We start from the raw sequence: 244,401 nt of genomic DNA on the forward strand, positions 1-244,401 counted from the left end.
TACATAAGCAGGATTTTCCCCCGTACGCTCTCTATTGATGTGAACTGCGAACTGTGCAAACCATCATGGTTAACCAGGCATAGAAGATCTGCTTCAGTGGTCGTCTGGACTCCCACCTTTCCTCCTCTCCGATGGGGCACAGCGGAGCACAGAACATGCAAATTTAATGATAAAAATACACTCATCTCTCATCGGGTTGCTGCTTTTAAACATGCAAATGTTTCATAATTTCTCCTGTCTGCTAGATGGTTTTATTTGATCATCCAGCGATGGTAAATGTTTAATGAAAATAATTTTTTTCTGACTGCATCATGTTCATCAACGTGGCCACCACATTTTTAAAATTCTAAATTAATCAAACTCTTTCCCTGCTTGAGTGACAGAACTGTATTAGCAGGTAATTCCACCTTGGTCATGTGATGGTCATGTTCTGGCATTTCAAAGAGGGAAGTATGTAGTGTGACTGTACTTTCTACCAAGGCATGTGGTCGGCAGACAGCTTGGCCCACGGACTCCCTCAGCTGTACTGGAACCAATTTAGAGCAACTTTAAATAATTCATTCCAGGAGCACCTGCTGCCTGGCCAGTGTGTGGCTTCTTACTCAGGAACGTGACGTATGCCGTCGGTCTAACGATATAGTTGGAAACAACCACAAAGGCCTTGTTCCTCAATCAATCATGTCAAATGTAGACCATACAAAATGCAAACAATTTTTATCACTCATTATTAAAGCAGTGCAAAAACAATAGCGTAGGCGCAAATGCTGTCTGTTGTCGCCTTTTTATGCGTGTAACAACCAACAGATTCCTAAAATATCAGCGATATTGTTATGAAACATAAGGATTTTGTTGTTTTGTGTCATCATTTTTTCATTTCCGTATATGTGGGCAATGTTTAAAAGTGCACTGATATGCTTAAATTCAAAAACATCTGTACTGTGGAAAATCTCTTTCTCAGGTATTTTTCTGTTACCTTGTAACTATCACCTTGCTGGCTACCCACATCCCGTCACCTAAGCACTTTGCATGCAGAGAAAACACACACACACACACACACACACACACACACACACACACACACACACACACACACACACACACACACACACACACACACACACACACACAGAGAGACAGAGAGAGCACTGAGCTGTGAGCTGCACCCCCTGGCTCTGGTTCCTCAGGGACTGTCACCCCACCCTGGTCTTCCCCTTCACCTCAACATCCAGCAGCCTTCTTTTTCTACTGATAAGTTTTGTTTTTCTTGAATATGAAACAGAAGGACACCATGCGTGAACGTATGCTTCAAACAGCTTATCAATATTTCTGCCTGCACACACTGCTCTGTAACTGAGTCTGAGTTGAATCGTCTTTGAGAGTTTATGTTCAAACTTGTACTCAAACAACCAGAATGTAGTTATGTTGCGTGTTTTATCTGATCTTAAACTTTCACGTCGGCGGCAAAAACTTAATGTCATTCTCATCGCAAGTTGTTGGATTCCCTCCAGCTTATTTTTCACAGTTATAAACCAAAGTTTAGAATGGCTTGACTACAGCTGGCCTTTATGTCGGCTGTTCCTCTTTTCAGTGGAGAAGTTGGTGTGCTGGATCTTCTTTCTGGGCTCCTTCCTGTGTTTCCTGTCCAGAGACAGATCAGGCGGTCAGGGATCATTCTTGTCAAAGAGTGCAGCAACCAGGACATGGACTGATGCAATTTCTCAGCTGTCCCTTCACCCACTGATTAAAATGTAATGCACCCAGAGTCATGCCTTTAAAAGCTGCTTTTGTCCAAACTAGCAAGTGATTAGATTTTGTTTTCTTACGAGTTTACATGTTGTCTTCCAGTTTAATCTGTTTACTGATTTGATCTATGTTTATTTTGAACATCAGAAATATTTGTTGTTGATTGAAAACCTCTGTAAGATCAGTCACACATGAGTCATTGAGATGAAAACTGTCCTAATGAAGCATAAAAATAGAACTTCTGTTGAAGCTAGTCAATGTTTAAAAGCACATTTAGAGTGAGGCAGAGCAGCTCGATAGTGTTGCTGCAATATTTAGAAATTGATGGCACATTACAATAAATCGCTTTCCTGTAATTGAGTGAACTTCCGCATCTTCACTTTAACATGCCGAATCTTTTTTCCCGCATCAGTACTTTCTATTTTAGTGCATTTCTTGTCTTCAACAGAGACTTGATTTAACATTTAAAGGAATTAAACAATGACTTCTTCTTCCGACAACAGATCTCCATAGGTGGGAGGCTAAAGGGGCCTTTGGTGTGTGGGACATGAACTGATACTGATTAGAGGATATGATCCCTGATCAGCGGCTCCATGTTGTGTGTGTGTGTGTGTGTGTGTGTGTATACACCACATGTGTGGTTAGGTGGCTTTCTCCTTGCGTCCCAGGATGTGGGCTCCACGTCCACCTGTCTCTCCACTAACAGCGTCCTCGTTGCTCTCCCAGTTCCTCTCTGGCAGCCTATTCTCATCTCACCCACACTGATTCTAAACCAGTGCGCTCCCAAGAGACGCCACCTATTTCTTCAGCACCACAGCTTGCATAACACAACCTGTTCACGGTAAATCACAACTTCCCACTGAGACATTCTTTGCGTGCATCGCGGCTCTCTCACCTGAGCATGAATACGGCCTATAATTTTTCACACCATTGTTCAAAAATCTACCAAACCACAAATTACAAACGAAGCACGATATGATTCCCGAGAACTCGACATGACTGTTTATGTGAAATTACAGCTGATTTAAGCAGTAGAAAATGACTGCAGATTTTCTGAAAGGTCAGTGCTGAGCATGCAATCAAACCAAGGGACACTAAGTGAGGAGTCAGCAGTACAGGCCAATACGGAAACAACAAAAAACAAGAAAATCAAGAAAATGTAATTCCTTTAAACTATCTGTCGTTATTCCTCTTTTGCTTTTTCTTGAAACACAGCTTTTAACAAAACAAGAACGGCTTCCTTTAAGTGCGTATTGATTATTATAGAAGACTGAAATGTTGGAGCAGATGGCCATGGTTACGCTTGATGGCAACATCAGTTCTGTTTGTCGTTCGTCTCTAATGGTTTATTGTGGGAAGCCTCAGACGCCACAAAGAGATGTTGCAATACAAAGAGAACCACATTGCAGACACTAAAAGATGCGTCTTTTAGCAGAAATGTATACAAGCATTTGTGACTTCTCCTCTTGCTGCGCTTCCTGCATTGGTGGGAAAAAAAAATTCCAATCCTGTACTGTGTCAGTACGGCCATGCACTATTAAAAAAAACCTGCGACTTTCAATATTCAACATGTGTGAACGTATACAAGCATTTCCAAGAAAATAGAATTTTCAGAAGTAAAAGTACTCTTTGTGGACAAAATGTACCTCCAGAAATAGCTCTTTACATCATGTCTCGTGTCTGACAAACAGAGTAAGAAGCAGACCTGCAGTATTTTCATAAACTAGTCTAGCTATACTGTTGTTTGGTATGTCACTGAAACAATGTTTTTTTCTTATGTCGTGCATGTGAAACTAGAGCCTAATAGAAAACAAACGTATGGTGTCAGTAATTCTGTTGTAATGGCATAGAAACGGCATCTTCGGTCTCCAAAAATGAAAATAGAGAAGTAAAGGAAGAGTTTGATGGAACATATGAAGTGTGCAGCTCTGACTCCCATATTAAAACATCCTTCTGTTAAGTCATACTTTTTCATTTTCTGACTGAGAGTGAGAAGCGAAGTTCGATGTCACTGGTTGAATAATTTGAAACTGCTGCTGGTCTAAGCTTAGTTCAGTTTAGCACAAAAACAGGGGAACAGTAAGCCTGGATCTGCACAATGGTGACACAATCTGCTTACCAGTATATATTAAAGCTTTTTAATAAAAAATAAAAAATAAAACAAGCAAAAAAAATGGATCTACTCTGTAAAGGCCCTGGTGGGTTTGATCGTCTCTGAACAAAGCCAAGTTGCTGTTTTACCATATCTAGTGTTTGTATTAAACTAGCTTCTGGTTGTAACTTTTATTTTAGTATTTTTAGTAAAATTTGGTCTGAAAAATACAACAGAAGCCTTAAACCTACATTCTCTCTTATAACCAGCAGAGAGGTGACTCTTCTTGTTTGCCAAAAAAGCAGCCAGATTGTATAGATGCTGATAACAAAGCAATCCTACCTTGATTTGTTACTTCATTAAACATTTTTCTAATGGATTTGTGCTCTCATAAGCAAGCTTTTGGGACTTGTGAATAGATAAGAGAGTTCATTTTGTAAATTACAGTCCCATTCACTGTATGATAGATAATAAAACAGGCAACAAATTGCTACTGTATTGTTGCGCCTCGTGTCATCAGGACCTCCAGCTAGATCTATCACTCGCTCATTACGTCTGGTTTCAGATAAAGTGAGCCAAATTTAAGGCTTTACAGCTGCAGCTCACAACACAGTGTGTCATCACTGTCATTATGTCCATCTTTTCCATAATTCTAGGAGTATTTAAAAAAATATTCTTTATTAATACTGAAAGAAACAGTGTCTTTATAGGGCATTTTTAAAATAGCATTTTCTTGAGTAAACCAACAAAAATGCTTCAATAATAAGACCACCAGAGAATCCTAAAAAGAGAACACAGAATAACTATTAAAAGAATATGAACATGCACAAACTTTATCTGACTAATTTCATTTTCAGGTTCCGTTAGTTAGCCGTCTGTCAAAATTTTGGGAGAAACCAGTTAGATCCTTTTAACTGTATTTTATGTGTCTGCTTCTGAGTAAGGGTTTATTCTCAGTGTTTATTCAAAGTTTTCTTTCTTTTTTCAGATTTACACATATATTTTACCAGCCTGTATTTCAACAGTCGTAAGTACAGTCTACTTAAATTCATAATTAAATGGTAACTATATTACAATCAGAAATAAATGACATTAGTCCAGAGTCAAAGATGGCCTTTGTTAAGGGGGTGTTGGGGAGCGGAGGCAGTTTCCTGTGACAGTTTTTGAAGTAAGTTCCTGTTCTGTGGAACTTAAACATTACTCCCCTGTGTAAATAACCGCACACACACACACATACATGGAGATGCAATTCCAGCTGTGTTTTATTTCAATGAACCACTGATTCGATGTTCTAATTTAAGTGAAAGGTTTTATACAGAACTGTCATGTGAGGGGCGCATGACTAGGTGATTTTTCTGTGAGTCATTACTGCAAACTTCTTTTACTATTAAAGAAAACACATTTATTTATCTACCCAACCTTGTCCCTAGAAATGTACATGTATTACCAGTTTATCACATGACATTGCTGTGGGTAGTAATTTTCATGAAGCAAGCTTTATTGTTATTTCATATTTGTTTTGTTCGTTTTTACATTTAAAGCTTATTTGACACAACCTTTTGTTTTGAGGTAGAGTTATTTTACCTTTAGCTTTAAAGTATTTATGTAGATTTCACTGAGGACCAGATTTTCTTTTATTTGATATTTCAGCTTACAATAGAAATAAATGTACAATATACTTGGCAGCATTTTTTTACAACGACCATTAGAAACTCATGGCCTTTTTATTGGGGAACTGAAATCACAAACATGAACAAACTGCATGTGTGCGTATTTGTATTTTTCATGTAGTGGGGACATAAATCTATTTACACTGTGACCGTGGGGGGGACCAGACAACATTTTTGGGATACAAAGTAAGGTCCCTTAATGTAAATTGCTAAATTTCATAACAAAGAGTTTATGTTAGGGTACAGTTAGGCTTAGTGATCAGCTTTAGGATTCAAGTAAGTCACCAGAAAATTAATGTAATTCACTGTAATGTCCTGTGAAGTGATGGAAACACCATTTTGAGTGTCTAAATGTGTGAACGTTTACATAATGCAAAACCAAAAACATGGTGTGCGACTTCCCTTCCAATATTGCTCGCTTGTTACCAGTGTGACGCGTGAGATGATGCTTTCATCTGCTCCACGCAGTGACCAGCTATATGAGACGCAGAAGAAGAAGAAAGGATGTCATTGTTTCAGTGTGAATCATTTAATCACTGGGCACCAGTTGGTCACCTCTCTTCCTGTCCTTTCTCTCTTAGTCATCATGGAGCTGTGAGGCAGGAGGGGGTGTCTGAGAGTTTCCCTAACTTACGTTTTCTAGATCCTTCTTTTAGTTTCAAACAGTGTTTTAGTTTCATCATTTCTAAGCCGGACTAATAAACAGTGAGTGTTCATCGTAAACGCGTGGACGAGTTCCTTCTAAATGTTCTTTTGTCAATGACGCTGAAGTGCCAAATCAGCTGTGTAGCTGCTTTTAGAATGACGGTTTTCTTGATTAGTGCAATGACACTTTTTTGTCAACTCAGTCACTCCATTCTTAAGTACCTCTTCATTGTCCGAGAAGACTATTTGAAATGATGGCTTCTTGTAATTTTTCCCGTGTGTTGGAATTTAGGATTAAATGTGAAATTGAAAGTAGTCAACCCAGCCGACATTTATGTTTTGTGCAGCCAGGCATCGTCCAAGCCACATTTATTCCAGTTTATTTCAAATTATAGTAGCTTGATCATTTCAGATTTTTGCATTAAAATATGGAGAAATGTGGATATAATGGAGCACAGGGCATCTATCTAATATTTTATGCAAGCAAGCAATGAAACACTCACTGACTTTTCAGTAATTCAGCACAATGTGTTATTTTCCACCTTACATGCATTGGTGGTTTGTAGTCAGTTTTAAATATACAAATATTTGTGTACAGTAAGTAATTCACCACAAACATAAAATTTGCCTCCAGAATGGTTTAAAATAATGTCTGCATCGATAGTAAAACAAAATCTAAAATGCTATGATGTGCTTTGGAAAATTATTGCCAATTATTGCCAGTTATTCTACTTCCATAAGTTATTTGTAATTTAGTTAATGATCTGAATCATGATCCTATGCTCAGTATGTGAACATGAACAGAAGCCTAATCTGTGTCCATCAGCCCAAATTAAAAATAATTCAATGTTCCAAAATTGTTCTACAAAGACAAGATAGTGTCAAGTTCAGTACAAACTTTTATTTGAAATGCAGTTTACAAAAATAATGACAAAAAGGTCTTTACGTTAAAACAGTCTGATAGTAAAACCTATCTGCCATTTAATACCACATTGCATCTAAAATCATATGCAATTTCTCTCAACACATACAAAAATCGTATTTTTTTTAACTGTAGAAAATAGAAAAGCATCTGATAAAATGCCCTGGTCTATTTATTCAAAAGGTTGTCACATATAAAAGCAAATACTAAAATTACAACAACAAAAAACATGATGATAATGACATGTAGACTGCCAACAAATGTCAAACTTTTGTCATACTGCTGTGAGGGTTTGAGTAAGAGTCCATAGAAATATAGAAAATTTGTTCTGACTTGGGTTGTGTTTAATATATAAACATGACGTACCGCTTGTTCTCTGAGCTGTATGATAACAACTATGGTAAAGCAGAGGTTTAGACACAGCTCCATGTTCTGTCTGTACACAAAAGCAAACATTTACATACAAAACAGCAGGGACATTCTATTATCAAGTTTCAGTTGTAAAAAAAAAAAAAAAAAAGAAGAAAAGATTTGCTTTTGCTTGTCTTTATGTCTGTGAAATCACCTCTTCAGTGTCAGAAAATGAAGGAATGTCCCTAAAATTTTATACATTCAGTTTATTACAAGCTAAATGGTTCCTGTCAGGTGTGGTTACTGCTCACAGTTCAGGCAGTGATGGGCATGTTGTCCCTGTAGCAGGCTGGTCTCTGGGGAGCACTGTAGCTGCACAAGTCCTGGTAGATGCGAGCCATCTGGTCGGATGCCACATCGTCAGGCATCTCCAGGTTTGGGTTGTTGCAGTAAGGCTGGGAGCGACGCATGTTCATCGTTTCCAGCAGGTGCTGGCAGTTCACCATCGTGATCTGTCAAAGGGAGAGCAGACAGAGAGATGCTGTCAAACTGCCGTATAACTTGGCGTCAAACTCCAATTTCAAGGTTAAAAAAGTGGTATTTATGTTGTTTGAGAGACATCACTTCAGTTGTCTTACCTGTACAATGATCAGTTTGCTCTTGGCACTGCTGTGCTCATTGAGCTCCTCTCCAAAACACAGAGTCACTGTAGGATCAGGAGCAGGAATCTGACCCTCCTGATACAGCTGCAGAGCTGAAACATACAAAACAAATGAACAGCTGCTTAGACAATCTTTGCAAATTATAAATCCTTCGCTATTGCTTGCTTGCTTTAAAGCATAGATAAAATGAAAGTGTTTTGTGCTGATCTCTCCTGAGCACAGTGCCTCACCTTGAAAAAACCTTCCTGTGTCAAAAATCTTGACCACAGCATCCCTGTCAAGTTTGCCAGGCACGGGGCTGTATTGTGAGCCCACATTTCCCAGGCCGCTCCAGAAAACACGGCTCTGGCACAGCCTCTTGATGAAGATGCCCTCTTGATTTGCACGGACCAATACACCTCTCTCCAGGTGGCCCAGCAGCTTGCGCGTGACATAGCGCTGCCGCTCGTACTCTATGAGCTCAGCGGGGGGGAAATGGACACTCTGCATGCTGTCTGAGCTGTAGGGGGCGCCGCGGCCCAGGTTCTGCGCTGGGGAAATCCTGCAGCCTTCAGGATGATTAACCAGTGTGGTGTTGATGAGCTTTCCTCCATAGTAGAAATTGATCATCATTTGGGAGAAAGCTGGGGAGGAGAACACTTGGTAAGCAACTGCAATAAAACTAACGATATAATGCAAATACTCTGCATATTGCAATTCATGTTTTCATTATTACTGCCAGTGTTTCTCTAAAGAGCAGATGTTATTAAAACACTTTCATGAATAACATAAGCAAGTACCTGAGCTGAGAGTGCCTGATGGTAAAGGATCCTGATGCAATGGGAAAGCTGTGAATTACAAGATGAAGACATGAGTTATGGCTGTTTTTAACTCAGTGGACACAACCACACTGTCATGTCATTGCTTTGCTGCATCATCAGAAATACCATTTCTCCAGCACGATCTCACATAAAATAATCACCTTAGTCAGCAAAGTTCGACAGGATATTAGTCAATTCTTCCATTGCAGAATTCAACAGACAAGCAAATAGCCTCTGTTTAGCACCCACAACGGCTGGGACAAGTACTGGAGCTTTCTGCTGTGGCTGTTTTCATGGGAATTAAAGCTCATGCCTCAGAAAAACAGAACTAATAATTTTATGTGAGGGTCAAGACAAAAGACAGAGACATGTCTGGACAGACTTGTATCCCTAACACTGACTAATCACTGCACAGCTCACTTTTTTCAGAGGACTGTATGAAGAAAAGGTGGTCTTACGATTGATGCTGCCATGGGACCAATACTCTGGACTGGTCTGGATGTTCTCCTGCAAAAAGGAAACAGTGCAACAAGATGTCAATGAGGCACCTTTGTACACTGTACAGTCAGGCAGATTAGTGGGAGGGTGTACCGAGTCAGTGCAACAAGTGTTGGAGCAGACAGCACAGTGTGGTATTGAGAAAAAAAAAAGTGGCACACAAGCTGAGTATCAACAAAGGCAAAGTGCGTCTAGGAACAGATGAGGGGGTGGTGTGGAATAAAGAATAATAAATAATTTGAAGTGAGAAGCAGTCTCACCTCTTTAATAAACTCCTCGAATTCTGAAGTGCTGCACTCCATGTCTGCATGTGTGATATCGCCAGTGCAGTTGGTAGCTGCCACGGCCGTCACTGAGCTTTTACCATCTATGGGAGAAAGAATCATACATCATTTATGACTCTATTCAAAGCATAAACATAGTCAGTTTACCTGTTGCATTGTCTTTTAATTTTTCAGAATCAGCTAAAGTTACCCATGAATGCCATCCTGCACACTCAATTTGACAGTGTAAGCGAACTATTTGCTAAGAGCTAGAGATTTGTTTGGAAACTCACAAATAAGCCACAATAGCACAAACTCACGTTTCTGCTCTTCTTCAGGTACAATGCGGTACACCTTATAGGGCTCAGAGATGTCCAGCTGTGACCTCTCAGTCACCTCCTCAAAGTCTGGACTTTTATTCAGGGCACAGCGGAGTCTGGTCTTCCATGTTGCAGGCTCGGCCTTGTCTCCTTCCTTTAAACTTGCCTTTAAAAACAGCCCAGGCCTGTGGAGGGCAAAAAAAAAAAACATGTTAAGGAGTGGTGTGGTGTTTGAATTAAAGCTGGATCCTTTTAAAGAAAGAAAGAAAGAAAGCAAGAAAGAAAGAAAGAAAGAAAGGAAAGACAAATTCAACAATTTCAGTTACAAAATACTTTCTTGTGTGAATATAACACTGAAGCTAAACTTTGTTCAAATGAAAAGCTTTGTTTGCTGGAAACAAGTGAAAATAATGACATAAAATGGTATAAATAAGCCACAAATGAACCACTCTTAGAGAAAATTATTCACGAAGATCGAGTTTTACGCGTAGCGCTGCGTAAAACCAAACGTGCTGCACAGCAGTCTGTATATAGGGCTACACAGGAGTGCTTCAAACCTTGAAAATGGATGCGTCTACTTCTTGGTTGTAATCCTGTTTCCCTGCATGTTTCCACGGAATTCGGAACATAGTGCGGCTTTCATCCTCCCACTGGAGTCCTGAGTATTGCGCACTTTGGATCTGTTCCATCAGCCACTGCTTCAGTCTCCGACCTCCCGAGTTTGACATCTCGATAGAGAAACCTTGTTGGATTGTTTACTTGCACCTAAACGACAGTGATACGATTAATAAAAGTTTCCCCAAAAATACAATTTACTTTTCTCTAATATATATATATATATATATATATATATATATATATATATATATATATATATATATATATATATATATATATATATAATACGTGTCTAATCAAGTAAAAATTTCACCCTTTTGAATAAAATCAAAAGTAAAAGCACTTACGATTCGCTAAGCAGCTGAGCTCTGCGTGTGATGTTGATGGATGGCTCACTGTCAGATTTAATCCAGTCGCTTCTCCCTGACATGCACTTAAAAAGTTTATTGTTGCTCCCTGTTATGAATGAAGCAGCGGGGACGGGCTTTGACGCTGCCTCACTCTGGCCAATGAGCTTCGCTTCCGGAAGCCCTGTTCTCCTAACTGCGGGCATTTACAAGAAATGGCCTGACAGAAGCGATGGTTGTAAAGTCGCTGCCCACGCCAAAAAGCTACGCGGACGTGGATCACTGAATAAAACCGTAAAGTCACAAGTTGCTGTGAGCTGTGGGGGATTTCTGCGTTCCAAAGGTGCGCTTCTCCGCCAACACTCAGCACTGATGAGAAACCTCAGAAAGTTGTCGTGCAGGTACAGCAGCCTACTGTCTCCGTGTGTTTGCACAGCAGGTTGACTCAACACGACTTTTCACAACGTCCCCCGGATGATATAAACGTGTCTAATATCAGAATGATGGTAAATATGATGGTGGGACCTGATTAGAAGCAAAAGAGGAGACGCAGTGGACTGAGGATTAAATAGCCATATTATATTTCTAACCGTCATCTTTATTTCTGTACTATTAAGAGCCATCACCTAAATTCCTGTAGCTCAAGTTTTACTTCAAGACAAAAACAATGTCAAGTATTTTAATAAATCAGTTATTGGTTATAAAGCAAAATCACCAAACATTCCCCTGCTTCAGCTATGACAATAATTTACCTATTATTTTTGAGCCATCAAGTTGGATTTTGTGTAATTGTAACATATATTGGCTGTCATTTTAGGAGCCAAGCAATCGATCAAATGAGAAAATAATCAACAGTTTACCTGGCTTTAGAACTAGCTGTTGGTTGCAGCACTAGACTGATGGTTTTGCCAATATAAATGCAACAGAATTTCCATTATTTCATCATTTGTTCAAAATGAAAACAGATCTGAAACAAGATTTAGTAAATGCCTTTACCGGACTGTCAATCAAAGCAAACAGAAAAAAAACCCCCCAGTATCCATGATTTTTATTTATTCCAGTTCAATAAGCTTACTGTAAACATTAGTTTTCCCATTTCAGTATTCCAGTGTAGTCATTTTCTAAAGTCATAGCAAGTCTGAGTGATCAGACTTAACATGCCTTAACATGCCTGTCGGTGACCCAAAATTAAAAAGAAAACTAACTTAGTAGCTCTGTATTTAACCATAATGTTCATACAAACACAGATACTAGAGATATTGTGAAAATAGAGAACATTTTAGTTAGAAGTAGATGACATTTAATTGAGAAACACTGGAGATACAGTAAGTCATTAATTCCTCCTCGTAGGAATGAATTCCAAGGAAACACTGACGTTGGTCTGGTACTTGTTTTTCCACATAATAAAGTGAAGGAAGAGTTTGTGATAGCATTCATTAGACTCACAGTGTCTCCTTCCAAGGTAAACTGATCCATAGACTAAAATGTCACAATTATGGGGGAACGGTTGGTAGATATATTAAGTCTGAAACAGTATTAAACACAATATTTAGATGAATTCTACAGCAGAATCACCTTTAATTAATAATATACAACTGGTAAGTGATATTATCTACCAATTCATATTGTCTAAAAGATGTCCTTTATCATCTTCACTTGGTGTATGTTTGCTGCTTCATTTTCTTTTCCATACTCAGACACACACCAGAGTGTTGATAGTAGATTTATTAGCAATTCCTTCTTTTTGTCAATCATTGCATTTTATTATAAAACACAAACAAAATGAAAAACACCATAAATATACAATCAAAACAATTAACATGTACTCATGAATTCATAACAGAAATTCCCTAAAAATCTGCTTTGTCATAATAAAAAGATAAATCAGAGCATCAGTAAAATCAGGAAGACATGAGCATTTGGACTGCAGAGATCCTTCATGTGTAGTTATAGTTTAAGCTCAGCCATAGTTTAAGTAGCTTCTCATATCAACCTGTGAAGTATTACTTAAAGGAACATTTTGCCACGTGAAACCTACTCTTGTGTCACTCATAGTGGTTTGTTTTTTAAGTCCACAGTGCAAATGCCACAGTTGCCCGTATAGATAAAGTAAATACTTTATCTCTACGGGCAACTGTGGCAGCCTGCTTCAAAGGTCACGCTTTGGCTTATCTGACACATTTTGATGGTTGACAAATTACATTTTACATTGCCGTTTCTATCCGAGAGGCTTAACTTTGCAACAGTTTTTAACTCACCTGTTCTCTCGCCAACATTAATCTATATCAAGTGACCATGTTCCACTATGCTTGTTGGTGCTAGATTTTGTTGCAGACGCTGGGGACACGGCTTGATGTAATCTCAGAGATAAACCAAATGAAACAAAAAGTATCAACTGTCATAAAAGACCACTAACTAGGTATAAACAAGTGCTTTTTACTACATGGGCAGTGATGTGCATCAGTAATACAGTATAGTTGTTTTTTTCTAACATTTCTAAGTGGCTAGTATACCTGCAAATGCCCCTTTGTCCGTTGATACATGAAATGTCAGGTTGTTTTGATATGTTTGACAAGCCAGCATTGGTGCTTGTAATTTAACAATGTCAGACTAACAAGTGTGCTAACTTTACAGGTTGCAGTGCTGGTCAAAATGTTTACCATTAAGAACTTGAACTGGACTGCAAACTGGTGGATGTTAAGAAAAAACTGCCATCAGTTCAGTTGTACGTTTGTGGATTTTACTGATTTCAGGCAAAATGTTCATTTAAGACAGCACTGATCAGTCGTGTCATTAAGGCTACTGAGCTGAACATTGCAGGTGTAAAGAGTCCACGTGGAAATACAGGTTACTCGTTATGGCTAAGGTGCTGAGGTGTTAAGAGTAAGGCGTCTGTGAGCACCAATACCCCTGTTGTGGCTGTACTCTTTTAGGGGAGTGTGGCAGGTACTGGTAGTGGATAAGGGTCTGTAGCACAATTCTAAATCAACCTCCGCTGCTTAAAAATGACAAATGCAAAGAAAGTTTTTAAAAATGCTTCACGTGTAAGTGGGCATAAAGATCATCCTATGCTTTTAGAGTTGTACAAGTCCCTAAAGTTTAATATAGCTTGGGGTTGATTTGGAAATGAGTACAGAATAGTTGTTACTGCCATTTGCAGACAGCACTGGGCACAACTTTAGCATGGCCAGAGATGCATGTTTCAGCTGCTGCCTTCAGGATTATCAGTGTTGGATGGCACACCGCAGACACCTATTCCCTGATTTATCCAGCGCTGGTCAGCTCCTCTCCTCTGGCTCTCCTGTTGCTCTGTGTACTGGCTCAGCAGGGCGCCCACCTGCTCCTGATCGTTGAAGGGACTGGGACGGAAACTGGCACGTAACCACGTTCGGTACTGGGGACGAGAGTTGAAACCAAAATCCTCTTTAACCACTTTAGACACCATGATATGACGTTCAAGCTACAACGCTGACATTTTATGCACTTACTGCACATGTAGTACCTTTTACTTGAAAATTCAATGTTGTGTTTTGTTCCAATAAAATATCACAAATGCACACACGCAACAATTTTTTCAAAAAGATTTCCATGGGGCTCTTTCAAACGCGGTACCTTGCACCACATTTTCTGTGGTGTAATCCTGTCCTGTCCAATTTACTATGTGTGTGTCACAAGTGAATTGTAATCCAGTCTAAAAGAATCGAAGGAAAGGAATGAAAATAGTGTGAAAGTTTTTTCACTTTGCTAATATTAGCTATGAAAGCTACATTTCCAAAACAAATAGGATCATCAGAGTGGTGAAATAGTTGTTCTCTTTGCTTCTATAACATGCAAATGCGGCTGTTTGTCTTCATTTCATTGTTAAATAAAGTAATCTGTGCAGAATATAATTTTACTGTACAGTAAAGTTAGTAACCTGTCAAATATTTACACTCTTGGTCCACCAAAACCTTCAATACAGTACCAGGCTTTGCAAAAGTTCTGTTACACGGTTTCATGATCTTTAGAGACGTTTACATGTCGGAGTGAAAAATTCCATTAAATAAACTGAAAGTTCTACCTTACAGGCAGGTGTCCTTAATACAATTTTTTTCTCCGGTGAAGTTGTATCAAGATGGAAGTCAAAAGAGTTGAGATATCTGCTCTCCTTCATGCTGGCCACAACAAGTCTGACAGAGCCAAGCAGCTGAACATCAGCCGGATGACCGTCCACAGAGTCGCGGAGAGGCTCAAGAATGGTGAAGATCTTCCAGTGATCTTTCAAGAATGGTGAAGACCTGAAAGATCTTCACCATTCTTTAGCCTCTCCGCGACTCTGTGGATGGTCATCCGGCTGATGTTCAGCACAAAGGAGAGCAGATATCTCAACTCTTTTGACTTCCATCTTGATACAGCTTCACCGGAGAAAAAAATTTGTATTAAGGACACCTGCCTATAAGGTAGAACTTTCAGTTTATTTAATGGAATTTTTCACTCCAACATGTAAACGTCTCTAAAGATCACGAAACCGAGTGTAACAGAACTTTTGCAAAGCCCGGTATATTCAACATTAAAGATCTATTAACAGGCATGTGGAGCTACTTGAAGTGCAATCTGAAGCAAAATCTGCAAAACGTATATGTGAGCAGTTTTTTTTTTATTTAAAGTGAGAATTAGTTTTGTTGGAGTGTTGTTACTTTCTTGCAGCATACTGCAATTAGAAAAAAAAAAAGTGAAATTGGTAGGATAACAACTCCCCCCGTGAAATTGACTAAAGCGTCATTTTGCCTCTTCATTTATTACATCTTTTAGGCATCTTGTGAATGAGAGAATTAAGAAGATAATCTTTATATTTATTGCTTCTGAAATGTACAGTAGAGTGAGAGCGAGTTAAGTGCTTCAGCCTTTCTTTCCAGTAAAAACCTTCAGTGTTGGTTTAACGACACCAGAAGGTCAAAAAAGCAATGTATTGCAATCTCTGAGAAGATGTCCAGGAATTATCCAGATATTTTATGCAATACCTTGCTCTATATGGAAGAAAATGAAGTGAAAGTCACTCTGAAAGTAATCCATTTATCTTCCTAATTTTTTCTTCTTTTTTTTTTCTTTTGCATTTGTCCTAAAGACCAAACACAACTGGTCTGACTCATGACATCAACTCAGCTGTGAAAATGCTTTTAAAAAATTTAAAGCACCATATAAAGATAAAACACCAATAAGCAGCCACTAGCAGAAGGCTGCACACCATCTCGTGTCAACTGACAATGTGGCATCTTGAAAAAAACATCAGCGGTCACAGAGTGCTTTCAGGTGTCGCATGATAGACAGGGCTGACAAAATGAAAGCATGAACTCAGTCAGATAAAGCTCCTCCAAAGAGCAATTGGTTTCAAGTCATAATGTTAAAGTTGAGATTAAAGGTTAATCTGAGCCATTTAGCAAATCATGACAAGCTTAAAAAAGGCTTTTAGATTTAACAAATGAGCCACAGCCAAATCTTATTATGTGCTATGCAAGACCCTGGAGACAACTCAAATACATTAAACATTGAGGCTGCAACATAAAGCCATTAAGTATTGGACCAAAGAAATAGTAAAATAAAATTGCATTTTAAAATTGCATTTTTAACATTCATATAAAATCCTCTCTGCAGTTGTCTTACATGTTGTTCAAAGCTTTTTGTTGTGTTTTTTTTAACAGTCCAGTGTTCCAGTTACAAGTGAGAATTTGGCTGATCTACAGTGGAGTTCATTGCTGGTTAGTCAAGCAGCAGGTATAATTTTATTAGTACTCTACTAGGTTTTCTCCTCAATTCACTGCCAGTAGGAGTTGGGCAGTCTGTTTTCGTACCCCTTACTGGACTTATAATGAATGTCTGTGGACAACAAAGGTGAATGTGCTTTTTCTTTTATCACTAGTTTGCTGAAGACAGTTGCACCTGCGTATTATGTACACTACGGTGGATTTCACATGCGCTGTTGTTGTGGTCCCGAGGGAGTAAACAATGTCGCTACAGCTCCGTGAAAAACAAGACTACGTTGTTGTCTTTGGATTCTTCACTTCCTAACTGAGAAAGATGTGGGAAAATCACAAATAAAGAAAACTCATTTCCCCTTAAATCCTCGAAATCAGTGCAAGGTCTACAAACAATGACCACTTTTTTCAGTCCTGTTGTGTTGCAAGATGCTGACAGTAATGCTAAACACGTGATGAGCAGCACAAAGCTAATGCAATCCCAGCAAACCCCCTGCAGTTCCCCTTCTCTACTCAACTAGTACTCCACTGGGTTAGTGCCAGTGTAATGGAATCACACTGTAGGTGCCTTCTATAACTAAACTGATAAAAAATGATGCAAAACATTTAGCGCCATCAACAACCACCTGTTGCGAATCACATTCTGCCAATATGCCTTCAAAATACTGTAGAGATTTTGTCCCAGTCTTCTGATGACTCAAAGAAAATGTCATTAACGTCCTCAGGCACATTATTTAGTGTTTTCTTCGTAAGGATTGAAATATTTTATACGAAACTGGACATAAATCGGAAAGTTTTAACCAGTATTTCCTATAATTTGTGATATTCAATAAAGTGAAAGTGCACAAATCAAAAACTCTGTGTTATTGCGACACTTCTTTCCTCATTGACGCACAACAGAGCAGGAAAAGAATCACTTGCTCTGAGTTCTGAAATCAATACAAAAACTGATAGTGTGAGACATTATGAGATTTTTAAAAACATATAACATTAAATGCATTAATATGAATCTCACACAAATAAAATTAGTGCTATATTTTATATTCCCAGAGATGATGTGAGGCTTACAAACACTTGAGGGATTTCAAACAGCAAGAGGAGCACAGTTATCTGTTTTACTGTGCTGTGGTTCAGTTTCCGGCTGTGTCAACCTAAAGCCTTTAATTTCACACTGTTCTGTTGGATTATCAGGTTGGCCTCTACAAGAAGGACAAGTACACAAAGAACAACTGCAAAAATATTGCCATAACTTTGTCTGAGATGGCCACGATTAACAGTTGGCAGGTTAACCACAGACTGCTAGTGCAGTGTGATGGTTGTATGTGTCACATCCTGTGAGTGCCTCTGCTGTGCATGGGGCTTTGAATCACAAACAGCACAGAACACAGTACGCAAAGTATATACAGAATGCTAAAATATCTACAATTAGAGCTAGAATGATGCAGTTTTTTAACATGAAATTTAACAGTAAAAGTGCATCGGTTTACAGTGGGTGGCATGTGTGTCTTCATTCATCATTTCTGTGTGTTCCTCCATGTGTTTACCTCTGAGACTTGTGTTGTCTGATACTCCTGCAGCTGCTGCTGGAAACCATAGTTCGGGCCGACAAAGGAGCGAACAGCCTTGACTGCAGACAGACACTCCTCCCAGGTGTAGTGGGTGACAGTCATCAGGTAGGCCACCACCATAGTAGTGCTGCGGGACACACCTGCAAGACTACAGTGACGAAAGGGCATTTGGTTTGGTTATCATCATAAAGCAGCAGGGGTTTGATAGTATTTCCTTCTAGTAATATGTAAATAAATGCATCTTCCACTACTGTACATGTTAAAACCCATGTTATTTTATGTCAGCTAATACCACCGAGTGCCCACTTTTTAACAAAGGGCTTCATCCACACTAAACATGGACTGGAGCTGGTTAGAGGTATAGATATTAAAACCTACCAGTGAACTAGACAAGATCCACCATTCAGGCGACAGTCATGGATGAAGCTTATGCACTCTTTAAAATGCTGTAATCTGGAAAGAAGAATAAACAACATAAGGTTAGAACAGTACTTTCCACATTTAACATAACTTAAACAGAGGACACATTTTTCTACGGTGTGCAGAACAAAATAAGCAAACAAATGTTTTGAATCAAGAATAAAATGAACACTACTGCTCAGCAAATCAGAAAATTAGCATAGTTTTTTGGAAGTAAAGTGGTGTGAGGATTGTAAAACTAAAAATAGATTTCACATTATAGGATATGAAAAAGGACACCTTGAACTGAAACTCTTGTTTTAAAGGCCGACAAGTTTGTTTCAGGTAAGTTGCTGAAACTCAAATAATGTATTGACTCTGACTACAGAAAATGCAGGTTACTCTCAAACTTAGTGAGAAGTCCCTGAATAGGTGCGATAGTTTAATTAAATGTTTGTAACTTCTAAGAAACAAGACAACATACTGAGTAGTGATTTTTGCTTTCAACTACTCCAAGCAGTCATGTGAGAAAATGGTTAGGTCTACTCAAACAGAGAGTCTGTGGTAGACCGGAGCACAGACAGTCAGGGCAGACTAGGGAAGTAACTGTCCTCATTTTTGTCTAAGTGAAAAATTGCATCAGTTTCCAGCTTTGATTTATTCCATGTGTAAAACAGATCAAGAAAATCAATTAACTATACAATGAAAATACGGCTTGTAAGGTTGTGCCTTGTGGCAAGAGGTTACAAACAGGTGACTAGACAAAAACACAAACAGTTTATTGTATAAGATCACAAAAATCCTCCAAGTGCAACTCTTCTTTTAAATAAGAATGAGTACAAATGAGTGTAACTGCTCCTCAAATATCCTACTTGTTCACTGTCAGGAAACACTGATGGGGTTTTGCATAATCAAGAAGTGCAGGGCTGATAGCGCTGTCTCCTGAGGAGCAGATGCTGGTTACTCAATAGCAGACAGAATAACAGACTGGGGCTAAAATAGATTGACTGTCACTTTTCTTTTTTCCTCCTTCCTGAGATCCACACTCTTCTTTAAAACATGTCTCCTCAGCACTTTGTTCTGTCTTCCTAGCACAGAGGTTTCCGGCAGTCTTGTTTAATATGCAGAAAATTAACTTGTGACAAAGATTTGAGGTTTTTACCAGCTGAATGCCGAGAATACTGCTGAAACAAGAATAGGCTGTTAAACTAGTGTGTATCTGAAATGCAAAGAGAGTCTTGGCAATTCTATAGCACTGTTTGCTCATTTAAAAAAAAAAAGTAGTCACATTGGGATGCCTACAAAGTCGTTTTTAACACAAAAAAATATATATCAACTTAGTTGTAGCTGCAGTACAGCATATTGGAGACAAAGCCTCTGTGCATAAATGTACATCTCATTTTGGAAATGTTGATGTAAATAAGTTTACACCTTTATGGTCAATGCACACCATGCACTGAAACTAAAACAGACTTTTCATGAGAGGGTTTACAAAAAAGAGGAACCCTTGGCTTTCCACCAACCTATGCCCATGTTAGCAACTATACAAAATTACAACATTAAAGGCAACTCTGATCAAATATTCACTGCACTCAGTGTGAATTCTCCAATGACACTGACTGCATCAATTGTGGTAGTGATCCAGAAGGCCCTAATGTCCCAGCCAGTTGTTAGAGACATTTATTTTGCTTGGCATCATGCCACCTGCTGCCTGACAATCAGAAATATTAATGTTCCTGAGATCTGACCAAGATTTATAAGATTTGTTATATTGAATATGATTTTTAGGGACTTGTTCTCATCATGGTATAAGTTTGGCTGTCACTTTTTTCTTTTATTTGACATGCCATGCAGTCTGTTGAAACAGGAATTGTGTTTTTAGGCAAATGAGCCTAACCACCTTTCCACTGAAATGAAACGCGAAATATATAAACAAGAGTTTTACGGACGTTTAAGGTTTTTCAGGCAGCTTCAAACCACAACAGTTTTTTCCAAAAAAAAAAATACTGAGCCTCTGTGAGTCAGTCAGTCCCTGCTGTGTACTGTACCCCTGGGAGGGGCCATCAGATCTGACCATAGGGGCCCCTAGATGATGGTAAGCATGGTGGGACGGCAGTTGGCCTCACCCTCCCGTCAGTCAGACCAATGATTGTGACAGAGGGGGTTTATTAAGCCCAGGGTGGTCGAAGCTAACAGCCAGATGTCACACTTAGGTTTCCTTCCTCTGCTGCCTGAGGGAAGGACGCTTGATTGCGACAGTGGAGGTCAGACACCTTCAGCCCAACCCAATCAGCAACATTCAGCCTATCACTAAAACTAAATTCTCATTTAGTTACTTTTCACACAGCTCAGTTTTCTGTTCTTTTCTTTCCTCACAATCTAAAGCAAGTATAGTTGCTCTTTAAACCCTGAATAACTTCAGCGAATGCAGAGGTCAAAGTCACACTGATATTTCTGAGAACCAAAAAAGTTACTTCTTTTGAAATGTCGGCAAGAAACTCCACAGGAATGGTAAAATGAACTGAAGATTTATGCATTAGCTCCTGAGATTTACCTGTGCAGGAACTCTGACCATCAGCAGAGGGCACCAGTGCAGCTGTAACAACATAATCCCTCACTAGCTTCACATCTGACCTCAAAGTGGGTCATCAACGGAGGCCACAAGACACGAGACTGCTCTTTTCCATTAGTGCTGTAGCTTCTGGCTAATGCTTCTTTGTTGGGCCTCCGGGTCATGTTGAATGTTAATTCAGACTTATAGCCACTGGTGTTGCATAAGGTCAAAGACCGTGCATAGAAGAGACAGCTATGACTAATGTGATGTGTTGGCAGCTGCTGCTGGGGTGGACCGATAGCTCATGCCTCTTTCAACACTGAGTCTGTCTCCTGATGAACTCTTTCTCACACACAAACAGAGGGGGAAAAAACTAATGTGAGTGCTCTATCTCTATAGAACAGTACAGAATGAATCTCTTAATATAGAATGTACTTTACATATCTATATCAGGAGATGAATCTATCTAATAAATTATTTAGGAAGTCAAGAAAGTACTGGTCACTTTGGCCTCTATAGTACTGCTTGAATTTAGTCACTTACAGTGTAAATTAACCACAGCGTTGTTGGAAGTAAATATGCAAAAATCACCAAAACGACTCATGAAATTTAAAAAAAAAATGCTTGTGTTTGTGTGTTTACTCACAGGTTCTGGCTGGAAGCATCAGCTGCGTGAATACAAAGGTACGTCATGTCCTGTAAAACATTCATGAAAAACTGTAGACAACTGAAAAGAAATTCAAGAGTGCAGGGCATACATGTTTTATCTGTAAATCTTGAAATATAATAATTACTAAAAATGAAGCCCAGGTCAGTTATACACCAGGTCTTATAAATCTCTCAACAGAGCAATTTCTTGTCCAGATGTGCAGTTCTCTATGTGTACCAAACCCACAGACTACAGCAAGAAGTTTTTGTCATCCCAAAATTACAATATCTAACACTTATTATCTGTTAATTACACGAGAGTAGAACAGCTAAAGAAATCATACATAGTTTCAGATATTATTAGCTCCTGTCTCTAAACATATCCATCTGAGTGACAGACCTCTTTTTTTCCAACCCATAGACTGTACCTTCCAACCACAACTCATCACCACCCCCAAATGGCTAACAGGTCGAATTACAATATTAAAGATGTATGCACAGTCATACCAGGTAAAATTTTCCACAGGAATTGTTAGATTGATTCATGATAACTTCTCATGAAAACACCGGGATTTTCCACTGACCTCATACACGGGCTTTGCATTGTTGTACACAGACAAGATGTGGGTGATGCCATTCTTGGATAGGCTTTCTCTGTTTTCGGCATCTGTGACAAGGACAGAGAGGAGAGTATCCCACCACACCCTTGTAGTGAATATTAACACAAACCAAACACACCAAAAACTCAGACCCGTTACACTTAAACTTCTGCAGAGGTGCTGTTTACTATCCTGAAACACATTTCGTACAGTTGGGCCTGTGGTCACTTGTTCCTGTCACTTGAACTAATTTTAGCCATTATACTTCTGCCATCATGTGGAGCCATCATTACGGTGGCTAAAGTTAGAACGCTGCAAATGCCACATTAACTGGGCTGAGGTTGTGTCGGGGGGTGGAGGAGGGTCACATTAATGGCTACTGACTCATATTTTAATTTTTAAGCAACACCCTCTAGCTTCCTAATTGTCAGTGAGGTATTCATATCTTTTCAGTCCAAAATCTGATTTATAAAAGAAAAAAAAAAACTTTAACCTACAAAATCTGATGCTTGAAAAGTTAACTCTTATGTCACAAATACACTATATATAAAGGGTAGCACTTCAATATCATTCACAGTGAATATGTGCAAATTAAAGTTTTTTTGTCCCTAGCATTTGGGTGAATACTGTGTGTTGCCTTAGATTTCCAAGAAAAATATACATTCAATTTAAAATATTTTATTTTTCACAAATGGTAACGTGAAAAATACAATTCTATGTTACCAATCCTCATCCTGCTCATGCCTTCATGCCTTTCCTACCGTATAATGATGGCCTTATATGTCAGGTACTGACTGCCTGGGCTGACCCGTCTATGCTGCATGTATTTAATTTAAAGCATAAAATCATGTTTTTCTTACCTCTTATGTTCCCAAGGTAGAGCCCGTCTACAACCTGTGAAGCAGTAGTCACAGACATATTGCATTTAGATTTGCATTACAGTTCAGTTTCAAGAACTTCACTTGGAAAGAGGGTCGAGCCAGATTGGATTTAAGGCTTAAGGCTTAAGAACCAAGTACGAGCAAAGGGAAAATTCCTGACAGCCATACAAGGCCTGAAGCAACGATGCATGATTATCAGGACGAAGTGATGAGTGGCAAGCAGCCAGTCACTCAGTGCTACTGTACAAAGTTGGTACTAGATAGAGCAATAGTTAAGGAGAATTCACTTTGGGATTGAAGAATGGTTGACTAACACAACCTGAACCCTGTTGTAGCAGTTAAGAATGAATGTAGACAATCAATTCATCTGCTTATGCATTTAGAATTTACTGGTCGAAATGTACTGATCTGGTTCCAAAGAAACGTGTTCTTAAAATGTAGGCCCTCCTTGTATTTTCCATTGACTGAGCATTGATTTAATTTAGCATATTAGCAGTGAATTTGTCGCTATCACTTGACATATAAATGAGTGTCACCATACCAAAACCGTTCATGCAGACAAAAAAAGTTTAGAAAACTTAAATGTCCCATACTGTGCCCCTTTTCAACAAATCAATGAACGTCTCACATGTTCTCACAATATGTTCCTTAATTCTTCATTTCAAAATACTGCAAAGATGGTTTCTTTCATCATGACTGTATAGCCCATAGTTTTATCCTTGTTCTGAATAGGCTGTTTCAGTGTCTGTGGCTTCAAATGCAGCCCCCTTCAGGAAGAAGACTCTCTCTGCATCTGTGATTTAGCCTAGCCGCGCTAGACAACCCACGGCAACGAATTTAATTCTCTGCCAGGGTCGACAACAGTCGTTGAGCTCCATTAGCAGCGACTCTGAATAATCTTTCTGTTAACATGTCCGTAATGTACTTGAGCTTCACCCATTGACTGTATAAATAAGGCTTCACCGAACTCCCTCATTCTCTGATTTCCGGCGCTCTAGGAACCACGTCAGCCTATTTGTTGCACTGATTGGTTGTATACCTACCCAATTGCTGTAGAGTGATTTGAAAGACAACCTTTTAGCCCGCCTCCCTCCCTGTCGAGAGTTCCTAGACCCTTGTGTCTTCAGACCTGGGTCTAGCGTGGCAAGGCTATCTGTGATTGGCAGTACAGAGCAAAACAACTGACTACACAGGAAATGACAGACAATAATGAGTGTGTGAGACCAAGACTTTCCATCACTTTTTACTTTCTCTCTGAGTGATCATTATATTTAGAAGTATTGCAAAAATGCTCAGCATGTCTGTGAATTTGTCAGGCAATGTTGTGGTTCTAAAATCAGTAGAGGACTGCAGCGGGGGAATGGTTGAAGTGGCTGCCTGTTAACATGTCATCTTCATGATTTCAGTCTCTCCTTCTTACTTATTAAATTGACTGACAACAGAAACAAACAAAAAATAACTAAAAACAGCTTCATGGGGAATTATTATATGAGCACTGAGAGCAGGAGGGAAGTAAACGGATGTAAACACTGAGTTTGTTGCACTAAAGCTCAACAGGCAACATCTCTCTGAATGCATAAAGGCTCTTGTGTTCACTCTTGCAGCAATTAGCAGAATATTTAATGCACTCTGTTCATAGCTGAGATATTTTAGAGTTAGCAGAAGCAGCGGTTGAAAGAAAATAAACCTGGTGGCTTGTGAGACAGCTGCTCTTTCTAAAGAGCTCACATGGAAGCAGCAAGATCGTTTGACCATGCAAAGTTTTAGCAAAATGACTAAAGTTTACTCAGTTCCTACTTAACCACTGAACAAAATGCTGACTGGCATGTAGAGCTGGGAGACTATCTAGTTGTAGGGGCGCAGGAGGAATGGCTGTAGCAACTGTTTTTGTATTTTCACAGCTTTTGTTGTACACCTCCAAGTTTTTGAAACAAGTAAAACATGATTAAAAATGTATTTTCACTATATGGGGCCTTTAAAATAAAGCATAGCAGGATTGTAATAATCTATTAACCTGATGCTTACAGCCCCATCCATAGAAAGTTAGAGGTCAGGGTCAGACACAGCTGCCCTGGGATGGATTCAATGCCTTGTTGTGGGGGCCTTTTGCAAGATATGAGGAAATATGGTGTTTCTGCAGAGTATAACCAAAGCCTTTATGGCTAGTCTCCTAACCTACTGTACAAACCTGCTGTGTGGAGAATAATATTGCCATTTATGGCAACAAAATAGATAATTGACCACCAATCAGCATTAACTGTGGCAACATTGTGAATCCAGAGGCAGCTTAGGACTTGGTTGTAAACATAATTCAAGGTTAGCTGTCTGGTGCACTGCAAACGATTGCACTCAACACCAAACATGCATCTTTTGCTTTATTTCCAGCGTCTATAACATCAGACGAAACAAAACGTGACGTGACTGATAACGGCTCAGTAGTTGACGCAGGCGTTGTAACGCAAGTTTATAGCCCCAAACAGCATAATGACAAGACGAAAAAACAACAGCACAGCCTACCTTATTCATTCCATTGCCCATGTCGCCTGTGAAGCAGTCTGCGTTGAGCTACAGCACTTTAATACGTTGAACAGCTATGATTTGGACTTTGTAAGCGAACAACGCAGGGGTTGGACTGAATGACTGCTAATAAAGCGGTGGGTAATATTCGCTTCACTTAGCTAAGTTTTCCTTCTATTCAGCAGCATCCTTAGATGTGCCTGCGTTACCTGAAACTGTTGTATTTATTTCTTTTGACCTCGTCTCAGCTCCAACAACAGTTCCGTCATGCTGTATCGTCTTCCGGATTGTTTTGACGTGAAGCAAACTGCAGCTGCGGGTTCGTCCTCTAAGTGACATCACAGCATGTTGCAGTGAGCTCAGCTGTACTTTCACTGCTTCACCTTCAGAGGGAACACCGAAACGCTGCCACAGACCCACCACTGACGTGTTTACACATTATTTTTAACCAGAAACCCCACAAATCACTTAAATGACGTCATTTTTGCAACACCCCCTCTTGGATCCTGAAAAAAACATGCAAAAACTGGATCTAACAGACCTGTCTACTGCTGTACACTTATAGTCACATCTTACTCTTTTCATTGGCAATAATATTTAAGCAGTTGTAAGTCTGAAAAAGTGTACATCTGCAGTCAGTATTACTATTATAAGTGGCACTAGATTGTATTTTTAACCTAATTGTTAATTTTCAAAAGCTTCAGCTGCTACCTTACAAGACTCATACTGAAGCCAGTAACATTCCTTGCCTCTTATGTAAAGGACTATAGTGAAGCTGGTAGCAATTTCACACCCTACTTAAAACACACCCAAGGTTTTTCTTCATTTGAAGAGTACAAAACTACTAAAAAACTATTCCAGTTATACCCACTACTAAAATACACAATTCACAAGCATCAAGGCACAATGCTAAAATCTGATCCCATTTCTTCATAAGAAAACCTTGAGGAAACAACCAGCTTAGTCCATTTCCCCTACATTCCTAATATGAATGCTCATTTGACACAAAAGCAGCATTCATGCAGCAACAAATAACACTAGTGGAGAAGTTTCATCGGTTTAACAGTTTTTATTCTTATTTCCGAAATAAACAATGACCGTAAGAGGAAGTGGTCTTCCAAAAAGCACAGACTGAGGTAATGTGGACAGTTGATAAATACAGAAATAAAGGTGTTCTTGTAACTTTGAGTTGGTCGTCTTTATTTTCAAGTATGTAATCTGGTCCTCGGGGCTATTACTTTTTCCACTGCTTGTTTTCGTAGTCCCACTTGGCTGAGAAGCCCTCCACTGGGTTGATTCTCATGTCCAGCATCCTCTGCAGTTCCTTTTCCTTGTACTCTTGGTCAAATGTGTGTGGGACAGGTCCATACACTGCAAAGAGACCATATCAAATGTTTCAAACCATACACACAATGAAACTGCAAGAAAAATATCAATATACCGCTTTATTTTGAGCCTGTATGTGGAAAATGAAGCAGCTGTGCATCAAATACTACACAGGCTTACTTGCATGTGATAGCCATTTTTAGATCATATTTACCATATTTCCTCTGCCAGAGCACAACCAGGCCAGTGAAGCCAAGAAAGAAAAAGACTCCTCCGACCACAGACTTCCACTCTGATGATCCCTGGTTCATCTCAGCAAAGCTCTGTTTGAAGCTTATGCGGTACACTGAACATAGGAAACACACAACTCTAGATGAAGTTTTGTGAAGGGAGTAAGATATTACAATGTATACTGCTACAACATTTAGTGGCATTAAAATCAGTTAGACAAACAGCTATACATATTAGTGCTACTTATCAAAAAAAATGATGTTTTTGGTGTCATGAAGTCCTACATGCAATCTTCTCGTCATTGGAGAGAGCAACCCAAGAGCCCTTCTCCTTCTCCTTCAGGGACTTCTGGTCTGCACTCAGGTTCTGCACGTAACGGATATCGGGGAGAGGGTTCTCCCGCCTGTCAAAGTAGGCAGGGAGAGTGTAGTCCTCCACCTTAGCGACACCTGCAGAGGACACAACAACTCAGAGAACTATTTCACTTAATGTCTTCATTCATGTCAACCCTAACCTTCTCTTGAACCTTATCTAAAACACTCTCTATATGCCAAGTCTAAGATTTGCTGTACTTTTTTGAAAGACTGCTGTTAAAAACTGACAGAGAAAGCACTGTGTTGGCAGCTGTGAACAACTGAATGTCATTAAATCTTGTGACATTTCACGGTTTCTCAAATAAGTTGCTTTTTTGCAGCATAATTCTGAATTTTGTCAAAATTGAAAATTATTTGGTGTAATAAATACAAATTACTAAAATGTGTTTTTAGGGTGAGTTGTTTTTTTTTATCCAATCTATTCAAAGTGTCAGAAGTAAACACTTGAGGGGTCAGATAGAGGAGACACAGAGCCATTGCTTTACACCAGTTAGATGTATGTTTTGTTGTTGGGGAAAACTAACACTTATAAACACAAATGACCATGAACACAGACAGTTCATTCAAATTCAAAATGCCTGCTTAACAAAGATTTTGCTTTACCCTGTGACACAGAATGCAGCTTTTAAATTCTGAGAAAAAGAAACAAATGTATTGAAAGATCATTGATAATATGTATGTGGCACAAACTGAATGAGGTATAGAAAATGCTTTAATTTCCAATGTACTCACCATGTCCTCCACGCACACAGACAGATGTGGAGATGGCACGCTTGCCAATAAGACTAAGGGCTCTGGTGGCCAGCATTCTGTAGGAAAGGTCATATGAGAGTTATTAATAAACTCATTAAGAACTTTAACACATACATTTGCAAGTATATACCATATACAGTATATACCTATAATTGTTTTAATCTAACTATTTCGAGCGTAAGCATAAAAATAATCCAAAAGGGGACCGTGTACATCAGAGAGTAAGACTATACTTTGCAGAAGAATGTTTAAATTATATTTGTCAATATGTCTATTAAATACTACGCTTCTCAGTATTTGGATCTATTTCGTTCAATAAAATCTCGATTGCCGTTGAAAGTAGGATAGTAAGTCTCACCCTGCTGTCTATTTACGTGTACGTGACTAACTGTTGATAAGAGCGCGACCAAACTACAGGTTCAGCGTTCATCGTAAAGCTAAGCTAACGTTAGCGTTAGCTGCAAACACAAGGTCAAAGCCACCGAGAAAAAAAAACAACAAAAATGTCAGCTTCAATGAGACACCGCCGCAATAATCATCAATTTCTCACTGACTACGAGTGCATTTAGAGAAGCTAATGACAGAGCGCCCAAACATTTGTTGTCTGCCTTCACGAATCTGATGCGGTCGACAGCTACCCGGAGAATTAGCCCGACCTAGCATCAATCCGCTCTGACAAAGTCACTATACCCAACTGCTTACTTCAATCAAAACAGACAGTTCGTCCTTTGGCTTTACGTATGTTTACAATGGGTACAATGTTTAAATATGTGTAGGTGCTAAACTGAAAGACGCCGCAGATTAAATAATAAAAAGTCCGACCTACTTTCTCTTCCTTGCTCCTGTCCGCCGATAGTCTGAAGGGAAGTGTGATCGCTCACGGAAAGACGTAAATTATGCGCCAGACGGTCTTGTTTTACGACACGTCTTGTCTGGTTTGCGGCACCACCGGTGCCACAGAAACGAGTGGAAGGTGGAAGTAAGATTAGCCTCTCTGGTTGGGCACCGAGTAATTTATGTAGCTGAAAAAGACTGTTGTGATTCCTGATATTTATAAAGCGTACATGTACTCGTCAGAAGACATATCTCCGACCTTATATTCTGGCTGTAAGGTGGCTGCTGAAGTAGATATCTACTTTTCTCCGGGCATGATAAGTAACGATAGCTAACGGTAGCAGTCCCTCCTCATCGTGTAACTAGCCACTCAGCTACTCTAACAGCAGCTGTCTTTCCCCTGATTCTGACGACTTTCTTACAAACATGCCTATTCAGCTGACAAGTCAGGCGTACTGTAAAATGCTTTTACATGCTGCCAAGTATCCTCACAGCGCCGTGAATGGATTGCTGGTAGCAGAAAAAACGAAGGAGAAGAAGAAAGACAGCCACAGTGATCCCGTCTTGTGCGTGGACTGCGTGCCTCTGTTTCACGGTACTCTTGCTCTGGCACCAATGCTAGAAGTGGCTTTAACGCTGGTAAGTGGTCCTCAAGTAAGCTATACATTCATCTCTCAGTTTATTTGACAAACCTGATCTCCACTAATACAGTCTAATACAACATTTCTGCAATGACAAATTGATGGTTTTATGGTTTTGATGAATTGTTATGATCATTTGATAGGTTGCAGTGCTGTTAAAGTGCACTGCATTAGGCTAACAGGTGTTTATAATATAGTGGTCTGCTTAATTATATTAGTGACAGATCGGTGTAAATATTAGAATCACCTCTAAGTAGGAAGAAATACACTTAAGCAACACCACAGACTACAACTCTCAAACTTGTGACAGCTGTCTAAAACAGTTTTAACAACAAAACTAAATACTTGAGTGTAATTGCATGTCTGTTGTTTTCTCCTGTCAAAAATGAAGCTGATGTGACCTCATCTGTCTTTCTCCACTTTCATGTTGGTCATCATTCCTGCTCCCATCTCAGATTGACACTTGGTGTAAAGAAAATAATTACATCATTGCCGGATATTACCAAGCGAATGAACGCACGAAGGATTCAAGGTACAGACCACCAAACTCACACAAACACTCTAATTTTCAGGGGGAAAAAAAACAACACAAACTAAACCATGACTGGCCCTCATTCTAATATATGCAATATGTGTGCTCCTCTCTCCTGCAGACCAAACCAAGTTGCAGAAAAAGTGGCTGCCAGGATTTCTGAGAACTTCAGCGACACAGCAATTGTTATGGTAATAATAGCTATTTAGACTGGTCTCAGTGGGTTATACTTTGCTCATTATATATCTGAAACAAAATAGAATCTTAACTGCTTACTGTTATTTGTTTTTTCCAAAATCTGTGGTACATTTGTATTACCAAATATGTTCATTCCACTTTCCAGGCAGCTGCTATTTGTAGTTCATTGTAGTATAAAAATTGATGGAAGAGGTGTTTTGTCACCATTAGCTTTTACACCTAATATCTAAGATTTGATATTTAGCCGCAGACTATTGCTAAATAAAAAAATAAACACTATACATTCTGGAAAGCAAGATGTGAATTTTGGATGCTCTTGCCTTCACTGAGTAGGCAGCTGTGAATCAGTTGCCTATGAAGTTTGGGATTGTCAGTTCTTTCTCTATGATAATATTATTCCCTGTAAAGTTGCAGCATCGTGAATTAAGTTTTACATTTCTGCTAAATCTGATTTACAGAATACAGACCATATTTAAACATGTGGCTCCTGGAAAGTGGTAGGAATATAATCAGTTGAAAATGCTACAATGAGCTTCTAAAAATGATTAGCAGCATTGCTAAGTCTGTATTTCATCAAAATAGTTTTCCCCCACCACTAATTTGTTTGTGATTTTCTGTTTTGTTCCTACAGGTGGACAGCAGTAGATTAACAATGAGCTGTTTTGAGCCAATTGTACTTATCTATGATCATCATGAAAACAAATGGAAAAGCAGAGAAGTAACTTCGTAAGTGTTTAAAGCTATTTCACTCCTAACCCTGGCAACAGTCAGAACTTCAAGATAAAAACGGTGTACAGTATGTAGTTCAGGTATCGATTGCCAAATTGATGTTTTTCTGTGTCTTTCAGTGACTCTTTTGAGGACTGGAATGAAGCACAGAAGATCACGTCTGCTCTGCTCGAGGGCAGGTCCTATGAGAACTTGATCGACTTTGATAATCACTTGGATGATCTAAGAAACGACTGGACAAACCCTGTAATCAACAAGTCCGTCCTGGATCTGTGCTAAGGCCTTCTGTCAGGAGTATTCTGGATACACACACACAAATATTGCTGCCATTTCAGCATGCATGATGCTACTAATCATGTAGCACAGATATACAAAAAAATGCTGAACTCATAATCTATGTTCCATCAAAAGGCTCGTGTACTGATGGGAACTGGCGGAGCACCGACCAGTTAGGCCAAAATCTCTCAAGGGCAAGCACCATATGTGCACTGTTGGCCTGCGTCCACCTTTACAAGGTGATGCCGAGGTGATAAAGGAAATTATGTTTTTGAATGCAACTTAATGTTTTTTGTTTTCCTGCAATGGTTTGTGTTTATTCAAAGGTATGTGCAAAAAAAAAAAAAGTTTTAAGCATTTGATTTATACATCTACTCTTAATTTTTGAAGCCAGTAGCAATACAGAGATCAAGTTCTAAATTATTAAAAACTTTAGGTGATGATTGTACTGCTAAGATGTGAATATGTTCTTTATTAATTTCCTAGTTTGTTTTGAACCCTGAAACAAAATTCACACATACAATTGTACTCTGAAGAAGTTTGTTGAAAGTTTAATTAAAAAAAAATCAAAGAAGAACATGTTGATGACACAGAACCAGACAAATGGGAACCATCAGCGTTTTGTCCAATTCGATTGTGCTAACTTCAGTTTTCTGTAGATGCACCAGCAGCAACAAAAAGGGAAGCTCAGCTCAAGAGGTGTGACTTTTTAGTGACTAATACTTAGACAGTTGTTTCTATGATGTATGTCTTTTGTTACTGTCACTGGTGTGCTTAAGAATGTCTTTCTCGATGATGATATACATCTGTGCATATTTGCTTTTGAAGTTAACGTCTGGGAGATTGGCTCAAAACACTAAATCAGATCACAGGAATGTGTGAATTTTGTTTTGCGTTGGATATCTGTTTTAAGAAATAGACAATAGTTTGTATTTATACTTAATTGACCACTCTGAATCCAACTATCTTTAAAACAATGGTTAAAAAATTTATAAAACAATGCTTAAAAAATATTTATTGTGCGGCTATAGAACCAGCTTTGTATTTGAGATTAGAGTTGATTAGAGATAACTACTTCAACAATTATGTGGACTTTTTCTTTTTTTTTAACAGAAATTTACTGAACTGAATGTACAATGAAACAGATTTTTGAAAGGATTTAACTCTTTGCCAGATTTGTTTTATGTCTTTTGTGGAGTTATTTTGCCATGTGTCTTATACCACTGCCTTGACTGTTAAAAAAAAAAAAAAAAGGTTGAAAACAGTCAGTGACCAGCTCTGGGGTTGCAGCTTAATGATTTAGCTTTGTTCGGTTTGCTTGTCAAGGGTTGTGTTTATGGATTTACCGCTCTGTCAGGAACATGTGTCAAGGTCATGTGATACTGCTAACAGGTAGAATGGAGAACAATATGGAAGACATTTTCTATGTCAATTTGCAAGACAAAATTTCTAATAAATATTTTATGTAACAAACGGACACACCTCAAACTTCATCACCTCTAAATAATGAAGTTTGTTAATTGGAGTTAGTAAAGTTCATGTTTCTTTCCAACTTTAAATGAATATATATCTTCAGATTAAATAATTTATTCTAGAAAACAAAAGCAATAGTAAAACATCCTCATCACAATTTCTCAGAAAAAGAAACATAGGTTTATAACTGAGATGATTTTGTTTTCTCAAAGTTAAAAATCTTTGTGATTGTATCACACATAACTGTAAGATTGACAATTAATTGAATACTTTTTCCCATACTGTGTACATAGCTTATTATTTGAAATGAAACTATGCTAATTAATTGTCAAGATTTTTTAATGCAGGTAACTCGTGTCCATTTAATACTGTTTTATGCTTCTACTTCACTACATTTCTGAAGGAAATCTTGCACTTTTTGACAGAAGTTTGACACCTGTAGTCAGGTATGTAATAGTTACTTTGGCTTTTGATTAGATGTATGAAACATGATAAAATTACATCAAAGTGTAGCATGTTGTCCAACAAACGTCGAAGTTTAGCATGTCGTCCAAAAAACATCATAGTACAGCATGTTGCCCACAAAATGTCATAGTAAAGCATATCATCCAAAAAAACTTCATAGTTTTTTTGTATAGCATGTCGTCCAAAAAACTTTATAGTAAAGCATGTCATCCAAAAAACTTCATAGTACAGCATGTCATCCAAAAAAACTTCATAGTATAGCATGTCGTCCAAAAAAACTTTATAGTATAGCATGTCGTCCAAAAAACTTCATAGTACAGCATGTCATCCAAAAAACTTCATAGTACAGCATGTCATCCAAAAAACTTTATAGTAAAGCATGTCGTCCAAAAAAACTTCATAGTAAAGCATGTCGTCCAAAAAACTTCATAGTACAGCATGCCATCCAAAAAAACTTCATATTTTTTTTGTATAGCATGTCATCCAAAAAAACTTCATAGTATAGCATGTCGTCCAAAAAAACTTCATAGTATAGCATGTCGTCCAAAAAATGTCATAGTATAGCATGTTGCCCACAAAACGTAATAGGATAGCATGTCGGTCTAAAAACGACATAGTTTAGCATGTCACTCTAAACGCGTTGCAGTATTGGCTTTGGCCCAAAAAACGTCATAGTATAGCATGTCATGTCGCCCAACAAACATCATAGTATAGCATGTCGCCCAACAAACGTCATAGTATAGCATGTCGCCCAACAAATGTCATAGTATCGCCCACAAACGTGTGAGGGAGTTTAAAGCAAATGGGTGTTAGTAAACAAGAACAAATAAACACAACTAAAAGTGAACTTCACGTTGACATTGATGGGCATTCCAACCAGGAACACAGTAAAAGATTATCAAAACGAAAAAAAAAACTCTTCCTGTTCACCTCTTAAAACCGAAAAACACACCGTAGTACCACCCTAAACTAAAACTACCAATGGGTTCCCTGTTTTCTTTCTGAACAATTCAAAGGTCCCTCTCTACCTGCACACACATCCACCAACCACTGGAACACAGTTCCAGAGTTGTGCTGAAGCTCAGCTTCCCCTCAGAAGAAGTGCTGCCAGATGAAGGAGCCTTTTGAGAGGCAGCTGGCATCGTGATTGGACGGTACTTTGGTCTGTTCCAGTCCAGCTTCAGCTCCAGAGACGGCAGGCGGGACGAGTCAACGGAGGCCGGGTGGGCGAAGGAATGCAGCTGAGTACAATCCAGAAAACAAAAGAGGAGGAGTGCAGCGGCCCAGGGCCAGAACAAACAGTAGCATCGTATGTCTCTTAGAAAACATCATAGTATAGCCTTTGGTATGAAAAAATGGCATCATATACATTGTATGTCAAAGTAAAGACACATACATTGTAGAATTGTAGTAATTGTGGGCTGACTGATTTACTGATTATAAGGATTTTAGTTTTTTCTAATTTATGGTGAAAAAAAATTATAAATGGTGCTAATTTGGCTCTGAACTTTTATCTACCTGTGGTCGCTCTGTCTTCTGGAGTGATTTGATTGGTTATACGTCACGAATAAAACTCCTTTAACTTAACGTCTGTAAACAAAACAAAAACCTATCAACAAAGTTTTCTGTTAGAGTTTGTGTTCTTCTAAGTTTAACTCCAATATTTTAAATACTTTCATTTACTGCAAATGTATCTCCTCCAAATGTCTCACTAATAATCATTATCAGCCTTAAAAGCCCACAAAACACCCCTCTATACTCGACCACACTTAGTACAGTCCGGTTCCCCCCTTCTATAAATCTGCTTGGAATCTTCCACTTCCTGTTTGTCAAAGTGGCCTTCTACCTGGACAGGTTTTGTTGAAACTCATGCAACAAACATTTTGGGTAACTGCACTTTAATATGGATGGATGACACTAAATTAGAGTCTGTTTTAATGAGACTGAGTTCAGATCTGTACCTCTGTCATTAAATAGGAAATTATTTCTCAGAATTCACAGACTCTGAAATGTTTGCTAGGTTAGCGTCCCACATGTTCTTTGATTCAGCTAAAGCTAACTCTCTCCAATTTCTAGATCTCTTCAGTTGCTTGTTGTTAAAATATCTTGCTATAGGTGGTGAAGCTCAAAGTGTGAGATGTTTGTTCAAAATAAGCTCATTCTCAAGTCTGATCTGAACTGTGTCCTCTTTTGTTTGAACTTTCCCTAAACTTATGAGTTAATGACAGAGCAGCGCATCCAGACTCTGTCTCATTTATGTAGAGATTAAACTTCAGTGTCATTCATTGATGTTCAAGTGCAGTTTTTCAAATGTTTGTTGCACATTCACCCGACCAAACCAGTCCAGGTGGAAGACGATGTGAAGAGAAAGTTCCAGAGGATGAATATCACACATTTACACTGGAATTAAGTGTCCTTTAATTAGACATTGTCATGCAAAAGTTGGATTTCCCTTTAATGATCAAATCTTTATTGAGTGTTTTGTTGATGTTGGTTTCTAAATGTTTTTTGACACTCGGCCCCAAAGATTAAAACCTTTTACGGTTCACAAGCTGCAACAATTCACACATTATCAACTATCTTTCTGACTAAACTAAGATAAAAAGTGAAAAACTACCTGATTCCTGCATCAAGAATATAAATCTTTTTGGGTTTTATGACAGTAAACTGAATATATTTGGGTTTGACATTTTATAAACCAAAACAAGAAATGAATTACTGGAGAAAACAATCAACAGATTAATGGACAATGTGTTTTCCAACATATATGGCTGAATTACTTCAACATTATAAGATACATACAATTTAAATTCAAATTTATTTATATAATTACAGGTCAAATTGTCTCAAGATGCTTTATTTTTATATTTTCTTGTCATATTTAAAATATGACAAAGTAAGAAATTTAAACCTCTTGACTAATCCAATTTCTTACTTGGTTTTTAAGAGACTAATGGACAATTAAAATAAATTTCTCCACTAAAACTAATAAACATGAGGTCAAATAGAAGGGACAGTTTTAAATCCTGCAGTCCCATGACGACAAGAATAAAGTTTCTGAAGCAATAACTAAATCTGCTGGTGGATTCCATTAAAGTCCTAAGAAATGATAATAAAGTGTGATACTAAAGATTTATGGTGCTAAAAATTTCAAAGTAACGATGTCAAGTTGAACATCTGGATGGAGGTTGATAAAAGTTGACCTCCCTTCATTTCTCTGGAGCCGACTCCATTTTAGACCTGCTCTTCTCGCCGTCTTCCTTCTCGCTGCTGTAAAAAGTCACTACATCCTCGCCAACTTCAACACCTCTTTATGACAACTTGTTCTCCCTCTGACCTGGTGGAAATTCCAGAAACTCAGGAAAACCCGCTGAGACTCGAGGAACTCGTGGAGACTTGAAAAACTCGTGTGGTGGGGGGAGGTGGGGGTGTAGAGGGGGCAGTGGGGGGGGTAGAGGGGGGGAGGCTGCCACCCACCTCCCCTCCTACTCTCCGCCCTGACTCCACCCAGAATCCGCCTTGGCTCCACCCAGACTTTGCCCATGTGGTCACTTTATCAGGAACAGAAACTACGATGATAAAGGGATGACGAAATTATATTTTTTTATCTGATCTGTAGCTTAGTGAGATAAGGGTTTACCTATGGAGCTGCAGGATGCTGGTTCAAGACCAGATCCTTCTTAAATTTTTTGAGAAACTTAGACAAAGACAAAAAGAACAATGCTAGTAGTGGGTCTTGAACCTGCTACCTTCCATTTGGTAGTCTCTTTTCTTACCCCCTGAGCTACTTGCTCAGATACTAATTCTTCTTTTTTTTGGGACATTTATCATCTATTTTTTGTTGTTTTCGAGTTTTTTTTAAACTTGAGTCTCATCTCGACCATTTTTCTCAGGAGGTTGGACTTCAGCCTTTGTGCTAGAGGGTTGAACCCTCAGTTCCAAGACTTTCCAAAGCCTCGAGACCTCCCAAGTCCTCAGGACCTTCGCTTTCACACAGTCTGAGGGCTGAAATTTTCTAAGTGAGTAGATCTCTGTTAGTTGGAACTTTGAGACAGTCCGAGGACTGAAATTTTCTAAGTTCCTGAGTAGATCCCTGTTAGTTTGAACCTTTAGACAGTCTGAGGGCTGAAGTTTTAAAAGTTTCTCCGCACTTCTGTTAGTTTGAACTTTCTGGTTAACAGAAGACTTAAAGCTTTTGTGACCATGAGTCTTGATTTCACATTTAGACCATCCATCTGAGTTCTTCTCAGACCTTCACCTGTGGGTTCTTTAGAAATCCTGAACAAACTTTGATTCTCTTCACTGAACAGTAAAGTTTGTGGAGATCAGAAGGTAACATTAGTTTGATCGATGCCTTCAACTACGAGTAGACTTTATCTGGAAAGCAGTTTTCTGAAATGAGCTCTTAGTAAATCTGTAAAATCAAACCAAGAACAGTCTTGGTTGTTGGGAGGTGGAGGGAGGAGGTAAGATTATTGGTGGCAGAGGAGTTCTTTTAAGGTAGTCTGGGGCATTGCTGTGAATGTTTGAAGAAACGACATGATGTTTTCATTTCAGACTAGAAAACGCTTTAAGACCTTTATCTGTTTTGCTCTTTTTGATCGTTTTATTGTCTCTTCTGTTTAATTTGATCTTCTAAAGTCTAACTGGTGTCTTTTCAAATGTTTGTCTTTGGTTTGATTCTTCTTAAATGTTTAGTTTTGCTCTTTTCTCATGTTTATTTTCTAATGTCTGATTTGATGATGAAATGTTTTGTCTTTTTAATATTTGTATTTTTTCAAATGTTTTATCAGCTTGTTTGATAAATTTCCTTTGCTTTCCCAATGTTTAATTTTTTAGATTAAATCTTTGTAAAGGTTTTTCTTTTTAAATATTTTCCCCACCTTCATTTCTGTTTAATTCCTAAAGTTTTGTCTAAGATTTAATTTTCTAATTAAACATTTAATTTTTAAAATAAATGTTTTAGCTTTTTAAAGGTTTAATTATCTAATTAAATGTTTTTAATTTTTAACTGTTTAATATTCTTAATTCTGTTGAAAAAATTGTTTAATTTCATAATTACATGTTTTGTATCTTCTGTTTAATTATCTAATTAAATATAATTTATTGTATTTAATGTTAAATTTTCTTTTTTTAAATGTTTTTTCCCTTTGATTTAGTTGCTTTTTAAAGTAATTTTTCTTTTGTTTTTTCTGTCAAGATTTTAACTCAACCTTAAAAATGAAACAAACCCTTAAATCACAATAAAAATACTTCTGTTGTCACAATCATGAGTTAGTCAGTTATTCAGTTTATCAATTCAGCTTTATTCGTTTAGCACCTTTCACACAGATGACAAAACTAAACAAGCAAAGAGAAAAAAAATATGCTAAACTATGATTAAAACCCAAAAACATTTAAAAGAAAAAGATTTAACATGGTAATAAAATATGTTGTGTCCAGGGGATGGAGGGAGTTTGAGTCTTCTTGGGCTCACACGGTAAATAATTTAAAATAGAAACTTGATCTTCACTCTAAGGAAACTGCAAACTGCAGAGCGACAGAAGAACCAACAATATCTCCTGTTTTCTCCTTTAATGAGTCGACTCTTGCTGTGTTTTCAGACTAAAGAACTACAGACTCTTCACAACCTGCTCAAACTCTTTGGTACAAGACCTCACCACATGGGTCAAGAAGGTTTCCTTCTCCTCATTTCTACTCTGAAGCGCACCTTCTCCTGCTCAAACTGCTGACAAATATTTGTGCTGCCTCTAAAGTCTGGTCTTCCAGAACTTCCTAAAAACTCTCTCTGCTACACGTTGCTTGTAGAACAGTTACAGAAAACCTCACTAAACCACATGGAGGGGCCTCAAGATAGTCGTCCAAATGAAACCGTACAAAAACCAAACTAGCACAACCCAAACGCTAAAGTCTCCTGCAGCCTACCAGAGAACCTCTTTAAAGAGAGAATCAGGACAGGAACTCTTACCTTCTGGACAACCAACGCTGGTTCACAAACAAGAATAAAGAATGTGTCTGACCAAAAACCTCTAAAGACTCACTACAGCCAAGATAAAGACACAACTCAGCTGCACCAAATCCACTAATCACTGCACACATTAGCACCATGTGCTAACTGTGGCTAAAGAACCACATTTACCAAGACAACTATCCAGTACAAAGCCCTAAAACACACCAAGAAACACATTAAAGGGGAGTTCACTGCTGAAAGCTGCAAGCCAACACCTAAAGAACAAACTAAAGCAACAAAACCAAACCCGGTTCAGTGAAGAGAAGCAGAGGAAATGTTTTGACTGCAGACAAAAAAAGACACTGAACTGCTCAGGTGTTCCTGATAACACCAAGCAGCCACCTGGACAGCCAATAGGAACACAGCTTACTGAAGTCAGAGGGCTGGGTTAGTGAAGTAAATTTAGTTTAAGTTGAAGCAAAAGTTAAAAAGAACGTTTAAAACCACCTTCTGATACCTGAAATCTGAGTTTTTACACATAGAACACCTGAACATGTCAAACTGGTTCCATAGTAGAACCATCACTGTAAAACATCATGGTATGGTCTCATGTAGCAGTCCAACATATTTTGGATCCTTGTGGAGAGTTTAATCTTATAGGTTGTAAAGCTGTTGAGTTTTAGAGTAACATGGATTGTTTTGACATTTAATAACCGAGTCCTGAAATAAAATTGCAGTTGTGGATTTCTGTCAGTTAGTCTGGACTAAACAAATAACAGCAGCATAAATCTCAAACGTCTTTATGAGAAGTCTGGATTGAGGTTTCTCACTTGATCATAATCAAAACATGAAATTTAGTTTGGTTTAAAGGAATATTCTACCCTAATCTTTGAATGTTGACCTAAAAGGATGGTTTCAGGAAGTATCCCAACTACAAGTATAGATAGAATGTCACTAAAACGTCAGAGTTTAGTCTGTCGTCCAAAATATCAGTAAAACGTCATAGTTTAGTATGTCATCCAAAATGTGACAAAACGGCATATCCCTGTCATTGGATATGATGTCTATGCCGTCGAAAATATCAGTAAGAACGTCATAGTTTAGTATGTTGTCCAAAATATGACAAAAATGTCATAGTTTTAGTCTGTCGTCCAAAATATGAAAAAAACATCATAGTTTCATATGCCAATCGAAAATATCAGTAGACCGTCATAGTTAAGTATGTCGTCCAAAATATGACATAGTATACTATGGCGGTTTTTTTTGGACAAAATTCATGATGATTTTTTTTTTTCAAAGAAAATTGCTCTATTGCATTTTTCAAAGCCTACTTTACATTATTTCTTCATATGGCATGTTTTTACGACATGTTGAAAAAATCACATTTTTTTTAGACATAAGTATACTATGGCGTTTTTTGGACATATTTCATGATGATTTTTTCAAAAGAAAACGGTTCTATAGCATTTTTCACAGCCTACTTTACATTATTTCTTTCATATGGCATGTTTTTATGAACATGTTGAAAAAAATCACATTTTTTTTTAGACATAGTATACTATGGCTTTTTTTTTGGACAAATTTCATGATGATTTTTTTTCAAAGAAAACTGTTCTATAGCATTTTTCACGGCCTACTTTACATTATTTCGTCATAATGGAATGTTTCACGACATGTTGAAAAATCATATATTTTTTTTCGACATAGTATACTATGGCGTGTTTTTTTTTTTGACAAAATCCATGATGATTTTTTTTTCTCAAAGAAACTGCTCTATGTGTTTTTCACGCCTACTTTATTTCATCATATGGCATGGTTTTACGACATGTTGAAAAATCACATTCTCACCTTTTTTCAGTGACGTACCCCATGTGTACTATTTTTTCATTCAAGTATCCGCCCACCAAGGCAAAGCATTTTTTGGCTGACAAAAGAGACAGACATAAAATCAGCACTACGTCATCAGTTTCTGATATATTAAATTTTGTATCATGCAAAAAAATGCTATTTGTAGTGGTCTTTCTTCGACTACTTGGAGAAAAAGACTAAAAACTTGTTGAAAATAAATGATTGATTCCACTGTAATAAAGATTTCTAACAGAAATAATCATAAACGTAAAGTGTCCTCTTACACACATAGACAAAATTATTGGTACCCCCTCGGTACTTCCCAAGGCTTTGTTCTTTCCCCACTGCTGTTCTCCCTGTACACCAACAGCTGCACCTCCAAGGCACCAGTCCGTCAAACTCCTGAAGTTTGCAGATAGACACACCACCCGCATCGGACTCATCTCTGATGGGGATGAAGTCTGCTTACAGACTGGAGGTAGACGACCTGGTGACCTGGTGCAGCAGTAACAACCTGGAGCTCAACACCCAGAAGACAGTGGAGATGGTGGTGGACTTCAGGAGGAACAAAGCCCCTCCCTGCTCCCATCAAGCTCTCTGACTCCACAGTGCTCAGCGTGGAGTCTTTCCGCTTTTAGGCTCCATCATCTCCCAGGACCTGAAGTGGGAGATGAACATCACCTCCATAACAAAAAAGGCACAGCAGAGGATGTACTTCCTGAGGCAGCTGAAGAAGTTCAACCTGCAAAGACTATGATGGTGCACTTCTACACGGCCATCATAGAGTCCATCCTCTCCTCCTCCATCACCGTCTGGTACCCCTGCAGCCACCGCTCGGGACAAGAGCAGGCTGCAGCGCATCATCCGCTCTGCTGAGAAGGTGATCGGATGTAACCTGCCATCTCTCCAGGATCTGTACACCTCTAGGACTTTAAGGCATGCAACCAAGATCTTGGCCGACCCCTCTCACCCTGGACACAAACTTTTTGAACCCCTCCCCTCAGGCAGGAGGCTATGGTCACTCAGGACTAAAACCTCTCGCCACAACAACAACTTCTTCCCTCTGCTGCATCGCTGATAAAACACTGCCCGTGCCACTGCAAATCAGCTCTGGTTTGACTATATTAATTACTACTGTGTAGTAACTGTAAATACCTTGTCTATTTATCCATATTTCTTACATCTCTTTACTTACTATTTTATTTTATTTGTACTTGCACCAAGAGCACCCAGAGAAAATTCCTTGTAAGTGTAAAAACCTACTTGGCAATAAAAACCGATTCTTGATTCTGATTCTCATGAAAGAAAACCCACAAATGGTCACAGAAAAGGTTAGTTTGACAAAAGTTAAAAAAAAAAATTATGAAAATACACAGTAAAAATCAGACATGCTTTTGAACGTGGTTCAACAGAATTTTTAAAAAATAAACTCTTCGTCTAAACTCTTCCATAAACTGGGTTTATGGTAATAAAATAGAATGGCCTACTTGAGATGAAATTCAGTTTAAGAAACTCTCATTCCTATTTTGTTGAAGAAATTACTGAATAAATATATTTTATAAAGGATTTTTAAATTGTTGCTAGTTTTTAATGTTTTGTTTTTTTTTTAAAATCTCACGTACCCCCGGCATACCTTCAAGTACTCCAGGGGTACTCGTACCCCCATTTGAGAACCGCTGCTCTAGTGGATCGCTCAGTAAATACCTCCCACCTAGTGGATCTTACCTGCAACTACAGCCGCTGCTGAACGGTCACATGACCCCCGTTGTCCTTCCGGGTTAGACAAAGCTAAAAATGCACGTTATTATAAGCGCCGTTATGACCGACTAGCTTCTTACGCGTCGGTAAACAGTTTCAAAACGACAATTTCTCTTAAGATTTACATACACCAGGTCAGAGAAATTACGTACAAAGACTTCTAATGTATTTGAGCACAAAAAGGACAAACAGGGCTCACTCTGCGACGGCCCCTGTTGATGACGTAGCTGTCCCCTCCTCGTAGGTTCATGCAGTTTGTAGCGCGGGAACAGTTTGTAGCAGCGAGACTGCGGGAAGTTTTAAAAAAACTAAGCAACAAGCAGCTATGGATCCTTCAGAGGTAGAGTTCCTTGCAGAGAAAGAGATGCTGAAGATAATACCGAATTTCAGCCTGGACAAGATCTACTTGATCGGGGTAAGTAAGTAGATAAAGTCTGTTCGGGAAGACTGTATTTTACTCGGTTGATCTGTTTAGACTAGATACTGAGAAATTTACAGTGACGACAGCCACATTAGCCCATAGTTAACGTCTGACCATTCATTCTTGTGTTTGGGTACACAGACTGTGAAGGAGGGTAGTGCTGGCGTTAAATCATTACATTTTCTGTATGAACTTCATCGTGTTGCACAATTAAAACATGTATTGCTATCCTCAGGGTGACCTGGGTCCCTTCAACCCTGGACTGCCTGTGGATGTTCCTGTGTGGCTGGCTCTCAACTTAAAACAGAGACAGAAATGCAGAATTGTTCCTCCTGAGTGGATGGATGTCGGTAAGGTTCAAAACCACCACAGACATAGCCCAGTCAGGTTCTAGAAATGTTTTCATGTGTCTGTGACAGTATGGACAGTTGGTTCCTGTAATAAAGAAATAATAAAGCACAAACAAAAACCACTTACCTTAGAGTTCTGCAATTTCCCTTGAACTTGTTCAATTTCATAATCTAGAAAGCTTTTTTTTGGCTGTGTGTGACAGGATCACATATGTTTTGCATCATGTTGTTCCAGTATTGTGAGTGATTCTTTATCACCAAGATGTTAAACCTTATCCTGCCTTGACAGTAACTTCATAAAATGCATATGATGTGGGATTATTTTTCCATGTTTGCTTCAGATAATGTAAGATTTTTATACAAGATGGACTAGACAGACTAGACAGTCAAATGAGGCTATATCCCTTTTAATTTTAACAGACAAAGGCATAATATTTGTATTTATTAACTATTTAAAAAATACTACTACCTTTTGGTATGTAAAGTATATTCTTTAAGTTATTTTTGTTCTCTAATGAAAGTCTTACATTTTTACTTGTGGGTTTGAATTGTCATGAGATTTGTGAACTGTAAATATAAAAATAACCGCGTAGAAAGCTGTCAGACGTATTCTTTAAAGACTGATGTTTCAATTGTACTTCTCCTTGACAAGTCATAGCACGAGGTCACATCATATGTTCTGATTTATTCCTTCTGCTTCTGGTTGCCTGCTGTTGAATCTCTGCTTTAATGTGCAGAGAAACTGGAAGAGATGCGAGAGCTTGAGAGAAAGGAGGACACCTTTACGCCTGTTCCCAGTCCTTACTACATGGAGCTGACCAAACTGCTGCTGAACCAGTGAGTCATACAAGCTCAGAAGGCCCCATGCAGAATATAGCCTTCCATCTTTTCGCTCTCTTAGTGTATGATATGTATCATGTAAATGGTTTGTGTGTTTCCACAGTGCGTCTGACAACATTCCTAAAGCAGATGAGATCCGCACGCTGGTCAAAGACATCTGGGACACTCGCATTGCCAAACTCCGTCTGTCTGCTGACAGTTTCATCAGTCAGCAGGAGGCTCATGCCAAGGTAAACCTGATCACGTAGATTTAAATGGATATTGTGTGCTTGTAGAATCATCTACTGAGCTTGTTCTATAGGCAGTAGCTGTATACTCTTCTAGTGTAATTTAAAATGCCTGCTGCTTTGCGCCCCGGCCTTCCCGGGATCTTTCTGCATGGAGTTTGCATGTTCTCCCTGTGCATGCGTGGGTTTTCTCCGGGTACTCCAGCTTCTTCCCACAGTCCAAAAATCTGCTGAGGTTAATTGATTACTCTAAATTGCCCACAGGTGTGAATGTGAGTGTGATTGTTCGTCTGTATATGTAGCAACAGACTGGCGACCCGTCCAAGGTGTCCTCTGCCCCGCGACCCTAATGAGGATAAAACAGTGTACAGATAACGAATGGATGGATGTTGATGTCACCCTAGGAATACAGAGGAGAGTAATAAAAACTAAAGGAACTATAGAAAGAGACAGGGAGGATAATAAAATGAAATATAACACAATATATAGAGAAATTTAGAGCTAGAAATTAATCTATAAACACGGTAGTGCAAATGATTGCCAGGATTACCAGTCATAGTAACTCTGTCTTGCAAAATCTTTGTGACTGTCCTTTTATCCCTTAAGATATAATCTACAAGACACAGTAGTTTAGTTGTGCTCAGTGCAAGTGTCTGTTAGCATATTTGTCTAGAACTGTAACTCCTCCTGTGGGCATTCGTAAGTGGCAGCTGGTGTATAAACTGATGAAAACATAACAACATGGTAGAACACATAGCACCTGTCATAACGCAACACCTGATAGATTGTCATTGAGTTACAACTACATTATTGTATTGTAAATGATTAAATGGACATGTATCTTTTATAAATCCTAACTTGAAGCAAACAGTGTGCTTGTTTGAAATGAACATGTCTCTGTGTCGCTCTACAGCTGGACAACCTCACGCTGATGGAGATCAACACCATAAGATCATTCCTTCTCGATTCTCTGAACTGCATGTTCAAGCTGCGTTCCAATCTGCAGCCCGGTTCCAGTAAAGGACAGTTTGTGGACTATTGAGCCACAAGATTGGACGTGGGTTAACCTTTTGGACTACGGTGTGTAGCTGCTGACCAGTCCCCGTATTCCTAAAAGGACTGTTTTCTCAGAAACTGAAGAAAGTAAAAGTTTTACTTGAGCATGGACAGTGTTGGATTTTTGCAGATATCCATTATGCTGATAGTTTTCAAATGATTTAGGTAATTTCTGGCGCTGTTATATGTACATATTTCTCGACTTAATTTCAGAGAACGTGGTGGAATCAACATGACAACTCTTATCGTGATGGCCCACTGGCAGGTGCAGACATTTTTTTTTTCTTTAAGACTTTTCAAATGTACATATTCAGTAGGAAAAACAAGAAAACTACTTCATGTAATACAATTTGTTTATGTAACCTTGACAACTTATCTGCAGCCTATCAGTGTGCCATTTTGGGTCAGTGTCCCAAATCAACTTCAGCCTTTGTCAGCTCACATGCCAATATCCTCATGCATCCCTGGAATCAATAAAGGATCAGACTTTTTCTGATAAGGACTTATGCTAGTCCATACATATTTAGACAGCACGTAAAGCTTATTGTGTATTAGTACTGTTTGTAAAAGCACATATTTAAGTGAATTTAGGGTCCTCAGCAGAGCTTAAAACAGCCAGTCTCTGTATTTTGTTAGTATGTGACAAAATAAATGTATTTGTGTATGTCTAGGTAATAAATGCTTATTTCTTCTTGTTTTCCACACATTTTTTTATTTTATTCCATGTACACTATGTTGCCAAAAGTATTCACTCACCTGCCTTGACTTGCATATGACGTAAGTGACGTCCCACTCCTAATCAAAGTTGGTAATATTGACTCTTTGAGATTTTTCCCCACACAGTCTCCAGGAATCCATATATATATTGTTTAGTTTTTATTTTGTGAATTCACCTACCTTCACACCCAAAAACAGACAGGTTGATATTTAACATTTTTGAAATATTTTATTTTCTTTTTGTCTGAAATCCACAGCCATATATTCATAAATACCTAATTACTACATTCAACAAAGAATATATTACATTACAATGAATTCAAACAAGTACATTTTAAAAACAGGATTTCACAGCATCTAGACATCCTCCACTGAGTAATGGGGCTATTGCAATGGGCGTGCGTGGTTGGAGACACAGGGAGGCTGAGTAAGAGGCTCGCCGTTACTGGCACCTCCTCCCCAGCTCATTGGCAGCTTACCTCAGCAATGCATGCTCCCTCATTACCGATAGGCTGCTCTGTTGGCTCTCCTCTGCTCTGTAAAAAATGACAAACTAACCACTCTGTTCCTCTGATCCGGCTTAGGCCTTGTTTATAAAAGAAGGTCTCGTGATTAGCTGATTCTCAGAGATGCATTTTAGATAAAACGAATTTCGTGTCAGTTATTGACTTGCACATGTTTGAAAGGCGTGAGACATACAGTAGACACTTGAATGTAAATATGTAAAGTCCCTGATCACTGATGTTAGGTGTACAAGGTCCATCGTATGGACCGCAACTCATTCACATGCTCCCAAATTCTTGAGGCACTTGTAAGTCATATAATGTATGTATGGGGTAGTTGTTGCTTCAGTCGTTTTTTAAATTCAGTTTTTGTAAATTTTTTCTTTTATCTTCTAATCTACCCTTCGCCCTTTCACTTCGAACATCAAACCTAATTTAACACCCCTTGTTTTGAAGCGCCATAATCGCTCATATAGCTGTAAAGCAGAGACAACATGAGCTAAAAGGGTACAAGGTTGGTGTACTAAGAGCGAATCTCAGAATAGAGCTGACGAGGACAGATGGAGTTTGTAACAGGTATGGCAATGTAAGCAAACCTTTAAGATTGTTTTTATATGCCCAGAAATGCCCAGTTTGAACCTGTTTGTGTGATTTCTACTTTGAACATGTGGCAACTTTGGATAGTGATGGTCTTTAAAAATGGACGAAGTGATGAATGGGGGCCAAAAGGTGTTCAGCAGTGGAAGATGGCTGCTCTGGTTTGAATGTCTGGCGCATCCAACTGTAACTCTAATCAAAATGAAGACTCCAAATGCTAGCTTTTCTTTTAATTTTGGCACTACGTTAACTAGTGGCTGCTGATAAGGCTTGATCTTGTAAGGCGTAACATTATGCAAACCGTCATGTTGTTTGAGTCCAATGCTATTATAATGTCATACAAAGTAAAATGAAGGTCGCAATGGTAGGATAAAGCATCAAGAACCAGTTTCTTCATGTCTTAAACAAAATAATCAAGTAAGTCAAGTGACCAAAGTAAGAAAAAATATATGTATATATGTCACTGTAGGTCAGGTTTCTGCATGAGGCTATCACAAGCTAACTAGTCATGCCAGAAGAAGTGAAGCTGACCGGAGAAGTTGCTGAAATGGGAGTTAAAAAGGAGACATGTTGCTGTGAATGAGGGGAGGGGGAATGAGAGATGAGAGGGCAGGAGCCACGTCTCAGGACCTCTAAGTAAGCTTTGCTGAGCTCAGAGGCCAGGTGAGGCGGCTGTGGCTGGGTCTCAGCTACGCAGTGCCAGGCGGGACAGAATAAGAAGAGGAGGAGTGCATCCTGCTTTCTCTCTGTTCAATGTCTCAAAACAAGCTGTTCTGGCCAGCAGCAGTACAAACACTAAAAGCAAGGCTTTCTTTTCCAACCCAAAAAAGCATAAACATATAAAAATGGCAGGCTTTTTCTTTTAAAAGAACAATGATTAAAGTAATAAAAACATACAAAATTCTTTTAAGTCTTCATATTATATACAATACAAGGCTGAAGCACCTTTTAAAATTCTTATTTTCAAATTTTCTATTTCGAAATAAAACATTTCCTTAATTCTTTCCAAAAATGTGCATTTTCTAAGTTCTTCCCTAATTTGAACAGTTCTTTGTTGTAACACAGTACCACCAGGTAGTTCTTCAGCTTTTATTCATAAGTGCATTTCCAGTTCAAAAGCTCACATGGCCACTGTTATAAAATCAGTCCGAACTGACCAGAAGCCTTTGTTTGGAGATTTGGAGCTTTCAAGTCTTGTGACGACACCCCTCCAGGGGTAGCTGCCCCCTCATTGGCAGGATTGTCTGTGTAGCTGTGGCGACGAGGGCTGCAGGGACTGAACAATAGAGCAGCAGGGACTGAAGAATGTGAAAAGCAGGTGCCTTTGTGTGTTGATCTTCAGGTTCTACTGCCCTGTACTCTCGCTGATCTCAGGGTTGGCTACATTGGCACACGGTAGTGGCTTGTGGTGCAGTCCCTGGCTAGCCACAATCCAAAAGACTGCCTGTCCTTCACTGAATGGTCCTGTCTCCTGTGCATTCACTTATCTATCCATTCACTCACTCCATTCATTCATTCACTTATCTCATCTAGCCAGCCATATTCTCCGCCATGGAGCTATGAGGACCAGGCCATGAAAAATAAACTCTGGGTGTTAGTCTGAAAGGGGAGGTGGCTGGGGCCTGGGGGCCATCAGATCGGTGTGTTGGGGTCACCTTGGAGGGTAGCCTTTGTAGTGGCCGCCTCTCGGCCAGTGTGTCTGTGGCAGCGTCAAACACTTCCTGAAGTGCTCCAGCTCGGCTTGTAGCTTCTCCCTTTCCACAGCCAGCTTCTGTCTCTGGGACATCAGCTCCTGTGTGACCAAGGAGGGAAGAGAAAATGTAAGCATAACAAAAACTCGCAATGTCAGCAATGAAACGGTGTAAAACATTATTTACGTGGATTGAATAAACAACGATACAAGCAGGATAAAGCATAGTGCAGCACTATAAATTGAACTAAATGTATAGAGTTGCAACATTTTTCTAGAGGAAAATCATTCAGTTCAATTATTACAGACCTCTCTGATTCCTAGCACCTGAAAATTCAAGAATGAAACTGGTCACAATTTAAAATTGTTTAGCAATTTATACGGAAGCATTATCATCTAGGATTATAATATTTTATATTATACACATCTCAAGTAAAGTGTCTGACCAACGGGCTGCACTTGCTCCTATGCATGGCCACAGAACACTCTGCAGTGACGGCACCTATTCCAACCTACCCCCAATGCCAACGTATTCAGTGTATCACCAACTCGCTTGTATTGAATATTTGACTTTTTGACCTTTGCTACTTTCTTCGTGTAGTGCTGTGATTGTGGATGTGTCTTACCCCCATGCTATGAGACAGCTGCTCAGCAGTCAGACTGAGGTTGTAGTTCTGAGCTTCTAGTCTTCGACACTGGCTCTGCAACACTTGTCGTTCCAAGCTTTGCTCTAAATGACACCACAGAAAGAGAAAATGAGGAAAAAGTAGAAAAAGATGACAGGGTTAGAGAAAAATGCAAGCATGTGGATTATTTAAGCGGAACCCTGATAGGGTGAATAAAAGACTACAGACACATATCTTCATATTTAAAAGTCTTCAAACAGACCAGTGACACAGCGCGTCATAAAACAGAGGTTCAAGTTTTGACAAAATTTCTGGCACCAATACTGAAATAAACATTTTTGCATTTAACTGGATTGTGTAGAAGAGCGATGAATATCACCCTCTAGTGGTGACAGATTGTTTTGACAACATAAAAATCTTCAGTCCTTTTTCGTATTTCCATTTTTAAATCATCTTAAATGTAATTTGTAGGATGTAGTATTCAATTTCGGCACCTATCTTCTATCTTTTATGAGCATCACTCTTTATTTGTAATGCTATTTCAGTTTGTCAGTAATAAGTATAGTGCTTAATATAATGCAAAAGTAACATGTTATGCAAAAGGCACTATACAAAAACGTGTTACACAAAAATTATAACAGAAATATAATTTCATTTTTGAATTATAAAATGATTATCTAGGAAATATGAAGTGTGTATACATGATATAAAACTAGGGCTGGGCGATATGGCCAAAAAATTAAATCTCAATTTTTTTAGTCATCTTGGTCGATTATGTTTTTAATCGATTTTTGTTGTTTCTTTGCGGTCTGTTTGCTATGGCTAATGGTAGCCATGCAGCACTCCCATAGCTGCGAGCACTCTTCCCATTCTTTAGGATGCCTCTGCCGGAGGTGCTGAAAGAGGTTAGTTGTGCTGCTACTCTTCGTTTTCACAGTACTTTCGCAAACCTTGCACATGACTGTAGTTTGCTCTGTGTCAGTCTTGTCAAAGCCGAACCACTTCCATATAATCGATGTAACATGAGGCACTTTTCTCACGACCAACTCTTCGCCTGCTGTTCTGTCCGCCATGACGGGGGTGTGGTGTTTTGGCGAAAGGAGATGAGAGCAAACGCCAGTGCACAAGTCGTGAAAGGCAGAAGAAGAATCTGTATTGTTATATATTTAACCTCACTCGATTTTACGATTTGGCAAATTTTCAAATCGTCAGGTTTTAAAAAGGCGAATTAATCAAATTAATTCGATTTATCGCCCAGCCCTATATAAAACTATACAAAGTTCATATATGGAGATAATTTAAAACCGCTATTAAAAAAAGCAGAACTGTGATTTTCTAGCTGCAGTAAAATCGCCACGTATTCAATGAAGCTGCTTACCTTCAACATATTCCTGATAAGCTTCAAATATAGATTCAATCCCCTGCCACTTGGAAACTGGAACCTCCTCCTCCTCATCCTCCTCAGAGTCCTCAGAGTCCTCTGGACCAGACAGGTCCTCCCTCATCCCTGAGGCCTCCCTGTGTAAGGGCACGGAGAAGTGCTGCCCATTGGGCTGAGGGTGAGAGTGAGAAATTGGATGGGGAAATGACGGAGCATTTGAGTGAGACTGTGAATGAGGCTGCGGCGGTCGGCCGGGAGCGCTCTGAAGCTCTGGAATGTTGTAGTGAACAGAGGACTCCTGGAGGTGGGACGACTCCGAAGCCCCTATGGCTCCACCTGCAGGAAAAAGATAGGATAGAGGGTAGAAATGTTATATTTGATTTATTTAAAAGAGTGACTACATAATTAGTGAACCAACAGACAACAACAATTTTGGTCAAATAATTTCTATTTAAATCATTTACCATGCAAAATTCCAAACAATTGCTAGTTCCTATTTCTCAAATGTTGGGATTTGCTGACCTTCATTTTCTATATTTATTGCTGTATTTAACAGAGACTGTGTCCATTAATAAGCACTTCTCTAAAAGCACCAGAATTAGCTAAGATACTATTCTTTCATCTGCAGTCCCAGTATGAGAAACAGTAAAAAACAAGTAATCTGAGGGCTTTTTTTTTTTTTTACTGTTGTACGACTTTCTTCCTAAAAGTTGCAAACTGGTTGCAACAATAATTTATAAGATTAACCCATAATGAAAAGAATATTTAATTGCTGCCTTAAGGACCTCATTCTTATGATGCCATATGCTACATACATTTTGAAATGTCATTCAGTCTAGTAAAATAGTATTTCTCAGAGTGTTTTGGTTGTTGGGATTGTTGAGGAAACAAATACACCAAGTTTGATTACAAAATTTTTTCCTACTATCTGCTCATATCTGATGGCTCCATAGTCACGATGCTGAGCACCTTTTGCAAAAATGTCTGTGCAACTTTGTCTTGCGACATTTACCTTTGTGTTTCTGTAGAGCTTTCTGAGTGGACTGAAGCACAGATTCGTGGAACTGCTGGGCAAATTCCTCTGGGGTGAAGCCTGTCCCAGGGTTTTGTGCGTCCGTTGACGCTGTGAAGACCCTCTTTAGCCTGCAGGGGGAGCGGGGGCCGCAAGCTGTTCAGTAGGCTGGAGCTCCTCTTTGAGATCGGTCCCTCACTGGGCCCCCGGGCCTTGTCTGGGTAGACAGCTGGAGAAGGGGGTGCCTTTGGTCTTAATGTGTCTCCAAGGGGTTTTGGGTGTCCATTGGGGGATGCTGGGCAATGTGAGGAGGGGCTATGTGGTCTGACATTGTGGTGGTCTTCTGATTCAGAGGGAGGCTGGCCAAATGCTGGATCTGCAATCATTTGAGCATTTGTTAGCCATAATGACCAAGATTCACGTTGCACCAGATGTAATGCTGCAGTAAGTAATGTTCATATTCACAGCTAGTATTCAGACACATTATACAGAATAATAAACAGTGATCTGACTGATATGCCAGGAATGAGGAAATGTGTATGTTGAATAGGTTGGGCCTTACCAGAGTTCTGTGCTTGAGGGCTCTTACACAGCGGATGAGGTGCATGTCTGATGGTATCCCAAGGTTACACTCTTTTCTTTAATGGCCTGAAGCAGCTCCACTACCCTTTCATTATCTAAGTAAGTAAAAAAAAAAACACATTGTTGCATTACTCCTGTCTGTGATTGTCTTACTGATAGTTGCATTTTTCTGAGTGTGTGTGTTTGGTGTGTAAAAGGAGTTTGAGTGTGGCTTCACAGTGTGACAAGTCGCATACTGCCATCTGTCGGCAGCAAACCGTGAATCAAGAGGATTAGATTAAGATCACTGCAAACCTACTGCTGCCACTCCCAATTCAGTCAGGGTGTGTACTTGTACTGCAGTTTGTTTTTTTTTTTTTGCAAAACAGTTTGACATTCTGACCTTAGTCATTTTGGCAGGTCCTTACGTTCTGACACACCTTAAAGGACTTTGTTTTTTCTAGATTAAGGTTAGAACTATGGTAAGGTAAAGATTAGGGATAAACATTGAGTAAACTAGTAAGGAGCTAGGCAATGCATTATGTCAACAAGAACCTTCACAAAGACAGACATACAAATGCATGTGTGTCCATTTGTGCAAACAGAACCTTGACTCGTGTCTGCTTTTCTAACTAGGGCAACACAAAGCATTGCATTGCGCATACATTGTTCAATACATGCTGCATAAAGTACAGGGATATGAGGTTGACATGGTCATTTTTTGATCCGCCTATAATTTCCTCTGAGGCCTGAGTCAGCATATTATTGAGAATGTAGTGCAAATAAAGCAGGCAGAGCTCTGCTGAAGTGAAGCATTAGTGAGCTGTAGTACCAGCCAGGAACAACTTCTACTTTGTAAGAGCTAAATGAGCATGCAGTCAGTCTTTACTCGGCTGAAGTGAGTTTTCAAAGAGAAAATAAATGAGTAAGTGATGGAGATGTTTGTATATCATATTAAGGGCACTGGGGAAGCTCTGTGATGTACTAGTTTCTAACTAGCTTACCGAAGCAAACTGATATGTTCCCCGTAATGCCTCAGGATATCATTAAACCATTTGTCAGTGAACTATCACTTAATTGTTATATTTTACCACTTACAGCACTAGAGTTGGCATCCTTGACGTGACAATTTTGTACTTAAACAATAAGGGAGCCATGGTTTATTATTAAAAATAGCTAAGAGGCATTGTTATGCACAGTTAAGTCTTCCACTAATTATGCAGTTTTTGAAACACAATTAAACAAAACAATTGGTAAGTGGCACTAAAGAGCCAGATTAAGAGTAACTTAAGCAGAATCATCTGTATATATTTACCAGAGGGCTTTAGAGCAGTTTCAAACATGACTAAGGAAATTCAAAGTGCAGGAAGGAGAAACTGCTCCATAGACTGGTCTTAATCTTTTTATTACTAAAATAAAAAAAGTCCCCTCACCTCTTCTCTGCTGTATTGTGACATGGGACAGTCTAAACATGGTGAGGAACCGCTTCTTATCCTCCAGTTCTGGTGCTCGGTCCATCTCCTCGGGGGTGAAACGCGTGCTGAGCTGAGGAGGAGGGGGAGTGCGTTTCGATTGCAAGGCGGGTGGCGAGGGGCTGCGCTCCCTGAGCATCCTCCTTCTCTTCCTTCTCTTCTGTTGCACCAGCTCATCCCGCCGGCCCATTGTGGTCAGTCCAAATGCTCCCAGAAAGTCCAATTTCTGTGCAGAGAGAGAGAGAAAAAAAACAATCACCTTCTAGCAATGTTTTATCACGAAGGTGCGCGTGTTCTTCCATCATATGGAAGCACAGAAAGTGTACGTGCTGGCAGGTGTTTTACCTCTGTGGAGTCATCCAGCTTGAGTGGGGGCTGCTCTGCTACTCTTCTGAGATGGGCTCTCACCTCCTCCTCATCACTCTCATCATATGAGTCATCCAGCTCATAGTAGTAACCTGCAGCACACACAGAGGTCAGTCCTGACACCCCACTTTTCAAATCCTTCAATAAAGATGACTGTTATATAAAATAAATATATGGTCTAGGACTTGTCAAGCACATAAAAGTGCAGGATATCAGGGATAATCATATGCCTGTGGTGAGTACCTTTCTCCCTGGCCTCCCTTCTCCTCTTCTCTTCCAGGTCCAGCTTGCTGACAGGCCTCCGGTGCTGCTGAAGGAACTCATCATATATCAGCATTGTGTCCGGACCCATCCCCAGCGTGGTTACTTGTCCCATCCCTGGCACAGGAACCATTCCTAACCCTTGTCCATGTCTACTGTGCCCCGGGTGTCCCTGCAGGCTCTTTAGTCCAGCATTGCTTTTTATGGTTCCCTCCAGTTCATACTGGCTGGACAGAGACAGCGATGCCCTCTGCTGGCTTAAGAATGTCTGCGTGGATTTCTCAAGATCAGCAAGGAATGTGCTGGGCTCTGGCAGACCTGGAGGACCTCTCAGAGGGGGATATTTTTCCATAGCTCCCCCATCTCTCCTTCGGGGTATATCCTCATATTTGGAAGGCCCTGGAGGCAGCCGACTGAGCTCATAGTGTCCCATCCCTGAGGGCTCGTGGTTGCGTCTAGACTCTGAGGCTGTTTCTATAAGAGATGCAGGGTTCCACAGGGTGGTGGGAGGCGGAGGGTGGTGGTCACGTGGCGGCTGTGGAGGTTTGGGGGAGATGAGGGGCGGAGGGGCGCCTAAGTGAGGGTGGAGTTCCCGGCTTCCTGGTTCAAGGTGATTTGGTATGGATCTGTAGAGATACAATGGAACAGAAAATGCGTATCTGTTAGACATACAGTACCCGCATCTCTTCTAAAATTGAGAAATAGTGTTTCCCAATCACTCATGCACTGCAGAGACACACAACAGTGTTCATATGCCTTGCCTTCTTCCTTTCATCCATGTCAGTATGGCTGTGGATTTGCATGTCTGTGCAAAGCAGTGTTATCAAGCCCAGGCAGAGTAGCCCAGAGCAGAGTGAGGATGTGGCCAAGGCACACACTGTCCTCCAGATATACAGGCCTGTTTTTGATCTGTTAGGCTCTTGTAGCAAAGCATGCATGCACGCGCGCGCACACAGAAAGAAAGAGCAGTATACCGAGGAAGAGGCCAAAAGAAATATTCTCCTGACAGATAGGCTGACAGTAGAAAATGACTGACAAAGGGAGGGTGAGAAAAATGACGGATTGTTCAAAAGGGAATCACAACTAATGACTAATGTAGAGGACTATATGTAAAGGGAGAACAAGAGTGAAAAAGGCAGACTTGAAAAGAAAAAAATGGTGTAGTGGTGAAAAAGAAATGTAACAGTAAGGAAGGCAGATGGCTGATGGACACTGTCTCAAGCTTCTTTCCAAATCGAACCTGGCAGGAGCACACGCTGCAAGACCAGTCAAATTATCTATGCCTCCTGTTTGTGTTTTCACTTCTGTGTGTGTGAGAGAGAGGGAGCAAATGTGTGTCTTATCTGCAATCTGCAGCCTGTGAGCTGTGATTCTGAGATTATACTGTAGGGTTACTGATAGCAGACGTGTGCGTATCTCTCCTGTCCTACCAGCATTAACCACTGCCTCACTCATGAATCACACACAACACAAACACGGGCACAGTAACAAAGGAGGTTAGGTAGGGGGCTTGAGCTGCAAAGTTGAGAGGATTAGCTGAGAATTAGCCTTTGTGTATCTTAGCAGCCCCACTCGCTGAATGTTTGAAACCCCTACCCATTCCTACTCATGAAACAACAGTCATCAGGATCCCACTTTACAAGCTACATCAACACCTAAACATAGCTGCCTGTTTTCCTACATGTCAGGCCTGGAAGGTAGCATGGACAGAAATAGAGTAGATGTGATGCTTCTGACAGGGTTTATCTTTTTTCCAGTCCTGCCTGAAAACAAACTTCTAAAGCCTGCCAGCCTCTGAGGCTTCAAAACACAGGCACAACTGTCCCTATCAGGCTAGCAGAGACAGCCAAAAACCCCAGAAATAGTGTGTGCTCTGAAAGCATGCACACATTTTAGTGTCACAGAGACTCCAGAACTGCTTGTCTCTATCAGATAACGTGGGCCAAACACCTCTGCAATTGCCAAGTCAAATCAAAATAAATACTGCCATGGCATGTGGTTAGAAAAACTAAGTCTGTTTGGAATTTCTGCACCAATTGGCAGGATTGCACCAAGTTTAGCTTTAGAAGCATCATCTCACCTGTGTGAATCTGTCCTGTGATCAGGCGTGTCGGCTGGTCGGCCCAAGTCCAGGTGCTGCTCCAGAACCTGCTGGCGGAATTCAGACACCTGGTACTGACGATCCTCTTTCTCCTGCCGCAACTTACGTTGCCGCGCCAACCACCTCTCCTCCTCATTGGTCCTCTGAGTGATCATTGAGGCTGTGAGCCCTGTTCCTACAGTACTGGGCCCCATGTAGAGGTGTGACCTGGTATTAGACCAGGGACAGGATGATGTGATTGGACCACTGAAGAGTGCATTCCTGGTGGGACAGGTTTGGGAGCTGGAAGAGCGGGCTCTTTGGTTTTGTCTGCAGGGAGAGAAAGATCGGTGCAAAAAAAATGGGTAATTGAGCTGCAACGAATGATTATTATCACAGCTGAAGGTCCAGTCTGTAACTCTGAAGAGAGATGATTGATATTTAGCTACTTAGCATATTTAGACTCCTAGCACCTTGTTCCTATTGCCCCTATTCCCCCATCTTTACTCTCCGACTTGTCCTCTGTCCTGTGCAAGAGCTCAGTCATGCACGAGCTTGAACATGCATGGGATGTGTTGAAATAATGTTGTGTGGGTTGGTCAAAGTCTTTTATTTCACCATGTTCACAGGCAGGGTTGCATATGAACATTGTATTTTTTTTTTTGTTTGGTGTATAAAGTGATAGAAAATAGTGAAAATTGTTGCAACTGGACAAGAGCACAAGCCCTCATTATCATTAACTGTTGCAGCTTTATTTCATTGTGATCAAGTCATCATCTCATAATCTCAGCTTGAAAATGTTTCTAAACAGTATGATTGTAGCTTTAATGTGGCTACAGGGGAAGCATGGGACACATACCAGCCCGATTAGGGGTTAGTCCTCTCAGGCTTGGTTTCGTTCCCTCCTGTCCTCTCATGGCATGGAGCTCAGCCAGGTAGTGGTTCTCCATGGCCTTGGACGCCTGCAGCTCCTTCTCCCTCAGTGCCCTCTCCTTCTGTCTCTCCAGCTCCTTCTCTCGCTCTCTCTCCTTCTCCCGTTCTCTCTCCCTCTCCCGTTCTCTCTCTCGCTCTCTTTCCCTCTCCAGCTCCTTCTCCCGTTCCCTTTCCCTCTCTCGTTCCCTCTCCCGCTCTTTCTCTCTCTCCGCCTCGCGCTCCCTCTCTTTTTCACGCTCGCGTTCTCGTTCACGCTCCCGCTCCCGCTGCCGCAGCTCATCCTCCAGCTGAAGCCTAAAAGACAAAGTGGACAAAGAAACAAAAGGAAAAAAAAGGATGTCACTGAATTGGGGAAAGGACAAGCCATAATGGCGGGACATTGCTGAGATCCACTGTAGATACTCAGGACTGTATGTGCACATGAATTAAGGGGATTTTACCTCTCAGACTGCAGTGCTGACAGTGAGGGATGTGTAAAGTCTCCAGGGTAACGGACCCCTGGAAGGTGCATGTGAACAGCAGAGGGATGGATGGGGGTAAAGCTCCCCCTGCTGGCAGCGAATAGAAAGGCGACCTCAAAGCAGAGAGGCAGAACGGGTCATCCATCCTGAGAGAGGATTACAACGAAAAAAGAGAAAAAGACGGAGTCAGTCTCCCCGTGTGACAGCGCAGCGTTCACTTTCATTAACCTGTGTGCCTCTGTCTCCCAAAGAAGCGACATCACGACATCCTCCATCTTTCAAGGAAACAGCAGTGTCTGTCAGCTAACCTCAATCACCACAGCAGCCATCAAGAGACTGCGCTGTATGTTGATGCACAAATGTGTGCTTTTGTGTGTCTGTGTGTGTGTGACATCCACTGCTCAACCCCTCATTAAATCCATTACAGCGCAGTGTGTGATGGGTGCTGCAGTCCTGTGATCTTGCTTGGTTGACAGACCAGGGGCACGCAGCCTGTGTGATAGCCTAAAGCAAGCAAGGCCTTTCTCAACACACACACACACATACACAGACACAGACAGACACACAGACAGACAGACAGACACACACACACACGTGATCGCATGTGTTTAAAATATATTTACCTTCAAGAAATATTGCTCTCAATTTTTTTTATCTTGTTAATCTTTGTGCTTTTTCTTTTCTGCTCTTTTAAAGAACATGAAAGCATCTAAAACAAAATCTTGTTTTCCTTATAAGACAATCCACAAAACACTGTTTCAGAGCAGGATCTGTTCCCAGATGTATAAATAGTTCAGAGATTCTTTTATGGTTATTTCTCACAAGCAGACATGAACAAGCTTCAGACATATAGGAAAACCAGCTGTAGTTCTCTTCTCTCATTTTATCCATGGTAAAACGGCTGTGCTCCAAACTGGATAGTTTTAGACAGCTTCCACAATATACAGAACTTGAGCAAATTCAATGTTTTGATTTGTTTTGCGAAAGAGTCATGCTGAAATTTAGTAAACAAACAAAGAAACACATTACAATGCCTATGAAGGACATACAATGACATTACTACAACATTTAGCAAAAAACATTGATGTTTTTCAATGAATCTCTTGAAAGCCTTTTGGCACCGCTGATCTGAATATTTTCAAAGGAGGGATTTAGCGGATACAGTTTTGAAACTTTCAGTTAAGAAACTGATCTTCATGTGCTGCAAAGAGGCACCCAAGTGCTCAGTGGCAAAATGACACATTTAATTAATACTCTGTCACTTTTGTTTTGCAGACTTCCTTCCTTGTATTTGGTCACATTGCTTTTGTTTGCTTGAACCTGGTTTTTCTCTTTCTTTGTATTTGTGTTCCCATCTGTCGTAGTCACATCTCGCTTCAACTTTCATGCACATAACAAAATCTCTCCTAGTTAAATAAATATATAAACAATACCGTCAATAAATATTTTACCTCTGGGAACTTGAATTCAAGGTCAGTCGCGCACTAATGCATTTACTGCTGAGTCTAAGCAGCACACATACTCAGTTCAGTTTTATGCACAGGTTTTTGCACAGTTTGCTCTCAGAGGAAATGGATGCCAAGTCCAACAAAACAAATTAATGGCGAGGCTTACCTGTATGGCGTGAAGGAGGGGTGAGGCAGGTAGCTGGATGGTAGTACGCAGCTGCAGCAGCTTGGGTCCAGGCCCAAGGGCAAAGAGGGCATCCGTAGGACATCCTCAGTCGTGGCATAGGGCCGGAAACCCCGCAGGTACTCCTCTGGTACAGGGCCAGGAGGCACCGCATTAGGCAACTGTCTGGGCAGGCTGAAGGCAACAGAAAGAGTAGAGGAACAACAGTGAAAAGACACGGTTAGCTTTATTTGTGTGTGCTCACTGTTGTGGAAAGTCATCAGTTCTCACCAAAAAGCAGCATAATTTCAAACAGTGTCAACAAGACAAATGTGTGTTGCTGCTGCTTATTCCAGTGAGCTTAATAAACCCATGAAATATTGATCATACACTTATATCAAAGTAAGTAGACATTTCCGTCAAAATTGGAAAACACGTACACCTTGCAAATGCAAAAGAAAAGACAAAAGCAGTGTTTCACTCACTTAAGAGGCTGAAAACGTGAATCCTGCATGACAGCACCGGGGGTGAGACCAAAGGCATAGGGGTTTCCCAGGAGGTGAGCGGGGACGGAGGGGCCACCCTTTTCCTGGGAGAGGGTTCCCTCTGCACCCAGACGTTCCCTGCTGGCCCCACGAGGCCCCGAGTCAGCCTGGAGAGAGATACAGGGGGAGAGAGTCTTAGTCATTGTTCGCGAGGACCTGTGACCGTCCGGTTGTCACTGCTCATGGAGCCCATCCTGTGAGGGGGGAGGTAGGCGAAAGAATAGCCCCGTTTGTGGAGCGGCTGCCTCCCTCACCCTCTCTTCCTACCTCAGGCGCTTTTAGACACTTTCTTCACACACACACCACCGCTCTGTAAGAACAGACAGCTCAGCATTGCTCTGAGAGAATACATGGTCAAATGGAAGTCAGCCGGGCAGGGAGTGGTTAAAAAAACAGCCTCACTGATTTTTTTCCCTCTATTGTGAACAAGAGATGTCATCTTTATGATCGATGGGGATATTTTAATGGGAGACAACAGCAGTGCTTCTACGGCGATGATGACTTTGATCTCAGCTAAGTGTGTGTGCGTCTGCGAGTGGTCTGCACATATCTTACACATTGTGCCATCTACAGGGAAGACAACAAAGTCCAGAAAGCAACATCCCTCTGCCTCTGTTTCGCTTCTCTTTCTTCCTTCTTCTCTTTCACCTCCCTCCCTCTTTCCCTCCCTCTGGCAGCAAGCCTGGTCTCACTTATCCAATCCCACAACAAACACACACAGACACTCAGCAGGCACATACACCGTTTCAGAGCTACAAAGACATCCTGCTGTGGGAGTGGGAGTGCATTTTCTGAAGCTTTGGTTTCCCTCTGCCTACAAATGCAATTGCAGTACTGAAAAACCTACAACCCTTGTAAGCTGTACAAGGAAACTGTTTATAGAGGGATATACAGTCAAGGAGGATTTTCATAGGAATGGTGGAACATTCATCTCTTGTCTTGCAAAACGAGACTTGAAGCCAAAGTTGGCAAGGGAGCAACTAGAGAGAATAGAAAGGAAGGATAGAGATGGAGCCATAAAGACGGTGAGCAAGAGGAGAGGGCATTTCTTGCCCCACTAAATTAACCTCTGGGCGCCCTGGGATTAGAAACAGACCTTACAGCACTACTGTCCTCTCTCTCACTGCTGCCTCTGATAAAACAAATCCCATTTAGTGAGCCATTACCTCCACGTCCTGTTCCACAGCCACTGACCCGGGCTGACACTGATGCGCTAACATCCAATCTTAAATGCCTTTAATGTTTAGACTCCCCACATGACCCTTTGTTTCTTCGGCACTCACCCTACGATTTTCCAGTAGTTTAATGTTACGGTGTGCTCCTTGTTGTTTGTTGCGCTTCACTGAACAGCATTGCACTTTATTTCCTCCAAGCTCCCATCCCTACAGCCATTCCCCACTCCATCCTCGTCCTTTCTAAAGCTTTATTAGCACAGGGAGAGGGTCGACATTCCCTGCTGGCCCCAGCGGCCAACTGGAAAAGAGGTTCATATACATCAAAAGAAGTCAGTAACAGATAACAGCTTGGGAACCACAAAGTGTTTCTGCTTGCTTTCTGCTCCTTCTCATTCTTTTTCCTCAATGTCCTTTTTCTTTATCTTTCCCACTGTCGAACACTACACTGATGATGGGTGGCTATCTGGAAGCTCTTGTGATATTTATGGCAGGCAATGAGATATATTCATTCAATATCTTTTCTGAACCCGCTTTTACTTCCTCACTGAGTCATGCACGCATTTACTGTGTGTATTGTTTCAATCCCTCTACTGCTTAGCATCATAAAGATGTACTGCTGCAGTGTACAAAGACTGGTGAGCAACGCCTTTGCAGTAACAGGTACTGTGAAAACAGAGAGAGCTGCTGTGGTCACACTGTCATTTAATCAATTGCTATCATCAGACCTATTGCAGAATTGGTAACTGAGTGATCAGTGTTTAGCGAAGCTGTCGTCATTGCTTTGACATCACTGGTGCAACAGGTCTGTGTAATTATTTATGCATGTTTGTTATGCTATGTGAAGAGCAACAACACATGAGTTAGATTATTGCTAACATTAGACCAAACAATGCTCCACTGACCACGTTTACTGACTCTTATAATGCAAGAATCTGCTTAGAAAGCAAAATAAAACAAGGTCAGTAATAATTTCATGCAAATATTGACTGTTGATTCTCTAGTACGTATCTCATGACCATGATTCAGATGTGAGTTGAACCTGTGTTCAATGCGGCATCATAACAATCTGTGTTTCATGGAGGGAGGATTAGCTTTATAAATATGGCTATGACTCAATAGCTGTCAATCGGTGCAACTTCCAGACAGATAATAAATTAAATCAGCTGTTCCTTTACAAAAAAAAATCACAGTAATCGTATCACAAGAGAATGGAACTACAACAATGTCTGCTTCAATCTTGCTGCAGACTGTTTCAGCTTCATGCTTTCTCAATGTACACACGTGGACAAAATTGTTGGTACCCCTCAGTTAAAGAAGGAAAAACCCACAATTCTCACTGAAATCACTTGAAACTCACAAAAGTAACAATAAATAAAAATTTATTGAAAATTAAATAATCAAAATCAGCCATCACTTTTGAATTGTTGATTAACATAATTATTTAAAAAAACAAACTAATGAAATAGGGCTGGACAAAAATGATGGTACCCATAACTTAATATTTTGTTGCACAACCTTTTGAGGCAATCACTGCAATTAAACGATTTCTGTATTTGTCAATGAGCGTTCTGCAGCTGTCAACAGGTATTTTGGCCCACTCCTCATGAGCAAACAGCTCCAGTTGTCTCAGGTTTGATGGGTGTCTTCTCCAAATGGCATGTTTCAGCTCCTTCCACATATGTTCAATGGGATTCAGATCTGGGCTCATAGAAGGCCACTTTAGAATAGTCCAACGCTTTTCTCTCAGCCATTCTTGGGTGTTTTTGGCTGTGTGTTTTGGATCGTTGTCCTGTTGGAAGACCCATGACCTGCGACTGAGACCAAGCTTTCTGACACTAGGCAGCACATTTCTCTCCAGAATGCCTTGATAGTCTTCAGATTTCATCGTACCTTGCACACTTTCAAGACACCCTGTGCCAGATGCAGCAAAGCAGCCCCAAAACATTACTGAGCCTCCTCCATGTTTCACCGTAGGGACAGTGTTCTTTTCTTCGTATGCTTGGTTTTTGAGTCTATGAACATAGAGTTGATGTGCCTTACCAAAAAGCTCCAGTTTGGTCTCATCTGTCCAAAGGACATTCTCCCAGAAGCTTTGTGGCTTGTCAACATGCATTTTTGCAAATTCCAGTCTGGCTTTTTTATGAGTTTTTTTCAGCAGTGGTGTCCTCCTTGGTCGTCTCCCATGAAGTCCACTTTGGCTCAAACAACGACGAATGGTGCGATCTGACACTGATGTACCTTGGCCTTGGAGTTCACCTTTAATTTCTTTGGAGGTTGCTCTGGGCTCTTTGGATACAATTCCAACGATCCGTCTCTTCAATTTGTCATCAATTTTCCTCTTGCGGCCACGTCCAGGGAGGTTGGCTACTGTCCCGTGGGTCTTGAACTTCTGAATAATATGAGCCACTGTTGTCACAGGAACTTCAAGCTGTTTAGAGATGGTCTTATAGCCTTTACCTTTAAGATGTTTGTCTATCATTTTTTTTCGGATGTCCTGGGACAATTCTCTCCTTCGTTTTCTGTTGTCCATGTTCAGTGTGGTACACACCTTTTCACCAAACAGCAGGGTGACTACTTGTCTCCCTTTAAATAGGCAGACTGACTGATTATGAGTTTGGAAACACCTGTGATGTCAATTAAATTACACACCTGAGTTAATCATGTCACTCTGGTCAAATAGTTTTCAATCTTTTATAGAGGTACCATCATTTTTGTCCAGGCCTGTTTCATTAGTTTGTTTTTTTAAATAATTATGTTAATCAACAATTCAAAAGTAATGGCTGTTTCTGATGATTCAATTTTCAATAAATTTTTATTTATTGTTACTTTTGTGAGTTTCAAGTGATTTCAGTGAGAATTGTGGGTTTTTCCTTCTTTAACTGAGGGGTACCAACAATTTTGTCCACGTGTGTATACTGCCACTGAAAGCCAGTGAGACCCTCTGGCATTTGAGCTGATCAAAAAACAAGGAATGCAGACAGCTTAGAATATGTACATATAGCCGTCATGCTGTATCCACATCAGTCCCTACTTATGCATGTCTGCATGAATGCCTACAGAAGAAAATGCAAAGGTGTGAATATAAGAGGTCAGACCTTTGAAAAAGCACACACCACAAAGACTAAACCTTCTATTCCCATTAGAGAGACACCTCAGTCACTCTAGCACCTACACATTCAACCAGGCATCCCATTTTGACCTTTCACCTGCCAAATATGGCCTTCTATTCTCAAACACACACTATTCACCAGTAGCCTGTCAGGCACACACTACAGGACACAAATACAAGCACTCAAACTCAAAGACACATCCATTAACAGCCATCTTCCTCTGTGCGAGCCAGGCCCCTGTAACCCTCAGTGAGGGTGGGAGACCCCGCGCATTGTAGAGTGCTCGTTTACGCCTCTCAGATGGAGCCATGAATCCAAATTGCCAATTATAAAGCAATTACAGGCAGCAGCGGGAGCAGACTCCTGCAGTCATTAAAGCAAAATGCCAACGCAACAAACCCTCCCTCCTTCACTGCCTTGCCTGTCACCCCCCTCTGAAAGACAGACTCATATCTCAGCCAGAGAGACACTGAAATACCCTTCGAACACAGAGAAAGCAGGACACACACATCTGTACACACTGCATCAAACAAGTTTTCTTGGACATGTTGCAGGGGATTCAGAAAACAGCCTGCTGTCTCTTTAGGTAGCAATTTTGCTTATTTGTACAACTGTAGCATACCCATGCAGATTCAGCTTTTGGTGGTGTGTATGTCCTTTATCTGGCTCTTTGTGGCCACTGGGTTACATGTACTTGCTGAAGCTGCACCTCAACAATGAGGGAGATGCTATGATGCCAGATTTCATGACACTTGCCTCCTGCTGTCCCCCTAACCTCTACCCCCTCATCCCAACCTCTTGTCCGCATCACCTCCCTTAACCTCCTCATTCTTTGGCTGGGCCACCCCGAGCTGCTTGCAGGGGCAGCACACATCCAGTGACATGACCTTTCCAATTTGAGCTTGACCTCAGCTTTACACACACATTCACCGTGCGAAAGCACACAAGCACAGGCACGCAAACACACACAGAGAATTAGCGGCAATGTGTGTGGAAGTGAGCGGTGGGAGCTCCTGTCCCTTTATTTCTGCTGCATGTTGAAGGAATGGCAAAAAGGGGTGACATCACCAATAGAGCGCCCCCCCCCGCCCCCGTCTCTGGCCCCTCCCAGCTCCGGCTAACCCCTGAACTGCAGAAGGGTCATTTTGTAAAAGCTATAGCTGCAGAGGATGAGGGCCAGGGGGGTTTCCAGGAGACAGCACAATGGCCTGAATGCTACCACACATTGCTGGCTGGCTGACCTCCTTACTCACCCTTCACTATCCCCCCTTCTGTGTGTCTTCGGGGAACCGTCAAAGCGTCTCTGAGAGTTTCCACATGTTGCCGAGTGCTGTTCATAACCGTGCACTTGGCTTCAACCATTAGCCCTTAGCTGAGATAAGACGGCTTAAAGCAAGGCCATAATCCATAATCCACTCCTTATCAAAGCAAGCAGGTCCTCCCCCCCACTACGCAACCGAGAGTGGGTGTCAGGTTGATGAGGCAGAGGATGCACTTGACTGCTTAGGTGAAAGGCGTGAGGCTGGAGGTGAGGTGTGGGACGAGGAGGGTATAAGTGACTCAAGGTTGGGACTGAGGAGGGGCTGGTGCAAGGGGCAAAAGGGAGAGGGGCAGATGTTAACTGCCGTTGAGGCTGTCACCTCGATGTCCTAGTGGCAGCTGGCATTATTTAACGCACGGAGCTATTGGGTGTGTATGTGTGTGTGTGTGTGTGTGGGGGGGGGGGGGGGGGAGCTGTGAAACATGTACATATGTCAAGTACATACTGCCACACTATGCATTGCAGGCCATCTACGAAATCCATTAATCCGCCAAGAGCCTGCCTGTGTGCACATTTGTGCTGGGAGGCACGCTGCAGAATGAGAAGATCTGAATGTCGCTTTAACAGCCAGATAAGAGACAGAAAGGAAAATACAATGATATGATATGCACTACAAAAATATGAGACTTTAGAAAGAGCAACTGAAAGGAAAAAAGGCAGGAAGATACAGCGAGAGCAGACTCAAGGTCAGTGTGAGGGGGTGTTTAAATGCGAATCTACCTGGCGTCCTTCGTTCCTCCACAGGCCGTTGCTAGTCTTTGTTGGAGCAATGGTGACTACAGGTGGAGTGTTTGGCACACTGTGGCCCGCTGGGGGAACCAGGACGGGTCCTGGACCGAGGGGACCCCTTTTGGGTGTACTGACTGGAGAGCTGTGGTTGGTGGCCGGTGAGGACACAGGTGATGACTCGCTGCTGATGGAGGACGCAGCTGGAGAAAGACAGAGACAAACGACATGAGCGAAACCAAAAACAAAAATAGAAATGCTGATAGTCTGTGTTTTCCTCTACTAATAAATGCCAAATGTAACAACACGATGATCCTGTAGCTTCTTCTCAAGTGAATAAAAAAGGGTTGGAGCACTACAATAGCAATAAATAACATCCACGCACACACACACAGACATATAGGGCCAGATGGATGGCCCTAGGCCCCTATTATGAAGTGACAGTGATCAGGATGAGCAGCCCTGCGAGAGTCACACAGCCTTGACATGCAGGACACACACACACACACACCGTAAGAACACACTGTTTGAGAGCGAGCAGCCATACTGTATGTATATGCAGTGCTTGCAGTCACACACCAAACCACCACCACAACCCCCCCCCCCCCCCCCCCCCAAACCACCACACACACACACACGCACAGCAGGTGGTGAAAAGCTGGCCCAATGAGCTTCTCTGCTGTGCTGTAGCTGTGCCACATTAACAAAGCCCTCAAGGGAAACCCTGTAGCGCAGGGTCACAGTCTGGTCACATGCCTTGCTTTCCACACATCTCGCTTTTTCTCTCTCTCTCTCTCCAGTTCCAATGCTCTCTGACGATATGCTCACATCCACATCTTTATATCACTGCAATTTCATTGTGCCAGCCTTATCATTTTCGCCCCCTTTCCCCCCCATAAGGGCTACACCTTCTGTTCCCCTGTCTCTTCCCTTCTTCTCTTTATTTTCTCCTCTTCACTACCCTCCTGTGTTTTAACCAGTGTGTTGCCTGTGTTTCCTCCCAGCCACTGGCTCTTCTCCTGACAGTACAGTGTGCTGCACGTCTCCTCTGCTCAGAGCGAGCGTAGCATTACACAGTCAAACTGGGTCACAAACCTCTCAATGGGACACACACTTCGGTACTGCAAAAAGGACAGCAAGAGATGTGTGTTCATGTGTGAGCGTGCAGGTAGAGCGCTTCTGTGCATCAACGTGCTGACATGCAGCCATGTACAAAAACAACTGAAAGAAAAAAAAAGGTGGTTGAAACCTCAGGCCAGTTTCAGGTCTACTTCCTCTCCAATTATCACCATCAGAACAAAAAAAAAACTCCACACAGATCTCTACTCAACCGCCATTTCTTCCCTGCTTCGGTTTCCGTGGCAACGTAACCTAACAGACAACATGGGCATATGATAGGTGCGTTTGGGATACTGACCGATTTTAAACACTTAATTCTGACTAATGGCGCTACATAATGGAAAGAATCAATATTGGCAGCAAGGTGGCATCCAGAGAAAATCTGAAAAATCCATGTGTGAGCGGTGGTGGGACGGGTGGGGAGGAGGGCTGGGGGGTGGTGAGGAAAAGATTGTGAAGATACATGTGAGGTGAGACATGAAAATGAGAAATGATAGGAGATGGGGGGGTGATTGGGAGAGAGAGGAAAAAAAATACAGCGAGTAAGAGTGCAAAAGAGGTGTGAGGTGAGGCGAGAGATGGAGCGGAAAGGAAAGCAGAGAGATAAGGGGTGCAGATGGGTGAGTGGGAGCCGGGGAGGAGGAAGGGTGGGGGAGTTATTGAGGAGGGGGGGGCAGTCATATCTTGTCTGCACAATGGCAATTAGTGGCCTAATCCTCCCCCCCTCACCTCGGAGAGCCATTACTCTCCCCTGCAAGACTAGGCCAATCAATAGCAGCCCACTCAGTCTGGGGAATGGAGCTACACTTAATACAGCTCTAGTGTCACAGCCTATTCACTCATCACACACGCTCACAACATGCATGCATGAGGATGGGGGGAACAAATAAAGCTGGAGGGAGAGAAAAAGTAGAGGAGGGGTGATCACAGTAATTCTGAACTGCTAAGCAACAGACCTCCACTCTGTCTATTCCTCTCTCACCCCCCTCTCTCTCCCTCTCGCTACCCATCTCCTCCTCTTCCTCCTCCTTTTCCATGTAGAGGCAGAGCAGACCAGAGAAGAGGCAGGGCAGACTAAATAATTAAGAGAGCGGGAAGAGAAGCAGGTGAGGGGAAGAAGAAAATAAAAGAGACAAGGGCCGTCTACCAGCGGCTTCATTCTCTTCATGCAACGTGCGGAATCTGTGTACACTTCACAACATCCTTCCTTGATGCGTGTACACACGAGAAGAAAAAAAAACACAAACAGCTATTATTCCTCTATCAGTCCGTCCTCCTCTCTTACAACACCCCACGCAGCCACCACCCACCACCTCTCCATACACCCTCCTTCGTTTTCCTTCTGCTCGTCAAACGCGGCGCCTGCCAACCAGACGTAGATCCGTCAGACTCGAGGCGCAATTTTCATAAACGCATTTACAGCGCTGAGAGAGCGGCTGCATGTTTGCATGTGCTCATTTATGTATGTTTCCCTTTATCTTCCTGCTTAAAAACCACAGAAAGTCATGTGTGTCCATAAGCCTCTTTCATCAAGCCTCCAGCCTTCCTCAAAGGTTTCTTCTCTGTACTGTTTTCAACCACCCCCTCTCCTCGAATTTCCATACCAAATGCATCCATCTCCCCACCACCACCCTAACAGCATACTGCCCTGTGATAGGAGAATAATCATATAGATGGGACATGTGACTGGCACCAACTTGGTGTCATTTCTGCCATATGCTCCTCCCCTTCCATCTCTACAGAGAGAAGATGGCCACACATGCTGGCCCTGTGGGGAGCGAGAGGAGGCAGCACGAAGCACAAGCCCTCGTCCCCCGAGTCTAAAATAGGCTCATCAGCTCTCAACCTGCACTTCATTAGCAGTGCTGATTGTCACTTGCATGGTGTGTTGGGGTGTGTGCGGTGTGATGATTGGGTCGGGAGGAGGCTGCAGAGAGAGAGAGAGGGGCAGAAGAGGAAGAGACAGAAGGAAAAGAGAGAAAGAGAGCGAGAATGCTGTCTTAGTCCCAAGCTGTGTGTGATTAATGTGAAGCTCCTTTCTCTATCGCCTCCTCTATTACCAGTCCCACTCTCCCAGACTGCCTCCACACTTGACCGCTCAAGCTGAGCCACACATGCGCAGAGACACACACACAAAAGATACAACCAACGGCAGCAATAAACAAACAAACTAAGCTGTGGTCAGAGGCTGTGGCCAAGTGTCCCTGCGTAGATGCCACCTTGTACTTCAGCCACTGACCCGGTGAAAAAGCCAGGGAAAAAAAAAGTTGCCACGGCTCTTCAGGGGGCCATTTCATTTATTAGGGGAGTCCAGCAGCTACAGCAGAGAATCTCCTGGATAGGAAGACAAGACTACACAACAGTTTTTTTAGTGTTGCCAAATGGCCTCTTCCACTCCTCTTCTGCTACCTCCACCACCTCTGTCAAAACTGCCAAGTATATCCATCCCTGCCAGGCAGAGGCTGCTCTCCTCCACCCCACCAACACTCCTGCCCCACCCCACACCTCCTCCACCACCCTCCTCCCTCCCAGCATGCATTACAACAACATCAGCACTTAATTAAACAGTCCATTTCACACCTGGTGTGCATAGCAGTGCCTAGCCAACCCTGCATCCATATGCCACCCCACCAGCACAAGCCTCAACACGTGCACTCTAACACTCAAACACACTGATGCACACAAACACTGCACACACCTGCTACTACAGTCTTGGCCATGCACTGACAACACAACACAAAGCCTGTAATCTGCATCACTGAGTTGGGGGAGGGGAGAGGCACACAGTGTGTGTTGCTGTGCCAGTGAGAGAAAGGAAGACGGTACAAGATGGCGGATGGAAATAAGAGGAGCAATCCTCTGTGCCTTGTGCTGACTGTACAAACTGTACATTATGCTTAAATGCTGCTTCACTACAGAGCAGAGTCGTGAGAGGTGTAAGGTTGCTGTATATGGAGACTGTGAGGGAAGGGGAAAGCAAATGAGCTTGTTTGTGAGTGTTTCAGGGACAGTCATGGCCTGAAGGGTTTTGCCTTTGAGAAACACACACACACACACACACACACTGAGCACAGCGAGGCTGTGTGAGCTCCAGGCAGGCTCCAGATGGAGAGGTCAGAGACACACTGCCCCGCTGTCCCAGCATGCTCTGGGCTCCCAGAAACAAGGGAAGCCTCCGGCCACACACACACACACAATCTGACCAACACCCCAGGTTTTCACAAATCTACTAATTACTTCCTATTCCTCTTTTTTCCAGCCAGTTCATTCCATCTATCTTGTATACCTTTATTCTCCCTCTGTTCATTCTCTCTCCAGGCAGTGTGCTACAGTGGCTGCAAACACAGTCATGAAACTCTTGTGGTGTTTATGTCTAAGAGTGAGTGAGAAGAAACAACTGAGAGGATTAAACTCAGATATGCCTAATTAATCAGATATCAGCAGGTCTGCCTTTTTGTGGCAGTGTGTTATCAGTGTGTGTTTGCTTGTATATGTGAGTGCTATGGTGTGTTTTCATGCAAGTGTACAATGGATGAGAGTGTGTCCTTTATGCTGCTCCGATACTCATTATCCATCACCTCCCCTCTTCAGCGCAGCACTCAGTACACAGAGCTATTCATTATACTCGCCACAGACAAGCGACGATGTATGTGTCTGTGTGTGCGAATGTGTGTGGGTGTGTATATAAACAGCAGCCGTGCTCAGGGTCTTAAATCAGTTCAGCAGCCGGTGGCAGTGATACTAGTACTCAAACCTAACTAATTCCTCAAGGCCTTAGGACACTGAGTCATGACACCTCATATATACTGCACTACTCACCTCAAAGCATCAACCAGAGGGTGAGGGAGAAAGAGAAAAAGAGGTTGAGTCAAAAAGTAATGAAAGGACAGCAGGCTGCAGCATGCAAAAGACATCACGAGGCGTACACAGTTGCAAAGACAACTGTTTGTATGTGTGGGGGTGTTTGGGTGTGTGTTGCCTATAAATACAGGCTCTGCAGACAGAGAAGTGACTTGAACTCCGGGAGCCTCATGTCTCGCTGCCCACCCTGGAGCCGGTACTACTAACACGGGCAGTCGCCCCTTATGCCTGACGGCTGACTCACCCACACATCACTACCTACTCCAACCAGGCAGTACAGTCAGCAGGGCCTCAGAAATAACAAAGGGGCTTTTTTGTGCTTTTAATAAAAAGGTGGTAGAGCTTTATCAGACAGGATCCGGTGTCTGTTTGTATGACAAAGACACAGACAGGAGCTTTCTGCTTTGACAGATTGTGAATTACAAATAGAAGTGAACACACTTATTCTCACCTTGCTACACAATGAAACCTACAAAAGCAACAGTATTAAAGAAAACATGAATATGAAAACCCTATCCTTGTGCGCTCTAGCTGCAAGTGACAAAAAAAAGAGGACATGCCACAGTGATAAGAAAAAAATCCAATAAAAAGGGTGAATCCACAATAAAGTGAAGAGAAAGGACTGGACTCTGGGAGTAGGTTTGTGTGTGACAAAGGCAGAAGTGAGAAAACCACTTCAGCTGGCGTTTAGGGTAGAAGGAGTGAAGAGAGATGAAGGGGAGAAGGACCAAGGGGGAGGTGAGGAGATGCTGGGTCTGGGCGCTCTCTGTATGAGGATAATAAATCATCTGCAGGATTCTGGGTCCCAGACTGCAGTGGGCTGGGGAGCAAGGTGTCCAGGGACAGCCAGGAAGGAGGGGACCATCTGATTTAAGAGCCAGAGCAAGGGTGGACAGCTGGGGTAGCTGGGCCTCTCTGGAGCCAAGGCACAGAGCCACACACAGATATGCACACGACACACACACACACACACAAATGTACAAAAATTCCACAATGAGAATAATCTTACTCAGGTTCTCCTGTGGAAATTTTGCTTCATCAGCTTGTTTGTATGTTTATGTATGCATAATTGGGAAACACTTGAGTTTGGAAAGTATTTGTATGTTATATGTGTTTTAGAGACCATTTCACATTTACTAGACAACACTGGAAATGAAGAAGCCTGAAACTTACATGTCCCTCCCTGAGCACATACTCAAACATATTTACATGGACCTTTGATCAATCAGCCGTAAAGGGATAGTCCAGAAGCGAGATTCAAATGATAATCACCCTAGCCGATTATTGATATTTTTATTTTGCTCTGCTGATTCCAGATAAAATAACACCATGTAACTGTGCTACTTGGGTCTAATGCAACTGTCTGTGGCGGCAGTTGTCACTGTGTTTTCTTGAGCAATTGCCTGCCCACAGTACTATTTGATTGGTGACACATTGTGATTAACAGCCTATCAACAATTAAGGATAAGTGCTGTAAAGTTCTCTTTTTAATATATGTATGTTAAACACAAATAAAAGAAACTTCAATGCAGTTTTGTGTTGAAGTTTGTGTGATTTTCATTTTACCTGTGATTGTATATTGGTTTTAAATAGCAGTTATCGGTCTCTTTGATTGCTAATAAATTATATCGACCCTGATAAATACAAATCTGCCAACTGCTATGCAGAACGCCAAAATACTAATTTACTACCAAGTAACTAAACCAGCTAATGCTTTTTTTCCATATTCATACAACAACAGGATAGAGCTGCGGGAGATGGGATTGCTATTGGATGTTTCATGTGTGTAGCCACTGACAAGGAAGTATGTATGATGGGGAATTGGAGAGCCAAGATACACACTCTGACATGCACACCCAAGCGTATGTGGACTCACACACAGCACATTAAGTGGGTCAGCTAGAGTGGCTCCTCTTCATACCAGTATCTCCAGGGACACCAACTAATTCAATCCTGTGAGGATATCACTTCATTGCTATTAGCAGTCCTGCACAGCTATACATACTGCTCCTGGCCAAAACTGCAAACCATACTCTGCAACTTCCTTTAATGACTTTTCAAAACATGCTAATACCAGTTAAAGCAAATCTTAATATCGTTATCTGCAGAAGCACAAAAGGAAATGCTTACATTCGCAAAAACGGCCTATGATCCACCAATAAATTCACCCTAGTCATCTAGTGGAAACAGAAATAGTCTGAAAATTTTCTTCATTATTTTAATAACCAAAACACCGCCAACTAGCAGACATAAACTTGACAAATTTTTCCTCTACATTTTGCAACGTATGTTTGCGCAGCAGCGATCTCAACCTCCACAAAGCATAATACCAAAAGGCCAACAGTTGCCGTCATTCCTTCCTGATGTGAACTTAGCTTAGACTGACACCACCGACTCAAAAGTGCATGCTCACAATTTTCGGTAAGTGTCACACCCATGTTTTACAGGCTGGGTGGCTTTACCTCGAGGTTCTTCGGCCTGTTTTGCCAGCTTACGGAGGGCAGCAGCAAATCCAGAGTGAGCTGACTGGGCAGCTGGGCTTCCATTGGCTACGATGGAGCCGTTGAGAGGCGACGGGGTGAGTGGGCTGACCGTCGCCGTGGTACGGGTCGCCGTGGAGATCATTCCTAACGATGGTGACTTTGGCTCATGGCTCATGCCTACACAGACAAAAAGGGAGGAGAACGGAGAAGTATGATTAATTTAAACTGCATCAGCACGAAAGAACGAGCAAAGAACTTGAGTCATTAAAAATACCTCCTGCCCAAAGGCAAACACAGACTGCAAAAATGCGCAAAGACCAATGCAGGCAAATGCATGCAAACAGAATAAGGCACATAGCGATTTTCTTGGACACAGAGGGGAGAGTGTGGTGCTGGGTATCTGTGACAGCTGGGGAGGATGGGGATTGGTGGTGAGGGGTAGAGCAGCTTTGGTTGTAAGGTCAGAGGTGAAAGGTTGGGAGAGCAGGTCATCCTTCCTTTGCTCAAAGGGCTCCAGTCGACTGCCAGAGGTCCATGGTCACACAGTTTACGCAACAACTGTACTGAGCATGCTCCAACATTCCCAGGGTGACATCGTTTCTTAGTGGCAATATGTCATAGTGCCATGTATGTTGATAAATTCAGTGTAAACACATTTAATGTGCTGCCTGTTAAAATGTGGCAAACCAGCACCTCACTGGCTCTCTGACACAACCATCACTTAAGGAAATGTATCCCATTCATTTTGTACTTAATCCAATTAATGCTGCCAAGTGGGTAACTAATGTTCTCCTCTAATCAGGGGGAAATTTTAATCAGCATTAGAGGGGAGAAACTGTGATGTTTCTAAAATGCCAGCTAGGATATTTCTTATTTTTTGGTCAATTTGAAAAAGTTCGTGATGAAAACTGGAGTCTATCAAGATTGCGTAAACCATTAGCTCGATCAACAGAAGGAGAAAGATCAAAGCTACGTTATAAAGAGACGAACGGATCCAGCAGAATCAGTGAGTTTTATGGCAGCTTGGCTCAGACTTGCAGGAGCTCCGTGGCGGTTGAAAAAGTAGAAAGGGTGAGGAGGGCTGAGACGGCTGTCCATTTCCTTCCTGTGTATGTGTGTGTTGAAAAGTGACACCATGTTGACAGCCCCTCGCTCAGTGGAATCCCTAAATGCCAGAGCGCAGTCTGATAGCCCTATGTGCTCAGGCAAAACACACTCATACTCAGGGTAACTCAGAGGACAGTGGAAGTTCTGACGGGTGTAGTTTGTGTGAGGTATTAACCGTTACACCAAAGCACACACACACACACACACACACACACACTGGGGATTGTTCAGAATCCTCCTTAAATAAACACTCAAAGTAAACTTCCAACTAACACAGCCACATCTAAGACAAAGACGCACTCGCTGAAATTAAAGTTGCTTGCGAATAGTATATCAACAGCACAATTGAGATAAGTAGGAGTTATATCTGGGTTTACCCCAGAGGCTGAGAGGGCTATAAAAAGATCATGTTCCCTCCTGAGAAGAGTGTGGAGGAACAGCACCCTGTGTGTGTGTGTGTGTGTGTGTGTTAGTGTGTTTGAGTGGACACACAGCAGCAAGTCAGGCATGAGAGAGTGAATAGCATTTCCAACACCTCTTGAGTTGTCCTGCCTGTAACCTCCCAGTTACCCAGTGCACTTTGAATGAACCCAGCAAACAATTAATAATGGCATCAACAATGAGGACTACTGAACGACGCACACAGCGCCATTGACAGACTGGCAAACAAGCAAAAACACACACGGCGTCCGGTCCCAGTCCAATAACGTGACTTTGTCAAGACAACTGAGCAGCTACTGCTCCTCCCTCCCTCTCCTCTTTTGAGAAAGTCAGAAAAAAGTCAGACATGGGAGTGAAAGATACACACAAGCAACTTTTTGCAACACACTACAGAGACAGAGTACACGGTATTTCAAGACTATCGACCACATGTAAAAAAAGAAAACCACACAGTATGAACAGAAACACATGCGACAGTGAAAGAAGAAACAGAAAACAGACAAGCACACAGCTTGACAAATACACACAGAGGCACACATCCGGAGGTCTTGCAGTGGTTCGTGAACCCCCTCATAGATTAAAAGCGTGGCCGAAGCGCCTTACTGCACAAAGGAGTGGAGCCGCCTGGATCCCCCATGGCTGCATCTTCACGTTGAGCCCAGCCCAGTACACACCGGCAGCCACCGACAGGACACACACCATCTTCCTTCTCCCCTCTTTCTTCCTCTCTCTCTCTCTCTCTCTCTCTCTCTCTCCTTCTTTCTATCTCCTCTTGCCCGTCCACCCTCTCCCCTCCCTGCCTGCCTGCCTTCCTGTCTCTCTCGTTGCAGCTCACAAAGACCGTTTAGAGCTTATCTAACAAAGCAACACACCACACACGCTGCCTATCTCTCCCCTCCTTACTCTAGCCCTCTCTCTCTCTCTCTCTCTCTCTAAGTGAGAAAACAGAAATTCTTAGGCTAGCAGCTGCTGCGATGTCACATGACCTCATACCCCCCACCCCTTCCTCCCTGCCGCCCTCCCTCCCTCCTCACACTCTCCCTCACTCCTCCTCCTCCCCTCTCAACCTATAATTCCTCAGCCATTTGTAGATAACAGACACAGGCATGCATGCCCTGCCAAGGCACACTGGGGGAGGGGGGAGGAGAAGGGAGGGAGGCAGAGAGGCAGGGAGGAGGAACAGGGGAGGGCGCTCAGCCGGTCACCACATCTGACCCCATTGCTGGGGAGCGTCAGGCAGCGTTTATGTGTGTGTGTATACATGGGGTGGGTGAGGGAGGAGGGCGGGGGGGCAGGTAGGTGTCCTTTACTTCTTGAGGCAAAAAATAGAAAGAAGAGAAAGAAAGAGGACATGCCCCGGCCTGTGTCAAGTCCCACAGCACGAGAGGAAAAAAAATGCTTTGTGTTAAGAGTACTTGCCACAAATTCTGTTCAGTGTGCTTCATTAGCATAATTGCTCTTTCGCAATTCTCATTAAGACAAATTAAAGCGAAAGTAAGGCGACTACATCCCAAACAAAACAAGGAAATCCATTCTTTCTAGATCAGCCATTACCATTTCACACAAACAAGGAAGTCAAACCAAAAACAACCTAACCTTTACTGTACACACACACACACACACACACACACACACACACACAGAGAGAGAGGCACAAATGCTACAGCTACGAGGAGTTGTTATCAGGGTGGAGAAGACTAATGTGCAATAGTGGTCGGGGGTGGAGGGCTCAGGAAAAGGGTAAAAGCGTGGGTTTGACTTCCCCTCAGTCTGTCCTGCTGTCATTGCAGGGGCGTGAATGAGTTGTATTTTTTTAGTCACTTCCTCCTTCCGTCACTTGCTACTTTTCTCAGAAGAGCGAAGGAGCAAGTGAGTGATGACAGGGAGACAATCTTCACGGTAAAGGCACACGGTGGTCAGCACTGCCAGCCTCTCAAAAAATAAAAACAAGCTCCTTTCGGTTCATCGGCCTGTTCCCCTTGAAGAATCACAGGACCACCACTCTCTCCACTGTCTTTGTCTCCCTCTTCCACCCCTTTCCTGTTTAACGTCATTAACATCACACAGCTGGTTTTGGAGAATAGTGTGCCATTGACGAGGAAGCAACCACAGCGTCAGGTCGTATCATGACAGGGTAGACAGAAAAGGGGGGCTGCAGGTGCTAATATGGATTTCCCAGAAATTTTGCTTGTTCAGTCTCCCTCTGCTGGTACCCAAAAGCAGAAGCACGACTCATGGGGGATCCTTTTGGCATAGCGGTACGCAATTTCCCTAATCTGAGTTTCCATTGCCTGTCATTTCTCCACTGTGTCATGTCCAGTGACAGCAAAAATAGTCCAGAAATACAAAACAAGAAGTGGGGCTTCAAGAGAAGTCAGTGAGACTCTACAGTAACAGCTGAACTCACTTAGAGAAGGTGAATAAATGGCAGCATTTTTCCAATCAACCACTATTTCAAGAACAGCACAGATAAACACTTACATACATCGAGGCTCTGAAGATTACAAAACGCACACGACAGGATTAAGTGGAAATCGATGACTGTATACAGCTGTGTGGGTGAATGTGGTCAAACAAGAAAGAGTTTTCCCTCCTCCCTGCTTCCACATTTCCGTCTAAACTGGAAAAAAAAAAAAACCCTCACAAGCCATGCAAGCGAGAGCGCTCTGTTCAGAGTAAGTAAAGATGAGTACTATGATCTAAGCAACCCAGGATGAGTAATGTCTTATGAATTTCCAGATAAGTGAGGCTGTCTCCACCTCTTAACATCACTCAGTTACAACACACTTGCTCGGTAGTATAAGCAGCCTCTGTCCTTCCATTCTTGAAACATCCAGCAGATGGCATCGTCTCACAGTTAATCGGGGAGTCCGGTGCCTGTGAAACCAGCATACAATATGTCACAGTCCTTAAAAGGAATGACACAAAAGAAAATTAGATTTAAATGATGTTGTTGTGCATTATGGAAAGGACACAAGCTGCGTCCACGGGCAAGGTTGAGGACCGTAATGTTAAATTCATTAGAGACAAGAAGAAAGGGTATCTTTTGGTGCGGCAGCAAAAGTTTAACATTTTTGCTGACAACCCAAAGGGTTAAGGGAGTCTGTTACATGCCAAGCTTCCTGATGCAATTAACCCTTTGAATGCCATTAAGCCCTAAGGGAAAACAAAACAAAGCCCTAAAAAAGAATGTAGATTACAACAAACCACATACAAACATGATCCCACCCATACACACACAAGCTTACAGACGCGCACACACACACACACAAAACAGATTGACTGTTAAATGGCATACAGTAAACACACAGTTTTAACACCCAGCTGGGAGAAAAGCCGATCACTAACTCCCATAGTCAAACAAACACGGTGACACACACATACAGTTCCACCCTCTTGCTGGTTGGAATGCAGATTATACACACACACACGCACGCACACGCACACAAAGTAAATCCTCTTGGCTCCTGTATGCCCTGGCCAGTAGAGAGATAATGCAGTGGCAGCTCTAGCGAATGGTTAATCTTTAACCAGGAAGGGATTTGCCTATCAGCTTGTTAAAACTACCGGTGCAGTGCTGCAGGTCCATCTATCTGATCCAGCCACCAGCCTGGCTTGATCAAGTCCAGTGCAGCACGGACCACAAAACTGCGTACAACTATTGACTGTCCACGCTTTACTTTACTGAGGCAGCAGATACCTCTTTTCTAGAGGCTTGGTAAAGCACACTTTACCACAATACTGTGGTCCCACTTAGGAACACCGCCAAACCGGTCAGTGTCTGCCCTCAAATGAGCAATAAAAAGGTCATTGTAATAAACTGGTTGGCTCTACATGTGTGGTCAGGCAGGCGACTAAAGCATAATTTCCAAAAGTCTTCCTGTGCTCAGTTTGGGATACTTCTGTAGCTTCAGTGTAACACAGTCTCTGTGGTTTGGTGTTTGGTTCCACTCCTACATTCCTGCCCTTACTTTCCTCTAACAAACAACACAATTCCTCTTCTCTGATTATCTTTTCTTCCTTGTACTATCTGGGCTATATTTGTTGATACAAAACAAACATTTACTGCTGCTTCGTGTAAAACCATCTTCACCTGACACTGTAATGCTTATACTGTGAAGCAGCGACAGGAGTTCAGCACTGTTTATGTGCTGATTAGCAAAGGACTGGTAGCTGTTCTGCCCTTTCTTCCACTTATATTGTAGGAGGGATTAGTAAACGAGATATGAATGCAGTGAACTAGTTAGCTGAAGAGCTCTAAGTGACAAGTATTGATTACAGTTTGTGTGGACCGGCCTCCAACATTGCATAAAGAAAAGCAACACCTTTTACCAAGCCATCAATGACTCCTTCATTGCTCATATTATATTATACACTCTGATCACAGTTGCTCAGCACAGATATCAATCACTTCACGGGAAAGCCTACTTCAACCAGAGAGCACAGGTTCAACCATCTACCTTTCCAAAATGACTTCAACTAAGTAGCTCACCCTCTGATACAGGAGAGATTTAGAGCTGACTTGATGAGTACATATCATCATAAATGGTTGAATGAAGTGCTAGCTGGAAAGAGATGTGCTGACAGGTAGGGCGGTTATGGCAGCAGGCTTTGTAAAAAGTTAAAGCATGATAGAAACTTCTGACTAAAGGCAGGGAAATAAAAAAAAAAGAACTGAAGGTGCCTAAAATAACAGAAGCAGCAATGTGGATGAAACCAACCTAGCAAAACAGGATGTAATATTGGCATGACAGCCACATATCATGTGCTTCAACCTAAAGCGGGCTTAAAAGTCACACCTTCCATAACTAACAGCAGGATGTCTAACTCTGTGGCTGGTTAACATCAACACTTTAGGTCATGTACGATTTATTAATGGCACTCATGCACTGTACCCACAAGGAGCTTTTGAAGTTGTGGTAAAAGAACAAAGTTTGATCTTCAAGCTGAAGCGGTGGGTATTACAAAAAACACAGCAAAGGTAGATTATGAAGGTTGTAGAAAGCAAGGATGCAAGAGCGGCTGTAAACGGTCATGCACATGATCACAAGGGGCTGGATAATAGCTGTGCAAACAGGTGAACGGTATGATCTCACTCCTGAACACACATAAACCGGCACATTCGCACATGCACATAGTATCCAGGAGCACAGCAGGATAAACCTGCTCTGGTAGTTCCAGGTTTGTTTGACTTCGGCGATGAGATGTCAGAGCAATCTAGCCTCAGGCACTATACAATGGATGTGTACGAGTGCGTGTGTGTTTGCACTGGCACGCACACCTGTGAGTGCCATCTCTTTCTACTCCGTACCAAAGACAAAATCCTAATATCAGAGAAATCCTGAAACAGCAGCACTGTGGCTGCAGAGCTCCGGAATCAAAGGCGACAATTCCACTGGAGAATGAGGGAAGAAGAAAAAGGAGACAAACACAGAAATAAAGGTGGTGGTGGGGGCGGAGGAGGTGGTGGTGGTAGTTTGAGCAAGAGATCAATCAAGAAGCCCAGAGAGAGAGACAGAGTATTGCCTGTGTCTGAGTTGTCATTATACAGCAGGCCTCCATTATGGAGCTACAGCAGAGAACAGAGTACATCTCCCTCTGACCTGGCTTGCTCACACAGTCCTACACACACACACACACACACACACACACACACACACACACACACACACACACACACACACACACACACACACACACACACACACACACACACACACACACACACACACACACACACACACACACACCTCTGTGCAAAGAGAGCAGCCTTCCTGTCTTCTACCTTGTGTGGCTTTAAATGATACAGTTGTGTACGTGAGCCTGCATGTGTGCACACACCTTATTATTCATCCCTCACCTCCTACTTCTCTTCCTCTCCTCCACTCACTCTGTTTTCACCCCCCACCCCATCTCCTCTGCCTGCCTGCCTGCCAGCAGCTTGCAAAAAAAAAAAAAAAAAGAAATTTCAAAAGACCAGCCGGCATCTCTCTCCCTCTCTTCACCTTCTTCTCTTCAATTCTCCAGTGCACACACACACAGAGCCACAGAGAAACAGTGTGTCTTGAGGGCAGGCACGAGCTGAAATGATTTTCTTTCCTCTCCTCCTCCCTGCATCCGATTCACCCACCCCAACAGTGCCATTTCCTCTGTCTGTTAATTACATAGCGGCTGTGGTAGGGGTTGCAGGGGTTGTGGTTGTGTGTGTGTGCGTGCAAGCGCGCGCACGTGTGTGCGTGCATGTCATCTGGGGAGTGTGTAGTTGTGTTCGCTGAGACACCAGTGTGGGCGTATGACAGAACAGTCTGGTTACGCTTCACAACGCTGCTTAGAGAGTGTGAACACACACATGCAGAGACACACATTCAGTCACACAAACACACACAAGAGCCTCCTGCCTGTGTCTCTGGCTCTTTGTGGTCCATGCCCCAGGAGTCAAGCTGCTGTCTGTATGGCTGTGCCCTCTGTAGCCTCGTGCTGAGGGGGACACAGTGCTGCCGCTCCCCTGATTAGAGGGCCAGCTTCAGCCCCAGCCCAGCTGTTCGACTGAGCAGGCAGGCAGGGAGTCAGCTCTGACTCACCGTCATGATCATCACCATCACCATGTCCTGGCGACGCTCTCTTTTAATCAACCTCACCTGTTATAGGGAGACAGGAAAAGGTGGCAGTGCGGCTCTTCCCAGAAAGAGGGCGGTTTTGACAGATGTTACCGATCTCTCACGCGCGAACTCAAAACACAAAAGCAGAAAACGTACAAAGGAAGACCCACAATGGAGCTTATCATGGTTTCTGCACCTGTATTGCTCTTTGGTGTACCTTCTGCCACGTAAACGGTTACGTGCACAAATATGCCGACAGCCCACGTCCCACAGACCTGGATAGATTGTACTGTACCGCAATGTTCTCAGTGCCTGGGGACATCACTGCATGTAACATATTTTGGTAATCATCCTTCAAGTTTCTCACTCCTCCTCCTCTCTTTATCTCCCTTTGCAAGCCTCCTCGGGAGATGAGCACTGTTTTTACTGGCTTCCCTTCATACACTCCTCACTCTACCCCTCTCTCCCCTCTATTCTCTCTTTCCCTCTGTGATGTACTCTGCTGGGTTGTGGTTGCCTAATTAGCACTGCAAGTGCTCTGCATGGGCCCTGACTCCCAAGCGGCTAGAGCACACACACAAGCAGGAACACACACACACACACACACACACACACACACACACACACACACACACACACACACACACACACACACACACACACACACACACACACACACACACACACACACACACACACACACACACACACACACACACACACACACAGCACCCACTTGACTTTCCATTGCAGGGTCCGGTTTCTGAGAGTTGCCCCGTTGTAATCTTGTAATTGGTATAATTGGTGTGTGTTCCTGCTTGTACATGTGTGTGCGTGTCCGAAAGCAGGGAAGCTGTGTGGTGTGATGAGAGAACCTCTTCTCTCTAGGTGAGCAGGACACAGGCTGCTGTCACCATGACCACATTTCAGAGCGAGCAGCCACAAAAACAAGGTCTGTTTGCCACTGAGCCGAAATCTGTGGAGCCCTTCATTCGTTCAGGTACTTGACTTGTAGAACCAATTTTAGCAGTAGTATTGTTCAGTTATGAGCTGGACCAAATTTGTGCTACAAAATAAACCAGATCCATGAAAAATGCTCATATGAACGATCTGCTTTTTCAAGAGTACAAATCCTTATAACTTATCTGCTCCACACATATAGAATATCTATGAATCTGAGATACAGCACGGTTATAGGTGCCACATGACCTTATAGTAGAACTGAAACATTTTGTGAATTAACTGATTAGTTGATCAACAGAAAAAAATAACCTGCAATTTTTTAAATTAAACATTCCTCTCACTTATCAAAAAAACTGGTGAACAAAATGCAGGAACATCTTAGGTTCAAGCTTCTCAAACGGGATGATTTGTCACTTCTGGTTGTAAGATTTCATATTCCTGTCATGTAGTCTGACCAAAAAAAGATTGTGGAAATTATGCCTTTGCATTTGTAAATGTGGCAATTGCCTTATCTTTATTTAATATAGCAAAAAAAAAAAAAATCATATATGAACATTGGTTGCATTTGGAGATTTAACATGCCCAAGATCTACATGGTAAAATGCATACATTTAAGATTTAGCTGTAGCAATAGTTTCCTTTTAGAACATAACCTTTCTGCATGTTTGTTTTACTCTTTTACTGAATTATTGCACATCACTGGCGGTGCAAAGGGGAAGCACATATGGTTGATGTAAACTGAGATAAGAGACAACACATATGGAAGATGTGAAACCGAGATACGAGCAGGAGACGAAGAAGAAAAAAAGAAAGCGCCGTGCCCAAAATGGATACCCTTTAGTTATGCAAATACCAGCCAGATAAAACAAATCTAGCTGACAACCAGACTCTCCGAGAGAGCACGTTTAACACGGCAACTGTGGCCTCCATCAACACAGGCATGCAGCTCTGTCTGTGAGCCGATTAAAACACTTGTCCGCAAAACACGCTCACTTCTTCAGGCACATATCTGACCTTGCTCTCATATACAAGGAGGCATGTTAACAAACAGAGACACACAATATGACAGTCAGCTGATATAGCAGATATCTCAGAGACCGGGAGAGAGAAACGGAGGAAACGAGAGAGAGAAACAGACAGACATGTTGAAGAGAGATAGAAGCAGACACAGATAGAGGCAAGAAGAGAGATGATGATGTGATAGCTAAAGAAAAGGCCTTTGTTGAAGAGTAGCCCTTAGCACAATGCTGGGTTATACTGCGAGAGTGTGACTGTAGAAGGCACAAAGACAAGACAGACAGACACACACTGTATGATTCGTCCTGAGGCACACACACAACACAAAAATGCTTAATGAAAGAGGTTCTATTTGGTGAGGGCAATAGTCAAGTATGGTCAGTATTGAGTGTGTATATGATTCGCTTATCTGCTGCTCTCATGTTGCCTGTGTTGTGTTTGTTTGGCCAGTGCTTATCAGGCCCTGGGGTATGACAGCGACAGCAGCAAACATGAGCTACACAAACATACACACAATCCAAAGATATCTAGGAGGTGGTTCGGTCTGGTCAATGTAGCAAGGCCGACGTGTGTGAATGAAAACGTTTTCTTTTTGTCAGCTCTCCTCAGGCAATTTAATCCAAGCCGAAGCTCGAGAGTACAAAGTTAACATTGTGAAAAAGTTCCCGGTAATTACTCCACAGCTGAGCACTGTGCTGTGCTGTCTAAATGAAATCACACTGGATGTGAAAGCAGCATGTCTCCAATGCAGTTCATGGAACGGGTCTCGAGGCATGGGACTCAACCGCAGTGAAAGAGCAGTGTGACTCTGCCTAACTCAGCTGGCATCCATCATGATTCACTTTAATAGCACAAAAGCACAATGCCCATGTTTGGTGAATTAAATGCAGAAGAAAAAGTGATAATAACAAACTGTGGAAACAACAATACAAAGGAGCAATCAATCCAAGCCAAAGTAAACAGAAAAATTACGAGTCAAGCAGAGTAAAACGTGTTAAACTTCAAGGAAAACTCCCATTTGAGTGTTTCTCATAAGTGGAAAACCAGCGAGTAAGTACGTGTTAACATCTGCTTCCCACAACCACACACACCCATTCCTACAGATGAAGATATGAGAGAGAACATTTGAGTGCATATCAACCATACAGTAACAAAAAGTACAAAGACTATACTGTGCAAATAAACCTAAGTGTGCGCTATGATCTGCTGCCGTTTCTACAGCTCATCTCTAAGTAAGACCTGAATTAAAAGCATGAAATACATCTGAAGCCATGTGACAGGACAGATTATGCAAAGTGGGTAACCCTCATTACAAGGGCTTGAGTCTAGAAAACTGTGGGGAGAAAGTCTCATTTTAAACTACTCTAACAACAGTGACGTGTTCTTGTCAACAACAGCAGGTGTGTAGGAACTAACTGTACTAACAATTTTTTAATGCCCTTTTTATTGGGCAACAGCCCTTGTTTACACTGCCTGCAGCCGGCTTTGTCACAGTATTACAGATCAGGCTACTGTTTGATGAGGGTTTTTTTTCCTGGATGTGCAATTAACTGTCAAGCAATAAATTTATGTGGCGTGTCACAAGGTTTGTGAGCGTATGCCCAGCTGTGCAACATGCCCTAAAGCTTGTCCCCCACCAACACCAACACACACATACAAGCAGCTTTATCAGTGAAATAGCTGTGCAAAAAGCCTTGAGAACAAAAGTCATCAACCACAGGAAGTTTTTGGTTATCTGGCTCACTGCTTTACCACTTCTTCCCCTACCTGTGAAACTTTCTGCCTGCCGTCCACGCGGCATCCACTCCGTCGTCCCTTCAGATAAATACTTTATGACCTGTTTGCTCAGCTGTCTTCACTGGTCATCACATTTACAGCTTACTTTTACTACTGTTTTCTTTTTTTTTACAAGCCGGTAGGAGATTCTTAAGGCCAATTCAGGAGTCCATGTGCAGTGACTGAGCCAAACTTTCAACACCGACAATGCACATGGTTTCATTCACACAATCTAAATAGACCCGCTGAACTGTCTTTTACATCGAACACACAATGACGCAGGGCTCCCGTGGATATTTCTGAAGGTCTGAATGTGACTTTGCCCTTTTTAGCTACGGGACCTTCACAGTAAAGTACAGCATGTAGTTAGAGATTAGGATGTATCACTGTGTTCTTGATTATTCCAGAGGTGTGCCAAACCTATAGCCAGATTATACTGCCTTCACATCTCAGGCACAGCGAGCAGACTTAGCTCAGGACTTTCCAATGTTTTTAAGCTCTGTTAAGTGAAAGCATGAACAAATCCAACACCCCCAAAAGTCCCGTAATGACTACTTCAATTCACCTCTTTCAAGGATGAACTATGAAAGTATGAATAAAGGCGAAAGTCTTCAGTTGTTTTTTCCTGGTGTATGCTCACTCAGTGTGGCTGCAGTACATACAATTTACTCGATCACATGGAGGGGACCCTCACTGACTTCGATGGGTAAAAGAAGGAAAGCCCTCAAACAGGGCTTAAAACCACAAAGTCTTAGATCACTTCGAGCTAGAGAGACAGAAGAACAGAGAAAGAGAGAGAAGCAGAGGAAGGAAAGAACAGAAACTGAGAAGAAGAGAATGACGGTAGAAGTGATGGAGACGCGCCGGCTGAAGAAAACCATTCATTCCTAAACACTGTACAGTGGTTTCTCTCCCAACACACAGTCAGACACAAAAAAAAACCCTGTGCACCCACATTTTCATACCACCTTGGACATTGTTGTAATGCTAGTCAAAGCCGAGCCTCGCCCAGTCAAACGCATCCCATTCTCTCTAATAGGGAACTATGTAAACCCATGCAAAGGCCTCTCTACAGTCTGTGCTATTCAAAGCAATCAATGTGGGCTGTTGATAAGAAAATGCAAAGTGGGTCACCTTTAACTCCAGGCTCCTTGTGTAAACAGTACAGGGAGATGCTTGGGACTCTCCTAATCACTCTCTAAACAGAGCCAGGTGCTGTTGCCACAGACAAACTGTCACCAACACTCTGCTCAACACAGCTGCTGTCTAGCCCCCAGACACTCACAGCACTGCAGGCTACCGCAGCATGACAAACAGCACAACGACACCTGAAAACATGCCAACCCCGCAGAAGCGCTATCGCAGCATAAATGTTCAACAACTTTTCAATGGTAGATTACGAGTGTAAAAATTATATTCCTCGGAGCAAGATTTGCATTGGTAATCTTACACTCTTATCATGTGCTAAACCATCAAGCACACGTAAGTCTGTGACAAGAGAGCACAAATCCAACTAAAGTCAGCTAACCAGCCTCTGCCAAGGAGGTTATGCTTGTTCCTGCTTCTTCGTTTAGTTGATAAGACCTCACAAACACTTTATCTTGCTGGAATGTAGTAGACAGATAAAGGCACGTTTTTGCTGATCAGAAGTGATCCATGGCTGAGATTGCTACGGAACGATGTGAAAGTTTTTGCTACTGACATTCTAGAGTTGGGCGATTCTGAATCCTTGTGAAATGTCTGCAGGGTCGAGAGTACAACATGAGTTACAATTAAAGCAAAAGGTAATGTTTTAATAATTCATTCAGACATTTAGAGAAATCTTCAGAATCAGCAGGCATTTGTTCCTTACACACACGGCCAGGCAGAGTGGATGTTTTCTGGGGAAGAAACTGAACTGCAGAGAAAAGTTGTATTACAGCTTAGAACAAGCAAACTATTTACTAAAGCTGAATGACACGTAAAGAAATGTTGTGATCATTTTGATAGATATTACTATTGTGATGTGAGTCATGATTTTAATTGGAAAGGTAATTTTTTAATGTCTTTCCACCAAAAACCAAACATACACATATAAAATGATGATGGTGATTTTTACCAAACAAACCTGTTCTGTTATGTCTGGCCATTATAATTCACAGGCTGTGGCGCGTCTGTAACACTACAGTGCTTTATTTGAAATAGTATGTGATTATTTTACTTATCAAATTTTTATTTTTACTTTTATAAAAAAAAAACGTAGCTCCTGTGATTTAGATACTGCACATGTCCCATGTCACAGTTTCAATAATATTATGATTGATTGTTCAGCCCTACAACAATGTTTTCATCATCAATTAATCTGTTAGTTATTTTCATGATAAATCAACAAGTTGTTTGGCCTATAAAGTGTTAGAAAACAGAAAAAAATCAGTTTTTCTGAAAAGTGTCCTATTTTGTCAAATGATAAAAGAAACAAGAGAGATTCAACTCTAGGAAGATGCTATTTTGACTTTTTCCCCCCTTAAAACATTGCTTAAACCACATAATTGATTATCAAAATAATAAGCGTGATTTACTTCAGTAGTTGACAACTAATCGATGAATCACCATACCCATTTTTGCTCCTTAATGTTGTTGTATATGACTATATGCAGCAAAGTAATGTCTGCTGATAAAAGCTACAGTGTGCACAGTATAGCAGGCATACCGAAACATGATAATGTCCAAAACACTTCACAGAAACTCCACTATCAGCTCAGTTTTTTACATGCACTCGGTTATTTCCCTAAATCTACTCAACAATTAACTCATAACAAAACGCAGACAAACAACAGAGCAATCACAATCACATAACTGTGGCAAAACAACAGCTTCATTCAAATGGCAGCAACATTATGATGCACAGTAAATGTGAAATAATTCAACTCGCATCACTCGGCTGGTGTCTAGGATTTGTTACACAAAAGGTGTTAAAGTGCAGCTCTTTTCTAGGGGAGTTCTTGAGGGGTCATGAGAAAAAACTACATTTTCAGAAATGCACAAAATGACACATAAGTACAGAAGTACCCAGACTCTACGTCTCACACGTCTGACTTCTCCAAAACACTGTCTAATAAACTGACTTGTTGTAAACTTTCCCCTCAGTTAATAAAAATGACCAGAGCAAAAGTCACAGGTACTTTCCATCTCTAGTGGCAGTGACTAATCCCATACTGGCAGCTTCAAAACATTCTCACTCCTTTGGTCCACAGTAATTAGCAATAAGAAGAAACTGTATGTTCTCACACGGAATCAGAAAGAAGGACAAAAACTAAAATAACCCCTCCAATAATTATATCTGTGAAATTACTACTGGGGGCCCTGTTTAAATTACACAATTTGCAATCTGAAAAAAGCAAAGGGTCCATAAAAAAAATTTAAGCTAAGATTAGAAGATGCCTCCTTTCTCCAACTGACTGACAGGTTCAGTCAGAGGAGAAAACACAACGACAGGAAAACCGCTGCTCTATTCTCTTAATGTTTTTTTGGAGCAGGGGGGAAAAAAAAACAGTGTTCACACCAGTGCAACATTTGTGGTTGAGAAAAACACACATTATGCTTCAAAACAACCTGTAACTACCGGCGAAGTGCCGGGTTGAGCATGCATTCACAGGGGGGATTTCCTGTATGAAAAAGGTATTAGTGCAGTGGTGACATTGGCTGCTATATGCGGTAGAGGTGCTGGTTGACGCTTTCCTTTAACCTCAACTGAGGCTAAATCATGAAAGCACTCAGATGGAGCACATATCCATCACAGCTTAATCTGACTCAAGGTCTTTATCGAAAACGCATAGAAAATAACTGCTATAGGATACATGCAATATTGTTTCAATCATGATACTGCTGTTTATGAGGAAAAAACACTGAAATGTTGTACAAATTCCTGCATCTAAATCATAACTGTTTCTGTTTTTTTTTCCTCATTGCAACACATTTTGACACCTGGTACCTTACAAATAATCCACATCCGAATCCTTGTGAGATTATTATTCCTCAATATGACCAAGAACGCTTCTTTTTTACTGTGAGAGATAAAACTCACACTCTCCAGTCGGTGTCAGGTGTAACAGAACAATAACATTTCCTATTATCTGCCCCTGTCAACTAATGGAAATACAGGTGTCCCCCTCATTCATTTTTAATGCCATGTAGTGGGTTTTTCAGTACTCGCCCCACTGTGAGACACTTGTGACTCCTGTGTGCGAAGCTGTAATCCATGCAAGTTATAATAACAAATAAATGGCTTATACATCAATCCATTTTATTTATTTTTTTAAAATGACAGCTCACAGTTGTGTTAGGAGGCAGCCGTGTAATGAACGACCTATCTCCAGCACCAGTCAGTAGCTGTTAAAGACAGCAGGAGAGACAGTCTCACAATAAATAAATATAAAAAAGAAGAAAAAAAACAGAAGGCTCTAATTCCCTGTTCTTGCAGTTATGGCTAACCTTATCAGCAGCAGCTAAAACACACAACAAGGCTCCTTCTGGCTGCAGATAAACTCAGCCCCGCTGCACAGTGTGTTCGCCTGTTGCTTCACCGCTGTGTTTATAGACCGTGTTTTAAAACCCAAGGAGCGTGATGAGGAGTGCTGCCTCTGTCTGTCTCTCTCTCTCTCTCTCTCTCTGTGTGTGTGTGTGTGTCTGTGTGTCTCTCTGTGTGTGTGTTGCCTACAGAAGCAGCTGTTGTGCGCGCCTGTAGTTCAAAAGAAGTGAAGGAGCGCGTGGGAAGTGATTCAACACGGTCCACCTGCCACACACACACACACACAAACACACACACACACAGAGAGAGAGAGAGAGAGAGAGAGAGAGAGAGAGAGAGAGAGAGAGAGAGAGAGAGAGAGAGAGAGAGAGAGAGAGAGACGGGGGCAGATCGTTCACCCCAGAGCACCAAATGGTCAAAATGTGTCACTCTCGCATTTATACAGTGGAAATGCCCACCATCTGAAGGAGTTAGCCCCACACCAGACTATCATTTTAAAAGAAGCCAGTCTGACTGGAGACCATGGATGAAGTTTAAAAAAACAAGAAGAAGCCAACGATACAGTTTACACACCGGCTGAAGGGTCAAAAGTGAGCGCAAATGGCTTTTACGCACCAGCCCTCCGGGGCTGCGCTATACATAATAATCACACTAACAATGTTACAAGAAGTTAATTTGAGGGTCGACTGCTATTCTTTTCACACCTTCCGGCTAATCTGCATTTCACCATTCTGAAAAGCCCGAACAATGCGATACATAAACAGTGAATGAAAGCTTAAATGAGCCACCTGAACGCACCGGACTGTCTCCCTTGTTTCTCCGCTTCTGTCGCACTGACTCTCTTTCACACATTAACACGCACACACAAAAGCATGCGCGCACCCCGGAGAAAGGCTACACAAGGGCTCGGCACTACACCGACCTTCGAGAGGGAGAGAGAGAGAGAAAAAAGAAAAACTAGCACCCGTTTCCTCGATATAGTAATGACTTCCTCAACATAAAAAAGCCCCGCCGTATGATCAGCTCGTTTACACAAACAACCTCCGGGTTTGAGACCAACTACAGATTTACGCACAATCACTCACCGCAAACAAGTAGGGGCTATTCCAGTGTTCCCAAATGAGTAAATGTGTCCCTCTTTCAGTGGTGAAGGCGCGGGTCCATCCCCTCCGTCGATAAACAGAGACTCGGCACTTCTTTCTTTTTTTTCTGTTGTTGTCACGCAGGAAGCTCCGACGCCGAGCGAGGCCACAACGGCGGAGCGAGAGCGCCGGGGAGGAGAGGAGGAGAGTGGCGGCCGGCTGCTGGGAGCCGTGGAGGTGGAGCTTCCTCTCCGGCGGGGGCCGGACCGACAGACAGACAGAGAGAGAGACAGACGAGTCGGACGGGGGCGGGGGGTAGAAGCACCTGCTCCCTCCCCGTCACGCCCCCCAACCCCAAGTCCACAGGGCTGACCCCGTGTTGTCACCCCGCTGGGGCAAAAGAATGGATGCGTTCCAGCATCCATACATTCAGAATGTATAGTACGCCAAGAAAAAAAAAGAAAAAAAATGATAGAATAGGTCCCAGTTGTATGTATACGGCATGAAACAATACTTAGTTGTTGTATAAAGTAGAAAAACATTTAAAAAAGGAAAAAAAAGAAATCTAAATAAACTGAGATGTACAAGTTCAAAAGTACAAATGCCAGCAAAACAAAATGAATGTATTTCTCATATTTATCAAACATAATATTTCTGTTTTTCACAGGGGACATTTATTATTGGTGTTTATTTTTTAACTTTTTATTTGGATTTTTAATGTGGATTTACATGTTCTGTTTTCAAAAAGCACATTTTAATTTAAATTTCAATGATTTTTACACTCATCGTATGAAAAATTAGGATGATTCAGTAATCATGTTTTTTTTTTTTTTTTTAAATTCTGTGAAGCTTTCATGTAAAATACAACACAGACCACAACAGACCTGGGTCCCTCTCGATAAAGAAAAACTTACTGCCAGATGCTTTCTATAAATAACAGGCACTTTAATCACTGTGAGAATATTATTAACATCAACCCCATTAATACATCCAAACCAAAAATACATGTATCATTCTTGTAGTAGATCAGATCAGATATTTTTATCTCCACTCGCATGTGATGCTGCAACTCTAAGATAATAATGGTCAAACAACTTATGCAAAGTATGCAAAAAAACAACATTAACTAAAGAAGAAGACTCTTTTCCAAATATTGCATGATCATATGCATACAGTGGGTTAATAAAAAAAAATGAGGGAGTAATACCAACAAGTGTCCACAAGGGGACAGCCAACCACAATAGCAGGCAGAGTCTTCAGCTGACAGCCTCTTCTCCTGTCTGGCTTATCAATGGTTTTACTGTGGATTAGATACCAGCGACTGCACAGGCTGTAAAATCAAAGCCACACTTGTAAGCAGTAAAGACAGGGTGCTCTCCCAATGCCAAGGATGAAAATAAGGATTAAGCAGGTAATGACTGGGAAGGAAGTGGGATGAGGCCCTTTGTACATTGTGCTGTAAACTGCTAATTGCTGGATGCATTGGATCAAATGCAAGCCTAATTGCGTATTGTGCGCATAGTGTGTCTCCTGCCGAAGCCCATTTCTGTGTAATAACAGAAGGCAGAGCAGAGTAGAGCAGAGAGAAGCACTGTACCCAGCACACACAGCATTCTCCTTTCGGCAGCATGACCCTGTTTCTTGCCTGTGAATACAGTATGTGTGTGTGTGTATGCATTTGTGCACCACATGTCCTGTCTGTCATCCAGGTGATAGTGTATCCCTCACCTCTACTTGACCTGTAAGAGAGAGCAGGTAGACAATACACTCTGACTATCGATGCTGCAACGAGGACTTAGCCTTTAATGTGCCTGCTGTCTGTACACATGACAGCTCTCCAGACACCAGGGATCCCCCTTTTGTTTAATTAGTCAAATAATCAGTCATTTGGGTATTAAAATATCTTAGTTGACTCAGAGATTTCTAGTCAATTAGTAATTTTCTATGGTCTTTTTATCATGAGTCACTAATGAGCTATTAGTCCTTTCTGGTGATTAGTTATTGTTGTTAGGGATAAGTCCTTATTAGAAAATGATAGTCCCGTCTCTGACATCATAATATCCAAAAATATGTTTTGCTTGACAGCATTAATCAGGAGCAGGATATAAATAGTGGAAAAAAACATTATTTTCAGTGATATCAACTAATAAATATGTCAAGAAATGCTGTAGATATTGGTCGAAAAATAATTCTTTTAGTGAAGGAAACCCCTAATGGGGACACACAGGATCTCATTGAGATGTACAATCCAGGTAAATGTGCTCCTATACACATGGTTTTGTACACATACTCTCTCATTCTAATATTATTGTGCCACTTTAGACCCCAGCATTTAGCACACAGTGCAATTAACATATGACCAAAAGAGTGTGCAAACAGCTCCAAAATGCTTGCCCCATTTAAAATCTCTAGTGTGGTTAAACATTTATGTTTTCTTGGACAGTTTTTGGGCACGCACACACTCTTTCAAAAGTACATATTTGCACTGTGAATCTCCCACAATGAGCCTTTTCTTAATTGCTATTCCTCCTCTGCAGGTGTACTGGCGCCTAAACTATGGTGGTCCGCAGGGTATTCCTCCTTCTCCTCCTCCTGTCCTCTTTCACCGGCGTTTCTTCTTAACCTCCTCCACCTCCTTCTTTTCATATAAAACGTCCCCCTATTCCTACCACCCGTCATTGATTTGACTACTTGCCATTTCACATACCCGCTCCTAACATCGCCTCCGCCTCCTCCTTTTCTCTGCAGCCTTTACTTCCATTTGCACCACCTCTCCTATTCTCCTCTCTATAGCTCCCCATCTCTCTCTCCCTTCCTCTCTCTCAGCAGCGGACCTGGCCTTAGGCATCGTTAGCTTAATTTAATAAAGGGGCTTAAGCTTTTGAGAGGCTTTTGAAGGATCTGACTGCTGTTACATTCATTACAATCTATCAGCCACAAGAGACACAGCCTTGTTGCATGGCTGAGAAAGGGAGCAAGAGCAAGTGTGTGCGCGCGTGTGTGTGTGTGTGTGTGTGTGTGTGTGTGTGTGTGTGTGTTGGGGAGGCTGTAATAATCACGGCTGTAATTATTAAAAGAATGATGGAATCACTCACCTTATGAACTCAAAACTTAGTCTTGTTCCGCCTCACAAAGTGCTGCATCGTGCAGGGCTGACTGTACAATGTGTCAGAGTGTTTACATTAAACATGTGTGTGTGTGTATCGGCGTACACAACTTGCCTGTATGTATATTACAGGTTGACAGTGGTGTCTGGTGTAGAATTGCAGAGCACAGTGGTAACCATGTACACTTCCCTCCCACTCAGCATCTAAAAGGAATGGCTCCTTCACCTCCTTTTAAAACTCCCTCAGCCCTCAGTACAAACTCGGCCCCCTCTAAACCTCCTGTCTTGCCTCCATCACGCTGGACGAGTGGCAGTTCTTTTAGCGTTCACTATAGGGGGACACACTCGGAGTGGGCAGGCTAGAAAAGATTTCAGCCACCCCTGTGGACATTCTGCCTGGGTCCCCTTTATACTGGGAGCTTAATATCTAGACTATCCTCGGCTTTTGCCTTCTGCCTCCATCACCCACATAATACCTCAGCAAGTTAAAAAAAACACACACACACAGAAGAAAATCATTAGGCTATGCATATGTCTGTGCATGTACAAACATATGTGCATACGTGCATGTGTGAGTGAGGGCTGGAGGGCACACGCTATACCTCTGGGGTGTGTGTTCCATATTCTTCCCAGTCAGATGTTAAATTAAAGCGAGAGAGGTAATTAACATGCAGATCTGATGCCTTGCAGACGATGGAGCAGCATCTACGCAAAGTGACAGGCTAAGTGAGAAAGAGACAGAGGGATAGATGGAAAGACGGTAAGAGAAGGGAGAAAAATATCCTCCACGGTTATTTACTTCACTGACAGACCTGCTGTCATCAGTGTTACTACACAGCTGTGCATAGCCGTTCTCCACAGATGCAGCACAGTGTAGTATACAAGCAGCAAAGACATACAGAGCTGCAACTAATGATTACTTTTATTTTCGATTAATAAGACAATTATGTTCTTTATTGATTGATTAAATGGTTGCTGTATAACATAACCTAGTAAATAGTAAAATACTTATTTCTTTTCCAAACCATATTGATTTCAGATAGCCACAAGGAAAGGACTAAAGCTAAAGTTTATAGAGCACATTATCTTTATTTGTACAGATATAGAGTTGGATGAATTAATTTTCCAGATTATTAAGCAGAAATGTAAAATCAAATCCAGTTTAAAACAAGATATACCTGATTTTTTTCCCCACTATCTCACTAGTGAGTCCTCCAAATAGCATATATTATTGTGTATTATTATTATACATTTTTTTTAAACCATACACCAACCACACAACCATTTCCACATGGTTCATGGATGCAAAACATTTTTCAAATGAACCAAATGAGCAAAAAAAAACAAAAACAAAAAACAAAAAAAACAAATAAAGCTACTAGAGTGCAACACATTCTAGCCTTATTTTGAACTTCATGTTAGCATTAAACAGCGACACAGAAAAAACAAACCATTGAGTCAGAATGTGCACCTAACATTTCCAGTCCAATTACTGAGAGAGAACTGGTAGTATTTTTTTTGTTCACCTGACCTAACCCAGACCCCAGCCTCACACCAGCCACGTTCTGACTGACGGCCACACAGAACCAATCACAAGCCACTAGTGCATGAATTGGCCAATTAGGAACGCAAGGGATGGGCTGTCTTTAGGCATGTGTGCGCTAGAGTAGACTCTGAGGAGATTAGATGAGTTTCACAGTAATCTCTTTCCTATTTACTTTACATGGCTGCAAATATGCTGCTCATCAGCCCCTCCTTTATTTACATACGTACACATGCAGCTCCAAATGCGGTGGTTTCAAAGGCTTACTGTTAAAACACGACGGCAAAGGCTGCGGAAGAGAGAAAGGGAAATAAAACTAAGGTATAAAATAAAGACGTGCGAAGGAGAGATGGGTTAAAAACAGGGAGTAGGGAGGAGGTGTGTGGATAGAACGCGCCTGGCTGTGTTCCCTCCTCGCCGTCCTCCTGTCTGGGTGTCTGTGTATTTGTGTGTGAGCAACAGGGGAGTGTGGTGAGGCCTATTAACAGACGTAGTGGTAATAGGCAGGGGGAGCCAGGATGTGTCTGAGCCACTGACCTGCCCATTAGCTCTCTCCACTCCGCTAAGCCCTCACATCGATCACCCAGCCACACATCATTGATCTGGAAAACCAGGCACGAGCGCACTACTCAGACATACCCTCCGTCTCTCACGCCTCTGTGTTGCTCTGTATGTGAGAGAGAGGGGATGTGTGTGTGTGTGTGTGTGTAAGGGGGGTGGTAAACCTGTATGCGTTTCTACATGAGCAACAGCTCTTGTGTGTTTTATCTTTATAAATGTGAGAGTCCGAGTGGACACATATGTACACGGACACCTTTCATCACACATACAAAAAGGCAGAGGAATTTAAATCCCTGCCGTTATATCATTCTTCCCATTATTCAAATTTATTCCACCTTCCCACCCCTCTGCTGTGACATAATTACCAATGTACACTCCTCTATTAGCCACGCTGGCATAAGCTAATTGTGAGCTGTCATTGTGAGTGTTGAGAGCACATAGACACCCTTAACCCTCTGCACACATTGCCCACACATGCACAGACAAGCATACAATGAATATACATCTATTTAGTTGTGAGATCTCGCCACTTACTGCAACTCCATTTCTTATTCCACTTTACATTTTGACCTGCATGCACGTCCTGCTCTAAGTGCAGCAGGAGTTGGTAAAGAGCTAGATCTTTACGGACAATACCTCTGCTGCTGCTAATTAGATCAAAATGTTCCCGTCTCACTCTCATTGTACAAATGAAGCCTCACTGCCAGCTCCCTTCAACGCAACAGCAGACAGAAGCACCAGACTAACTATTTAATTCATACAAGAAAAAGAGAGGGGCGAAGGCACAATAAGAGGTTATAGAAATTACTTTTTTACTGTGATGTTTACAGCAGAAGGGAAGAATGTGGAGGAGTGAAGTGGAGGAGCACACAGGGAAGGAGGGAGGGAGGAAGGAAATTAGAGTTAAGATCCAAATAGAAAGTGGGGAAAAGGAAAGAGTCGGGACCAGTACAGATGGAGCCACGCGTGCATGTCAAGCAGCAGCAGATGTGCTTCTATGTTTCTGAGAGGAAAAGGAGGAGAAAAAAAACCCCTGGAAGATAGAGTAGGTGCACAGCAAAGAATTGTGCATCGGAGCCGTTTTTACATATACAAACACGCACAAGCATTTGTAAATTTATGCAAACACATTCTAAGACACAGCACAGTGATCGCGGGTACTACAGCACCGCAGGTTGCAAAACAACAGACAAATATATACATGAATCAGCTCTTAGCTCGGAATACTTTATTGTAAACAAGCACTTTGAGGTGTCACTGAGTTTGAAAGAAAGCTCTGACATGTCTTGTTTTTAATTTGTAAGGAGGTAAACATAACAAGAATTATGCATAAGATGTGAGCCATTTGAAAGAGAAAGAGGAGTGGGAGTGTTATGTACAGCTGCAAGGACAATCTTTTTGTGACTAGTGTATCACCTCTTTAAATAAAAACATAGTCCATAAAAACCCTTAATCTTTTCCATTATCCTGGCCCTGTGCATATACTCGCCGACCCCCACAAACTCACGTACCCTCAACCAGATGGCACAGGGATGATGATAGCCAAACCAATTATTTATCTAATTATGACTTACCACTTAACAGCATAATCTCCCCCTGCAATTGTTAGGTATTCAAATAGGGGTGATTAAGGGGGTTATGCAAATCTAAGTGAAATCATTAAGCTTGCAATGGAGTTAACAGCATGTCCACTCCACTAGCCCTGACTGAACATTCGAAATACACGCATACACACGCTGCTAAGTTGTTTTCAGCGCCGTTTCTTTGTTTTGCCCGGCAGACGAGTCCATAAATGTACAGTTCGCTATGATGTATGAGTGCAAAATGTAAAGGAAACAAGAAGAGGGAGGGGGAGAGCAAGAGAGAGATGTAGCAAGAGCCAGGGTGAGTTCAAGCCCATGCTAATAGGGTAATTGCATTGATTTCCATTTAGCTGCACTCTCTGATGTTATTTACAGCATTTAGCCCAGCAAACAAGGCCTCTCTCTCTTCTCCGGGTTTGCTTTTAACCAGGCGTGACACGCTGTCAACCCCTTTTCCTCTACCCTCTGCCCTCCCTTCACCCTCTTCACAACTGCCAAAACACCCAAATACATTATTAGGCCATTAATAGCAGTCATGCTTACACATCCCTCCACCCCCTCCCTCCTGATTCATTCCAGTGTTGCAGTTCCTCTCTCACTCTCCTCCGCCTCTCAGGCCTGCTGGCACCGGCACTGAGCTGCTTTGAAGTGGTCTTGTTTATCCATCCAGTTTGAGACATGCTTGTGTGTGTCAGGGTGAAGGGTCAGAGGTTGTGTGTGTTTTTTTTCCCTTTTTTAGGTGAACTAAAAGCCTGACCTCACGAGCGTTAAAGTCAAATTATGATTCTCAGTGAAGTTTGGCTGAGATGCCCCAACTTAACAAGGTTTGGCAAGATATGTGGTAACTACAACAACTGTAACCCTTTCTATATACTACCAGTTGCATTAGGTGACAGTGAAGACACGGAACAAATTCTGATGTAAACCCTTGTGTAGTTGTTGCTTAGCAAAAGAAAATGGATAAGAGACGATGAATGTGTTAAAGGTAGCGGTGGTGCTATGACAGTCGCCAGATTAAATTCAGTCATCCTTTTTGAGTCTGTCTTCTCTCACCAGTCTGTCTCACGTCTCACAACAATAGACTATATGAGAAAAAGAGAGAGAGAGAGAGAGCGTGAGAAAGAGTGTGGCTGATTAGCATGCAGCACACAGAGCGTGGTATTAGTACTATATTAATGTGGTGGTCACGTCCAGGACACAGACAGACTGCATTAAGCTCATCATCACTCTTCTGCACACATCAAGGACTCTACCAAGACCTGCAACTCAGTGCACTAGCTAAAGAGCAACAGGGGATGCCATAGATCTGTGTCAGTACATACAGTGTAGTTCACTTTTTTAGCCAATGATTTGTTAACAGTGAGGCAGAACAGGACAGGCTGCGACGTCACGATGAGCACAATGTATGCTGGAGTGTTTTTTACGTTCAAGGGTAACATATGTGTTGTGTGTGGTGTATTTGTGAAGAGCGCCCTCACGTATGACTCATTTCATTCACATCCAAGGACTACGTGGGCGGTATAGTGGCTTGGTATTAACACCATAGAGACACGAGTGTGCAAGTGTGCGTGTTATACATGCATATGAATGCAACATACGCCATTTGAGTTTATCTGAAGCACACTGCAGCGCCATCGGGGCCCACACGTTTTGGCATCGGCTCCACCTCACAGGAATCGAACCGGTAAATGTAACGATGTTAGCAGAGCTCCGAGGTGAGTGCATCTGCGTGCCTTTTCTCAAAGGTGAGGAGAGATCAAGCAGAGTAGCACGGATCATCCCCTGAACATGTTGTTTGCAGGTGGTGTTGAGTTTGAGGGTTTCTTACAGCCTTTTGTTAGTAGTATAAAGAGTTGATAGTCAAAGACATTTGGAAAAAAATAGCAAAAGAAGTCTCTTTAAGCCTATTCTTTTTATTTCCTCTTCCCCTCCTTCTTAATCCACCTCTCATTTCATTTCATTGAATATGGAAGGCCTATTAGCCGTGCAGCATCTCCCTCCCAGTCAGTGCAGCCGCCTTTTAAATCTGCCAGCTCTCTTTCTTCCCTCTGTCTTTCTTTAAGACGTTGAATTAACTTAGCTGATAAAGGGGACTACCATACAAAAACGCTATAGTGATGTCAGTCTCCTATTGTGCTTTACAAAAAGGTACAAGGACTACGCAGCGGAAGCAATCATCATATCCTACCGCTGTAAGGCCAACTATGACGGTGCTTGTGCAAGAAAAAGAAACAGGCGTCTGAATCACTGCAAATAAAAATAAAGATTATGATACTTTCCACTTGGCGTAGGTATGTTTTTCTCACTCACTCTCCCTCCCTCCATCACTTTCTTTCTCCCGGGGGTTCAAACAGCAATAGTGAACACCCTACTGTAAAACGATAAGGGAGGCTAAGGCGCTTCTATCCCTGCAGAACACATACACAGAGGGATAAGCTATGGACTAGTCCGGATTCTTGATACACACAAACATGGAGAAGCAGACGTTACAAAGCAGAAGCTCTCATCTCACTGCTAAGCAAGCAGGGGAAGGAGGGAGGGAAGATGAGGAGAGAATGAAAGGATTTAGTCTTCATCTGCGGATGAACATGCCATCTCCTCCTCCCTGTTAGCACAGATTCCCTTGCTTCCCTTTGCCTGTGATTGCCAATTCAGCCCCCTTTTCAGCTCCGTCAGTCTGCCCTCAAATCACCCACTGTCTTTGGACAACTGGGTTACTGATGACTGATACATGAAGTGTTTGGTAACACTTTACATTCCAAAGCAACATAAGCTATGGCTACGAACATTGGAAACACATTCCTTAAGCCAAGCACACGCTTCACACTCCTCCGACACACTTTCTCCACATGCAGATGGTGTGTGTTTAAAGCCAGCAGGGCAAGGCCACGCATGCACGTGTATCTGCGATAAGTGTGAGAACGTGTGAGTGTGCCGCTCTGTGTATGTGAGCGCTCAGCGTCTCACCTGGGGGACGAGAAATTAACACAAGCAAATTTTTACTGCGTTCATTTTCATTTTGCTGGTAACAAGACCATCTGCTAACCATCCTGCTCCGCACAGGAAAGAAAAAAAAAAAGAGAGAAGTGGGTTACACTGCAATCACTCCCACTCTGTCCCTTTCTCCCTCTCTCTCTGCATCCCATCCACACTCTCCCCAACACAGTGAGGGGCAGAGATAACACCTCAAGGCCACGGTGTTGCTGCCAGCCTTTAAACCGCTTCGCCTTCCTCTGCCCTGCTCTCTGTGGTTTTCTTGATGAAAGAGAGGAGTCAGATCAGAGGAAAACATGGCAGTCCAAACACTTGTATCCACGGCCAAGGCTAAAACCAGAGCACGAAGTCACTGCCCTTCACCACTCACCTACAGCAGACTTGTGGACACCCACACACACAGATTTGGAGGAAATCCCACTTGTGCAACAATAACAGCATTTTCGCGAATGTATACGCATACAATATAAGAAAAATGACATATTTGCTCCAACACACACACACACTTGAACCCGTTTGTGTGTGTATGTGTGTTTTAGGATACAGATGGGCTCCAGTGGGCTGTTACAAACCCTCTCTGACAGCGGCTTAACGAGGGCACTGCCTTTTGGCTCCTACATCTGTGTCGGTGTCAAGCAGCCAAAACACACAAACACAATGATTAACAAAATCTTTAAGTATGTAAAAACGCATATCTGTGCACACGCAATCAGCTCAGTGTGCTACGAATGTCTAGTTGCCGTCCTCCGACAGAATTTTCCTCTTTGCTTTCCGCCACACGCAGGAGTACGTCGCACTTTTTAGTGAAACACTTGGAAGCATTTTGTTCATAGCAAATAATGACACAGAGAGGGAGTGAGAGGAATACTCTGATCTAATTAGCAGCTAGTTAGCAGCAAAACAGTTGAGTCCAATTAGGGGGGTGTGTTGTAGTGTACGTAGTGAAGGGTTTAAATGCTATCCTGATTATCAAGGCTGTTTATTTGTTCTTCTACCAAGAGACACACTTAGTGCATCTGACTGCTAGATTTAGACAAATAGGGTGAGAGAGCAGCAAGTGTTTATTTTAGACTGAGGGTGAGTTAAACACCAGTGTGTGTGTTTTGTGTCTGAGGTTTGAGTGGTTGAGGGATGAGTGAGCATATGTACTTGCATGTATACACCTGTGTGCTTGCATGCACGTGTCTCCATTGTAAGAGGGAACGCAGTTGTCTGATACACTTAGACTCCTCATTAATAACCAAAATCTTCAGAGACCTTTTCCAGCGGCCCCAAACTCAGTTTCACCGCCACATACCACGAGCACACCCAGCCTCTCTCCTCTCTTTCTCTGCTCCCTCCCTTCCTCTTGGCATAGTCTCCCCCTGCCGGCAGGTGCACGCTCCGGTGGCAGCCAAAGTGCCAACCTGCCCTCCATATGCCCGCCTCCGCAGTGCCAGCTTACTCTTGCCACTCCCTACCAGGATTCAGCTGGCCAGCCCTCCCCAAATCTGTTCCCGCTCCCCAACACTCATCCTCCCCCACACCCATCACTATCCACTCTCACACACACAGACACACACACACACACCTATCTTCATCTATCTCATGCCAGTCCTCCCGTTGTCTTCCACAAAGTGGTGGAGCACTTTGGGCAGCCCGCTCACATTCACTCGTCCTATCTCTCTGTGTGCTCCATCCTCCCCCTTTAGCCCTTTTCTCACCTTACAGTCTGCATTCCTCTGACCTTCATCTACCGTTCTCCACCCTCCTAAGCTTCCCCCAGTTGTCGAGCTCTTTTCTGAGACCCTCCCTTGACATGATGCCGAGAGACCGGAGCAGGCACTCACAGATCCAGGAGCCAGGCCACATCAATCAGCACAGGAGTGCAGGACGACTGCATGTCAGATCGATGCATCATCCTTCAACTGGTTGTACTCTGGGATTTATAGGGAAACCCGCTCCCAGATGAGTGGTGTAGGGCAAGTTTTACTGCCAGCGAGTTGCTCTCGTCTCTATCGGGCTCAAGGCATCAATGCGTAGTGTGAGTGGTTGAGAGGAAGTGTGTTTATGTGTGTCCAGTCACTTAGAACCGCTGATGCAACCTTGTCTGACCTCTCAGCTTGTTCAGTTTTCCCTAAGGACGTGAAACCACCACTATCCACCCTGACACCAAGCAACCAAACAAACACAAGCAAAGACATAAACACATACCACAGGGCTGGATGTGAGAGAATCAGATATATCACCAAAACCTCTGCCCCCCTTTTTGCTGCTTTAAAGAAAAAGGAAGGCGTTGTTTCTCGAACACATGATGTACTGTAAGAGAGACACACTGGGCTATAGCTTTTGTGCTACTTATTTAGCAGTCACTCTAAGGCTTCCATAAACACAGAGTGATGTGAGTGGTAATCCTGTGCCCTCTCCTCATTACTCCTCCTCCTGAGGAAGTCATCTGACCAGCCCAGAGCCATTTATTCAGGTCACAACCATCATCTATCATCCATCATCTGGCCACTCCCTGTCTCTCCGTCTCACACTCAGTCACACACAAATTTAGCGTGCGACACTAATTTTAATAGGATGTTTTAGAGTCAGTCGCTGATCACTTGCCCCATGCAAAACCTGAGAGTGACAGACAGCCAAGGAGAGAGCGAGAGAGAGGAGGTATGGACAGTGGCAGGAGGGGATGGGGGGAAACAGGAAGAAAAAGGAGCGTGAGAAGGAAAGAGAGAGAGAGACCTTGCCTTGAGTCATCTCCCGTCTTTAACAGGATGTGATGAGCTCTCGCCATTCTCTTAATCTGTCTCCCATGATTCAATTCCATTTCCTGTGTGCCGAGAGGCGGGCAGCTCTGCACCAATCAGCCACACAAACAAGCCCACACACACAGCTCAAAACGCAAGAACCTCTGAAAGTAAAGTGGCAGACAGAAGTTATTCATTCCTCACACCGCTGAATGTACCGAAATGCACCTCATGCTGACGCTGTGGGGTCACTGGCTGTTCATTCTAAACCCCTTCAACACTCACACATGGTAACATGGGAATTTACAGCCTCGTCTATAAACATGGCGGCCTCCCCACTGCCTCCTTCTCTGGACACTGGAGAATGACCACAGGAGGAGAGAGGTGCCACCGTCGCCCCACATGGAGGATCATATGACACCTGGCCAGAGGGAGACTACTGAGCATGACTGCATGTACACAAAAAGCTGGAAGCAGGTACTCATGTAAGAGGACCTGACAAAGTGCATGTAGAGACGGGAACTGAGTGTCTATATAAGGTGGATAAATACTTAACAGATGAACAAAGAGGAGGACAGGATTGAAATGGGCAAACTGCATTTTCTTCATTTCTTGTCTTAAGTGAAGGGGTTGCTTTGATGGCTAAGCTCTGAAATCCCATCGGCTAATGATTGGAAAGCTGTCAGCTTAAAAGGCCGCCCTCACCCACCACAAGAAACATATACAAAAATACACACAAATACACACTCCTCTACAGAGCTCCAGAGTAGAATAAAATAAAACATGTTTCTCTATTACTCTCTCTCTGGGTGGTACAGTTCTCTGTTTTCCCCTCCTCTTCCTCATAAATCTTAGCCTCGCGCACTCCTAATTACCTCGGGAAGTGAGGGAGGATTACCCTGCTTCTCCCCCTAACCTCATCCATCTCCTTTTTTGTGCTTGTTTCTCTTCCAGCCCTTCATTTATGGTGCCGTTAAAAGGGCAGGGGACATTTGAGATCATTGGCATTTGTCAGTTCTCAAGTGTTTGTATGTCGGAGAGTGTTGGTGAGGAAGTGAGGGTGTTCATGTTTATTAAAACTGTTAAGTGTGAGGACCTGACTGCTCAGCCTTGATCTAGCCAGCAGGTGCTCTGCCAGGGAGGAAGTGGACAAAATGTAACTGAACCTCTGCTACCCTGTGTAAGAGGGTCATCTGGCAGCAAATAGAGTGTGTGAGCGGGAGTATTAGCCCTCGTGCAACACTCGTCTGCTTTTACGGCTTTGTTTACTTTAAAAATATAGATTCTTTCTTTCTGCTTAGAAAATTATAAGGAAATCTACACAAGAATGAGCATATTTTTGGTTGAAATTTCCAGGAAAGCTTTGGTTGGAACAATATTTCTGACTGATTTAACTGATTAAGGGGGAAAAAATAATCAAAACAATATGGATGGGGGATAAAAGATATTCTCCTGAGAGATGATATTTATATCTGCATATTGTATTTATAACTGCATATTTAGTTATTTTATTCAATGATCCATATGTTTGATTGCTTTCTCATTCATTCTGTTAAATGATTTTTTTTTATTTTTTTTTAAAATGGACATTGGTTTGGACTATGGCCCCAGCCTGTCTGGAGCAATAGTCTGGTCAGCATATGTTTGAGCACAACTCTAACCTTCAGGAGTCAGAGAGGTGTCCAACATGGTGTTAAGGTGCATGCTGTGTCAACAGTCCTGTAAAGTCCCTGTGCAAGGTCTGTGCCACAGGCCAAAATCAATAAAAGGTCACCACCTCAAAAAGATCACATACACTCCACCACCCGCCTCACGTCCTCCCTTCCTCTTTATACTTGCCTCTTAATACGTCTTGATCTCACAAACACACAACAACACAAATCAAGTTTGCTGAAATATTGCTTCCTCTGAACATCCTTCAACCATTATTGCATTACCACATCACAACAGATCAATTAGACAAATAAGCTCCATGCTTTCCACACCCATTCTCAATGCACTTTAATGTTTCTGGTGGTAAGACCGCGGGAAGCTTACAAGCCAGTCACCAACCTGCAGCCTAATATTAAACTGCTCCTCATGTGAGTGCTTGGAAGAAAATAAAGAAGAAGAAAAAAAAAAACACTGCCAATGTGCACATGTGTCAATGTGTAATGATGTGCATCCGTGAGTGCGTGTCAGCGCGTGTGTGTGAACCCGGTGTCATCAGATGCAGGGAGGGTTTAATTAGAATTCTCTGTAGTCTAATTTGATTAGTGGAGGCAAAGGAAGATGAAGGCAATTAGAGCTCGGCTATTTCTGCTGCTGGAATAATGTTTCAGGAGAGAGGTGACAACATGCGCACACATACACATGTATGCACTTACACGTTCAAAAGCAAAACACAAGTCAGCGCACAAACTCGTTGCTCTCGCATTCCAAATGAGGGTCATGCCAGTTCACGGTGACCTAACCCAAAAGAGCAAAGGTGGGTGTCCGTCATGCTAGCTGAGTGTTTGATGAGCACTCTGAGTGTGACATACAAGACGTGTCAAGCGATAAGACCGCATACATACGGCTGTAAAGGAACCTTTTACCACCTCACTGCTGCTTCTATGTGTGTCTATTGTAGACAGTTGCAGAGGTGCAGAGCAAACAAAGCCACATACAGCACAATGCATTACACAAACAGCATTGCGTCTCCCTGGAGCCAAACTGACAAGACAACCAGAGGGAACATACAGAGAGAGAGAGAACTGACTGCAGTTCATAAATCATGGTTGCTACTGTGATACCAGTGAAGCCCTCATTACCCCCCTGCACCTGTTAGTGCACTGAATGCCTGTTGGGAAAACGTGTGAGGGCTTTTAGTGTGTGTGTGTGTGTGTGTGTGTGTGTGTGTGTGTGTGTGTGTGTGTGTGTGTGTGTGTGTGTGTGTGTGTGTGTGTGTGTGTGTGTGTGTTCCCGTCTTACAGTGCAAGGGAATCAAATGTCCTGATGCAAATAATCCACAAGTCCTCCAGTATGATGACGGTAAAAGAACAGTTCAGGATCTTGAGAAACCCATCTTTTTGCTTTCTTTGTGGGAGATTGATACCACTTTCATATCATGGTGTTAATTAAATTTGCTCAGCATTTAAGGAAATTGTCAAACATGTGAATGCATAAGCTGCATATAAACTTCAGTTGCTGCACTGATGAAACAAAAGAAGCAATGTGTTATTTTGCCTTTCTGTTTCTTTAAGCAAGTTTGGGACTTAGAACATGTTTAGTTCCCTTTGCATAATACTAGAAAAATGGGGAAATGCCAAAGTACTCCTTTAAGTGACTACCTTTGAATAATGATTTGGTTTAGGTTGGTCATTTAGGAGTCTTACAATTGTGTGTGTATTTCTGGAACTCCCTAGATGCTATTCCTGGCGGTCGCTTGTATCCAGAGAGGAGCGCAGGCCACAGGTGTGGAGGGTCAGGGTTTAACAGGCCCAGGTTTATGAGGAGGCTAACGGGGCAGCCGGTGAGACGCACCACCGCCGACCTTTACAGCCACGACCGGGGCAGTGCCACCTGCGGACAGGCGTGGAACAGATGCCACACCGAGAATGGGTCATAGCTTTAATAGCAAGGGCAGACTGAGGGAGAGAGAGAGGGAGAGAGCGGGAGATAGAAAGGGTGAGGCAGCTAGTAGTCCATCATTGTGACTGCTTTACTGCCGCTACTGCCATCTAATGACAGAGCTGTCAGAGCACATGGAGTGGGAGGGATGGAGGGATGGAAGGACCAGGGAGCAGAGGGGGAGTAAAATAGATAAATGGATACAATGATAGAGTGAGCTGAGGGATAAAAGCGCGGGGGGAGGAGGAGAAGGACGCAGAGAGATGGGTGACACTCGAGCAGACGCTAGCATAAAGAGAGTAAGATGCAAAGGGGAGATTTGCAGGAATTGATCGGAGGAGATGGTCTCAGCAAGGGATGGACAGAAGGGAAGAGGGAGAGATATTGTAGTTAATTGGATATAATGATTTCACCACTGCACAGATAATCTTCTAACACAGTACAGACTCTGCTGCTGGTTTCATCAATGAGTGCTCTCCTGTGGCTAAGGTTACTGGTGTGTGATGCTCTGCACAAGCAAATGCACAATATGCACATTTACCCAAAAACTGTCTTCTTCCCAAACGAGCATTCTGTAATCACCAGTGATTAGTCCACACTCTGATCCAGGGCTTAACACCCAGCATGGCTCACACACTTATTGATTACCTTGGTGTGAGTGTGTGTGTGCGGAGGAGAGAGGAGAGAAAGGCTTTCTGTCCATACTGCTGTGTTCTCCAGGAATTGATTTGCAAAGAGAGCCAGGGAGATGGGAAGAGAGAAGAGCACAACAACCAAACCAGTTTAGCTCCAGATTTGTTTATCATGCTTCTCTTCTAGCATACAAAGGACAGCTTGACAAGTGGACTGGATTACAAAGTGGTTGTCTGAATGAATGTGTTCACCTCAACAGATTTTGAGCAGACAGGATTAGCTCTCGACACCAAAACCTCGTCAGTCGCTGGCCTGTCGCAACGTCCCATAACACCAGCCTTTTTTTTTGCTCTTTAACCTCACTTCCCCTTACTCCTGCTCACCTCTGTGGTTTGTGGTTTCAGCATCGTTTTTTTTTTTTTTTTGTCTTGGAGCGGCCTTATATCCATCTTAGCTTTATAACTTGCACTCCTCTTCCACTCTTTGTCACTACTTTACCTGAAGCTATACATTAAATACAGACATTTCTGACAGAGTCAGTATGTTTGTGTACGGCAGATAACTTCAACGCTCATAACGAAGAGAAAGCCATAATGCACACAGGCATGTGTAAACAAAGTGTAGGTATTGAGGAGGATGAGCAGAAGGACTTGGACTGCTGTAGGTGGGAGGGAAAGACATATAGCGAGAAGAGTAAAAATATGAGGTGTGTAAAAGTGAGGAGGAGGCATACTGACAAAAGGTGAACATGACCCATCCTCCATTTTGAAGCGGTTGCTCCCGAGCTCTCCGCCACCTCGGCCGTGATACAAACGCAGCCCAAGTTCAAGTGCTTCTCCTCCTCACCTTTATGTCTATGCCCCCCCCTCGCTGTTATTTTCTCTTAATACATTTCTTTCTCCACTTTCTCTGCTTTCTTCCCTTTAAAGCCCGCCCCCCTCTCCCCACAACCCATTCCTCTTTATTTAACCCAACCTTTTTTGTTGTCAAATAATCATGGAGAACTAGCATGAGTCTGACATGGTCTCCAAGGCAACGGCGGTTAAGATGGGAAGGCAGGCAGGGGCTCATTCAGTGGCTGAATGAAAGAAGGGGGAAGAGAAGAAGGAACCCACAGTGCTGGACCCACACACACACAACCATGCCGACTTTACTCGTTTTGGCCACTGTCACACTGAAGACCCTCTCTCTGTGTCTGTAATCTGTGTGGTTTTCCTGCTGCAGGAGAGGTTAGTGTGGGAGGTTTTGGAATCATAAGGGACAGCACACACACACACACACACAGTAATAAGGAGTGCAGAAAGGGTCATAGATACTAAAAGGCAAATGAGGAAGAGGAGGAGGAGAAGGATGAAGAGGGAGATGAAGGAGACAACTGGGTGGCGAAGGGGACTCAGTGAGTCAGAGAGAATATCCTGAGGCAACAGAGAGAGAAGGTGAGGAGATAGAGGAGGTGACAGCCAACATCTCAATCCTTGTCTTTACTTAAATCTCTCCTGTTTTTGTCTCGCCATATCATCCCGATTTCTCTCTCTCCCAGTTCTCCCTAATTCTTACATTACTCTGTCTGATCCAAGTATTACCTTGGATATGAAGAACACGCTGGTCAGAGGCTCTGACACACGTAGCAAAGTGCTGCATTGAGTCCATTGTCCCTCTCTGTAACCCCTGACACAAACATCTCTCTGTATTTCTTTCTCACACAGCGGGAACTCTGTGGCTTTTACCAGCAAATATCCATTTCAAAACCCTACTTCTGAAAAAAAAGGTAGGCCAGCAAGGCAAAGAAGACATGCAAAGGAAAGAAAGGAGGATAAACAAACTGCAGATGAAAAGCTGTTCATGCTTCAGCTTACTTAAAAGTTCTCATTTGTTTTGTAGTGAAGTAGACATGTTGGTTGTTTATTTCATTCACAGACTTCGTATAGATGTGGGGGTAGTCATTTGGCAAGTATTTTTCATTGGGCAAATACTGCAGGTTACCCTTAAAGAGGCTGTTGAATATGATGGTTGATAGATTATCTGTGTACTTTAGTTCTTGGATTAGTTATTACATCACTTGCAGGTCTCTAACTATCTCTAATAGTTAATCTTGTGTTTCTACTGCAGTAAAGTGCTTGAAGCATAACAAATATTGCACATAGAAAGCATGCAGAAAAAACAGCGTATGCTTCTGCAGTGGGCTCACATCTTCCAACTAATGCACAATTAACAAAAATTGTAAAGGGAGGGTTATTGTGAGGGAAAACCAGATGAAAAGCAGCTAACAGCATCTAAATATACATTAACTGATGCTGCAGTAGGAAAGGTAATATCTGAGTCTAGTGACACTGGTAGTCAGCAGAATGAAGATGGAAAAGTAAAACATACTTTTTAATAAACAGGTTGGCTGACTGGGCATCTGGCAGGTGGGAGGGGATCTATTAGGACGGGCTGTGAGGTTGTAAAGTGAAATGTGAGGGTCAAAATGAAAGCGGTGTCGGTTATGGACTAACTGAACACTCTACTGCTGACTAAAGCACATAAATAATTTATGTCTGCTAAGTGTCAGTGAAGTGTACCCGGTTCTTCTGTGGGGACATAACAGTCACACACAGATGAAAGCACAAATTAACCAGATGACAAGCACCTTTGTACAGATTTAGGTTACAAAATTCAACAGCACCTGAATTACAGTTATATTTACATTACAACATATCAATATGAACAGAATAAGCACCATTTACATAAACATGAAAGAAGAACACTTTACACACGTGTGCATATGTTTTTGCTTACTTCAGAGGTGTGCAAGTACACAGTGTAAATGCAAAACAATCACATTATATGAATACATGCAGGGAAATATAATAAACATGGCAGTATGAGCTCAAAAGCAAAGAAAAGAAAGAAAAATATTGCCAATGTTAAATTCCTTCTCTTTCATTCTCGCCTTCTACCTCAGTCTGTCATTCTCACTCCCTCTCTCACTGCTCTCTCTTGGCTGTCCTCTCCACAATCAGTGCCCAGTGAGCCGTGAGACGCACTTAAGCGCCGACCGGCGGTAACCTCACGCCGCCCTAGTACTCACTCTTTCTCACACACACACAAAGCCACAAACATGCACGTGTGCATGCTTGCATGCAGTCGCTGGCATAGACACATACGTGAGAGAAGGACAACACATACAAAAGCATATATTTGCTTCTCTCCTCTACTTGCTGTGTAGCTGTGTTGAATAAAACACACACAGCCACTTAGTGCCCTGTTTACCTGCTGACTTCCACCCTGATAAAAGGCTGAGAGGTTAGCGAAACAGAGTGAGAGCTGCTGTCACACAGCATTACCAGGCTTGGATCTCAGGTTCCAACCTCAGGACCAGCAGCACAAAGACAAGTGTCTCCTCAAATGCACTCCAGAGCTAACCTCAAACCTCCTTTGCACTTTGTCAGAACGCACAAACACCCACAGAAGGAGACACATGTGCGTGTACACGTTGCACATGCCGCTGTGCATTTCCAAAAATATATTTGCAAGCACATACGCATTAAAACACGAGAGCATGTAAATTTTTCACATCAGACAAAATTGGCATAAGCTTACCTGGTAAGTAGTAAAGTGGGGCTTTTAGTCCAAACATGGTTACTGTTTAAGTGTCATGAAGCAAGAGAAACTTGTTTCAAACGTGCAGGCAGCAATCCTGTCCTGGATGACTGAGATCGAGAGGGACTGCGCCCTCGCAGCCACCCAGAAACGAGGCTCTGTGTGTGGTGAGGCTGGGCTGGGACTCAGCCTGTCATCCCTGCTTTCTGGTCCTCGCTAACCAAGCGTGAGGCTGGGACCGCCCAGCCAGCTAGGACACACACACATACACAAACACTCAGACAGTCACACAGACACACACGGACAGAGCAGTGCAAGGGTCAACCCCTGAGCACGCCCCTGCTCTCGACCCCCTCGCTCTTGCCCCAGATCCCCTGGGCGAAGGGTCACACACTCGCTGTCCGTTCCTAAGCAGCAGCAGGAAGCACGCTTTTTCTCAAGCTCTTTCTTACACGAAAACACACACACACACACACACCCAGAGAGACGGGACAGCCAGAGAAAGATGTAAAAGCTAGCGGTCCAGTGCCAAGAAGAGGTGAAAAGAGGAAGGAGGGAGAAGAAACCCAGACTGGGTAAATCCTGCATACGAGAACAACGACTGATTCCTGGGACTGGCTTTTATCCCTCTATCCAAGAAAGATGATCAGAGGAGAGACGGCTCTGCTTCCTCCGCTACTGCTGCCACCCGCTCTCTTTCTCGCTCTCTCTCATTTTCTCACCCTCCCTTTTCTCTCTCTCCCTCTCTCTCTCTCTCTCTCTCTCTCTCTCTTTCACTGCCGATACAGAGAGGAGGTGGAGGAGAGGAGGAGAGCAGAATGAACTCCCTCCAGGCAATAACACAGCCAGATAGCAAGAAAGTGTGTGTGTGTGTGTGTGTGTGTGTGTGTGTGTGTGTGAGAGTGTGTGGTGTGTGTATGGGGGGTGGGGTGGGGGGGTGGGGGTGGGGGTGGGTGTTAGAGCATAAAGAGATAGAATAGGCGAGGCTACAGATGAGAAGGAAATACCAGGCAGTACTGATGCTTCATCCGAGGAGGAGAGAGCGGTCACAGTTCAGTTTGGAGTCAGGGTGACAGCTGATTGGACAGCCCCAATGACAGCGATAGGCCAACGACTATCAAGGGAGCATCTGTTCACACTGTATCAGACAGTAGGAAAGCATCGACCAATGGAGAGTGCAGGGAGAGTGCTGTGGGTCTTCAAGGGCGGCTCACAATAGAACAGCTACGTGTTTGGTAGAGGAAAATATAAAAGATCCCCCGCCTCCATTCTCCTCTCTGAAAATGAGAGTCCTCGTCTCTGTCTGCAAGTGTGTGGGTGCGTTTGTGTGTCCGTCTAGGAAACTTGGCTTGTGCAGTCTAGTGCACAGACTGCTCACCATGCTGCGCTGACAGCAGACTTTCCCCCCTTCCTTCCTTCTCTCTCTCTCTCTTCATCATACACACACACACACACACACACACACACACACACACACATGAATAAACACGCAAACATGCTGTGTTATGCCGCCGCCTGCTCCGCACACAAACCTGCCTGAGATGGTGACAGTAGGGGTGAGGAGTTAACTATCTGCTGGGAAGCATCCATGCCAAACCACAAAAACAGCAGGAGTGTGGAGGGGAAAGAGAGAGAAAGAAAGGGAGAGATGATGGGCAAATAGTCTAGCAGGACAGTTTGCCCCGTGGGCTGACTTGCTCTCCAACCCACTCTATGAAACTCCGGGGGGAGAACAAGAGGGGAGATTGGCAGGAGTTTAGTGAGGAAAGGGGAGGGAGAGGCACACTAAGGGGTCCTATGCCTTCAGGAAGACTCAGAGGACAGTGAAAGAAAAAAAAAACAACACGCATCCACAAGCACAACAAGCACAGTGAGAATGAGTGGGAGTGCGAAAGGCATGCTCACAGGCAAATAGGGCAAATAATCACTAATAGGGACTGATGATGAGGCAGACAGACGGAGAGAGCAAGCGAGGGATGGGAGGGAAGTCCATAGATTGAGATGTGGATGGAAGCGGAGACGAGGGGGAGTTATTCTGGGAACAAAGCCCTTTTTTATTAATACAAAGACAGGAACTCGGTAAATGTTTAATTAAGACAAGTGCAATGTGTCGACAGTGTATAGTGCTTCTGCCATAAGGACAGATAAGCGAGATAGTTCAACATATTCACATTTGCACACCCTTCACACTATGTTGCGTACAGCTGAATGTGTGCAAGCAATACACATTATCATCGCTGAAAGGCATCGCGTCTGTGCTGTTTTGCACAGGTGTGTGTGTGTGTGTGTGTGTGTGTGTGTGTGTGTGTGTGTGTGTGTGTGTGTGTGTGTGTGTGTGTGTGTGTGTGTGTGTGAGCAAGGTGTTGAAGTGTCTCGCACCTTAAGAGACAGGTTGGGAGGTGACATGTCCCCCTGAGGAGCCACAACAATGAGTCCACTGACTAACACAGACAGACAGACAGCTAAAAATACAGCATCCAATTTCCGCAAGATGAATAAGCTGAGGCATAAAGACAAGAAAATACATTTGCTATCAACACACTAAAAGCTTTGTGCATGTAACCTTAAATTTTAAACAAATTCTCTCAGAAATTCTAAAAAGATGTCAACTACATTTATGTAAGCCTTTTGAAGAGGGCACATCAATCAAAAGAGACTTTCTAACACCTTTACTATGGCAAAAAATGTCTTTGAATTTGTTTCCCGCCTCCAGCTGCTTTAGCAATGTTCAAAGTGTTTGACAAAGAGCAGGTTATCCCAGCTTCTTGTTTTTTTTAGGTAGCATCTTGGCGATACATTCTTATTGCTGTGCTTCCTTTGCATTGCATGAACTATTAAAATAATTTCAGAAACTACATTTGTCTTGTTTGTTTTTGATTCTGAAGGCACAAATCTTTTTCAGTCTTTTTTTTTAAATGCACTGCTATTGGAAACATCTCAATTTTTGTATAGCACAAGCTTTTTCCAAATAGTGACACGCTTTTAGAGCAAACAGAAGTTGCACATTTTGTTTTAAGACAGTAAGTTTGAAGACCATACAGGAAAGGATGTTATTCAAAGGAAAACGTAATGGGTTACTGCCTTAAACTGGAACCACAAGCATCACTCAGTTCAGTGATGGAGGGAAACAATGACAGGTAATATGAAAGATCATCTGTTTGCGTTTTTTATTCCGCTGTTCATTAAGGGACAGGCAATGCTAGAGAATTGTTATTGTCCTCTGTTATTTAAGATAGTGAAATGAGTCACATTTGACATGTTCACTGCAGAAGAAGGAACGCACACATACGCACATGCACTCACACACAAACACACGCTGAAAGGGTATAAAAGCTCCCTGGGGACTGAGGCAGCATGTGAGACTGAAAACACTGTGATCAAGAAGTAACAGGGAGAGGCAAAGAAAAAGAGAGGGGAAGAGCAAAACAAGAAAAGAGGGGGTGTTTTAAAAAAAAGGGAAAAAAGATGAAAACAGGAGATGGGAAGGAAGACAGTCAGCTGACAAAGACAGGGATGAAGAAAGAGAGAGAGGAAAAAAAGCAAGGCTGATCTCACACATATATGCACGTACACACACACACACACCATGCCCACTTCCTGTCAACTCCCCCCCCCACTCAAAAATATAATCACCCTCTCAAGCGTTGTGTGTGTCTGTTGGAAGGAGTTGAAAGTGTGTCTTCTTCCACCAGCAGGGAAATCAAAGATAAGGCATCGCTACTGTATTATCTTTTCCCTACCACACACAGCCTCTGGAAGTCCACACAGACTCGCGCACACACACACTGTGCACTATACTATATATACACACTGTAATGTGCTGCACTCTGACATGACTGCAAAAAAGAGCAGGTGTGGGATTCTCTGAGAGACTACGTACTGCTGCAAACAACGTCACAAGAGTGGATGAGCAATTCCAATAGCAACAATCCAAATGTGGGTAGTGTTTTTTTTTCTTTTGCACATTTTAAGGCAATCCAATTTTTAAATGGGAATTATGTGCTATTTTTTGACCACATCACAAAATAAGCATTATATAACTGAGCAGCACATAGAAAAGCATTAATTGTGTATTCCTGTGAAACAAGGATCCTCCTACTCTTCGCACCACCCCAGTGAACATAAGAAAATGTCAGCGTATGACCACGATGCTCTATACAAACTGTCATTGTCATCACTACCTGGAAATCGCTAAGAAATTTCTCCAATATGTCTAAAATCAATAACTCTCCTCTACCACTATGCATCACATGATGCAGAAACAAAACCTCAGATCCTGTGTTTAGCAGGACAAAAATGCACACAACAACAACAACAAGGACATATCTTCACAATATGAGTGCAATATGAGTGAATTAATTATAATCTCACATCTTGGACACAACAAAACCCAGACAATGCAGTCCAGAGAGACCATCGACTTTACATGACCTCAAGGAGAAAAAAGTTCTTTTTGTTAGTACAGTGGGCATATGACAGATTTTATTAAAATTAAAAAAAAAAAACCATGACTTAAGTGCATCCAGACGTATCAATCCTGGCGAGAAAAAATATCTCGTCACCCTTCACTCACCCCTATTTGCCGAGACCTGCACCCACTCCACCATTACACACACCCATTTAACCTGACCTCTCACTGGTGATTAGAAGCCTGTGAAGTGTGTGAGCGTGTGCGTGCGCGCGCGACGCTCTTTGTGTGCGAGATGTTTCTCTCCGTATGCTAATCACAGCCTAGCACTGAGAATTAATTTGCAAATGTGTCATTACCCATCAGGCTCAGCAGCAATAACCCTGCAATTACACAACTCTCGCTCGGCCAGCTGAGCACCACGCGCACATGCAGGCGAACAGATGCGCGCATAGCTACACATACATACCGCTTTGTACAGGAGCGTAGGAAAAGAAAGCAAGCTTGGATATAACACTCAGGAAATATTGCACCTTGCTTTACCACAGAGAGGAAAAAAATACGCGCTTCTTTGTATCCAAGTGATGTTCAGTGTGTTTGCAGTCTAATCACAGCTCCTCACCTCAGTGTCAACAGGACAGCAACCAAGGTCAGTTGCGCACTTTCACTCACTTCTGTTTCTTAGCAACATTATCCAGGAGTGTGGCCTCGCTAAGAGCATCACACAGCGCCTTCAGATTATAGATACAGCAACTGAGCAGCGTCCTTGCATGTGTGTGTGTGTGCGTGTGTTTGTGTGTGCATGAGTTGAAGTACTTACCTGTACAATGAGAGGCCAGGATCACAGGTGAAGAGTGCACCGGGAAAGTGGAGGAGGACGGTTAACATGGAAAGGAAAAACAAACCTGTGAGTATTTATGTTGCATTCAAATTAGAAGACATTTACAATCTCTTGCACTTTATTCAACAAAAACCTCAGTCATTTCATGTTCTAATATACAGATAGAAGAGACATGCTCCACAAACCGAGGAGGGGCTTACTGAATAGATTACTGACGATGAGAAGTATGTGAACTATGCACTATGGCTCTTGCATTCATTAGATTTGAATCCCATCAGACACTTGAAAATATATTTTGAAAATGTATACAAAAAAGGTTCATTCTCTCTTAAGTTGAGAAATGATCTGTTTAGCATTAGAGCTGCTGGATGAGCTTTTAGATGACTACCTCAAAACAGCACTTTAAGAAACCTCCCAGTGTTTCAAAGCTGAGGTCAAACAAGGGTGACGGTGAAGCTAAATGTTTGCTCAGTCACTGGATGCAAACCACCTGCTCTCAAAATCCACTTCACACATCAGATTGCCTAATATGGTTACAGCTCAATCACACATCTCCGTGTCCGCGCAGAGAAACGAACCCACAGTGGCACACTCTATCTAAAGCATGTCGCACACCTGACACCAATAATCTTCAGCACTTCACACACACTCATCTGTGATGTCGGCCCTGTCGCCCAGTGCAGTCACACCTCGTCTGACAGCAAAGGTGTGTAAACGCATAATGCGTCTGTCTTTTTCGCCGAGACCTCGACTGACTTGACCTTGGAGTCGAAAAAAAGAAATGGCAAATAACAGACAGCTGGTGAACACCACAAGGCTGAAACTGAGCACATTTCATCAACAAGGAGAAAAATATCCTCATCCATATTTGCTATGATCATGCACTGCTGGCAGATAAACAGTAACAAATAACCCAACATGAAAAAGAAACCGCAAACCAACAGGAGAACAAGGAAAAAGTACTGAGCTTAAAAAGAAAGAAGCTACAGCATGTTGCACAACTGCAGGCCACCATCCAATAACTGATGGGGTTTTGGTGTTACTAATCCTGCCTAACTCAGTTTAAAAAAAGACAGTGAAGATAAACACTTGAGTCTCAAGTTAACAGATAAATGTACTGGAGACCCTGCTGGCAACGCTGCAAGACTGACTCTATTTTGACCATTTATTTTGACAAAGCAGAGCGGATTGCTCCATGAGTAACTGTACACTTCCAGGAAAGACAACAGAGGCCTGGAGAAGTTCCTGTTAAAGTATAGAATAATATGAGCACCCTGAGCCAAAGGCAGCAGTGACTGACTGATTACACACAGCTTGATTTTCCTCAGTAGAATTTGCATTTATTCTGCCACGAGCTACAAGACTTCTGATGCTGTTAGATGAATGGGAGTTGCTGTATTGGTACAGATATTAGCAAAGTAAATGCCCACGCAGGGTTCAATCAGGCATTGGTCACATTTTAATTAGAAGCAAGAGAAGCTTTTGCATTGCCATACTTAGTTTTGTGTTGTCTTTCTTGTTGCAGTTATGACAGCAATCAAATGAGCGCCAGTGTCTTTCTCCACCTGAGCTGACAAGAACTGATGTTTAAAATTCCCTACATGGCCATCTGTGCTAAATTAATCCACTCACTACACTTAAAAATGGCACCTTACTGAAGTGTTGCGAATGGGGAAACGAACTAAATCATCTCACTCAATCGGCAGATTTCAACATCCGATTCCAGATGAAGCAACTCATTAAAATGGATGATCTGTGCAGTATGGGTAGCACTACTATGAACATTCTCTAAGATTTCTCTTGATGGCATCTTCAGGAGCCCCTTGGCACTTTTTTTTTCTTTGAGAGTCACAATTGAATATTCATAAATCAAGGCTGCACCTCTCATGTTCACCACAATACTGTCATCCTTGATTTAAAGTGGATTTCCCTTCTAAACGGCTGCCGGCCCATATTGTGGCTGACACTCACACAAATACAGCAGCTCAGACAAAGTCGAGATAGGCAGGTGAGGGTGGTAATGGTGGAGGAGGGGACTGGCCAGAGTTGACAAACTGATGTGCCATCATGTAATATCCCCTCCCACAATGCCTTGTGGCACACCTGCTTTCTAGCACTGACAACAGAAGCGTCCCTGCTCTCAGCCGAGGGAATGCATCGCGCCACACGTCTCTGCTCTGATGAGGCTTTTTTTAGTCACTCAGCTCCCTTACCTGCATCCTCCAACTCTTCATCTGTCTCCATATCAAACGCATCAGATCTGCTGCCTCTCAGCAAGTCCCGTTGTTATTAGACAGTAGAGAAGAGAACCAGAGACAAAGTAGTGAACCGGAGAAAAAGGAAGGAGGGAATCTTTAAAAGCGCTGCTCATTTGATTAACAAATATGTGTGCACATGTGAGCTGTGTGTTCTTCCGTCTAATGTGCGTGTGTGCACAGGGCGCGTGTGGGTGTGTGTCTGTGCGATCGCCCAGGGGCAGGTGTATGGTATGCCAACACAGCTGAGGAAACCTAGAGAGCAGACGCAGCAGGAGAATCCTGCTTTACAGCAACACGTCAAAAAGGAGCTGACAACAGGCCACGCATACACACACTCAAAAAAGTAGACACGTACACATGCTTACGTACATGTGTATAAATAAGAACAGCACGCAGAATTCAATCTCGTTTGATTTGATATTTAATTGCGTGTATGCACACACACAAGACGGCACGCACGCACGCTGCTTCCACACACAAAGAGCTGCTGGCAGTGTGTTTTTCGCTTGACTTGTGCTCTCCTGTGACATTTCCTCATTGGCTTGTTTGTCTCAATTATCCCTGCTTATTGGACAGAGATGGTTAACCCATTAACTTACACACAGGGAGGAGAAAAGGAGAGTGAGAGAGACAGAAAGAGAGCGAGCGGGATTATGGTTTGACCTGCCTTAGGCGTGTTATGAATCACACAACTGTATGAGGCCACAAACAGAGGCCTGGCTGGGTGCCAAACGAACACACAAGTTGTGCGTGTACGCAGCCAGCAGAGAGCAGCTGAAGGGGCAGCGGAGCACCAGCACTTCGGGGCCTGTTGCAGGGCCTGAGCTGACCTTCTTCACTCACCATTGTGCTTCTGGATTTAACACACTATCCTACAACAAGGTTGCAGCTTAGTGTGTGTGTGTGTGTGTGTGTGTGTGTGTGTGTGTGTGTGTGTGTGTGTGTGTGTGTGTGTGTGTGTGTGTGTGTGTGTGTGTTGCAAGTATCGGGTAAGTGCATCATCAGATGTGCCAACATGTGTGCCTGTAGTGTTTGTATGTTGGAGAGCTGTGTGTGTGTGCATAAGGAGGCTGCCTTGCCCTGTGTCAGGCCTCTGCTGTGCTCAGTAAGTGAGGCGTGCTAATACTGCGTGTGCTCAGGTTTCACGCATCAGCACACAGTCGAAGAGACTTACCCGAGGTCACAGACTGTCAAACCCTCCCCCCCTCCTCTTTCTTCCTCTCTCCTTTGACTCAATCCTTCCTTTTCTCTCACTAAATACTTTACCTTTAGCCGAGCTTCAACACTCCTCTTGCGCTCCCCTCCTCTTCCTCCCTATCCTCCACTCTCTCACTTTGCTATCAGTCCTCCCTTCCCTCTGCCTACCCCTCTCCTCCTCCTCCTCCTCTTCCTCCCCAGAGGATTCCATCATGCTCAGTCTTTTAGTATCTTTCATGTCTTTTACCTGTCAACAGAGGAGAGAATGTGCGAGCAGCTCCCCAACAAAAGAAAAACACCCTCCTGTCATCTCAGAAAATGCTGAAGGGTGGAGGGGCGCAGGGAGGAGGATCGACAGGGGGACAGAGGGAGGCAGATAACACAGGAAGCTGAATAAAAAGGGAAATGTTGAGCGAAAGGGGGATAGAAAAATGAGGCAAGGGGAATATTGGTGTGCGTTAAATATACACAAGCTGTGCCATTCCCGAGCAACTTAGTTGTATATTTTAAATGGCAAAACGTCTTAGAAATGTGTCATTTTTCAATGCATCCTTTTTGTGAACTACCTCTGTGGCACGAGCCCATAAATAAAGCGCAACTCATTATGAAGTATAAAACTCTCAAACACATGTGTCACAGACAAATATACACGCATGACCTCTTCAGCTTCACACGGCTATAGTCTGTGAATCCTCAGCAGCTCAGTTGAGCTCTACCACACTTCACTACAGAACCAGCAGCTACACATCCACACCGGATAAAACCATAAGCCGTACAATCCAATAGGCACCTCACTCAATCTGTGACTGTCTCTCTATCCCATGCCCAGTGTGAGTGAGTGTGTGTGTGTGTTTGTGTGAGTGAATCCTTTGCTAGTACTAATCTGCTGGCACAGTCCCCGTCCTCAGCATTGCCCTCGTCTCCGTATTATTCTGGGATTAGCTCGTGTGTTAGCCTAGCCGCAGCCCACAGCCTGAGCTGGAGAGAGGCAGCCATCTTAGAACAATGCCTATTGATGAAACACTAAGAGGCTTGATTGGATTAATCATCTCTCCCGGTCCTTTTTTCTCCCCTCTCTTCTCTAGCTGTCTCTCTTTGTTTCCACTCCTCCTCTGTTTCTCTTCTGTACTTCTGCCTTCCCCTCCTTCCCTTCAAAGCTCAATAACACACAGATTTTGTTGTTTCTCTCTGGTGACGAGATGACGCCGTAAACGCCCCCCTTGCCAGATAACGAACACAAATAGCAGGCTGCCACTTCACGAGGGCACTTCAAGGTAAAAAGTAAACATCTAATTACGAGGAGAATCAAATAGCTGCTAACTGGTTCTGTGTGGTGGTACAGTTTACATTACAGCACTTAAGTGGTAGGCCCCTCCTTGATGCAAGAGAAAACAGGCTCTGATAATGTCTGATTATAATTACAACGAGGAATCCAATCATACGCTAGAGGTTGAGAGGAAAAGCGTCACATATACGGAGGTTGCGCTCTTCTTTTTCTTTCTATGAAACACACGGAGCATAGCTGCCAAAATGTGCGAGATATGACAGCAGCAGCACAGAGAGAGAGAAATAGGGGTGAATCTCTACAGATTTGGCCTGCGTTTAGTTGGGGCACTCTACCAAGTGGCAGTCGCTAGCCTGGGCGGCCTTTGGCCTGCTGTCCCCACCAATCACATTCCAGCCCCAACTACGCCAACGTGGACCCACAGCAACCCTCCAGTCTGGTGCCAAATGTGCACACACACACAGACACAGACACACACACAGGCAACCACAGCTCATGCAAACACCGCAGCCAACTCCATTTTCAAACATGGATAACAACTGAATTAACACTCTGTGATCCTCTGCCAAAGCAGAAGGATGATCCTTTATACATTCAAACACACACTTGCACGTGCATTTTGTGCATCCACAAATACACACACGCAAGGACACTGTTTGGGTGGAGTTATCTGTGTTTAGATTTTAAATGCATCATCCCCTTATGTCCCTTATGTCTGTCTCTTTCTCCCTCTCTCTCTCTCTGTGTGTGGCTCTGTTTTGCTCTCGCTCTGTCTTTTTCCGCTGCTTGCAAAGATAAAAGCAAATTACTGTCTCATGCTGGTGTTGTTAGCGTTGAAGCTATTTAGACGGTGGTAACTCTGTATGACGCTTTAGTGTTTGGAATGCAGAAATTAGGGGGGAAACAAGGGCGAGTCAGAGTGGTGATTCAGTTTGATAAAGTAGTCGAGGCATCATGCGTTCTCTAACCTGAAGTTCAAATGGCTTGATCATAAATATACACCTCCTTCCTATGCTGGGCTCCGAGTCTTATCCTCCCCTCCTTTCTCTCCATATTTTATTCATCCCCTGCTATTTGCTCCATCCAGAGCAAAAGAAATGTTCTCTAATCCTCCCATCATATCACCACTCTAATGTGATCACTTCTTTACCTCCCCAATTCCTTCTTCTTTCTTTTCCTCCCCAATTCTCCTACCTCCGTTTCCACATAGAAGCTGCTCTGACAGGAGCTGCAAAATGTTGCCCAAAATATGCAAACACAAATAGACTCCACACATGAGCACACACACTGAGACTAGTTTTGTTTTTGAACAGTTTTGTTGTTAAAACTGATTCTCACAGCTATGGGTATTTAGGGATGTTTTCGCTGTTGAAAATCACAATAGGGGAATTTAAAAAAAGGCAAGCAGCTAAAAAGGGAGAGAGGCAATCACCTGACATCACAGCTATTCATCCTGCAGAGCAGAGAGCTGTTTGGTCCTCCACCAGCATGAAGAGGAAAGGCCTTCCAAGAATCCCTCCACTCCCTTTCCTCTCTGTCTTTTTCCACAGATTAATCTGTCCAGCAGCCGTATAAATCTCTGCGCTCGCTGTGCAGAAATGCTCTGTGTGGATCATTTATGTATGACAGAAAAAAAGGAGATAAACCTTGGTAAACCTCTTGAGGAGACTCAGCGAACAAACAGGCTCCGTTCAGCTGCGGCATGAACGCCAATGTGTGCTTTTGTGATATGCGTGTGCGAAATTCAATAAAGTTGAACCGTGGGTTGACATTAGCCGGCGAACTTGTGCGAGCGCTGTCGAGGGTTGCGCTGCCGTGTCACGATCATTTACGACTGAGGTCAAAACAACTTTCCTTTGCTAAGAGATTGGACGAGAGGGGGAGGAAGGGATCAAGGGGGACACCGGAGGGGTGGTGGGGGCTTGGGATGGCTTCAAAGGGTTCTGCTGTAACCATGGTGCTGTTGCGCTTGGTCACTGTGGGAACAGACCTTCTGCAATGTTGAAGAAGGGGAGTATCATTTTTGTAATAGAGGGGAGGTGGGCCGAGTCCCCCTCTGTCAGAGTTCACACAAAAATAAAAGTTTTATCACTTCAAGAGCTCATTCTGAAGCCACCAGTTATTACAAAATATACAAATTCAATTATAAATGTTGACAAACAAACTGAATCAACAGAGATGCAGACTTTGCAGCTTATTAATTCAACTGCACAGACGAGACCTTAAACATTCTACAATCCTGTCAATAAAATATTTATTCAATGGAGCAATTCAATGCAACACAGTTACTTTCACGAGCCATTATTATTGTACACGCAGTAATTTACTTTTAATAGTCAAGAGCATGTAAACAATAATGTAAAAACTGCTAATGTTCTAGACTTGCTTTTGGTTTTTAACCTCAGTCGACCTGTTTAGCATCTACCTTCTGTTCCTCAGATTAACATTAGTTCGCATCACCTAGCGTCCATGAAAAAACAACGCATCCATTATTAATCAGTGCCTACTCTATTCTCTTCCAGGAACTGATTAACACTTCAACCCACAAGATGGAAATGCATCTATTTCACTTTTTTGGCAGCGTCTCCAAAGTGTGTGTAAATCCTTCCTGACAGTTGGATGGAAACAGCTTGTGTCTCCTAGCAGGAGCCTCTCCTATTGGATACAGATGATGATCAGAGTTTTCCAAAGATGATTTTTGTTTTTTTTGCAGTGAGAAAATATGATGAAACAGAGACTCTTCTGTTTCAGGACACTGTTACTTCTAAATTACGTTCATCAATCTCACTGACTGCATTGGCAAGAGCAATCTCTCTTCTCAGCTCTTATCTGTGAGTCTGTCTTGACCCGGTTGTAACATCCAGTAAGGTCAGACACTGCAGGTGAGCAGGAGCTGTGTGACGTAGATGTTTGCTTGCATGAACAGGAGCATACTGCATGTATGCATGCATGCATATGTGTGTATGATTGATTTCTTGTCCTTGTCAGTAAACAAACCAACTGAATCTGTCAAAGAGAAACATGCACTTTCAGCAGTGACCAGCGCAGCAGGATTTACAGCACTCTTTAACGATCACACCCTCAATTAGACCTGCAGAATAGTGTCTGTGTGTGTGTGTGTGTGTGTGTGTGTGTGTGCGCTTGTGTGTGCTGAGTGGGATAATAACTACCGTACAGGACAGTAGGATGTAGGAGCTATGAGTAAGCGCTGCAACACTTCGATTTCCCTTCTTGCCATGATGTCACTGAATTTATTACTAGCTCTTGCTTACGACCATAGTCACCGTAAATCAGGCGCACACACACAGACACACACACACACACACACGTTGCTGTCTGTTTGTGTCAGACTTATGATGAGGAGCAGAGCAGAGAGGGACTGTGATGAAGGGGAAACAAACAGAGCGTGGAGACGGATGACGGATGGCTCCACTCATTCAACGAGCCAGTCTGAGATGAACATACACTTAGGCAACGCGCTCCCCCGGTCTCAGCCTCCATCTTCCTGTCTCCTCTGCTGCGACAGATAACTAACACTGTGGCACCTTGATGTGCTGATAGTACCACTGCAGACCAGCAGCAGAGGGATGATTTCTACCCTGATAGGCTGGCTGTTGCACACCGGCGATAGTAGAGATGTGAGTCGTGGGCTGACACTACTAGCGAGAGTGGTGACTCCCACTGAGTAAGGAATGGAGATAATAGGAGGGCCCACTCAAAGTGGAGCAGGGAGCGGTGGCAGGGGGGCTGGAGGTGACCAGAAGGGAGAGTAATTGCCTCACCACACTCAAGGTGCTTGAAATGATCTGTGACCTGTTCCAAGTGTGTGCGCTTGAAGGGAGGGGCGAGAGACATATTGTGCGAGAGAGGAATGGAGCAAAAGAGAGGGCAAGAGAGAGAAATGACTGTTGCAAATGCCCATTTCCTGCCGCTGCGGGGTCATGCCTGAGCCAGGAAGTGTGGGGATGGAGTGGAAGGTGGAATAACTGAGGGATAATCTTGTCTGAGCTCCAGCGAGAGAGGGCAGGGGGCTTGTTATGAGAAAATGAAAGGGGAGAGGTGGAGGTAAGGAGAGCCACGGGCCATTAGAGCCACCTCAGCTACACATAATGGCAGGTAGTGCAGAAAGGGAGGCAAGGAGATCAGTGTGGTTGAGATGAGAGAGGGAGCGAAACATGGGCTGTGTAGAAAACAACAACATGACAAAGTTACACATGTGTGACATTTGATACCAGATTTACCCTGACAACATCAGTGTAATTTCGGTGATACATTTATGTATCTGTATATACGTGGTGCACATTTGCAATTTCTCCACTGACTGCAAACGCTTAATTTTATCCTGATTTTACTCTCTTTCTTTTTCTTTTTTTTTTTACAGTTAAATACTGTCATCAACAATGCAAAAGGAACCAGCCACCTGTGCATATAAGTCACCTTAAAGTGTGTCAAAGCACCTTCAGATTTGGCGAAAACAATGATTGCATTGCTTTATTGCGTGTCACACTGCACAAGATGAATCTAATGAAATCTTGATCAAAATCTATCTGTGGCGCATCGAACAGCTACAGTGTACAGTATACGAATGTGTCATTTGTGCCTTTGTTTTCAGGTTTGTAGACAGAGGTCAGAGCAGCATTTAAAGTGCGAGAATTTGGTCTTAAATTTTGCCATCTTTCACCGCCAAAGCTCTGAATCTACCAGCAGTAAATGCATTCTTTAGGGTAATCTAGAACTTTCATTTTAACTGACAGCCACTGCCATATACTGTCGGAACCAGCCCCAAATCGCACATTGAACAGAAGTCTGAAAAATGCGAGCCACCCACAGTTACTCTGTGTAGTTTGTGCACCATTTATTAGCAGCACATGCAGCATATCTAAATTTGCATTAGTTGAAAAAAGCACCACAAACCTCATCTATATTTTGTCTAAAGAAACAGCCGAGAAAACATCAAATTCAGTCTGGGTCAGCAGCTCTGGATGAGTGTTTTTAATCAAAGAGAATCACTGGTGAGGAGAGGTGGGTCTGTGGCTACCACTGAGAGAAGAAACAACAATTTTCACAGTGAAAGAGCTGCAGTTTTCAAAAGCGGACAAGGTGGATTTGGACCAGCATCATACCAAGAGCATGCCCAATGTTTTCTTCAACATTTACATGGTTGTTCACCAGGATCGAGGCTAGACTATCATGGCAGAGTTTCACTGTAACATCCTGAGGTGTACATTGAAAAAACTTTTGGTGCAAATGTCCTGAACTATGGCGCAACGGCAGGTGGAATTTCCAGTGCACCATCCGCTCGGTCACAGCATGGTGTTCATTTTTGGCTCCAACAGCACAATCGTCACTTCCTACCAAACCTACTCGTTAGATCTGGTTCCATGTGACGTCTTCCTCTTCCACAAAATGAAAATCAAGTTGAAGGATCGCTGTTTGGACACAGTTTAGGAGATTCAGCGCTCATCGCAGATGGTGTTTGACATGTTTACATAACAGGACTTCAAGGGAGCGTTACAAACATTGCAGAAGAGCTGGGAGCGCTGTATCGTCCAACGAGAAGATTACTTCGACAGGAAATTCAGCCAAATTTGTACCAGGTGCCATTTTGAGATTTTTTATTGGTCTTTGAACTTTTTGCACCTAATATATATTCAGTTCCTTCTGCCAGCAGAAGAAACTTGAAATACTCTGAAAACAGTGTCCCTTAACTTCATTGCAGCTTTAGAAAAAAAAAAAAAAAAAAGATCATAGAGCATTTCAAAAATCCCCAATGATTCCTAGACTTATACTCTAAGATGAAAATAATATTAATTTTCACAGCATCAAATTCTACACCAGCCAGTCCCTGATACTTAAATCTACAGAACAATAAGAATCTGTTATCACCATGTGGTTTTAGTGTCTGCCTCTTTCTTTGCCTTTGCTGCCTCTAATAAATAGGTGGCACAATTACAGGCACAGGAAAGAATAATATGTAGATATACAGATGGTGTCGGGAAGGAGAGAGATAGAAATGAGTAGACTGGAGAAAAGAGGAGAGGAAAAGACAGAAAGACAGTGAGGAAACACAATGGAGTTCTTTTTCTACTCTCAGCTCTCCATTTTCTGGGCTCCTATTTTTCTCCTTCCTCTCCCTCCTCATCCTCTAACTGCCCTCTCCGGCACAAACCGTCTAATCAGAAGGTATCTGCCGGGCTATAGATACAGAATGTCCTCAGATTTTTTTTCTCTCTCCCTCCTTAATTCTTCTCCCATTCACTGTCTTTATCCCTCACTGACTTACATGCTTCACTTCCCCTGCTGTATTCTCAACAGCATTTACTGAACTAATTAAGGGGGCAGAGGGTTGAGTACGACTCAGCTGAGACGACTCCTTCTCTTTGTCTCTTGGACACGTGGATAACTACCTACAGAAAAGGAGAGAGCACTGTAAGTTTAGGCAGGAGGGTGAAAGGATCTGAAGGATAAATTGTATTTACTGTTCACAACAAATAAATGAATGGACTTATTGTTGCTATTACTGTTATTGCGCTTAATTTTATCCTGATTTTCTCTTTTTTTACGATTAAACACAGAGACAATGCAACAGCAGGAAATGTTAAACAAGCCACCTGTGCATATAAATCAACTTAAAGTGTGTTAAAGCATCTTCAGACTTGGCAGAAACAATGATTGCATAACTTTACTACGTGTTACACTGCACAAGATGAATCTGAAGAAATCTTGATCAAAATCTGTACACGGAGAATCAAACAGATACAGTATACAGTATACACATGCGCCATTTGTGCCTTATTTATTTTTGTTTTAGTGGCGTGTTTCTGAATTTGTTCAAAAATGGTATGCACGACCTGTTCGACCAGCCAGTGTAGTCAGTGTTATTCCGTGATGAATCTACCAGCAGTAAATGTGCTCTTCAGTGTAATCCAGGACTTCCATTTTGATTGACAGCCACTGTCACATTCTGTCAGAATCAGACCCAAATCGTACATTGAACAGAAGTCTGACAAATGCTTGACACCCACAGTTATTCTGTGTAGTTTGTGCATCTTTTATTAGCAGCATATGAAGCATATCTGAATTTGCATCAGTTGAAAAAAAAGCAGCACCACAAACCTCATCTATATTTTATCTAAAGATGAATGTGTGCACACAATCTATACTTAACTAAATTGCCTTTGCAAAAATGAGGTCTTTTCAAGGTGCGTGCATTCTCTGAGGAAAGCCATGCTACAAGAAGCTGCGATGTGCTCCGTTTCTACCTCCCTGCTGGCTCACAATGTGCAAGCCGCCGAGTTACATGTCCTTTCATCGCTGGGTTCAACCAGTCAAAAGTGGATGAGAGCAAGCTTTAATTTGATGACGGCAAATTGCAGACAGAAGCTGAGAGAGAGAGAGAGAGAGAGAGCGAGAGAGAGGGAGAGAGAGAGGGAAGGACAACAAAAAGAAGAAAAAAAATCAGAGAAAGGCCAGAAGGAAAACAGATGTAGTGTAGCTGCAGGAGAGCAAAAAGCAAGGCCCTTATTCAGAGGCTGTGCTGAGTAAAATGTCACCTTATTATCAGAGCAGAAAGGCCAGCCTCCCTTTCTCTGGGCTACTCGAGAAACATGATACTCAATGTATTATCGCAAAATGTGTGGTTCAGTCAGCATGAGGGCATTTCTACAGCTAGATTCATTTCTCATTCTCTTATAATCAAAGTACCTTAAAATGAACCTCTGGGGTCTATTTATGTGATTTTATTTCTCATTTTGTCAAGCAGACCAACACTTTTTTACTGTGCAGTCCTGTACAACAAATGAAACCCTTCTGAATTCGTAAGTCTGTCCACCGGATGGCATCTGTTTCAAGATGAGTATTAAATACAAGCACTTGATGAAAAATTTTGATTATGTGAGTTGGATTATTTTCTGCTACTGAAGGGTCAAAAATCTATTAAAATCACTTTAAAAACTGTCCTTGAAGCATGTAAGGAACCACTACAAGAGAAACACTTGCATTAATACTTAAACAACTTCAAATAAATAATGAAGGCCACTTTATTTTTAATTATACTTTAGTAAAGTGCAGATTGCAATTTCTTTCTTTAGTATTTTCTTGACTGAAATTTTCAAGGTCAACATTTTAGATGTCTGAAGAAGCTGAATGCAATGTGGTATAAATAAGCTGGTGTGTCTGCACTGTCTGAGCTTCTATCATCCGCTCTATAAAGTCCGAATTTATCACAGTACAAAACAACAAATGCTACATATTTCATGTTTCCATTCTCATATCTGTCCCACAATGTGTCCTGTTTTCATCACCTCACTTTAAGCCTCACATTCCATTTTGCCATTTGTGTTCTCAGAGAAATGGAAAACGTATGCAACAACAAACAGGAATATGTAACATCGTATTTACTCAACGCTAGATTACAGACGACAGAGAAACCAAGCTGAGAGACCGAGAAAATTCTTTATAAACAATCATTAGCTACGGATCCCCAAGTCTACCATCCTGAGCCGATTTTCACTTCTATTTAATCCATCTTATTTTCTGCTTCCTAACTCCATCTTCTTCTCTCCTTGTTTGTATTCCTTTACAATCAAAGTCAAACTGAAGCATTCTCACTATATTTATCAGGTGTCATGCTACAATTCTTCCAGCTTTCTCTTTATGTCTGCTGTTCATTTATACATGCTTTGGAAACGGGTGTCCACATGCAAAAATGACAAGATGTTGCGTTTTTGCTTTGCTTTCAGATGTGCATTGATTTCAGTGGTTGAACAAGACATGAACAACTTGCTAAGACAGTAAAGTGTGTTTGCAGGATGCCACCATATCAGTTTTTATAGTGTGTGTTTGTATGCAACTACATGGTGGATACACACACACACACACACACACACACACACACACACACACACACACACACACACACACACACACACACACACACACACACACACACACACACACACACACACACACACACACACACACACACACACACACACACACACACACACACACACACACACCTATATTAGCTGTGAGACCACTAAGCAATATGAATCTTGTACTGGATTCACAACATAATAGCTTCTCATTTTGACCTTCACATACAGTGTATCTGACATTCTGGTATCAGGCAGGATTTTTTATGCATTTCTTCTTCACATAGTAGTCATTTAAGCCACTACATTATCAATACATTCAAAAAGAGCTCCTATATCGCAGTGATTTAGTTTACTTGGACAAAAACTGTCTCAATATTGAAATCATTTTGAGAGAAGAGATAAACTTCCTACGAGTATTTCAGATTATAACGAGTGGAGGTAGACTGTGGCTCAGGTCTGCTTTTGTAGGTTTTCATTGTAGATTGTAAAAAATTAAAAAAGGAAGATGGATAATTTTATCCATCTTTTTTTTTTTTTTTTTTACAATCTACATTTTTAACCTCCACAACGTCACCCATAGATTTCCTGAAGAGCACTTTTGAAACAGCGTGGTGCTCCAGCTGTCTCCATCTTGGCAGTGCCTGATTCTGCCTAACTCGAAACTAATCCAAAACTGAGCAAAGAGGTGGAGCTAGACGGGCCATGAACAATCCTATGAAGACCTGTCACTCAAGGCGTAACCCTTAATTATGCATAATTTCGTTTTATTAAAAAATCTGCCTCAAATATTTGTCATACATAGGCTAATTAGTTACAGACACCAAACCTTATTTTCCAACCAGGCTGTAAACATGTTTGTTTCTGCCATGACGTTGGGCATTATAACATGAGGGTTTATGTGGACTGACTTGTTTTTGGAGCCAGCAACAAGAGGAACTGCAATTTTTGTGCTGTTTTTTTCATAAGCCCTGGAGGTTATTTTGAACTTGTTGCTGTTGAACTTGTCATACATCTTGAATTTAAGACAAGTCTGATTCTTGACCATTGATGTCACCTTCTTCACTACTAGCAAGAAATCCATGAAACCATAGTGAGTCTACAGTAGACAGATTTGTGTTATTTTTGTGCCATTATTTTGGCTCTTGAAATTTAGCCATTTATTATATTCAAAATAAAGATCCAGACTGTGCCTACTGATCCCACATCAATGTAAAGCTGATGACTCAGAGGAGTTCAGGGTAAAAGGTCACAAACATTTGATTTTTGTACTACCTACTATCTAAATAGCTGTACTATCTCTTCCTCCCTTACACGCACACACATACCCAGGACATATTCAGGAGTCAGGAGCCATACAAATGCTGGTGCTGCAGGGAGAGCTGGGTACGGGAAGGTTATTGATGTTTGCTCTCACAAAGCCAAGGTCTAGGCCATGAATCGCAAACTCCAGCCTCCACTGGCCCCAGACATTAGCAGCTTCAGATAAGACATGAAGGATAGCCTGCATTACAGGAAAAACAGCTTCACTGCATTACGCTTTCCCAACCCTCCTCACCGATATCCGCACAGCGCAGACACACTCATCCACATGTGCACAAAAATCCAGGTACCTGTGCTGATTTTTCATGTCTCGTGCCTGTGTCTGTGCTTCCATCACATTTTTGGAGTCGTGAGGTGTAACAGAACAAAGTGTTACTTGTGAGAGCCGATTTAAGACCAGATGCATTTACACACGAGTACAGCAAGAGCATTAGAAGAAAGATACAGATTGGAAAAGGGAATTAAAAACTGCAATGACATCTATGACGTCAATTAAAATCACAAACATGTATGTCATGGGTAAAATAGCGCAATTTGATGACAACATGCAGGATCAGAATTGGAGCTGAAAAATGGTAAAACATCTCGTAATTGATCCGTGTCAGCTATAAAAAGACAAGTACATGTTTTGATTCTTGTTTTTTTGTATAAGAAAGTTTAAATAACTGAACATATTCAGTGTGTAGTGTTGATGAGGTACTTCGATCTGAACTAGGAAAGCCTCCTATTGCTCAAAATAAAGGCCAATGTTAGATTATTCAAAAGACCATTGCACCAGCATGACCACACAGCATAATCCAATAAGCATTACCTTTGACCTTTGCCCCATGCTGATCTGAAGGTCAGAGGTCTCGATCTGGTGACCATCTGTAGTGTCCTGCTTGGAACCTCCAGGTCAATAGAGTTCAAAGATCAACCTACAACCTCTAAAGCCACTAGATATGTGGTCGAAAGACATCCATTACAATATACAACCCCCAGATAGCAACAGGCTTTAATAGCATCTGACCCTTCACCCGGCTGGCATGGAAACCCTGCCCTGCGCCTGAACCATGAGCAAACTTTAAGACTGCCAGCGGCATCCTGAGCAGACACGAAGCTCACTACAACTTGTGGAAGCTCTCCTTTTTATACAGGTTGTGGTGACAGAAGGAGCTAAACAACAAAGGCATCAAAGCTGAGAAATTCCAAATCTGAAAAGAAGTGACAGCAAGGCACAAGGCTAGAGAGTGACGCACATTTGCATGTTGCATGAGGTGCATCAATCTGGGTTGTCAATAGGCTCTTTTTTTGTTCAAACCCATTTTATTTTGGAGCCAGGATGAAAAAAAAATACTTCAGGAAAAGGGGTGGGTCTCGGTCCTCTGATTGTTCATGTTGATTACATCTTGATGCTCCCAACGAGTGTGTGTGGACACAGAGGACTCCTCTGCTTTGAAGCTGTAGAATTACCACACTGTTAGCTCGGAGATGATTTTTCACACTTTTCCTGTCATGAGGATGTGTAAGCTCAGCCCTGATTGTGGTTATAATGGGCTGGGGTGCCATCAAAGAGCAGGATGTGGATGAATAAACCCCATCCCCAGTGCACACTGAAACACGCACACTCTGACACAATCTCACTCACACACATGATCTTGATCATCAGTGCCAAGCTCCTTCATTATTTAATCAGAACCACTCTTTGCAGTGGCTAAATTATTGAGCAAGTGTATGTTCACACAATCCCTCGGTGAAAGGTAGTACAAGGGTTTTCTGCAAACCCACTACTCCCACACCCAGCAGCCATGAAACGCACTGTGCGTTGTCGTTAACTGTTCTCTTTCTTCACCATCTTTACATCTCCTAATGATCATATGAGCAATACTTTTACAAACACAGGAAGAATAATTTAGGAGGCGCTGGGTTAGCTAACTAATGTGCCACATATTTCAATAACAGATTTGCTGCAAAGAACAGAGCGGAGCAGTGTGTCTGCCTCCCTCTCTCCTCCTGGCATCCTCTGGGCTCATAGAGGCAAACACACAGTCAAAAGGACAGAGACACTAATTCGGGATGCAGATGGACAGGCAGACAGACAGATGGACTGAGGGAAAGACAGACAGATTTTCACTGGCTCTTGGAGGTAACGGCAACCAGACTAGGCCACGACTGTCCCAGCCTGACTGCCTCCGCAACGCAGCCTCTTCCTGTGGTAGACAGATCGAGAGGTCCAAGAGACCAACCTGCTCCTTGCTCCCCTCGGCCTCACCTCCTCCCAGGCTGCAAGTGCCCCCCTCAACCTCACAACTCACGCACACACATCACACAAGACACACACGCACACAGCGCAACCCCCCACCCACAGAGGAGGCTCTCCCTGCAGGAGCCTGGTGACTCTTCCAGGGACCAGACAGGTGGTAGGAGCAAAGCGGGCACGCGAACGCCAGCCCACTGCCAAGGGCTCCGAGCCAGTTGGCACACAGTTAACAGGCGCCCTCCCTCATCGTAGAGCACAGTGCACACATGAAGATAACAGGCCGACACACATGCTCGTCTTAGCGTGCTTGTGAGGACCTTTCTCCACCGCATGCTAAAGCCTTCTCTACACTTCACTTTTAACCAAAAACGAACCACTTGAAGAGTCAAAGCATTGACTAAAATAGCCTAAATCAGCTCAATGTCCTCTCGCATGACAGTGTAAAAGTAAAGAAGAGAATCCAACACATCCACACACGTGTAAAGACCATAATATATGCTTAAAAAATCTTGGAAATGAAAGGGAGAATCTAGAAACAAAGAAGTGATTGAGTGTACATATAGACACACAGCAAAGGTTTTGAAATTATTTGTCCATGACACATCTGGGATCTTCAAAAACAGTAGCTTGACCATACATTGAAGCTCTCTCTAGTGCACAGGAGTCCTTCTGAATTTCATGTCACTTCCATCCAATACAATGTAAATATTCTGCCTTAAAGCACATAAAACTTTTCCGTAGTCGAGCACTTTATTGCAATAGCTTTCTAAATGTTATATGAAATTTTCCGAGTATTGTATACTCTGTGGATTTGTCATTATTTTATTCTAAATCAATCTACAAAAGCGTGCTTTCAGTGTGTGCATTCTGCATCAGCAGTCCATTCTGTATGAAACACTTGAAACTGACCGAATCACCCACTTCATTCACAGCTGCAGTGTAAAGCTGCACAACTGCATACAATGAGCTGACTACAAGCCATCTCTATGAAAGTCCAATTTAAGAAGGACTGTAAAAGGTCGCTGTTAAGATTGGCAGTGAATATCTCACTTAAGGTTGAAGCTAATCAAGGTCAAATAGTCTGGAGGAGAATAAAACGGAGTTTGAGAAGTAACTATAACTTTACTTCCTTTTGTTATGAACACACAGTGGCGGTATATTCATGTCCTTCTTGTGGCTAAAAAATTCAATGGGACATTAATATTACTACAGGAGGGGGGGGGGGGAATCATAAATAAAACTTTAATTGGTAGATCTTAATCACTTGGCACTGTAGACTTCTGGACCATCCAACAACTACTGCTTTTAATAAGTATTTAAATTAAATCTACCCCAAAGCTTGTAAAGAGTAATTTTCAAAGCTTCGGCGTGGTTATTATTTTAACTGCAAATATTGTAATTCTGAAGCACAACCATCAATCTGCAACAACTGTATGAACTTCATTTTTTTTTAATTTCAGGCCACACATTTTCTTTCCTACACGACTAAACTGTTGCAAAGCACATAATTCAAAATCAGTCATCTGGTGGCACAAATCTGGCCACATACAGGGACGTTCATACCCTCTCACACATGTCACTGGCAGATTTTGCAGCATGTGTGCCGATCACCATATGTCAACTAAAAAAAAAAAAAAAAAGAGTCCTGATGTCTCAAACAACAGACCATTTCTGTATTAGACACCCACACATCACGCTATCTCAGTGAGCGCTAATATCTTTCCCTCCACATTACAAAGCCCTTTTATAGGCAGTTATTTTTGCACACAGAAGCATTCTGCACCTCTGAAACAGCCAACACCCATCAAGGCACCATGAATTTGTGGCCACCTCATTATTTGTGCTTTGCCAACTTTTAGGGTGGGCCTTGAAGCACAAAACATGGCATTGTACACATTGTACGTGTGTTTTCGCGTGCGTGTTTGCATGTGCGAGGTGGCATGTGAGCCTGGTTAGAAACTGGTTATGAAAATTCTATTGACTGCACAAGGAGCCTCTAATTATAAACAGGCCTACATTTCTATTCAACTCAAACTGACAAACTGACAAGAACAACTGTCTTCCCCTCCCTCTGGAGACATTATACTTTGATAAAGAGAGTGTTCTTCCTGTGTGAGCGCAGTGCATAAAGTGTCATAATACCATTCCTCAGCGATGATAGATCTGACAGGACATCTACAGGAGGTTTTATGAGATGGAGGGAACTTGTTTTGTTGCTTTACTAATTTATACGCTTCTTCCACAGTGATACACTGCATGCAGCAGGGTGGAGAACCCAGCATGCCATGTTTAGTGAAACATGGCGGCAGCGGACAGTGTTCTTAGAGCCTTGATGATATACTCCAACAGACAGACAGCTGAACATACACCGAGAGAGACGGCATTCAAGCAAGCAGGCAGACAATTTTGACATTAGCAGTATTTAACAGGCTCTCTTTCTGTTTTTTCTCTTTTGCATCTCACCATCTCCTTTTTTATTCCTCTCATTTCACCCCTCTGCATGCATTCACTTCATTTTGCCCTCACAATCCATTTTCTGTTTTTTTTGTTGTTTTGTTTTTTTAACCAGAGATTAAAGGTACTTCAAGATTAAGGAGCGTCTCAAGCTAACCAACTGAAACAACCATTTAAATTCATTGCTTGCACTTAAAGCGTCCAACCTGCATTTCCTGCACACACACACACACACACACACCATTCAGCAATAAACACGTCGACATATGCCAGTAGGGGGAGAGCGAGGAGGATAACCGTTACAAAACTAACACCACTTAATGGCTTTCTATTCTCTCCTGTTTCAGTCAGGAGTCTCCTTTCGCGGTGAGCTTAAGTCTTTGCTCTGTAAAACACTCCCCCTCTCCTTTCTCTTCCCCCCTCGCTCTTGAGAGAGGTCCTGTCCCGGGCCAGCAGAATTGTGGCCGACCTTTGACCCGTGCTCGCTAATTACAGCACCATGGCGACACTTCAAGTACCTCGTCACACCCCCTCCCCACAGTACCACAAAAAGTGAGCCCATGTGCACACACAAAGAAGCACACACTTGTCAGACCTGCATTCCAAAATGCATCAGCAGTGACACACACGCACATACGCAGACACATCCGAAAATACTCACTTGTACACACACACACACATTTTGTTCCAGCTTGCTTGCTTTATGAAGTCATTTAATTGGGGCCTCCTTTCACTCCTGAATGGCAGAGATCCCCCTGACCCAGCCATTGCAATATAGCGTCCTGCCACCCTAACCACCAACCGCACCTCTTCCTCCTTCACCGTTCTAACTCTTTTTGTTTGCAGAAGGCAGAGAGGAGAATACACAGAAGTCTCTCGTTTGCCACCCAACAGCGTTTCCTCTCCAATTTGGCCCAGTGTACACTGTATCCTTTGTTGAAGAAAGGCAGACATCTTGACACCTCTGGGTGCTGTCTCCTGCTGTCAGCTGTGCATGAAGTTTAAAAAAAAAAAAAGACTTTCTGCCCTCTCCTGTTGCTAACAATACGTAAGTTTATAAGTCACATCCACTAGAATTAAAAACACTAGAGTCAGATAAACCATGTAAGGTAGCGGACAGTTGTTCACAAGCAGTTCCTCAGTAAAATACTTCTGACAACCCTGGTCTCTGGTGAAAGATTGGTGACTAATCGCAAAAGCAAAGCCACGTAGCATTGGTGGTAAAGCAGAAAAGATGAACTGATGACAACTCTGACAGCAGCAAAAAAATAGCATATTTTTTCCAGATCCTGCTAGTTTAAATTACCACCCTCTTCATTATAAAATAATGGATTTGGCTTAATACATGTACCGCTATTTACACTGCCAATCTTTACTGTATTACAAACGTTTTGATGTTCTACATTTGACTTGAATTTCCCTCAGGAATTATAAAGTATCCATCTATCTATCAACAGGCATTACACACTTTATGATGTCACTGGCTGTATTTGGTCCCATAAATACTTTCAATTCTATAAGAACCTGAGCATTTAAATTGCCTCAGACAGAAAACAACACTGACTCCTGTTTCCATATGCATTTGAAATGGAAAGCTGCTACATTTATAGTCTAAGATCCATTAAGGAAAGGGGGCTTTTAAGGGCAATTCCTGCAAGGTTACACAACAATTTGACCTCTGAACCTACTCCACCTGCGGAGTGAAACAACAGGCATCTGGCATCACGACCAGAGCATGTGGGTTAAATAAGAAATAGGAAAACAATAGGAAACAAGCTGAGAAAAACCTGATTTCTGGTTGCATGCCTTCATCTGTCTTTATTGGTCTGAGACGACTGACTGTCTGCCTCTTTTTCTCACTCTCTGTTTGAGCAGCACACAGAGTGTCACAGTCAGGATGATGCACAATGTTCAGGGGCTCAAGAGAAACTGGATTGGGTGCATGTGTGTTTGTTCTGTGTGTGTGTGTGGAGGGTTATTACTCATTCTGTGGAGACCTAAATCTGTTTACACAGTCACATTATGGGGAATTGTCTTTCTTAAGGGGACAAAAAATGAGTTCCCATAATGTAGATCATTAAAGTTTAAGGTGAAGACGTGTTTCAAAGTTAGACTAGCATTAGACACATAGTAGAAAATGCAAGTGTATGTAATGTCCTCTTAAGTCATGGATATGCGATGTGTGTGTGCGCGCGCGTGCATGTGCTATCGGTATCTAACAGGTGGAAGGCTCTGGCTGCTCTTCTCTGGAACAGTTTGGGAAACAAATGACATTTCCTCTCCAAAAGGAGGAAGGAGGAGGGGGGATGCAGATAGATACTGGAGCCTGTTTGAAGAGCTGAAGACACAATTATACAGAGAAGAAGAGAAGGTGATGTGGATGCACTATGCAAAGGGTGGAGGAGTGCGGGATGAATGAAAAAGCCCAGAGAAATCAACAGGGAAACAATACAGAGATGCCGTACACAGAGAGGAGAGCAGGAATTTAGAAGAAAAATTAGCAGAGGTCAAGACCGGAGGAAAAAAATGATATGGATGAGGCTCAATTTGACTCACAGCTACCTTCTTTAGGATCAGTTATGGATGTTACACACTACCTCACTCTCTTCTCTCCATCTGCCCATTTCTCTCTCTTGCACAGGCAGGTTTGTTAAGCTGGGAATTCCTCATGATGCTGTGCGCTCTTGTGCACAGCATCCATTATGTATGCCACACACACACACACACACACCGTCTCTTTACATGGGTCAGTGTCACATGCACGCACGCACACTTGCGTGCACACACAAATGGAAACCGGGATACATGCATGCATACGCAAAGTGGCCCATGGACACCTAAGCCTCTGCTCAACTGCCAGGAATTCTGCATCAAGGGCTAAAACGGTCTCTCTGTATCTCACACACAAAGACAACCACCTTGCTCACAGACACTGTTTCCTTCAAAACCATGGTATCCAGTGACTGTGCTGACATGGTACTCCCTCTCCTTTTCATTTTCAGATAAAATGGTATGAGGGAGAGAAGGGGCATGTGAGATATAAAGATAGAGAGGTTAGCATGAAGGTAGAGAGGGTAAAGTCGTGGTTCCACAGAAAAATAAATGATTGCCGAAAGATTCATCCCTAAACATACGAAGGAAAGAAGACAGGACAAAGCACGGGGGGGAAAAAAAGCCTTCATAACTCCACCCATCCCCGCTTTTTATCCTTTGCTCCTTTTGCCTCTAATAACCAGGTATATTGCTCTCACCCTCCTCTCTTTTATCTTTGTTTGAGCATATCTGTCTTCTCCGAGCCTATATCCTGTGCTATCCATTTTCCCGTCTTATCTGTGCAAATTCATGTTGTGCCGCCGTTCTCTTTATGCGTTTCACTTCATATCTCTCTCTCCCTCTCTCACTCTCTCTCTCTTTTCTTCTCAGTTTGACCCCACCTCTCTCTCCCTCTGTGTTACTGAATGTCCTCTTTCTCCTTCTCTATTGTGCTGACGACGGAGCCAAAAGAGGCGCGCTGTGTGTATGTGTAGGTTTGTGTGTGTGTGTGTGTGTGTGTGTGTGTGTGTGTGTGTGTGTGTGTGTGTGTGTGTGTGTGTGTGTGTGTGTGTGTGTGTGTGTGTGTGTGTGTGTGATGCAGCTCTGACCCTTTAATCAGTGCGAGGAGAAACAGAGGAGGACTTGTGCTGCCCAGCAGGGTCAGAGGGCGTGTAGAGTCAGCCATTACCCTCTTTCACTGACGCAGACACACGCACACATCCACAAACACACACACAGAGTTCCTGGGCTTCACGCCCAGTGAGGCATCTGCCTCTGAACAGACAATTTTGTACACAACAACCCAACAGGAAATGCACACGCTCACAAACACACAGGAATAGATAGGAAAGGCCGAGGCACCCTATCTGTGCACTGTTTGACTGCTCCAACCCCAGGTCTCCTTATCAGCTGCGTCTCATCTATCACAGCCTTACAGACACAACTCTCACTCTCCACACACTCACAAGCGCACACACACCTCTTAGGAGGCCATCTCAGTTTGTGTTGACATGGCTCCAGTTTCTCCAGCTGACTGCTTTGGTGTACAGAGTAAAGATGCTGTGTAAATAACATCTAATATGACTCATCCACTTGTGAAGGAATCACCCATGGTATGCGCGCGCACACACACAGACACACACAAACACACATGCACACACTTCAGGGGTTTCAGAGAAGTTTCGGTTTGAAAACATTTCACCATCATGTTTCCCAAGTCATCATTACATTACAGCAGCTGCAGATTTTTAATACAATCCAAGTTAATTTAATAGATCTGACGGATTGTATTAGTCCCCAAATCACACAAAGTGCACACTATGCACATTTACTCTACATAGACAGAAGATTGAAGGTTAAAAAGGCTCCTATGTTAAAACAATATTTGGATCTTTATCTTCTGTTAATAAATCCATTTCAGTAAACCACATTACACTGGATGTACAACTTATTAATTCAACTTCACAGCCGTTTTCAAAGGTTCATCCTACATGTAGCTCAAAGCAGCTTCCTGCCCTGATGAGAGCAGAGCAGAGCCAATGTGGCTGGCAGCGGGAGAATGATATCAATTATGAAGGTTGCGGCCGCCATCATCGTCCTGCAGCATGTATTCTCATCACCCATATGTTCATGTTGAAAATACAGTCTCTGCCTTTGTTCCCGGTCTAATCCTATCATCTCTCCTGTCCTCTGCTCTGCACTGCCGTCCTTCTTCTCCACTTCTCTCCTCTTTCCAACACCCCCTCTCTCTCCTTCCCCGTGTGACGGTCCCACACTGTTCCCTATAGACTGAAAGAAAGGCCAGCTTAACATTGTAGCAGCTTGGCAACCAGGCACTAAAAGAAGGGGGGTGTAAAAAATGAAAAAAGCCCTGTGTTTTCCCTCGAGCCTCTTCTTCCCTCCATCTCTGACCCTCGTTTCTCTACCCTCTCTCTCCGTCTCTCTGATTCTCTCCTCTAAGCTGGCTGATGGTGGTGGGGTCGGGGACCCTGGCTGAGTGGAACTCATTACAGACTCCCTTCATTTCCATTCTGAGTGGGGCCTGTAGAGAGAGTGCGCACCAGGGCATTGAGGTTCACTCACACAGGGAACAGGGCGAACACATTGAGCAAGACACCACTTATGAAGAGTGACGGCCAACAGAAACAGCCTTTAATACCCCCACAGAGGAATAAGAAGAAAGAGGGGGGAGGGAGGGGGGCAGGCGAGCACCACCGACCACAGGGAGAAGGAGGAAGAAGAAGAAGAGAGGGAGAGACGACAAGGAGAGAAAGAGCAAAAGCAAGAAAACAGGAGGACAAGGCAGAGAGCAGGGCAAGCTGTGGGGCTGACACAACAAGAAGGCTTATTTAATAAACATGAGCTGGAGCCCAGTGCAATCGAGTGCTACAACGGAAAGCTTATGCAGATGAGAGCCGACCTAATGACTAAATGGAGTGGATAGAGAAAAGGAAAGAAAAGAGAGGAGGGAGAGATTAAAGAGGGAATGGAAAGCAGAGGCGAGGGAGTAGTGTTTAAGTGTCTGTGATGGAGTGTAAACAGAGGAGTTTCTCTGCTGTGTGGAGAAAGACTTTGTTAAACACAGAGAAGGAGGAGAACTGAAGGGAGCACAGCCTTTCCCATCACGCAGCTGTGCAGGTTAACACCACACATCTGAGGGTGTAGTGAAGGCTGCAGCTTGTATGGTCTTGTGTAACCTCGTCAAGGGGAGGAAACGTTTGCATGTACATACAAGTGTATTCTAGCCAAGTGTTTCCGTGGCAGTGTTTACATTTTTTCCTGCATTTTTTCAGTGTAATAAATGTCAGTGACGAGACGTGAAGCAACACAGCAATTCTCGCGTAAAACTTGAACTACAACGGGCAAACACAGACACTCTTGTGTTTGCTGAATCACCTCATCAGCCACAAATCAACAAACATCAGGCTAATTCGCACCAATTACAGAGCAGCATTTGTGCATCAGTGAGTTCCATTACAGATAAGGGGGGCCCAAGCTTTAAGCAAGAAGAAGGTTTAAAGGCATAGGAAAGCTTTTTTTCCTTCTTTTTTTGATGGTGTGTGTGTAGGAGATGGGTCCGGGCTTTTGGAGGAAGAAAGCTGTTTACCTGGAACAGAGGATTATGGGACAACTCCCTGTGGCATGTTGGAAGCTGTGGGGGTCTGGGAGGGCTGGGCCTTAAATCAGTTTAGGGAACAGTCACACCTCTCAAAGTCCCTCACTGCCACTGTCTCCTCTCTTTCACTGTTTCTGCCTGCCTTTCTCATGCACGTTCGCACACAAACACTCACGCACACACTCTTCATCACCCCCAAAATACTTATCCCCCTTCTCCATTCCCTTTTTTTTTCAAAATGTTTAAGTCGCAGTTAGCTTTCCAAACTTAATCCATCAGACACTATTTCATTTTCTCCCTGCAGAAGTCATTCTTTTCGCTTCTTTTTCCCTCTAAATTGCAAAACCGATCACTCAAAGTGGCAGTTCGGAAATCTGTAAAGTGTAAACACGCTAGAAAAATCCATAAGCGTAAGTGAGAGAGTGATTAATTGCAGTTTCTTTGTTCCTGCAAACTTTATAAATCTATGAAGTAACATCTTACCTTGTTGATCTGATGTTCAATTGTTTTTCATTTATTTTATTTTGCTATTTAGTTAGACAATTTAGTCTGTTTCAGCTGTCTTTGAAACCTCACTTTTCCACTATTGTCTTATTTTGCTATTTGGAATATTTCACTTGTCTGGATTGTAGTTTTTCCTCATTGCAAATTTATCGTTCATGGTAAAGGAATGGAGGTTGTGGGATTTGAGGGGTAATTGTTTATTTTTATATTACTTTTTTTCCCTTATTGTTTGATGCATCATTTTGTGGTGTTCCATTTGTATTTTTAAAAAATCAGTAATAAAGTCTGCTTGATTTTTTTGGGATAAATTTAAAGAAGACAATATTATGGAAAAACATGCAAAAGTACAACATAATTAAATAAATTTCATTTTTTCCCCTCAAAGTGTGCCTTAAATGAGACCCCATCGGTGGACTGAATGCATGTTGCTGCTATTATGGGGTTTGTTTTCTGTCTAGTTCTGCCAAGATAAGGAAATAACAGCAGATCAATTAGAGCTAGAAGAAAAAAAAGCTTTACCCAGGCTAAAACAGCATCCATGTGAAGTCACTGAGGGCTTTGTCTTCTTAACATTAGTGACAGCTTTGTCCTGCCCAGTGTATTGAGACACCACCAAAAATACTGCAGTGAGATCAGAGAGAGGAGGAGAGCTGTGGGTGGACGCCAAATAGAACACTCCTACTCTAAAGTGGGACAGTCTGTTGGCAGCATGAAGTCTCTGTGTGTGTGCATGTTTGTGTGTAATCATGTATTACAATTGTTTCTGTTCTGGTGGTATAAAATGTTTGCATTCCTCACTTCGTCTTCTTTCCAACCAAAGACCGTGGGTGGATAATTCTTTGTGTGCGTGTGTGTCTATTTGTGTTATTAAATTCACACAGTTGATGCGAGCTGGCTTGTGTGTGTGTCTCTCAGTGTGAGTGGGAGTAAGAGTGTATGTGCCACACTGAGTTTAATTAGCCTGCGTGGTGCTAGCGGGGCTGTGGTCAGACAGGGCTGTGGAGCAGTGAATGGGAGCAGGTGGCCTCTGTTACTTGGGGGAGTCAGAGTCCAGCCTCTCGAGTGCCCCACCACCACCGCTCCACCTGCCCACACAGCCCTGGCCTTGACTGATGGGGACAGAGGGCTTACCTGCATGCCTCTCAGAGCCCGAGGACGGCTGGAGGATGGCAATCACTAATCACCAACATGCTGCCTTTTGCCTGCCTGGCCTATTTGCCCCGCAACAGGGAGGGTGAGGCCTTGTAGAAGAGGAGATTCTCTGTCTTTTAACTAACTCAAACTGGGAAAAAAGACAGGGCTCTGCTATACTGCCACAGCAGGGACTCTGGAGGAAGACCAGGTCAAGAGCTGACTGCAATATTATGGCTCAGAGAAAGAAAAAGGGAGAGAAGGACACGGGGTGGTGAGTGCCAGGTGGCAGCAGTGGCATGTCTCTGCCACCTGTCCTGGGGAATATGAACCCTTCTCGCTCCTCCTGTTCTCCCAATGTGGGATGACACTGACTCCCTGTCTGCCTGGTTGGCTCACTGGCTGTCAGCCTGTCCATCTATCCGTCTGACCGTCTGTCAGCCTCACTACTAGTCAGTTAGTCAGGCAGTCAGTCTTCCTATTCATCAGCCTGTCTGTTAGCCCATTAGTCTTGCGTCTGGCTGCTGCCTTCGAAAACAGCTTGCGAGCACCACCTGTATTCATCATCCCCTCTACACTTTAATATTTACCTCTACTCATCTATTTGTATCCATTTCTCTGCCTCTTCTCATTATCCTCTTGGTTTATTGCCACCTCCCTCACTGTCCTCCACATCCATCACCTCATTCCTATTCCTTCACTCCATCCCTAGCTCCTATTCCTTTAATTTCTTCCTTAGCCCCTGGCCGAAGTTCAGCCAAGCCAAGCACACTAACAAGCTTTAGCTATGCACAAGCTATCATGGCAACCAGTCATTTCAATTACAGCAACAACACATGAGCACCCTGACACACATACACACGCACAGATAGACAAATATGTACACGCACAGTGCAACAGAAAACAATACCTCCAGCAAAACACAAAGATACAAGAGCTTGTTTCATTCTCTGCCAGCTACATTAAGCTTCAAACAGGTCCTACTCATTCTTAATATGCACAGTCTCCACTCTGCAGGCTCTTACAGAGGAAATGACTGTTACAAAACTGGATTGAAAAACGTCTATGAAGACATAGAGGTTATGCTGGGGGTAACGTTTCCTGACACCTAGCTTGGCAACAAGAAGCAGTTAGGAAAGGCACTGCTAGCGTAGCCTAGAGCGCCGACTCTGCTGGTGTGTGGAGTACAAAGTGGTGTTTGAAAATGCACAGAGACGCAGGAGAATGCATGCACACAAGCGCAAATGCGCATAAACAATCAGTCAAACGCATACATATACACACACACTTGTGCACACATACACGCACAGAGGACAGCAGAAACTCCTCCTGCCAGCCCTGCACCATCTGTCTCTCTGTCTGTGCTTCACAGCCGTGCCCAAACAGGGCCCCAGCAGAGCCAGTGTGAAATTAGCTGCCTTTGTGGGGCTTTGTCTGCTTGTGCATGTCTGTTTGGGTGTACCAGCACGCTTGGTTTAGATGCGTATTTTAGAACATATTTGCAGTCAGTCTGTCAAGAGGTAACCCATGTTGGAGAGCTAATGTGTGTATGTTTGTGTACGCAGCAGAGGTGGAGGGGCCGAGTGAATCCACTGTCTGATCTAAGGGCAATCTCTCCTGACCTGCGACCTCTAAACAACCGCACTGACCTTAGCCTTTATACACTCCACCTACACCAGTCTGCAAGTGAGGTGTGTGTGTGTGTGTTTACATGCTATTGTCTGGCCAGTCAGTCCCTGCAAGCCTATCTGGCACTGGTCGGCCATATCTAGCTCCCAGGATGCTCTTTGATATCCACTCAGCACTCTGACCTTTCCTGACCTTTGACCTGACCTTGTGACCCCAGGCTTTGGAGAGCTCTCTCTTCCTCCTCTCTGCCTACTAATACGTGATAAATCATGTCTGCTCTGACACTGCTCTGGATGCATGCACACCCACACAGAGACCCACAAACACACAGGCACGCACACACACACCAATTATCCCACTGGCACATCATCACCTCACACCCCTAACATTAATGAGTCCAGAGGTTAAAGGCTGTTGACATTCCTCTCACGCTCCTGTCTGAGCTCTATTGCATGGCCACACACACACACTCACACAGAAACCACAACAAAAGACAGACTTGCTTGTAGAACTCTGTGCTATCGTGAAAAGCTGTAGATGCGCTCCTATAGGGTCAAACAGAGACAGCCGAACAACTGTATCAAGCCTAAAGTAAACATGTAAAAGAACATTTTACCGCACAGTAGGAAGAATCAATACAGCATATTTAGAGTTTGAGAGTTGAAAAAGTCTCGAGGCTGATTCAGTGTGTGGTCTGAGGCTTATACAGGGCAGTCTGGGCTGTTGATAGCCAGACTGATGAAGAACGCTGCTGTCTTGTGACAGATAATCATTGTATTCTTCTCCACTGCAGAGTCTTGGCCAGGAGACAAACCGTCTGGCAAACAGACAGCTTTACGGTGCAGAGCTCAATCAAACTGCCTCCCTACCCAGCGGTAAACACACACACAAACACACATACTAGCAAGCCTTAAACACACACACACAGATGAAACAACCTAGAGCTAGCAGAGCCTAACCCAGATTGATAACACCAAACAAATCAGTCTGTCGATTCCCCCCGACCGCTTACAGGAACATAGCTTTATCAACAGTGACATTTTGATTGTTGCATACTTTACTTCCCTAATTAATTTAGAAGTGTTCTAATTCAAATGCCATTAACATTGTACACTGGTTGATTTCAGCCATTATCCCTTCATAGATGAGCAGTAAAGTCAGCAGTCATGACAAAAGGAAGGAACCCTCTCCTCCACTGTGCCAAGAGCCCTCTGCTGTACAGATGAGGGATAGCACTGCTCCCCATCTTCCACTGGTGAGTTCTCCAGCAGTAGGGAAATTGGCAACAGTCAAACTCAAAGCTGATAGGCTCTGCATTGCTGACACCCTGTTCTCTCCCTAAGGAGAACTGGGCTCCTCACTAACAACACAAAAGGGGATTAATGTACAAAAAATGGCTGAGGCAATTCCACTGTGTACGGAGTGTAAAATCTATAGCGCGTGTGTGTTTGAGTGCGGTGATGTGAGGTCAGCCTAGCTTCTTTGCTGGCCAGTTGGAAGTTGGATGAAAACAGGAACTGGTAAGGACTCTATGTTCAGATAACAACAGTGTGTGTGCATGTGAAACAAAATGCGAGTGATGGGGACATGAGTCTTTTCCCTTGATGCTCCAAGAATATTTTAGGTGTGGAAATGTGTGTGTGACCATCTTTTCCCCTCTGATTGCTGACCCCTCACCTCCACCATCACCTCTGGACCCTGTAACAATTGTCCCTTTGAGGTCCTGGGGCCCCTCTGGCCCCTGAGGGTGAGTGTGTGTGTGTGTGTGTGTGTGTGTGTGTGTGTGTGTGTGTGTGTGTGTGTGTGGTAGAGGACCAGTCACGGCAGTCTGATCCTGAGCTGAGCTAACAGGATTAGAGGAGCCAGGGCTAAGAGGGGAGGAGTACCCTGTCTCTGTCTCTTAGGGATCAGAAATGACACTCGGCCTCAGCAGATGCCCTTAGAGCTGCAGACGACAAACTCCCAATACAGATTTAAAGGTGGGAGCGAGAGCACAACAGCAGACCTGTGTAGACAGCTGCCACCTCAAATTCTCAGAACTGCAGTGAAAACCTTTAAAGTGAAAAAAGCACGCACAACAGTTTTTTGTTTTGTTTTGTTTTTTTCTGTAGTCAAGACTCCCTTCAGGAAGGCACTTCTCTTAAGTTCAACTGTTCCCAATGGAAGGCTGTGTTTACTGTGGAAAAAAAAAACAACAACACAGTTTTTGCATGAATGGTTAAGCATTTTTTAAAAGTTTGTCATAAATAGATCAGAATGCATAAGGTTATAACTGAAAACAACCAGCAGAGCTCATGAATCTGATGCATTTGACGAGCTGAAACCAAATCAGACCACTTCAGACCAGTTTACATGTGGCTCTAATGACGGCTGACTAAATCACATTGGGTTAATGAATTTAGGGAGTCTCAAATCAAATCTGTGTGATCTGGCAACATGACTGACATCCGTCCGTGTGTGTGTGATTATGCATGAGAGTGTGCATTGATAACATGAGGAAATAAACCCATATGGAGCCAGGCAAGGCAGAGAAATTCTGTCTACATGCTTGTGATGCAGAATGAAACAGGGTGTCAGGGTTTTTCTAAGGTGCAATAATAAGTATGAAGACATCAAAGTGTGGAAGGAGAGAAAAGTAGAAAGAAGGACAGAGAAAGAGAGACAGAGAGAGAGACAGTGAAATGCGAGGACTTGTATGCATGTGTATGAGAGTGCATGCATGCATTCATGATTGCACATCTGGCAGCCCAAAGAGTGAGGTTCCACAGTGACCCTATTTAGCTCTCCATAATATACTCACACTCTCATTACCACCCAGTGTGTGTGTGTGTGTGTGTGTGTGTGCATGCGTGTGTTATTCTAGCTGCTTCTCCCATTATGCTGTGTTTAAACATGAGAGAGCTCTTTGAGACAAGAGAGAGCTGCATGAGGGGATCAAACAGCCGCACATACACAAACACAGTCAAGTACAAATACTGTACACACACACCAGTGTGCTTATACATACACAAACACAGGCATGCACACGCACACGCAGTGTCACAAAAACGCAATACAACCCACCCCCCCTACTGCTCTGATTAATAAAGGTCAATTAGCAATTATAATTTCCATATTTAATCAGTCCCCCGTGGTGTTGCTCTGTGGCCTGAGCTTTGACAACTGGCTCTCTCCCCGCTCTCTCGCTCTCTCATCTCTGCTGCTCTGTCTCCTTCTTTTGCTTTATGTCACGCTCCTCTGCTCTCCCTATCTCCTACGTCATTAACATCTGAGCACCCCCCTTCTCTTTTTTTTTTTTACCTCCTCCTTTCCCAACCCCTCCCTTCTTACCATGCCATCTCTCTACCCCGCCTTCTTCCCTCTCTCCATCCTCTCTCTCTCTCCCTGCATCCTCTCTCCCTCTCTGATGAATGCATCCCCTCATTAATCTTGATGTTTTTCCTCTTGCTGTGTTCTTCCACAGGCCTTCAAACCTCTCGCTAATTGCAATTAATCACTGAGGGAAACAGATGCTGGGAACAAAGGCAACCTGGGGGGGCCATGAGTCTGTACATGTGTATATGTGTGAGTGTATCAGAGCGCACTTGTGTGTCCACAAATGTGTACAACAGGGCGGAGGTCTGATGAAGCTGTCAGTCAGTGTGCCACACAAAAGTCGGGCACCTACAGGGCGATGACACCAACCCTAGGCGGTGCACGTATGTGTGAAGGGGGAAGTGTCAGGAAGAGTTTGCGTGTTTGCCTAAATGCAGGTGATTTTTTGTGCGTTGTACAATACGAGCCTCACCCTGTCACAGCGCATCGTAGCACCTGTCCAACCCCCCGGGGCGGCCTCGACAATGAGAGCTCGTAGAAAAGATGAAGACAACGAAAAGGGGGGAAAGAAAAGGCTGCTTCTTATTCTAATAAGTCAGTGCAGCTTGTGTGCTACCTATGTGACAGTCATCTGTCACTTCCAAATGAAGCAGATTGTTAAAATTACAGCCAACAGTCTTATTAAAAATAAACAAACAAACATGAAAATTACAATCCTGCATGTTTCTTCCTCCTCCTTCTGATGTACACTTCAACACGATGACTACCAGTGGAACTTTATTCCACCTGCAGAGAATAATCACAGTTCTTTTTTGCTTTGTTTCTTTCTTCCAATCCCTCATCTTTCTCCCTGCATCCTTCCTTCAGTTGTCTGTCGACACTGCTCGGCCTTCTGTTTTGAGAAAATCCACACAACAGCTCACTGAGAAAGTGCGCTACGTTTTAGGCGAATAAAGCACACACAGAAACACAGGAGCTTGCGTGCACATACACACACATCATTTGTAACTGTTCAGCTGAATCAGAGAGAGAGGCTTAATGTGTGTGTGTGTGTGTGTGTGTGTGTGTGTGTGTGTGTGTGTGTGTGTGTGTGTACGTAAGGTGGCATTATCCATCACAGCTATCTGCATCACTTATCAGCCACAAGGAGGAGAGGAAAAAGGCTCCAGGAAAAAAAAACAAAAAAAAAACACAGGCACTCAAAACAAAATGGAGAAGAAATGAAAAAAAAACAAACCCACAAGTCATACATTCTGCTGGGTACACACGTGCGTCGAGGCAAGCATGCACACACCTCAGCGTCGTAGATTCAAACTACACTCCTCAAACTAGACGTGAGCGTTGAAAAACCCATCAAATAATCAGTGGGAGACGATGCAAGGCTCTGCTATGTTTCAACACAAGCCTGTTATGCTCCAAATCCACTTCAGGACGCAGCAGAGTGTCCAACACAATAGACCTCAGCTCCAGCGAAGATAACAGACTACTGCTTCTTTTCTCCCATTGCTAGGAGAGGATCATTCTAAGTAGCTTTGAGCCTCTGCATATGGGGCATCAGAGGGACAATAATGAAATCAAGCTGATCTGATATGTTCTCTCGGATTAACACAATACAGCGACCCCTACATAACCCTGGGTACGCACCATCAGCCTCCAAGTGCAAGATGTGAAAGATAGCGACGCTAAAGAGGGAGTGAGGGAAAGGAGGGGAGGGCAAGATGGAGGGAAGGTAAAGGAGGCAGTGTATGGAGTGTAACACCTCATAAATAGCTAAGAAGACGTAAAGCAGATGTGTTAATGCTTTAAGAGGTGTGGGCCTACCCTGTGTGCCCTCTCTCTCACACGATCAGAATACAGCACAAATCCTAAGAAGTCTCACAGGCTCTTCTGGAGTTATAAACAGAAAGGGGAAAAGAAAAAAAATCGCAAATGAGCACACACTGTTGGATAATGAAGAATTTTTGCGTATACATAAATGTCAATGAGTCACAGATAATGACAGCACAGTATACACAGGCCCAGCACCCCTCTTCTGCAGCAGCTTCATTTGTTTCTGTTGCTGTCACACTTCAAAGCGCAAAAGCATATTGCAATGTTTTCGGTTTTCTAGTAAAACGAGAAGGAGATCTTTACTGAAAGCCTAGAGAAAGCTCTATTAAGTCTCATCTGTTCTTTAACTGACAATCCTATAACTTTGAGAAATGACAAAGGCTTCTTCCCTAAACACAACACCAGCCCCCCCCCCCCCCCCCCCCCCCACACACACACACACACACACACACACACACACACACACACACCAACACAGTCCCCTGACAACTCCTTCCCAGCAGGCTCCACTCAGCCTTTATTCATTTTTTATATATCACCTCCTGTGAGTCTATTGCTCGGCACGCAGCAATCGCTGCACTTAACCCATTATGCTAGGTAACGCTCCCCAGAACGGTCGCTCCCTCCCTGGGATAAATTATTAACTTCCTCCACATCCCACCATTTATCACTGAGCCCCATCGAGCAGAACGGGAGAACCATTGCTCATATCCATGGCAACAAGGGCCCATTTGTGCAGCAGTTGGATGCTGCTGATGATGAGGGGAGAGATGAGGAAGAAGAGGAAGCAAGAAGACAAATAATACCTGCTTTTATCAAGCTCTCTATTGTTGCCGCCCGAGCCTGCTCTTCCTTTCGCGGCTGATTTTTTTTCTTCCTTCTGTACCGTTATCCCTCAGCTTTTTTTGTACAATCTGAATGTGCCGCCCCTTGCCTCCTCTTCTGTGGCTCCTCTCGCTGTATTCACGCCACCCAGCCCTCTCTTCAAGTCTGAGATGGCAGCAGTATGGGTAATTAGATCAGAGCTTTTCTTTTGTCTCCATGGAGATGAATCATACAGTCAGGGTGACAGTCTGAGCTTTAGCGCTACGCGGTAACCTAATCAGAACGTTTGAACCCCAGCCAGAGCGGCAACATAACCTAATAATACTAACATGAACCTGCAGTGACCTGCATCCCTGCGCACAACAGGGCACACAGACAGGGGTGATGAGCAGGTCTGGTTAAACACACCAGGTCACATCCCTGGATGTGCGTGTTTGTGTGTACATGTGCACGAGTGGATGTCTGAGCTTGAGAGGAGTAGGCCCTCACAGGTGTCCTAATTCATGAGCAATCGCAGCTCATGAATAATTAAACACAGAAATGCAAATGTGCTCCTTTGATCATTTACATTCATGTCTAACAGCATTAATTAATCAAACAAACCTTTTCTTTATCCCCAGTGGAATAGGGAAAAAACACCAGCAGTCAGAGCGCAAAAACGCTTACACACACACATAGGCAGGAAAGTACACAAAAAAACCAGAAAATCCACACAGTAAACAAGTTCACTTATCACAACATTTAACCACATCTGAAGAAACAAAATTCTGTGTACCGAGCATGTTGGCATGACTCAACCTTGGACCAACCACATGATGAAGGTGATTGGGTAATTCTTCATGTGAGATTACTCTAATCTCCTCTAGTAGCTACGCCCACCGTATGCTAATGCAGTTTGCACAAAAACACAGAGCATTGTAAGCATAAGCTCTATGGTGAATGCTGACCAGGTGTATTTCTGCGATAGTTATACGACTGTGTGCTGTTACATCTCGCCTGCAGATACAGGCCGTACCCGTACTGTGCCTTCAGTGTGCTTGTGTGTACAGTACACATAAGCATATGTATACCAAAGAGTCACACCATTAAAACCACTGACACGTGAAGTGAACAGCATGGTTCATTTTGTGACAATGTAATGTTCTCTTGGGAAACCTTCGGTCCTGGCATTCGTATGGATGTTGTTATGCCCCTACCTAAACAATGCTGTGGACCAAGCAGACACCCCCATGACAACAGTGGCCTTCCCCAGCAGGACAATCTGCCATGCAACACTGCAGAAACTTCTTAGAAACAGCTTGAGGAACACACAAAGAGCAGAAAGCTTTGACAAAACCACCAAACTCTCCAGATCCTGATCCAAATGAGCATCTATGGAAAGCTCCAGAAAAAGCCCAATCGAAGGACGCCCCATTCCAAATCCAGTCAGACCCAACCGAGCTACTGCAAACATCCCTTTGCCATCCCTAGATGTCTGGTGTCTGTGCAACGATTGGCTAGAGCCGTTTTAGCTGCAGGAGGGACACCTACACAATATTATGCCGGTTGGTTTTAATGTTGTGGCTGATCGGTGTACGTGCAAGCTATTTCACAGCATTATACACAATGCAAATTGAATTAGTCTGAGATTGATGGTTGCTAATGAGTCTGATGGATAACACAACCACACAAGTACACACACAGAGACACAGTAGCTTGATCACGATTTCATAGGCTTTTTGATATGCTCACTCTCAGAGATGAACCTTATAAACAGCCACTCTTCAGCTGACCCCATGTTTATAGCAACAGTAGCAAATACAAAGGGAAAGCTCATAAAGAAAGAAACAGACCTGCCTCCCTCCTATCTGTCCACATCTGTCTCCCTCTCTGTCTTCTCCGTTGCTTAATCTGCAGCTTCGCCAGACCAACTCATCTTTTCCCCTTAATAGGTCTGTTTGCATGCAGTGCACACTTGTAGAGGCCTCATCTCACACAAATGCGGACTACAATACATACACAACCAAACTCCTCTAACTCCCTGCTGGCACCACTTCCCTCCTGTCACACCTTCTGTCATCAATTTCTCCTCAGTGACAGAGAGCGGCACGTCTGACTTATGGAGGATATCAATATCTCCGACAAAGGGGAGGAGGGAGGGATGCACACCTCAGGCTTCTTTTAGGACACCTCGTAAAGCTAAATGATAGTTGAAGGGGATGAGAGACAGAGGGGAAGGCGAGCAGACAGAGACGGAGGGGGGAAAAAGCGAGTGGTTGTTAACATTATGGCAGGGGGGCTGGAAATAACAGATACAGATCTACAGCGTGCGTGTGACGTTTGCGTGTGCAGTATTTCCAAGTGTTGACGGTAGTATTAACAAGGTTAAAAAGGACTGAGTGGCTGACTGAGCAATCACTTGCTGCATGTATTGGTCGATTTATGTTTGAGCATGGTTGACAATGTGTATTATTCACTTGCTGATCTCACTAGGGGATTTATGCTAACAGCCAGTTGTCCAAAGTGTCTAACGCCAGGCTGTAAATAGCTGTCTGTCTCCAGTGACATTGCCAAACTGTCCATAAACCTGTCACCTAGGACAGTTTCAATCACATAAGACAGGATAGACCAGGCAACCATTAAACTATCAGTTTACACTAGGAAGGCCGGATTGTGTGTGTAAATGTGTACGTAGGAGTTGATGGGGAGGAAGCTGCGTTTGTGTGTCTACTCGAGCATTTGAATGCTCTGCAGGATGAGTGTGGTGTGAGGGCGGGGCAATGTGGGCATGTAAATATTCACGATGCAGTTAAAATGGACAAGTTGACACCGGTTGAGAATCCCTGCAGGTTCTGTAAACAGATACAGTACGCTGAACTGCAGTTAGGCCTTTGACACACGCACACTCGCAACCGTACAGACACATTTTTGATACACGCAAGCAGAGGTGCTTCAGAATGAGGTCAAGGAGACGGTGTTGAACTGAGGAGAGGATCAATAGAGCTCTCAGTGTTTGTGAACCTCTTGCCTCCCTCCCACATTTCTTTGCCCTTTTCAGATCTCTCCATCTCCATCATTTTCCTCATGAACACAGCTAGCACTAGAACACAAACGCCGCAGAGCAGCAGCAATAACAGGAGAGTATTTTCTAAAAGCCCATAAACTCACACAAATGCACAGAAATGTAAGCATTTGTCTGCCGTATACCATCTCTGCCGCGTGGTGCAGTAATGTATGCACGCGTCTGGATGTGTCCCAGAGGCTGTGTTCATACTACTGTGGGAGATCTATGACTGGTGACTCCAACTCACTGGCACCCCACGAGCAATAGCTTGGATGTGATAGGCAGATGAAAAGAGAACAAGGCAGTGACAGAACGACAAGCAGAGGAGAGGCAGAGAGAACATGTAAAGGACAAAATGCTTTCTTCCCTGGTTGGGAGCATCTCATTTTTTCTCATTAGGGGAACTCATCTGAGCTCAGAGGATAAAAGGAGGACTGATAGCCGGTATTTCTCTCTCACTCCATCTCTCCTCTCCCTCTTTTTCTCCAACTGTGCACATGCCACCTAATTAATTACACCCTACCATTGCATTGCTACAACAACCACTGCCGGCTAATTAACAGCACGCCTCAATCATGACCCCACTTCAAGGGTTCTGGATATGTTTGTGTGTGCGTGCAAGTGTGAGATGGAGGAGGAGGAGTGTATGTGTGATATGCTGTGGAGAGAAAGAAACAAGCAGCAGGCGAGAGAAAGGGAGAGGAGGAGGTGGGCCAGCATTTAAGACTGGAAGAAACCAACGCAGCTCAAAAGAAGTGGCAAGACGAGCAAAGTTAAGCACATGCACAAGCATTTTGATGTGACAGGCAGATGTTCAAAAAGAAGAGAGTAGAGAGGGGCTGAGATAGATGAAGCACCTCGTCTAAACGCCCAGCTGGACTTTATCAGTCAGGCTGGAGCCAGAGAGGCTGGTGGGGAGTCCCAGCTATGGGGTGTTTCACCCCAGACACGTCACTACCAATCCCCCTAGAGTCTGCCTGAGCCTGGCCAGGCCTTGGTGCTGCTGCAGCCGGCCAGGCCAGGCTCTTTGGCTCCTACTGCCCCCAAACACACTCATACTGATTGTATCAGAAAGAAAAATGGAGCGAGGCAGAGTCCAGGAAAACACACATGGGCTGTACAAGCTGCAAACCACGTACACCACATGTAACATCTTCATGGTTGAACTGAGTGCCAGAGAAATACAGAGAGGGAGAGATGGAGAGGGAGGCTGCTGTAATTTGCTTAGTGCATGTGATTGCATTAGTGTTAGGGTCATATTATTCTTCACCCACGTCACATACACAGAACCAAAGCCCAGTGGGGCAATCACAGCATTAATAGTGCTTGTCTACACATGCAAACACACATACATATTTATCGTGCATGTGTCTGCTAAAGATTTTATGTAGAAAATGAGAACAGAAGGGTGAGAAAGGAGAAGATGAGGTGAAAAACAGGAAATGGGAGCACAGAGGGAATAAATTATATAACAGCAGGAAAATATAGTTAAATGAAGATTAGCTGAGAGATAAAGATACAATATTAAAAACTGCTCTGAGATTCTCAGTATCTCAAAATGAATCTTTGAATGCTTAATTATTACTGTTAAGACATTATGAAAAATTAAGTAACTGATTACCTTTGTAATATTCGTTCAAAACATGTAGATATTAAGTAAACGTGAATGAAAGGTAGATACATATGGTTCTGCTACCAAAAACAAATTGTGTTTGCTTCAGCACGAGGCAAACTTCTCATACTTAATTGTGAGAAAAAAAAAAAAAAAAAAAAAAGATTTGTGCAATAATATTTTTTTGGTTGACTGACTAAAATTAAGAAGCATTAATAAAGACATGGATGTTAAAAAAAATGGTAATTTTCTGTCAAGTAACTGGAAATTGTTTATGCGACTGAGATGGGAACAAACGGGGAATTCCAAATAACTTTGAAAGAAGTTATTGGACATATGTTTTTCTAATTTGCAAATTTGTCTCAACATGGTCTTAAGAAAATGCTGAAAACAAAGAAGTGAATGTGACTCTTCCTCAATGTTAGCATTTTTTTTTTCCAACAATGTTCACTCAGAAAATAGTGGTGAACTAATAAAGTCATATAATCCCTTAAATATTTATTGTAATCCATTTTTAATTTGTCTTGGAGATAATTCTAAGACCAGTTTTCCGTAATATAATGAGATCATGATTAGAAGAAAGCCATGTTGAGATACTGTCAGAGCACCATAAACGGAAGATGCAGAAAAGAGAGGACGAGTGAGAGTGAAACAGAATGTACAAGTAATGGGCCAACAGCAGTGAAGAGAGGCCATGTTCGCTGTCAGCCATTAACATGGCCAGGACTAAATTATTCACTGCACTCTGTCACCTTACACAAGCCTGGGCTAACATAGACTAAGGAGAGCAGTGTGTGTGTGAGAACGTGCGTGTGCATGAACAGTGGCTGGTAGGAGGTGGAAGAAAAGGATTCCTTTAAAGAAGGTGCTCAGTATTGCCATCCTGTGGTTAGAACAAGAACAAACCATAGAAGCAATTTCTATTCTAGAAGCTACACTTTCCCACAAGCATTCCCGGTCATATGCTCACCGGATCAGGAATATGGGTGTAAATTAGTCTGTAAAAAAAACTTGCATGCAAATACTATACAAGCTCTAACCCTTCAATGCCCATTGAAAGTATAATAAGCACAAACATATGAGTACATATGCAAAAAAAACATAAAAAGACAAGGAAGAACAGAGAACTGTTTTGTGTAGAGGAAGCTGATTTCCATGTAGCCTGCTGGTTTACTATGGAACAGGAGAGGGTGGTTAGAAGGAGCAGCTGGGCAAACAATACAACCTCACCTGGAGTCATTTACATGGATTGCTTGTGCGTGCGTGTATGTGTGAATGCGTGTGTGTGTGCATGTGTGTGGTTGTTATGTTGAGAGGGGTGTCTCCTGTTGCTGCTCTTCTTCATCATGATCCTGAAAGTGCCGTTGGCAAGGAAACCAGAGAGGGAGACATGAGAGACAAGTCAAGGAGCACAGTTTCGGGTAAGAGCGAGACAAAATGGGGAAGAAAAGGCAGACAAATGAGAGAGGAAAATAAAAGCAGAGGATCTTGGAAGGGAGAGTGGTGGTGGTGGTGGGGATTGGGAGGGGAGGTGGAATGAGATGGAGGAGGGAGTAACAGAGGGGAGGCAAAGAGCATGTGACAGTGCGACCCATGCCTCCCACTGACAAGCTTTATTACAGTCCCACCTGCAGAGTGACAGCAAAAAGCACTTAGTCTCAGCCAAGTCGCCTGACAGTGGAGGACAGTTTAAAGGGAGGGAAGGAGAGAGGGATAGAAGAGCAAGAAAAAAAAGGGAAGGAGAGTGGGTGGAGATGGGGAGGAAGAGACGATTGAAGTCATGGGGTTGCAGGAAGGAATGGAGAGGAAGAATGACATAAAGAGGGATGGAGGGAGAAGCAGAATGTGACAAGACCACAAAGAAAAACAGAAGGACAGAGATAAATTAAGAAATGCTTTTATGCATACATTGTATCTATATAAAACATCCTCACTTTTACTAATTCCCAAATATGAACTCATTTTAGCTCTGGTTCCTTTGAGGCTATAGTTTGTTGTGATGTTGTACGACTATGTAAGGTTTTCCTATATCTCTCCATCTGCTAAACATGAAAAGAGAAAAACATACACACATCTTGCTGCCAGCTCTGAGTGTGCAGACAGACTCAATCCTGCTTGAACACCTGCTTCCTGGTGAATGTAGGGTCAAAGGTCAGAGCCCAGAGGTTTCTCACTAAGTGGTCATCTTTTTCAGAACTACTCCTGAAACATGGCTGTTACCTGACCTTATTGCTCCTCAATGAGTCTTGACCTTCCACTGAGAGACAGCCTCAGTGCCTAAATATAACTTTTAACAAGTCCAAAGGAGGAATTCAAGTTGAATTTTATATACACCATAGGTTTTAGGCATGAAAAATGTTTTTAAGAGGACGCTTTCAAAACTAATGCCATGCGTTGGCTTCAGCTTTGCACCGAATATTTAAAAAAAAAAAAAAAACTGAAATTTGGTGTCACAACTCTCTGCCTTCAAAGCAGCACTAATTCTTCTAGGTGTACTTTCTCAAGGTACTTTGCAGGAGAGTTTTCTAAATATCTTAGAGAATTTGCCACAGTTCTTTAGGCTGCCTGGGTTGCTCCTGTCTCTTCAAGTAATTTCAAACTAACCTAATGATAAGATCAGGGCTCAGGTGAGGCCACGTCTTTGTTACAGGACTCCTTGTTCGTTATGGTTTTAGTTTATTAGTGCGAATCAGATGCTAACCTGATGGTGTTGCATGATGGATAATCAAAACACTGCACTATATATACTGTATGATCCAGCCAGATACCTTTTGCTGTCATCATATAGTGCAATTCATGCATTCTGTGAGAAGGAAATAATTAAGGGCATGAAATGAAGAAGGTTTATTACTTCCTGAACGGCAACAGCTTGCATCTATTAGCGCTCCAGCCTGCTGATGTATCTGCTGATGAGCTATGGCCAAGTAATGACGTGCTCTGCTGGCTGTGAATCTATAGGTCTCTCCCTAAGTCTACTTTCTCTGGCTCCCAGGCTCTGGATGGAAAACCACAGTCACTAAATCAAACCCATCCGGAGGTAAGACAAGAGAAAGAGAGAGGGAGAGAAAGAGACGGAGAGTGAAGGGGGAAGAGGGGGTTAACAGCCCGTTTCTCAGCCTTTCAGAGAGAGGAATGTGTTGGAAAGTATACAAATCAACCAGGAGTGACTGCACAATAAGGTCAGTGTGACCAGAGGAGAATCCTGACTCAAACGCTAGACGCACACACACAAACACATTAAACACACAAATGCAAACACAGTGAGTGATTGAGTCGGGGCATAAGCCCGTGCCCACCCTGTGAGTGGCTAATAACCGTGGCACAGTGCCAAACCCACTGTCTCCTGACTAATTCCCCCATGCCCGCCAGGACTGGCGCCACACTGCAGAACAGAGCTCTGTTTCTCAAAAATCCTGTGATCATTACATTACTGAATTACTCGAATAGATGAATGAAAAAACAGCCACACAGGCCATCCAGCTTGCTTGCCCCCCTGAAGAAAAAATATAATGGAACCGACAATGGGAACACTGTGAATTAATATTTGTTTGTTGAGACTGCCTCCCCTCACTTAATACACACACGCACACACCTCAGTGCCCACTCTGCTGGGCTGGAAAAAGAGGGCAGTGAGGTGGTGCTCTGCCAAGTGTGTGCTGCCAAGAGACTCAGTATACTCTGGTCTCCAGTGGCATTTTAATCACACATACACACACACACAAAAACACACTTCCATCTGCTGTGCCTCATAGAAGCAGTGGCAAGCTTGTCACTGTCATTTGAAGTTATCCCACCCTCCCATCCCTACTGAGAGGGACAAAAGAAAAGAAGAAAAGAGAGGGAGCAGAGGCAGGGGGAGCAAGCAGTGGCATTCCTCCCTGAGCTTCCTCTGTCATCCTACAAACTTTCTCTCCAAACACATTCTGCATTCAGTGTCGCAGCTCATCATTCTTTTTCCTCTCCACCTGTCAGCGCATCGCTTCCCAAACCTCTCTGCTTCTCTCATCCACCTGCTGCTCTGTTCTCTGGACAGAAGACAGGACAAAAAGGCAGTAATCAGTCTTTCACAAGTAGACTTCTCCTTATCTAATGTGCATGAGCAGTATATGAACTCATGGTGAATGACTCTCTGCCCATCAACTCTGCTGTTTTCTCCAAGACTCTCACTGTGAAATGTTAACCATGGCGGCCAAGGCAACAGCTCCGACACAACACTCCTCCCAAGCAAATGTGGGATGCCAGAAACTGAATTACCTCCCCTCTGTGCCCCAACCAGCACCCACACCCCATCTTCAGTGGTGCTCCATGCTCCCGCAGTGGGTAATTGTAATTGTATTGAACTGGCCAGCAGCCAAGTGCGCAAGACTGCCAAGTCTGCCAAGTCCAGCTGTGCCGTTGCAATCAAAACACACTCACAGCTTATTTCATGACAATCACATCATCAGTAAGAGTAGCTTGCATGCCAAGACACACATATGTAACCAAAAAAACATCAAAATACAGAAATGTATTTGCTTCATATTGTAGCACTGGTAATGGAATTATGCTACCTTTAGGTGGGCTAAGGGCTAGGCTACGAAAAGGTTCGGCTCTGGGAGCTGTGTGAGATTAATGAACACGAGGCACACAGGAATTTGTTCCCGGTAATGCATTTTTAAAAAATAAACAAAAAATACATCAAGCCAAAACAATGACCAAAATAATAGAACAAAACAATAACAGAAAAATCAGAGTGAGAATAAATCATTCACCTGTAATTCAGCAGCTTCACTTTGAACAATTAAAAGCGACAGTGCTATGTTCAGTTCGACAATTCAATGACAGTTCTAAATTCAGGTGAGCGTGGTTCCACTGTTGCCAATGGTGTTAATCAAACAAGTCCATGAACAAATCCTAACATAATGAAAAATCAAAACAGGGTGAAGCAATCTAAGCAAGTAAGCAAGTCCTACCACACCAGTGGGGAAAGGATGAAGCTTTGAGGCTTGAGGCCTGCCAACAGTGGGGTGGGTGAAGGGGTGAATCTAGCCAACTGTTTTGCAGTTCGTTCCAGGGTAGCTCGCCATCGAATCAAATCCTCCATAGAAGCCTAACCTGTTCAGTAGACAGGCTTCATTATCATCATCATTATTATCAGTCATTCCTATTTTCCATTAGTTGTTGCTCACCAATGTTCAGCACAGTATGGGTTAAGGTGGGTGGCATCCAGAAATCCAAAAGCATGGTTCCAGTGGTGAAGGCCTGTTAGCATTGGCATGAGTATTAGCATGATACTAAACGGCTTTTAACATGCATAGCAAGAGTGTTAACTCACTTCCTCCTTGATGGTGTGATTTCCAGGGGTCCAGGCTTGTGAAATGTGAATGGTGTGGGGTGATCCTGTTGTTCAAGTTACTGCTGCGTGTGACTGAATGAAGTTGATATGCTTCTAACAAAGGAATGGGGTGGATTCCAGGTGGGAGAGAGGCTGCTGGTGATTGTTCAGGTGTTGTGACTGACAGTGTGGAGGTCCAGTAATATGGAAGTGACTGACTGTGACTGCTTGTGACTGATTGTGGCGGGCAGGTGTCTGTTCATGTTTGGAATCTTGATGGCCAACAATGAACTATTACAGAGTGACGAGCTACAATATGACAAGGTCAGAGCGCAGAAGAGAAAAGGCTGATAATTAGAAAAAAAAACAAAAACTGAGACTCAAAAGGCAGAATAGTTAAGACAAAGAATAGCAAAACGACACAAATTTCCTCACCATATAGTCTTGCTTTTATATTAATCCTACATGTCACTCCCTCCATTAGATATTTGTGCAGTCGCTGTCGCAGAGGGTTTTCCTTGGTCCTTCACCACTAATAATGATGTATTGATTGTGCGGTTGTTTTGAGCCTGAGCGACTGCTGATATAAAATGTTCAGAGAATGTGTTCATGGGTACTCAGGCCTGCAGCGCATTGTGGTCAGTCCAGATGTCACATCCTCCCTCCTTCTAGCATGTTTCCTGTCTGATAGAAGTTCATGATAGATGGCAACATATTGAGACATTTCAAATGAGAACTGCTTCATTTTTTGCAACATTTCTGATCTGATGTGACCCAGCAGAGAACAGACTGCAGCAAAGAGCCAGAAAACAACTGTCTCAAGTCATCTGCCTATCTCTACAGCCTCACTATGGCTGCTGCATAGGGGCACATTTAATGATTTAAACCCAACAGTCTTAAGATCATGACAGATTGTGTACCTCTCTGCTCTCCTCTGTGTGAACACCGCAAGCGTGTCTTGTGTCACGTTTCTAGCTAGAGCGGAGGAAATGGGCCGTGTCATGTCAGTGTGAGCTGCAGCGCAACACGCATGATGAAGAGCACTTAAATAACTCATGAAAACCCTGTTCTCAACCCACACCAGACCGCTGGGAGTTCAGTGTTGCATGTGTGTGGCTGTGGATGTGCGGTGGCCCTCTTTGTCATGACTGTTTAACCATGAGCTTTTGCGGTTGTGTGTGTGTGTGTGTGTGTGTGTGTGTGTGTGTGGGTTCAGTTGGAAAGAGAGCTTCAAATGCGTTTCTGTAAATGACAGGGGCCCTCATGGCAAAACAGGAATAGCCTTAGAGAAAAGAGAAAAATAGGCATGCGCAGGAAAGAAACGGTGAGCAAAGGAGACAGAGCAGTGAAAAGAGAGACGAAGTGGAAAACGGGAGTGTGGAAAGATAAGAAATTTACAAAAACTAGGGTGTCTGTAAGTGTAAATATTACCATAAAAAAGACAGAAGGAGAGACAGAGGAGGGAATAGATTCCCAGAGAAAAGGTAGTCCAGCTACACTGATATGAGAAGACAGCCGGCACTTTCTACACTGAGCTCCAAAACCTACTGTAGTGATGGTATCCCTTGGGACATACTCAGACACACACACACACACACTTTTTTGTGTCTGGTCTGGGCCTACTTCATCATGACATCTTCCACCTCATTTCCCGACATCACTTTGTCAATGCATCCTCTTAACCCCCACAGCTAAAGCCACCATCCCCAAAAGGAGGTCACACTTCTAAAAAAGTTTGGGATTGTCGCAATACAGAATGTACAGGATGTGAATTACTGCAATGCAAACCTATAATCCATTACTCCCTGATCTATTAAACACTCAGCTGATCTGTGTAAGCGACTTTTGGGAGCCAAGTTGTAACACAAGTGGAACTCTGAATTTACAAAAAGTAGTCTCTACAAAACATAATCTCTCCTCTGATCTCACTCAACAGCAGGTGTGGGTTAAATTGTTGTAATGCAACAGGAGCGACAACTAAGAGTTAGTGTTAGTTTGGAGAGCACAAGCCTGAAAGAAGAAATCAAAAGTAATTTTTGTCACTTCTCATTTGGAATGTTACGGCTGCCTCACACTTCATCTCATTCACTTCAGAGGTTACCACCACCATTACCGCTTCCTGTGTTGCCACACAGCATGGCCAAGAGGACACCCCACACAGCAAAAAGGAAGCTAAGATAAGATTCCCACTAAGTGAAGACAGACATCTTCTGAGGGTAAAGGCTTATTCTAGTTGAATAAAGTAAGCTAGACCAGAGTATTCACATTCTGAGGGACGGTCGCTGTCTCACAGTTGTGGCCACACACAGCGACAACATCAGGAAATGCAATATTAAACATGAGAAGTAAGTCAGATGATGCTGCTAGTGGTTGGAGAATAGCAGAGAGAAACTTAATGCACTGGTCTATATACGACTGTGACATCTGTAACATCTCAAAGGTGTGAAATGAGATGCTATGGATCATATAGTCGTGAAGTAAGAAACGCAGGAAAAAACATGTGATGACAGGGAGTGAAAAACTCACTGGAAAGTGGGCGGTCAGCTCTCTCTGGCTCCAATGTCACTGGGCGAGAAGGAGTGTGTTCGCCTGCAGGTTGTGAGGGCCCTGAACCTGAGTCGGCCTCCTTTATGGCTCCAGCTGCACCCTCGATCACAGCCTGAAAGATAAGAACACGTCATTAACAGTGGGTCAACCAAGCTATCCAGACAGAAAGCACATCCCCTAGATTAACCACTCAAGATTCTGATTCTGTTAAACCCATACTAACAAGTGCTAATGAAATGCTACAGAACATACATCCCCCACCTTTATAGGAGCTAAAGCAGCATTATTGACACAATATTCAACTCTCAGCAACAGAAAGAGACTGATGTTGCAAATATAGCAATTAACTGCAGATCTATTTTGTCACTGGTGCAACCATTTTTAGCTGCTGTCACAGCACTCAGATTTTGGCTATAAAAAGACAACAACTAAAGGGGATGCAGCTCTGGGTGAAGAAGTGTCCCTTCCCCGAACTGACAGAGCTGCAAAACAGACAGACAGACAGAATCAAAGACAGAGAGAGACAGAGAGGGAGAAAGACTTTTCCTGACAGACCAAGTCTGTTTGGATGTGCTCTACGCTGCTCCCTTCCACAGCTGAAAGAGGAAAGAGGGATGAGACTTCAGGAAAGAGACAAGCTGACCATGAAAAGCAGAGGGAGAAGCAGAGGGTGGCTGTCAACGAGGAGAGAGAGTAAGAAAGAGAGGAGTAGGGGAGACTTAAAAAAAGGCTGTGATGGCTCCCTCCATTGACGAGCAGCAGAGAGACAGGCAGGGGAGGTGCAGCGCATCTTAAGACAAAAAGGCACCCTGGGCTTATGAAATATACATAGCTCTCAGCTGGAGACAGAGACACAGAGCGACAGAGCAGAGGAGGGCCCTGAAGACTGACGAGACTCCACTACCCCTCCTAAACACACACTGCTAAAAATAAAACACACAGACACATTCCTAATGACTTCTCATGAGGAGCCAGGGGGGAAGTAGTTAGTGCGTTTTTTTTTTCTTTTTTTGAGTGTGTGCTTACATGTCTGTTCGGTCACACTCCCACACACACGCACACACACACAAATGCAGGTGTTTATGAGCATCACTGTGTATCAGTGCAGACTCAGCGGGCAAAACCACAACAGTAGCTATGACACAAAAACCGCCACAGGTTTTGGCTGTTGGCCCATATGTAAATTCATCTACTGGTCAGAGGGACTTTTTTGGGTTGGGACTTTCAACTGTCTCTCTCAGACCTGCCCACCTGCCCTTCCTGCAAGCCCAGACAGCTACCTCTGCCACACCAGCAGTTAAAATCCATTTAAACAAACCTCACTTAACAATAAACTCACCCTTTGTTCAAGCTAACGATCCCGCTCTCCTACGCACTTGCACTAATGTCTGTGCCACTGAATTACTGGGATTCTCATGCGATCGTGTTTGTCTGTGCGGAATGTCATTGGGTATTTCACTTCTTTGCTTTACAGAGTTTAATTACTTATCTTATCCTCCTCATCAGACACGCTGGGTGTGTCTCCTCTGTCTACATCCCCCTGCACATCAGGTGTGTGGAAAAAAAACAAACTTGCAGGCAAATAGTCATGTCTGAGTCTGGGGATTACCTTTACTCCCGAAAACATACACAACAAACATCCCTAACGATTTCCTAACCTTTTCGGCACCTTGCTCTTTCTTTCAACTGCTTAACTGTCCTGTCTTTCTTCCTCTTTGTCTTTTTTTTAGCGCCAGGTGAGATGCTCGTTTGTAACCTCCCTGAATTGGATATTAAACTGTGAAAAAAATGAAAGGATCGGGATACAAAGAAAAAACTGTCACATTCAGCTTATAGAATTTAATTACTCAGATATTGCTGCCTCTCTGGTCCACCAAAACAGATGGCAGGGAGTAAAACTAACTACAATACTGCCCTTAAAGAACAAGCTGGAAGATTTGAAGGTGCACATTTAGCTGTTGCCGTAATCACTCTCAAATGACTCATTTAGATCTAAATAACCGAGAAGGGGTATAATTATTTATGAAATGTCATGTTTGCACAACAGAGTGTTATGTCTGGCACGACCATTTAATACCTGTAGTTAGTGATTAAAGCCTTTTTCAAACATGGGATACCTGACATTGCTGGCTGACATTGTACTCACTTTAATGTTAATGTTTCTTACAGGTTTATTCAGACATACCTACAAAAATGATGGAGTGAGCCATGTGATATTTGTTATACATGTGAGTTTACACAGTATATCAAGTCAAGTCTAATGCATAATAATGCACTAATACAAGGTGTGAGATAAACCAAAATTTCGGCGTAGTGGCAACAACCCACCGAAGTTTGTTAAAATTTACTAAAACTACAAAGGTCTACCTCAACAATATACAGTAAAGCAAAAACATTAAAGTCCCTCTCTGCAAAACCATGAAAAACTAATTTCCATATATCAAACTTTATGTTTTTGCAGTAAAAATAAAAAATGGCTTAGATGTAACTCCGCATTTTTCTTCCTCTTGAATGTGCAGATCTACGCCTACAACTACTCTACACTACACAATATGTAAATTATAATATTAGAGTAATTCAGTCACACAAGTTCAAACCAGAAACTGATTCTGAGGAACAATAATGACATGGAAAGCCCCAACCTTATCTTATAGGACTATTGCATATGAAAGACTTGATTATCTGAATTTGTGTTTTTATGATGGTTATTGGAGTTTCAAGGCAGGAATTCTCAGTCCTGGTGCTTTGAGATCCAAAAAACACCATATGGACATGCTAAAACAGCAAAAAACATGATTTTCACTGGATGGAGTCTTTTACATTCATTATCAATTGGCCATAAAATAATGTACAATGTCAGTAATTGATAAAAACATTGTTTAAAGAAAAAAAAGTATTTTCTTTGATGTCACCGCATACATAAAACTGTAAATCTGTTTTATTTTTTTTTTACATATAAGAGCTGTGTCTCAGTTGACATGAGTGCACTCATGTTGATATACGCCCTCTGAATAGACCAGGAATAGAAGAGAGATGTTTAAGATGCAGAGCAGGAGTCAGGAGGTGAAATGAGAAAGATCTACAGAGGTAGTACTAATTGAGGTTAATTCCACAGTTCAGCATTATCTCCTTTAATCTGTAATGAGGAAGTTGGTAATGGATGATGTCGCAGGACATGGCGAGAGCCTGCCACCAGAAATCAGTGTGGAAGAGCAAATGCCCTCAGAGGATCACAAGGCTTTGTAGCTCAGTGCAGATCTTTAAAGGAGGCTGAACATAAACAGTCAAGAGTGCCTGCAGGCTTTCACAGTGAAACTGTACGTGCTTGTACCCCCGTATGAGCGTCTTAGAGAAGGAAGCTTGTCAGTCAAGATGGTCACAGCATCTCTAGTCATTTGCCTGTCTCAACCCACATATCACCTGTCAACCTCTTGAAGCACAAATGTACACACAATGTCCTGGACTCACTATCACTTCCCGGTAATGACACACAGGGAGTGATGGGGTGATACGTATGCGCATCACTCAAAAACACATGCACCTTTTCACAATTACTCTCGTTCTTCCCCTCACACGCTCATTGGCAGGTCTCTGCAGGGACAAGCTCTTTCATCACAGCCATGCCAGTCGATACTAGAGCCCCGAACAACATCTGCAGTTCAACACCTACCAGATTCATTTAAGAGGCGGACGGGGCCAAGCAAAAGGATACATCAATAAGCAGAGATGGTGGGCATACGTGTGTGTGTGTGCGCGTGTGTTTGTGTGTGTGTCGCCAGGGGCAGGGCCATCCATAAATGCTGCTGACAGTCTAGACAGGATATACACTTGAGGATGTCGATAAGCTAGTCAGCGGGAGTGAGGAGAGATCAATAGGAACAGGGGATGATGTCAGTGGCTCCAGATGAGATCACCTGAGGCTACTAAGGATCTACATATGATGACTTTTGATAGCAAACTAATTGCATTATTACATAGTGTTCCATCTATTTTATGGGTACAAGGGAAGGGGAGAGACCAGAAACTGAATCATTGCTTCCCAGAGAAATTATGAGACACTTCTTTACAACCAAATGGAGAATTTGAAAGATTTTCAAACAATAAATTACCCAAGTTTTCCACAGTTTATTGGTCTGGTGTGAATTCCAACTGCTGTAACAGTTAAATCACTGTTGTGTTGCATCATTTGATGTGAGAGAGCAGCAAAAAAAAGATGTTTACTCATGTGAAAATGCCACAGATTATCACTTCAACATTATTGGGAATAACCACCCCACATAGCATACAATGATTCTTTCTTGAGATTTGTGAAAATGAAGGACATGAAGCTGATTTCAACCACAGGACATGACTGCCTTATATCACGCTGCTTCCCTTGCCATGGCGTTGGGCGCGAGTCCCTTTCTATGTGTGTGTGTGTGTGTGTGTGTGTGTGTGTGTTTGTAGTGTGTGTGTTTGTAGTGTGTGTGTACGCACGCTCCTGTCGATGTGTGTTTGCGTGTGTTCTCAGCTCTAGTGACATTTCCTCAAACGTGGTTGACATTTCCAGGGGATTTGAAGATTTGATCCCTTCTGTGTTTGAAGAGTTGTGTGCTGCCCTCCTCACAACACTGAGGGAAACACTGCAGCAGAGCCAGCAGCGTGCCCTGCCTTCGGGGGCCTTAGTCTACAGCATTTGGAGCAGCCCGTCCTCATTCACCCGTAGTGTGATCAGGAGAGGACCTGCACTATACATTGCCTGCCTTTTAGAGATGACTGGTTCACTGCTTGGTCTTTTACTTAGTCTTGCTGTTTTCCCCAGAGCTGTGGAGTGTTTCTGCTTCTCTCAACTGAGGCAGAAAAGCTATCACCAAAAGATATGAGAGAAGAAAGTAGCTTGAGATAGTGTGGGAGGGAGTGAGAGGGAGAGAAGGCAAGAACGTGTGAGAGAGAGAGGGAGAGGATCCGTTTCTCCTGCTAGAGGCTGGTTAGTGGAGCGAACTGACACAGACTGACATCTCTCTTCCACGGAGACTGAGTTAAAAAGAGCCTTGCAATGCTTTGTCCATTACTCCCTCTCTCTCTCTTTCTCTCTCCCTCTCAAACCTTCGCACTTCTTCCTCTTTCAGCCATCTCACCCTCACTCGCTCTCTCTCTCGCTCTGTCTCTCTCTCCTTCCCCCTCTGCCACCCTGAGGCTCCTATGTCTTGCTTTTTCTGCCTGGATGGACTGTGCAGCAGTCCTGTCTTAGCCTGGGGCTCAAATTACACCCTACCACCCTGTGTTAGCCACACATGTGCACACACACATACACACACACACTCACACAACACACACAGAAGCCCATACAGTAGCCAAGAGGAGGCCCAGGGCCCAAACACAGGTCAAGCTTGGGTCAGTCAAGGGCAGAAGGACAGGAAGGCCAGCAGAAACAGGCCCCACACTGAGGCTGATGTGAGAGCAGCACATGCATGCACCAGATATCTTATCAGCTATCTGTATTCAGTTGCTTTTCAGTAGTCGCTGAGACATTTAAAGGATATTTATTGTTTGTGGGGAAAGAGAATTTGGCTTACTTATTTGATTGTTTAAACGACTGAAAGAGCAAAAACGCATTCACATACACGGTTGGAATACTAACCCCACAGCTATAAAATGGTAAATATCACCAAAATACATCATGTGGAATATTGCTCAACCTACCCTCCATTAAAATAAAACACATGAAATTACGACATTGTGGACCAGCATAACCAGATTAAAGAGATTCCCTAACTACAACACTGGGCATGACCTTGGAGCAAGCCAGAATTAGCTTCACTCTCTCGTCCAAATAATACCTCTGCAAACATTGTAATTGCTAATAGGTTTCAGAGTGAATCAGCATTATGTTCTCAATCCAACACTGTCTGCATGGTGTGTACACACAGACTGAAGCAAACTCCCCCGCAGTGCAGGATGCTGCAGGTCAGTGGATCAGCCAAAGTGGATGCTGATCTGACCTCAGTCCTCACTATCATTCTGCCCTTCAAATGTCAGCGATGTCACGGTTGTAAAACATGTGTATCCTGATGGAGAGCTGAGCCCAAAGGAAGGGAAGTACTACATTTAAAGCATCCCAATGAACATTTTGTCACTTCCTGGGTCTATTTTGTCCCGAGGAACAGGATGCAGGAGTATAAGTGACTCAATAACTATGTGATATTTTATTGACATCTAAAGGGTATGTTTTATTCCTCTCTTCAAGGCAGGCCACAAAGGGCAGGAATGCACTCAGATTTAATACTTTCACAATACCAGTCTATATATCTGCATGAATACAGTGCATTTTACTCTGATGTTTCTTCCTTTGCAGTTTATCTACAGAATTCAAATTCAAGGTTATCAGACTACTATCTGAGAGTTATTTGAATTGAGGCTCGGATAGGTTAAACCTGCGGTTAGGGCACAAACTGTGAGATGAAAAGCTAGATGGATGTCAATAAATCAAGAGAAACACTACCTTGTGGCATTACAGTGTGTCCTTGAGCTAGCATTCCAAAAGCATAAATACATTAAATTTTACTCAGCGTCAGACACAATGCTTTATAAACAAAAAGGAAATATGTGAATGTGGGCAGTCACATGTGCACGCAAAAACACACACACACACACAGCTGGACACAAATGCACGGCCGCGTCCTTCTCCCAGTTCTGTTGGGAACTCTAACAGGAAGAGGCTAAGTGCTATCGATTGGATTCTTCCTGCTTGAACCAGCTGTCAGAGCGAAAACAAGCTGACCGTTTGACAGTCAACCTCTCACAGCAGCATATAACCACATGCACGCATAGACACTAGTGGAGAGAAAATAGGAAGAGGCCTTAAAAAATTAGCAGGGTAAGTTATGTATCAATGAATAATAGCTATTAGCTGTTTGCGATCCATTACTTTAAGCCTCTCAAAGGCTCTAGACTGCTCTTGAAAGTCACCACAGGCATGTCATATGTACTATTTACGTGTGAAGCATGTATACATGCAGCAAGATAAGCTAGTATGGAGGCGAGCATTTCGGTCAATAAAAACACTCCTCTGGGCAGCACTGTGACATTAAGAACAGAAATCTCTCCTGCACACAGCTCTCATTGATGGCATTTTGATATGAGGCAAAAGAAAGCTGGAGGGATAGAAATCAGGCAGAGGGATCAGTGTATGATAAACAGACCGATGCTGCCAGAAAGGCTGCTCATTGTGCTTGAAGAAATTGAAGGCAGGGATGGAGGTAGCTGCACAGTGAAAGCAGTGGCACACGGGTATGTGTATGTAGGTGGGTGGATTTGATCTGCTGACACACCCTCTTTGTTTATAGCCACACACATCTAAACATCAATGATTGCACACCACACGCCTGGGACTCCAGCACGTGGGGAGCAAAACACAGGAATGTTTTATTTGTAGCATTTACAAATGTCACAAATACAATATGAAGCACAGCTGAGTTTGATGAGAATGCCATTAGCTTCCAAGGTATTTGGACATATAACTTTGCAAAAAAAATACAAAAAGTACACATACCTATGTGATGAGCAGACACTGGGCAAAAATATATGTGAGTCATCATAACGGAAATTTTATATAATAGTCTGGACACTAATATAGATAATAAAACTTTAATAAATGGCCTTGGGACCTTCTATAATAGTGTACAGCCATTTTTTTCCAACACGATGACTCATGTATTAAGCCTCACGATGGCACTCAATGAAAAGTTAAGGCCTTACAGCAAATATAAATTCATTCCAGAAGAGACATAAATGTGAAAACCAAGTTTAATAGAAACTCATCAATAAAGGTCACCAAATCCACAAATGTCAACATTACGTTTGTGCTAAAGGAATAGTTAGGGCATCAAAGTTAGCAAGATATATCAGCTGGGAACCATGAATGTGTATTAATAATTACATAGCAGTTCATTCAATGACTGTAGAGTTATGTTCAAGTCCAGTAGGAGTTTTATAGACCACTCTGCCTAAGTTACTCTATTAGACAACTTTACAAAGATTACAGTTTATAGTGATGACATTAAATGTTACCGAGTATTAATTCCAAATGTATTTTTAGTGAAGAACAGTACATGCATAGATGCTCTACACAACTGTTTGTGGACACGTACATACACAGACACTCCCTCTTAGGCATAGTAAAAACGTAAATGACTCTGCTAGTCGAATGATATACTGGGCAGTACTGAACAAATAAAGTGTACCATTATGTCACATCACTGGCACACAGAAACTGTCAGCCTCATTATATTTTCAGTATTGCTACAAAATCAGTTTTACTCCCACTGTTTTCCATCAGCCTAAAGCAAACAGTAGCTGTAAAAAAAATAACAGTGATTCACTTTTATTTCCCATGATTTAGCACATCATATCAAGAGTTTAATATTAACCACAAAATGCCATTTTTATGTATATATTTTATTGCCCTATTTAATGGCAAATGTGAATGGCTGGTGTCAGCCAAAACGACCACTGCACTCATATATCTTGTTGTCAGGCCCCAGGAAAATATATACAGTAGGTAATATATACAGCAGAGCACAGCAAAACAAGTCAATTCTCCAGAGAGGAGAAGAAAGTATGGAGACAGCGAGAACAAGACAGAGAGAGATACAGAGATACAAGGAGAGAGAGAGGGAAACACAAAGGGCTGTTTTCTGCTGGGTGGGTAAAGTGTGTCCAGGGGGCAGCTGAGTGAGCACACACAACACAAAGCCTGTCATTAGTTCCAGCTTTCTGCAGACACAACAAACTGTGTGTAGCGTGCATGTGTGTGGATATGTGTGCGTGGGGAGAGAGAGAGAGAGGGAGGAAAAGAGTGACGATGCAAGCATGTGCACCACTGGGTGTGTGTGCTTGTGTGTGTAGTTTCAGACATTGACAAAAGCCTGTGTTGTTGTGCTTGTCTTCTCTGATGTACAGCTCCTTCAGGATCACAGCCCAGCGCAGTCAATACTCGCTCTGCCTGCTTGTGTGGATGTGTGTGTGAGATTAGTTGCAATGTATAGATCCTTCCTCCTCTTTCTATCCTCAACTCCCCTCCCCTCCCCTCCCCTCTCCTCTCCTCCCCTGTCCTCTCCATCCTCCTCCCTGTGTCTTCCTCTGACACCGCCACACACAGTGCCTCCTGTCTACCAGCTGCCACTTTGCAGCCATTCATCAGAGCTATGATTAGCGAGTAGAGGAATGTCGTGTAGCTACAGCCGACTCCTCACCCCGACCCTGACCTTTCACCTCTGGATGACCTCAGGCAACCCCTGGCTGCAGCAGCTGCTTTTACACTGTGCTGACACACTCCATTAGGCCTGACACCTGCTTCGACACACAATCGCTTTGAAATACACACACGCATGCACACACACACACACACACACACACACACACACACACACACACACACACACACACACACACACACACACACACACACACACACACACACACACACACACACACACACACACACACACACAGAAAGATGCAAAAGATGGCAGCCGAAGCAAGATTCCGAACAGTTACTTATGCACAAGCACACACACACACACAATGGCCTTTGCACATGCTAATGCAGTCAGGCGGCCCTTTTATGAGATTACACAGTCATTACAGAGAGAGGGTCATGAGGGGCACCTGTAGCTGAGCGACTCCACAGTCTATCAGGAACCGCTGCGTGTAAGTGTGTGTGTGTTTGAAAAACACAGAGGCAGTAGAAAACACAAAGTATGCACTGTATAAACCGAAGTTTAAGAAGACCTAGAGTAGTGTTATAGAGCCAAAACTAGCACCATTCAATGGGCACTGTGCATATGCTCTGTGTGCAATAAGACCCTCTTTGTATGAGTGAGTGTTCCTCTGTGTGTGTGTGTTGTGTGTTTGTATGTGTGTGTGCCTGTGTGTGGGCCCCAGGCCGACTCTGACAGCTCAGTGGTAGCCATCTGCTGGCAGTCACACTAGGAGAAAGCAACCGCAGCCAAACAATGGAGAGCAATGACAGGCCAGGATTTGTGGGTAGCTTGTGTGTGTACGTGCATGCGCTTTGTGTGTGTGTGTATTTTAGTGCACTGTGCACATTTTCCCTTCAAAGATCCAAATGAGCCCCTCTCTATGAGCATGTGCAGAGGGGCGTGGCTGTTGTTGATAGGCTGTCTCTGTTACCAGGCGATAGATTAACAAGCCCAAATGGCCATCTGAGGAGGATAGATAGCATGGGCGAGTGTGGGCTCACTTTTTTTCCCCCTTTCTGTTTGTCATTTGCATCTGCGTAGTCTGGGTTTATATGTCTGTCCATCCCTTTTCTCTTTCATCAACTTACTCCTGCTGGATCTCCACCTCTTTGTTAGTTGGAAGTTGACAGCAATAAACAGTCAAAGGTGACGTGGGTATACACTACTGAGCTTTAGTTTGCGAAACACAAATACTTGCACATCATCACAAAGACTTTCATTGTGTATCAATGGAGGCGTCTCTTTTTCCAACACACAGTATGTTTGTCAAGCTCTCCCTATTCCTCCCTCTCTATCCGCAGGTAGAGTGCCATCATGGATGTCGACAGATGGTCGGGTGTTGGAAGGAAGTTGGCTCTCTGGATGTGGCACACCAGTCTGAGAGCAAGCATCATCCAGCTGGGTAGAGGCCTGCAGTGCCTCCTAGAAAGAGCATGCCAGGTGGCCAAGAAACAGGCTGGTGGTCTCCTGCAGCCGCTACACGCATAACCCTGTAGTCACTAGTCTGCTGTTTTACCACCAAACAACCACACAGGGCTGCCTCGGATAAAGAAATACAAATAAGTCAAGACCGCAAGTCAGAAGGAGAGGAACTGAAAAGTAAAAGGCCAGCTAAGAGGAGAGGGCAAATGGCTGATTATGAAAAGAATCCCTCTTCCAGCAGTCCATTTGGCCAAGTGCATTGCCTGTGTTGTGTGTGTTGCTTTGGCCATCCATGCCTTTGTATGGCAGCACTTCAAAGAAAGCCTTCACCAAGTTTCTGCTCTTCCACCTCCTGCTGTTGCTAGTTGGTGTATGTTTGTGAATGTGTGCATGTGGAGCAGTGCCTCCTGTAGCTGGGGCTACGGCTGATCACCACTACTGCAGTGAGGCTGGCATGGCATGCCCGCTGGCACACTAACAGGGCACACCTATTTACACAGACCCAGACTGAATGGCAGGCATTGTCTGGGTGAGAATGCAACACTTAAGCTCCTGATTAAGGCAGAACAAAGCCCTGAGGGGCAAGAGTGATGAATGCAGGGAGTGAGAGAGCCAGAGAGGGAGGGAGGGAGGGAGGAAGAGATGAAGGGAGGCAGGGAAGTGAGGCTCTGTAAAGGGGAATCTCATCTGCTGTTGTTGTGGGAAGGTGAGATAGGAGGAGGGGGGATTTGAGACAGGCGATGAGGAGAAGGAGGCAAAAAAAAAAGCGAAAGGGTAAGAATTGGCAGCAGTGTAAGGAACAAGAAGACAGGCAGGCATGGGAAGTGAGAGGAGCTAGGTGGTAAGGACAGAGGCAGGTGAGGATGAAAAGACAAGGCAGGAAAGGAACCAAGAGGGAGGAAAAGAAGAGGGGGGGATGAGCAGAGAGGCAGGCTTAGGAAGAGATAAAAAGACAAGAGAGAAGGAGCCAAGCAGAGAGGTAAAGAGAGAGAAGACAGGAGGGAATTGCTGTCGAGGTATCCTCACTGATAAGGATGAAGTGATGCTACGCTGTTACAGCAAGGAAGTAAATAGACAGATAGCGCCCCCTGATGGTACTTGTGCATTAGGAATGTGCTCTCCATCCTGCCCCCTCTTGTCCAGGACGTTTATTGCAGAGAAGTAGGAGAAGCCACTTTCCAATCAATTAAAAAAATCATAAACTCCAATTGTGAAGAGCATGTACTAAGTGGATTTCTTGTGTATCTCTTGATTTAGCGTATTAGTGTATTCGGGACCAAATGAAGCTTAGTGTGTGTGTCTGTGTGTATGAATGTGTGTACAATTAGTGGCACCTTGGCAACATATGGGCAAAAACAGAATGGGTATGACAAGGGGTGAGCGACTCCCTGAATGTGTCTGTATCCTAGCAACAAGACAGACGTAGTAGCAGAGCAGTGAGCAGCTGGCAGCACGGGACACAGAGGCCATGATGGATTTAATATGATGTGCGCATGTGTGTGTGCATGTGTGTGTGTGTGTGTCTGTGTTGCATTTAACAGCTGTGGGAGATTTAGGTGCGTCTCTTTGTGCATACATGCGATGCATGCATGCATGTTTAACACTTAAATACTCATCACTGTGTCAAGTCGCCAACTGCAATGACAAAAACCAACAGACAGTCAACAGTATCACATGATGGTAATTTCACAGTTGCTGCATCCAACACATACCTACGATAACCACCATAATTTGTTTGTCAATGATCAGTCATATTTTGGTACCTGCAAAGTATCCTGCATCACTACATCCTGTTGGAGAGAAAGAGTAGATTTGCCCATGAATTTAAGCTAACATAGAATATGTATGTAGACCATTTAAAGCAAGTAAGCTATGAATATCTTGAGCTAAAATGTTGCCCCGGGCAACCCTGTGGGGAGCATGGTGTGATTATGGAGTAGGAGCCATTCAGTTCTTGTACAACCAAAGTGAGAGTCTTGTTTGTGTTCTTGTCACTGGGCCAAGCACATTTCCAGTGACCGTATGATCCTGTTTGTGATATTAATGGAAACAATCTCAAGGTGCAGCCCGGGTCAGGAGGGTGTCCGATTTGGGAATCTCAGAGTCACGGCTTTACTTTTTGTGACTGACATGGTTCTGTTGGCTTCATCAGACCATGACCTTCAGCACACACTGGAAGGTTAGCACCTCCAAGTCTGAGACCATAGTTCTCCACCAGACACTGCCGGGTTGCTCCTGCTGGGTTGTGGGTGAGTTGCTGCCTGAAGCAAAGTAGTTTCAGTATTTTGGGACCATGTCTCATGAGTGATGGGGAAATGGAGCATGAGATAGATAGATGAATAGGTGCTGAATCAGCAGGAATGTGGGCATTGAACTGTTGTGGTAAAGAAAGAGCCAAGCCAGAGGGCAAAGTGCTTGATTTACCAACCTTCACTTATGGTAGTGAATGAAAGAATGAGGTCCAGATCCAAGAAGCTGAAATAATTTTTCTCTGTAGGACAGCTGATCTCAATCTTTGCGATAGATGAGGAGCTGAGATATCTTGAGGGACCTTAGAATACAGTTGTTGCTTGTTTGCATCGAAAAGAGGCAGCTGAGGTGGGTTGGGCATCTGCTTAGGATGCCTACTGGGAGGTTTTCCAGGAAAGTTTGACTTGGAGTAGACCCTAGGGTAGATCCAGAACACACTGGAGGTCTTGCATATCTCATCTGGCCAAGGACCACCTTGGGATCCCCAAAGAAAATTGAAAACATTGCTGGGGAGAGGGATTTCTGTAATTGTCAGCTTAGCGTGCCACCAAGTCACAAACTCAGATAGGGTTAGTGGAATGATGAATAAAACACTGTCCTACCACAACCACCAACCAAATCCCTCATCCTAAGTTTTGGTAGTACTGCTGCTATGTGAGTTAAGGCTGTTTTGACTCCACAGGGAGTTGCCTTAAGTCCAACAAATTGCCTCTAGTGATGTTACTTAATTTAGACTAGAGGTTTGACAGACAAACAAGAAAAGCAATCAGAGAGTCCAGTACTCTGCCAATGCTGCTCAGTTGTATGATTTTCAATGGATGAAATCTTGTAACAATTCGTGGTCCACAGCGGTCAGTGGATAGTTACAGTGACGCTGTGCCACTTTCTCACAATGGTAAAGAAATCCTTTACAAATCCGTACCTTACTTAATATCACTCTCATATTGACATTATGATATTTGACATGATTTTCGTGACTCTAATAGACCCAGTTCTGATGATTATACAAATATATACACATTGGGTGAAATGGCATTGATCCTTGGGCCCAGCTGTGAACCAGTAACTATGGAGGTTCTCTACGGTAACAAAGGGCTAGTTTGCAGTCCCAAGTCCAGTCAGAGGGCCCTGGTCTTGGGCAGAACTCTGCCTCCATGGGCCTTACCGCCTGCCAGCCTCTGCTCCATGGAGGAAGATCATGGTACAACTGATGCTTCTGGAGTGCAGAGCCAAACCACAATAAGGAGATAACATATTTCGCTAACACTGCTGCAATCATCTGGCCTCATTCCATATGTCCCTGTTATCTTTTGACTTTATATGCTTAGCAGTTGCATCAAAGAGTCAGTGGAAGTGATTTAGAGAAACAAGGCTCCTCAGATTTGAACATTAAGCAAAGGAGAATGTTGATACTAACCTCATCTGCAGTTCCCTGCTACATAAACAGACAACAGTGATGCAGATCGGGAAGTAGTAAGTTTTGCCCAGTACATGTTGTATCTGAAAATTATAATTAAGTCTTATATGTAAGACATTCAGCAGATGGTTGTGTGTTTGTAATACAGCAATGATGATAGCACCATAAAATGATGAAAGAATAGAGACAACAAAAGGTGAGCTGCTTTGTTTCCATTTGACTGTGTGGTATGCTGTTGCAGTCACTCCCCCACCTCCACCTACACCACTGCTACCCCTCCTTTCTTTCTTTTTCTCTGCAGGCTGTCTTGGGAAGTATGATGTCTTTTTAAACGGTGCCGGTTTCATGTGTTTTTATGTCTGCTCATAAAAAAGCAGCTTCTTTTAAGGCTTCGCTCACCAATGACTTGCACTCTCACTGTCACTGGATGTCAAGCGGCACTGGGAATGACAACAGAGAATGTGAGAGAGACAGAGAGAGAGAGAGAGAGAAAGAAAGAAAGAAAGAAAGAAAGAAAGAAAGAAAGAAAGAACACAATGTGACCACCGTCCTTTAGGGCAGAAGATCTAAGCATTTTTTTGGTTTGGAACCTCTATAGTCTCTGTTGCCCCATGCTATATTTCACATGTCTATGAGTTGTTAGACAACAGTTTCACCAAAAAAAAAAATCTTCTCTAAACATCTTAAAACATGTTATTTGAACAGTTGAGTCCATGTGCATTTTAGATGAAAAATCATATACATTAAGTCTTAAAACAAGTCACTGGGCAGTAGTAAAAAATGATCTGTCAAGTAGTAACACGTGAGAGTCAGTTATAATGTTGCTTTGAATGATTCACCTAAAACTTTGGAAAGGTTCCACTATAATTACCAAAGACCAAACTGTTTGAATGCAAGCAGGTCCCTTTTTGTTTGTGTTGAACAGCACAAGGACATCACGCTAATCTTATCTTTGGCACAATGAGCACCCGCTCTTCCTTTCTCATTTCTACCACCTTCTTTCTTTCCTTATCTCTCAGTCTCCATGGATTGTCTTGCACCTCTTCCCTTTTCAGAGCTGAGCTTTGATTGATGCACTCTTTTTGTCTTCATCAATGTCAGTGAAGAAAATAAACACAGGATCTATTGATATTTATATATAAATGTTACCAGCCTTTGCCAGAAACATCTATTAAATTAAAAATATATAGGTACCTCATAATAACATGAATTTCAGCCCACTACACAAACTGAACTAAAAGAAAACCATTTATTTTCATTGAAAGTTTATGAATCTGTCATTGGATGAATGAAATAATGCTAGCTGGCTAGTTGCAAAGCGAAACTAACTCATGATGAATAGCCACTGCTTAACTTTGTGTGACCACAAATAAGGTATCTGCATCATTCATTGGCAGATCCATCTGTCTGTCTCACTCTCACTGCTGTTTAAAAATCATAATCAATGAGCCACAGTGGTGAGTAAAGATTTTGTAGTAACAACATCATCCACTCCACCTACCCACACAGAGACTGTATATTGAAGTATACAGTCTACGCCCACACACAAGCAATGAAACCAGTGATCAGCTGAGAGATTCAGTTTTCTTGGCATTATACGATGTCAGTACCGAAGTAGAATTTTTTAGGCCAATACTTAATGACTTTTATTGCATCGCTTCAACTAAGAAAAAATACTGAAGTCCTTGATCTGCAGAAATGTTGGGGGTAAAAAAAATACAGATTGAAAAAGGCAATAAATAAATGCAATTTGTGCAGCAGAGCTTCTTTCATTTTTCATCTCATAACTACGCCACATTGATCATATATGAAAGACAGAGACTTCTAGGTTAGGCACCACTGCTTTACAATCGGCCACTGACACTGGAGCTGTTGGGAACTGCAAGCGCTCATTCCTGTTGGATTACTTTGCAGCATGAGAAATATATCACTGCTGCTTATCTTAATTTGTGATTGTCGTGAAAATAGTTGCCCCTGTGATAATTTTCCAAAGACATTTCTAACCCTGTCTCCGAGTATTTGTTATGTCTTCAGATTTGCTGATCTGCTGTTGCTCAAAATGGGCGTTCTGAAATGTATTTCAAATCTCACTGGTACCTGAAGCAACAAACTCCACCTAATCAGTTCCTTGTGCTGTTTACCACAGTGCCGGTTTCTGTCTGAATGTGCACTAATGGTACACCGAGGGGCAAGTTTGTTGTAGCATAAATGGCTGGACTGGGCATCCTCAAAACCAGATTTTAAACAATTTCTGACCTACTCACAGTATCTTTAACACCCACTTCTATGCTTTGTTATTTAGTTCATCATCCAGACCAGGCGCTGTTAGCTTTTTCATCGAAATGTTAGGCTGGAGAGTGAGCGCACAAATACATATACCACATCCTCAGAGACACACACACATGCACACAGCTGGCCCACATGCATGTCCCAAGAGGCAAACCTCAGCCTAACCATAAAATTTCCCATCACACACAGACACACACAAACTCCACAAGACTTCATACATCACTGCACCACCTCCATCTCTATCCTTCCCTCTCCCACCCATCACCCCTCCCTCCCTCCATCTCCTCCATCACTCCCCTCCCCTCTTCTCTCCCGTCTCCTCCATCACAGCCCACCTGATCAAAGTGATCCTCATCTGGATCTGCTGGAGTGTGTGATGTATTTTAAGGCCACATTAATAGCTATCCAGCACAGCCCCGGTGACCACATTAAGAGACCATATCTCTTGATCACACCTCCCCAACCTGCTCTCTTCCTCTCTCTCTCTCTCTGTCTTCCCTGCATCCATTTCGCATTCCTTCTCTTCCAGGCCTAGTGAGAGTGTGTCCACGGGCTTAACAAGATCGATCACTTCTAACTCCTTGTACTCCCTGCTAAATCAATGGCTCTTTGTCTCATTAAGAACTGGAAGGCACTGCATTCTTTGTGCATGTGTGTGTGTGTGTGTGTGTGTGTGTGTGTGTGTGTGTGTGTGTGTGTGTGTGTGTGTGTGTGTGTGTGTGTGTGTGTGTGAGAGAGAGAGAGAGAGAGAGAGAGAGGGGGAGAAAGAGAGGCAGCGGGAAAGAGAGAAACAAAGAGAAAAAGAGTTTGGTGCTGAGGAGGTGTAATGTAACAGGAGAATCTCACTGCGGGGTTTATTCTGGGACACAGTCGGACCATTAAAATGAGCTGTGATCTACTTCCTGGGGGGCAGGAAGGTAAAGATGGTGGGCTTACTGTCCATAAAATAAGAAGAGAGCTTATGTGGATGGATCAGCACAAGAGAGAGAGACGTATAAAAAAGAAAGAAAGAAAGACAGTGTGTGTGAGTCTGTGTGCAAGACTGTGTGTGCAGTGTTGAGAGAAGTGAGCCAAACCTCACCACTGACTTGGCCAGGGCCTCTGGAGCCAGAGAGAAAGCCCTGCTAACCACAAACTCTCTCTCTCTCTGTCTCCCTCACATACACACCCGTGCTCAAAGTGTCTCGCTGTGTGAATACGTCATTTCAAAACATGTGTTACTGGCCAAGAGAGCAAGGGGAAGTAGCATGTGAAAGAGAGAGGGCTGTATGCGAAGGAAAACTGCATCGCCCGGGACGATGTGGACAGAGAACAACGCGGCGATTCACTTTAATCCGGGCAAAACAAACAGGAAGCACACTCTCTTGCTCCACTTGTGTTCTCCTCTCTCATCTCCTGCCCTCACCACTCCACTGTATTTAAATTCCTGTCGCTGTGGCTCATTATATTTCCCAAATGCACCAGAGTAGGTGGTTGCATCGCCGCACTTTAAGTCAATAGCAGAACTGCAGAGCCATGAAAATGAATAAGGATAGGGACTCTTCACACAACATCGCTGTGTAAAAAGGCCTGGGAGTACTCATCAACAGCATGGCTGCTCTTAGCCCATTTATATTTCACAGTGACACTACATTAGCTGCCCCTGGATGAGCACACAGTCTGCAAACCTTGCTCTGCCTTGCTCTGTGCACAGATATCCAGCAAAACACCAAAATGTGAGCATTTTGCTGCTGCAGTGCACAGCAATGAATGAGAGAAGGGATAAAGAGTGACAAGCAAATCAACAATATGCGTCAAGTGCCACACCTTCCACTGGATGCTGACAATGAAACTCACAGGTACAGAAAACACGTAGAAGAAGCAAGAAGAAGAAGCGATAATAAGGGCGGGAAAAACAGTCGGTACAAAGGTTTCTCACCTCAAACAGGTCAATCTGTCTCCTCAGTGCAATCTTGTCTAAACGCCTGGACAGCAGATAACACACACCAAGACATAATGAGACACACACACACTCCTGTCTGTGTCAACATAAGCTTGTGGGAAGGTTGAGAAGTGTTGCTAAAGGGGGTGGGTACAGGCTCTCTTTGGCATGTTTGTTTTTGTTTTGCTTTTTTTTTCTGATGCTGAAGGTTGAAGCAAAGCTACACAGAGCAATGTGTGTGTGAGTGCACGCGTACATGTGTGTGTGTGTGTGTGTGTGTGTGTGTGTGTGTGTGTGTGTGTGTGTGTGTGTGTGTCAGAGTGTGCTAGCCGGCAGAGACAAAGGGAGCATATGGCAGCAGCAGCCAAGGCTGTAAATTAAACATAGAGGAAGATTAGATAATGAATGTGTGCTCTGAGACATAGAGACAGCACTGAGCCAGGGGCGTAGCAGACCACTGGAAGACCATAGCTGTGTGTGTGTGTGTGTGTGTGTGTGTGTGTGTGTGTGTGTGTGTGTGTGTGTGTGTGTGTGTGTGTGTGTGTGTGTGTGTGTGTGTGTGTGTGTGTGTGTGTGTGTGTGTGTGTAGTTAACCACATCTTAAATACGTGGAACAAACAAATGAGGTGACTAACAGACTTGAAATCATTACAATGAAACACAAAGATGCACAAAATGACTAAGGTGTATACAAAAGCCCTGACCAGTGACACAAGTCAGTGGGAGTGGAAGCAACACGAACACAATCCCACCCAACCCTGCAGCTTAAAGAAAACTGGACCCCTCCACTCTAAACTAGGCAGCAGCTACTGAGCCGAGGCAAAGCCGCATTTCTGTAAATTGGATTACTGCAGCTTCTATACACTGTCGAACACATGCTCACACACACACAAACACGATGCGTTTGAAGAGTGATGAGACTGCTTAGCTTTAGAAAACAATGAACAAAGTGCAAAGTTACTGACTATCAATCTTTGAACTGAACTGAATAAAGTTACTTGAAATGGCAAAGTGATTTTTGATGTCCACCTCTAATACACACTTTGGCACAGAACTTCGCTCACTCTGAAAGTGAACACTAATGTCACTAAAGTAGTGAATAAACACAGCTCTTTGCTTATGCTTTCAGTAATTTATTTTTCTACGCCTATCTTTCATAGGCAGAGGTGGGATGCAGCTAGGCTTAACAATTTGTTTGGCACTGACCCACTCACAAACATTCAAAGACAGATGGCAACAAAAACGGCCATAACCTGACCAAGGACAAGAGGGACAAGAGGAGGAAGATAAACTGCCAGCCCTGTAAAGAGCAAACAATCCTCTCTACCTCCTGTGCTGTCTACAAAATACTAGCATCACTGTAGATTATCTAAAAGTATACAAGGCAGTTTCAGCTATCTGAACAAGCTGCAACAAAAAATGCTGCTTTCACACGCAGACATATCGCTTCCTTTTGAGGGTATAAATATATGGAATCTAAAGAAAATCATGCCCCAAAACCGGGATGATTATACCTCAAAGCTGCATCAACATCATCATCATCACTTATGTTGTGATAGCATCATATTCTGGGTAACCCCGTGATGCCCCGGCCCTGTCGATGGGTTCAGCCTCCTTGCCAGCTCCTCTACAAATTGGCACTAAATGTCTGACACGGGATTAGAAACAGAATCTGTACCACATGAACCATATCACAGTCCCGTCACTTGAGCTCGCAAGCTTACACGCTTCATACATAACTTGAACATCCACTCACTTCCAAACCGAATGTCATGGTGGGCATCTACGTCGGTGTGAGGAGGGGGGAGATGGGTGGAGAGATATAGAGGCTGGGGTTTAGGGTAATCTATCACTGTCTCATTACTGGGCCACATAAAGTAGGGAGGGAGGGTTAGGGAGGCAGAGTTAATGCAATAAAAAAAAAAAGCTGAATGAGAAGAGAGGGAGGGTCAGGTTATCCTGATTCAATAACAGGAGTCAGTTAGATGAAGATCAAACTGATGTGGACCACACTTGAGTAGTTGAGGAATCACTTGCCTCTGAGAACAGCTGCAGCAGCTTGAAGAACAGTGCACTTCAATCAGGAGTCAAGGATGACTTTCAGGGGCATGTGAAACAGTTTCTATCGTATATTCTAAACATAGGATTAAAGTAAAAGCAATTTTTATGTTGTGGCATGCCAAGCTTGTTTTAAGTAGTGATAATTCTAAGCTACAAAATCAAATTCATCTAATACCATTAAACACCTCCTTCCATTCATAAATGGAGTGCAGAGTTGAATGCAAAGGTTCTGTAGACACCCTTATGCTCCCTTTTGAGGCTTTAAAGACAGAACTGTTGAATGAATAAATAAATTTACAGTGTATCGTTGCTTATTTTTTCTTTTATATGCTGGAATCTCTCTCTTTACAACACTGGTTGAGCCCTCTTCTTTAACCGATGCCTCTGATGTGTGGTGTTGTTTGAATACTGTGTTCGTTTTAAATTCATTAGAATTTTTTTTTTAAGGCTTCCAGCAGCTGGAGGTCAATACTCATTAGAATACTATATCAATACAGAATTGTACAACACAGACATGAGCACAAGGTCAGCTGCAAGTTGCAGTTTTTTTGCCATGCAAATGGTTAGGCTCTGGGGGAGGACAATATTGGTATAATGATTGATCCAACACTTCAGTCCAAACTGAAATATCAGCTTCACTGCTGCTGCAGACCCTAAGATTCGACCAGTGGTAACATCTATGTGAAACTCGGTTGGCCAGTTAAGTGGGCTACATGTCTCTTCTTACTCATGAGCCAGTGGTGGTAGACATATTATTTTTATTTATTTATCTTAATGCAGGAATTGTACATAAAGCTTATATTGTAGACCCTGGCAATGAAGGTCAAAGCTATGAATGCCTATTTGTAAAACCAAGTATGACAATAATAATACATGCATTCTTATGAATTGTGAGTGCAAATGAAAAATGTTTGTAATTACAAAACGCATCTATCTGGAAGTTTTTGATATTTCAGTCACAATCGATTTCAGACAGACAAAGTCACTTTAAAACCAATCAACCAAAAATCCAATAAACACCAGATCTTTAGTATATGCTGTGCAAAACATGCGCACACACACAGATCACTTTGCATGCAGCCACATGCACCACTGCTGCCTGTAAAGCCACCAGGGAGGAACCATAATCACACACACACACACACACACACAGGAGGTAAAGGTGATCTGCTGGAGCCATAATGAGGGAACACTGTTGTTGTGAGCCACTCACTGCAGCTCTGATTACAGCCCGGTGTTCGGTTTCCTGTGCTAGGAGTAACACCATGAGAACACTGCCACTGTGGGGATTTGAACAGTAAGCATGGCACACGCGCACACATACACATGCATACACACAGGTGGGTCGGCCATGCATACAGAAGCGGAACAACACGGCCGAAACATGAACGACGCACAGAGCCTTCATGTGTGTAAGTTTAGCAGGCTTCAGCCCAGCACAACACCACTTTCCCCGCTTGCCGTCTGTCTCTTCAAAAGACAAAGCATGGCCTCGGTGCCCTCAGCTCATTAGCAGCAATAGAAAAAAGAGGTAAACAACACATATGCACATACATCCACAAAGTCTTGTGTTTTTTTCTTCACTGACATGATGGGGATCCTTTGGCAGTTTGATGGCATTTGGCAACAAGCAAAGCAGGGTAATCTACTTGCAGATATATAAGAGCAGCATAACAAAGGAACTGATGCACATCCACCACTTATAATTTGTCACAGCCGCATTAAAAACTATATTGGTAACATCCCCCACTCCTGTAGCAATACACAGTGGTACTAGTAAGTGAACTACAAATATGCTTTTTTATGCCTGTCAGTGGCTTTACAGAGCATTCAGGCTGCCATCAGGGATTAGTTCAATTCTCCATTCAATCTCACTACTACACACGGTATATAAGGGAATCTATATGTGTGTATGTGTGTGTGTGCAACTGTGCATGCACATGTTTACCCTGCATCTGTGTTAATGTGTGCGCGTATATAGACTCAGGGGTGATATTAGTTAATCATAGCCTTCACTCAGCATAAATAAAGACCAATTACTGTGCTTCCCTATGGGCTCTTCACTATTAGCACACTAAAGACCCCAAAGAGTGCAGCCCCATAGCTAATACAGTCTTAGTATACCAGTCAGCCTGCTGAATCATGATGATAAGCACTACAGAGGGTAACAGAAGGACAACATTCACAGCATCATGACTGCTGGGGCTGGATTAGATGTACGTGCACCAATAGAGATCGCTGTGTGTAATAACCAAAATAATAATGGCAACAATTGGGAAATTTTAGACCATATCTGTAATTACTGAGCTCTTGCTGGAATTAATCTCACTTTATTCGCCAAGTACAGAGGAAACTGTATTTCTGACAGTAGTTAAAACATGACTGCTGGGGGTGAAAGAGATATATGCTGTACTTCAGTCTGTCATTTGTCACAACGTGCCTGTGCATTATACTGTTATATAACGCATTGGCTTTTATATCAATACCAGTTCAGAGGTCAAACAACCTGCTGCCTGCATGGTTTAAACATCACTAAATCGGCTTATAGCAGACAACAAATACAGGCGCATATACACACACACGACTGTGACAGGAAGGCAACCAAAGAGTGAAGCATTGCTGCAAAACATGAGAAAAGAAAATCACTTAGGGAAGGTGAACAAAGCTATATAAAGGTATAGATACAGCATGAGAGACATGCATCAAATTCTAGTCAAAGTGCATGCAGACATAGAGTCCATCATTTATGTATAACAACAATCTGCTTGCTGTGATTTTATTCTCTTACACAACAGCTGAAGCGAACGAGGAAATGCAGTACGTAGCACAACAAACTTTGAACTTTGCTATAAAAGAGGTTGAGTCTCTAATGCACTTCCAGAACCAAGTAATCATGTTTTTAGTTTTGTAAATATAAACACAAACTTGTTGCTCTTGCTTAACTGTTATTGAAGCTTGCAGTAATTAGTCGAAGTTACAACAAGTAGCAACACAAACTGAATATATGTTTCACAAGCATTTTCTATATCTTAGCATTGGAGACATCTTTCATATTTAAGCTTCTTTACGTTCTTGAACTCTGCCTCAAATAATGGACTACGCCAGAGGACATTACATGTTGACACACCCTTTAACAAGCAAAGCCAGCTGTTAATCTAAACTGCTCCTGTTTGTACATTCAGCGGTCATCTTCTGTAATGTGATATTTAGCAGCATAAACATAAGATGCTAAAACTAAGCAAACCAAACACTGTGACTCTGCTTCCACAAGTGCCATCTTCTTCTGTCCTTTGCTCTGAGCGAATGCCTACGTGTGGACAAGTGACGCAGCAGCTAAAGACGTGTGCTTCACAGCGCACACACAACAGCAATAATACACACACAAATATAGTGGACCCTTGCTGGCAGCCACTCATCACCCGGAGAGGCCAACCTAATTTGGAGGACAGGCTCCTCTTTGCCTGCCGGGGAGGCAGCAGGGATTATGAGCCTTTATACACACTAATCTAGTTTCGCCACGCTGGGAGAGGGAATCTGTGTGTGTGTGTGTGTCTGTGTGTAAGAGATGGTAAAAAGGAATATACATCACTGGAGTGCATGAGCATGTGTGTCGTTTGTGTGCATGTGTGCGTGCGTGCGTGTGGCGTGCGTGCATGTTCCCAGCAACCTAGCCTGTATGAGCAGAGATAGGGAGGCTCTAAAACTGGTTAGAGATGTGGCTTAGCCTCTTGTCCTCTGACGGCAGCTGGCAGAAACTACATAGGAAAACTCACACTCAAACACAAACCCACACATCTACACACAACTAGAGGTAACCCTGATACACAAGTAAGCACACTCCTGCTGGTATAATCAAAGCTAAAGGACTGTTTTGAGTCAGACTGGGTGTTAGTGGGTGTAGTGGGAAAGAGATTCGGAGGTGAAAGAGTCCTGTCTGTGTTAAAATCAAGATTGGGAGGTGAGGGGTCAAACCGGCTGCAGGCAACCATCTGCAACCCCAGGTGTGGGTGAATTGGACCAACAGCTGGTTTAAACACACACACACACACACACCACACACACACACACACACACCACACACACACACACATACACTAACACGCAGCACAATGCTGACGGGACAATTTCAAAAAACTTGTCTGGTATGTGTTAGCTTACTGTTTAAAGTGTGTGTCTAAACACAGCATGTGTATTTGGCTTAGTGCAGGTCAATGTGCTGTGGATGCCTTTGTGAGTGTGTGCCCAGGTATGTCTATGAAGACATGCTTGAGATTTAAACCACCAGATAAAGGACATTTAGGTAAAGCAATGAGTGACTTGAGGGTTAAGCCTTAGGTAAGAGTAGGTTAGAGTGAGGCTAAGGGTCAGCATCAGGCACCTGTGATGATTAGGGTAAGGTTGTAGGGTCTAGGCAATGAATTTTGTCAATAAATGTCCTCATAGAGATAGCCATATGCACGTGTGTCTGTGCGTGTGCATTGCCAGTGAAGCCTGAGCATGAGAGTGAATTGGCTCGAAGCACCGACACATTCCAAATTCCAAAACACAGGAGACAGATCTCATGGCCAAACCAGAGCTGGGACCACACTGGGAATCACAGAGGAAGAGTTTAGGGGGAGAGAAGGAGCGAGGAGAACGACAGAGAGGGGAAAGAGTGAGGAGAGAGAGAAGAGAGAGCGAGGACCACAGACTGTACAAGCTTACAGTGTGTATGAGCACTGGCTTGAGTAATTACAGACTTGCCTAGTGTGTGGAGCCGAGAGTCTACCACAACACAGCCCAAGTGATGACACCATACACCACACACACATATGCAAAGACACACAATATGCAAGCATGTGCACGCACACATACACATAACAGCAGTTTTCATACAAAGCATTTAAACAGCTGCTCCTTATCCCCACTCTTCAAAACCACACATATATTCGTGCACAATTTGCAAGCCACCCAGTGGTGCAGAGTGGCTTGAACTGTTTGCACAAGGAAGCTCATTTTTTACAAAGTAAAATGGACATTCAAAACAGGGATAAGCACATACAAGCCCAGGCAATTGTACTCTGCTGTTTTAAATGCACTACAAATACCTGGTTCCACTCCTTAGTTGCACACCTACTGGTGTCTTCATTTTTTAATAATTGGAGATCTCCACCTCTGCATTTGTCCAGTCAGACCTCTCCTGAGTGGAGCACCGACACCATCTGGTGGTCTTTACTATCATTACACATCCTACACAGTATATTCAGTATTTTACAACCCAAGGACCAGTTGCATGAGAAGATTAACACTTATTAAACTGACCAAGCAGTGTAGGTCTGATTCATATGAAAATGGGAGATGACTTATAAATTCCTGGACATGTCATGAAGACACAAAACCGAAATAGACAATCTGTCCAGACTGCAGTCGCTTGGAACAAATCAAACAGCGGCGGCAGGCACTGGCGGTTTAGATGTCTAGAAACGGCCACAAGGTCCCAATCTTTCCCTAACTAGATATCTGTCTGTTAGTCGGCATTTCCTGACAGGAAGCACTACATACAGCAGAGAGACAGGGAAAGAGACACAGATGGAGAGACTGACACAAGAAATAAAATCCAAAATGAGATCTAATAGCCTCAAATTGACAGCAGATTGCCAAAACCCCAAGCACTGCGGGAAAAGACTGATGTCACTTTTACCCAACCATCAATTCAAATGTAATGCTTTTCAATTTGCTCATTTCACATTGACATCTATTTAGAATTCAACTAATGCAATTTGGTGCACAGATAAAGCACAGTATGATCCGAACAGAAATCGTTCTCATTACGTAGATATACGTTACACTTACACAATGTAACGAATGACACTCTCATCACTCAGGTCTGACGGCAAAGTCTTGCTTTTGTTCCATGGCTACACACTAAACTGGGACTGTGTGGTAAGTGGAGACAGATTGATGAGTCATGGTGGCACTTCTTCACACTCCGTCTAGCCCATTTGCTCTCCCTTGCATGTGATCTTTTGTCTCTCACGCTGGATTTGTTCCTTCGCTCCCTTCTGGTCATCTACCATCATCTCCTACTTTTTTTTTTTAACCATCTTTCTCTTTGTCATGCCCTACCTCCTACTTCTCAACCTTTCTCACACATTTTTTGCTTCTACCCAAACCACCCCCCCAACTCCCACTCTCTCATTCTCACACACTTATCTCCTTCTGCGAGTTATTACACCCACTCCTCCTCTCTTATCTGTTCCATGTAGAATATGCCACTGAAAGAAGATAGATGGATAGATGGATAGATAGATGGATAGATCGATCTGTCAAAAAAAGACAGCAGAGGAAAGGAAGAGAAAAAAAAACAAGGCTCAAGCAATATATAACATTTACAAGGGATTAGTGTACAGCAGTACAGGACATGAAGACCCCCACAAGTCAACTCTGAACTTGTTAAGGTAGAACATCTGTGGAAGAGAGGGATGTAGGAAGAGGAGGAGGGAAAGGAGAAGGTCAGGGATAAACAGAGGGAGAGAGAGAGGGAGAGAAAGCGAGAGGGGAGGGGGAGGAAAAAGGAAAAGAGCAGATCAAGGCATGAGAGCTTTGTGCTCCCTCTCTTGGCAAGACTCTGTGGCTGTGTATGTCTGAGTGTGTGTGTTCGTCTGTGTGTTGGTGTGTGTGTGTGTGTGTGGGCGTGCGCACACACATGCCTGCGCTCCTGGCAGACTCAGACTAGGCATTAAAATTATTGGTGCCGCCAGCGTGCCGCGGCCCCCGCTGAAAGGGAGGGAGGTGAGCAGGGAGGGGAGGAGGGAGGGAGTCACCAAGTGCTAATCAGACCCATGTGCGTGTGGCCAGCGCTGCTCCAAACAGCTGTTCCCATGCTGAGAACCTGGCCACCACACACACACACACACACACACACACACACACACACACACACACACACACACACACACACAGAGAGGTTTTCTGTAAAGTCATACAGGTACAATCAGTTTGCAGTTAACACAAACACCACCATGACCTGCATAAATATGTTTCTAACACACATATGATGGAAAATGAGGGTTGAACAATGAAGCAGTGGGGATGATGCACTTGTATTTGAACTTCACTTTGTCATTTAGCCTTTTTTTGTTGTTTGTATGCTTTCTGATTTCACACTGGAGACAGATTTTCAGTGGGAATCCAGGTAAAATAAATTATAAGTGTCATGACAGAAAGATAGAGAGTGAGGGAGTCATGGAAGTGGCACGGTTTTTCCTCCCTCCACCAGGGGGACAACAGGAAGAGTCAGGGAGCAGAGGGAGGAAGTGCTGTTATTTATTCTATCAATGGAGGGAGGAAGAGACCCCCACCGTACAACCCACCTCATGACAGACACACACAAGCGCACACAACACACACTCCATCTTACTTTGCTTGTTTAGATTAGCCATTTCAGCTTTAGTAATTGGATCTTAGGCTGCAACAGTGTTCTCTGAAGCAGTAATAAGCAAACTGTAGAAAGAGGATCTCTTTGTGCCTGTGTGTGAGTGTAACAAGCAAAGCTGTGATATCCCTCGCGGAATTGGTGTCTTTGTAGTGGGCAGGGAAGTAGAGGAATGTCAGGAATCTCCCCAGAGGATGCAGGGTCTGTCCAGTCAGCGCTCTCTCCCTCTATATAGATATGTATTGCTGTGTTTCACTCGCATTCTCTAATGCTCAGGGTACGGCTGTGCACGTGTCTGTGGGGTGTGCATGGAAACAAACAGGAGCTGAAATGAGCATAAAAAGGATTTTGTGCCAATAAAGTTCACTAACAGCCAGGGAGCAAATAAAATAAAGCTTTTAGCAGAGGCCCCACGGGCTGTGTGTGCGCACGTGTTAAATAGAGGGATGAAAGAGTCGGTGGTCAAGAGCTTTAATCGCTTACCAGCAACACTATAGTGACACAATATAGTGCTGTTCTCACTGTCTGTGTGTGTCACTATTCCCCCAGTGGCTGTCAGAGGTCATGTTTCACTTCTGTGAGTGTGTTCGTCAGTCAGCCCCAGGCTGGAGAGAATCGCTCGCTGCAGAGCAGTTTTTAGCAATGATGTTTGCAACACAAAATGTGCTGGCAGCTAATCAGCACAGAGCATCCGGGTGACGACAGAGCCTTAGCAGATCAAGAGTGAACAGAGGTTAGAGTGCAGGCAAGTATTCGTGAGTGCGTTAAGATGCATGTGTGTCAGATAAATGAAGATCCCCAGTGGTGACTGCTCTGTTCTGCATCAAAGAGCACCCCCCCCCCCCCAAAACAAACCAAAAAAAAACACACACACACACACACTTGCATAGAACAAAAAAATGAGTCACAGTGGCACCTTGTAGAGAAAAACAAAGTTGAAGACAAGCTGGATGATAAGATGTGAACCACTGGGGGAAATATGCATACGTTCGCAAATGACACATCAGTTGTTGTGATGCTACACTGGAAGAGAGTCAGTCTGAGAAAAGTAAAGACATCTCGAAGCTGAAGGGTGTGGAGACTAAGCAAAACCACACATATGCTGTATCATGCACAAAAGTAAAGCTTTACACACACACGCCAGACAGATGAAAAAGAAAGCAAGATGTCCAGAGTAGCCAGAGGATGGAGAGAAAAAGAGGGGAGAGGAAGAGAATGAGTGGTGTTATGAGTCGATGAGTAAGTCCAGACTTCACTAGCAAACAGATGTTAAATCACAGATGTGATTCTTTCACTGTAAACACACATTTTTTGCTTGTGGAAACTGATATCGCTCATGTTCATTCTGCTTAGAGGCTTTGTAATCTCCTACACTTTCTCCGCCAGCATTCAACACACACAAAAAAATAACGAGGCTGACCTTCACCAATTTGTCTATCTCATTTAAACATCTGTTCAGAGAGACGAGGAGAAGCAGTGAGTAGCAAAGATGTGGTGGCAAGTGAACTTTTGGAGGGTCTAATGTTTGCTGAAGGGTCAGTGGGGCATCTAGAGTTAAAACTGAGCTAGAAAGAGACACTGAAACCAGAGGATCCTGAAGGGTGAAAGGTCAAACAGGCTCAAGACCGACAAACTTTGCAAAGTCGATCAAGTCAACATGAGTGCATGCTGGAGAGTAACATTCTGCAGGTGAGGGAGAGAAGAATCAGCGACTGTTACTGAGGTGTTTAAAGTGGACCACTTCACTTCCATCTGCAGCAGCTTACAGTTACTTACAGGTTTAAGTCTGGAAATGATAGTGTCGTTTCCAGGCCAGTGAGCAACAGTCCTCCTAGACCTTTAAGATCAGCAAGGCAGAGTTCACACAATGAACACTGCCAGAGAATCTTGCATGTGCTTTGATTTTTCCTTCACGGGAAGGGTACGACAGTGAAAATGTTTTGGACTGTGTTCGAACTCCAAGTGACTGGCCTGCTGATTCCTTTACAGTAAAAGTTTAAGTCTCTGGGTACCTACCTACAGCTCCTCTCTTGTAAGAAACTGTGCATACCATAAAAAAAAAAACCCTTTCAAAACAGAACAGCTTGCAGCTGCAAGACGCGGCACCATCCACACTTTAAAATAACCAGCAAAGAGGTATTTAAACAGGACAGGTTACAGAACCTCATAAAACAAATACACACAGGAATAATTCTATCAACACAGCAACCTGGCAGGTATAGGAAGAAAAAAAAAAAACGCCTCTCCATGGGGGGTACCAGGACGCTACACGAAGAGTGGTGTTGGTGTTGAGCGGTGGTGTGTGTGGAAAAGGTGGAGGGAAGAGGAAAAACGGGGGAGGAAGAAAAACAGGTCCACAGAGCTACCGTGCAGGCGCCCAGCAAAGACGCGAGGGTGGAAAGGAGGGAAGGAGGGGGAGAAAGACCCTGGTGAAACTCTCAACAGATGCGTGAAGCCCTTGTCAGCATTCCTCTAGGTAACGCAAGGTCAGGAGCAGCAGGAAGACAATATGAGGACTATTGGGCTCCCTGAGCGCCAGATGTGTTTTAATAGACGGCTGCCTCCTAGCTAATAAGGTCAGCCTTCTGGCTCCAGCCAGACGAGCAAACAAGTAGACTCTTGGCAGGAATTCAGCTCCAGCTTGGCACAGCCTCCCTCCCGGCTTCCTGCCTCGCTCTCTTGCTCATTCGCTTCACTCGCTCACAAGCTCAGAGAGATCGATGGAGGCCGACTCTTTCTCTCTCTTTCTGTTGCGGTGGGTATGACTCATTCCATCTCATACGCCCCGCCTTTTATTAGACACTTCCTTTTTTCTGCAAGGGGAGAGGGAGAACTACTGCCTAAAAACTGGAGCCTTTGAAAAACATCTGTGCCTGGATCGTGCACTAACACGCACACACCCACACACAAACAAGTATAAACACACGACTTACACCAATTTGCCCGTTGAGCACTTTGCGCTACCTTTTACTTCTGATCACTGAGAAAAGTGACTCTGCTAATGCTGGTAGATGAGTAATGAAAAACTAAAACTAGTTGTAAAAAATTAACACTGGCCCAATAAATCTGACTCCTCCAGAGGGGAAAAATAAAGAAGCAGCATCAGTGCCAGAAAACATTGGCTTGCTCTGCACTGTAAAGGAGACAGAGGAGGTGAAGAATGAGGAGGTGGAGGAGGAAGATTTAGAATGAGAATGAAGGAGGCAGGAACTGAAAAGGACAAGAGATCAAGAGTGAGAACAGAGAGTCCTGGAGGCTTGGATGGAAGTCCTGTGTATGCAAGCCTTCCTGCCACTGACAGAAAAAGAAAGTCATTGTCAAAGTATGCCCAAACAACATCTGGCATTTGTCCTTTTTCAATTTTTCAGCAGCAAAAGCAACCAAAATCACTGCCACTCACTGAAACAACTTTCTAAATGTACCTTTAATTAAAACATACGGATGCATGTCACTGAGGTGCTCCAGAAAGCAGTGGAGAAAATGTGATTGAGCTGATGTCACAGGAAAAGTGCTGGGTAATTTAACCTTCAATAAACTCACACGTTCACAAACAAACTCACACACAAGATCAGCAGTTCATTTGACTGTAGGAAATGATTTAGTTACTGTACACTCACTGTACTACACAGAGACACTGACCTCCTGCCTCTCTCTCTCTCTGATCCGCTGAGGTAAAGTTGACGTCATCCTCGCCTCCCACAAAATCACCCCATCCAAGACAGACCTTCTCCTAATGGTGCCTGCATTTCTCAAACATTTACCTCAGGGCCAAGAAACGCAACACCACACACACAGGAAATCTGCTCCTGAAGGCACGTGGTCCTCGCTCTCACCTATTCCTCCGACTGACTGACAACACCAGGTGCTGATCAGTCAGTGGCTGAAATACAAATTCTCAACTTTATGTTAATTTGACAGACATTTTTGTTCGGCAAAGCATATAGCTAGGAAAAGCAATATTAGCTTTTAATTTCTTCATACAATGTAATGCAATGTGATGTAAAATCATAAACCAAGTGGATTCACCATTCCTGGCTGGTGCACCAGGTAAATGATGAGTAATGCTGCTGTATCGAAGTAAAACCAAAAGCACCACTTAAAACAGAACATAAATGTGAGGCATATTTATTTAGAAAAAAACATTTTGCCAATTTTCAGCTTCCTTGTCCTTCTCAAATTAAACACAGTCTTATTTTATACCATTGTTCTCATGAGGAAAATATTGGGATAGTATCATATCATGAGTCTTTACTGTGTGCCAATGTTGCATGCCTTGTTTGTCCATTTGTCTGTGTTATTGGACACAAGGTTGGGCAGAAGACCATCATCCATCACTGGGGCAGAAAGGTTTCTGTTCCAGAGGTTAGACCTTCCTGTTTAATACTGGCAGACAGGGAACATTTGGCTACGTGTAACTTGAGATGACCTCGTCACAGCGAGCTCGAGGTTACAAGGTCAGCCGTCCTTATCGTTCAGCGGCAGGCCCTGTTTCTGCTCCACACTGATCCACACTATGCACTGACTTACGCACACACACATACTCAGACACACAAACATGCCTGTGTTCCCACGGTTGCAGCAGGTCCACCGGTTGATGTATAGCTGCTTGTAAAGTGGGGGCTGTCAGTCAGTTTAACAGCCTATCACAGAGATCCAACAGGACCACAGCCGTTCATGCAGGCTCAGACCACTGACCGGCTCAGCAACACTCCATAAAAGCAGATCAGACTCCGTGCACAGCCAAGTACAGGAAAACAACAGAGAAAGACGCCTTGATCTGCGCTGACAGATAGCCAAGACGCTCCAGCGCTTAGAACGCTCTCACGTGTGTGTGTGCACGTAAGATCACACTGTCTTTCTCACACAATCGCAAGCTCATATACAACTCTGACACCTGTGGAGCTGTGTATTGTGGGAGATCATCCAAAGCCTGCTATCGGTCCAACGCTGAGGACACATGTTCCACATTGAGTGGAAGTCAAACAGCATCTGATCCACTGTTCCACCAGCGTCAGTCTGTCTAAGGCTCTGGTTTGCAGACAGTGCTGTGCTCACTGCTCTCCCCAGGCAAACCAACAGGTGGACAACAACTGACTCACAAAAACCCCATCTGGTCTGGCAAAAGCACAAAGTGTTACCATATACACAAGACAGCGAGGACACGGGTAATAATATTTTATGAATCCCAATCCCTTTAAAGATCCAGGATCCACACAGAACCATGTTTTGGCCTGCCATCATGCTGTGTTCACCGATTCACAGTGTTCTCGAATAGTGCCACATTGGACATGAGATCAAAGGTGTCATAAGGGTATTTTAGTTAAAAAAAACTGGACTGCTGATGAATATTACACATCAAGTCATAAAATTTAACAACAGGATAAACTAAAGGGCTTATAAAAGGATACAATATCTGACTAGAATGCCAGTTAGAATAAAATAATAGAATATTAAGTAATAAATAAAAGAGTTATTTCACTCCTTGCAGGACGGAGAGAGTTTCAAAACAGAGAATTTTGTGACAGCAGTGAGTGATGCTCTCTTCAGTATCTCTAAATATCCATACTACCGGCTCATTTTTTAAGCATCTGCTACAGTATATAGTTCGGCATATGAGAACACAGGCACACCGAAGCAAAGAGTCTGGCAGAGGCACATCTGTGTCAACGGACTGTAGCCTTGACAGATAAATATTCATTAGCTGACTGCTAAGCTACCTGACCCGTGACCCACTCACTTCCTTTCTTTCGAGATATCAAGGAGTGGAGCTGCAGGCAGATATGGAGCCTAATACAGAATTCTGTCTTCTTTACCCGACTCCTCTTTTGGTCCTTTCCGTCTGATATATAGTTTGTGTGCATTTGGAGTGGTTTTAAAAAAGAAACATGCATGCAGCAGCAGAGTTTGAATATCTCCTTAAACATCAAAGAAGTACTACTGATTGTGGTGGCACTTCAGTTAATGAACACAGCTGGATCCTGTTAAGAAACAGTTTTATTTCTTTAAATAACTATCAGTTGAAAAGGCTAAATCTGTATGGGTTTTTCTTTCAAGTTTGCAGACAATCAAACAGCATGAGATGGCATGAGATGGGTTTCATATTGTTGATTAACATATGCATTTGTCGGTGCAGTCACAGGTCACATTTTCGAAGCTTTATTTGATTTTTCATGTAGGAGACAAATGTTCAGTCTTGGTTATCGTTACAGGTTACACTATAGCATATCAAAGACAAAAATATGTAAAAGACACATCTTAGAAATTGATGCAAATGAGTTGAAACCCATTGCATTTATTGTTGTTGTCTTCTGACATCTCTACAGGCTCCTACTAATGGTTTTAAAGGGAAAACCGCAACAATGCTCTTGTTCTTTTATGCTGTCATGCTCCTCTTATATGTTTTAAACATTATTAGATGTCTTGGCATTTGTTCATTAGCTACACCCTAAAACTATAAGGACAACTGTGCTGCCTAGACAAATTAATCTACTTCTGTTATAGATGACAGTTTCATACTCACTGCTACACTGTTATCTTTAACAAACTCTTACAGGATTATACAACACAGATAGTGTTCAGTGCGCCTCTGATCTGAACAGCTAGTAAGAATGACTGATGTTAAGAGGAAATAAGGATCTGTGCTGAAGCATGTTGGCCCTGACAGCCTCCACAATTAGTCATACGTATGTAAACACACAGATAAAAATGTCCCCTCTTTCCATAGTTTATGGTATGCTTGACTTCTGTACGTAACAGCTGCCTTCTTCACACTCACTCACATAGTCTGTCTTGTTGGTAGCGCTGGGAATCATGGAACTAAGCAGGTTACAGACAGAATATACTGATTATACAAAATGTACTAATCCTAAAATGTAATGCAATCACACATCATATACAGCTGAAACAGTATAAGACACTTTATAACTCCATAGAAGACTTCTAGGGTGTTAGATGAAAACATTAAGTGAAGGCTTCTTATTGCACAAGAGCTTGCACTGAATTTTGTGGTTGATAAAGCATAAAAACAAAATCTGTCAAGAAAGGTTTAAACAGCTACTCTAATCTCTTATACTGACAAAATGTTCCCAATCATACACTCTAAATCAGTCTCGAAAATTATTCGGAATCAACTAATTATCGACCTGGCCAGTTGTAAGATTTGACCATCAGCAAAGAAATACATAAATGAATTTAAAATCGCATTATTTCAGCTATGATGCAGTCGCCTCTCTCTATCTGCAGTCACTAGTTTTTGATCACAAGCAATGTCCCACCTACAGCACTACTGGTTGCATGTCACAAGTAGGAGACAATTAAATAGTGAAGGATAGATGTTTGCAAAACATGTAAAACATATACGAACAAAGCCATTTTAACAACATTTTGTGTTGTGTTATTCTAAAATTTGATGCTAAGATTTTAATTTTTACTGCAAATGTATATTGATTCAACGATCTATCATCAGCCTTTCATTTCTGATAATCGACATCTGTAAAAAACATATACGTCAACCTACTAACCTGAGTGCCTGGCTGCTTTCATGTCTACTGCTTCACCTAAACCAATCATAGTGACCTTCTGGTGCTGAACTCTAGATTCTACGGAGAAGAGGAAAACCCAAGTAAAGGACCACAGAAAGATAAGAGAGAAAAAGTGAAGCTGATGTGTGGAGAGGGAGGTCAAGAGTTATCACCTGGGTGACCTGAAGTGATGTGACAGGGCTTGTCATCACGTTCTCAAACAGTGACCAAGACTCGAATCCGAGCGAGAGAGGAAAAGGCAATACATGGAAATCACAATCCAACTGGACTTGATTTCATAAATCATCTGCTATTCGTGTACATGCTAAACTTGTGCATGGCTGCGCATATGCGCCTCTGTTAGTGTTTACGCTCCAGAGAACCATCTCTCGTCTAGTGTGAGAGGCAGAGTGGCGGTCATATGGTTGTATTCAGAAGACCCCCACCAGAATGGACGACACCTCAGCCTTTAATGCCCCCTCTTGAGGTGTGAGATCATGTCTGCATCAAGGATGTTGCCAACAGAAGAGAAAACTAGCATGTGTGTGTGCGTGTGCGTGTGCGTGTGTGTGTGTGTGTGTACAAGTGCATGTGAGTGTGCATATGCATGTAAGCATGTGTGTGAAGCAGATGGGAGGAAAGAGAGAAATTAGAGAGGGGTAAAAGGAGAGTAGCGACAGAAAGTCTGCAAGAGCATGTGTGTGTCTGTGTGTGTGTTGGACTGAGGGGGCTGTGAGGGGTTAGGGGGAGGCAGAAGGGAGAGGAGAGGGGGAGTAGTGTGGTTAGGCATCCAGAGTCAGTGAACATTTTTCTGGCAAGCCTCCTCTATGCTCCTGGCTGCTTGCCCGGCTCTGAAGCAAACTTAAACAAACTCCTGTTGCAGCCATCTGCTGGGACCGCGGGATAAATCACAGCACTGCTCCGCTCTGTACTGCTCAGCCGCACCACTATCAGGTTACTGTGTTAGCGGCCTCACACACACACACATGCACATACACAGACACACACACACACACAGACACACACACACACTATTCGGCATGCAGGAACACATTACAGTCCTCCCTCTCATCCACACACACACACACACACACACACACACCGAGCTACGCGTCAGCCTGGAGCCAGGGCCTGCCATGGGGCTCACACCACCAGGAGAGGCCAGCAACATGTGGCCCCACTAATACCACAGGGAGAGATGAAGAGGAGGGGTGAGAGAAGAGAGAGAGGGAGAGAAAGAGAGAGAGAAAAGGGGAAGAAAGAAGGAAAAAAGAAGAAAGGGGGTGGGGGGCGGTTTAGAAATAAAAAGAGGACGCGCGAGGTGATGGGGGGACAGGGGAGAGATGGAGAAAGATGGACAGAAGGCACAGAAGAGAAACGGGGGAAAAGGAGAGAGAGAAGAAGACCTTTGACACCTCACTCGAGCCAAGTCCTATTTTTATAGCCCCCCATAGAAAAGAGGAACATAAAAACATCTCAAACCCCTCTGTCTCTGTGGGCTTTCACAACAACTTAAGCATTTTATAATGGGGGATGTCTCTGAGGAGGAAACACTTGGTTTCAACATCTCAGTCTCCTCTTCATTACACTTAAGGTACAGGTTATTCTAACAGGATAGTTTGTCATCTTGTTAAAGACTATGCATTATGGCTCTGGTTAATCTTGATAGAAATCAGTAATGGTGCAGCAAAGAGTCTGGAGATGGTTTTCACTGGTTACATCTGCTCTGGTGGCTCACCTGTGCGCAGCTCTGTGGCCTCGAGGATACACTCTGCACATTAACTGTGACTGGTGCACTGGTCTACATTGCACACAACTCTTGACCATGTGGGAAATGCCACTGACCAAGTTGGCAGGTAGTATGTTAGCACAATGATAGCCCTGGATTAGATTAGGCATGTTTTCAATAAGTTAAAGACATTACCAGCACTGGTAAACAGGCAGATGAAATCTATATTAATAGCATCAGAACAGGGTGAATGTCATACCTTAAAGGAACAGCAAGCGAAAAGCAACAAATTAATAACGACCAGCCTGCTGGAAGTATCTGTGGTATCTATCTGTCACGCAGATACAGAAACTGTATCTGTTTATTTCTGACTCATCGCGTGGTCATGTCAGTGTGGGGAAATTCACCCATGGAAACTATTCACAAAGTCTCAGTAACTCTTCAATACATCTGTGTGTTCATGCTTGTGCGCTGATGAATGTGTGTGGCGGACCACTCCTGGCTTAGGCCAATGAGAGCATCTCTGTTGACATTTATATCTATCTTTCTTTGCTTGCAGGATGTTCTGGATTACAAAGGCAAACGGATCACAACCTAAACTAAGCCCTCACTGAATATCAAATGTTACACAGCCAGCTTTTAGAACAATTCCTATACAACATGAACTAAGTGCCACCGCTGTGTGGTCACTTCAACCTGGCACACAGTGTAGAAACCACAAAATGCTAAATGAGTCAGGGCTACTGTATAGTCTGCATTCTTCCAGAGGCATCACAGTCTCTGGCTTCATGGGAGGCTCAGTCCAAAACTCCCTCACTGTCTCCTTCTTCCCAGCTGTCCTGGAGTTGGCAGGACAAGCTGAGTATGTGAGAGACCAGGTGGCTGGACGGCATGGTGTGGGGGTGGAGGGGGTCAGGGCCAGGACTTGCTTACTGGAGGAGGGAGTAATCCAAGAAGGGAATGTCTTCTTCAGCCAAAATAAGCTCCCAGAAGATCATCGGTAATGTTAATCTTCGTCTCTTCTTTGGTTGGCTGACAGAAAGAGGAGAAGCGCTCAAGCGATGAACCGGTTGGTCGGAGCCAGTGGTTGTCTGTGTGCTAAGCGTAGGGCAAGAGGGTATGTGGTATATTTAGTCCACTACAGAGGGCTCTTTAGGCTCCAGCTGACATCTCCAGTTGTCCTGACAGCAGGGTAAGGGTGAGTCTTCCCCTCTCTTCACCCCATTAAAAATATCAGCAGGGCAAGCACGAGGGCAGGAGCACGAAAGTGAAACGAAGTGGGAAATGAAGGGGAAGAGCTGAAGAACGAAAAAAATCACATTCACACAGACCTTCAGCAATGCTTGGGAGGTCTAAAAGAGCAAGACTAATGAGCAGCGCTTAATAGCAATGAATAATACCCAGTCAGCGGAGAGCATAAGTTACATGTTAAACGTCTAGCGAGGAAATAGGTGTGCTATTAGCTACTGTGCCGCCACACATCCCGCTTGTATCCAGGTGCAGAACCACACAGACTTACACACATGCACAGCTGTGGCACAATCCAGCTGCATTCGCCAGCACGAGAGCAAACACCTGCCAGTGCTCCCAACCACCTGGCACACACACACACACACACACACACACACACACACACAATCGCACACGCGTGCAGCTGTTCTGTATGTAAATGACGTCAGAGATTACACTCCGCGTGTGTGTATGGAAGTGCGAGCCTGTGAATGTATGCATTTGTATGTGTGTTATGACCAGAGGGTAGCTGGCAGAAAGGGCTGAGCCATAGTTACATTACACTCCGTCCTCTATAATTACCACAGTCAAACCAGGTTTACTACTGTAAAACCCAGAATCCTGCATCACAGCCTTTTTACTACATAATCACTCTTCCACACTGGCCTCCTGCCACATCATGTCAGGCTTCAGTGTGACAATAGAGGAGAATTTGTGCTATTATGCATGATCAGCAGATTATGGATTTTTTTTTTTAAATCCATCTAATTAGAAATTAAGCTTGTTGAGAAGCCACAGGGTAAAGATGAACACAAAATTCTGAGACTCTTCTTGGATAAATTAAAAACTTTCTGAATGGAGTGATGCTAATAGATGTAGTAGAGGAAAAAGGAGTGAACTGCCCAAGCATATTTGAGCTGTTATAAAGTTAACCCCTTGACGCCTGAATTTATTTACAATTAAACAAAAAAATATTTTGGATGTTTTTGCTTTTCAGCTGATGCTAAGATACGTGGAGATTGTTAATTTGTCTATTACACATAGAACAGATATATAATAATAATAACAGATACATAATAATTAGGTCCCACTCCAACCGGTCCTACAAGAAACCAGAGCTTGTAAAAGGTTCCGAGGTACGTACTGAATATGCACAAACCAGCACTGGGGAATGGATACACTATCTTGGCTGCAGTCTGAATGAAAGTGGTATGTTGTGAAATCCAGACAGACAGTAGGCTATAATCTTGATTTCAGAATGATTTTTTAATTTTTTTAATGATAGAGCTCATCCTGTACATCCAGAGAACAGTTTCTTTATGACAAGCATTTCCACATGATAAACCTGAATCAACAAAGAACATTATTTACTGTCAGATTCTGACTCATCCTGTTCTCATGAAGTTTTGTGTCATGTGCGTAAATGTGCACAGCACTCCTTTTTTTAGGCTGTGTGATGTGTCAGATAACTATTGAAGACTTAGTTCAGATTATTTACTGTGAGGTTGTAAAAGTTAATTATCCATAATAGGTGTATTATCCACAGCAGATCACAGCAGCCACACTCTGGGTTTGTAAAAGCACACAGGATTACTGGCACTGAAAGCAATGAAAGAAATTAACTGATGTGCATGGGGGCTTCTGAAAAGTGCATTTCAAACATCTAAAATATCAGTTTATGTGTATGCTTTTCTTATTAGAATTTCACCACTTTAACTTAACCTTTTCTGATGATGAATTCTTGCTTTTATATCATCTTTACTGGTAATTTAACACATTAGTTTGGGTCTGAACCAGCACTTTAACACATCGTTCATGTGAAGCATACACATATAAAAGACAAGAGGAGCAAACTTGTTTGATTGACAATGCTAATGGAAAGCAGAACATTGAAATCTAGCATTAAACTCCTGTGTGGAATTACGTCCACGTTGCAAAGTTCACAGAGCCCTCCTACACTTTGCAGATCCATATATTTTACTATTTGTCTGGCCTTATAATGTAATTGTCAAGAGGACGGGAAAGGAGAAAAAAATTAGTTGAAAAAAAAACAAAGAAACAGATAAATGAAAATCCGGGAAAAAGAGATCCAGATAAGCTAAACAATGAAACAGAAGCAGCATGTCTCCTTTGCACAAACTCCACTTAGAAGCCACACTATAAACCACATCACAGAAAAGCACACAAACTGATACTGACACTGTACTCCAACTCACATGACTTGGTTCTCACAGGAATCCAGCTTGATAGTTGACAGTAGTTTACTGGCTCATTGCATTCGTATATCTTGATGCCAAATGGGCACCCACAAAAACACCATTGAAAACTGTTCACAGTAGGAGGGACATTGCCCTCTCTGTTCCGGTTTCACACTGTGCAGTGGATTTGGATATTACTTTTTATTTAGGAGAGCTTGTCAGGTACAATTAATGATCTATTTTTAAAGCTTTCTGTTAGACTGACATTAAAGAATTACCAGGAAAAAATTACTCCTCTTATAAATCATAGAAGGTGGTGGCCTGTCAGTAGCAACCGCACTCAAAGTCAAGGGACCTGCCATCTGCTTGGTTTTACAACATCAACTGAGGCCATACCATTATGTTTTCCTCTTCTCTTTTCCTTAAAAAAAGCTAGGGGATGTGGATGTATATTACACTTTGGCGATATACAACATAAAATTGAGAGGAGAATTCCAGTCAGCCAGAATGACTCCCTGATGCCATTAAGGATCACATAATAGCACTTTGGTGTGCTGTTTTAGGATTATGATCTAACACAAGAAGCAACGAATGTAAACATCAAGATCGAGACGGGAATAAGAGAGGTGAGGTCTGTGTATCTATCATTCTCTAACAATTCTGGATGCATTTAGACACAAAACATGGTTCACAATTCAATATAAAAATGACAGATGTGTTTAACCACCTGATACATTGCAATCAAAGTCGCATTCAGTTCGACTTGCAGCGACTGAATGGTGCCAGTGCAGAGACAAAAAAAAAAAAAAAAAAACATTGAACCTGGCTCAACTTTTGCCACAAAGTGACAAGAAGCTGGACTGGCCAATCAAGGATGTGAAAGCGCACATTCCTGGTAGAATGGGAGCGCTGTATTTCTTCTGTTCACCACTGTCGCCACACAAGACAAAATAAATGCTACTGTGATCATGCTTCGGGGTCATAAAATGCTGTGTCAGAACATTCTAAATTATCAAAGTCAGCTTAGTGGATTTTATTTCATTGTCTCACTGGGGTCGGCACCCTCAAAATCAGAGACAGACAAGATATCCAGAAATGGAAGATGAAAAACAACTATTGTGTTTGAGGAGTCCAAATCATCAGCATGAAGTATTTCTGCTGAATGTGGTCGCTTGACAAGCTGTTGAAGCCTTACCAGTCACTAGCCCAGTATGTACATAAACAGACAGGAAAAAGCTTTCATCACTGCTCCTTGAAAGAGCTTTAGACTGAATCCCAGCGGCAGACTCTATCCCCACAAACTGTAATACTGAAGTGAAATTCTGAATTCAACAGGTGTGCTGGAATCCTTTGTGGTCTCTTTTCCTGCAATAGGACATATGACCCTTGGTGACCCCTGAGTGCTGAGACAGATCGATATCCTCTCTCTGCAGGGTTAAAGGGTCAGTAAGTCTTCATCTGTCAGCTACACACTGCACTCACACTTCCAAGGCTCTGACACTCTCAAGCCCTAAAACCCATCTACCCTTTGTCCTTCCCAAACCACACCTTGCGCTCAAAGAAAATAAAAACTAAGCTAGGCTCTCTGACAGTTGAGAGAGCATAGCGTCATTCACTCTTTGTAATTAATGACACTGCACCAGCACAGGATGGGAGGAAAGCTGCTTGATGCAATCATACTCCCATTCCCAATTTGGCACTCTACTGTTTCCTCTCGTCAATTGAATTTAGGGGATTTAGGCACTTTTTAAGAAGCTACATGGCTTACATGGATCTCTTTGGACTCCCAGACAATATATGAACACAACAGGAAGAAAGACTGAGCCTTTTGGGTTAGAGCATCTGATCGTTAAACGAATGACAAATTAGCTCCAAAGGAACCTTTTATATTCAATAGTCATTATTCTGAAGTTTTCCAATTGCGCTGATACTCACACAACAAATTGTCACCTGGATGCCAACGTTTTCTCTCAGACAGAATACGGCTTTCTTTCCATCTGTCTTTATGCATTTCCTGCATTGAAACCATGTTAAAAAAGTACAAAAAAGGCTGGAAAAGTCTAAAAAGTCACAATAAAAACCAGCATCCTTACTAATGTAAATTTATTGATGTTGACGCCATAAAATGCCAAAAGCACATAAGTAGCTTGGGCGGCTGCATTAGCTTTACAGCAATTTAGTTTGTGGGTTGATAAACCTATTTTCATGGTGTTGCTGTAACCAATAAAATACTTTTGTATGAAGCTGTTTCAACCATACAAACACAATAAACAGTGTTGTCCAAGTCTGTGTCATGGATGTGTTAACAAATCTGGATATGGTGCAGCAGCTCAGCCCTGCTGCCAGTCCGTCTCCGTGGCCAAACAACAACCATCAAAAACCATTTCACTCATATTAATATAAAGAGACATTTGTAACACTATTGACAGCACTTGGAGCAGGATCGGTTATTACCATTTTTATTATGAATTTTTAATCCATAAAGGTTTTACATTTGCAAAACATCCCCAGAGCGCGGAAAATCTATTTTTATGTGACTGTAGGCCTGAGTGGGAGAAACACTAATACAAAGAAATCTTGGCAGCAGGAAAACATTTCTGGCTAATGCACTGACTGAGCAATTTGCATTCAAATCAAGTAGACCTAAAGTCCAGTTTTTATAATACAGCCATGAACTGGATGTGGCCCTGCGATTCAAGCCTTGCTGCCAGCTGTTGCCGTGGCCAACCACAGTACTGTAACAAAAAAAAAAAATCCCCTGCAGCCTAAATAGCTTTTTTTCCCCTCCAGACCACCAAGCTCAGAGGTGTCTCTACTGACAGACACCCTGATAGTTTAATATTGGTAGAATTCTCCCCAAGGTCGAGTGATGCTCTTTTTCTTTGACTACTTTTTATGTGGAGTCTGCAAGTCCAGAAAGTTCAGAAAAATCGAAATTGATATGCAAGAGACAGTATAACGGACATAGGAAAGAATGGATATTATCTCGGACCCCTACATTGAGTTCTCTTAATACATCTATGACACACATGCATAGTGGTCATGCCTGCATACACGCACTATATCTACTGTATACAGGAGGCTACTGCAGCTAGACCAAAGGATGTTCTTCACAATATGTTGACAGCTATGACATGGTCAGCTCAAACAACCCATACACACCGTTGTCATGCTGTGAAGCAGGTACAGCAGAGAACTAGGAGACAGGTCTGGTCTCAAACCATAGCGGCGAAGGCTTGCATACGTTCATCTCTGCAGGGTTGAGACATAAAAGGCAAAACATGAACCACTGGAACACCTCCATCTCATCTGTTCCATGCATGATCTGATCTCTCCATTCGGATATGAGCAAAAATGCAGCACTGAGTGAGGATAGCGGGAAGAGAGTGATTAAAGCTTTGAGAGCTAAATCAAAACCCACCTCCAGCAGCTTTGAAATTAAGCCCTCCAAATACCAGAGGATTCCCTGTGAAACGCAACGCTGTCTGTCGGACCGCGCTGCTGGGAGAGGAGAGGAGCACAGCTGCAGGAACTTTACACAATACACGCAATATGAATGGTTTTGACTAAACACACACACACTCATATTCACAGGCATGCAGAAGGACAGCTCACACCATATGTTAAGGCCACAACACCTCACACGTCTCAAATTAAATGTTTTTAATAGAATATCCTTTCCTGGTAGAACACATTCCATGGTCGAGGATGTTGTAATGTTTCCTTTTATGCTGAAATGATAAGAACGAGATTCTTTTCTCTTCTGGCTACAATTTAAATCCCATTAACCCCCTCACCTTCTATCCGCCTCCCACTCTTCTTTTCTCTCCTTCCAATAATTCACTCAGGGTAATTTTTTGCCCTCCCTTTTCAACAATATATCTAAATTCAATGTGTAACTTTGCATTCACTTCTTCTTTTACTGCGCTATAAATCTTCCGTGGCGACACTGTCAGGACGCCGGCATGTTTTTCCTGTGACAGCAAATACCTCCTACAGGATATGGGCCGTGCAGTGAGAACACCGTCGATCTTTTACACTGCATAAAATGCACACAAAGGAGCAGCGTACCGACAGAGAAAACCTGAGCCCATGTAACATCCCTCCCACACACACAGTGACTGAATGATTGAATTCAGTTGCAGAAACCTGCTTTGCTCTTCTAGGAGGTCAACAATAATCATCCTCTCGAAAAAGTCACTCAGCAGGTTGCCATTCAAAGCTAAACATCACGTGTGGACAGACTCACACTGTCTTCACTCGTATGAGGGCATCTGAGAAAGGGAGGCTTGTCTGTACATCTACGTACAATTATGCAGTGTTTCCCTTTGCAAGGCCTGACTGATTATTGATTTATTTGCTGCTTGACTCCTCTGCGCCCTTGCACAAGCAGAGGACACGCTGTTGACTGCAGGGAGACTGTGGGTTTAGCTATAAGCTTCTCTCTGTGGGGGCCATACCATCTGTTGCAGGACACCTTGTTCTTCTTGTCACTGAAGATAGTACGGTTAGTCTGATGACTATAGAAGCGTGCTTGAACTCATTTTCGTTCTGCAAAATTCATTTGAATAACTAAAACTCATGTCAAGTACAGTACATGAGGCACATAATAAGTCCCAATCTTTCCAACAGCAAATGTGGTGGTGCTAGTATCTGTTTAGGAAACATGTAATTGTGATGTCGTGTGTTTGCTTATGGCCTGTAAGCATTGGAGCAATCCATGTCCAACGTGTTATTTAGTCTTGCTTTTCTATCTTTTTTTGTCTCTGCATTAAAGCAGCAAAAAAAAATAAAAAGTTCTTGGAAATACTTGTGTGCAGGTCCAGCTATAGTTCCCCTGGTGCTAGTAGGGGTTCAGTGCACCGTGCAACTGCACCTTTCATTAACTTTGCACACACAACCGTTGCATGAGTGTGTGATTTGGGAAGGTAAGCTACAACTACAGGAGTGGAACTTCTGAAACATAATCAAGCACTAATGAAAGTGACTGTAAAATTTCACTTCAAGGAAAAAACTTGGACATCTATGAAGATGAAGAAGAGAACCATACTTCACTGACTTTTGGTGCATTTTGTGTGACATGCTAAGTACCTACAGGGAATTTTCTGGGTTTGATATCAGACATATGGTATCTGTAGGTGCAGAATCTTTCAAAAATGGTATCAAATGTAACCTTCATTCTTCATAAGGCACTGCTAAAAAGCACTTCAGAAGGGCATCTGTAAGAAAGATAAAGATATGTACTACTACCCTCTACTGCATATCTTGTCAAAAAAAAAAATACAACCCCTGAAGCAAACAGACATTATGAATTGAGACATTCTTTAAATGTTGATGCACTTCTTACTTGGTGAATTGTGAACTTGTGGAATTATTTGGGCACACTTTTACGTAAAGTCACTATTTTGCCCTGAATTGAGTCATTAGTATTTGCAAATGCCAATTCATGCATTTTCATGCACCCTTCTGCAGCTATCCAAACCCAGTAGAAAGCCCTAATTTCTCCAAAAATTCTGTGCTACGTCTCCCCACTGTGCTCAGCACACCCGAGGAATAATCACACTGACATGGTGCTACGGCACTCGCTGCAAGAAACTACTATATTCTCTAAAAAGTGCAAAGTCACAGGCGGCTTTCAGAAACATCCACAGGAGTCATGTGTATTTCTGTGTTCATTATGAGGGGCAATGTGACCATCTGCATAGCAGACCAATGCATACCTATCGTAGTACGAATAGAACCGAGTGAACATCCGCTGTCTGTTTTCAAAGTCCATATAGGTCCTGCAGAAAACCATGAACTGGCCCTAAAGCTGGTGAAGAATTGTCATTAGAACTGAAAAATTCAGATTTTTCAAACCTTGTAGTACCATTCAACAGCCATGGGCTCCTCTAACCAGCAGGCTGAGCGTGTATATCATCAGTCATATTGTAAAAAGTGCTGTGAACACATGAAGTTAAGACTGAGCCCTTTGGCCACAATCATCAGTGATATGTTTGGAGGAAAAAAAAGAGCATTTTGGATGAAAAAGTAACACTTGCTAACTCTTAGTGTGGTTGGAAGAATGTTCTGCTTTGGGGTGGTATTGCATTATACATATAGATGTTTCTGTCCTTTACCCTGTTCTTCGTAAAATGAATGAGGTGGACGAATAAATATACTGTAATACGCTTCAACAGCAGCAGAAACTACATCCTCCACATTGACCATAAAGTTGAATATTTAACATCTGTTTTTGAAGGAGCTGTTTTACTTCTTTCCACATTAAAGATCAAGAAGGAAAAAAGAGACCGTATAATATTTACAAATTCCAAATCAGTTGACATCTGTTTTGCTGAGAGGGCAAGTGAAAGATCTGCTGACCGGTCACCCCTCCTGAGTCAACGACTGGTAGTCTATACTTACGCACCTGTCAAAGGTCATGTCCAACATACTAATTAAACACACAGTAGCTGGGTGGAGAACATGATAAGCAGCCATCACATGCTTGAGCGCATGTCTCTGTTACTTTTAACAGCTTCCAGAGTGTCATGTGGCAGATCTCATTTCTTGTGCTAATTCATTTCCCACCAAGCAGTGAAATCAGGCAGTACAGCATCGTTCACCCTTTTCACACTTCACAAGACGCATGCATGCACGCACAGTAATGTTTACATCATCACACGCAGTATAATGACTACTGAAATTGGGGTCTCCTTCTAGCCTTAATCAAGGATTTCATTTTTCTCTGTCCTGGTGAACATTAATCCTCAGTTCTTTCCTGTAACTGTCCTTGCTGTAGTTTTGTGTTTCAGGGGAGTAGGAAAAACAAGAGTGGAAAATCCACTTGTATAGATAGAATAGAATATTGTCTGTGTGTTTATATTTGTACAGCCCCTCCCTGCCTAGAGCACACAGCACTAAGAGTAACCAGATGGGCAATCCCTCCTGACAGCCCAAACCCCTGCGATGACAGACCTTCTCAAGCTTACAGCATGACACTAGAGGACAAAGCACCTGTTCCCCTGCAGCTCTGTTGTACCGACCCCTCCCCACAGAAACCCACGCTGGCACTTTCTCAGCTATGAGGTCAGCTATGAGGTCACTGGCTCACTCGGGCCAAAACTGACTTTGCCACCTGCAAATGTCCAGAAACCCTGCTCCCCCCGACACCCCTCTCATGTCACCCACTTTCTGATCGAATAACCCTGGTAGGAGGAGAAGCCCCTCCTGTAATTAAACTCCATACCCAGAGTATCCCCTCACATATGATTGCTATGAGCTCATGTAGACCCAACTCACATGTGACTGCTCAGATGAAAAATGAAAACTAAAGTTTGGAGATTCTGCGGGTAAAAGTGACGGTGATACCTCAAGCACTTTTTAAGGGACAGGGACAGAATTAGGTGGACGCAGCTGATGTGAGCGTGCAACATAGCGAGGTTGCTGAGTGTGAATGGCATCCACAGATGTTCTTCACATGTCCCGCATGGCTGGACAGTCAGCGTTTGTTTGCATGACAGATCTGCTCATAGGGCCAGCTGGCTGTCTAAAAGCTCCTCAGCTCTTCATTTGCACATCACCATCCTCAATTGCCCTGCACTGGTCCCCCATGTAGCCCACCAAACTACAGCTTTCCTATTAATCATCTAAAAAAGAAGGTTTCAAATTGTTAAACAGCAGGAAATGGATTCTGTGTGTACTTTGAGAAAGGAGATGAAAAACTAGCCAAACTGTAGAAACAGAAAAAAACGGCAAGAAAGTGAACGATGACAGAATGATCTCTCTTCAGAGGAAGTGTTTACAGTGGATGCCCCGTTCACTAAGCCAGCACATCTGGACCACCTATGCAAGCATCTTAACTCATCAAAGTCACTTATTACAATGTGCACTTCTTTTTTTGCGAATATGAATAGAAAGAAGCGTAAGAAGCCACACCGCACAGCTGTAGTAATGAGAAGATGGAGGGAGAAACATTATCCTGTTGCTGCTCAATTTAGGGTTGATCAGTATCTAATGGCATCAACACTGATCAGTAATCAATACTAATTATGTTAGCTGTGTATGTTATTGCAAAGTGTTTAATGTTTAAGTTCCATCACTGAACTAAACATATGAATAGTACTAAATGACAGAAGGAGTAACCTTAATAATAGTAGCAGTATTTCATGGCAGCTGCTTCAGAGATCACTGTGTTAAGACTGAAGTGTGAAACACTTGATCTAAGCCATTGACACCGTGCTTTAACAACTTGTCTCAAGTTGTCGTAGACGCTGTGTAGTATTTGAGCTGTCTGAGCATAAATGTATATGTATAAATAGAGCAATTAAATGTCACTCATGTAGTTAAATTTCATACTTGTCATTTCTGTGGAGTCATTTTTTCTTAGTGACTGCATATTTCTCCCCAAATCAATTTTAAAGGTAAAAGAAACAGGGCCAATTTACACTTTCCTCACCTCGTGTGTCTGCTTTTATTATATTATTAAGCTGTCTGACCTAACACGTCACTGAATATTGCGATTAGTATTCTATATATTCAATTCAATTTCCCATTGCATTATCTTTTTGAGGTGCTGTTGACAGAATGATGAAGCTGATGTTTTCTGAGGAAATGAGGTCTAATTTGCAGCGTGGGCATTTTTTTTGCATCTTTGTTACAACTGTAATCATAATCATTACTGTAAAAATAAACACGGCATACAATTGCTTTAAACTAATCTCCTCGAAAATGCTCCTCGCTGCGCTAACACCAAAACAAACTGGTCAGCACCAGGTGAGACACACTCAGTCATGCTTGTTCAAATAAACACACACAAACGTACACAGCAAACACAGGGCTGGCTTTGGCCCTCGGATCCCCATAGTTTTCCTCTAGTGTTTATAGAAGTGAGTTTTGCTGAAAATATTTGAGTCTTTTCGGTTTCTGGCCACACACACACACACACACACACACACACACACACACACACACACACACACACACACACACACACACACACACACACACACACACACACACACACACACACACACACACACACACACACACACACACACACACACACACACACACACGGACATGCACACACTGAAAACAACTCGCCTGTCAAAAGTGAGTTTTAAGGATATTGATGCATTTAACTATGATTATTATTCTGCATTTCCTCATCAGCTTTTTTCATTTAATTCAATCTGCACTGCCCTGTGGAGGAGATAAGGTTACCAGATGACATGGAACTGTCATTTAAGCGTAAGAGTGGAATTCCAAAACACTCTGGGGAAAAAAAAGGAAGCACATGACTGTGTTGTGTCACATGAGGTTGTTTCATTTGTTCTTACCTTATGTCTAGACTGTGGTGTGGCTGATTCCTGGTCTTTCCTCTCCCCGTCTGATGCTCCAGGTCCCAGGCTTGCCCTGTCCTGCTGCATGCTCTGTCCCACCTGTACCAATGCCTTACATTCCACACAAGAGCCAATCACCAGCCTCCTGCCGTCGTCCACCAGGAGCGTGCGTGTGCTGCGAGGGGCGTACAAAAACACGGGTAGCCTGGCCACAGTAACCGCGCACAGCCTGCCTTGCCTGCGCTGCTCCTGCCTGCAGAAGAAACACACAAAAGCCTCACAGCTGTACTGACGGGCCCAAGGGGAGCTGGGTGGCTGGGGGTTGGCACTGGATAAGCTAGAGGTAGACGGGGTGGAGGGACCCAGGCCCTTACTCTCATGTTGGGCCCACTGAGCATGCAGGTCATGGTAGCAAAGGTTACAGGCCGACACCAGACCTGTGGCATCCACTGGTTTGGCGTGGGGAGCGGGAGTGTGGACAGTGAGAAATGGGAAAAAAGGCTCCCTCTCCCCACAGCGACCAGGCGGGTTGACATGCAGCTGGTACTCCCCTCCTGCACACAGCTCAGCCCCACACAGGTAACACACTGACATGGAGGTGCTGGGTCGCGATGTCACCCCTGTCTGAGAGTGGGCTGGTCCAGACCCATCGATGGACATGGCAGCGTGGTACCTGACCAGGAAGGAGCTGACAGAGGTGATGAGGTCCTCACTGAGGCTGAGCCGATATGCTCCCCAGATCTCCTCCAGGATAAAGTGGCACTGTGGGCAGCAGTGTACACGGCCGTTCCTCACTCCCTGAGCATTAGGTGGGCAAGGCAGCATGTTGATAAAAGGAAAATACATCACACCACGGGATTTACCAACACCAGCTTGTGCATAAGCTACTCTCATATCTCCTCTGCAATCCTGACCACAGAGGAAACAGGCCTCCTGGGAAGACTTAGGTTCTGGTGTGTGCTCCATGGACCCAGGAGGTTTTCCGTCATGTGAAGTAGGCTGGGAAGGATGGAGAGCACCGCTGGACTGGTTGAGGGGGACGACATACAGCCGTTGGAGGACAGGAACATCAGCCAGCTGGAAGCTCTGCCACTGCTGCATGAGGGAGGTGTGGCAGCTCCCACAGACCAGGGTCGTACCTGCTGGACTGATAGGCACTGCACCCCTGGGAGCAGAGTGAAGCCACAAGAAGGGAAAGAAGGGCTCTCCCTGAGCTCTCTCCTGTTTCTGAACACTGACTTTAAAACGACCGCCATGCCTGAGCCCAGTGCCACAGATGTAACACACACACTCCTCTGGACTGGAGTCTCTAGTGTGGCGATGATGCTGCTGCCCACTCTTTCTGGGTGAAACATCTGGGGTAGCTTTAAGCTGAGTTGCTGGGCCTGTTTTTCTGTCATACATGTCTCTGTCATCATCACTTGTGATGTTAATCTCATCTTCATCAGAGTTGTCAGAGTTATTACTCTCTCTGGGAACAGTCATGCTGTACTGTGGAGTGATGGCAACAGTGCCAACAGAGGACAGCGCAGCGTTGGAGCTCTCCTCACCTCTTCCTCGGTACAGCAGCGACGGATGTCTGGACGGAGCGCAGCTGCTGTCGGCAACACGCTGGATCTGACGCGGCTCCACATGTCTGACATTCTCCTCCTCCAGCCATCGCCTGTTGCGCATAATGACCCCGTTGTCTTGCACAGGTGTGTCAGAGAGAGGACTGTCATAGCATCGCTGGGGGAATCTCTCCTGGGACTTTGCCAGAGATTCTGATGATTGACAGACATTACTCGTAATTTTAGCACCGCGCCTCCCCAGCAGAACATTTTCCGCTTTTGGCGATCCCTGCGCCCCATAAACACCCGCCGGGTAGCGCAGCGCCCGCTGTGAATCTGGACTGTTTTTAATACTGATGACATTGTTTTTCCTGCTACCGTCTCTTGACGACTTGCCAGATGCTCTCACACACTTGTCTTTGCCCACGCCGACTCTGTCGACTAAATCCATCTCCTGGTCTGATATGTTCTCGTTCTCAGAAAAAGAGGAGAAATCAGACTCTGCGCCTCCGTCGTAGTTCTGGCTGCTAACACTGATCCTCCTCTCCAGGTCGTAGGAGATGTTCCACTCCTGTGGCACCCGGCGAGAGTCGCACTGGTAGGGGCGTTTGAGCCAGTACATGCGCTTCTCAATGGGCGTCCTGCTCCGCTCGAATGAGTTCCACTGTTCCGTGAGAAAGCAGTGGCACACGGCGCACACCAGCGCATGTCCATCCGGGCTCAATTCACACGCACCAGGAGCTGGCTCCTGATTTTGCAGAAACGGGAAAAAGGGAAACCTCTCCTTCTGATATGTCACTTGCAACCGTAATTCCTTCCCCGGTGTAACTCCGCTGCCACATATAAAACAATGAACAAGCCCCCCTAATCCGTTCCGATCGCTCCTGGAAGTGTTGCCGGGCAAAGGGCTCTCTTCACCGGGCATAGCTGCAGCCATGAGTCGGTGTTTCCGAGATAAGGGTGCCAGTTCCTGGTCACGGGGGGAGTTCATTGTTTTTAAACACCCAAGACTAGGCTACATGGCATAACGTCCACTGCTAAGCCATACTCGTGATAAACACTTGTCTCCAAGTCAGGAAACCATGCAATCAATTTTTGTCCAAGTTACTCACTGAATGATAAGATAGACGGTAGTCCATTGAAACGCCAGCGTGCAGCGGAGGCAGCAGAAAACCGTTAGTTTTCCAAGGACAGGGAGAAATTCAGTGGGGGAAAAAACATCCACAACACAAAAATCTTTGTTAATTGCTGTCTGTGGTCCGCATGTTTGCACTGGACATCCGTAGGTGAAATGACAGAAGAACTTGGGATCACGGGTCGCCTCTCCAGCGAACTTTCCTGCCTGTGCTCTGCAACTTTGGCTGCTAACTCGCTCACACTGTACACAGCGCCATCCCCAATTCATGGGACCCGCTCCGACACCCCCGAAAGGCAACCTCCACCCCCTGCCAGCCCCCAGTAACAATTTTGCAGAGATTACGAGCGCACACTCCTGCAGAAGCTGCCCGTGTGTCAAAGTAGTGACCAGCGTGCACAGGATATCCAGGTTAACACGCACTGGGGCGTGTGTTTATTGAACAGGCTCCCCTAGTTATCACCTGCAAGAAAAAACTTCTAAAATGTTTTATATTAATTCATATGAGACTAATTTTGAACTGTGAGTGAGAAGGCATAAACTTTGCATGACCAGTTTTTTCCCAGAATGCACAGGGAGAAGCGTATTTGGTCCATATGTGTGATTTCTTTTCTGACATTTTTTCTAATCCACTCAGTACTAAAAGATCAGTTATTAGTTCTAAAACATACCCACAGATATTTTTCTTATGCACACAAAGTAAGAAAGTTGTGGAAACCACTGCGTAAAACAAATTCCCAAGCAACATGAGATGATTGTGATAATAGATTATCCTTAATTTAAAGCCCTGGGGAATTGTTTTCCAAGTAGTTTTACATTTCAAATTGAATTTGCATTTAATTAATAGCTAATCCGTCTTTATTGACTAAATGGAATTAAATCTGAATTGATAAATGTTGTGGCAATTGTGAGCAAATAAGTGTAACTTAATTAAAGATGTAAAACCAAATAATTGATAGCATCAGTCTAGACCAAAAAAATGTAGGAAAAAATGTGTGTGCAGTATGACAACATCAGTGCCTCAGGTGGTTCACATGTTGTAGCCTCATGACACAACAGAGAGCCACTTTTAGAGATAAATCCCATGACAGTGGAATGCTCTGAAGCATCCCCAACTTTCTCCAGCTTTGTGCTACCAAAGCCTTTGTCGTGTATGTTAAAGCCAAATGCAGCCCTTCAACAGAAGCAGCGTTGCCTCACCATAAGGAAAGGTGGCAGCAGCATCAAACTGTGAGGATGCTTCTCTTGCAGCTGACCCTGGAAGATTCACAGCAGAAAGACATTTTGGCTTCCATGTAGTTCCTCTCCAGTTTGCGACAGCTGTGACTTCAGAGATTTATGTTCTAGCAAGACAATGACCCCGAACATGCAGCCAAAGCTACACAGTAATGGCCTCAAAACAACAATCTCAGAGTCCAGGACAAAACCCGATTGAGAATTTGAGGCAGGACATAAAAATTGCTCCCAGTGCAACCAAATGCATGCTTCATTAAAAGCTTTACAGAGAAGACTATCAGTTTTTCTGCTTATGTGTTACAATGTGTGGCAGGCCTTTGAGCAGGGTGACAAAACACTACATGCACATGCAGTGTTTACATCCCTATGATTGCTTTCATCCCTTTGCTAAATTTCTGCATCTCAGACAAAGAAGAAACAACATGTCAGGAAATCACACCACAAACAGTCACATCATCTAACAATAACACACATAAACAGTTATGGCTGTCTGCTTCACTGTGTGCTGACCTCATATGTTGTCCTGTGACCCACTGATGCCATAGAGTCCTGGACAACCCATTATCTCCTCCACTTTATCATCTCTGTCATCCCCTCCTCAGCGTTGTCAGTTTTGTTTAGTTTTTTATTTTACAGGCAACTGAGCAACAATATAGCAACAAAGGAATTCCTGAGTGATGCTGTCCTGCTTCCTTTGTCAATTCCCACTTAATATCAGAGTCCCACTAATATTAGAGCATATCAGAGGAGGTTAGTTATTCTATTAGCTAATTCACAGATTAATGTCTTAGCAGTGCACACCCCAATTGCTCTGTTCTCACTTGAAGTTATTCCTAACACTTTGTGAAACACTAATGATGTGTTGTCAGTAAAGATTTACAATACTGCCTTGTACTGTCAAAGCTCGGTACTGCATCATCTGGGAAATCCCCCTGTGCAGGCTCACCGGCAAATCACAGATGAGTAGAAAAGAAAAAGAAAAACATTCAGCGAGAAGAGAGCAAGAGAAGAAAGAAGTTTTTTCTGGTCCTCTCTGATGGATGCAAAGGAAAAGAAAAACACTAAAGTACACAAATCGAAAGACACAAGAATATTTCACCGGACTTTTCTGTAATTGCTGGAAAATATTGGCTACTTTAATATCATCAGACCTCTGAAAATCCATCCATTGTATCTAACAAACAAGCACACTGACATTCACACCTATACGGACAAGTTAGAATTATCAATTAACCTCAACTGTGGGAGGACGCCAGAGTACCTGAGAAAACCCACACATGCACAGGGAGAACATCTAAAGAAAGATCCAAGGCCAGGACACGAACTGGGGATCTTCTAGCTGCAAGGTAACAGTGCTAACCACCAAGCAACTGTGCAGCACATCTAAAAATCCTTCAGATAAAATAGGATTTGTGTGTGTGCAAAGTGTGCGAGTTGTGGAAGGGACAGGGTGAGGAGAAAGGGAATGCAGTTTGTTATATATTTGAATAAAATCCTCTTGCTGAGCAGCGTAGGGCCTCCAGGAGGTTTGTCAGAGGGAGGTGATGACAGAGGAGGCAGGAGGGAACGTGTACTGTGTATGTGTATGTAGGGTGGCTGATAGAAAGGATCGTGTAACAGCACCTGCCAATAAAGGTCATGTAATAATCATGTGATGTGATGTTTGTGATAAATGCTAGACATATATCATCATGAAACTTTGACATACTCAAAAGCATGCTCTAGGGCTCATACAGCTCAGACACAGATACAGTGCACCCCTCAACATATCCTAAAAATGCATAAAAATGAGTTTTGCCCTTGTTCCTTGTTTGCTTTTGTTTTACGTATGTACATGTGCTGTGCAGGCGTACAGTACATCTGTTTGAATGCGTAACTTCAGTGTATGTGCCTGTGCTTTCATAGCCATATGGTAGGAATTATTTTACAGTTACGCCACAGGACTCCACACTTCACCAGAGAGACCTCTTGGGAACTGGACATGTCAATAAGAGGGAACAAAAAAAGGAAAAATAATACAGATATATTTATAAGAAGAGCTACTTTTTCAATTTGCAGGATTGCAGATCCAGAGTTTCACATTCCAATATTAAGAACAGACAACTTGGATGGTTTTAAAATCCTAAAATAGCATTATCAAACTGTAAGCTAGTCCAAAAAGTAAAAGCATTTACAAAACGTGATATTACTCAAAGCTCAGATAATGACCTACAAGTGGGACACATATTATAGCAGGGCAGTATGTAACTCATTGCAGGTATACTGCTTTAATATGATTAATTGTCTTAGTTACCCATGCATGTTTTTAGTATATTAATCAGGAAAATTAATGGCAAAACCCCGACAATAAGGATTAATCAGTCTCTTAATGTGCTCTGTGAAATTACTCAGAGACACCACTGTATAATGCTTGATGATGTTGTAAATGATTCCATGAAGTTGGAGAATTGTAGACTTCCAAGGTCAGTATTTATAGAACCTGCAGCTAAAGGCAGTGTGCAGAGAATATTTAATAAGTTATAGTGTTTTAAGAGTAAGCATCTCTCACATCCAGCTGGTTTTGTGTCTTTTTATTGGCCTTCTGACAACTGTTTCATTAACAGCTTTGTGTCTCCCTGTGCCCACTGGTGAAATCCTTTTTCTCTTCCACTTTACCTGCTCTTTGTGTCAAAGCTCAATCTTCCACATCAAAATGCTTTGCTACTCCTACGCAGATGTTTTCTCTTACTTTGAATGATTAGACTTTTCCCACAAGACTAAGCAGACTTGAGCAGACCGAGCCTGATTGACAGCCCCTACTTTTCTGTTACACTGGTCTCACAACTCTTCGTTCCTTTCTCGTCCCTCTTTCTCTCATCTTATTGCCCCTCTTCCAACCTTTCTACCTTGTTTTTCCGCTCCTCTCCTGCTCTCAGTATGTGGGGCCTGTTCACAAAAAGTTGTGCATTTTTGAAAATATTTTTACACTCATTTAAATGCTGGATGTAGACACAGCTTTAACACTTGTGCTTTCCAAAATGAACAGGATGCTAGCTTAATCTGTTTTCAGTACAGCCTGTGCAGGTATACTTCATCCTGGATTTGCAAACACTGCAGGTGGATATACTGTACTATGTGCTCATGTAAGTCTCTGACTGTTTGATAGATGCTTTTAAAATGGTTGTAGTAACTTTGTACCCCGATGGGCGTGAAATGTTCTGGAAATTCTTATTGACTGAAATAAAGGTTTTAAAAAGTCCTCTAACACATGGTCCACACATGATGAAGTGGTCTCAGCTGCAGTTGCCGCTGAGTTTAACTAACTCAACATAGCACCAGTGTGTCATTCATTCACTGCATACAAAGACGGACAAACCCTCTCTGATGTTACTTATAGGTTCTCTGTACATCAATTCGGAAGCTCGCCAAACTTCCAGGTAAAAATTAGCACAAAGGTGGAGTGTGAGGGGAGGTTAGGCAGGCCATGGATTGGACTTCCGCTGCACTGGATGACTTATGTAAAAAATCAACTCCCCATTTCTTATCATGAACCAAAAAATAAGCTCTAGAGCTCAAAATTATTTCTGTATCAGGCTGTAAACATGCTTCTTTCTGCTGTAAAGCTGTTCATTTTAAAGTAGAGGGTCGATGGTGATTGACTCACTTCTGGAGCCACGCTCAAGGGGTCATTCAAGGAACTGCTGTGTCTATTGCTTGTTAGTTTTTCCAGCCATCCATCCTCTATACACCGCTTTATCCTTAGTTAATCAAATAACACTGAAAGCTCAGAGATAGTGATTTGTCCAGGTTCTTGGTCAGCTTCTGTCAACATATTTGCTATAACTGTTATTTAATGTGAAGCCTTTAGGTAGGGAAAACATTTTATATGTGACCTACAAAACATCAAACAGCCTAATGCCAAATACTTAATTAACTGAATCATGTGTATTTTTATACTTTCAATAGGAGATACAGTCAGAAAAATTGTGTCAGAAAGAGTTATGATGATTTCTTACTGTGTCTATTAAAGTTTAAAGGTGTAATTTGTTTTTTAGGGTTTGAAAGCAGCCGACACCTTTTGATGCCAAAAATAACAGTCATGCTAAGCTGCCAACCACAGCTCTGTATCCTGCTAGGCAGGAAGTGAGGGTGTACATACCATTATGGGGAGGCAACACAGGAAATCAATCAAGCCAAAGACTCAGCAGTTCAATACCCTGATGGAGAGTCATCAGAGTGACGGAAGAGCAGGTTACAAAGCATAGAAATGCTTAAAAAAAAACATGCAGCATTTCAATACTGTAACAAGATGCATCTCAAAACCTCAAACTGGTGAAAGGAGTTTTATCTAATTTTGTCAGCAGCAGTGTAGCATATCAGGCACACACAGAACAGAGACATAATGCAACCTCAGGGGAGAGGCCTGGACTTTCTCCTTGTTGTTTATTTATTCATTTATTTCTGCAGGATCTCTTCCCTCTCTCCAAGGTCAGAGGTGCAACTAAGGAATGTGTTTCCTCTGAACAAGAAAAAAAGCTTCAAGTACAGATCATACAGTGTAGGCTGGGCCACAGCTCATTCAATTTTCTGGACTGTTTTCCCCTGCTCAAACAGAAGTTAAAGGAGATTAAGATGGATGAGCTCTGGCTTCTAGTCTTAGGGCACAATTAGAGTTTACTTCCACTTTCTGAAAGGATTCTTTTATGCTCTCTAACCAAGCTTTGCTTAAGTCATCTGAGGCCAAGGTTTTTGCCTTACTATAAGAGAATGCATTCCTCAGTTCATGTGAAAATTAATATCATGCAAAATAAAGACTGTCGACCCTAATAAAAGATAATATAGTCATATTATATGACCACATAACGTTTGGGTCAAGAACCTTCTACTTTCCCTTGTAGTGAACCCTATCACAGCTGTAGTTGACCTCTACCCTCGTTCCCACAGATGCATAGCCTGGTTGGAGCCTGTGTGTGTGTGTGTGTGTGTGTGTGTGTGTGTGTGTGTGTGTGTGTGTGTGTGTGTGTGTGTGTGTGTGTGTGTGTGTGTGTGTGTGTGTGTGTGTGAGGTCACTAACACAAGGATGACCCAAACACTTTCTTTCACCTGTACTTGTCAGTCACAATGCCCCTCCCAGGCCCGAGGCTCCAGGCTCCTCCCACTGGAGACTTTGACATACTTCTGATGAACATTCCTCCCTCCTCGGGTCACTGAGACCCAACAGAGGAAGACTCCATGAAGGAAAAGGACGAAGAGAACATTTATACGGGGGAGAGGAGGCAATGACTTGAGCCAAAGGAGAGAGAGATTAGATAGAAATGTGTTGAGACGGAGAAGTGATAAGTGACCCTATTGGTGTTTTGCTATGATCCACATGGAACTGGAGAGCCTGGGACACCTGTTCTCTGCAGCAGATGTTAGCAAGCCTTCTGTAGGTTACTGTGATTTATTGCTGTAAATGCATGTAACAATTTTAGTGATCTAGATTTGGATGACTGCTGTTCTTTACCTTGTTTAACCCAGAAGCTCTGGTGGTTTACATTTTGTTGGATGAGAAGAAAAACATTAAAACACACACACACACACACACACACACACACACACACACACACACACACACACACACACACACACACACACACACACACACACACACACACACACACACACACACACACACACACACGCAGGCTTTGCAGTAGAAGAAGCCCTATAATCTCGTGGCCCTCTTCACTCCAGCTCTCTGGCACATCCCCATCTCTCGCCTGAGCAGTGGCAGCTAATAACCAAAAAATAATGACGAGGATGAAAACACAGGACATCAGGGGCGAGAGGAAAGGCCAGCCGAATCCGGGGATGGTGCTGCTCGTAAAGAGACGCCTGGAATAATGGGAAAGGAATGTAGTGTAACGACTCCCCTGGGACCGGCCCAGCCGAAGGCCTTCTGGCTCGGCAACAACAAACGGGAACGCTTGAGGAGCGCAGGGTGCACACATAAGGGCTGTAACAGCACCCCCCCTCCTCACTCCATGTACACACACACACACTCATAGATCCCCACACTCACCCCCACCTCCCCCTTCCTGTGCCGACCTACTGGAGTCGGCTGTTGTTGTTGGCTGCCTGCCGCCTTCGGAAGAAGCTTGCCCTGAGCCTCTCCCTCCTTCCCTCTCTCTCTCTCTCTCTCTTTCTCTTGCTGCCAGGGAAATGCTGATGACATGACATCTTCAGAGAGGTCCCTGGAAAAAGTGATTACCGCCCACCCTCATCCCTATCAAATAATCCTGTTCCTTGTCTGCGACCCGCCTTACAGTTCATTCAGCACTCAGTATCCACTCGACCACCTCCCTCTTGCTCCATCACCTTTCTATCTCTGTGTTTCCCCTGCATGTGCTAACATATGCATGCATATATTTCTCTTGGTATTAGGAATCAGATGACTTATCTTTTGCCCGAGAGAGGAGCCTTTACTCTCAACTCCTGGCAAACACATTTACACACATGCCTCTCTAGCTGTCAAGAGCGAGCATTTTCTTCTCAGGTTCTGCCCTTCAACCCATGCAGGTGTGTGTGTGTGTGTGTGTGTGTGTGTGTGTGTGTGTGTGTGTGTGTGTGTGTGTGTGTGTGTGTGTGTGTGTGTGTGTGTGTGTGTGTGTGTGTGTGTGTGTGTGTTTTGAAGTGTATTGAAGGCAGGTAGGAAAGCCCCTTGTTTCCTGTTCATTTCGCTCCAGTGAGCAGAGGTGCTGTCTGATACACGAGGTGTCTGACATACACACAGCTTGTATAGGGAGTCTTTAATTCCCCACACACATAGACACACAGAATCTCCTCTCATGGCTTGTCTGGATTCCTGGAGTGTGTTGGTCACGCAAGGAGCGGTGCAAATGCCGAGTGTGTGCCGGTACTCGGAGAGAAAGAGGAGGAGAAGTTTTAAAGGGAGGATGGATGGAGGCAGACTGGACTGCTGTGTTTGGGTCGGAGCCATCTTTACATTCAGCTTTGTGACTCACAGCTCTGTCCACTGTGCCAAAAAGTATTAAACTATGATGAACTCTGAATTTCCAGAGGATGCCTTGGAAGACAGCGAGGGAACAATTGGCTGTCTTCACCCAGTTTATTGTGAAGCGATTTGCAATTCTGGTGACAATAAAAGTCAAATTATTTTTGAATTTACAGAGAATAACGATGTGCTGAGGTTTCCGTCTGTGACTGTATTTCTCAGGGATCACTTGTATTGTTAGCAGCGTGGCTCTAGGAATGGCAGTGTCGATATGTTGGTCAGCCACTTTAACCAAGATAGAAGTGTATCCAGGATATTTTCCATGGAATTCTGCACAAACATTCATTTTTCCCCAGTGATGAATCAGAATGACTTTTGAGTGACTCCCTGACTTTTTAATTAGGGCCAACTACTTGTCAAAGCACCATCACCAATAGAAGAATCTCTTTGTTTAGGGGTTGGTTCTTCACCTAAGCACTAAAGCCTGTTGATTTTAATTGCTGTTATGAGGTTTGGTAGTAAGTAAATGCACAGAATCAGAGCTGGAGCAAATAATTATTTTGACCATCAGTTAATCAGTTGGTCTTTAGATCATCTGAATACAGTAAGAAATGCCCATCACAGTTTCTCATATCTCAAGTTGACATCTTGTATTATCTTAATAGAAGGGGCCCAGAAATGCTGCAAAAATCTTTATTATCAAAGTACAACCAGGTAGAGCTACAAAGAACTATCTTGAAAATGCTTCCTCAAAGAATCTATTCTTGCTAAAGGTGTCTGGAGTGCCATTTATGGTACGTGAAGGAACCATTTTTTAATGGTTCTTTGATGCACATTTGAGGGCTATTTGAAGAACTTTTGGCTAAAAGATTGGTTCTTCTGTGGTATGACTGTTTTTGGCTCAGGTGAGCACTTTTATTTTTCTGAGGTTTCTGTGTGTGTCTGTTTTTTACATTTCATGACACGGTTCATCTGATCTACTTCACATTTGGCAGGTGTATGGGGCACCTCAGAAAGACAACACTGTGTTACAAAGATGTCAGCAGCCAGTGAAACTATGGATTTTCACAGAGAACCTCCACTGTACAAGTTTGCATAAGCACCTAATTAGAGTCAAGTTTACGCTGCCATTGCACTGTATGCTCCATTGTGATAGTTTTCTTGTTTTGCTGCAGGGAAAGTGTATGGAAACTTATTTCAGCTCAAGGAGAAGTTGTTTTGGATGTTATCTCCACGATCAGCTGTCCTACTATCTATGTTTTTGCCACAGTGTTCCAAATAGTTAATAGTCCCTGCAGTAGTTCCTCCTAAATATCAGCATGTTAGCATTATCTTTGTGAGTCATTGTGATAACTGTTGCGTAGTTCAACAATCTATGTCTAATACATGAAAACAGTCCTTTGTCGCTGGTGCTGTGCATCACCTAAATTCACAAGTACACAAAGTGACATTGATGTGTTTTGCTTTAACACATCTAATCAATCAAGTTGTCCCTTCTCTTCTTTTATCCTGTCTGGCCAGCAAAACAAGACACTGCAAGCAGAGAAATTAATGCATTTCCAGAGACCAGTTCTTTTCCTTTCCCATCCTCGTCTCTTTCTCTCTATTCTCCTGCTCTCCACCATGACAACCGCTTTCACAATCCCCTTTCTCAAGCCATGCCGGGCCAAGGGCCAGAGTCGTGAGAGCAAAAGAGCCTCTCTTTCTTCTTTCATTCTTGCAGACTACACATTTCCATCACATTGAAAAAATGCCATGCAGTCTACAGTAGTTATGCTGTAGGTTTTCTCTTTTCGTAGGACGCTTTGTACAAGCAAGGTCCAATCATATGCCTTAGACTGTGCAAAAAAGGTTGACTGTTGCAGCAGGAAAGCATAAGAATAAAAAGTATTTATACTCTTTTGCTGTTTCAAAAGCAATTCAGAAGGATGACAGCCAATCAAAGCATCAATCCAATATTATCTTAAATTTCACCTTTTCTCATGAGATATATACTGTACGTTTGATTGTTTAGTTTTTAATGTAATGCAACAAAAGACAAAGCATCTCTCATGTGCACCACTAGATGTCTCTCATATTGCAAAACAAAATGCGCCAGACTGTGTTTTCTGAAGAAGAGATCATTAATGTCTTCACTAAACTTCAGCACATGAATCTAAATGGTCCATGATGGATAAAGTCTGCTGTGCTGTATTTGCTCCAGAGCCATGTGTCATAATATTGTTAGTATAACTTAGTCATCTGGGTTTCAGTTGTGTCGACAACATCCAGTGTTTCTGTAGTATGAATCATATCTGTGATGGTGCATAATGTCTGAGTGTGTCTCTGTTTCTGTAAGCATGGGGGAGTGTGTTTGTGCACTCGTGTGTATGTGTGTGGTGCGTTGCTCATACCCAGATGTGTCGAGCAGGTGGTCACATTACTCTCCTGTGAGCCAAACTGCAGGCAGGGGAGGCAACTCGCAGCGGCTCACACACACACATATTCTCATGTATCACCATTTACATGAAGACAGAAAGAAAACAGATTCGAAACGCAGCCTCGGTACAGTCGAGTTTTGCTTTCTAAATGCGTGCGGGTCTGCGAGTTCTCATGAGTGTGCGTGATTGAGCACATGTGTGTTTATCATGATGCCTCACCTCAGCTCTCCCACAGCTTCCCAGCAGCTTCCCGAGGATGAAAGCGAGTGAAACCCCAGACTAGTGGGGCTCCACAGCCAATTAGGATTGTTTATTTAGCCAGCCACGGCCGCCTAACAGAACAGGAGCACACAGCCAGCCACACAGCCCTGCAGGGGAAACCTCTCCTCTCTCGCTTTCCCTCTTTTTCCACTCCTTTAAACTCCGCTGGCTTCATCTCCTCTCTCGCCTCTCTTCACCATTTGTATCTCCAACTCGCATTACCCTCCAGTCAGTAGCAATCTCTTCAGGATGTTCCAGATGTCATTAGGTGATAGGAGTGATGGACATAATATGGGTTTGCTTAGGGATGCAATTGTTGCTACTTGCTTTACTGTACATAATCTACCTCTTAAACGACACACACAAACACTCACATAGACTGGATCTTTGGTTATTTTCTCTCTCACACTCCGTGATATTCATCCTCTGGAAACATAATAGCCCAGTTGTGGCAAGGCCTGTCATACATTGTTGTATTTCCCAGCAGTCCAGCATCTGCATTTATCCAATCTTCAGTTGTTGGACTCAGATCATGACAGTACTGTGGTTTCTCCCTGTCTGATTTCTGACCAGCTTAAATCCTCCAGCCTTTTGTCTGATGTTTTCATTGCAGAAGACTGACGTGGTAGGTTATCGCCAAACGGGATTTCTCACGCATGTTGGCGCTAACAAAGACAAGAGTTTTTATAGAGGAAAAAACAAAATGGGACTTGAAAACGAAATTTTACAACATCCCTGCAGTCATGCTTATACGAACCTCACCCTTCACCATCTAAGTCTCCCTCCAGATTTCTGGTGTCGCTTCACGCCAACCATCCAGTATGGTATTTTTCCTGCTTGAGTTCACGTTCACGTAGGATTTAAAGGGGAGAGTAGCCGTCAACCAGCATCCTGTCCCTCATCCATCACAATGAGCAGGGTTCTACATCTTCCCCCTTCCCTCCTTCTCCCTCTTTAACCCCACATGTGTCCTTTTCTCCCTCCTTCTACTGGGCTTTTTTTTCTCTTCTTCTCATCAGTACAAATGTGCAATGATGAATTGGCTCCGTGACTGATGCCTGAGGGGAGCTTTAGTGTTGTGTGTGCACTGGGGTGTGCATTGGGGACAGTGGAGAGTCACACTGTGCCGAGCATAGAGATGGGGTGAATGGGCAACATGATATCCCGCCAAGATACATTTAGCTTGTGTAAGACAGCTTCACAGGGCAACGATAAGTCTTTATCAAATGAACCACTCCAATCACACCTCATGCATATTTTAAGACATGTGCACTCAAACTGAGTGATTAAGTTGTTCTGGAAAAAAAAAAAGATCACCAGGGATCTCTGAGAGAAGAGTCTTCTTCAACTACCTCCAAACTGAAAACAACTTCAGTTTTTTTTTGTCCATTTACATACACAGTAGAACACACGCACACATATGCATGCATTCATAAATATAAGCACACGCATACAACGCCTGGCATTTGTGCTTCCAGGAAAGTGGAAAATGTAAAAGGATCTTTGTGTACCTTTGCACACGCCTGCTGTGCCAGAGTCCCTGGATAGGTGGGGAAGTGCCTGTTTACTCCGACACGCACACTCAGTAACCCAATCAGTGTGTCGGACAGGTACTGAGAGGCCAAATGGGCTGCACGACTCTCACCGGGCGCAAAGCCAACTCGAGAGAGTTCCCTCTGAGGTCACAGAGCAGACAAACAAAACTTTCCAGGTAAGAAGGTCAGCGCTCAAACCAGATAAAAGCAACTTAGTGAGGCACTTTCAGCACATTGAATTCCTATTGTGAGCTGACAGCGTGCATTAACAAAATGAGTAAGTAAGGACAAGTGACACACTGAGTTGGAGAGGGTTTGAGTGAGTTAGTTTACTCATAGAGCAGCTCAGAGTGGAATAAAGGTCTGTTCACTGACTCGTTCCACATGGGTGCCTGTGGTTTGGGCCTGTCGTGACCACAGTGTGTATATGTGTGTGTGTACTCTAAACCTTCCTCAAACCCTTCACTCAACAGCATGGACATTGCTGTGGAGAACCAAAGATCATGGAAACCAAGAGCTCAGTGACATCATTTTACAAGACCTGACAGCGCTTTGATGAGTAAACCTGGGCGGCTGAGAATTAGCAAAAGACAGCGCTGACTAATTCCTTTGCATTCCTCCTGTGGGTGTACAGCGGCCACCTGAACATGTCATCTCAAAGGAGAAAATAAACCTTAAAAATTATTTTCTGGTGCTTAACTTTTGAGCAGCAGATGTGTTCTTTAGATATTTTCTTGGTTTATAGAGTTGTTTTTGGCCCTAATGCTGTGTGATTTTCATATAAAGTAATAAGCTGTACTTGTGTGGTGTGGAAGAGCATCCAAAAGGGGAACGCTGAATACTGCGAGGTGTATAAATTCCTCAGAAGAGCAGTAATATTTCAAAAAATAATCTGAACAGGTTCTGGATGACAAACTTGATTTAAAAAAAAACACTGAAACAATAGAATTTGCTTTATAAAGGTTGACATGATGTGGAAACTTCTTGTCTTTGTTTAACTTGCATGCTGCTGTTTGTGTCAAAAAGTATAAAAGAATTGTTGCTGTTGACCACAATAGAAACTTCTGGGATCATTTGTTTAAAAAGCATTATTTACATCAGAAATGAAGAAATAGAATTGATGTTGTATTTGACACATCCCAGTAGATTTCAGTGGCTGGCATTAATCTGGGTTATATTTATACACAATCCCTCAATTTTTGTGAAACAACACATTGCTATATTATAAAAGTCTGTAAAATAAATCTAAATTGTTTAAAATTGCTTCCATATTTAGATTGCAAATACAGTATACATTATCACTATTGGCAGTGCAGTCTAGGATGGTGATAGATTTCTTGTAAAGTTTTTGAAGTGATCAGTAGTGTTTCCATCCATCCCTCCATCCACTTAATTCTCATTAGGGCCCAACCTGAGTAAGGGTGAAGGCAGGGGACACCCTAAACAGGTCACCAGTCGATCACAGGGCTAAACATAGAGACATACAATCACATTTGCTTTCACGCCTACGGAAAATTTAGAATTACCAATTAACCAAAGCATGTTTTTGGACTGTGGGAGGAAGCTTGAGTACCTGGAGAAAACCCACGCATGCACATGGAGAACAGATGCAGAAAGATCCCAGGAAGGCATGGACTCAAAACAGTGATCATTTATCTGCAAGGCTGAAGTGCTAACCACCTATCCACTGTGCAGCCTGCAGTACTTCAAATTTTTAAGAAATACTTAATTCTAGTCAGAGGTCAGAGTGAGTAAAATACTTATTCGAGATTGTAAGCATAGTAAAAAACAGACCGACTAATAGATATATAACAATTTCCAGTAAATCTTGTGACTCTTGGGCGAAAACGTGGCTCACATAAAAGTTGGTTTCCCTCAACAACACATTCAGCATGTTCCCCATAGGGCCTCACTGCTCTGCTCTTGGTTCGGCTTGATAAATAACATTGATGGTCATGCACAATCAATCTCTCTAATTCACCCCCCCAGTGGAAGCACCTTCAAACAACCCCGTCTGGACCGCATTGGATACATCACAGTCCGTCTCTCGCAGTTTCTGTCTCTGTGACTTACTGTCAGGCTGGCAGATCTGCTGCTGGCCTGCAGACTGGCATTGCTATTGTTTTCATTTCCCTTCCATTAAACACAGCCTTTGGGAGAAAATACAGGGAAAGTAGGAGAGTGGAGTGGAGAGGAGGGGTGGGGAACCATCTTGGGAGGATCTGTTGCTACTAGACAGCGTGTTTATCATAACAGCTGCTGTCCACAGGGGAAACTTGGCAGGCTACATCAAAGGCTCATTCACAGCCCACCTCCACCATCTGACACACATACACACACTATCAGGCGTACAGACACACACACACACACGCACACACACAGACACAGCAACATGTCATCCTCCACCCCTTCCATGTGCAAAATATACTGCAAGAAAAACCCCTATAGAAGGCTAATTCTCAGGTTAGAGGAAGTTATGTTCCAGCCTTGATTACCTAAACTGTTAGCTCTCAGCAGTGAGGTCTGTTTTTACGATTGTTCTGGGTTTTGTGTAAATGAATTAAAGTTCCATTTGAGTGGCGCCCCTTGTATATGCCAACACATTCTTCAGATTGAGAGCTGAGCTGGCCTCGCTTCAACACATCTCTCTCACAGACTCTCGTTAATAGGCAGCAGTCCTTACAATCCCTCCCCAAAAGACAGAGGGAGCAGGGGAGAGACGGGTAGGGGGAGCCAGTAAGAGCATTTTTACACAGCGCTTTTACCACACTCCTCAAAGGCTCAGAGGATGAGGTTACAATTTATTTCCTTGTTAAGTCCCCCACTGCTGTGAGAAGAAGCCAATCGTGCCACTCTGCTGCCATCTTGAGGACGAGAAACTTAACTACAGATTTAGCAGAAGTGATTTAATATGATTCCCAAACTCATAGACGAATTTTTGTCTCCAATGAGGTTGGCTTTGCAAATCAAAGTTCTTAAATGTTGTGGTATGAAGCTACTGTAGCTTCTGTCATGAATAGGGGAACATACTTGTGCATATTATATGTCCAGATATGGAATACTGGTACATCTAAAACAAATATCAGAATTTATTTGTTGTCATGAATAGCTCACTGAATACTCTTTTACAAAAAAAAAAATATTGCTTCACCTCCTGCATGCACAGATAAGACATAGTGCAAGCATTTCTAAAATAGTATGATTACAACAATTCTGTGCTTGGGCTTAATGGAAATATTTAAATGACTTAATATGCACTTCTGCCATGTTTCAATTGATGCTACAATGAATAAACACATTTTCTGCCAGGAAATGTACTTGATGTTAAGGTGTATGTTTTTGGTACAGAAGAAAAAATGGAAACCAAAGTCCTAGGTTCTTTTGCATTCTCTCCTGAAACACAATTAAACTTGAGAAGGTGAGCAATCATGGAAATAAGATCTTATAATAATCTAACTTAGGTAAAGCCAGGAATGAACACACAGATATGATATAAAAATGTTTGTGTATATTAGCATACACAAAAACACTCTGCACTACCTTGTATCCCATACATGAAGAAAATGAGCTAATCTTCACTATGTAAATATGGTTCAGAATTATGAAACCATCTATCTCCAAATGCCAACACTTCTTGATCAAACAGCAACAAAAATGAAGCCAACATGTAAGTGCCAAAACTGCAGCTCCATAAATGGCCACACGAGACTAGCTCTAAAAGTGAGTCAGTCCCCACAGACCCCAGTGTTAAAATGCTCACTTTTATAGCAGAGATAAACATGTTTACAGCCTGGTGGAAAAATGGTTTTAGTCTGTATTGCTAATTTCCTTTTAATGACAACTATTTCTACGTAGCTCACCCATTTGAACTGTATTACGGAGTAAAGTTATGTATAACTAACAGTGAGTGACTGGTGGGTATTGTGTCATGAGACAGCTTCAGTCATACTTCATATCTTTGCCCATTTTTGGATCAGACAGGAGTTAGGTAATGCAATGATAGTGATAGATGGAGCAACCAGTCTGAGAATGGGGTCAAAAAGTCGTTTTTGCTAAGGATTCCTAGGTTTCTCACTAAGTGAAAAGATCTAAAAGCATCTAAGCAGCAGCATTTTTACAGTTGACAAATTCCCTAAATGCTAGAAAAAGATGTATTATGCTTTCTTTCTTATCTCCTTCAGGACATTATGCACTGGTCCATCCATTATAAAATGAGACATACTAATGCTGTCCCAGAAGTGGTGCCATCGACCATCTTGTGATTGAGTAGCCGAGTGAAAAAGCACACAGATTTGTTTAGCACTGGGTTTGTCCTTTCCTATATCCTCATGAATTCTCCTTTACATCTTTCCTCTTGATGTTTGTCATCGAGGTCAACAGTGTTTAAGAAAATAGATTATTTTCTTAAACTACTGAAGTACACCCTGAGCTTCATAACCAGGAAACCTGTGGTTCATCCATCTGTATTTACAGTTCATGTTCATGACCTAAGAAATATGCTTTCAGCTTTGCATTTTTCAGGTAATAGTTTGTTTATTTAGCCCATATGCCTTTAAGATAAAATTATAATAAGAATTTTTGCAAGTCCTCAAGGAACATATAATCTTTCAGTTGTTCTCCAAAATCTAAACAAAGCTCAATGATTTGGGAGGTACACATTTTTCACTGGACAGTGACACTACATCTGACGTGTTTTCAGCAGACAGCTTTAGTGAGTAACTTACTACTTGTTGAGTCCATAGAGTTTTGGAAGAAGGCTCAAGACATCCGAGTCTTTATCTGGAAGTAATACAACTGACACAAACACACAACCATACATACTGGGGAATGGAGAGTTACCCTAACCACCACTACTTCTTGGCTAACATTAACTCTAGTCTTAATGTTTGACATTATGTAGTCATGCTTTTTGGCCTCATAAGTGAAGCTCATTCCCACAGCGTGACTGTGTAAAAAGATTGAAGTGCCCACAAGATGAGTAGCAAAACAACGCTTACACACTGTGCTCTGTTCTAAACTAAAGGGTAACGATGTGCAGTCACCCATATGAATCACATAGCTTTCACTGTGCTGTCATCTTATATGACTGTGGAGAAAATAAATCGAGCAATAAGAATTTACCCAGTAGCTGTGTCACAGCAAGAAAGTGCAGCCTTTTACACATGTAGTATATGTGTGCTGTGAGTGTGTCTGTGTGTGCGTCTCTGCCCTGAAACAATATTATTCCTGTTTATAGGCAAACTGCACTGTAATGGCAAACATCTAACTTCTGCCAGACAGACCCAGAAATGTGAAATCACATAACGTGAATGCTGCAAACTCATCATCATTTTGCTTCCACTCAATGAATTCATCAATAATAAGCAGCCAGTGGAGGCCACCGAATGTGAACAATAACAACTGTTGATGGAAAGCTGCTATGACCCGAGGCTCTGAATCTACAATAAGTCAGAGCCACCATGTTTTTCTCTAGTTTGTGTATTGCGGATGCAAATATGCCTGTTATCCCAACTACAGTATAGCAGACCTGTGGGAACTGTCCACATAGGCACACACATAACTGAAGGGCAAACACAAAGCTCCCTGTAACAAGTATTTTGTTTTAGCTTGTTACTATATTTTAAACTGGTTTCACTGTAGCATCCCTTTACAGTTTGTGTTCAATGATTTTTGCCTAAAACCTACAGCAAGTAATGGTGCAATGCCTCTGTACACTTTGGGATTTTTTTTTATTTTTTTATAAAGAGTATTTGTCTTTAGGGATGTGATACAGTCCATCTGCCCGTCTGTTCATCTGTCTCTCTACTGTTTGTGTTGCTGAAGAAATCCTCCCCTCTGATTCTCTCTCCGCTGTCCCTAAGGCTGCCCAGCTGAAAAAACACAGGGCAGAGGACACTTAAGCGCGCCCTTCTATCCTCTCTCACATAGCGCTGCCAAAATCATGAGCCCTCCACTCATCTCCTGCCAAAACCTCTTCCTCATGGCACGGAAGTATCGGCCATGTTTGACTGCTGCTGTGATGAATTAGCTGAAAAACCTCATTGTTAGAGTTAATAGAGAAATAAAAAGAAGAGCAGCATCCGTGTATAACCGTAGGTATAACCGTCCAGTCACCTCAGCAGATTGGGGTCTCACCTGTGATGAAGCAGAAGGTCACCATGGCAACAGCGGAGTCTCTGGAGTGATGAAAAAGAGAGAGGGGACAGGAAGTGACAGATTAGCACACCTGGTGAAATAAGAAAGCAGCACTGATGGGCACATGAACCTGTCTGTATGACTGTGCTAGACACACACAAATATGAACATAGTATAGAGGAGACCAGATGGTGTGACGTGTGAGAGGGTGAGAGAGGAGAGAGGATACAGTTCTTCAGACAGATGGAGGCAGTGATGCTGTTTCTGATGACTGGGCCCCAGAGATGGGGTCAGTCACACTGCCTCTCTTCTGCCAGCAGCCTCATATTCTGGCTTTGTTCTCTTTAATCTTCTAACCTGTGGAGCCTCAGGACAGATGAGACCCATTTAGAGGTTGTGAGCAAGAACACAAGCCTTCATATGAGGCACCAACCGAGCTTTGTTCATTAACCTGATTTGCACTGAGGATTTATACCCTTATAAAAGGATTTGGCTGAGTGTGTGAATGGTATATTGTGTTGAGAAGCAAACGTGGCTTTTGGAATATTAACAGCAATATTGGATTAACAGATATTACCCATAAGGCTATGAGTCAACAATATTGGATTTACATGGGAGCATATTATGAATTGTCGAACAGAAGATCCTCAAGTCTGCCTGTGTTCTTTAGTGTGATGTATTCTTAGCTTGAATGTTTCCCTAGAGCACATGAAGCAAAACTGATTCGAGCCAGATTATTGTTTTAACATCTGTGCACAGGAGAGGGCAGCATAGAGTTTGTTTCAGTCCTCAGGAGTAAAAGTCACCATATGCAGCCTCAGTGCACACATGCATGAAGAGATCAGTTTGGTTCATGACACTAGAAAAAAGTTTTTCTACATGTCTGCACGTGCTGAACACAATCCATCCTCAAAGCAGAAGAGCATTGTGCAGAACTGCAGGGTCAAGTGTAGTTCAGCTATCGAAGAACTCTGTGTGTATTAAGACATAATGTCCTATTGTCCTCTTTTCTATTGTGAGCACATAAAGCAAGCAACAAAGGAAATATTAATTAATAATTAATCATAATCATGATCATGTTACTTATACAATGTTTTTGAAGTGCATAATGTGGCCATAACAGGACAGACAGGAAAGCCATAGATCAAAATGATTAACTTGTAAGGCGGTGGTGACATGCGTAGAACCAGATCTTGAGAAGTGATGCAATTCTCTGTGATGTCACCCATAGGTTATCTACAAAACAGTGTGAATGCTCAGTGTGGTGGCTGTGGTCCTCACCATTTTGGCGGCGCTTGTCTCCTCCAAACTCTTGGCTAATCCAAAAATAGCAAAGAGGTAGATTGTAAGTGGAGCTGAGGCAGGCCTCTGGGTGATGGTCTGTCCTGTGGCACCAACCGCCTGTCAGTCAAGGCATCTACTCCTTTAATTATGCACAACTTTAAACCTTAATACAAGTTAAATAGGTGCGTTCTATACAAAATTACTGCCTTTATATTTGTAATGAATGGAGGCATTAGCTATAGAGACCAAAAACATTGCTTATTTGACTTCATTTTAACATGGGGATCAGTGGGGATTAGCTCATTTTTAGAGCCAGCCTCAAGTGGCCATTTGAGGAACTGCAATTTTTAGCACGTGTTGGCATCATTTTTCAGCCACAGGGGTTTCTCCTTGGATTACATCGACTTAGCCAGCCTTTGCTATTCTAGTATGAACTGCACTACATTGCACTAATACCATTTACACACCTACATTCAAACTAGACAACCCAGCAGCCGCTCTCCTACACATCTGTGGGTGCACAGTGAAGCGTCTATCAGCAGCCGGGCTTAGGGTCAGCGGCAAAAGAAGACTACAGCATGTTCAGTCACACCTCCACTCCATGTGACCTGCCAGTGTCAGCAGGGGAGAATCACAGAGACAGAAGAGAGTGCTTTGGGATAGAAGCCAGACACACAGAGAGGTGTGTGAGAGTGCAGCAACATAATTATTTCATAAGACCTGTTGTGAGTGCACTGCAGCCAAAGGCAACAGGGCTTACAGGGATGTAGCCACCAGGCTGAAAAGGATACGATTCAGGTTACCATAAGGCAGCAATACACCGACAGGGCAACCTAAATATACACGCAGCACTCTCTCACCTAGAGATATGCATGCATACACAAACTTCCAGTGTTTTGATGTTTATGCATGGCTGCTGCTTCATGCTTGATGCTTCTTAAACCTCCAGCGCCCATCTGCAGGAGGAGACGCATGTTAGCAAGATAACAAATATTTGTCCTGACAGCAGTCACGTTTTGCTGAATCACTCACGCGCCTCGTCCTGCTCCTAAACAGCAGAAAGGGCTTTCATTTGGAAATGAGGGTGGGGGTGGGAGTCAGTGACATCATACCCTGTGACAAATTGCCCATGGCATCCCTCTAGGGTTGACAGAGGTGAGGAGGCAGTGATGGCCTGCTAAAGTCACCCCACAGAGCGACATACAGCTAGAGACAGGCTGGCATCTTTGGCTCCTGTTACACACAGACTCACTGGGGAGACACATGAGGCATCCCTTTTTTTAGCCCTGTTGATTATTGTTAAGGATGACCTTCTCTTTATTCTACTGAGCAAATTCTCTCTTGGAGTCTCCCTTGTTCACAAAGACTCACATCCATGAATCCAGCTCAAAAAGCAAGTTCAGTCAAAATTATTTTAATTACTCCTCCCTGTTTTTTTTTTTTTTTCATTCCTGACACATCTCAGCCACTCCTACTGGCTCCTGTCCATTCTTTTATTTTTCTGATTCTTTTTATCCCCCTAAAACCAGCCCCTCCTTCCTGGTTCACTTTACTAAATTAAGTATCAGGCTATCACTGCTCTTTCATACATCTGCCATCCAACCACCAGCTTGGTCCACATACTGTATGTTTTTGTACTTGTGGTCTATAGGGCTGCTTTTTTCCCCCCACATTCTATCACTTTAGTTTTAGGGAAGTTACTACAGAGTAGCACAGAGTCCTGATCTCAACCCCATCTCACACCTTTGGGACACATTGGCACACAAACTGTGAGGCAGGCTGTTATCACGACATCAGTGGGCCGGATGACTAATGCTCCTCTGGCTGTATGGGAACAAATTCCTGCAACCAGCTTTCAAAATCAAGACAATGTTACAGCAGCATATTAAGCAGGATCAGATGAGGAGTGTTCAGCAATGGCCATTTGTGACATCTGCTGGTGTATTTTAGTCGAATGTCTACATGCCTTAAGTCAGGAAATATGTCTTTTCATTATCAGTGCTTGATATCTGTAAAATGATCAGATTGTTTATGGGTTAGTTAGATATTACAGGGGTAGATATTATAGTGTTTTCTATCACAGTTAGTGTACGACCACTGTGGCACTTCTTTTTGTCACTGACTCAGTGTCAGTTTCACAGAAATCACCGAAAAACTTGCATTTGGCACCAATATTGGATGAACAAAAACAAAAAAACTCCTGTGTCCTCAGTAAGTACGCTATCACGTCATGATAAGAAGGGCATTTTTAGAGAGGCAGTGGCAGACCTGTCAGCTGGGAATTAATGATGTTTGAAGTTCCACTGATTATCTCCTTTTAAAAAATGGCCTCTCCATGCATTTCTGTGTGTACTTTAGAGTTTACACTTACGTAAGTGCTTACCTAGGTGTTTTTCCTACCTATTTGTCCGTGTGATGCTTTCTGTTGTTCCTCCTAGGACAGACGTGCTCATGAGAGGGTGGAAATAGTCTGGATTGGTAGATTATTTATGAGCGTGCCTTCAGCCCAGAGTTCTTCACTGGTGCCAGTGCAAGAAATTTACTGTGTCTGCAGTAGACTGAATGCTTATTGCCTTGTTGGAATATCAGATTGCTTACAAAAGGACAGTGGGGAGGGTAAAGGGAAAGAAGGACAGTGAGACGAAAGGGAGAAGGAGAACGGAGTGAATAAAAGAAATGACAGGGGAGCATTAAATTTTTGGAGAGCATCAGTAAATGTATGAAAGAAAGGACAAGAATCTCAATTGTATTTAAAATCATAAGTGAAGTGATGTTACAAAATGAAAACGGAGGAGAATGGGAGAAAAAGAAAGGAATGGAAATGTAAAATTGATGGATATATAATTCCGTAGCTTTTGTTTTATTCACAGTAACATTCCACGGTGTAATAACTCCTACTGTGCTCGTATGAAACACAACTTTGGTGTTTTATTATATATGCTTTGGTTGTCCTCTAAGGAACTAGAAGGAGATGAGCAGCATACTAAACAGACACTGAGAAGACCATCTATAGATCCCTTTGAAGGCCCATTATGCATGCAATTTACAAAACCACCACTTTTTTTTAGGATTCTTTAAATTGATTTCAGTGTTCAATGTTGCTTGACATGAAAAAAAACATCTGTGCTTAGACAATCCACCCAATATATAGTATGAATGCTCTTGTAGTTTAAGCATCTGTGCCAGATCTGAGCAAAGATTTGTTGAAGCTATATTTAAATACACAGACAATTGCAATATTTCACATTTTTAATCCATTTTAGCTGCATTTGACAGGCAAAACTGATGCTATCACACAGTTTGATAAGCTATCTTGTCAGTTTGATGGAGAACACCAACTAGTGATCTTAATTTCAAAATTCTGTTGTATATTGCTGTGTAACATTCTGAAATAGCACGACAGACTCCTCCCTCTCCTTTTATCACACTGTACTCTACTTTATAGTCTTCCGTCTTCTAGCTGTGGTCACTCAACATAGTTGTACAAACATTTGACAATCCTGATCCCAAAACACAGTCTGTTATTTAGCACAGTAAATCATTAGTGTGTATGTGTACGACATGGAGGACATTGTTGGAAATGCAATGTCGCTTATTATATTTAAAGTAAGTCTGGACTTAGTATCTTTTAGAACAAAATGTCAGGAAAAGGTGATAATGAGTATTGCAGTAGTTTGTGCAGTTTCCAGCCATTGTAAGCTGCTATATTAGGAAAATATCCCTTATATCATTTTAGTAAGTCAGAATACAGCAGTGAATAATCGGGGGTCAATTCTTTGCTCCTGTGGAAGCAAGAATTCTGTGGAAGCCGTTGTTTTAGAAATTATGTCAGTGTATCTGAAGTGTGGTATGCAGCTGTGGCACAAGGCCATTTTTTGTTGTGAAAGCATTTCCTATGGAGCCTCTCCTACTTACTGTCGTTCCATTATCATGTCTATATATGGTGTGTGGTGAAACAAGCCATCTTTTTTTTTCTCATAAACAAACCTTTTCCAGACAGTGGAAACTTCCACTGAGAACTCTTCATAACTGTCAGAAAATGGGCCAAAAGCTAAGGCTGCCATCTCTATCAATATTTCAGGACGTCTTTGTGAATTATTGCAAAAGCACAAAAAATGACTTTATCACATGTGACACTATCTCACCGTTTTCATGGATTTCAGATATTTCACGAGACAAACTTACATGATATACTACAGATAACCTTCAACCTTTGAACTGCCTGAATTGACATCCACCCATCCATTATCTACCCTGCTTAATCCTCTTTAGGGTTGCAGGGGGGCTCGAGCCTATGTCAGCTGACTTAGGGCGAAGGCAGGGGAGAGACAAACAAGCATTCTCACATTCACACCAATTAATTATTTAGAATTTAGAATTATCAGTAAACCTCAGCATATTTTTAGACTGTAGGAGGAAGCCAAACTACCCAGAGAAAGCCCACGCATGCACAGGGAAAACATTCAAACTCCACGCAGAAAGATCCCAGGCCGGTACACGAACCAGGGATCATAGCTGCAAGGCAACAATGCTAACCACCGAGTCACTGTGCAGCCCTAGGTAGATGTGTGCTTTCAAAAGAATTCCAGCAGCAGACACAGAAATTCATTAACATCACACTGCAACAATAGAACTGTGTACTGCATTAAAAATGTAAAATGAAAATGGGAAATGGAAAAACAAAAATATGAAGTGCAAAGGAAAAGAAAAGTAAGATTGCTGTTAGTATCACATACATTGAATCTGGCAGACCTGGTTTAACCTTTGTGAGTGGATCCAAGTGTATATAAATAAGATAATTTAACTAGGATTCAGAGAAAAAGACATAATGGTTAGGGAGAAGAAGGCAAAAGAAACGCCTGTGGTCAAAGAAATAGGGATGCCATTTTCGTTAGCTGTGAGAATAGACTTCGCAAAGCAGCTGAATGCATTTTCCAGAGTGTCAAAGATCATTTATCCAGTCAATTATTCAGGTCTGGTGGTCACTGAGACGAAGATATGACTGGACTCTACACTGCAGCCGAGTCAGCATCTCACTCCACAGCATTTCTCTGAATGACTCACATGAATTATTCAAACTGAAATAATGAAACCTGTTTGTGTGCACCGCCATGGCCCCGTTATTGGACCCAAAGAAAACACTTTGGTGGAGGTGAGAGAAGTGGTGCAGCTGGCTAATGAAAATGGCTGTGGGTCTGTGGCTGCAGTCTTAATGCCAGAGGCCTGAGGGAGAGAACAATCAGAATGTCATCATCACATGAACACAGCAGTTATGTAAGCAGCTGTTGTTACGCAGCATGACAATGTTGCCTCATTACCACTGCTTGGTAATTACGCAAACAGCCTCATGCAAGTTGCTGACACCCCTGCTGTGTTTTCTATTTCTTCCTCTGTCTACATGTGACGCCCGGTGCCAAAAGTTAACTTCTCTGCAAAATGATTGATGTCAATATATCCAATACATTTTCTAAACAGTCAAATAAAATCCAGACAAGACAAATGTGCCACACTGCAGTCACATTAAACTGTGCATGGCTTCATTTCCCGCTTCACCACTTACCGACAATACGTTTGAATCTCCCTTTATCTGTGCTCTGTGGAATTATGTGATTTTCCACTTGGAGCAAGCTGCTGAGTAGCTCTAATCACAGAATTAAATTGGACTCTAGCAGCAGGGTTTCATTGACTGGCCATATGGATTCACACTGAAAGTATTCAGCTGGTTTGCAGAGCGGCTACAAACTATCAGGAAGCTTTCAACACAAACATCAGTCAGCAAAGCTTGACTCGGTGTCAATTAAGCGTGGGCCAACAGAGCTTGGTCATCGCTCCCCGAGGGTTAACATGAAGATTAAGCAGATCATGTTCCAAATCTGACACCAAGCCCCTACAACACATCACCCGCACAACATACACATGTATACGTAGATAACACATCCAACATATACCTGCTCACATACAACTTGTGGCTTTAATTACTTGCCTGTTGGTTAGCAAATGTTGTAGAACCAGTGTCATTTAGTGAGAAAGCTGTTGCAAAAACACTGTGGTACTTGTTAACCTAAATACTTTACAACATACAGCACAGCAAGTGTATGATGAAAACAGGTCCATAACAATAAAATATGCATGGGCTTGCATGATCATATATAATAATGAAATGTGAGTGTGTTGTTCAAGCAGACATTTTTAAAGGGTATTTGGCTCTTCACATTAAATTCCTGGAAAGCTTTCACAGCTAATCGAAAACAAACCAAACACGCAGCTGCATTAATTGTGTTGTAAAAAACACTTTGGTCCTTGACATAGTTTGGTATCCAAACGGGTGTAGGTAATAGTAAAAAAAAAGAAAATCAATCATATTCCATTCTGAATAGCTTATTTTTGGGGCAATCAGACTTTTATCGTCTCCTTGTTGGCCTTTGTCCAGCTCTTTATGCACCTTTTCTTGCTTCAAGCCCCGACTGCTCCCCGTCATAAACAGAGGGGGTTGGGTGTCAGACTGCAAGGAGCTGTGATCCTGAGCCGTGATCACAATGGC

General features: G+C 42.9%; 6 protein-coding genes across 8 annotated transcripts; 2 read left to right on the forward strand and 4 right to left on the reverse strand.

The window, feature by feature from the left end:
* Positions 1–7,031: 7,031 nt before the first annotated feature.
* irf8 (interferon regulatory factor 8) lies at positions 7,032–11,116 on the reverse strand. Its single transcript, XM_051943546.1, is given in 10 exon segments — positions 7,032–7,935; positions 8,062–8,177; positions 8,316–8,708; positions 8,865–8,912; positions 9,344–9,392; positions 9,644–9,750; positions 9,967–10,123; positions 10,125–10,151; positions 10,524–10,731; positions 10,932–11,116. Coding segments are annotated over 9 exon segments (1,266 nt in total). The 5' UTR covers positions 10,695–10,731; positions 10,932–11,116; the 3' UTR covers positions 7,032–7,737.
* Positions 11,117–12,641: 1,525 nt separating this feature from the next.
* Positions 12,642–26,214, reverse strand: dusp22a (dual specificity phosphatase 22a). The gene is made up of 7 exons (XM_022190307.2): positions 25,830–26,214; positions 23,292–23,325; positions 22,417–22,499; positions 21,831–21,880; positions 18,610–18,684; positions 18,208–18,379; positions 12,642–14,325 (listed from the first exon to the last, which is right to left on the reverse strand). The coding sequence occupies exons 1-7, from the start codon at positions 25,848–25,850 to the stop codon at positions 14,134–14,136; spliced, it is 627 nt and encodes a 208-aa protein (XP_022045999.1). The 5' UTR covers positions 25,851–26,214; the 3' UTR covers positions 12,642–14,133.
* Positions 26,215–26,878: 664 nt separating this feature from the next.
* Positions 26,879–29,444, reverse strand: LOC110948667 (cytochrome c oxidase subunit 4 isoform 1, mitochondrial). 2 transcript variants are annotated; one of them, XM_022190309.2, is made up of 5 exons: positions 29,340–29,444; positions 28,493–28,569; positions 27,671–27,835; positions 27,370–27,501; positions 26,879–27,200 (listed from the first exon to the last, which is right to left on the reverse strand). In XM_022190309.2, the coding sequence occupies exons 2-5, from the start codon at positions 28,566–28,568 to the stop codon at positions 27,064–27,066; spliced, it is 510 nt and encodes a 169-aa protein (XP_022046001.1). In that variant the 5' UTR covers position 28,569; positions 29,340–29,444; the 3' UTR covers positions 26,879–27,063. The 2 variants fall into 2 exon arrangements, with proteins under 2 accessions (XP_022046001.1, XP_022046002.1); XM_022190310.2 differs by having other exon boundaries at positions 29,336–29,382.
* A 12-nt stretch (positions 29,445–29,456) lies between these two features.
* emc8 (ER membrane protein complex subunit 8) lies at positions 29,457–33,200 on the forward strand. Its single transcript, XM_022190308.2, has 5 exons — positions 29,457–29,986; positions 30,444–30,520; positions 30,642–30,711; positions 31,350–31,444; positions 31,567–33,200. Exons 1-5 carry the CDS (start codon positions 29,774–29,776, stop codon positions 31,724–31,726), a joined length of 615 nt encoding a protein of 204 aa, XP_022046000.1. The 5' UTR covers positions 29,457–29,773; the 3' UTR covers positions 31,727–33,200.
* A 10,041-nt stretch (positions 33,201–43,241) lies between these two features.
* Positions 43,242–46,658, forward strand: gins2 (GINS complex subunit 2). 2 transcript variants are annotated; one of them, XM_051937487.1, is made up of 6 exons: positions 43,242–43,632; positions 43,874–43,988; positions 44,726–44,825; positions 44,932–45,058; positions 45,969–46,135; positions 46,325–46,658. In XM_051937487.1, the coding sequence occupies exons 1-5, from the start codon at positions 43,543–43,545 to the stop codon at positions 46,095–46,097; spliced, it is 561 nt and encodes a 186-aa protein (XP_051793447.1). In that variant the 5' UTR covers positions 43,242–43,542; the 3' UTR covers positions 46,098–46,135; positions 46,325–46,658. The 2 variants fall into 2 exon arrangements, with proteins under 2 accessions (XP_051793447.1, XP_022045980.1); XM_022190288.2 differs by having other exon boundaries at positions 45,969–46,658.
* A 2,345-nt stretch (positions 46,659–49,003) lies between these two features.
* On the reverse strand, positions 49,004–217,532 carry gse1b (Gse1 coiled-coil protein b). Its single transcript, XM_022190301.2, is given in 21 exon segments — positions 49,004–49,720; positions 50,245–50,348; positions 51,623–51,961; positions 52,638–52,719; positions 52,721–53,013; positions 53,200–53,257; positions 53,259–53,314; positions 54,632–54,896; positions 55,016–55,128; positions 55,280–55,923; positions 57,378–57,600; positions 57,603–57,707; positions 58,237–58,604; positions 58,751–58,841; positions 58,844–58,917; positions 60,386–60,577; positions 60,868–61,034; positions 67,254–67,462; positions 74,702–74,899; positions 165,292–165,424; positions 215,326–217,532. Coding segments are annotated over 21 exon segments (6,030 nt in total). The 5' UTR covers positions 217,501–217,532; the 3' UTR covers positions 49,004–49,579.
* Between the last annotated feature and the right edge of the window lie 26,869 nt (positions 217,533–244,401).

Source organism: Acanthochromis polyacanthus, chromosome 2 (genome assembly GCF_021347895.1).
Source record: "Acanthochromis polyacanthus isolate Apoly-LR-REF ecotype Palm Island chromosome 2, KAUST_Apoly_ChrSc, whole genome shotgun sequence".
NCBI classification, from domain to species: Eukaryota; Metazoa; Chordata; class Actinopteri; family Pomacentridae; genus Acanthochromis; species Acanthochromis polyacanthus.

Bases quoted from the DNA above. Each gene is read 5' to 3' on its own strand.
- dusp22a (XM_022190307.2), bottom strand. From the start codon at position 25,850: ATGGGCAATGGAATGAATAAG. The intron at 21,881-22,416 runs GTCAGTGGAAAA...AATGTTTTACAG, and splicing joins ATGCAAAGCCCGTGTATGAG to GACATGACGTACCTTTGTAT. The intron at 18,685-21,830 runs GTGAGTAAACAC...TCTTCTTTCCAG, and splicing joins GATGCTTCCAGCCAGAACCT to ATTACAGCATTTTAAAGAGT.
- LOC110948667 (XM_022190309.2), bottom strand. From the start codon at position 28,568: ATGCTGGCCACCAGAGCCCTTAGTCTTATTGGCAAGCGTGCCATCTCC. The intron at 27,502-27,670 runs GTAGGACTTCAT...TCCTATGTTCAG, and splicing joins CAATGACGAGAAGATTGCAT to TGTACCGCATAAGCTTCAAA. The intron at 27,201-27,369 runs GTAAATATGATC...GTCTCTTTGCAG, and splicing joins GCTCTGGCAGAGGAAATATG to TGTATGGACCTGTCCCACAC.
- emc8 (XM_022190308.2), top strand. From the start codon at position 29,774: ATGCCTATTCAGCTGACAAGTCAGGCGTACTGTAAAATGCTTTTACAT. The intron at 29,987-30,443 runs GTAAGTGGTCCT...CTCCCATCTCAG, and splicing joins TAGAAGTGGCTTTAACGCTG to ATTGACACTTGGTGTAAAGA. The intron at 30,521-30,641 runs GTACAGACCACC...TCTCTCCTGCAG, and splicing joins GAACGCACGAAGGATTCAAG to ACCAAACCAAGTTGCAGAAA.
- gins2 (XM_022190288.2), top strand. From the start codon at position 43,543: ATGGATCCTTCAGAGGTAGAGTTCCTTGCAGAGAAAGAGATGCTGAAG. The intron at 43,989-44,725 runs GTAAGGTTCAAA...TTTAATGTGCAG, and splicing joins TCCTGAGTGGATGGATGTCG to AGAAACTGGAAGAGATGCGA. The intron at 44,826-44,931 runs GTGAGTCATACA...GTGTTTCCACAG, and splicing joins ACCAAACTGCTGCTGAACCA to TGCGTCTGACAACATTCCTA.